General features: G+C 45.0%; 9 protein-coding genes across 21 annotated transcripts; 7 read left to right on the forward strand and 2 right to left on the reverse strand.

Annotated features, from left to right (window-relative positions):
- Positions 1-16,022: 16,022 nt before the first annotated feature.
- Positions 16,023-31,003, forward strand: PCK2 (phosphoenolpyruvate carboxykinase 2, mitochondrial). Its single transcript, XM_066604014.1, has 10 exons — positions 16,023-16,247; positions 24,563-24,817; positions 24,995-25,179; positions 27,141-27,344; positions 27,425-27,612; positions 27,740-27,902; positions 28,568-28,786; positions 28,866-29,003; positions 29,901-29,996; positions 30,185-31,003. Exons 1-10 carry the CDS (start codon positions 16,219-16,221, stop codon positions 30,637-30,639), a joined length of 1,932 nt encoding a protein of 643 aa, XP_066460111.1. The 5' UTR covers positions 16,023-16,218; the 3' UTR covers positions 30,640-31,003.
- A 17,660-nt stretch (positions 31,004-48,663) lies between these two features.
- DCAF11 (DDB1 and CUL4 associated factor 11) lies at positions 48,664-72,901 on the forward strand. 7 transcript variants are annotated; one of them, XM_066604021.1, is made up of 15 exons: positions 48,664-48,788; positions 51,838-51,980; positions 55,030-55,157; positions 57,821-57,939; positions 58,921-58,976; positions 59,076-59,176; positions 59,994-60,140; positions 64,642-64,696; positions 65,885-65,953; positions 66,576-66,633; positions 66,867-67,052; positions 67,372-67,525; positions 67,620-67,772; positions 69,923-70,029; positions 72,455-72,901. In XM_066604021.1, exons 2-15 carry the CDS (start codon positions 51,946-51,948, stop codon positions 72,569-72,571), a joined length of 1,485 nt encoding a protein of 494 aa, XP_066460118.1. In that variant the 5' UTR covers positions 48,664-48,788; positions 51,838-51,945; the 3' UTR covers positions 72,572-72,901. The 7 variants fall into 7 exon arrangements, with proteins under 7 accessions (XP_066460118.1, XP_066460114.1, XP_066460115.1 ...); XM_066604017.1 differs by having other exon boundaries at positions 51,838-52,003; positions 72,455-72,900; XM_066604018.1 differs by having other exon boundaries at positions 48,676-48,784; positions 51,838-52,003.
- Positions 72,902-77,027: 4,126 nt separating this feature from the next.
- On the forward strand, positions 77,028-83,444 carry FITM1 (fat storage inducing transmembrane protein 1). Its single transcript, XM_066601993.1, has 2 exons — positions 77,028-77,525; positions 82,547-83,444. The coding sequence occupies exons 1-2, from the start codon at positions 77,332-77,334 to the stop codon at positions 83,163-83,165; spliced, it is 813 nt and encodes a 270-aa protein (XP_066458090.1). The 5' UTR covers positions 77,028-77,331; the 3' UTR covers positions 83,166-83,444.
- A 5,009-nt stretch (positions 83,445-88,453) lies between these two features.
- On the forward strand, positions 88,454-107,027 carry PSME1 (proteasome activator subunit 1). Of its 2 annotated transcripts, XM_066604023.1 has the most exons (11): positions 88,456-88,617; positions 92,056-92,088; positions 92,208-92,270; positions 93,360-93,461; positions 94,779-94,824; positions 102,227-102,324; positions 102,488-102,556; positions 102,636-102,703; positions 104,540-104,594; positions 104,732-104,818; positions 106,802-107,027. In XM_066604023.1, the coding sequence occupies exons 1-11, from the start codon at positions 88,579-88,581 to the stop codon at positions 106,880-106,882; spliced, it is 741 nt and encodes a 246-aa protein (XP_066460120.1). In that variant the 5' UTR covers positions 88,456-88,578; the 3' UTR covers positions 106,883-107,027. The 2 variants fall into 2 exon arrangements, with proteins under 2 accessions (XP_066460121.1, XP_066460120.1); XM_066604024.1 differs by lacking the exon at positions 92,208-92,270 and having other exon boundaries at positions 88,454-88,617.
- EMC9 (ER membrane protein complex subunit 9) lies at positions 107,007-117,432 on the reverse strand. Its single transcript, XM_066604025.1, has 6 exons — positions 117,350-117,432; positions 111,581-111,773; positions 110,251-110,327; positions 109,029-109,098; positions 108,858-108,955; positions 107,007-107,453 (listed from the first exon to the last, which is right to left on the reverse strand). Exons 2-6 carry the CDS (start codon positions 111,767-111,769, stop codon positions 107,273-107,275), a joined length of 615 nt encoding a protein of 204 aa, XP_066460122.1. The 5' UTR covers positions 111,770-111,773; positions 117,350-117,432; the 3' UTR covers positions 107,007-107,272.
- Positions 117,433-119,294: 1,862 nt separating this feature from the next.
- On the reverse strand, positions 119,295-140,728 carry PSME2 (proteasome activator subunit 2). The gene is made up of 11 exons (XM_066604027.1): positions 140,422-140,728; positions 136,885-136,917; positions 136,354-136,416; positions 134,938-135,024; positions 134,770-134,806; positions 134,593-134,690; positions 134,429-134,497; positions 134,243-134,310; positions 131,025-131,079; positions 127,553-127,639; positions 119,295-119,515 (listed from the first exon to the last, which is right to left on the reverse strand). Exons 1-11 carry the CDS (start codon positions 140,467-140,469, stop codon positions 119,435-119,437), a joined length of 726 nt encoding a protein of 241 aa, XP_066460124.1. The 5' UTR covers positions 140,470-140,728; the 3' UTR covers positions 119,295-119,434.
- A 3,017-nt stretch (positions 140,729-143,745) lies between these two features.
- RNF31 (ring finger protein 31) lies at positions 143,746-172,417 on the forward strand. 5 transcript variants are annotated; one of them, XM_066604030.1, is made up of 23 exons: positions 143,830-143,954; positions 144,561-144,682; positions 146,197-146,362; positions 146,806-146,949; positions 151,036-151,191; positions 151,282-151,341; positions 151,451-151,499; positions 151,664-151,832; positions 153,147-153,750; positions 153,834-154,031; positions 155,202-155,453; positions 155,868-156,050; positions 157,867-158,073; positions 159,495-159,668; positions 161,142-161,240; positions 163,072-163,161; positions 164,292-164,406; positions 164,502-164,620; positions 167,729-167,842; positions 168,674-168,731; positions 171,813-171,909; positions 172,065-172,233; positions 172,331-172,417. In XM_066604030.1, exons 3-23 carry the CDS (start codon positions 146,207-146,209, stop codon positions 172,385-172,387), a joined length of 3,270 nt encoding a protein of 1,089 aa, XP_066460127.1. In that variant the 5' UTR covers positions 143,830-143,954; positions 144,561-144,682; positions 146,197-146,206; the 3' UTR covers positions 172,388-172,417. The 5 variants fall into 5 exon arrangements, with proteins under 5 accessions (XP_066460125.1, XP_066460126.1, XP_066460127.1 ...); XM_066604028.1 differs by lacking the exons at positions 143,830-143,954; positions 144,561-144,682 and adding an exon at positions 143,746-143,789; XM_066604029.1 differs by lacking the exons at positions 143,830-143,954; positions 144,561-144,682 and adding an exon at positions 143,746-143,784.
- Positions 172,418-195,968: 23,551 nt separating this feature from the next.
- Positions 195,969-208,759, forward strand: IRF9 (interferon regulatory factor 9). 2 transcript variants are annotated; one of them, XM_066604034.1, is made up of 9 exons: positions 195,969-196,096; positions 197,812-197,991; positions 198,119-198,299; positions 198,891-199,003; positions 199,080-199,227; positions 203,511-203,555; positions 204,690-205,055; positions 205,738-205,853; positions 206,921-208,759. In XM_066604034.1, exons 2-9 carry the CDS (start codon positions 197,812-197,814, stop codon positions 207,068-207,070), a joined length of 1,299 nt encoding a protein of 432 aa, XP_066460131.1. In that variant the 5' UTR covers positions 195,969-196,096; the 3' UTR covers positions 207,071-208,759. The 2 variants fall into 2 exon arrangements, with proteins under 2 accessions (XP_066460131.1, XP_066460130.1); XM_066604033.1 differs by lacking the exon at positions 195,969-196,096 and adding an exon at positions 196,662-196,965.
- Positions 208,760-226,232: 17,473 nt separating this feature from the next.
- On the forward strand, positions 226,233-259,323 carry REC8 (REC8 meiotic recombination protein). Its single transcript, XM_066605001.1, has 19 exons — positions 226,233-226,483; positions 229,082-229,150; positions 231,950-232,092; positions 234,252-234,327; positions 237,937-238,054; positions 239,113-239,200; positions 241,854-241,927; positions 246,009-246,702; positions 248,923-248,989; positions 251,081-251,160; positions 251,444-251,490; positions 253,821-253,976; positions 254,868-254,934; positions 255,435-255,541; positions 256,144-256,192; positions 256,418-256,484; positions 258,706-258,813; positions 258,908-259,014; positions 259,114-259,323. The coding sequence occupies exons 1-19, from the start codon at positions 226,428-226,430 to the stop codon at positions 259,203-259,205; spliced, it is 2,265 nt and encodes a 754-aa protein (XP_066461098.1). The 5' UTR covers positions 226,233-226,427; the 3' UTR covers positions 259,206-259,323.
- Positions 259,324-270,478: the final 11,155 nt, after the last annotated feature.

A 270,478-nucleotide genomic window follows, 5' to 3' on the forward strand; every position in this document is an offset into this window, starting at 1 on the left:
AAAAATGCTCAAGTCACCCATTGACTTCAATGGGGTTCGTTACTAAAAATGAGCTCTGGAGCATTACGAAAAGTTCGACTCGAGCAACGAGCACCCGAGCATTTTGGTGCTTGCTCATCTCTAGATATCACGCAACTGAAAGAAGCAGTGCAAAACCAAAAAAACATGGAGGGAGCTCGCCTGTAGGGTCGCCAAGGGTCGTGAATGACTAAATGGCTAACAACAACAACACTCTGATACTAACACTAGAGTCACACGATAGTTAAAGCTATAGTATAAAGAAGGGCTTCTCAAGCTATTTTCCTGAGGGCTAATTTAGGCCCCCTGTCCACGGGTGTGAATCACGTCATCTGAGGCTTTCCATAGCTTTGCGATTATCCGTTCGCAGACGGCAATTTGCAGTATGCTACAAATTGCCGCCATTCTCTGTGGTCAGCCTATCTGTCAGACCGGCGGAGATTCGTCTGCGGCTCCTGCTCCCGGGCGGTGGCTCCAGCGGCAGAGCTGCAAGATACCGCAACCCCTGTGGACAGGGGGCCTTACACGAGCGCATGTGTTCTCTTATGCCGGCCTCATCGCGGCCAAAAATCGCATCAGTGAAGAATAGCCAGGATCGAGTCCCAAGCTTAATTAGCATTGTCTCATCCACTCACACGGGTGTATAGCGGGCAAAATATGCAGCAGTGTGGAAATTCTTCGATCAGCAGAAATCTTCGGAATGCCTTCTAATAGTTTCAATAGCTGTATTCTTTGTTGAGGGTTGGACGCAGGTAAACTTCATCCGCCTCCCTTTTTTTTTAAGCTCCCATAGGAGTCTATGGGAGCTTGCAGTGTTTTTCAGCAAAAGATAGGTCAAGACCTATCTGGTCATTTATTTTGCCAACCGGCAAACAACGAGTTCGGATACGACTTTAAAGAAGGACAAGTGGGTTGATACAACACAATTTATTAATACAAATGAATAAATGATTACAATAAAACAATTACATAAAAATAGGTGATATTACATAAACATTTTGTAAACAATAGTTAAACAACGGTTACATCAATATTTACATCACCAAGAGCCTTAGGTATACTTATCTGCTTTGTGCATCAGCCTGAGAAGCAAAGGTGAAGTCAGAGAAACGGTAGGGCGTCTTGGGAACAACACTGTGAGAGGGCATTCCCCATCACAGGTCAAAAATGCTTCTTAGGCCTCATGTCCACGGGCAAATTCGGATTTTAAATCTGCAGCGTTTTTCCTGCACGCGGATCCGCGCCCCATAGGGATGCATTAGACACCCGCAGGTAGTTAAATACCTGCGGATGTCATTTTTCCCTGCAGGCGCGGGTCCCGCGTGCGGGAAAAAATCCGGACATGCTCCATTCAGGCGTGGGTCTCCCGCGGGGCTGGCTCCCGCAGGCTTCTATTGCAGCTTATGGAAGCTGTCCGGATCCGCGGGAGACCCGCGCCTGAATTAAACACACCTGCTCCGGGCGATGCAGGTCTTCCTTCCTTCCTTCGCGGCCGGAAACTTCTTTCTTCGGCCCGGCGGATGTGCCCGGAGCATGCGCGCGGCACTCAGCCGACGTGCCGAGCACATTCACCGGGCTGAAGAAAGAAGATCTGGCCACGATGGAAGGAAGACAAGCACGGACCGCTGCAGGTGAGTATATTCTGATTTTTTAGCATCATGTCCACGGGGCAGGAGGGACCCACTACGGATTCCCCATGGAGAATCCGTAGCGGGCCTGATTTTCCCCGTGGACATGAGGCCTTACTCCCCCAAAACCTCTCCTGTCCTTTATACTAGTATGATCTATAGTTTGAATATTTGCATCATAAATATCAATGTATAGAGTTGCTTGTCCAAAAAAGTCACAATTCGAATTGACCATTAACCAGATCAGACAAACAAGACTGATTCTTAACAATGGCAGCACCAAGCTCCAAGTATACATAGGGCTCTAGTTCAATCTTAAAACAATGATGATAAATTTACATGATTAATTAGACAATAGATCACAAGACTCTATAGACAATGGTGGTAGAATTACAAGACAATGGTGACACTATGTGCAGATATTAACATGGTCTCCAGCAAGTCTATAATACTCAGATATACAATCCTTATCATTTATACATTGAACGGTCATGGCTGTCTGGATACAAGACGGAGGATAAAGGAACACAAATAGCCATTTATATAGGCTTGCATTACAATAACATATAAAAACGGTTGCAGATTTCTTGTTTTGATAGAACAATTATTTTACACACCTGAAAATTGCTTGTGTGCATGAATGCATCGGAACTAGGGATGAGCGAGTATACTCGCTAAGGGCAATTGCTCGAGCGAGCATTGCCCTTAGCGAGTACCTGCCCGCTCGAGACAGAAGGTTCGGGTGGCGGCGCGGGGGAGCGGTGAGTAGTGGCAGTCAGCAGGAGGGAGCGGGGGGGAGAGAGAGATCTCCCCTCCCGTTCCTCCCCGCTCTCCACAGCAGCTCCCTGCCCGCCGCCGGCACCCGAACCTTTTGTCTCGAGCGGGCAGGTACTCGCTAAGGGCAATGCTCACTCGAGCAATTGCCCTTAGCAAGTATACTCGCCCATCACTAATCGGAACCCAATGCTTCACATAGTCGTGATTTTCAGCCGACATATTTCCATAAAAATGCTCATGTGAATGAGGCCTGAAGCTGTGCAACCAGAACATAGTGATGTCTGGACTTCACAAGTGGTCAAAATTAATAGCAAACTCAAAATATTCAATTGACATTTTATTTTTTCCTAAGATTAGTATAATCCAGTAAGCACAAAAAAGGTCAATCATGTTTATTCAGAAAATGCTGCTGAGACAGGCATATGCCGAAGCTTGTAGAGTCTCCCCAGCGAGGCCTGCCCCAGAATTTGAGAAGAACTGATATAAAGAATGCTGACAGAAGTCAATGGAAAAAGAATAAAATCAATTTTACAAAATAATATTTATTTTCTATTCCAGCACCTCCGGTCACCCACTGCACTGATTACATGTATCTTGCAGAATTAAAATCAACACTTTCCTACTAGTCTACAAAGTAAGGGCTCCTTCACACGGGCGTATTATTCATTAGTATTTTGTGAACCAAAACCAGGAGTGGATCCAAAATTTGGAAGGAATGCAAATCTTTCAATTATACTTTCTCTCTATAGGTCCCATGTCGGGTTTTGGCTCAAAAAGAAAGAGCCCTTATGCTGCAATCATCCATCTCCCTTCTCATCTCAGTCTACCAACCCAAACATGATATTCATTCAACCAATGACTTATGACTCTCATCTTCCCTTATTTGATCTTCTCAGTCCCAACTGCAAAATCTCTCATGTGCTGCACCCTTCAGTTCATTACCCTGGACCATGAGGCCTTTCTCCTCACATTCGCACTTTTAAATGAGTATTCTCACTATAAATTTTAAAAAAATCTTGTTATGTGTATAGCGCCAACTTATTCCGCAGCGCTTTCAGGTAAAAATTTTATTTATTACCCACCACCAAGCTGGGTATTCATTTTACCGACCTCAGAAGGACAAGTCAACCTTGAGCCGGCTACCTGAACCAAGTGGGGATTGAACTTGCAACCTTCAGGTCGTGAGCAAGAGTTTAGGACTGCATTCCTGGTGCCTTAGAACTCTGCACCACATAAGGCACAGATGTTTATCCACAGGATATGACAAAACCTCTGCGACTGCCACTTTTCTTCCAAACAGCCCCATCCTACATGATGAGTTGACCAACAGCCATTATATTAAGGCAGGGAATGAATGGAAAGGTAGCTTTTCTCCATCATTTCTCCAGCGCCATCGTTCCAACAGGGCTGCTGTTGCTATAGTGTTATTTGCATTGTCTGAGAAAAGGCTGATACTATTGCATTATCTTCACTTGCACTACTTTGTGGCCAATTTGGAGGCCACTAGCATAATTCCGGCTTTGCCCTAATTGATCCAGTCTTCGCTGATTCAGAACAATTCCAACATTTACTTTCAGTAAAAAGTATTAAAAAGAGTCCTACACGTCACACAGACCGTCGCGCAGCAGACCAACGATGACCTTTATCTCTGCATGAAAGATCCAATCAGTGATTTATCGCTGAGCGTTCTTACACAGCACAATTATCATGCAAACCACTTGATCTAACTAGCTTTTTCCTGAAAATAACCTGGCATTGCATCGCTGCCTTCCTCGAGTTTCTCGTGCAACGGACAATAGGAGTTTCTAATGTTAAAAACGTATCGCAACACACGAACATTGCAAGTTTGTGTGTTTTGATGCAATTAATCGGAGGCTCCTAAAGTGAACATGGGCAAGACAAGAATCACAAAACACAGAAAGATTGGGCAGACAGCAATTTTCAAATTTGCAACATCGAAGGACAAAAAACATCGCAAATGGGAATCAAACCATTGAGAAGCAAGGGGTTCATAATTCTGCATTTTCTAGTATTCTCGCATTGCTCAAAAATCACACAATTTTCTCGCAAGTGTGAAGGCACCGTAAAAGATGCTTTCGTTGACGATAATCCTAGTGTGCTGCCGCTTTAAGACCATTGACATTGACGCTTATTTCTTTCAGTTGAACTTCTCTTCTTCTCCTAGCACAGGGCTTGTTACATAATTTAAAAATTAATGATGTTTTTGAGCTACTGTTGGTTTGTATCCTTCAGATGCCTTGAGAGATTATTAATCTAATAACCAGGTCATGACAGAAAAATATGTGCTTTACCTCCTGCTGATTGGGGCGACCACAGCAGTGCGTTCATCAGAACCTTAACTCCTAAGGGCTCATGCCCACGGCCGTATGCATGGAAGGCTGCTGCTCCCCCTGTAGGGTTTTACACATTCAGTAGACATACGCTTTGCCAGCAGAGAGTCGGCAGAGACCGTGTATTGGTTGCGTACAGCGAATCACACGCTCACGAACATGAGCAGTGGGATTTAATGATTTTTTTTAAAATTCCCCGCTCTGAACAGAGAATGTATTGCGTTTGGACAGTGTATCATACGCAGCACATACAGGTGTACAGGGCTCACACTGTGTACAAACACTTGAGGAATAGAGCATGCTGTGATTTATTTCTTTTGCGTATCGATTCGCAGTCCACACGCCGGTGTGCGTGGATCAATAAGTCCATTGACTTAATTCACTACATATCACGCGTCCGTGCAATACATGGGTGATACGCAGTGAAAACACGGTCGTGAACATGAGCCCTTTAGGACACCGCCTATTTTGGCCTTAAGGGCCAAGCCTTATTTTTCGAATCTGACATCAATCACTTCATGTAGTAATAGCTTTTGAATGCTCTTATGGTGCATTTACACACAACGATGATCGCTCAAAAGATGGATTTTAAACGATCATTTTGCATAAACTACCACTTGGTACTAATGCCTATTAGTACCAAATAGTAGCTGTGAGTTGCTGGGAGCTGGATGTAGGGAACAGACCACCCGCTGTTCGCTGAATACATTCCCTTTGTTCTGCTGGCAGGGCTGACAGCTGAGACAATGTAATCAGTGCTCCCCAGGCAGAACACAGCGTGCGGTCCTGCTTATCAGCTGTTCTGCAGAACGATGGATTTCATGCCGAACTAAAATTCATCATTCAGCAGAAAATTGAAATATGGGCACATTTAGATGCAACGATTACTGCTTCAAAGATGGCTTTTGAGCAAATTTTGAGCGATAATTGATGTGTCTAAATGGGCCTTTACTTATCGACGCGATTCTATGACAGTTTCGTTCTTGACATATTGTACTTTGTTAGTGGTAAATTTTTAATCACTAAATTCTGTATTTATTAAGAAGAAAGAACAAGATTTAAAGAAAATTTTTTAAACTTTGAGTTTTTCTCCTTATACGGCCAGTCTTGGATTTGACTTCCAGATTCTGCAATCAGCGTTTGCGTAGACAATATGTGGTAATACGCAGGCATTAAAAGTTATTGACTCTTGCCAGTTCACTCACACTTGCGGGTAGGAATTGCGGTTTTTGAAAGCGGAAGAAAGATCGCAGTGTGCTCTATTTTAGTGCGGATTCCACTCATGGGTTTCATTGATCTTTATGGATGCGTTCAATCCGCAGTGCATATGCAATTAGCATTGCATATGGACGCTGATTCGTATGCAAGTTGCTAGGAGACCAGATACAAATGGAAAAAAGAAAGCAGGAATTTGTGGGCAGACAATGCAGGACAGAGTCTGGTGAACAACATCCATCCAGACTGCAACTTGTTCTTATGGGCTCTTCCTTCAGAAGAATAAGTGTGGGTTTTTTTTTAAGTGGTTTATACTACTTCCAAAATAAATAGTGTAAAACCATCCGAGCCAAGAGAGCAGTATCCCGTTCTGAAGGTATGGCTCTCAGAACCGCTCTCACCACGATAGCACAGGAGGATGTCGCCTGGACGGCCGCCTGAATGGTAGAGGGGTGTTTCCAGAGGGTTGGGCAACTTTCTGATCTCATTCACTGCTTGTAATCTTTCTTCCGCGCAGACAATACGCCATCTATACAAAGTACAACCATGTGGAAAACCACACGCATACCCGGTCATTCGCAATTCGTTTCCGCAATCACTCGCAGGTCTTCTGCTGCAGAATCCGATCCGTTTGTAAGCCCGGCCTAAGGCCACCTGCAGACGAGCGGGTCGGATCCGGCAGCGAGAATTCTCGCCGCGGGACCCGACCCGAGAGCCTGCAGGGAGGAGCGTGTACTCACCCGCGCCTGGCGGCCCCGGCTCTTTCATGTGCCGGCTGCCGTGCAGCCGGCGCATGCGCAGACCGGAGCCGGCGGCCGGGTGAGTGCGAGCCCCGCACAAAAATAGGACATGCCGCGGTTTGTTTGCCGCGCGAGATTTTGCGCGGCCAAACCGCGGCCGTCTGCATAGGAGTGCGTATTGTAATGCACTCCTATGCAAACTTTCAGTGGCGGAAATCCCACGGGAAATACCGCCGCGGGATTTCCGCCCGTGTGCAGGTGGCCTATGACAGATATTTAAACACCACAACATAATTACATTGCAATCATGTTTATTTTTTTTAGGACTCCACAATGTATATAAGTTTAGCGGTAATTTTTCACACTTAACAAATTTCAAAAGCTGTTTTTTTAAAGGCCAATTCAGTACTGACATGGATTTTAAAAGACTATATATCAGAAAAACCCCATGAATCACTACATTTTAAAAACTGCACCCCTCAAAGTACACAAAATGTGGCTGTGATTGGCTGGTGATCGATCCAATCACAGCGCTCGCTTTGCTGGAGGCGTGGTATTCAAAGCCCCTCACTAGAAAGAAGCTGAGATGTCAGCGCGGAGGACACTGCAGCTTGGCGCAGCGCCACCGGAGACCATCGTGAGGCATCGGACGCCGCGGACCAGGTGAGTATTGATTTTTTTTTTAATGCAGGTTGGCAAGGGCTTATATTTCAAGCCTCTCCCGAAAACCAGGTTGGGGCTTATTATCGGGGTATGTCTTATTATCGGGGAAACACGTTATTTTGAGGGGGAAAGCGGTTGTAGCATTGTTGTGACTTGCAGGGAGCTTTTCGAAAGAAATAACCCCGGTAGATGGGCCAGAGCTAGAACTCTCTGGAGTGTGCTGGCGGCAAAATAGGAGTTTATAAACCTTTTTTACGCTTTGTATAGGGTATTATGTTCATGCAGGGTGCAAGTATAGTGCCCTTAACAAATGCCACTGTAGTGTCCCACAGTTAATAGGGTCCCCTCCAGAATGTTCTATGTCTGTCTCGTGTCACTGTCTTGTCGGTGTCTTGTTTGTGGAGTGCATTGGATTTCTGTGTATTGCTGCAAGCAGGACTGAAAGAGTTAATGTCTAGTATGTCCTGTCTGGAAAATGTATTGTTTGGATGTATCGTTTGTGGTCATGTGATGATGCTTGAGATATATATATATATATATATATATATATATATATATATATATATATATATATATATATATATATATATATATATATATATATATATTTGCAAGAATGCAATGCAAATCAGGTCAGTGAGTTTAGCAGTCTGCCAGAACCACATAGACACTACAGAGAAGCTGGCAGATCGGTCTGTGCGTAGAGTATGGAGGAGACTGAGTGAATGCTTGATCCTTAGCCTGGGCTCGTTCAACCCAGGAGATAATGGAACCGCTTATCAGCGAGACGGGAAGAAAGCAAGTGTGAGTGTTTTGCCATTGGAAAAAGTGATTGCCGGGAGTGAAAGGATCTGCAGATAACTTGGACTGTGGATTGTTCAAGTACTCCGTGAGTTCCACCGAGATAGAAGTCTTGTATGCTGTGATTTCTGCAATTGTTGTTGACTTTATTGAGAAGTTAAGTAAATGGACAAGATCGACTGTTCCTGGCTTTGTTCCAAAATATACTCTTCTGGTGTTGGAATATTCTATTCGTCTACAAGATCCATTCCAGGAGAAGGAACGGTGGCGTCACAAGTGACAATTGGACTTAAAGTAAACTCCAGTTACTATCCCTGTGATCTCCCCCAGCGGCAATGGGGTCCTCAGCTACCCCCAGGGAAGAAAATAGTAGAGCCCAGTATCAGGATTAACATCTCTACCCTGCTGTCTCTTTCGCTGTGGGCCTGCTCCTCAGTCACTGCACCACCAAGACTTCAGACCAAGATGTAATTAATGTCCACAATAGACCAATATAAACATATATGACCAAAATGCAGGGAACACAAGATAGGGCAAATAATGGTAACAGAAATACTGCAATGGGATCATTATCCCTAACCAACTTTGGTGTTGTAGACCCTGCCTAGAAGCAGGGCAATCACCCCAGAAGGGTTGAACCAGGTCAGCAACCTAGTCGGTCTAGTCTTTCGCTAGATGGAGGATAGAGAAAATGTTTAGTGAAGATGGAATAAGCAATGTATATAACACTGTATTAGGTAAAAGTGAATAAGCCACATACAGGGTTGGTAAAGAAGGATATATTATATACTGAGACCACTAAAAGATTTCTTCAGTGGCCTTCTGTGCTGACAGGAAGAAAACACTCAACAGCACCCAGCACTGAATAACAGGGTGCATGCGCCGAAGATGCAGTCATGTGGACTGGGACTGATGTCGTGACATCACCTTGACTACACATCCTGATAAACAGTGGTGCGCCGCAAAATAGAGACACTCCAAAGGATGCTAGGTGGAAAAGCAGAACTATGGTTAGAGCTGGTAATTATGCTGGGTAGATAAGCAGAAGGGTTGCTAAAGCTGTTAATCGTACACAGTACCGCTCGCCCATAGGCCGTATGCACACGGGCAAGTCGGATTCCGCATGGGAATTGTGCAAGGGCCGTCTGAGCGGAATCCACACGAAAATGGAGCATGCTGCAATTTTTCATCCAATTGCGATTTCCGCTCATGTACATGAAGAATCACTTTTGCATAGCATGCTATGGGCGGTATTTGCTGTGGAATCCAAAGGCGGACGCCCGCTCTGGATCCCGCAATTCAGATCCGCCCATGTGCATTCACCCATAGGCTGCTCAGCCAGAGGATATTTTGAAAAGATAAAGTGGTTGGAGTTGTGTCATGGAAGAAATTAAGAGCTGGTGCTTCGGCCAGATGCCAAGGTCAGGTGCATATCTGGGTCCAGATCACCATGAAGATGTCCTCCAACCACAACTCGCTTGTGCGAAGGAGCCCTAAATGTGTTAGAAATAGGTGGAACCTTAATATAAAGCTTCAGTTCTAACATGTTCTGTGCTTCATAGAAAATATGCTGCAGAGAGCTATGAACGCCACATAGACTTCTCCCCTCCTACTGCCAACATGGCTAGGGTTAGCAGTTTGCTGTCTCCCAACCTATTTGTGTTCACCCCACTTGCTGCTGGTTGGTCCTCCTACAACATGGGGCCACTTTACAATTTTCTTCCAGTACCACTTTGGGTTCCCAATTACCCCTGGGTGCATATATACACACATAAGCCACATTGTATTGCAAAAATAGCAATTAGGATGGGCAACATGGCTGCTCGTGTAATGGACAATAAATAATAAGGTTAGCAAAGAGACGTGATAAAAACAGCTTGCACAATGTGCGCACAACATGTACGTGGAACAGAAAGGCTCCATGAAAGATTCCTGAACTGCAGCTATTTGATACAGATGATTAAACTTTCCACAGAAAGCAGACACCACACAGTCCATGGACAGGCGCCATGGTGTTTCCTGGAAGACAGCAGCCATGCTTTTCCTATACAGCCCAACATCGATACATCAACAGAAAAATAACACATGCATATGCCATTAAGGACCATTTACACGGGACGATTAGCGTGCAAACTTTGTTCAAATGAACGAAAATACGGGTGTTACGGCACTCTGCCCCCCGAGCGCCAGGTGGGGTGCCCTGATCTTCCCGCACCCCACTGTCCCTGCCTACTTGCCTCGGCCCTGGCTAATCCCAGGCGGATAACTGGGCGGCGGTCCCTGCACTGGCTAGGGACCTGGCGACTACCTAGATGGAACTACTAACAGGGGACAGAGTGCCGACAGAAGAGGCAGGTGTAACAGACCAACAGAACTTACAAGCAGAGTAAGGCTGGAGATGGAGCTCACAGGCAAACTGACAGGACACTGACGAGCAACTAGAGCAGACTGAGACAGACCTGACTAGAGGCTAGCAGAACCAATAACTGGCAGTGAGCTCAGGTCACTGCCAGCCTTTTAACTTAAAGCCTCCACCCAGGGGCGGAGAGTGGGAGGAGCCAGCTCTCCCACTGTTGCATATGGAAGGTGGAGGAGAGCGGGCAGCACCCTACGGGCGGACACACCCACGCCGCTGCACGCTGGCTGCTCCACGCCGCCGGGAGAGCCCCGACAGCAGAGCTCCGGGACGCCGGAGCCGACATCGGAGTGGCGCGCGTCGGCTGCGGGACCCAGCGCCGCCCTGCATGGTAGCGGTGATAATTGTTACGTCTAATCCATCATTTACTATTCATTTACTTTTCGTTTGTCACTCACTTTCAACCAGCATAAAAATCATCGCTGGTTCACTCACTTCTCGCTGTATCTAAATGCTCCACCGCTCAGCCCTTCACATAGAATGTCAGCGATACTCAGCATTGATCTGCCTGTCTAAACGCTCTGCATAAGCGCTAACAACTATCGGTGACGTCACCCCCTCGTGCAAATCGTTTAGCCAACAGTTGTCTCATGTAAAGCCCCATTTACACACAAAGATAATCTTTCAAATGATTGAAAGACTAGCGATTGTTTTGTATAAAGTACTAATGGGCACTAATGCCCATTAGTACTTTAGCAGCTTAATTTGCATGCAAATAAGCCTCCAGAGCTGCTTGCAGAACTCAGTAGGTGGTCTGAGCTCTGCAATTAGTTCCATTGTTCAACAATGGGCTGCTAGGAGAATACAATGTAATCTCCTGCTCCCGTGGAGAACACAGTGTACATTCTAAACGATGGATTTTAAACTCTCCTAAAAATCATTGTTCGGACAAAAAGCGCAGGATGGTAACATTTACACACAACGATATCGCTCAAAAGCCATCGTTTTAACAAATTTTAAGCAATAACCGTTGCGTGTAAATGCACCTTAATGAGTCAATTCCTGAAGGGTGAATACATTTTAAGGTTTCATTTCATCTCCTAAAACTTCATCTTATCACTGAGACCACCACAATGGATAAGAGCTCTAATCAAACTGATAACAGAAGAAAAGAGAGACCCCTGTTATCCTGCGGACAAAAGCCAATTATCCTACAGAGAAACCCAAACACTTCATCTAAGGCGAAGGTCACTCATTGTCTGGTAATCAGTCCCATGATATAGTAATGAGGTTTAGGGCATTAACGGACAAACATGTTACGCCACGATTCTGCATGGGAAAATTCTGCGCACGTAATGCAGAAAATAGAACCCACTGATTTCTATGGCTTCATTCTCACCTTTTTTTTGCGCCCGATAGGACCTTCTTGTGCATGTTTGCGCACCAAAGAGCCCCATGAGGTCTATGGGAGGTGTGCAAACACACACAAATATGCCCACATGGGTGTGTGCTAAACGCAGCGCATACCAGTGATCACTGGGACCCCAATAGGCTAATTAACCATTTAAATCAGAGCAGGATGATTCCCCCACCCATGTGTATGAACAGTGCCTGCGTCAATGCGCTTGGTATTTGCACAGGCATGAGCACAAAACACACTGCAAAAACAATTGCGCAGGAACGAGCATATTGCATAACACATTCGTCTGTCGAAGCCCTGACATTTTGGATAGCACAGCTATATGAACACCATACAGACTGATGTGTAGATTTATTACATACGATGCTATGGAGTTTTCACCTGAACATTTTCACATTCATTTAATGCATTTTTGAGGTGTTTTCATGCTGATTTTCAAGGTTGTTTCCAAACAATTCATGCTTTGTTTTACGATTTCCATGGTTAAGTGTACAGGGCCGATACACTATATATGCCGCTGTTGTTGCTGTATTAGCTGATCACTTGTCATAAGAGGAGCATATGTATACATAGGCTGGGTTCACACCTGCGTTAGGGTCAGTTCAGGGTTTCTGTCTCTCTGCCCCTTTTTTGGAGGAGAGAAACTGATATAAAAGTCAGACTTTTTTCTTAGCACTGCACCAAGCACGGCCATGTTCTTGATTGGCATGCATACTGCTTTCTTTTCTTTGCTGTAATCCCTCACAAGCGCCGTAGCAAACCCTGCCCGCGCCTGTGCACCTCAACTCCCTTATACTTGCTGAGACTTCAGCGGCGTACTGTGCCTCCACCTTGAGGATCGTTACTCCCACAGTCCTTTGACCTTGGATGCGGAATTATTTGGGTTTTCTGTAATTTGGGTGGTTTTCAAAAAAAAAACCTTTACAGTTTTCGCATTAAGACATCAAGTATATTCCAAATGTACACGCTGTTGCACATCAGCACCATGCATGGCCCACTAGCCCTACTGCATCGGGGTCTGGTTCCAATGACAGCTGTGATCTGTAGTCCGTTGTGACTACCCATCATGTGACTGCACCAGCCAATTACAGCAGGGTGCTGTAAATTGCCACCATGACCTTAAGACCTACCGTCACAATGGACGACACATCACTGCGCAGCTTTGTACACATAGGCTGGCACAGTGGATTGCAGTGGTGAAAGGTGACATTTTGAAAATAGCAAGTATATACCTGCAGTACTAATGGGGTCACAGTAAACAGGCCTTTGTGTGAATTGTAGAAATCCCCTTTAAATTCAGATAATGATCTGTATCTCAGCATAGCAATACAGTCATGTAAGGCAGCCTGTACATGGGCGGGTCGGATCCTGCAATGGAATCCAACCCTGTGCCCGTCTGGTGACGTCTTCTATTATGTTCTGTGGATGTGCCAGCAGGCGCACAAATGCGAGGTACAGAATAGGCCGCGCCGTCACTAGGCGATGATGCGGCTCCTGCAACCTTTCCGTAATGATGATTGTGGAAATCCCGTGGAACGGACAGCTTCCTTTGACTTCAATAGAAGCTGCGATTTCCCCACGAGCAGAAAATCCCAATCGATTTCTGCTGTGGGCATGAAATTGCATATTGCCATAGCATGCTATGGGTGGTATTTGCTGCAGATTCTGTAAGTGGATGCCCGCTCCGGATTCCGCAATGCAAATCGGCCTATGTGCAGGAGGCCTAACATAATAATACACATATTAACATAGCTTGGAAGACATACCTCCTTCCAGTTCAGCCTATTATCCTGCAATGTTGATCCAGAAGAAGGCAAAAAAAACTAATGAGGAAGAAGCCAGTTTTGTTCATCTGACAGTTTTTGCTCATATGTGTGCTTAGTGAACTGCAGACTCCTTTCCATGTTATCAATGGATCACAGTGCAGGTTGCTCATTAAAGACTCATTCACACGAGTGTGGATTCACACAGCTATTAACCGCGCAAAAAAATCACAGCTAGCGCTGCAAAAAATCGTCTTAATTAACAATTTTGTTGTAGCGCTAGTTGCAACAGTCAGGGTCATCCACACGGCCGGGATTGACCGAAAAGGTGGGCTGTTGGAGAGACAGAGATGGAGGGTGGGAGTGCCTGGGGGAATCATCTCTCTTTCCTCTCTCTTTCCCAGGGCTACCCTTCATCGCCGAGGACTCCCTTCATCTCAGCGCGATGCTGTGATTCCCCTGCAGGGGAGATGGAGGGATTCCCCAGCAGCACGATGTCGGGTTTTCAAGACCCAGATGCATTTGTTTAAAAACCGCATATATTGTTAAAAACCACACACGTTTTTTAACAATACACGGTCGTCCCAGCCATAATCGTTTACACAGGAACAAGCATCGCTGTCTCAATGGAGCGAAGCAGGGCCAGGGATCGTTCCGGAATACATTCACTGAACGACGAATGAGAAGCGAATGAATTCTCTTACGTCGTTCAGTCAGGGCGTGTATTTACACTGAACGATAATCGTTCAGATTCTTGTTGGATCGCGGGAATCCGTGTAAAAGGTGTATTAAAACTCGTAAGAGTTCTATCTTTTCATGTTGTATGTCAATTCATGTATGAATAAATGAGCTTTACTTTTGCGCTATTGTTTTTGAATCACTTTGTATAAGATTGCATGTCAACGGGCGTGAATCACGCTATCTGAAGCTTTCCATAGCGTTGCTATGGAAAGTGCAGCCATGGCGTTCACGAGCAGAAAATCATAGCGATTCTCCGCTTGCGGGATTCAAATCGCAGCATGCTGCGATTTGCCGCGGTGAGCTTATCTGTGAGATAGGCTCAGTACGGAGAACTGTCAGCCGTCTCCTGCTCCCCGGCGGCGGCTCCCATGGGATACTGCTATGCCAGTTGACAGGCAGCCATAGGACTCATGCCCACGGCCGTGACGGATTCTGCCGGCGGAATATCGCAGCGGAGTCTGTCACAGTACCCCCCCAAAGACCCCATACTCACCTCCCGCATGATGGTGTTGTTACATATTCACGCGATACTTCCGCTGTACTGACAGCGGAAGTATAGCGTGATGGCCGGCTTCCATTAACTACAATGGAAGCCGTCCGCGCATATTCCTGCAGCAAATAGAACATGCCACCGTTTATTTCACGCTGCGGAATTCCACAGTGGAGTTCCGCAGCGTGAACATTGAGCTATTAGGTTCAATAGAACCTTATAGCTGCGGTGTAACGCCACCGAAATCCGGCCGTGGGCATTAGCCCTTAGGGTGAACACTCACTTGCGTTTTATTTAACGCTGCAATATCGCTGCGTTTTTTTAACGCAATTGTTAATGGGACTTTCTAATGTTAAAAACGCATTGCAAGTTTGTGCTTTGCGATTTTTGTGCGATGCGTTTTTAACATTAGAACGTCCCATTGACAATCACGTAAAAAAACGCAGCGATATCGGGTGTTCAATAATAAGTAATAGCGTGTCTAATTAAGGCTGCATCCGCACGGGCTACGAAATCTCGCTACAAAATCATCGCTACAACGTGAAGCCCGTGACTTCCAATGGTTTCTTCACATGAGCGATGTCTTGTAGCCCGTGCGGACGCGGCCTTAATTAGACGCGCTATTACTTATTATTGAAGAAGTTTTCCACTGAGGACCTAAAAAAGTCTGATCCAACCATCATTAGCCGGGGTGCAGAATGTGACCTTGTACCCAGAGAACAAAGGACAATTTGGATGCATTCCAGGGGGATCGCTCCTGTAGCCTTCCAAGGCAGGAGACCCCCACAAATAATTTAGCTCATGGGCTTCTACACACATGTACATCATATGTGACTTCCAGGCTGATATGTGCTCCTATGCATGCAGTACGTGCACATGTGGATGGTTACATCAGCCTTGTAGGGGAGGAGGGAGTGAAGACTGCAGAAGACTGGCCACATCCTCCACATGTGTGTCATGGGGTGGGTGAGGTGGAGGGTCTGGGGGCTTGGCAGCCGGCAGCCAATGCCCAGGGTACCGGCTAGTATAGGAAGTAATGTTTGGGAGGGGCCGACGGGTGACACGATGCCATGGGGTGTGTGCGGGACTGTTGTCCAGGATGTAACACACGTAGCGACAAACAAGACCTTTGCTCCAATTTCAACATCCCAAACCGGTCTCCGTGCTGTCCTGCCCCCGCCTGGTCCCTCCCTGGCCGGTGTATCCCGCTCCTCCTCCCGCAGGACCTCACTGACCGCCCGCTGCTGCCGCTGACATGCCGTCCTTCTCCGTGCGTGTAGTGGGGTAAGTGCTGCAAGCCGGGGGCGTCTGGAAAGTTGGCAGGTGAAGGGAAAACTTTCATGCCATTCATTACTTTCTATCCAGTGATGCCCAGTTATACTGCCATGTCGTGCGATCAGTACGAGCTCATAGTGAAGGTCAGCAAGTCATGTATGCTAGTGATGTAGTACATGTATGACCAGGGGACACTCCAGGAGTCTTGTATGAGACGACAGGTTCTGTTATGTATGATGGTACACTAATATATGATCATGGGAAGTTCAGTAATATCTGATATGTGTATGATCAGAACAGGTTCAAGTTATATGATGGGTACCTTATTAGTAAATGATCAGGACAGGTTCAAGTTATATGATGGGTACTTATTTAGTAAATGGGACAGGTTTAATAACATATGATCAGGTCATTAATATAGGATTAGTATATCATCCTGCGGACAGGTTCGTAATATATGATTGGTGTATGATCAGGACAGGTTCACTGTAATCAATACATTATAACATATGATCAGGTCATTAATATAGGACTGGTATATCATCCAATGGACAGGTTCGGTAATATATGATTGTGGCAGGTTCAGGTATATTATCTACTAATATTACAGTTTTATTGGGGTACAATGTGATGAAGTGCATAATCAGGGCAGTTTAAAGAACACCTTTTGCAGCTAATAGTCGTGGTCTAGCTATAACATAACATAATACAGCAATCGATTTATATAATATTGCATAACCTCCCCAATGTACATGATAGGCTCAGACTGAGTCAGTGCTGGAGAAAGCGTTAGGAAGAACTCGCATCTGATGCAACACTATCATCCATGTAACAATTATAGGCTGACATCGGAAAGAATGCAGAGGCAGCTATCCAGTCTGGATTAAAAGTCACATCCTTCTGTAGGACAGAAGGGTTATAAATGTTTCCACTAATACAAATGTGCTACTTGATCATTCATATGACCAAGTTACATTCATCATACATGCTGGCTTTGGAGGCGACTGTTACCACTCTATGTTGTTTCTGCAAGTGAGTGCTGGGCGCATGTTAGCTCAAGGCAAACCAAGGAGAATGCCAGGGTCCACTAGGTTCGGGGAGGTCCATGGTAATTTGGGTAAATGTGCATTGTGATTGTCAAGGTGATGGGATAGACAGCGGGCCCGCTGTAATCTTCCCAAGACACAGACACACATAGGTCACACTTGTCTATACAATGCTGTACTTGTTCTGTTACACATACCCTATAGTAGGCTCCAGTCTATCTATCTATCTATCTATCTATCTATCTATCTATCTATCTATCTATCTATCTATCTATCTATCTATCTATCTATCTATCTATCAATCATCCCCAGTAGTGGCCCCAATATTAAGTGCCCCCCTTATTAGTCCCAGTCATAACAGTGACCCTATTGGGGGCCCCAATAGTAATAGTGACCCACATAGTGGCCTCAGTAGTAATAATGACGTTGTTAGTGGCCCCAGTAGTAATAATGACCCCCATAGTGACTCCAGTAGTAATAGTGTCCCCCCATAGCAGTCCAAGTAATAATAGTGCCTCCAATGGTGGCCTTAGTAGTAATACTGTCCACTATAGATTACATACAGCTGGTCAACGACCCACAGGCATTTAACTCACTCGTTGCTACCAATAGTGTGATCTGAGTGTGACCCCTGCTCTCTCTACCCCATAGATAGTGGGGGGAGAGGTTAGGGGGTCACAGTGTTATCACAGTAGTGGCAGCTGCCACTGGATAGGAACAACTGGGCCAGTGAATTGAATGCTTGTTGGGTTGCTGCCTGGCAAGCTCGCAGGCACAGCTGGCAATTATTTTTTACAGGCCATTAATATGCCAGTAAGGAAAAATTGCTGGCCAGGGGGCAACCCACAGCCCCTCTAGGATTCTGCAGACTCCCACCTGAGATGGCATCTGAGGGAATTTGACAAGGGCCAGTTATGATGTCCAGAGAAGTAGGTCAAAGCATCTCCAGAACAGCAGGTCTTATGGGGTGTTCCTGGTAGTAACTACCAAAAGTGATACAAGAACAACTGGTGAATCAGCGACAGAGGGATTGTCTAGTTGTAAACTATTGATGACCTGCAGGATCGGCCACCAATAGCAAATGAGTGGTTGTTTGCTGCCCGAGATCCCCTTTCATCAACTGTTCACTGGACCAGTGTTCTTGCGCACAGAGCTGATTGAGATAGCTCACTTCCCAGCTTGGTATTACAGACACAGTTTCCCACTGAAGTCAATGGGAACTTTGCGGCAATACCAAGCCTTACCACAGCAGAGGGAATGGAGCTGTTTGCTTCCTGCAGAAATCAGCTCAGTACATGAGCATGCTGGCCCAGTGCACAGCTGATCAGAAAAAATCCTAAGTGGTGGATCCCCACACATTTACATTTGGTGGCCTATACTAAGGATAGGCCATCAATAGTTTACTACTGAACAACCCATTTAAGACTGACATTTTATTCTCTAGTCTTAAACTTAAGTGTACTGGAGTAAAATGGTTGAAACTTTATTAAAGGGCTATTTCCATCTTAGACATTTATGGCATATCCACAAAATATGCCATTAATATCTGTGTAGCAATCAGGTTTCGGCTCGGAGTCCCTAGTCATAACTGGTACGGGCAGGTAATATAGTCAGGCAACCAGAGGTCGGTACACAGGAAGTATCAGGTGCAGTATAGAGGAAGATAACGTAGTCAGGGGAAGCCAGAGGTCGGTATGCGGGTAGTATCTATTGCAGTACAGAGGAGCAGGCAGGTAGCGTAGTCAGGGGAAGCCGGAGGTCGATACACAGGAGCAATGATCTTTTGTCGGAGCAGGCAAGTGGAGGAGCTTGACTAAAGGCTGGAAGCACAAAGAAGGGAGGGACAGGGCCAGGTCTATATAGAGAGACTAATTAGGGAAAGCACAGGGTGGAGCCAGTCAGGGAAACACAGGAACATGGAACAAGGAGCAAGGCACAAGGGCAAGGTTTTGCATGGGAGCTATCCAGAGAACTGATAGATCAATCAGAAGAGGCGCCGCTTGGAGCACAGGAGCTCCCATGTTCAAATCCTGACAATCTGGTAGATGCAGGTCCCACCTCTGGAACTCACACTGATTTCCAGAACAAGGGTCCCTCAACCATCTCGCAGCTCACCATTGGTGGCAGGGAATACAGAAACAGCCAAACTGGATGCTCTATGCTGTTTCTGTAACTCCCAAAGATTTGAAACAGCGTAGTACATTGAGCTACACTGTTTCCAAAAGTCAGAAGCTACAGGAACAGCATAACTTGCTGTGTACACTGATTCTATAACTCTCATTCACTTTCATGGCAGTTACTGAAACAGTGTAGAACAGCCAGCTTGGTTGATTCTCTATTCCTGACCACCCGTGTCCACAGCATACCAGCTATATTACCATCTCAGTCATGTCTGGATGAAATGAAAATGGCTCGTTGATAGGTGCCACTTTTTAATAAATTTGGCTCATCTCAAGCTGTCTGTGTACCAGAAAATGGCCTAAAGTATTGCAAATCTCTTGGTCTTTAGAGTCACCATCACCTCTGCTAAATACCACCTGCTTTTCTTGACATTTTTAAAAAGTGGTAAGAGAAACATAAAATAGCAGAAGACCAGAAATTGTGCATACGTGGCACCATTTATGATTTATTATACTCCAAAACTGTCATCGCAGCTTGCTGCGTAGCACAGAAAACGCCTTCAGTAGACACTTGAGCAGTGGTGGACTAATGTGATGAATCGCCTCTTTTTGTTTGATTTTTATGTGAACCGCTGGGTGTGCGCACATCACTTACCTGTCAAAATGATAAGCACTAGAATTCACCATGGGAAGAAGGCTAGCCAGCAGTGTGATGCTCTGGGCAATGTTCTAAACCTTGGGTCCTGGCATTTATGTGTATATTAGGTTGACACCTATCACCTACCTAAACATTGATGCAGACCAAGTACATGCCTTCATAGCAACGGTATTCCCCAATGGCGTGCCCTATTTCAGCAGGATAATACACCCTGCCACACTACAAAAGGAATGGTTTGAGGGACTTGACAAAGAGTTCAAGGTGTTAATTTGGCCATCAAATTCTCATGATCTCAATCCGATCGAGCATCGGTACGATATTCTGGAAAGACAAGTCCGATCCATGGAGGCCCCACCTCACAGTCTATAAGATATACTGTCAAAGTCTTTGTTCTAGATACCACAGGACTCCTTCAGACGTCATAGGCCCAATGCACACGGGCGGATCTTTGCTGCGGAGTCCGTGGCGGGCGTCTGGCCGCAGATTCCACAGCAATGCCATCCATAGCATGCAATGTAAAATGATTCTTCCACGAACAGAAATCACTTGCAGCCAATGGAAGTCGTCCGACCCGTGGCGATTCAGAAATGTTATTTCTAAATCGCCGCGGATCCGCGTCATCACCAGCACATTCGTAGAACGCAGGAGAAAATATCCGGCATTGGGTCGGTTTCCCGCATGTGGATTCTGCCTTATGGAGTCCCCGTTTCAATACGTCAAAGCCATTTTGGCGCAGCGAGGAGGACCTGCACGGGTTATTTTAATGTTAGAACTAATCTGTATAAATGGGCATTGCTATGATGTCATTTTATAATAGTGTAGTAATGTTAGGCAGAGCTATCTTACTATACAAATACATCCGTCACTATCACAATATTTAATGTGAGTTAACTGCATACAAATATCTATCTACTCACACATATATAATAAATGTGTGTATAAACACATATTTGTATATAACAGATGGGAAGTTGGTGCAGACTTTGAAATGGGCATGTAAAAACCAGATTTTAAAGCGCTTGCCTTGTAAAAAGCTATCAGTACAGCTCCTATCAGTGCTTTGTCCACTGAGCTAATTTATCTCAGCTGCCTATTGTATTAAACAGGATTTTAAGACATCCGGGTCCATACAATGTATTTAAAGCCACAATGCTCTTCTGCAAATAAGTTGCATATGGGTAGAGAGGGGCAGGGAAGGTGGGGTTAGTAATCCTGACCAACCTTGTGATTTTGGTTTAGTTTTTTGCAATGACTTGAATAGGACAAACTATAATGTGAGAAATTGTAGGTTTTCCAGTGAAGCCATTCTGGTATGTTTTTTTCTAGGCCCTCTATAAGAAAAAACACAGTATACGAACGGATTTAGGGTGCATTCAGACGACCGTATATCGGCTGGGTTTTCACGCCCAGCCGATATACGGCGTCTCTCTCTGCAGGGGTAGTAGGCTGGAAGAGCCCCCTCTCTGCCTCCTCTCCGCCCCTCGGCACTATTTGCAATGAGAGGAGGCGGAACAGGGGCAGGGCTAAGTTCCGGGAAATTAGCTCTGCCTCCGTCCCGCCTCCCCTCATTTAAAGAACGCCCAGTGTAGATAAGATATTACAAAGTGCGGGTTCTTAGCATTTCACAAACTCACAGAACTAAAGGCCCATTTACACTGGACGATTATCGCTAAAAATTCGCTAATCAGCGATCGTTTTAACAATAATCGGCGCGTGTAAATGGGTGCGGGGCACCAGCTTTCCGGGCACTTTTTTCTGATTGCTAAAATCAAGCTCACCTAAAAATCATCTCTCACTTTTATCAGTAGTTCTTCATGGGGAAGTGCTGATAGCATTGTTTCCCATGGAGAACAAAGGATCTGAGCTCAGATAATAGCCTCCTGCTAATTCAGTGAAGGCTTTATTTGCATACCTAATTGGTATTTAAGTAGCTGAGTAGCTACTTAAAGGGGTTGTCCCGCGCCGAAACGTTTTTTTTTTTTTTCCAACCCCCCCCCCCCCCCCCCGTTCGGCGCGAGACAACCCCGATGCAGGGACTTAAAAAAAAAAACAGCACAGCGCTTACCTGAATCCCCGCGCTCCGGTGACTTCTATACTTACCGGTTGAAGATGGCCGCCGGGATCTTCTTCCTCCGTGGACCGCAGGGCTTCTGTGCGGTCCATTGCCGATTCCAGCCTCCTGATTGGCTGGAATCGGCACGTGACGGGGCGGAGCTACACGGAGCCGGCATCCTGCACGAGAGGCTCCATTGAAGAAAGCAGAAGACCCGGACTGCGCAAGCGCGTCTAATTTGGCCATTAGACGGCGAAAATTAGACGGCAACCATGGTGACGAGGATGCCAGCAACGGAGCAGGTAAGTGAATAACTTTTGATAACTTCTGTATGGCTCATAATTAATGCACAATGTACATTACAAAGTGCATTATTATGGCCATACAGAAGTGTATAGACCCACTTGCTGCCGCGGGACAACCCCTTTAAATACCAATTATTTTTATGCACAATAATCGCTCAAAGCTGTTGCGTCATTTGGGCGATCTTTGAGCGATTATCTGCTCGTGTAAATGGGCCTTTACACGTTTTTATCACCGGTGTAAATGCGGCTTAAGTATTTCTATTTTTTGCCGTGATTTTTTCCCAGTGCATTAGTGGTAAATCCTTCTGAGTCGCTACTACCAGGACATATCAGCTTAGTCTTTTTTTGAATTGATACATATCTCTTTGACAGTTTCCCTGAGTCTTCACTAGACGGCTCCAACTTAAGGATTTGTCAAAAAAGTTGGATGGACATATAAATATGTTATAAGCAAATTAGATGTCATGTTTTTGGTTAGTATGTGCTGAGATAATTTCCGGATGTACTTGAATAGCACTTGCTTCCTTGGTATTGTATTTCTGCCTTCTTGGTTACTGATTTATTAGCAGTATATTTTAGGACACTGATAAACGGAGCTATTATTGTAGGAGGTATAATAAGTGCTGAATGCATGTTTATCCTATGACTCGTGTGTGTGTGTGATTGTTCTCAGTGTGAGAAACCAAGTAATCTTGTAGATATGATACCTTTTAATGTCTAACAAAAATACATGATGTTATAGCAAGCTTTTGGGGATATCTCGCCCCGAAAGCTTGCTTGCTTTAACATGATGCATTTTTGTTAGCCATTAAAAGGTATCATATCTACAAGATGACTTGGTTTCTCTCACTGAGAACAATCACACATTGCTCTACTGGCTAACACCGGACCAAACCTTTTTTCATTTTATCCTCTGACTGCATATCTAGTCAGTGACCTTAGCACTTTGTACGTGCTGATTATCATGAGCTGGGGTTAAAGTTTGTAGACATGGAAGAATGTAATTGCAGAGATTAGCAAATCAAGATACGTTAAAGATCTAACTTGGATAACTCAGTACATATTTTTTTTTCAATTACTCTAACCTGAAACATCTACATAGCCTGGAGTAGCATAGCGCCTCCCAGTGGTAGAAATTACTGTAAAAAGTTGTAAAGCACTCTTCTAGATAACATTTGCTTTTCTTTTTCTCATGAAAAGTACAGTCAAAGGAAACCTGTCTGGTTGTATGAGCACCATAAACTAAGGGCCCTCTTATACTGAAAGCACAGGAGCGATTATCGCAGGAACAACTGAAACACCCAACAGTCGTCCCATGTAAAAGGACCCTAAGTTGTTGGGCTCATAGGACAGGGGCTGTTGAGGTCGTGGGGAGGGGGGTTACATTCATCTGTCTCCCCATTCCTTTACTGGATGCCCCATAATAGCACTAAGGCCCCCTGCACACGGGCAGAAATTCTGCGGCGGGATTTCCCACAGAATTTCCGCCCCCGGACGCCCGCATAGGATTGCATTGCAAAACGCAATCCTATACAGACGGCCGCGATATGTCCGCGTGAAAATACACGCGAAAAATAAATCGCGGCATGCTCTATTTCTGTGCGGGTCTCGCAGAGGCCCGCACAGAAATGTCTCTCCCGGCTTCGCTCTGTGCATGCACCGGCTGGCCGGCAGCCGGCACATCAAAGAGCTGGAGCTGCGGGAGAGGTGAGCGCCGCGCTGGTCCCTGCAGGGGCACGGGTCGGGTCCCACTGCGAGAATTCTGGCAGCCAGATCCAACCCGGCCGTCTGCAAGCGGCCTTAGTCTGTGCATCGGACTCATCTCTGCTGTCACATAGAGAGCACATAAGACGTGTTCTTAAATGTTTCAGAGTTTCTCTTGATATGAGATAGAAACTGTAATGGCAAAAAAGATTTGATTTGTATCCAACCATTTCTAGTTAATTTCCCCAGTTGTCTGCAGACATTCTAGAATTGAGATCTAATGTAAGACTTGTAAGCAGGATCACAAGCTATTATGGTTTTATACCTGGTTCACCAGGTGTTCTTCCTGTACGCTGTTTATTGCAACCATTATTATTATAGTACTGGTGTATAGTTGAAGAAAAAACTAACACCATGTCCTCCTTAATCTTTGCACAGGCCGTGCTCCCGGGCTGTAAGAGCATGGGTGCAGTCACAGCAGGTAAGCAGTCGAAAAGCACATGCTCTACAGGCCCTGAGTGGGCAAATACAGCGCCTTCCTCCTGCTGTCCGGGAGTTTGTGATAAGAGGAGCTGAACTATGTGAACCTCAGAACATTCATATATGTGATGGCACTGCTGCGGAAAATGACACCATCCTGACCGTATTACAGCAAGAGGGTATGATAAAGAAACTGCACAAGTACCCCAACTGGTGAGTCAGATTTCTTTTGCAAACAATGCTTTCAGTTTTCCCTTTTCTCCCATCCACACCTACAGCAAGTCCACTATGTGCTGCCTACATGCATATCATAGTTTATTTCCAATCTTTTGTATGCTTTGGCCATATCTTCATATTTCTTATCGCTTCTGTTTCTTATCCATCCTCTAGCTGGTTGGCTAGAACGGACCCAAAGGATGTTGCTCGAGTTGAGAGCAAGACCGTAATAGTAACTGCGAACAAGAGGGACACTGTTCCAATTCCTACAGATGGAGTAAATGGGCAACTGGGTAACTGGATGTCTCCTGGAGATTTTGAGAGAGCCAAGAAGGATCGGTTCCCTGGTTGTATGCAAGGTTTGTAAAGTGCTGTGAGCGTTACATTTTAGTTGTGATCTTGGTTTAGTTCTCAGTCTGTAATGTTCATTCATTGCCTCCAGGCTTCTTTCAATGCAGAGAATCTATCTATCTATATCTTCTATCTATCTATCTATCTATCTATCTATCTATCTATCTATCTCATATTTATCTTCTATCTCATATCTATCTTCTATCTATCTATCTATCTATCTCATATCTATCTATCTCATATCTATCTATCTTCTATCTATCTCATATCTATCTATCTACTATCTATCTCATATCTACCTATCTTCTATCTATCTTCTATCTATCTATCTATCTCATATCTATCTATCTATCTTCTATCTATCTCATATCTATCTATTTATCTATCTATCTATATCTTCTATCTATCTCATATTTATCTTCTATCTATCTCATATCTATCTATCTATCTTCTATCTATCTTCTATCTATCTATCTATCTATCTATCTATCTCATATCTATCTATTTATCTATCTATCTATCTCATATCTATCGATCGATCTATATACAATCCCAATTCCCAAAAAGTTGGGGCTGTGTGTAATATGTAAAGATCTTTAAAGAAAAAAAGAATGCGATGATTTGGAAATGTCATCTAACCATATTTTATTGACAACAGAATATAGAACATATCAGAAGGTGGAAGGGAGACATTTTTCAAATTCATTTTAAAAAATTGTCTAATTTAGAAATTGTTGGGAGCAACACATCTCACAAATGTTGAGTCAGGGCCGTGTCTACCATTGTGTAGCCCCTGTCTACCTGTCTACTCTGTCTACCATTGTGGAGCCCCTGTCTACCTGTCTACTCTGTCTACCATTGTAGAGCCCCTGTCTACCTGTCTACTCTGTCTACCATTGTGGAGCCCCTGTCTACTCTGTCTACCATTGTGGAGCCCCAGTCTACCTGTCTACTCTGTCTATCATTGTGTAGCCCCTGTCTACCTCTCTACTCTGTCTACCATTGTGTAGCCCCTGTCTACCTGTCTACTCTGTCTACCATTGTGGAGCCCCTGTCTACCTGTCTACTCTGTCTACCATTGTGGAGCCCCTGTCTACCTGTCTACTCTGTCTACCATTGTGGAGCCCCTGTCTACCTGTCTACTCTGTCTACCATTGTGGAGCCCCAGTCTACCTGTCTACTCTGTCTATCATTGTGTAGCCCCTGTCTACCTCTCTACTCTGTCTACCATTGTGTAGCCCCTGTCTACCTGTCTACTCTGTCTACCATTGTGGAGCCCCTGTCTACCTGTCTACTCTGTCTACCATTGTGGAGCCCCTGTCTACCTGTCTACTCTGTCTACCATTGTGGAGCCCCTGTCTACCTGTCTACTCTGTCTACCATTGTGGAGCCCCTGTCTACCTGTCTACTCTGTCTATCATTGTGTAGCCCCTGTCTACCTGTTTACTCTGTCTACCATTGTGTAGCATCCACTCTTCTTTTTACAATAGTCTGTAGATATCTAGGAAGTCAGGAGACCAATTGCTGGAGTTTTCGGAGAAGAATGTTACCCCATCCTTGTCTGCTGTAGGACTCCAGCTGCTCATCAGTTCTGGGTTTTCCTTGCCAGATTTTTTGTTTCATAATGTACCAAATGTTTTCTGTTGGTGAAAGGTCTGGCCTGCAGGCGGCCGGTTCAGCACTCGGACTCTTCTTCTGTGAAGCCATGCTGTTGCGATGGATGCAGTATGTGAGTTAATTTTTTTAAATGAAATGGAAAAATCTCTCACTTTCACCTATCGATATGGGATCTATGTTCTATTGTGGATAAAATATGGTTAGATAAGATCTCTAAATCGCTGCATTCTTTTTCTATATTTTACTCAGCGTCTCAACTTTTTGGAATTGGAGTTGTAGTCTGTGCGACAATAACTGCTTGATTAGTTGTGTTAATGGTTTGTCTTGGTTTTTCTTGCTTCTCTTTTCCTAGGTCGTACCATGTATGTATTGCCATTCAGTATGGGCCCAGTTGGCTCCCCTCTGTCTAAATATGGGGTGCAGCTCACAGACTCCCCATATGTAGTGGCCAGTATGCGTATCATGACACGCATGGGTACACCAGTTTTGGACGCAATTGGAGATGGTGACTTTGTGAAATGTTTACACTCGTTGGGTCAGCCGCTTCCCCTAAAGGGTAAGAATGTTCTCAATGTAGTAATTATTTCAGTTTTACAAATGCAATAACTAAACAGATCCTTGTTGTCTTCTCTACAGCCCCTTTGGTGAATTCATGGCCCTGCAATCCTGAAAAAACACTCATTGCCCACGTCCCTGATAACCGTGAGATTGTCTCTTTTGGCAGTGGATATGGAGGAAATTCTCTCTTGGGAAAAAAATGCTTCGCTCTGCGCATAGCCTCCCGAATTGCCAAGGATGAGGGCTGGTTGGCTGAGCATATGCTGGTGAGAGAGGAACTTCCGGCCCCCTGTACACTCTCTCCTGCACTTGACCCTCTCACTTCTGTTTCCTGATCCATTTTCTGCTGCAGTTTGTACATTCTGTTGTTATGGGGTTTCTTTCCCATATTAGATTTTGGGTATCACAAACCCGGCTGGACGAAAGAGATACATCGCCGCTGCCTTCCCAAGTGCCTGTGGAAAAACAAATCTTGCAATGATGCGGCCATCACTGCCTGGCTGGAAAGTGCAATGTGTGGGAGATGACATTGCCTGGATGAAATTTGATAGTGAAGGTTTGTAGCACAATCTAATTTAAAAATGATGTGAAGTAAAGTGTTGGCAGTGAAGGTCAGAGGTTCCCCATTCTTGGTTCTACCCAACCCCTTTAAGGAGATTTGCACCAGATAGACAGCCTCTTTTCATACTAGATCACAGGACTTTGTCTGATTATTGCACTTCTGGATGTTAGCCATAGCCAGGTTGAACTTTGTTACCGTTAACCCCTAATACTCCAAGTTTCTTTATATGCTTGATAAAGAGCATTTGAGCCCGACACGTTGCCCTAGCCTTATGTGAATATCTGGACTAGGAAATACATTTTTATGTGCATTCAAAAGCAGTGTATGCTGTCCAAACCGTTTATTTCTGTTTCTACTAAGAACCATCCGGCGATGAAGTCATTTCTGGGTCGAATATCAGAAGTGGCACCTCTGCTTTTTCTAGAAGTGGTTAAAAACCGCTTCCCCCTTGGGTCCTTGGCTGTGGCAGACAGCTGGCAACCTGACCTGCTCCTGCTGGATTGCAAGAGCAGGAACTTTTAATCCTGCAACATATTTTTACTATGGCGTGGGTTTCAAGCCCAGGACCAAGCACCATACATTTAGGACGCTTGGTTCTTATGGGGTTAAAGATTATGATATTGCTCCTCTAATAATTAAGCGTTTCCTTTTCCTTATAGGACGTCTTCGGGCTATTAACCCAGAAAATGGCTTTTTTGGTGTGGCTCCTGGAACCTCAGTAAAAACAAATCCCAATGCCCTACATACAGTGGAAAGGAACACCATCTTCACCAATGTGGCAGAGACTAGTGATGGAGGTGTGTACTGGGAAGGATTCGATCAAGATCTTCCACCTGGTGTGACTGTCACATCCTGGCTAGGGAAACCATGGCAGAAAGGTAAGCTAAATGTACTTCATCTACATACGTATTGCCTCTTGACTCTTGTAGTTTGTGTAACACAATTTTCTCTCTACAGGAGATAAAGAGCCCTGTGCACACCCAAATTCTCGTTTCTGCGCCCCTGCAGCTCAGTGCCCTATTATGGATGAGGCTTGGGAGTCACCAGAGGGAGTTCCCATAGATGCTATTATCTTTGGTGGTAGAAGGCCTGAGGGTAAGGAATAGTCCGTATATTTGCTGTACTTGACTTGTTGCCTCTTTTTCAATCAACAATTCAGAATCCCATGAATACTGGGGTACTGGATATAAAAGTGCATAATTGCAGATGTTCATCTATGTATACCATTCCTATGCTTGGTGTCAGCCTCTCTTCAATCAGCATTGTCTACGTCAGTAATTGCCACACTTTTTCAGTTTGGGATGCACTTTTAGTGGAGCCTGAGTTAGGTTACCTAACAGGAGGCCAGGAAAGCCACATGTGCCATACAGAGGACACTGCCTTAAAGGGATTGGAGTTTTTTGTGCCGTCCGATGCTAATTTTACAGTTGGAAGTCCTACTGTAAAAGCCCTAAAATAAGCATTAAAAAACATAAACAAATAAATACATCACCTAACAGCTACTGTCAGGTCCGTCGTACTTCTCTGCAGCTCCGGCACTTGTTTGAAGCCTTCTGTCAGCGCTTCCTGGATTGAAGGTTCAAAATCCCCGCCTCCAGGAAGCGCTGGCTGTGATTAGTTCTCGAGCATCGTGGCTCAGGCAATCAGAGCCAGAGCTCGATGAACCAATAAGAGCCATTGAATTAGGTCAACCAGTAGATTGAAATTGATTGTTCTTTTACTGTTGGTCCATGTTTTACACTTTTTTTAACACTACAGCTACTTTTGTGAAATTGGGCTAACTATTGTCATTTTAACATAAACATTTACAGTTTTGTTTTAACTTGTGAGTTCTGGACAGCTATATTTGTTTCTGGATATTCATTTTGCTGGGGGGGGAAAGAGATATATACTACAGGTATCAGAAAACAAAAAAATGTATAAGTGCTATTGACCCATAAAATGGCCATGTTGAGTTTTAATTGTGTACTTTAAACAAATGTATTTTGCTAGGTGTACCTTTGGTCTATGAGAGCTTCAACTGGAACCATGGGGTGTTTGTTGGAGCAGCCATGAGATCTGAAGCTACTGCAGCTGCAGAACATAAAGGTAGGTGTAGAAGCCAAATATCACACCAAAATGTCATTATTTTGGGAAATTTCTTATAATGCTATTATTTATTATTATTCTCTATATATTCTATTTATTCACCAATTTCACATTTCTCTGTTGTACTAGTTAATTTAGATTTTGTTGTATTACTTTACACTCATTATTTTTGCTTATGTATCCCTTAGGCAAAGTTATCATGCATGATCCTTTTGCAATGAGACCTTTCTTCGGATATAATTTCGGCCATTACCTTTCTCACTGGCTGAGCCTGCAAAACAGGCCTGGACTACGTCTTCCCAAAATCTTCCATGTTAACTGGTTCCGAAAAGATAGCAAAGGACAGTTCTTATGGCCAGGCTTTGGGGAGAATTCCAGGGTACTAGATTGGATTTTCCGTAGGGTAGAAGGAGAGGAGAGTGCTCGAAAGACACCTATTGGCTATCTTCCTGCAGAGGGAGCATTGAATCTAGAAGGGCTAAGTGGAACTGACACAAACCAGTTGTTTTCACTACCCAAAGGATTTTGGGAAAAAGAAGTGCAAGAGGTGGGAAAATACTTGACCGAGCAAGTGACCGATGACTTGCCTTCACAGATTATGAAGGAGCTTAATGATCTGGAGAGCAGGGTGAAAGGAATGTGAAGAGATACAAAAGGGAACTAAAAAGCCATAAAAAGATGAGGTACGTTCCTCAATATTGATGGAAAATAAGTGCCTTTTCTCACACTTCAAGAAACAAGTCACCACGTGGAGCATCATCACCATGACCTACATAGCACGAACTAGAAACTTGGGCAAAGAGTGAAAATATGAAAATCTTTTTCACCTACTAAGCCAAGAGTTCCGACTTGAGAAAGGTATAAATATGTAATGGCTCAATCCATCCCAATCTGCCAACTGGATTTCCAGGTCCATTGCAGATAACCTCAGGACCTTTTTGTTTATTTTTTTTAACCTGTCCATTTTTATTTTTTTCATGCAAGTAAAGTTGTTTTTCTTTTTTGTCTTTGGTGTTCTTCATTTTTCCACCGTCGTTATCTAATGGGTCTATATGAGCTTCTGTATTTTACCCAACAGCATGTAATCAGCCCCATATTGTTTTTGTTATATATTTTTATAAATATTTGGAAACAAAAAGCTAGCAGCCAACACCGAGAAATGACAGGAACAGAGAAATATAAATTATGAACAATCAAACCATGTAAGGGTCATGAGACAAAATAGGACCAGATAGCACGATTCCATTGCCAAACCAAGGGGGTATTTCACTGCAGATAACACATAACCTGTGGTAGCCATTCAATTTTGTATACCAGTGGGAAGAGGGAAGTAAGGGAGAAAATGAGAAGGGGAAGCCTTCTATGGAAGGGGTGAGGACTACAAGCTTTGACACCAGGATGGAGAAAAGGAAAATTAATGTGAACCAAGGTGGAGGCCCTAGTAGGGCTATCTAAAGGGTTCCAGGAAGAATTGACTTACAGTGAGTGTCAGATACGATACATAAAGTAGAGAAAAAGATTCCACTGGCTTCTCAGAGCCTGAGGAGCTAATGTTTATAAAGAGGAGGGCACTGCCAGAAGGCTTATATACGGTACAATATTCCAAGCTTCATTAGAAAACCACCAGTATGAGCTGGCATAGAATGAGGTAGAAGTGTTTTGTACATACAACTTTAGGTCCTCCATAAGCCTAATGTTATTCATCTTAAAAAGTTGTAGGGAGACAGAAGGTGGTTTCTATTTTTTCCATGCGTTGAAGAGGAGACTTTTTTATATACTCATAAAGGAATCACACGGTGATGGAGAGAAAACGCCAAATCCAGAGGCATGGTACGATCTGTAATTTGTCTGATAACAGGCTTTATTGAGTCCAAAAAAGGGAGAATAGCAATGGGGAACAGATTTGCCTTATATTTGCATATGCTACTGCTGGCAAAGAGCAGACTATTTTGGAGCAGCTGTAGAGAAGATCCAAACAATAATGAGAAAAAGGTCCTATTGCTTGTCTATTTATGTAACACATTCCATTGAAACTGTGCCTGGTTAGATGCTTCATTATTAATTTGAATGCATCAAATTGAATAATTCTTCAGGCTGCAGCAAGAAATAGTCGGTATTATTGTAGTATGTCTCCACAACAAGTCTGGGTGAAGACTTACTGAAGGCATACTTACAGAAGATATGAAAGAATACATACTTCCTATTTACTTTTCTCTTTATATAAACCTTCTTGTTGAAAATAACATTTTCTAATGCTCCTTAATCCAGAGCTTTTTCTCTTCTTCCACTTAGTAATACTTTCAAGTTAATATAAAACTCTGTTGTAGCTTCCTGTTAAGGTTATTCATGCTTGTATTATAATTATCTGGGATCTTCAGCTGATCTATGGTTCACTAAACCAAGTAATGTTATACACATAGTGGCACAAATTCTACTTGCTTTTACTTTCAAAGGCTCTATACACCCAACTTCCTGCTGCCAACAATAATGCAGCATATCTTGTGATAATTTTCAGCTTTTCCAATATTACTGTATATGGATGAACACTCTGGTTTGTTCTCATGGATCCCATATAAAATGCAAGAGAAGAAAAATTGCCTGGAGCAACATAGCATGCTATAGTATGTAGACACCATATAATGGCACATAGAATAGCCAAGTAGCTCTCATTTCACATTAATTCCTTTCTACATATCAGCAGACTTTAGGCACAAATTACGGGTGCTCGTAAAAAACAGATTTATAGACAATAGAAGAAGATAGATACCGGGAGCACTTGTCTTTTAGAAAGCATCAGCTGCTGTAATAGACCAAGGCCAACACAAGTCATATTGATGCACAATGCTGAAGTATTTTTGTAGTTTCACATCTCCTAATATAACTTGCCAGCACCTCCAGATAACACCGTAATGTCACTGTGTACCTCTAACATTATAAAACGATAGCCCTCAGGGCTTCTGCCAAGATTGAGAATGCTCCTTATTCAGAATATAACAATGGTTTTACCCATTATTGATGCCAGGCATAAAGCCCAGTGAAACTACAAAAAATTGCCAGTATTCCAAGACTTTTCCAAATAAAAGCCTATTTACATGTAACGATTATCGCTCAAAATTCATTCAAACGATCGAAAATGAGGGATAACCGTTACATGTAAACGCAGGCATCTTGCACTTTTTGTTTGAACAATGATTTTAAGGTGAACTTAAAATCCATTATTCAGCTACTGAGAGATAAAGCAAACACATTTATCTCTTAATAGACTGCATACTGTTCTCTCCACAGCATGGTTACACTTGCTGGGAGAGAACAATGTAATCTGCTGGCAGCCAAGAGAAGAACAATGCAGCTGTGTGCACAGCTAGGCGTCTGATTAATCACATGCTGGGCTCTGCAAACAGCTCCTGGAGGCCCTTTTACATGCAAGTGAAGATGATTAAGTGGTAATGGACATTCACACTTTATACAAATAGATCACTCAATCTTTCAGTCGTTTGAAATTTCTTTGTGTAACAGGGCCTTAAGAGCATATCTCAGTCAAGATGATATTAGTAGGAGCAAACACAACTCTGCAAATATGTTGACACTTTATTAATATTGGGAAATAATTCCCTCCGACCATCACATATCATAGCAAGGTTTTTTCTTCTGTTGAGCACATGGAGAAACTGTATGCCAAACTTGTCGTACCACCCGCTTCTGTCTGTAACTCTGTAAAGGAGTAACTGTAACTCTGGAAGAAAACTTCCTCTTTGTGCAGTATATATTTTATTGTGTGAATTTAAATACAGTTAATCGCATAACAAACATTAAGTGAGGCGGTCATATCTGTAGGCCCGGCTGGGTGGAGTGTGGTAACATTGCTAATAGGGACACCAAAGTGGTATAGGCAACGTGGGGGCGCAGGAGCTAATGAATATCATGCTGCCCACATGTCCCAGGGAACAATTTATGCAGCAGTCCTGTTCCCATGTAGGCAGAATAGTGAGGAGTATAGCAAGTAGTGACGTAGGAGTAAGCTGCAAATTTCAGGAGCATTTTTGCCAAGACCAATGAAGAGTTCTAATCCGAAGAGCAGGGAAGCAGTTGGCGTCTGTGAACTTGCCAGGGTGTATGACCGAAGACTACAAGAATTTGAAGACGTAGAAGCTTATTTCTGCCCCATGCGTGGCTGATCCTATTCCAGTTATTAAACCAGCACCCTCTTCTATTTCTAAAAGACCCCGGTCCTGTGTGGAACTTTGGTAAGGAAGGACATGCTAAATTGTCGGTTCATCTTGTTTCTGAGATTGTTCTCTCCCGGCCCGCCTCCATTCACAGTAAGAAGACAGTTGTTCAAAAGTGAACGACTGCTGTTTACACTGAATGAAGATATGACATCGGAGCCGGGCGGCTTTTCCAATGAATAATATTATTATGTCTAGTGAGGGAGGTTTAGTTGTACCTAGTAGAAAGGATTTTGTTAGTACTCTGTCTGTCAACCTCTCTGCTTTCCTCCTACTCTAATATCTAGAGCCTGAAGGAGAAAAAGTTTTGGTGGTGCTAGTTCAGCCTAAGCTTTTAATGGTAATACAAATAAACTGTTTTATTTTAAGTGTTCTTTCAGGCAGTTCTGTAATTTACTTTTTGAATTTCTACTGATAACACTTTTGTCATATTATATCCGATTCTGCCCTCATGGTTACTCAATGATTTCACAATGTAGATAAGTCAGAAGATAACTGGCACATTGAAAAGAGCTTAGTCGTTCCTTATTACCACTTATGGGAGAGTAATGTGTTCTGCATACACCAGCATTATTATTCATCTATAGCAGTGAGTCTGAAGGTTTTCTCTTCATGGTAGTGACATCCAACCCAGCAATCACGACGACACACTCGCGGCTACCTGTAACTTCATTGAGTTCAATGGCAGTGCAATGTCACAGTGCTATCCAGCAGTCTTTGGTCGCATATTCGTAGCCAAAGTCACTATATAGCCTAAGCCTTAGCAATCTTACTGAAAATATAATGGTTTGCACAAAATATTTTTACAACCGAATTATTAATTGCTTTTTAAAAACGCATTTCGATTTTTTTTTACACTTTTTTTGTAGTTAGAGTATATCCATGATCTGCCTATTTAGTCAAGTATGTTAGTGGTTGGATTGTGTATATGAATGATGTAAGATCCTATTTATCTGACCACTCTATAGCACTTCTTGTAATGGCCCTGGCATTATGTATGCAATATATTTACTAGTTTTCTGGGGACTATAATACACTATTTAGCTGCTGATAGGTCTACTTTTATGATATCCTTTGATAAACTGGCACAGTTTCCTTAATGCAATTATGAGTTTTTTAAAGTTTGGACCAGCATCATAATTTTGAAATCCACAAAACATTCCTTTTTTAAAACTCTTTTTAACATTTTCAAGAGAAAGCCCACAACTTAGAATGCAACAGGTTAACATAGCACCAAATACAAAGCAAATGATGAATTACGAAAAAGAGAGGTGGGATAGGGAAGAGAAAAAGGAAAAAACAGGTTGGAGGAGTAAAAGCCAATGCAAGACATGCTAAGACATACAAAAAGAATCTAGTATAGACTACATTATGGCTAGTATCACAAAGCCCTAGTAAGAAGCTTAATCCAAAATAGTCAAAAAGTCTCTCATCAACCAGAAAACGCGTAACAAAGCATTAAAGGTTATGACTAGAGATGATCGAGCGTACTCGGTAAGGACAGATATTTGAGCGAGTATCGTCCTTTTCGAGTACCTGCCTGCTCGCCCGCAAAGATTCAGGTGCCGGCGGGGGTGAGCGGTGGGTTGTGGGAGTGAGCGGAGGGGGGAAGAGAGAGATCTCCCCCCGAGTTCCTCCCCGCTCTCCCCCGCCGGCACCCGAATATTTGTGGGCAAGCAGGCAGGTACTCAAAAAGAACGATACTCGCTCGAGTATCTGCCCTTAACAAGTACGCTCGCTCATCTCTAGCTATGACAAAAGAAAATGTGATAAAATAATCATTTAGCAGATAAGTAAACCAAGACAATTTCTATTTAAAAAAAAGTTAATAATACTAACCTTTTTTTCCAAGTTCCTGGATTTTAGCTAGGATTCTTGGAAATTATATATTGAGGTATTTTTAACCAATGGCTACGGTCCATTTATCAGCAGAGAATAAGGGTTATCAGTTTGCTAATTTGCTAAACTTTTCATCTTGGAATTAATAAATCTCTAAACTCTCTTCCAATGAAAATGTGCATTTGGACTAAACCACCAAAACAGGGCCAATGTACCCATTCCTCCACAGCTGCAAAAACAGAAATGTGAAGAGGAAGCGGTATATTTTGCTGACCTCTTAGAGTTTAGATACTATCTTGTAAGGAACTCATAGGATCTTTCTTTTATGTTATTAGAAAAGGACATAGGCCTGGATCTATCAAAAACGTGTTGCCAAGAGAATGATTTTAGAAGGAAGTCAAAGTCTCTCTCCTTAATATACCTCATGCGTGAGGTAGGATCAGAGTACATTATAGGTCTGATTTGGCTATGAAGTGAAGAAATAAACCATTTTCCTCAGGGCCAAGTGCAGCAGGCAGATTCAAAAGAAGTTATCGCTAAATCCTTAGATAAGTATATAGGAGAGAACAAGAAGTGGACTGGCCAACTATAAACCGTGGACCAAACAGCAGGAGGAAATATAAATAAACCTAGGACTATGGAGCAACTACTCCACCATCCGGTTATATTAAAATGACCTTACTACAATGCCCCCACTACTACCTAAATGTTCTTTCCATTGTACAACTGTACTAATTGCTGCCGATGCTGTCACAAGTTCTTTCCATTGGTTCACATAGTTCCGGGGCTGTGTAACATGTTACAATGTTCTTACTGGGTTACACAACCCTAGAGCTTTCTGAGTCCTCAAAAAGAGCTCCAGCTGCAAATAGTACTGTTACAGGCAGAGGTGTAACTTGAAGCTCCTGGGCCCCCTCGCAAAATCTGAAACGGGGCCCCCAACTATAATGCTTTATTCATAGTATTGGGCTCCCTTTATGGAGAACGGAGGCCTTATGGCCCCCTAAGGCTTCTAAGCCCAGGTGCAACCGCATCCCCTGCATCCCCTATAGTTACGCCAGTGGTTACAGGAAATGTGTGAAAAGCAGCCATAATATAGAATGCCTAGGCAATCTATAGAATGTGTGAGTGTTTTAAGAAAAGCATGAAATGTGTGTTTTATTTAAGTTTCCCTAGGCACTGTATAGAATACCTACGCACTACAAGTATTGTTTTAGGCAAGCAGGAAAAGGCTTTTATTGAAAAAAAGATGTGTATGAAAATGTAACAAACTACAAAACAAAAGTACAGGACTTTCTTACTACATCTCCGAACCCGTCGGGGCTCCACAGCAATGAATAAACCCTCCTCTGACTCCCTCGTTTTCAAAGTGCTGGAGGCAATTAGAGGTGAGGATCTGGCTCCTGTCCTGATGATCCCCAGCAGCACACAAGAGAAACAGGCAGAACAGACTATGGTGCATAGGGCACTGAGTGAAGGGAGCTGAAGAGGATCCGCATCGTGACACCATACAGACAGCAGCTTCAGACTGACAGATGGAGAGCTAGACCAGTCCAGCGTTGTATGCAGCCAGCCTTCAGGCGACTTGTTCTCTGGAGTCTGGACTTTCTGTCAGTGTGTCAGGATGAGGGTTGGTATGTAGAACATTGGAAGAACATGATGGGGATTGATTGTAGGACATTGAAAGACGATGATGTTAGGGATTGGATTGTTGGGCATTGGAAGAAGATGGAGGAGAATAAGTGTTGGATTTTGGGACATTGGAAGAAGATGGAGGAGGATAAGAGTTGGATTGTGGGACTTTGGAAGAAGATGGAGGAGGATAAGGGTTGGATTGCGGGACATTGGAAGAAGATAGAGAAGGGTAAAGGTTGGCTTGTGGGACATTGGAAGAGAATGGAGGAAGATGAGGGTTGGATTGTGAGAAATTGGAAGAAGATGATGAAGGTTGATGGTGCAAAGGGTGGAATGATATATTTTGATGTAGGGGGAAAAAATGGGGTAACCGGGGTGAGAGGGTGGGGCCACAGTCCACCACTGGTGGGAGTATTTTATTATTTAATTTTCATAATTTCATACTTTGACATCCTATAACGGTCATTCTGTAGACAGCCTATGCATTCTATACAATGACTCATTTCACACATTGGCTATAACAGTACAGTTTTACAAATAGCTTATAGATATGAATGGACATTTTGTTTCTATCATTTACCATTGGTGGTTCCAATGTTTCTTCTAAGGAACAAATTCAACTCAACTGTAACTTTGACAACCGAGCAATAATCACAGAAAGCTAGTATCTAGCGAGCAGAGCAGCACAGAGTCTGTGCATGCTCGCCTGGCATTAGAGCAGAGAAAACAGCATATGGGCAGTTTCTCTGCTCTATCAGATGAATGTAAAACATAGCAAAGAATGGGAGAAATACTGCACATGCTCACCCTGATCTGGAGCGGGGGAAACTGTGCATGAACTGTTTTCCTGCTCATGGACATCAATACACAATATGGTAGGGATTGTGAGCTGCAGAACTGCATATGCTCCACCACATAAATAAGAACTACCTGAGGACATCTCCACTGACAAAAAAATGGTAAGAGGGATAGGATATGTCTTTTACGGTGCTGAGATTTACAAAATGGTGCAACTTTGTTAAAGGGCAGCTCTGGTGGAAACACCGGCCTCATTGAAAACAATGGGCGATATCGCAGAAAAATAGGACATGCAATTTTTTCTCGCAGCATCACAGGAGTGAAAACATTGAAAATAAGAATGAAACTATTGAAATTCATTGGTTTCATAATCATGCGTTTTCACTCACTCTCGCAACGCAAGAAAAATCACTAGATTTTGTCGCCAGTGTGAAGGCGCCCTAACAAGGCATTCAATAAAAAGTACATAAGTATTCACACCCTGTACTCAGTACTTAGTTAAAGCAACTTTGGCAGCGATTACAGGCTCCAGTTGTCTTGGGCATGATGCCATAAAGTTTGCGTTTGGATATTTTCTGCAATTCTTCTCTGTGGGTCTTCTCAAGCTGTGTCAAGTTGGTTGGGGGCCGTCTTTGGACAGCCATTTTCAGGTCTCTCCAGAGATGCGAGATTGGATTCGAGTCAGGGCTCTGACTTGAGCCATGCAAGGACATTCATAGAGTTGTCCCTAAGCCACTACCGTGTTGTCTTGGCTTTGTGCTTAAGATCATTGCCCAGTCTGAGGTGCCTTGTGCTGTGGATCAGATTTAAATTAAGAAAATCTCTGTATTTTGCTCCATTCAACTTTCCATCAACCCTGAATAGTCTCAGTCTCCCAGTTACTGAAAAGCACCCCCACAGCATGATGTTACCACCACCATGCCTCACTGTAGCGATGGTATTGGGCAGGTGATGAGCAACGCCTGGTTTCCTCCAGACATAACGCTTAGAATTGAGGTCAAAAAGTTCAGCCTTGGTTTCATCAGACCAGAGAATCTGGTTTCTTACAGTCTGAGAGTCCTTTAGGTGCATTTTGCCAAACTCCAGGCAAGCTTTGATATGTCTTTTACTGAGGACAAGTTATTTACTGGCAACTCTGCCATAAGGCCGATTGGTGGAGGCTACAGTGATGGTTGACCTTCTGGAAGTTTCTCCCATCTGCACACAGGATCTTTGGAGCTCAGCCAGAGTGAGCAAAGGGTTCTGTTACGTCAGTGCCAGCCATGGGGAAAACAACCTACACGGATGCAACCCAGTTATGGCTGAGTCATTCAGTCACATTCACCCTGAGTGCAAAGCGCATTTGGGCAGGACAAAAAAACAATCAATAGATCTATTCTCTTCAATTCCTCTAAAAATGATGGCTTAAAGGTGTAATCACAAGATCACGTTGGTGGTTCAGTACGTTCTAGATGTGAAAACATTGTGATTATCAAATCACTCAGTTAATGGGCCACTTTGGTGATTTAAAAAATTAATTCATTGTGTAGTTATCCCCCAGTACTCGGGCCTTCTGAAAGCCTCCAGCCCTGGCATGACTGATAGAACGGGATAGAACGCCTGTTAGATTGCGGTATAATGTAATACTATGGTCCGGTGTGGGGACTAAAAAAAAGTAACAAAAAAACTTTTATTAATTATTAGATAAAGTATAAGTAATAGAGATGAGTGAATATACTCGTTTCGAGTAATTACTCGATCGAGCACTGCGATTTTTGAGTACTTCCGTACTCGGGTAAAAAGATTCGGGGGGCGCCGGGGGGCGGCGTGACGGAGCGGGGGGTAGCAGCAGGGAACAGGGGGGAGCCCTCTCTCTCTCTCCCCCCCCACTCCCCGCTGCAACCCCCCACTCACCCACGGGGCCCCCCGAATCTTTTCACCCGAGTACAGAAGTACTCGAAAATCGCGACACTCGGGCGGAAAAGGGGCATGGCCGAGTAGGTTCGCTCATCTCTAATAAGTAAGTTAAAGTTTAAAAAAACATTTATAGTAAACAAATCAAAACAAACAAAAAAAAAACTTATTTGGTAATGCTGCAACCGTAAGGCCTCATGTCCACGGGGAAAATCAGGCCCGCTACGGATTCTCCATGTAGAATCTGCAGCGGGTCCCTCCTGCCCCGCGGACATGAGCGCTTAAAATAGGAATTTAAAAGAATTAACTCACCCGCAGCGGACCGGGAAGGTCTTCTCTTCCTCACGGCCGGATCTTCTTTTTCGGCCGGCGGATGAACTCGTCACGCTTGCGGCACCTCGCCGGCACGTCGTCGACGTGCCGCGCATGCGTCGGGCACATCCGCCGAGCCGAGGCAAGAAAGATCCGGCCGTGAGGAAGAGAAGACCTTCCCGGTCCGCTGCGGGTGAGTTAATTCTTTTAAATTCCTATTTTAGGTTTCCCGCGGATCCAGACGGCTTCCATAGGCTTCAATAGAAGCCCGCGGGAGCCGTCCCCGCGGGAGACCCGCACGAAAATGGAGTATGGTCCAGATTTTTTCATGCTCCATTTTTTTTAAAATCCCTTTTATTGACCATCCGCGGGTATTTATCTACCCGCAGGTGGTCAATGCATCCCTATGGGGTGCGGATCCGCGCGCGGGAGAAGAGTTAAAATCCGCTGCGTATTTTAATTCTTCTTTTGCCCGTGGACATGAGGCCTAAAAGTCTGATCTATAAAAGCAATGCATTATGTGTCCTACATGGTGAACATTATCGGAAAAAAAAATATAATGCCAGAAGAGTGCTTTTTTGATCACCCCATCTCCAGGGGAAAAAAAATAATAAAAAGTGATCCAAAAGTCATATCTTATCTGGTCCAGACTGACATGACATCTTCTTCCAGCTATGACTTGCATATCTAAAGTTGGCAACATAGAAATCTTCAGCTCTTTGCTTTTCCAGCTCCCTCTCTACCTTTACCAAACCACAAAAACTGCATTTCAGTTCCAGGCTTGTCTAATATCCCCCAGCGCACGATGCACCTAATACATGAAGTGCACCTACACAGAAATGTACGCCAGATCCAACCTGGCATACATTCCAGGAATAATGCGCACCAGCTTCTGGAATAAATTATGTATGAATATGTTGGTCCAGAGTGGCCACGCCCTTTCTGACCAGCCCAACCCACTTTGCCAAAAAGTGCTAAGGCTGCTGCAAAAGGCCTAAACGTCACAAGCCTTTGCACAAATCGCCCACCTGCACAAAAAATTGGCGTGTTTTTTACACTTGAAAAAGGCTTTGTATATTTCCTCCAATGCCCTCTTTTTGCCCCACAAGACAATAATATTGACCCCTCTGTGCTTTTTTGAAGGTAATAATGCCCCTGCAAGGCCCCTTATAAATTAATAATGCCTCTGAGTGGTTTCTTATTAAACAATAATGCCCCGTGTGGCCCCCCTCAAAAAATAACTTTCTGCTCACCTGATCTCACCTTCCCTGCTGAGCTCAGATTCCTCTTCTTCATGTTCATGCACAGTCTGCGGCCCGGCACCGGCGGAGATATGTAGTGATGTCATCGCGCAGCTTGATTTCCTGCACCTAGTCCCCACAGTCGGTGCCCAACAGTGGCAACAGTAAGCTCTACTATGTTTTTTTTTACTGTATGGGAGTTCTTTGGACACCAATATAGTTAAATCTTGTGCTTGTCCTAGGATCTGGGGCACCAGGCTAGAGGCCAAGGGCATAGTCCCCAGACCGATGGTGCCCTGTTCTTATACATACAACAATTTTAGCTTATGTCCATAAAAAAGGGGGCCTACCATGAGACTGATTTACTAAAATTTGCTGCCTATTTTCTAGAGGGCTTCGACTTTGCATAATTCAGTAGCCTGTGGTGTGTGATTTTTGGGTGGGGATGCAGAACACAATACAGCAGTACTCAAGACTGCTTGGTAAACAAGTGAAATAGTATATGTACTGTAGGAGGGCGAGGAGGGCGCGCAGCAATGAGTCTGTAGACATGAAAGGGATTAGAGGAGTAGCTCTTCTTGAGATAGTCCAGGTGGTTGGATTCACATGTTCATTACTACAGCTTTCTATAGCAAGTCTAAACTGGACAAATGTAGTCTGACAGCAGTGAGAAATAACACATTATGCAAACTGCAAACAACCCTGGCCCTTGTTTTGAAGGGATAAGTGACGTTGGAACTAGGGTCAGAGTCTACTCTACCCGCCAGAACAAAGTTAAAAGTACAAAATAAACCATTAATAGTTTACTGTTCACTAGACTGTTTTTCAGGTTTGGTGACCCAGCACCTACTTTATAGAGCATTTGTCTTCAATGTTTTTCAGTAAATATACATATCCCATTTTACATACAGTTTATATAAAAGTCTTATTGTTCTCAGTAAGGTCTCCTGCACACGGGCGGATTTGCATTGCGAAATCCGGAGCGGGATTCCGCCTCCGGATTCTGCAGTAAATCCAGTCCATAGCATGCTATGAGAAAACCTGATTTCCTGCCCACGAGTGGAAATCGATTACAGCAAGCTCTTCCATCTCACGGCCATTCCGCGGCGTCCTCTCAACTGTGCATGTGCCAGCCGGCGCTCTGGCTGGCACATTCACAGCAGTGGAGGACATGTCATCGCCATAGCGACGGCGCGGCGTCCTCTGTACTGAACAAAGGAATGTGTAGTGATCCAATCACAGGGGACAGCACCCTAAGGGCTTACGGTGCATTTAGACACAAAGATGATCACTCAAAAGATGGCTTTTGAGCGATCATTTTGCATAAAACTACTACTTGCTACTAATGTTTATTAGTACCAACTAGTAGCGTGTGAGCCGCAGGGAGCTATACTCAGGGAACAGACCACCAGCTGTTCACTGAATAGATTCCCTTTGTTCTGCCAGCTGACAGCTGAGACAATGTAATCAACTGTAATCAGCTCTCCACAGGCAGAACACAGCATGCAGTCTGTCTTATCAGCTGTTCTGCCAAATGATGGATTTCATGGCAAACTGAAATCAATCGTTCGGCAGAAAAGTGAAAGATGGGCACAATTACACGCAATGCTTATCACTCAAAAGATGGCTTTTGAGTTAATTTTGAGCGAATCGGTGTCTAAATGGGCCTTTAGGTAAGTGCGCCATCTGTTTAGGACCCAGGTTATACCTTATTGCAGTAAAAAAGTTGCAAATCATTACAAAAGTTTACAATTGAAAACAATGTGATGTGGCATACATTAACTACATTGATAAGGCTGGATTCAGACGAACGTATATTGGCTGGGTTTTCACACCCAGCCGATATACGTCGTCTCTCTCTGCAGGGGGGGGGAGGCTGGAAGAGCCAGAAGCAGTGCTCTGAGCTGCCGCCCCCTGTCTGCCTCCTCTCCGCCCCTCTGCACTATTTGCAATGAAGAGAGGTGGGGCGGGGGTGGGGCTAAATATTTTCACTTAGCCCCGCCCCTGTCCCACCTCCTTTCATTGCAAATAGTGCAGAGGGGCGAAGAGGAGGCAGAGAGGGGGTGGGAGCTCAGGTCCTGCTCCTGGCTCTTCCATCCTCCCCCCCTGCAGATGAGGACACCATATATCGCCTCGGCGTGAAAACCGAGCCGATATACGCTCGTCTGAATCCACCCTTAGAGTAAGGAACACGGATAATGACTAAATATGGTCTCTAGGAAACGCTCAAATCCCTACTAAATAAGCCTAAAACAATCCAGTTTATAATGCTCTTACGAGTTTCGGACTACACTGTATTAACCCCTGAATAACAAGTATAAAAAGATTCATTTTAATACTTTCACACTCTTTTGGGCAATTTTGGACCGTGAATTTTGCCAAAAATAGGGCATACTGTGATTGGTCCGCATAAAACCAAAACCACACGTCTGAATACACCAATTTACTTTAATGAGTCTCTGTGCTGTCTATATTCAGTATAAAATACTGTTAGAACACAGACATGAAATACGGCCACGTGAACAGGCCCTTCTTCTTGTACTTTCACAAAAATGGATGCCAAAAACAAATACAAAATTGCTAATTATTTTACATTTCAGGTAAAAAATTCTCTTTGGATACTCTTTAACAGCGACGTTTATGCAATCTGAAGATCACTGAGAGATGAGACATAAAAGCTATTATTTAATAACCATGCCCTTTGGACAAACACGCTGAACTGATTAAAACTGGTTGCTATAACATCACATTTTGTATCCTGGTGTAAATTAGAGACACACATGGTCTTTTGAAGAAATGATGTTTTGCTGAGAGATTAGTCATTTCTAGACAATGATATAAGGCATTCTCTTGTGTTAGGAGCTGGTAGGTGATTATGTTTTATTTACCAACCAATCAGCCCATCATCCATCACTGATTGCAGTATACCTGTGAAGGTACATGGTTGACAGAACGGTGTTTGGTATTGCACCTGTTATATAATGTCATAGTGATACCATCTTCATTTTAATTTCCTCTGGTAAACAGTGGCAATTTATATGACTATTTCCATGACTTAATTTTTCTTGAAGTTAGGCCAAACCTACATATTAACCCATTATGAATAGACCATAAAATTACTGGCAATACAGTGTCCACTTGACAACACCCTGACAGTTTCAAATTAAGGCCAGGCTAACACAGACGGACTGGACTCCGCATGTGGGAGCTGATATACACTACGTTCGAAGAGATAAAACTGGTGAACACGCGCACAAATCGAACGTTTGTGCGCCCCTTCAGATGGCATAGGTCCCGGCGCATATACGCCAAGACTACCATGCCTTCGCCCCTTTAGCTCCACCCATGTCCCGACCCTTGTCCACAGCCAGCAATAGGAGGAGGCGGGACGGGATGGCGCTTAGCTCTGCCAATGTCCCGCCCCCTCCCATTGCAAAGAACGAGTAGAGAGGAGAGCAGAGGTGAGCCTACACGAGGGAGGGGGTGAAAGGGAAGCGGAGGGAGGGAGTTTAGCAACCACCTTCCATAGGAGTCGGTGCAGCGGCCAACGTATTCCGGCCCAAAAGATAGTTTCAGGACTATCTTTCAGCCCGATGTAAAAACGCCCGGTGCTATATTGGCTGGCCGGGCGCTTTTACACCTCTGGAATACGGCCATGTGATCTAATACATTGGAATCCCATGCATCAGATCACAGCATATATCAGCCCGTTGTGAAAACAGCGGGCTGATATACGCTCATGGGAAAGAAGCCTTAGGCCTCGATTCCGTGGGAGCCCCGCAGCAGATTCCGGCTGTAAACCCGGCCGGCAACCCTGCATAGTTTCTATTCTATTGTGAATGACCGTGGCATCTCACCGGCGGTCATGCGCAGTTATTTTTTTGGTTTTGCTTATTCCCCACACCGTTGCTAAGCAATGACATAGGTTGGAATCCAATGCATCAGATCACAGCCTTGTTGAAATGTCCAGCCAATATACGCTCGTGGGAAAGAGCTCTGAAAGAGAGAAAGATGGGATTACCTGTCGGAGCATTTTTCTAGTCACGGACACAACATATGAGAGTTATTATACTTAGGCCGAATGCACACGGCGAGATCTCGCAGTGGAATCAGACCCTGTGCCCGGCAGTAACCCTCACGTACCTGTCAGTTGTCTTCTTCTCTGTGCTGCGGATGTGCTGGCTGGTGTGCCGCACGCATGCGCAATGCAGAGAATGACGTGCCGTCGCTCCGGCGATTACGCGGATCCGCAGAGAATCGCCATGGGACAGGCAGCTTTCATTAACTCCAATGGAAGCTGTCCGTGCGAGACTTGCACTAGAATAGGACATGCTGGGATTTCCCCCCCATGAGCGGCAAACCACAGTTGATTTCCACTCGTAGGCATGGAAAAGTGTTTTGCATAGCATGTGTATGGGCAGTATTTGCTGCGGGATCCAGAGGCGAACACTCGCCCGGATCCCACAGTACAAATACATGTACATTAAGTCCCAATATCACAGAAGAATATGGGAATATATATTTATAAACAACTTTGATACTATGAATCTTGGAGGTTTTTTTTTTTCATCAATGGAGATTATGAGATATGAGTAACCCAAGGGCAGAGGTAACACACTGGCCTGCTGACCCCCTAACATCAATTTAGAGACCATAAAACTTTTACATCCCTTGTCACTGGACTAATTAAGTATTTACTGTTATCCCTTTCTGGTATTTATCTAAGTCCTATTAATTATAACACCTCTGTGCCCTCCTATACGGAACTGGAATTTGTTTCAAGTGGAAATTAAGCACACCATGTGATCATGTGTATATGTTTTATATAAATATGTCTTTGGATCTGTTCCATTATACCTGAGGAAGAACCCTGAGTAGGTTGGAAAGCTCGCTATAACATCATGTGTTCTTGTTAGTCATTAAAAGGTATCATACCTACAAGATTACTTGATTTCTCTTAAGCCTCATTCACACAAATGCTGTTTTAGGGCAGCATAGGTGCGTGAAAATATTGCGGCTATACTGCACTAAAGATCGCGTGAACAGGTGATTTCCAGCTATTTTAATTAGCTGTGAAATTACCCGTTTACATGATCAAAGGTGCGTGATGTGTGTCTTCCAGCTCCCATAAAAACCTATGGAAAACATGCACCAAAGATAGGTCAGGTCCTATCTTTTCACACACCCGGACCTTAGATGCGAGCTTTGCAATCACATGGCCTGTCTTTGTAATGCCCCCTGTCCACGGGCGTTGCGAAGATCTTTTCCGCTGGAGCTGCCGCCCGGGAGCAGGAGCCGCACACGAATCTCTGCCGGTCAGCCTAATTTGATAGATAGGCTGACCGCAGAGAATCAGGGCCATTCGCAGCATGCCGCGAATTGCCCGCCGCAATTCGCGGAGAAGCGCAGTGATTCTCTGCTTCTGGACACGGGGACGGCACTTTCCATAGCAATGCTATAAAAAGCTTCGGCCGGCGTGATTCGCAGCGGTTTACCGCCTGCGAAATCACGCCCGCGGACAGGCACCCTTAGGTGCAAGTATTTAGCGCATCTAAAATTTCTTCATCTGAACGGTTCTATAAGAAACCATTGGTTCTAATAGAAGCGCTTTCTTTGTGCACCTCTAATGCGCTAAAACAGCGCTCGTGTGAACAAGGCCGAATCGAAACCATTGATTCCAATGGTTTTGTTTCCACTATCGGGATTCTCATGCATTAATACTACGTGTGAGAAAGATACCACAGGACCCATCTTCACGCTTTTTAACCACGGCATGGACCTGCGCATTGCTGTGATTTTTGCCTACGCATGACAGCGGTTTTTACGCATGCTGGCATACACAGGCTGCCTGGTTCCATTTTTTTTTACAGTTCCCACCCTGTCACTTAGGGATGTTTCGCATAAACGGCGCACATATGCAATGTTATTACATATGTACGTAATATGCGGTAAAATAGAACGCACTCTATTTTGTACTCGTGTATTATACACAATGACAAACTGCTAGTGTGAGTGTAACAGTGAAAATCAATTATTTTTTTAATTGCCGCGTTGTACCGCGTATTATACACGTGTAATAGGCAATGCAAGTACGGTGTGTGAGCCTGGCCTAAAGCCTCCTGCGCACGGGCGGATTTAATTGATTGCGATTTTCCGCTTTTGTGTCGACTAAGCACAGACAGCTTCCATTGAAGTTAATGGAAGCCGTCCGTCCCGCGGAAGTATTTTGGGACCGTGTCATCGCCGAGTGTCAGTGCTCACTGTGCATGCGTGACGGAGTGCTGGTTGGCACATCAGCAGCGCCGACAGAAGACACCGGACGGTACGCAGGGGTCACCAGCCAGGCACTGGGACAATTAATGGTAATAACCCGCTCCAGTACCGCTAGCCTCAAAATATTCACGGCCGCGCCTATTTCTTTTCACAGACTCTAGAAACTAGAAGTCCCCTATTTTTACGGATTGCGCAGTATTTTGTGGCGACCCTGGACATATGTAACAGAATGGAGAAATTATGAGTTTTTTTCTGCACTTCCTGTCAGTCAGCTAACCAGGAAAACTCTAGACATATTTCAATGCAAACTGGTTGATAACAGGAAACAGCTTGCATATGCTGCCCGAATGAAGAGGTTAACCCGTCTCCTAGGCAGCGGCGGGACGGACCAATCAGGTCACGGCCGCTGTAACACAGCGCAATATTGTAAACAAGGGGGCGGGGCTACCGGCGGCCAATCAGCGGCGGCGCTGTAGAGCTCAGGCGACCTGTTGACCACTCAGCTGCTAGTCACGTGCTGATCCCGGGAAGCGGAAGCCGCGGAGCGAGGCTCTGGAGAGATGTAAACACTGTGTGTATGTAATTCTATACTGTATTGTTGTGTGTGCCAGGCGGAACTACCGAGGGCCGAGCTCCGGGGAAGCTGCGGGGGTGTGCGGTGTGCGCCCGGCCGCCGGCTCACAAGGCTTACGTAATGCCACCGGCTTGTAGGAGTATGTTATACTAGAGTGTAATGTAGTATACTACACTGCAATAGTACTGCAGTGATCATGATGGGATTAGGGAATGGCTATTAGTTAGGCCTCATTCTCGAGTAAGCGACCTCACCGCGAGGTCGTCTGCACTCGTATGGAGCGCTTAGACGGTCAGAGTTCACCACCGAGCAGCGGGCGTTGACATGCAGCGAGAAGCCCAGCAATGCGAGAGTGCGTGAAAACGCCAAATTCGAAAACCCGTGACCTCATCCACATTTGCGGTGTTTTCTATCATGTGACTGTGCGAGATTTAGAAATAGCGTTTTACGTATCTTTCTGCGTTTTGCTCTTCTTTACCGCCCACGTTTTCTTACGGAGCCTCCGTTTTTTTGCAACACATGAAGATATGATGTGTTTTAATCATTAGAATCCCCTATTGGCTATTCGCAAGCGATGTAGTGCGCAATATTCTCCCAAGAAAAAGCATGGCTGACGCTCAGAGCATATATGCGATTTTTCTCGTGGCGATATCACGATCGCCGGTGTAACGGAGCCCTAATAGTCGGCGATAACAGGAAGTGAATGAATACTAAACTATTTTTTTTTTTTGCCTTTATACGAGATGATTATCGCTCACTTTTATTAGTTGGAACGAATTTTGAGCGATAAGCGTCCCGTGTAAATGGCGCCTAACACAGCGTCACCGAAAAACAGTCCGCTTTCCTCCGCAATACAGAAAAGAGAAGCTTTGTGATAGCCGGCCTCACTCTGCAACAGCGCCGATCGATAAGAACATCGATCCCTGCTGTTAACCCCCTACATGACGCAATCAGCATAGATCGCAGCATGTAAAGGGTTAGCAGAGGGACTCCGCTTCCTCTGTAATGTCATCGGCCCCCTGTGATGCAATTCTGGAGGGCCGATGAGCTGCCATGGCCACCGGCCACCAGATGCGTATTAGCCCTTACTCTCAAGTTCAGCACTATGGAGCAATTCCTGCAACCTCATTGGTTCTGAGTCACAATTCCAGCAACTTGATTGGTTGTTTGGGTTGTCTGATTCAACCCGATTGGTTGTTAGTGCCGAGCTAGAGAGTAATATAGATATATGCCCACCAGATACTGGTGTCCCGACTTGCGATTGTAAGGGATAAAGCAACGCATTATCATAGCAATAGAAATTTAAAGGAAAAAAAACCCTTTTTTTGGTGCACTTCCCCCTATTTGTATGGAAATTTATTTTTCTTTTTAAATCCCACATTTGGTATGATCGTATCTGTAACGACCTGTACAATAAATACATTGAGCACACTATTTATGGCAAAAGCTGTAACAAAAATAAACTAAAAAATTGAGGCAAAATGCTTATTTTGTACATTTTGCTTCCCAAAAACATGCACGAAAAAGTGTATAAAAAAGCAGTATATACCCCAAAATGGTACCGTTTAAAAACAAGCCCACACAGAGCTCCGTCCCTGAAAAAATAAAAGTTATGCGGCTTTGAATGCAACGATGTAGAAACATAGTAATTTCCAGAAAAAAGGTTTTTATTGTGCAAAAGTGGAAAAACCTTAAAAAAATAATAATTTTGGTATAGGCTTAGGCCTCATGTCCACGAGCGGATCAGATTCTCCCCGGACCAGAGGGTCCACATAACAAATCTGCATGCTATAATCCATGTGTGGATGCCCATGCTTCCCTATGGGCGGCTTGATTTGTGGGTCATCTGCATGGATTCTGCAAATCAGATCCACCCGTGGACATTGCCCTAAATCATACCGACCCGTGGAAACAATGTATCATGTCGTTTATGCTGCATGATTAACGCTGTAAAAAAATTACTTAGCGCGCCTACAATTCCTGTCTGAACGGTTCTATAGGAAACCATTAGTTCTAATAGAAGCGTTGTTTCAGGCGCCTCTAATGCACTAAAACAGCGCTCGTGTGAACGAGGCCTTAAGGTATATTCCACCTGCTATAGTGGCAGGGTCAGTAGTCCTAGTGTTCAGGACACGTGTCCTTATGGACTCACACTGCTGTTTAATCTCCGAGTAAAAACGCATGATTATAAAACCAATTAATTTCAATGGTTTCATTGATCCTGCGTCCAAAAAAAAAAAAATTCACAGCATGCCCATTTTTTTGGGCGATATCGCCCATTGTTTCCAATGGGGCTGGCAGCAGCTGCCCCATTGAAGGCAATGGGAGAACATTGTCATCTCCTGCTGCGGCTGTGACAGTTGCAGCAGGGGATTCCTTCATCCCTGTGGGCAGTCCCCCATCACTGAACACTGTGACAGCTGCAGCAGGGGATTCCTTCATCCCTGTGGGCAGTCCCCTCATCACTGAACACTGTGACAGCTGCAGCAGGGGATTCCTTCATCCCTGTGGGCAGTCCCCTCATCACTGAACACTGTGACAGCTGCAGCAGGGGATTCCTTCATCCCTGTGGGCAGTCCCCTCATCACTGAACACTGTGACAGCTGCAGCAGGGGATTCCTTCATCCCTGTGGGCAGTCCCCTCATCACTGAACACTGTGACAGCTGCAGCAGGGGATTACTTCATCCCTGTGGGCAGTCCCCTCATCACTGAACACTGTGACAGCAGCGGCTGGAGATCGCGATGTTCTCACATTGCTTTCAATGGGTCCGGCGCCCTTTGTTAAAGCTTAAGTAGACAACATTAGTTGTTTGAGATCTCCAGGTGCCGTCATACTCTGATTCCATTCTTTCACTTGTTCTGTGATTTGTAGTTGCTGATCATTAGAGGTAATAGGTCCAAGCTGAATGTGCCATTTATGAATGCTTTTGAAGAAAAATGCCAAGTCCAGAAGTAAAACTCCCTGCAGAAATATATGGCGGTAATGTTAATCCTGCTCTTCTTTCTACATGACAAGGCTTTGTTATATTGAGGCTTATATGGTGTACAGGGGAATGGAGAATGGGAACTCGCAGTAGCAGCAGCGCAGGCGGAGGAGGAGCTTCGGGGAATTCTCCAAGAGGCTCTCGCAACAACTCAGGATCTCGTGGTCTGCAGGATGATGACGACGAGGAGAACGTTGACCTGGCGCAGGTACTGGCGTATCTTCTGCGCAGGTAACAACACCCAACACATGTCATTGTACAGCTCGCATACACATCACTCTATCTCATCAGTACACAAAGTGATAGTCCCGCACTTCTGCCCAGATGATCCTATAGATCTTAATGCAGATCATAAAGACGTTGAGAAGGTCCCCGTAGTGGGTGAATAAGTGGATCGTAGATTTTGAGTGCTGTTTCCATCCCTTAATTCTGGATCGCTGTTGCAAGACATTGGATCAAGTCTGTTTTGGCCTGGCACCGCGTTATGTCTGCGCTGTTTCCCGACTTCCTTTCGATCTGCATTGTTTGTGAAGTAGAAGAAACACAGACCAGCAGAATCTCACAAAAATAAGTTTTCAATACTTTATCTATTGTGGACTGGTTTGTTCTGTTACTATTATGTCATTCGTCATAAATCACATCTTCCACTTTTCCCCTTAGGCTCATTTCGTTCAGTGTATGTGCTGGCAGGTACATAATAATCTTCATTTTCTTACTGGCTATTTAGTTGCTTGTAGTTTATCATTAATCTGCCCCTATAATACAGAAATCAGCGCTCCTGGCTGATCAAGTCGTGTAAAGTGACACACGAGGTGAAGTTTAGACTCTCAATAGTCAATAAAGATGAGTAGTCACTAGAGATGAGCGAGCATACTCGCTAAGGGCAATTACTCGATCGAGCATTGTCCTTAGCGAGTACCTGCCCACTCGGAAGAAAAGGGTTCAGCTGCCGGCGGCGGGCGGGGGGAACGGAGGGGAGATCTCTCTCTCCCTCTCTCTCCCCTGCTCACTCCCGCAATTCACCGCTCCTTTTCTTCCGAGCGGGCAGGTACTCTCTAAGGACAATGCTCGATCGAGTAATTGCCCTTAGCGAGTATGCTCACTCATCTCTAGTAGTCACTAATTGTGGATGTGCCCTAAAGGAGCAGAGCTAAAAAAAGCAACCAAATGGAGACGCTGAAGAAAATAAATAACAGGTAAATATTTTTCGTACATGATGTTTTTCATAACATTTTTAAGACCACAGTCATAAACTCACTTTTAAAAGCCACTCTGGTAACATTTTTTTCTTCTTCATTATATAACTAGCCCCCCAGTGTAAGGCACAATGTCTACGGACGGATTATCGCTGCCGAAATCACGGCCAGACATCCGCCACGAATTATGTAGCAATAACCGTCCATAGATATGCTGTGTTAAATGATTCTCCCCTGCCCACAAGCTGAAATCAGCTACGATCTTCCGCTCGCGGGGGAGAACCGCAGCATGTGCCATTTTGTGCGGAAAAACGCACGGATGGCTTCCATTGCAGTCAACTGTGCTCACAACGACAGTATCGCAGGAATCTGCGTCATGGCCCGGCATGTCATGCGCTGCACTGCGCATGCACACCGGCTCGCCAGAACACACACGGCAGACCTGGAGAGGTGAGTATAGGGTCTCTGGGGGGCCCCGGGTCTGATTCGGTTGTGATACTTTGCTGGCGGAATTCGACCCAGTCGTGGGCATGAGGCTTAAGTCAGCTAGTATTACCTTGATTGGTTATTCTTTTCTGTCTGAAACTTCGAGTCCTTCTCCTCAGATGTGTCATGTGATCTCAATTCTTACTAGCTGAGATTTACTTGGGTTTATGCGCTCAAAACGTCAGTTCTTCAATCAGCATAATTCCTGTGTGATGGACCCTACCAAACAAGCTCTTTAGAGGGAGACACAAACTTCTAACACATTACTACTGATGATTAAAGGCTCCTGTCACAAAGTGATAATGAAGGAGATGATAGTTCAGTCATTGTCTTTAGCTTATTTAGGTGAATATAGAATACGGAAGGTAATGGCAGTGTCCTTCCAGCAGGCAGAGATGGTACAGGCTTTAGCTGCTCATAAGATGTTATACTGATGCATCATGTAAGCGCTGCGGAATATGTTTGGTGCTATATAAATAAAGATTATTATTATTATTATGGGTTTGATAGCAAAGAATAGAGAAAGCAGAGAGAAATCTCAGTATCAAGATGGTGTCTGATAAGCATCACACAGGGGGCTACACTGTATGCAAGTGACTGCAAACATACGAGACTTCCAGTGTGTGACAGGCAATCCGGGGGGTATGGATGGAAATGTGTTTTCGCCGGAGTGGAACTTTAGTAGAATATCCTGATGAAAGAATGTAATAGGATATATTAAAGTGTTAGCCGTAATATTACTTCCTCCTCCTCTCTTAAAGTCTATTCTTTTAGCTTCCCTAGGTCTTCTTTCTTGTTATGTAGATAATTCTTGCCTAAAGGTGCATTTACACACACAGATGATCGCTGAAAATTCGTCAGAAACTGACAGTTTTGAGCGATCAATTTGTACAGGTACTAATGGGTTAATCAGCCCTTTAGTACTTTATTTGCATGTATTTAGAGAACATTGGGTGGTCTGTTCTCTAAATACATTGCTATTGTTCTCCAGTGGGACAGCAGCTGTTAACAGCTGTTAAAGAATGTTATCACTGCTGCTGGCGGAGAACTCCATGTGCGGTCCCTCTTATCAGGAACGATGGATTTCATGCTGAACTGAAGTCAGCGATGGACGAAAAGTGCATGGTAAGTGCACAATGGGCGCACATTTACACTCAATTATTACCGCTCAAAAGATGGCTTTTGAGCTATAATCGTTGTGTGTAAAAGTGCCTTTACTGTCTGTCCTGTTTTTGTACGTCTGAAGTGCCGACCTTTCCTTTGTATGATGCAGCCGGGGTAAACGGATATCGGACAATGATAATTTTTCTGACAGCTATTGAACGTTTTTGGGCAGCTTAACCCATCAATTTGAAGGTTCCAGAAAGCCCCTTTAATTACTAAGGTGACTTCTACCCTGATCTATCATTTTCAGAAATATTTTCTTATACTCTTACAGAAGTAAAACACATCATACACCTTCTTATGGTTTCAGACATCCTTCCGTTTATCAACATTCTTTACTGTCCTCCGATTTACAGTAAGTGTATATGCTACTATTACTGATACAGTATATCTCATCTCTCTATATTACAGGGGGCAGGTTCGGCTAGTGCAGGGAGGGGGACCAGCAAGCTTGCACTTGGTGCAGTCGCTGTCTGACTCCGATGATGAGAACGACAGTGCTTGGGAAGGCTGCCTGGGAGACCGCTACAATCCTCCTGGTAAGTATGGCCAATCATCCTAATCATATGCTTCTATTACATTTACATTCAGAAGCCGAAAACCATGCGGACCTAGCCCTGCTCTCAGCTGAGAGGTGGATGTAAAACAATCTAGGCAATTCTGTATTAGCTAAATAGAGGATCGTCTAGCATCATGCAATTGTATGAACAGTAAGGGCTTGTTCACATCAGTCTCTGAGATCCCGTTTGGAACCTCCATCACAGATTTTTGCTAGAAAATTGGACGAAATGGCACAGCAAGCTGCACTATGTTGTCCTGTAAACTCCAGCAAAATGCTGGACTGCAGGCTGGAAATCGAACGGACCCCATTATAATCAATGGGGGTCCGCTTAGCACTGTTCAGTTCAGACATAATGGGGTTCTCTTTGGCCAGGGAGTGCTGTTATCCTGCTCAGCAAATGGAGCAGGAAAATAGGACTCGCAGATGTGAACGAGCCCGGAGCTGTGTGTGGTTGTAACTCACTGACTGCAAACTGATCTTGAACATGGTAGAGAATTGAAACAAAGTATATTACAAAGTTGTATAACCTTTCACTATGCAGTGATTAAGCTTTTGTTTGTAAATCCAGTGGACCCATTTAAATTGGCTGTCCCAACACCGGACAACATTTCACCAATAGGTCCAACTGGCTTAACATATCAAACAGAGATACACTCACCCATTCTCAGTTGTAGGGATCCAGCCATGCTGCCCCTCCATCCGCCTGGTGATTGTTGTGCAAAATGACGTCAGCGGAAGTTAGCTGACCGCTGCATCCAATCAGAGGCTGCAGCGTTACCGCTCATTCTCCAGCACTCACAAATCCCCGCATTGGGATGCCACAAAATGATAACAGAAACACTGCAGGTGACTTGCACTTGTCATCCTCCATGATAAACACCGGCCAGAGAGTGGGGCAACATCGCTGGATCCCTGTGGCTGAGGATGGGTGAGTACAGCTCTGTTTATTTTAAGCCAGTTCAACCTATTGCTGAAATGTTGTCTGACTAACTCTGATTGTGGCAGTTGCCGACGGCTGTCAGTGGTCACGGAGTAGGGAGTGGACTCTGCTCCTGAGCCCGTTTCATACATGTTTCACGACCACATGATGTATATCTATGTTTTGTGGTCGGGAAGGCGTTAAGGTACCTGTAGAACAGCAAATGAAATTCTGGCAATAAAGGGAACCTGTCACCTTGGAACACCACCATAAACCAAGGGCCCTTTTATACTGAACGGTAATCGTTCAGATTCTTGCTCGATCGCAGGAATCTGAATACTAATTGTTCAGTGTAATGATAATTCATTCATCATTCAGTTTCTGCAGGCATAAAAATCAAATGACGATCGGCCCGTGTAAACAGGTTGTCATTCATCTATTAACAACTTCCTGTTTACTGTGAATGGAGGTGGGTAGCTGAAGTGGTCCGCTCTGCCTCCATTCACTGCGATCCTTGCTCTTGTGTGGAAGCTCAGGAGCAGTTCTCACTAGACGACTGTCAGGTGCTGAAGCGCCCAATAATCGTCCTATGTCAAAGGACCCTTAGCTATGGTGCTGGTTGAAGAGGTGGCAGGAAGCTGGGTTGTAATTTTTATACTTACCCGCTTCTCTGTTTCCATGCTATCCTACGGTGAAGTCTAGGCACAGCAGGAAAATCTGACGTGCATGCTCTCCCATAGAAGTCTATTGGAGGGTGCATGCACAGTGGTTGGAAAAGAAGCAGATTTTTAGCCTGCAAGCAGATTTTACTAGGGAACACCACAGGAAAGGAGGAGCAAGTGAATATAAAAAACATATACCCTGTTACCTTCCGGAAAAGGACCAGAACTTAGTGCTGTTTGGAGATGACAGGTTCCCTTTAAAGTGTCTCTCCAGTGTTCTACCAACTGATGTGACATTGGGCATAGAGAGATATACCTGCACATTGGGCGGTACACTTGCTGAGGCAACCATACGATGGCTAGTGAGCATTGGCATGGATCCGTTTTATTTGAATAGGACCAATGCATGATACTTGCCGGACGTCATACAGTTGTCTCTGCAACTGTTTTACCCAACATACAATTGCATCTTTTCCCTATCAATATCAGATCGGGTGGAAGAGTAACACTGGAGGGACACTTTGTTTTATCTATTAAATATTTCAGCATTTATTTCTTTAGCTATTTCTTTTGTTCAGGACGGCTGCTTATTTATTGGCTCTCTGCTTGTGACTGTAGTTCATTTGATGGGTATGGGCCATCTGTTTCTCTTTTGCTACCTCCCCAATAACTTCAGTAGATGATTGTGAGTAGGGAGTCTTGTTCTTAGGACATGTTCAGCTGGCATTGGCGGGGGATCATAACTCTTAACCCTTTGCAATCCAATTTTGGATTCAGGGTTTTCTAGGGGACTTTCTCTTTCTGCCATTATACAATGGCGCCATCTGCTGGCTAGAGCCAGTACTGCGGTATAGGACATGCTGGGGAGGCCCCTGACAACAGAGCGTCCAGTAATATACAGTAAGAATACCCTGCCGGACGTCTTCCGACATCGGAGCTGTACAGCCTTCAATCAGAATGTCTTCAGACGTCAGACAGTGGATTGGAAAGGGTCAATGCTCATATTTCCTGTCAGTCTTTATGATATATGAAGATTGTTTTTCCTATTTGTTCTTGCAGTTGATCCCACACCAGACACTGCAGTACTGGATCAGAGCCAGATAAGAACCCAGGTCTTGCTTGCCACAGGAAGATTAGGAGCACACAGAGAGCAGAATATCACTCGTCAGCTTCTGTCGGTAATATGTGTTTTTAGTCATGTGGATTTCCAGGATCAGTGACTTCCAGTAATATCTATCCTTGTGAAAAATTAATTTAAAAAGGTATTATGTATCCCATAGTCTAAATGTTCTCTAGTAAGAATCAAGAACATTGTTGAATATATGGTGACCAGATTTGAAATTAGTCACCGTATATTCAACAATGTGTCGTTGGCCTCACCTGCGCCACTCCAGAATACACATGAAAATAACTGCTGAACACTTTCAATTACCGTATATACTTGAGTATTAACCGACCCGAATATAAGCCGAGACAATAAGTTTCACCACAAAAAACTGAGAAAACTTATTGACTCGAGTATAAGCCGAGCTATACTAGAGTATATACTAGGTAAAAAAAACCCTCCATACTCCCCTCCCCGCTGGCGTCTGTGTCTGTGCGACAAGCTGCTTGAATTCTCCCCGCTGTCATCCCCTGCCATCCTCTCTGCTTGGCTCTGTCAGTGCTGTGTAAGTAAGGGATGTGAATGGATTGAGCGCCAGCCAATCACAGCTGGCACTTGATCCAATCACAGTGCTAACTTACACAGCAGTGACGGCAGCGGATTTGAAAGCTGAGCAGGGAGATGACAGCGGGGAGAATTCTAAAGCAGCTTGATTGGCTGTGAATGATCGAGCGCCGGCTGTGATTGGCTGACTCTCGATCCAATCACAGCTCTTACTTACACAGCGCTGACGGCGGGGGATGACAGAGCTGAGCAAAGAGGATGGCGGGGAATGATAACAGAGAATTCAAGCAGCCTGCTGCACCACCGCTGGAGACACAGACACCGGCTGGGAGGTGAGTATGGAGGGGTTCTTTTAAGCTTTACCTGACTCGAGTATAAGCCGAGGGAGGCTTTTTTAGTACGAAAAAATGTGCTGAAAAACTAGGCTTATACTCGAGTATATACGGTATATATATAATTCTTAAACTGATGTTAATTGTTTTGGATCTAGAGAGAGCGAGGAGGGTGTAGTTTCTCACATGGCGTGCGTTGCCGGGTGGCATCCCAGTGAGTATTTACACTTATGCCTATTGTGCTATTTTGGTAATTATACACTGTAGGGGGTCTACCGCTGGTTAAAATTGATTTTAAATTGTTTTGTTGCAGCTTTCTGCCAAACCATGTTTATTCCATGGATACCTACACTCAAAAGGCTTTCTGTGGGGTATATTCTGTTGATGGAGGCATCTTTATGTCTGCTTGCCAGGGTATAGTATTTTCTCTATCACTAATGTTCTTGCTGTATTCAGTGAGCTCACGCAATATTATGAAAGGAAAATGGCATAAATGCATAATAATTAAAAGGGGTTGCCCGGTTATAAATTATTTATGGTCTATCCTTAGGACAGGTCATCAATAGTAAATCAGCAGGGGTTGCTGATAGCTGTTGGATAGTTTGGCGCACTCATGCGCTCACTTGATTTCTGTAGGAAGCGGACAGCTTTGTTCCCACTATAGTGGCCAGGCTTGGTATTGCAGGCTAAGTTTCCATTGTGTCAGTGAAAACTTTGCCTGTAATACCAAGCCTGACCACTGCAGTGGGAATGGAGCTGTCTGCTTCTTGCAAAAGTCAGTTTTGTGTACAACTATACCAGCTCAGAGAATTGCTGACTGGCAATAGACCCCTGCCAGTCTATAACTGATCACATGTTCTGAAGATAGGTCATCAACAGGTTACAACTGGAAACCCCTTTAACAGGAATACTATGGATAGGATTAACCCAAGCTGGATGGTGCAATCGTATCTACACAAAGGCTTTTACTTCTGAGAAAATTTGATTTGGATGCATTGTTTGGTGGCTGTGTAAATCCTCTGAATTAGTCTGCATTTAGAAGAAAAAAAAACTGTACAAAGGGAAGAAATATGAATATTTCACACAAATCAGGATTTTTATACTTGCTGTAAAATCCCCTTTTTGTAGTAGTTTTTTTCATTTTTTGACAGTTTGGTTCATCATCTGGAAATTTTTCTCTTTACACGTTTTATGAGAAACCCATCAGTTAATTTTTCTTGTTATGCCTCAGATCAGAATATTCGCCTTTATGACTGCCGGTATGGATCCTTCAAGAAGTTTCGGACCATAAAAGCTCGAGACGTGGGCTGGAGTGTCCTTGATGTGGCATTTACTCCAGATGGAGAACATTTTCTGTACTCTAGCTGGTCAGACTACAGTTAGTATACAACCTTTTATTTCTTCATTCCATATATAATAGTGTGTATGTTTGTATAGCAGTTTTATATATGTTATACATATAGATATACATACATATTGTTGTTAAATAGCAGAAATTAAGTGCATTTGACAATTAACTCTAAAACAGTACTAATGCTCTTATTGAGCCGACTTCACGTGTGATTTAAAGGGGTTGTCTCACGGCAAACCTCAAAATTTTACCTTACCCCATTCCCCCTGTCACCCCCCTGGCATAAAATAGCAAACCAAAGCGGTTTTTAAACCGCTTGCTACTCACCGATCCAACGAAATAAGGACTTTAAAAAATCTTCTCCCAAAGATGGCCGCCGGTCCTTTCCCAGGGATGCACTGCGGTTTTCTCCCATGGTGCACCACGGGTCTTCTCCCATGGTGCACCATGGGCTCTGTGCGTTCCATTGCCGATTCCAGCCTCCTGATTGGCTGGAATCGGCACACGTGACGGGGCGGAGCTACGATGATGACGCGGTGACCGGCACGAGCGGCCCCATTCACCAGGCAGAAGACCGCACAGCGCAAGCGCGTCTAAAAAAGCAAGAAGCCAGCGAAATTAGATGGATCCATGGAGACGGGGACGCTAGCAACGGAGCAGGTAAGTGAATAACTTCTGTATGGCTCATATTTAATGCACGATGTATATTACAAAGTGCATTAATATGGCCATACAGAAGTGCTGAACCCCACTTGCTGCCACGAGACAACCCCTTTAAATGCTGGTTCTCTCTCTGGCCTCTGTTCAGCGATGATGCGGTGTACGGACATGTGAGCACTGCAGCCACTCATAATGCGGTCTGTGGGCACATCTTGACACATCATCACTGGAGATGACTAAGCACAGACCAGCGGGAGACTTGGGAAGCGATAGTATGGGAGCGGCAGACAAAAGTTTTTTTAAATGATCACCTGTTTAAATCCACACAGGCACATCTGCAATAAAATCAGCATGATTTGGGGACAGAAATCCATTGCAAGTGAACTTGCGCTTACAGATCTATTTGAAATAGAGTGCCAGCATGATAATATAGCGGATCATATCAATGTGTGAGTTAGGTTGTGTTCACATCTGCGTCAGAACCTCCATCATAGATTTCACATTTGGCAGAAAACAGTAGTGCTGAATGCAGCATGGAAGCTGATAGACGCCCTTAAAAGTCAGGAGCATCTCTTCTTAAAACTCTGCTTTGTGACATCCTTCTGTTATTCCTCCTGGAAGTGTATGAATAAATTGACAACTGGGTGTTACTATTCCACTTGTCAAAATATCCCTTCATACTCCAATCAGTGTTGACAGTTTATAGGTGGGTTGCGGTGTCTATGGCGTGGTGGTGACATTCGGAGGCGCTTTTATTTTAACAACTGAACTTCACTTAATGAGAGGATTGATCATATGCTTCCACATCATAGGAGGTCACTTAGTACTTGAACGTTGCATTAGAACAGGGGTGTCAAACTCATTTTCACCGAGGGCCACATCAGGTTTTTGGTGAACTTCAAAGGGCCGATAGTAAGACAGTATAGTGATGGTTCGTTCACATCAGCGTATTTGCGTACATAATATGCAGTGAATAGAAGCCATTGATTTCACTGAGTTCCTTCACATGATGTATATTTTCACACAGCATGACCTATTTTGTTGCGTACTGCGCACCACGATAGGCCATTGGAGTGAATGGGCCGCGCAAATATGTGGTGAATGTGCAGGAAGCCTGTGTTTCGCTGCATATTTGCGCACCATCTCAGTGGGCCCATCTGCGTTCTTTTTTGCTTGCCCAAATATGCAGGCATAAGCGATTTTCGATTGCGCAAATACGCAGCGTATTTGTGCGACCGAAATGCAATTACGTCCGTGTGAACGAGCAACAATAGTGACCCCTACAGTGGCCCCAGTAAAAATAGTGACCCCCTATAGTGGTCACAGTAATAATAGTAACTCTCATAGTGGCCCCAGTAAAAATATTGACCCCCCACAGTGGCCCCAGTAGTAACAGGGTACCCCACAGTGGCCCCAGTAGTAACAGGGTACCCCACAGTGGCCCCAGTAGTAACAGGGTACCCCATAGTGGCCCCAGTAGTAACAGGGTACCCCATAGTGGCCCCAGTAGTAACAGGGTACCCCACAGTGGCCCCAGTACTAACAGGGTACCGCACAGTGGCCCCAGTAGGAACAGGGTACCGCACAGTGGCCCCAGTAGGAACAGGGTACCGCACAGTGGCCCCAGTAGGAACAGGGTACCGCACAGTGGCCCCAGTAGTAACAGGGTACCCCACAGTGGCCCCAGTAGTAACAGGGTACCCCACAGCCCCAGTAGTAATAGCGACCCCCACAGTAATATTAACCCCCACCACCAATATTAACCCCCTCCCAGCAGCAATATTAACCCTCCCCAACCCGGCAGCAATATTAACCCCGTGCCAGCAACAATATTAACCCCTCCCAGCAGCAATATTAGCCCCCTCAACCCCCCCCCCCCTACCCAAACACACCAGCAATATTAACCCCCTCACCCCCGGCAGCAATCAGCAATATTAACCTCCTCCCAGCAACAACAATATTAACCCCCCAGCAGCAATATTAACTTCCCCAGCCATATGCTTACCTCCTCCTTGCTGTCAGCGCCACTCCTCCTCGGATCGCGCTGAACCCGGGTGGCATATTAACTTTTTCCACAAGACTTCTGCACTATTGAGCAATTCCAGCAACCTGATTGGTTGTTTGGTGAATCAGCGAATCCAAACAACCAATCCCTGTGAATCAGCCAACCCAGACAACCAATCACGTTGCTGGAATTGCTGAATAGTGCAGAAGTCTTGTGGAAAAAGTTCATATGCGCCCGGGTGCACGGCACGCTTCCTCCCTGAGTCCTCTCCTGCGGAACTGAAGAGCAGGGGGGAAGGATTCCGGATGCACACTGATATCAGAGTGTGCGCCGAGATCAGCGCTGTCAGTGTGATTACCAGTGGGGAGCTGCGGCACCCCAGCTGGTAATCACTACAGTGGTGAGCGGCGTCGGCATGCCGCGGGCCACATAACATGAGGCAGCGGGCCGGATTCGGCCCGCGGGCCTTGTGTTTGACACATGTGCATTAGAACATATAGTTGGGTTTGCTTCATGGGTACATCACATTTACATTTTGTCCTGAACAGGCTGCAACAAATCACCTTATTTAGTTCAACTAGCCGCTGGCCGTTACCAACTTTGCTACCTGTAGTCTAGACCTAGACCAGCCCATAGAGGTTGTGTCTCTACACACGAGTCTCCCAACATCATAGACATCACACTAACAGAGACAATTCCTTAAAGGTCTCTCTCAGCCTCAAACATCAACACTACTCTTATGGTGTCAGGTACCTTGCTTGTTCCCTTACATAAATCATAACACATTGTGTATGATGGGTAGTACCAGCAATACCAGTTTCTCATATAGCTCAACTGGTCCCAACATACTTCACACAGTCCTTTAGAACCTAATAGTTCTCTGCGTCTCTCAGCTTTCGGTAACTGTTTTAATGAAAAGTCAGTTCCCAGGAGTACAAGCACCTTTAATCATCACCCTGTAAGCAGGCCTGATAACTACCGTGTTTCTCCGAAAATAAGACAGCGTCTTATATTAATTTTTGTTCAAAAAGCTTTAACTTTTTTACATGTATAGCTGCCTGGACACTATTTAAATTGACTTTTTTAATTAACTGTTAGTAGGGCTTAATTTTGGAGTAGGGCTTATATTTCAAGCATCCTCAAAAAGCATGAAAAATCATTTTGCATCCTCAAAAATTCAGGAAAATCATGCTATGTCTTATTTTCAGGGTATGTCTTATTTTCAGGGAAACAGGGTATCTATTGTCCTTTCATGATATGCACACTGGTTTTTAACCAGACCTTCCTCACTTACAACACGATGGCAGGAGATTTGACCTTATCCACTGCTCCATATCACAGTTTCCGACCGGGAGTCCATAGAAGTCTACTTTCGGCCCCTGGTCATCAGGGCTCTTTTGTCATATATATTCAGGTCTCATTCATCACGCCCTTTCAGTGGTCTGTCTTTGGTCCCAGTCATCATGTACTTTTCGCCATCTCAGCACTCTCCTACACTGCTACTCCAGACTGGGAACAATGCCGCTCTCCACACACAGTGGCTGCCGCCATGTCACAAGTTTCTGATGACACAAGCCTGTTGGGACGAACGATTATAGCAGCGACCGTTTGTCCCCGTCCCCCATAAGGTAATTCCCCTATATCCTGGCCATTGCTTTTATATATATTTTTTTGCCATTTTCTTTTTAAATGTGCAATCACTCCTCAACAGGGTCATGTGGATCTGGCCATATAAAGCATTGTTTCTGGAACTTAGGTTTTGGAGTTGATACCTAGAGCTTGCCTGTTGTTATATACAGATAGATATATTATTACAGTACAGATCATTATATTGTCATAATGGAGTTTTTCATTTGATTACAGTTCACATCTGCAACATATATGGGGACACAGAAACGCACACCGCACTGGATCTCAGGTACTGTTTGCAGATACTATAGTCAGGATATAGTGCATATATATGTCCTCTATGAGGGTTGCATGTAATACCGTAGTCACAAGTAAGAGTCAAATAGCTTATTTTTTTTTAGTTAAACGCATCTAGGAGAGAAATTACAATCCCTTCCCGTCCAGCACCGTTCATTTTTGTTGCTGGAGGGACTATGTGAACTTGTATAGCACAGAGTACTCTGCGATTGACAGCCGCACTGCTGCTAGCATTGGAGAAGACTTGGATCCCAGCCATTTTACCCTTTAGATATCAGGCTCAATAGTAGTTGCGTGAACCGAAGAGTGTTAACAAGGGGAGTGTTAAGTTCTGGTGAACCCCAGCACTTACCGCCATTTCTGGTTTACTAGTGTAAGCCTGGAGCAATTGGAGAAAACCACTGCATAATTTTCATTAAACCAATGTCCCATATTATAGGTAAGGCAAATGGGCATTTTCTTATAAGAACGTGAACAGTAGAGAACACTTTTCATTCTTGTGACCGACTGCTTTCTCCCTGTCAGTGGGGAGAATTTGTGAAGAACTTTGTGCCAGTTTTACAAAGTAGAAAAGTCAGAAATTATGGTACATTTTTCAGAATTGTTACCATTATGTTACTTATTTTCAAGGGATGCCTACAGGCAGAGCAGCACAATGTAGTTTAGATATCTGTAGATGAGAGCACATGGCAAATGTTAAAAGGCGCATGATACATGTGCACACAGGTTGGGGTCCATAAATTTGCAGTTTGGTAAATAGTGCAAACTTTGTCTCACCAAGACAACCCCCTTCCATATACCCTATTAAGGGATGTGAACATCATAGAGGGATGTCCCAACTTAGCACCCCCTATCTATGAGCCAAAATGGAGAGCCAATAAGTATTAGCAGGACCCAATTTTATGGACCTGGCCAGTCCTTGTATTACATGGATTAACGAAAATGGCTGAAACGTAATACTACAGATGCGCACGACTTCCCTGCGCCATAACAGCTGAAGGTTTGTTTCAGTAGCTGGGCCTGCAGCTAGTGGAGGTTGCAAAAACTGAAAATTTTACTTTTGCCTTAGGCCACACGTTTTTTTTCATGTTATACCTGCCAGCTCTTTTGCAGTGAACTGGAGGGCAAAGAAGGAACTATACATTAAATAATATTTAATTATCCTTTATTATCCAAACAGCCCAACAGAGAGACGCTTTGCTGTTTTTTCTCTCACTGTATCCTCCGATGGTCGTGAAGTGCTTGGTGGGTGAGTAAAAGATTTTATTTGAAAGCACAAGAGTTAATATTGATGCAGTTTAATAGGAAATATATCTGTTGTATGCTGTTTATTTGTGGGTAGCAGAGGTCTGTAAAAAATTTGAAAAATATTTGTCTGAGTTGAAGTTAACTCATTGAGCATCTTAAAGGGGTTGTCCAGATCTAAATGACTGGGGACCTATCCTCAGAAAAGGTCATCAATAGCTGATTGGCGGGAATCTGCTGAGTGGGACCCGCTCTAATCAGCTGTTTTCTGGGCCATGCACATCTACGCAGAGCTGTTTTCTGCCGAAAGCACATAGCTCCATATTCACTGGTGGCCTAGCATGGTATTGCAGGCACATTTCCCATTCACATCAATGGGAACTGTGTCTGCAATACCATGCTGTGCCACTGCAGTGTATATAGGGGTTTGTGCTTCCAGCTCCATACACTGACGGAGTGGCCCAGCAAATTCCTGGTTGGCGGACCTCCACCGATTAGCTATTGATATCCTATCCTGAGCTGGAAAATCCTTATAAAAGTCTTAATATCAAGATATATAAAAAGAACACTTATTTTGGAGAACATGATGTAGAGTTTATACAGATCATGTATCATTCTGTCCACAGAGCCAATGATAGATGTGTGTATGTGTACGACCTAGAACAGAACCGTCGAATACTGAAGGTACAGCAGCACAATTTCTGACTTGCACACAATTTCTTTATGATCCTTTTATCTAACATTCCCCTTTATACATAGCAAAACCCAAAATGTTTCCCCAATTACCGCTTTCCACCCCTACGTCCCAGATTTTGTCCTCCCTCATGTTTTTACCTTGATAAATGTAGTGCTCTGATTTCTTTTTGCTACATTATCCAAGTCTTTCTGCACCATTTGTCTTTTCTCCTTCCGCCTAGATTACCTCCCATGAGGATGATGTGAATGCCGTTTCCTTTGCTGATGATAGCTGTCACATCTTGTACTCTGGGGGTGACGATGCTTTGTGTAAAGTATGGGATCGTCGCACAATGCGTGAGGATGATGCCAAACCAGTGGGCGTGCTGGCCGGACATCAGGATGGGATCACATTCATTCACAGCAAGGTGAAAACAATGAAGTCAGGGTATCATGTGTTCCTTTGATTCTGTCATTCAGACTTTTACTGTGATCTGTCTTATTTTATTATTTTGCATTACCTTTTAACTTCAGAAATATTTCTTTTGATCTCAGGTTTCTCCCTGATTTTCTTTCTTTCTGCTTTTTTTCGCCAGATTCTCACCTGTACATGCCTTTCCTGGTATCCTATTTTTGATTGAACTTGTGCCAGTGTTACTTGTTTCATCATGTCTCCATCTTCATTTGGCTTTTTGAACTTTGGCAGATTTTATTCTTTCATAATAAAATAATTTCTTTATATCCCAGGGTGATGCACGATATCTGCTTTCTAACTCAAAAGATCAGAGCATTAAGCTTTGGGACATAAGACGATTTTCAGGTCCAGAGGGGCTTGAGGCCTCACGTAGAGCAATCACCCAGCAGAACTGGGATTACAGATGGCAGCAGGTGCCCAAGAAAGGTGAATTACCCTTTTCAGTTAAAACCTAAAGTGTTTTGTGTATATATTGTTTTGCCTTTTATATTTTTAGTTTATTCCTTTGTATGTCTTCCAGCTCTCAGGAAAAAGCGCCTTCCCGGGGACACATCTCTGATGACTTATCGGGGCCATGGTGTCCTCCACACATTGATCAGGTGTCGCTTCTCTCCTGCATACAGCACTGGCCAGCAGTATGTGTACAGCGGGTGCTCAACTGGCCGAGTCGTGAGTAAGTAAATGGATTAATCTTGCAGGATTTTTGTAATATAATAAGCAAAGAACACCTATATTTTGGAGGTAATGTCCATACACGCTCCACATAAATTTACTATCCAGTCTTCCTAGTGGTCACCATTACGGTCAGCACAGTGATAACGAAATTGTCAAAACAAACTCTTTTCTCCTACAGATAAAAGCAGAGTAGAATTTTATTTAGCATAGGAAGTTACAAATTTAAAGTATAAGAAGGTGAACATCCGAGATCTCATTATCAGGTTAAAGGCTGCCATATTTAAACTATAATGAAAAAAGTTTGGAATTCCGTTTCTGCCCGACTGGCATTGGGAAGCTTCTTACTGAACTTGTCCCACACTTGCACATAATAAATTATCAGTTTAAAAAAAAAATGTTTAGTCTAGAATCGAATGTCCTTGTCTCGGCTTTTTTGATAAAATGTATCTCTTTGGAGACAGGACTTGCAAGAGTTACAGCAGTTTACATTCCAAGAAAGTACATTTTGTTTTTGCACATACGAAAAACAGTACAAAGGGCATCACAGGGACCAGTATATGATATTGGCAAATTGATTAAATCGATGTAGTAAAATCTATAATAATTATTTTTAATTAGCAATAGACTTTTGAATTCCAGGTTTAAATCAACCAGATGTCATAAGTGACACACAATTGACCATTGTTATATATAAATATATGCTGTAGTACACTAAAGCTGAGGATGCTGAAAAAAAACAATTAAAAATTAATACTCGACTAGCAGCTGCTGTCAGGGTCCCAGCCGCTGAACTCTAGCGCTGCTTCGGGCTTCCCCTGCACTGACAGATGATCTATTGCTGTAAGCGAGGTTTGAGAACCCCACTTCCAGCATTAGATTGCTGTGATTGGTTTTCAGCGCTGGCTCGATGCCCAATCACAGCAATCTATTGCTGGAGGTGGGGTTCTCAAACCTCGCTTACAGCAATAGATCATCTGTCAGTGCAGGGGAAGCCCGGAGCAGCGGCTGTGACCCAGGCGGCAGCTGCTAGGGGAGTATTTCTTTTTTTTTTTTTTCCATCTAGTGTAGCTAGGACTGATTTTCAGGGTAGGGCTTAAATTGCACGCCCTCCCCCCCGAAAATCGGTGTGCGGGTAACGCTGTCAAAAACACGGCAGTGCTGAAACCGCTGCCCATTCATTTCAAGGGGTGACGCAGGGCTGAAAACGTCCAAAGATAGAACATGCATCGCTGTCAAAGCGTAGCGTTGGAAACGCTGCGTTTTGACGCTTATGTGAGCAGTTCCATTGAAATGAATGGGAGTGTTGTACAGCGTTTAGCGCAGCATTAAAAACACAGCGCTAAACGCTGTACAAAAATGCCTGTGTGAGGGAGGCCTAAGTGTTGCAGTAGAAAGTCAGCGCATTAGAAGGTAAAAAGGTAATTTAACGGTCATTCAAGTTTTAAAAGGGTTATTCCAAGACTTAAACTTATCCCCTATCCACAAATGATAAGTAATGGTGGATCAGTAGGGATCTGATCACTGCAGCTGACGCCAATTACGAGAATGGGGGGTCCCCTATCTCCCCCTCTTGCCCGTATAAATAAAGCACCAATCAAAGACACGCACTGTCACTCCATTTATCTCAATGGGTCCTTCTAGAGTTTGCTGACTTCTGTACTTGGCTTCTCCTCTGCAGTCTCATTGAGCTGAATGGAGCGGCAGCACATATCTTCGACTGCTGCATGTTTAAGGCCTCTCTCACACAGGCTTTTTTTACAGCGCTGCACTAAGCGTCCATTCATTTCAATGCGGCTTCTCAGACAAGCGTTTTAGGGCAACGTTTATAACGTGAGCTAAAACCAAAGCTGTATGTTCTATTTTTGGGCATTGCAGCGCGTTTTTGACGCCCTGCATTGCCCATTGAAATGAATGCCACAGGGAGGGGGACTGGGGGGAAATGGTGATATCATTGATTGGACCGCGTTGTTACTGCATAAAATATGCATAAAAAGGCAAATGCTGCGTTTTTCAAATACTTGTGTGAGAGTGCCCTAAATCCTGGAATAGGGCACCAGTGCCAAGTTATTCCAGGACATTAGAAACAGCCTTATTCTCTCTCTTATCGTTTTTTTTTTCCCCTAATCAAATATCTTTTTGTTTTCTCAGTTTACGACTTGTTATCAGGTCAGATAGTGAAGAAATTGGCCGGTCACAAAGCGTGTGTGCGGGACATTAGCTGGCATCCATGTGACAATAGGCTCGTGAGCAGCTCTGTGAGTATTAACAAATGCATGCAGGGTAATGGATGCAGCAATGTAATGCTAGTGGTAAAGAACTTGTGATCCCCGTCTGAATACATTTTGCCTACATTTTGTGCTGTTTTAAGGAAATCATGTATATGAATTAACCCTTTCCAATCCACTGTCTGACGTCTGAAGACATTATCATTTAAGGCTGTACAGCTCCAATGTTGGAAGACGTCCGTCGGGGTTCTCTTACTGTATATTGCGAGCCTCTCTGCTGTCGGAGCCTGTCTAACATGTCACCTCATGCAGTACTGGCTTTAGCCAGCATATAGCGCCGTTGTATAATGGCAGAAAAAGAGTAAGCCCCCTAGGAAAACCAGGATAGAAATTGGATTGGAAAGGATTAATGACTGAAACAGTTATTCTCATTAAGAGAGTATATGAAGTTAGATAATTTAAAGGGGCTTTTTGGGTTACATAAAGCGGTCCCCCAGTGTGAGGTTATGTTCACGAATTGACGGATATGCTTCAGAAACTGCACAGCATATTACAGTAGCTGCATAGTGAATGAGATCTAGAATAATTCAGTACATGTTGTTGAAGAAGTCTACACAGTTGATTGCCCGCTGCTGCAGATTTTAAATCCACAGAATGTCAATTTATGCTGCAGATTTTCAGTGCGAATTTCGTCTCTTCAATCGAGGGGGTGAAATCTGTGTGTTAAATGCAGATTTTAGTGCAGAACCACACCAAAATCTGCAGCAGAGTTTCTCATGTAGAAAACTCATAGGAGTAAGCATGGCCTTAAAGTACAAGCACTTGGCTCTTAAATTCTTTAACCCCTTAAGGACCAAGCATGGTAAATTTACAGCACTTGGTCCTGGGCTTTAATCCCTGCCGATGGTAGAAATACGGCGCGGGAGCCTCTGCTCCTGCAATCAAGCGGGAGCAATTCAAGTCCCCAGCTGTCAGTCACAGCAGAAGACCCCGGGAGGAGTTTCTGCCTTCTCCTTTCCCGGGTACATAGCGCTGAAAGAGTGCTATTTACTAAACTGTGGAAGTATGATGATAGCGCTCACCACTGGGTGCCCTTGTCATAGCAGAACTGCGGGTTTCTAGCAGATCATCTCTATTAGTGATTATTGTCACTACAGGGAAATGCTTTCCCCTATAATGGGCTTCTGTGGATGCCCCAGCTACAGTGGGAAAATGTGAAATTACAAAAAAAAAAAAAAAAAAAGACAATGTGAATGACACCCAGAGGTCTTATATGATATCATGGTGGTCATAGATGGTAAAAAAAAATAGTTACAAAAATGAGTTAAAAAAAATAAAAAATGATAAAACAAAAATATATACCAATACATAAAAAAGAAAATGACCCAGAGCCGACGCCAACCAAAACTGTCACCGTATGCGCCCTGTAATCCAAAACTATGCATATTATATATCAAAATGTCCAAAACAAAATAAGGAACCCATTCTCATTCCTTATTTTATGGAGTAAAACGGGAAAAGAAGTCAGTGAAAAAAAATAGCCCTACACCTCACGGAAAAAAAAAAGCAGCAAAAAGTTTTGGTAGCTGAAGGAAAAAAATAGGGCAGTAAAACCACCACATGGGTAAAATCCCTAAAAAGTGCCTGGTCCTTTAGGGGTTATGCGGTCCTTACTGTTTACATAAAGAATGTGATGAAGTAGCATGTGTGCTGAATACAGCAGCTCCTCGCCAAGACTTCACGGTAGATATAATTTCACCGTTATTGTCAGGTGAGACAACATCAGATAGATGTCACGTCCCCATGTGTTTACAGAGAGGAGTGCGATGTGACAACACATGAGCACTGCAGAGTTATTACAAGGTCTTTCATTTCTGCATTGGGTCCAATTCTGAATTCTGAAACCCCTTTATGCAACTTAGCAGTTCTTTATCAGTTGTCAGAGTACCTGAAATTGACAATACCTTTAGTAAACCACATGGCTGCTGGTTAGAGATGAGCGGGTATACTCGCTAAAGGCAATTGCTCGAGCGAGCATTGCCTTTAGCGAGTACCTGCCCGCTCGAGACAAAAGGTTCGGGTGCCGGCGGCGGGCAGGGAGCTGCGGGGGAGAGCGGGATGGAACGGAGGGGAGATCTCTCTCCCCCACGCTCCCTCCTGCTGACTGCTGCTACTCACCGCTCCCCTGCGCCGCCACCCGAACCTTCAGTCTCGAGCGGGGGAGATACTCGCTAAGGGCAATGCTCGCTCGAGCAATTGCCTTTAGCGAGTATACTCGCTCATCTCTAATGCTGGTATATTTAGCTACACCCAGAGCCCAAGGAATACAAGAAGTGTTTAGTTGATTATGGCATGTTACTGTTCATATTGACATTATATTATGGAGTTCTGGAACATTGACCATCTCAGGATTACTATAAATGATTTATTCTCTGATCTCTTCTTTTCTTCTCAGTGGGACGGTACCGTTTGTGTCTGGGATCACCGCCAGTCTGAATTCTATGCAGAGGATCTGTGCACCCTACAACTTGAGTCTGCAGGCAGCCCTGCTAGCAGTTCCTGCTCCTGGTAGCCAACTGCAACGACCACTAACTTGCTATGTGGGAAATAAAAGCTAGACAGGACATCAAATGATTTATGCTTAGTATATTTAGTCTGATGAATGTAAAGGTATGAAGAATGAATTTCTTCTTCTGATTTATGATAACGAAGTACTGCTGCAGCTTTCTGACTGAGTTAGTGGTAAGCATCAGAGTTGGTGCTGGGATTATTTTGGACACAGCATTGACACCTGTTATTTGAGATATGGTAGAACAAGGATGTATATCATGGTGTGTTTGTTGTGTCCTAGCTTTTATTTCTTTAATAAACGTGTCCCAAATTAATGGTTTTTTCACTTTTTATAGCAACAGAAGTGCTCGGTATTTGGAATTTGTTTGTGTTTGCAAGTTTTTATACTCGCATAATGTTAATGTTACGCCAGACGGAAAAATAAGAGTGTGGATCTGAGTATGGATGCAAGTTTTCTTCTTTGCTCACAGTTTGTTGTCACATACTACACTACTTTTAGAAGCTCATGGGGGGAGTCAGAAAATGTGCATTAGGCCTGTTTCACACGGACTACAAAATCGCACAATTTTGTAGCGATACAACATTGCTACAAAACGCATACATGTGAAGCCCGGGGTTTCCAATTAGTTCTTTCAGGTACCTTTTTTTCAGAAATGTGAAAACCATATTTACAAATCTTATTTCTGTTTTGAGTCATTGGAATTTGATGTTAGAGCCTTTCTGTGTCAAGAACTATATTATGAGTAGTTAAGTTCTAGACTGAACCAGGGAGAGTGATTGGATCTTGTATATCTGGACTTTTCCTAGGTGTTTTTGACACTGTGCCGCATAAAAGGTTGGTATATAAGATGAGAATGGTTGGTCTGGGTGAGAATGTACGTAAGTGGGTAAGTATCTGGTCAGTGATAGAAAGCAGAGGAGGGTTATTATGGTACATACTCTGATTGGGTCACCGTTACTAGTGGGGGTACCACAGGGGACAGTATTGGGCCCTAGTCTTTTTAATATATTTATTAACCCCTTAAGGACCAGGTTGTTTTGTACCTTAAGGACCAGGCACTTTTTAGGGATTTTACCCATGTGGCGGTTTAACTGCTCCATTTTTTTTCCTTTAGCTACCAAAATTATTTTTGCTGCGTTTTTTTTTCCGTGACATATAGGACTATTTTTTTTATATCTTTTTCACTGACTTTTTTTTCGTTTTTTTTTTAGTTTTATTGGGGGTAGAATGCTTAAAAAAATGATTTTTTTTTAACATTTATAGTTTTTTTTAAAATTATTTTTATATTTACACTAAAATAAAGTATGGAAATGGGTTCCTCTATTTGTTTCGGACGTTTTGATATACAGTATGTATGGTTTTGGTTTATAGGGCGCATACGGCGACGGTTTTTGTTGGCGTCTGCTTTGTGTTATTCTCTTTCTTATGTATGTATTGTTTTATTCTGTTGTTTTGTTTTACTTATTGTAATTATGTTTTTTACTATCTGTGTCCCCCATGACGTCATATAAGACCTCTGGGGGACATTCACTTTTTTTTTTTTCTTCAACTTTATTTGACACTTTCCCACTATAGCTAGGGCGTCCATAGGAGCCCTAATTATAGGGGAAAGCAACCCCTGTGGTGACATTAGTCACCTGCAGGGCTGCCAGGGTCTAGTCTGACCCTCCAGCTCTGAATTAGCAGGGAATCCCAGGAGGTCACATGACCCCCGAGGCTCCCGTAGTGAAAGTACTTCTTACTTTCACTTTGCCCATACAGTGCTCATTGAGAGCACTGTATATCAGGGAAGCAGAAGGCAGGAAGGGTTAAAAACCCCTCCTGCCTTCTGCTCCAGGTTATCAGCTGTCACTAACAGCTGATAACCTGTTCCTGCCTCTCTGACTGATTGCAGAGGCAGGAGACTTAGAGCACTTTTTTACTAAGCCCAGGACCAGCCGCCGTATATATACAGTGGCTGGTCCTAAATGGGTTAATGACCCAATAGAAGGATTGTACAGTAAAATAGTTATATTTACAGAAGGTACAAAACTATGTAAAGTAATTAACACAAGAGGACAGAATGCAGTTGCAAATGGATCTAGATAAACTGGTGCAGAAAAGTGGTAAATGAGATTTAACACTGATAAATGTAAGGTTATGAACATGGGCACCATGCCACCATTACACACTAAATGGGAAACACTGACATGGAAAATGACTTGGGGATTTTAGTTACCTGTAAACTTAACTGGAGCAACCAGTGCCAGGCAGCTGCTGCCAAAGCAATAGGATCATGGGGTGTATCAAAAGAGGTCTGGGAGCACATGACGAGAATATTGTTTTTCCTCTTTACAAGTCACTCGTCAAACCAGACTTGGAATATTGTCGACAGTTTTGGGCACCGGTACTCAAGAAGGGCATATCAGAGCTTGAGCAGGTACAAAGGAGGGCAACTAAAGTAATAAACAGAATGGGCGGACTACAATACCCAGAGAGGTGAGCAAACCTGGGATTATTTAGTTTAGAATAAAGACGGCTCTGAGGGGCGACCTAATAACTATGTATAGATACATCAGGGAACAATACAGAGATCTCTACTATGACCTATTTATACCCAGGACTATGACTATAACAAGGGGGTACCCTCTACATCTAGAGAAAAGAAGGTTTCTACACGGACATAGAAGGGGGTTCTTTACTGTAAGAGCAGTGACACTGTGTAACTCTCTGTCTGATAATGTGGTGATGGTGAATTCAATAAAAGTGTTTAATAGGGGCCTGGATGCCTTTCTTGAGCAATACATTATATGTAGAGATGAGTGAGCATACTCGCTAAGGCAAAGTACTCGAGCGAGTAGTGCCTTATGCAAGTACCTGCCCGCTCGTCTCTAAAGATTTGGGTGCCGGCGGGGAGGAACAGGGGGTAGATCTCTCACTTTCCATACCCACCCACCCCCCCCCCCCCTGCTCACTCCCGCAACTCACCGCTCTCCCCCGCGGGCACCCGAATCTTTAGAGACGAGCGGGCAGGTACTCGCATAAGGCACTACTCACTCGAGTAGTATGCCTTGGCAAGTATGCTCGCTCATCTCTAATTATATGTTATAGTCACTAATAACTTCAGAAGGGTCGGTGATCCAGGGATTATTCCGATTGCCAGACTTTGACTCAGAAAGGAAAACTTTTAATATTCTTTAGTTTTTACAATATTAATTGTTTTTCCACTTATTTTTCCTTTTATTTTTTAGTCCCCATAGGGACTTGTGATCGTTTGATTGCTTATGCGATAAAAGGCAGTACTTCAGCATTGCAGTATGTAGTATCTTGGTTTTTCTGCAGGCATTGTATCAAAATGTGCCATTAGCTCGTATTGATAGGCAGAAATACATGGCAGTACTGGGGGCCTTTAGAAGGACCCCTGCAGCCATGACATCCGGACAGCACCTTGCAATTTTATCGTGTATGGGGTCATTAAGGACCCCAGAACGTTGGTCTGGGAATTTCAGTGCGGCTATCAGAATTGACATCTGTATTTAAAGAGTTAACAGCCACGATCGGCGTGAAAGACGGCCTACAACTGTCATGTATAAAGAAGACTCGGCTCCTGATCCCTCTCCATGTAAACTCTGCACACCTAGGACATATATATATGTCCTGGGGTGCTATGGGGTTAAAAAGCTGCAGGTTTCTATAGCAGCTATTCATGCAGTTTTTTGAGCCAAAGCCGGAAGTGGATTCAAAAGGAATGGGGAGTATAAAGGCAGGACGTATACTTATCCTTCCTGCTGGATCCACTTTTGGCTTTGGCTCAAAAAAACTGCATGAAGAGCTGCGGCTTTGTTCTAAAATACCCTATATAAACCTATATAAAGCGGGTCCAGAAGCAAACAAAAAAAAAAGGTATCTGTCATTAAAATCCTCATCTAATGGTTTGTTCAAAGACAGCCGGTTCATTGCTGAAATTTCTATGACTGGAAATCGGTTCTCTACACGTGGTTGTTCCTTCAGCATGTTCGTGGATTTACGCAAACCCTATTCAGATGAATGGGCAGTCGCAGAATTCACAAATCTGCCACGTGTCAATATCCCCGGACACTTCTCACTACATGTATACCTTCCAGGAGTCGTCACATGAAGGCATCTAAATGTCTTAAAACTGGGTCTCAAATTAGGGACGTTCGGTGGGATTTAATTTATCATGGGATACATTTGTGTTGTATAAACGCATTATTAATGCTAGTAAACATTGGGCAGGGTATTTGTTTACATGATAAACGTGTCATTGTAACTACATTTGTGATACAGAAGCTTAAAAGAAGAAAGAACAATCTTGGCTAGGCCGGTAGGTCACTGCCAGGTACTTTCCAAGATGCAGAGTGTATTTCATGGTCCTAGGCAATGTGAAATGGACAGGGTCACAGCGTCATGTGTGCGGGGCCTCAGCAGCTGATAGGGGGATGGGACCGGAGTTGTCCTTTCTGGGGGGTGAAGGGCAGGATAGCAGCTGTTCTGGAAGAGGTTTGTGTGCCGTTGGGGTCTGCTTGTGTGATTTGTGTCCGTTGCTTTGTGTCTTTTCTATAGGGGGATGTTATGATATCTTTTTGTACTTGTTTGTCTCAGAACTCTTTGTTAGGTTTTTCCTCTTTTGCCATTTTCTCTTTTCTTTCTGCAAGTATCTTGCATGTGTTCTTCCCATCTTTTTGTTCCCATTGTGATCTATTGATGTCACACTGTCTTCCTGATTGATTTGTCTACTAAGTCGCAGTGTGTATTCTCGCATGGCTGCTCTCAGCAACTGTATGAGTGCCCTTGTATGTCTCTGCTCGGAGATATGTGCCCGTATACTGGGCAGTGTTTGTATGAGACGAGGGTACCATTTGTGGCTGGCAGTTGCGGTCAGTGTGACTCCCTTCCTTCAGGAACTAAGTAACCCTCGGAGCATTTTCTCCAACTCCAACAACTTCTTCAATGTGTGAGTATATTTTTCACCTAATTCAATGTATGGGGAAAGAGATGTGAAATGAAGAACATTAAGGAATAGTTGGTTTTCATCTCCCTCTGTTTCCTGCTGATGTACTCCATGCCATTGTTTGTTTATGTCTTTTATTGTAACTTCACCCTAGTTTCATTCATTTCTTGGACGATGTCTTTAAAAGCATTCTGCTAAAATGAATGCTCTATAGTCTTTTCCCATTTCTACTAGCTGGGAGAATTCATTTATAAAAGTACTATGCAGCAGTGAGTCAATTTTAATTGCTCATTTAAAAGAACTTTTCACTTACTAATCCTTTGACGCCGTTATATACTTCAGCACATGTCATAGTTATTTATACTACCAAGCGGCTTAGTGCATGTTCATGCCAAATAGTCTCATACCTCCCAGCATGTCCCTTAGAAACTTAGACTGTGACATTTAAAGAGGGCCTGTCACGGGATATAATCAGCAGGGCTGGCTACATGGCCTCACTGACTCTATCCCCGTTTCTTTTTTCATATCGCCCCTTGACTGGCTTTTCTTTGTTCTGGCTTTCAATGTGTAAAATTGGGAGTGCCTGTTACCCATTTACAGTAAGCAATGAAGACAACCCACTTGACACACTGACAGCGCCAGGACCCAAATCTAAGAGCCCGTCTGAGCGACTGTCTCACATAAATATAGCAGTGTGCCAGTTTGCTTGGCTACCGTATATTTATAATCTTCCTTCAGTCATAGCTGGCTTCCAGCTTCAGGGAAGTTCCGACTATGCCTGTAACTACCCTGTTTCCCCGAAAATAAGACGCGTCTTATATTAATTTTTGCTCCCAAATATGTGCTATGTCTTATTTTCAGGGGGTGTCTTATTTTTCAATGCAGAAGAATTCCCATTTATTGATTAACAAAAAAAATGAACATTTATTACCGTATATACTACACAGAACCGTAGTTGTCACCACAAACCAATATAGCTAGACAAACTGTGAAAACAAAGCAAAAATTACTCAATGACAGTCATGTCATCATCTTCTGGCACAGAACATTTGCCTGACTCACATACAGGGCCACAAAAAATAAAAGCTGTAAAGTACCTGGCTCCCACACACTGTCTGGAGACTGTAATGCTCACCCCCTAAGGCTGGAAATGCACTCTGTGAGAACCCAGCCTTAAGAATCACACATATGGTTGCCTGACTCACACAATGCAGAAGTGCTGCGTTCTCATTCGGGTGGTTGCTAGAGAATCCCATGACATCAGTGATGACATCACAGGGGTTCCCTCTGCATGCTGGGGTTTGCAGACATGCAGAGAAGACACAATGTGCATCCTCTCTTTATTTTTGTGACTATAGACCACTGCTAACAGTGATCAGAAGAGAAGGATTTAGGTGTTCTGATTTCACACCGCCTTAAAATAAGTCCACAGTGTAGTCGGGTAGCAAGGAAAGCAAGTAGGATGCTCAGCTGCATAGCAGTATAGAGCTCTGGTAAGAGCACATCTGGAATACTATGTTCAGTTCTGGAGACCTCACCTAATTAAAAAAAAAAAGGCATTGAGAAAACAGAACAAATCTAAAGACAAGCTACAACAATGGTACCAGCTCTCAAGAACAAAACTGATCAGGAAAGACTTGGGGTCCTTTAAGACCTGCCGATTTGTTGTTTAAATAAGTGAACGATGTCCGAGTTCACTCTTACAGCCTGTTTATACAGGCAGATACATCTTTGGCTCATTGAAACAAGAAATCATTTAGTCATTCTCATTCACTGTATAAGGGAATGAGAACGATCGATATTTAATTAGTGAATGAGCCAACAATGATTTTTATGCCTGCATTAAATGAACCATGAACGTAAACCGAATGATTTGTATTTCGTCATTCGATTGTTGGCTGCGTTTAGACTGAACGATTATTGGTCATTTTTGCTTGTTTGAACAACAAACGTTTCATGTAAAAAGTCCTTTATCTATGTATCCTGGAGGAAAGAAGGGAGAGCTGGGATACGATCAAAGCGTTTACCCCTTAGTGATGACCAATATGTCTTTTTACTGACCTCACTAATAGGTTTTCAACCTCTTTTTAAGACGATGGCTTGGCTGACTACTGACAGGTTCCTGCTCTAACTTCTAGGAGAAAAGAAACCTCAGATCTTGGCACTTTAAACCCTTCCATGCCTCAATCAATAGTAAGTGCAGCAGGCTAAGGGTGTTCCTTCTTTCGCCCATTGACACCCCACAGTACGATTGCAAGGTACCAATTGGTTCCCATGATAGCTGGGAGCCTGACAAAGGTCTCCATGTCTACCATGTAACTCAGCCTATTAGACTGTCCCACGGAGTTTAGAAGGCTGCTGTCATGCTGTCATAGGTTTAGTAGAATGCACTACATAGGTAATGCAGTGTACTATCCTAACAATTGAACAATTGCGTCTCCAAGGGACTAAAAAAGAGCATAAAAAAAGTTCTATTAAATTTAAAGAAAAAAATCCAGCTTAAAAAAAATTACTAATTTTTCCCACAAAAACCCTTTTGTAAATGGATAAACTACCAACTACTAGAGATGAGCGAGCATGCTCATTTAGAGCAATTACTCAAACGAGCATCGCTTTTTTTCAAGTACCTGCCTACTCGTGCGAAAAGATTCGGGGGTCGGCGTGGGTGGACGGGGGGGGGGGGGGGGGGGGGGGGTTGCCTTTTCCTGTTTGAACCCCTGCTGGAATTTGACTATAAATCTGTGTATTAAAATCTTTGTACACAAAAATCTCCTTCCTGTTGTCCATTACTTCTGCTAAGAGAATTAGAGAGGTGCAGACCTTCTCTGTAAAGACTCTTATCTTCATTCCAGGCAGGGTTCTTCTTTGTTATCTATCATAATTTTATCAAACATCCCTTCATTCTATAGGGATTGGAGTTCAGGAAGATAATTTGAATTCTGGGAAGAGTAAAGAGTCGCTGTTAGGCCTCATGTCCACGGGCGGATTTTTGCTGCGGAATCCGGGGTGGGCGTCCGGCTCCAGATTCTGCAGCAATAATCCTCCATAGCATGCTATTAAAAAAGGATTCTTCGTGTACATGAGCAGAAACCAATTGTGGTTTCCACTTGTGGATGAAAAATCGCAGCATGCTGCATTTTACTGTGGTTCCTGCACGGATGACTTGCATTGAAGTCAATGGAAGCCGTCCGACCCGCAGCCCATCCGTAATTTGCATTTCTGTTCCCCTAAACTGTCACTGAATATTGGCTACACTGTTGCTTTTTGCTCTGACCATATATATTTTAGATATCCTCCAAGAGATGACATCCATGACCTTTCAGGCTATAGTTTCTACTGCATGCCCTCTTCTTAGCACCCACACCTAATTTAGAAACTTGCTGACATTTATATGGTGCAATCATACAGACGTTATCGATGTTACAGAAATGTTATCAAGCTCCATTATAGGTATTATGTTTAATGTAGCAGATTCTAATTATGCTCGAATAAACCTGCACATCTCATTTTAAAGATGTAGCTTTTTCTTTTGTGTCTTAAGCCAAATTTTGTCAAATATTTTATGTAGTTGTCAGTAGTAGCGGTTGGATCTCTCTGAAGGGGATCCCTTTAAATATTTCTATCTGTTAGAAGCCCTATTAATAGAGGGTAAATTTATGGGGGGCATTCCCAAATTGTTGATCATCTTTCATAAAATTCCTTATGACTACATAACAATTTTTGTAAATCCCTTTGTTTTTTCTAAATGTGGCAATCTCTTTTTCCTTGTGTAACCTGCTGTCTATGATCGGCCACTGCTGCTGTCCGGGTATGGTGGCCGCACTTGCATAGATCCAGTTATATTTTTTGAATGATCCTGGGTGGTTTCTTGGGAACACATATTCCTAGTGTGTGCTCAGTAGCTTCCTGGTCACCTCTTAGGTATGCTATATAGAAGAATGCAATACAATGGCTGCCACACATGCAGATTAGTGGGCACAGTGGGAGAGACATCATTTTATAACATGGAAAAACTTCTTAAAACACTTTATTTACAGAAGTCTATCTCAGACCAATGCTTTTACCTAGACAGCAGCTCATCATTTTGTTATATGTGATTACATCCAGGGGCATAACTATAGAGGATGCAGGGGATGCGGGATGCGGGCCCAGGAGCCTTATGGGGCCCATAAGGCCTCAGTTTTCCATATATGGAGCCCAGTACTATGGGGCCCTGTTACAGGTTTTGTATCGGGGCCCAGGAGCTTCAAGTTACGCCTCTGATTACATCACACTGTATAACATCTGTACAGAATAAATGAAGTATTGATTTGTATAATGAGCCTGCATGGATACACCAGAGTCCAGTGAGCTGCACCTCGAATCAGTGTCTCCATTTATTAACTTAGTATGCCCTAATAGGGTTTTTGAAATGAGTTTTCTAAACCAGACAATCTGCTTAAAGTATTCTTCTCCGTTATATTTGTGACAGCTCTGCTTTTTTCCTGTTTGAGGTAACTGCAGTGTTAAACCACATAGATTATATAAGGTAATACGTTCAGTTGCAGAACATCAATAATATAAGTATCAACTGATCAATATATATTAGATCAAAAATCGTTAGCTTGATGATCAGCATGTTTACAGATACCATTTTCCCCTATGAGTTAACAGACTGTACATTTCCTAAATAGTTTGTGCAATCCTTATGTCTCCCAAAGATCATAAGTAATGGAAAATATAAGGATAAAAGAGTTCATCAGGGCCCTGGACGCCTTTCTAAAGCGATACAATATTATATGTTATAATCATTAATGACTTCAGAAGGGTTGTTGATCCGGGGATTATTCCAATTGCCAAATTGGAGTCAGGAAGGAATTTTTTTTTCGCTTAAATGGGGAAAATTGGCTTATACCTCATTGTTATTTTTTGCCTTTCTCTGGATCAACATTGGGGGGTTAATGGGCTGAACTGGGTGGACATATGCCTTTTTTGGCCTTACATACTATGTCACTGTGTTTGACTCTCTTCCCCCCCTTTTACAGGAAATTTGTTAATTGCTCTTGTGGTTGGACATTTCTGCTCCTCTCTGGATTTGTTCTGCTGGTGTCTTTAGTACCCACTGGCTGTCCATTGCTCTCCCTGAGGCACCTTTCAAGGTTGGGAGTAAGTGCAGCTATTTGCCAAGGTATTCCTTACTTATTCCAACTCCTGGAGGATCTAACTGGTTACTGCCACCAACCAATGCCACCTGGTACACTACTACTCCATCGGCTGGAAACCAGGCACAGTTGTCAAGCAGAAGGGCACCAGTGGCGGGGTTACCATGTGTCTCCACAGATCTTCACACTGACATTGTGCAGTCTTTCTTTGGCTGAAGAACTGGCTGTGTTTGTGCGCTACTTGCGAAGAGGCTATCCAGCTGGCACTTCTCTGCGGTTAGTCTTCATGTTGAATGCCAGTCTTCTGGGGTTATACAATCTGCTTCTGGTCTCTACTGCACTTTATGCTCCTAACTATACTCAGACTGTTGTTGGAGCAGCCATTGGGACCCTGTGCTGGCACCTTACCTATCGCGGCTGGTTCCGTACACCCTATTCACCAGGACCACCTGGGTCTGGAATGTTTCCCAGATTAGGCGGAGTGAGAAATAAACTAGGGTGAAAAAAGTAACATTTTTACCTGGAACTGTATCCATTCACAATCCGTTTCCACTCAGGATTTTCTTTTACGCTAAATGAATCATTTGTCTTTGAGTCTATTAAACTATTTCAAAATAATAAGACTGTTCCCATCCCAACCTGGAGCGCCAACTGGTATCAGAATGACTTTCACGGCAAAAACATTACAGGGCATTGTAACGGTTAAAAAGATAACTGGAGAAAACATTTCTTTCTTTCTCATTTAGTAGAAATACAGAATAATAAAAACGAACTGTGAAAAAGCAAACTAAATACTTGCAGCATTTGGTTATTGTCAAATTTAAGACCTATTTAGGGGGAATTCAGAAATTGAAAAGATGCTGTGGATTCTGCACTACAATGCTGTGGCGATTTATAGCACAATACATGGATAGGATGTTCAAAATCCCATCCACCGGTAGTGGAAATGTCAACATGAAATTCCAGGCATGCTACAGATTTTCAAGTCCGCAGCAGAAATGCTGCAGATTTTCGTAGAGAGCTCACATTAAGCTGTGGGAAAATCTGCACCTGTCCTTAAAGGGGTTGTCCACTTGCTACTGTTTTACACAGTTTGTGTCTAGTTCTAGGACAGGAAATCATACAATTTTCTAATATATATGTATTTAAAATTCTGCTTGTATACCTTTCTTATAGCAGTGCAGTGGTCTGTAGTTGTAAAGTACAACAACTGGTATAGTCTGTCCATGGTAATGGATGTCCTTCATGTGACCCACCAAACATATTATGTGACCCCTGGTATTCAACTGATACTGATCAGGTATCTAGTATGGGAATAGTAGATTACTGAGGAACAGAACGCTCACAGTATTCTACATGGAGCGTCTCATCATGCCCATCAGTGTCTCTTTAGAAGAAGCATTTATACTCTTCTCCCTGTCTCCTTGGTGTGGTGTTTTTTTGTGGGGGGTTTTCAGTTGACTTTATTAGAAACATGATGGCATTAATTGGAGACAGTTGTGTGCTTTTTAACCATTAATGACGTTACCTGTTAAACACACATTAGGTCTGTTACCCGTGTCTGTTGTCCTCTTGCTGTTCTGGGCGGACCCAGGCGTCATGCTGCTCCTTCTGTCTAAATGTACTTGTTTCTTCTATTTTCTATCAGCACTGAAGGAGGTAACCAGTTTCCTTGCTGTTAGCACAGCTGCAAGGTTAATGGGCCTTACTCTCCTATTTAAGCAGGGCTGATGCACATCCTCTTTGCCTCAGTATTGTTGGGTGTTTGTTTCAGACACCCAGCAGATCTAGGTCGCCTGTCTCAGGACTGTTTGGTCTATGTGGTCCTTTATCTGTATCTGTCTATTCTTTATGTTCTTTGCATTGTGCTTTAGCCTGTGTGCGTTTGTCCATTTCCTTCCAGTCTGTGCATCATTCATGTCTCTGTTAAGTCAGTCCTGTTCTGTGTGGCCTGTGTTCAATACATCATTACTGTGTCCAGTCAGGGATAGGTAGCCCTGAGGTTTCAGCGAGGGGCCGTTCTTATCAGGACGCCTACCCTGCTTTCAGCCAGGGGTCTTCCAATCTTCCTGATTAACTAAGGGCAAGATTCCCCATCTGAGATTGCCTTGCAACTAGGTTCAGTTGCCAGCCACACCAGGTCTCGTCCAAAAGCCAGGCTGGTTGGTTAGCACAGTGGGTCCACAATCAGAGTCCTTAACAACACACACGCCTTCTCCAGATGATGTTGTAATGGTAATAAAGTTAACTGAAAAAAAACACTACCACACAGAGGAGACAAGGAGAAAAATATACGAGTTGTTTCTCCACGGACGCTGACAGATATGATGAAACACTATAGGTATTAATGCTGTGTGAGTTTTCTGCCTCTCTGTAATCTACTGTTCAATCTATTAGATACCTTATCAGTATCAGCTGAATTCCAGGGGTCATATGACTGATGTCCATTATTATTAACAGTTCAGTCCATGGACTATACTATCCAGGGGTTATTCTGACTGCCATTATGGAGTGAGGAAGGAAATTTTTCCCCCCAAGTGGGCTAAATTAGCTTCTGCCTCATTCGTTTTTTTTGCCTTCCTCTGGATCAACAAGGGGGATGGATACAGGCTAAACTAGATGGACATTGTCTTCTTTCAGCCTAACATACTATGTTACTATGTACTGTGCTATTGGGGCCACTTCACTGGTATAAGAAATACATGTGAGCAGAATTTTAAATGCATGTATATCAGAAACCTGCATACTTTACTATTTTATAAATAGATAAACTGTAACAACAGTATAAAATGGATAATCCCTTTAAGTGTTTTAAAGATTTGGCTGAAATACTATAAGAACTACATTATTATATTAATAAAATAATATATTAGTTTTGATTGTGCCTGACAAATCTTCACTGAAGGTCTGTAGAAAACATGTATTTTAGGTGTCCAATGCTATTGTTTTTTATGTAGATACAGTAAGTGGCAATCATGGTATGTTGCAGCTGCTTATCTCCCTTGCTCCACAGACTATTATCAGGGGTCTACAGCACGTGGAGCCATTCATTTAGAAAAGACCCCATTTCTTGGTGTCCCACATGTGTCAAGCCAGTTTTGGTCCAGTGTCATTGAGTTCAGTCCCTGGTGCTCCAGCATTATAATACCCAGCCATATCTGGTGACCAAACACAATACATTGACTTGTCTTTGATGATTTAGTGATTGCGACACAGTGTTTGACAATCCATACTTGTTGATCCATTATTCATTGTCCTTCCCAAATGATCCTCCGATTTAGTGTCCATCATTGGCGATCCAATGATTTTCTTTGTTCCATCTGTGGTCTAGTGGTTATCTTTCATCCATCAATTCACTATTATAACAGTAACTATAATATAACTAATACTATATATACATACTGTCATAACAATAACTGCTAATTATTTTGCTCAACTGGAAACATCCTAAAAGGCTGAAGACTGAAGAGTCTTGAATTCATGAGGTCGGTAATCTAATATATATGTAAAATAACTGCACAGCTCAATACAGAAACTCACTGACAATTTTAAGATTATTATAAGAGTCTCTCAAAAAGCATTAAAATTATGAATTTCCTCAGTAGCCAATCATTCATCTTCACAAAACACAAGCTAGCAGAGACAGATTTTTTTGAAGCAGTTGATCAGCATTCATTACTTTGTCTTTCACAGACCAAGAATCGCTTATGGGACAAATAATCGTAACTATGATCATTCGTCCCCATAGGCTGGCTGTACATCTCCCCTTTCAGATGGGGAGATATACAGATGATTAGGGAGCATTTTTATGCTTGCTGAATGTTGACGATAAGCCACCAAATGAATGAACAAGGATTGGTAATTCAATGACAATTTTTAATGGGAGCTGTGCCTGCATTACCAACCAGGGCCACTGCAATGCAGAGAGAGCTGCCAGCTCCATCCGCACTGACAACAGGCCAATAAAAGCTCATCGTTGGGTGTCCCAAGTGATGGTTCCCCATCGAACAACTGTTGATGAACTTTCCTGAGGATAGGTCACCATTAGTTAAGTCCTGCAGAATCCCCTTTAAGGCTGTGTTTAGGACAGAGCTTTAATAATACAGAATTATGTTACAACATGGTCCTTTACTTAGGAACAATCACACAGGTGTGTTCACCACTCTACCTGCCTGGTCTCTCAGAGGAAGAATTAAGCTCATGGAGTATTCCCATCTTGTAAATTGATGAGGACATATCGCTAGGCTATGCCATCACTTTATGATCCATGGGCCTCCACCCTCTGAAATCCAAGTGATCTTGAGAATAAAAGGGCTGAACTGTTTTTACTGTCATGGCTCCCAGACCAACAGCTGTGCAGTTCCCTTCACAGATGGCTGTCAATGAGTGCCTCTGTGCGGAAGACTTTGAAGGGGATGCAGCACTGACTTAGCTTACCATCAGTAGGTGTCCCGGAGGTTGGACTCTTTCCGATTTATAAAGTGATGGCATATCCTAGTGATATGGTGTCAATTTACAAAATGGGAATATCCTTTAAAATAACATGAGCCTAATTTTTGCCACTGTGGGTTTAGGGGGACATAGTGGTCAACGTGCCTTTATGATTGTTACTGGAGAAAGGACTATGCGACCTGAACTTAATGCAACTGCGACACAACAGTTACGGATAATCCAACTTCTTTGGATTTTGATTGCAATTTGCATACAACTTTTTCCACCACAGACATCAATGGGACTGCAAACTCATCTAAGGTCTGTGCTGCGAGAAAAGATAGGATCTGACTAAAGATGAACGAGCACGCTCGTTTAAGGCTGATGCTCGAGCGAGCTTCGTTTTTTTTGAATAACTGACTGCTGCGGCAGGGAAGAGCGGCGGGGAACGGGGGGGGGGGAGTAGTCAGTTACTCAAAAAAAACCGAAGCTCGCTCGAGCATCAGCCTCAAACGAGCGTGCTCGCTCATCTCTAGACCTGACCTATCTTTTGTGCATGCTTTCCATAGACTCCTATGGGAGCTGGATAACACACACCACGCACCTTCAATCCTGTGAACGGGCTAATTAAAATAGCTGGAATTCACACGATCCTTAGTGCAGCACAGCTGTGATCTTTTCACGCACCTAAACTGCGCTAAAACCACACTGGTATGATCAAGCCCTAAGTCACGTGACTGTTATTTTCCTGCAATTTGGCTGTTATTGAACAGCCAAAAACAGCTCTGAAACCGTTGTGGAACACGTATAGCCCTAGCCTCAGACATGGTACTATACTGCACTGTGTACAGATGCACAAACTGCAACCGTAATGTTTCACATAATACCGTATTGTATTAACAGCGTTCAGTATGTGTCCTCTGCTACAAGCAGTGAATGGAAGCAATGATTAAAACATGTCAACAGGCACATTTTAGTACAAGCAGCTTTTTAACGCTTTGTAAGGCTGGATTCCCACAGGGCAGAATTTCCGTGTGGACTTTCTGCATGGAAATTCTGCCTGTAATTTTTATCTCTGGATAAAGCAGCAAAGTGGATGAAATCTGCAAAAATCTCGCCCACTGAAAGATCCGAAATCTCAAAAGAGAGATTAAAAATACATTGACTCTTACTGCATATTACAACTACTAGCAGTTCAGGCTCTTTGTGTCATGAATCCATTTTTGTCTCTATAATATGTATTCTTGCTCCATGTTATATACAGTGTATTGGCCAACCGCCCTACAGAGACGCACTGATGTGTGCAGTTTAACCTCTTCATCTCTGCAGATTTCTAGTGAACACAGCCTCCTTATCTAGCTCCTCCTAGCTTCAGAAAAGTCCCTTTCCTTCTTCACTTTCACTTTCTCTTCAAGACCCAAAAGTTCTTCCTAAACAGAAGCGATCATCCAGATACTGTATCGGTTTTGTATAATTAATCAAGAATGGCAAATGTACAGATTCCCTCTGAAGCCATTGAGAAGGTGAGAGCGCTGGTGTATGTTTGTATAGCCCGAGTGCATGTGTCAGCCCTAATCTGCACAGTCATGTGTCTGTATCTGCTGCCTATTATATACAAACAATACTTCCTGACTTTCTTGTCTTACTAGCTCCTATAACAGTTTGTTGACACGTCCTTGAACATTCATATATCCCTGATGAAGCACTACTATAGAACCCCTGTATATAGATACTTTTCAGACACAGTGTATCATTTACAGAGCAACATTGTCCTAATAGACAGGCCTGCAGCTTCCTAACCCTTGTACTCATCCAGCGTGGGGTTAATGATAGCTTCCACTGCAGGCAAGGGAAGAAATCTGATCTGAAATTAAACTAGAGGAAGAGTCGAAATGCAAGAAACTTGTAGATTAAATGACCCACTGACTGAGGATTAAATATCAGAACGATTCCTGGCATGAGGACAGTGATTTGGACTCGTGCACTGTCTACAGTATATTGAGGTGTGAAAATTGGATTATGGACTGTGCCAACAAGTAAGACAAGGCCAGGGGAAGGCATTATGTTTCCTAATCTGCTGAGTGAGTTGCGGATTTGTGATATTTTATGTTATAGGTCATTTTATTTTTAAGGGAGACAAAGTGGGCAAAAAATAGCAATTCTGGTATTGTGCGTATTTCTTTTTGTTCACGACGTTCACCATGCAGGATTTTTTCATAGTTCAGATTTTTACACATCCGGCAATACCAGTTATGTTTATTTTTTTATAGTTTACATTTTGAATGTAAACAAAAAAGTAATATTTGTTTTTAAAATTGTTGAACATTTTTAACCCCCTTTTTTCCCCATTTTCGTTTTTTCCTCCCCCTTTTAAAAAAATCCTAACTCCTTTATTTATCCATTGACGTCGCTGTATGAGGGCTTGTTTTTTACGGGACAAGTTGTATTTTTCGATGGTGCTATTTAATGTACCATATAATGTACTGAAAAACTTTTAGAAAATTCTAAGTGGAATAAAATTTTAAAAAACGACATTCCGCCATCTTTCAGTGCATCTTGTTTCTACGGCGCACAAACTGCAACAAAAATGACCTGATAATTTTATTCTATGGCTCAGTACGATTACTACGATACCAAACTTGTTTTTTGTTTTTTTTTGCTGTACTACTTTTATTTTTTTTCAAAGACATTTCATTTTTTAAAATTATTTTCTGCCGCAATCTTCTGCGTGCAATAACTTTTTTATTTTTCTGTCAGCATAGTTGTGTTAGGGCTCATTTTTTGCGAGATGACCTGTAGTTTACGTTGGTACCAGTTCAGAATATATATGACCTTTTGATCGCTTTTTATTGCATTTTTTCAGGGAGACTGGGTGACTTAAAAAGTGCATTTCTGGCGTTCTTTATTTTTTTTTCGGATGACGTTCACCGTGCGTGGTAAATATTGTGCTACTTTGATAGATCAGACTTTTACAGACACTGCGATACTGAAAATGTATTTTTGTTTTATGGTTTAGATTTTTTTATTATAGATATGGCAAAAGGAGGGTGATTTAAACTTGTATTACTTTTTCTTTTACAATGAATAAAACTTTATTGATCTTATATTTACTTTTTTTTAGCCCCCTAGGGGTCACAACTAGCAATGCTTTGATCGCTCCTGCAGTATGATGTAATGCCATAGCATTACATCATACTGCAATCTGACAGGCAGTCTGCTAAAGCACCCTTGGGGCCTTTCAGAAGGACTCCGGCTGCCATGACACCTGCACGGCTCCCTGCAATCTCACGCAGACGGGCCTTATGGGACCCCCGAACATTGTTCGGGGAATTTAAATGCCGCCATCAAAATTGATAGCGACATTTAAAAGGTTAATAGCTGCGATCGGCCACGCGGCCCATTGCAGCTATTGCCCACTGGTGTCAGCTGTAATAAACAGCTAATGCTTGTGCTGTATGAAAAAAGGTAGCCCAGCGATTTCTCTTCATACATAGGCCGCCGATACAGGCCGTCAAAAGGCGTTTTAGCAGTCGTTAAGGGGTTAAGGCTGGGTTCACACGGGGCGTAAATCTCACAAAATGACCACATGGAAATACCGTGAGATTTCTGCAGCAGAAATGCAGCTTCAAAACTTGTGCCGTTTGGCGCGTGTTTTGAAGCGGCTGCACCAACTACATTCCACTGTGGTCATCTCTCCCCATAGACAGGAGAGAGGCCACAGTAGAGACGGCTTTGAATTCCGGGCGGCATGTCAGTTTAATCGCGGCTTGGCCGCAGTGTGTGAACGAGATTTTTGCAAATCTCATCCACTTTGCTTCTTTATCCCTTGATAAAAATTGCCAGCGGAATTTCCGCGCAGAAAGTCTGCATAGAAAACCCGTAGCAATTCCACCCCTTGTGAACCCAGCCTAAAACTTTTTTAAAAATATTTTTTTAGTCCAAACGCGAACATGTGATTGCTTGTGTAATAATAAGCTGCAATACTTTCATTTTGTAATGTATTATGCCTGTCAGTGTCAGGTTTTTTTCACACTGAGCTAATGTCTTCTGTCAAATGTACATGGGGTGGAGGGCTCCCAGGTAGTGGAGGCTATGACAGCGCCATACAAAGACTATTATGGCAATCACATAGCAAGGGTGGTTGAACGGATGACAGTTGGAGCCCTCTCCCTTTGTCAAATCATATAGATGCCATAGTGACTGTGGCATCTAAGGGGTTAAATGGCCAGCATCAGATTTATCTACAGGTACGTGTCAGCTGTATAACATATGCGCAGACTCAGCAACTTACACACTCCCTTTCAATTTCCACTGTACATACCGTGTTTCCCCGAAAATAAGACAGTGTCTTATATTAATTTTTGTTCAAAAAGGCTTAACTTTTTTACATGTATAGCTGCCTGGACATTATTTAAATTGAGTTTTTAATTAACTGTTAGCAGGGCTTAATTTTGGAGTAGGGCTTATATTTCAAGCATCCTCAAAAAGCCTGAAAAATCATTTTGCATCCTCAAAAATTCTGTAAAATCATGCTATGTCTTATTTTCAGGGTATGTCTTATTTTCAGGGAAACAGGGTATATGACGGGGGTTGGGATGGAGTGAAGAATTTTTTTAGACCTGGAATTAGATTGCTATATGTATGTGGAGCTGATATCTGGTCACTGTATTTGTCTGTGTGGCACTGCATAGTATGTTATTTAGCAGCATATAGTAGTGGCAGTACTGTATAGCTTTGCTCTTTATGGAAGCATTAGTTGGTCAACGCCTGACATTGTTGGGCACTATACTGTATGACATTTATAGTTCTGCACTTTGTTATGGTTGTTTTTACATTGGATGACAGGACACTATGCAGGGCTGTCCGCAGAGGATAGACCAAAACCAATCAGGGTTACATCTATCTTTGATATCAGAATGCTTTAGAGTACACTAAAACATCTATGTATTCCTCTGATACAGGTAAATGGATTCAGAAGCCAACTCTCTAAGCAAGTAAGTTATCCATATCGAATTATTGCAATGGTTTGCATACGTTCCTACTCTACAGTAAATAGTTTTTTCAATAACCCTTGTTCTCCTCCTTTATGCTACATTCTTTACCCATGCTTTAGGCTGATGAGATGATTTCAGAGGGATTTCCTAAGAAACTTGATGAGTTAGACAAACTTCTGAGTGTAAGTTGCAAGGTTTTAATTTGTCCCATTAATCCAATGAATCAATCTGTCATGTGTTCCTATTTACAGGAATAGTCATACCATGCCCATGGCTTTATGGCCTGGAATTTACTGAAGCGCTCATGCATGTAAACATATTATGGCCAAGTGTGGAATCAAATCCTTTACCATGAGGCTGCTTTCACACAGCCGAGAAAATCGTGCGAGATTTGTGCGTTATAAGAAGCACAAATCTTACACTAATACAAACCCATTCTCTTGAATGCGGTAATATACATGAGCCATTTTTTCCCATATCGCATCACGGTGCGGGAAAGAAATCGGGCATGTCCTATTTTTGAGTGTTCCCTTAGAACACCTCGCCCATTGTCTTCAGTAGGGCCGGAAAAAACATCACACTGCGTGCGAGGTTTCCTATTGAAAACAATGGGAAGCTCAGCCACAACAGAGAATCGCAACTCTACTGAAGTGATGAGAGGCGTTTTTGACTCAAAAACGCCTCGCATCCACAGGCACCTCACATGTCGGCGAGCGCAATATCGTACCAAGTTCCACTGCCCGATATCGCGCTTGCCCGTGTCAAGTTAGCCTGAGGCTAGGAAAGCTTTTTCCAAACATTGCTTTAGGAAAGCCTGTCCTGATCTCAGCATTTGATTCTTTATTTGGCTTTAGATATATGTCTCATCCATAAAGCCGTGATACACTTGTGTGTATGAGCCCCAAGTACTAGAGCTTTAAATGGGCACTAAATGGACATTATTGACTTGGATTGTAGTACCACAAGGATGCTTGGCCATACCAACTATTTTTGATAGCTTTCTGTTCAGTTGCCATAACCATGCAGTCTTTAATAGAGATGAGTGAGCCTACTCAGTAAGGCAGTTACTCGAGCGAGCATCGCTCTTCTCGAGTAAATGCTTAGTGTTCCGAGCAGGCTCGGGTGGGCTGCGGGGTAGAGCAAAGCGAGGGAAAGAGAGATCTCTCTCACTCTTCCTCCCACTCCCCCTCCGCCCCCTGCAGCCCACCGAGGCTGCTCGAGTAACTGCCTTACCGAGTAGGCTCGCTCATCTCTATTCTTTATTGTTTCAGTCTCCAGAACTCAATGTTTCTGATTTGAAAACCCTGAAAGCTGAGCTGGATATACCAATCCCAGACCCTGAGAAAGAGAAAGAGAAGGAAAAGGAGAAAGCGGTAAGCACATTATTCAGGTAGTTGACATTGCCTATAAGACAAGCCTGGATTCACAATTGTCAAGGGCTGCAGGATGTAGGTACTCAAGGTGATTGCCAAAAAATGGTATTTCCATTTACTATATAGTGTAATATACACTCTATCATAAAAATCAAGTACCTAGGAGTTGTTGTTTTTTGCGAAAGTTGGCATGCAGTTCTAAAGACGTGGCACCATTGTTATAGGCCCCTGTGTCTGTCGTGGCACCATTGTTATAGGCCCCTGTGTCTGTCGTGGCACCATTGTTATAGGCCCCTGTGTCTGTCGTGGCACCATTGTTATAGGCCCCTGTGTCTGTCGTGGCACCATTGTTATAGGCCCCTGTGTCTGTCGTGGCACCATTGTTATAGGCCCTTGTGTCTGTCGTGGCACCATTGTTATAGGCCCCTGTGTCTGTCGTGGCACCATTGTTATAGGCCCCTGTGTCTGTCGTGGCACCATTGTTATAGGCCCCTGTGTCTGTCGTGGCACCATTGTTATAGGCCCCTGTGTCTGTCGTGGCACCATTGTTATAGGCCCCTGTGTCTGTCGTGGCACCATTGTTATAGGCCCTTGTGTCTGTCGGAACTATTTATAGGCACTGGGCTGAAGAACATTTGGTCTCGTGCACCCATTATGTGTACTGTCTTTGACACCCACCCACCACTGTGCTTTTACTAGTTTTTGTGGGGTTTTTTTTCAAAATGCAGTATGCTCTAGGTATGGCTTTTTTCAGGTGTTTTTCCAAATAAACTCAATAATATACTTTTACACATTAAAAAAATTAAATAAAATGGTAAAACTGTTAGGCCTCCTTCCCACAAACGGATTTCCGCCGCGTTGCCCGCAGCTATTAGGTTCTATTGAACCTAATAGCTCAGTGCTCATGGTGTGGAATTCCACTGCGGAATTCCACACCGTGAATTCACCCGTGGCAAATGCTCTATTTGCCACGGGTGTACGTGCGGACAGCTTCCATTGCAGTCAATGTAGCACAGCGGAAGATAGCGTGAAAACGTTTCCCCGCCCACCACCGCCGCGTCATATGATGCGGCCGGCACTTCATATGACACGGCCGGCCGCATCATATGACGCGGTGGGCGTGTCACATGACGCAGCGGAGGTGGGCGGGGAAGCGTCATGCGGGAGCGAGGACGCCGGATCCGCAGGTAAGTATGGGGTCTCCTGGGGGGTGCTGTGACGGGCTCCGCCGCGAAATTCCGCGGCGGAGCCCGTCACGGCCGTGTGCAGCCGGCCTTATGAACACACACATTTATTTGAATGTCTTTTGTCATACAGAAGAAAGAAAAAGATGAAAAAAAGAAAGATGACGACGAGGATAAAGGTAAGGAATGCTTGCTTGACTTTTTTTTTTTTTTTTACCAAGTCCTTGAATTCCACTTAAAGGGGTATTCCAATTTCAGGAAATAAAGGTGTTTTGTATAATTTGTATCCGTATAATGAAAGGCGATATACTCTTACGATGTATTTTCTATATCCGTTCCTCACAGTTAAGATCTCTACTTGCTATCATTCAATAAGAATCTTAGTTTTATTTCCAGTGGATAAAACTCTGTCCTGTGCTAGACACACGAGTACTGTGTCGTTAGAGTAAGGCCTCATTCACATAAGTGTTGCGACTGGAAGCATCACGAGCAAAAATTGCATCAATGAAGAATAGCTGCGATCGAGTCCTGTGATTAATTAGTGTTTTCTTGTCGATACACATGGGCGTATCGCATGAAAAATACGCTGCAGCCCGTAATTCTGCCGGTTGGAAAAAATCCTCAGAATGACTTCTACTGCTTAAATAGAGACAGCTGTCTTTGTTTCCGAGCGCCGGTAGCATCCAGCTATTTTCATCAATAGATAGGTCAGGACTTATCATTTGACACAGTGTGAAAAATCGGCGACCGAAAATGGTCAGCGATTTGACGTTGCGATTTTTTGCACACACCCGAAAATCGTCCATTTCATAGTAGTTTATTGGTCCAGAGAGACCCACTATATAAACTGTCCTAAAAACTACCAGTCTGCTTTACCATTAGGGACCCCTTAAAGGAATCTACAATCACCAGTTTTTGACTATTGCCCTTCAATGTATTATTTTAAAGGGCCACTCCAGTGAAAATACATTTTTAATCACTATACTGTTGACCTGATTGTCTGAGTCGCTCTGCAGGTCCCCTATGAAACTTGCAGTGCAGCCTCTTGTCTGATACATATCCTACAGCTCTGCACTGTGCTAGCAATCCCATGAGGTAATAGCACTGCATCACATGACCAGCTAGAGCCAGAATTATCTCTGCCTGCTAGGAGGACACTGTTATTATTATTACTTTTTATGTTCACCTAAATAAGCTAAAGATCATAAGTATACAGTCAGGGAGGATGAACTGTCATCTCTTTCATTACAACTGTGTGACAGGAGACTTTAATCATCAGTAGTAACTGTGATAGATGTTTCTGTCCCCCCCTTATGAAAAGCTTGTGTGGTCCAGTATATACCACCTATATATGCCTATATTAAATGCGTTAACAGACCAGTATGAAAGTTTTTTTCAAAATGAAGCACTTTTATTTGCTCAAGTAAAATATCCAGCAATATATACAATATATATAACTACTAGAGATGAGCGAGCGTACTCGGAAAAGCACTACTCGCTCGAGTAATTTGCTTTATCCGAGTATCGCTGTGCTCGTCCCTGAAGATTCGGGTGCCGCTGCGGCTGACAGGTGAGTCGCAGCGGGGAGCAGGGGAGAGCGGGCGGGAGAGAGGGAGAGAAAGATCTCCCCTCCGTTCCTCCCCGCTCTCCCCTGCAGCTCCCCGCTCCGTGCCGGCACCCGAATCTTCAGGGACGAGCACAGCGATACTCGGATAAAGCAAATTACTCGAGCGAGTAGTGCTTTTCCGAGTACGCTCGCTCATCTCTAATAACTACATAAAAAACGGGAATTTTTTCTTACCGATAATTCCCTTTCTGGAAGACATCATGACAGCATACGCGGGAGGTTGCTCACCTGCTGACCTGAAGGGACAGGAAGAGGCAGAGTATAAAAAGCACCTCCCCTCCACCAACACCAGTGCGTTCCAACAGTGACCACAGTGACCAGTTATTTAACCAGAAGGTGTGTTTTTATTGACATCACAAACCCAGAAAACAAAGTTAAAGCATACACATTACCTCATGTGTTGGACAAACTAGGGTAACCATGTTGGTAAGGGGGGGAAAAAAGCCCGTATGCTGTCATGATGTCTTCCAGAAAGGGAATTATCGGTAAGAAAAAATTCCCGTTTTCCCCATGACATCATGACAGCATACGCTGGAGGAATACCAAATAAGTGGCATGGGCTTTTTAGGGAGGGATTACGGCTTGGAGCACCTTCCTACCGAAGGATGCGTCCTGACTATATTTAAAGTCCAGCCTATAATGTTTGATGAAAGTATGGCCTGAAGTCCATGTGGCTGCGTTACAGATTTGCTCAATCGACGCGTGCGCTCTCTCCGCCCAAGAGGATGCCACCGCTCTCGTTGAGTGGGCCTTCAATTCTTCTGGAGGGGGGATGCCCTTGGCCTTGTAAGCCTCCTGGATGGCTCTCCTGAGCCACCTGGCAATCGCATCTTTAGAAGCGGCCTTTCCTTTGGCCTGCCCCTGAAATTGAACGAAAAGTTTGTCAGACTTCCTGAAACTTTCTGTTGCCTCGAGGTACGCTAGTACCGCTCTTTTGACGTCTATATTATGGAGCTTTTGTTCTTTTGCATTTTTGAAATTTTGGCAAAAGGCTGGAATAACTATTGGTTGGCCCCTGTGGAAATCTGACAATACTTTAGGCTGGAAGGATGGGTCTAAAGAAAAAACTATTTTGTCCGGGTGGATAGTCATATATGGGGCCCTTCGTGAGAGGGCCTGGATTTCCCCCACGCGTCTGGCTGACGTAACTGCCACAAGCAGGGCTACCTTGTATGTCAGCCAGGCGATGGATAGATCCGTAATCGGTTCAAATGGGGGGGGGTCGCATAAGGCCTGAAGGACTATGGTTAGATCCCAGGGTGGTGCCGTGGCCCGTGTGAATGGATGTAATCTGCTCGCCCCTCTAAGAAATCTCCTAATCCACCTGTGCTCCGCCAGCGCGAGATCGAAGAATGCCCCCAAGGCCGCAATTTGGACTTTGAGTGTATTCGGACTCAAACCTTTATCCAGGCCCGCCTGGAGAAAATCTAAGATTTTCCGGACGTCTGGCTGATCCAGCTGCTGGATGTCCTGGCCTAACCACTCCGAAAATTTTTTCCAGACTTTGGAGTAGATTTTGTGTGTCGAGGGTTTAAGGCTCTCGCTAATGGTGGAAATAACCTTAGGGGAAAGACCCTTTCCTAGGAACTTTACCCGCTCAAGCTCCAGGCCGTAAGCCTGAACTTGTGAACTTCCGGGTAAAGAAGAGGGCCCTGCGACAGTAGGTCCGGTCTTGTTGGAAGGTGGAAGGGCTCTCCCACTGACAGGGATCTCAGGAGGGGGAACCACGGTCTTTTGGGCCAATATGGTGCTACAAAAATTACTGTTAGGGTTGACTGCAGTAATTTCCTTAGCAGAAGCGGGATTAGTGGTAGAGGGGGAAAGGCATACGCTAGGTCCCAATCCCAGGGGTGAGAGAGAGCGTCCGTGCCCAAGGCCTGTTTCTCTGCGCCTCTGGAAAAGAAAAGCCGGCATTTGGTGTTTGCGCTTGACGCAAAGAGGTCTACTTCTGGTACCCCCCACTTCTCCACAAGAAGGCTGAACACCTCTGGATGGAGTTCCCACTCTCCTGGGTCCACTTTCCTTCTGCTTAAAAAGTCCGCGGCTGAGTTCTCGGCTCCTCTTATATGAAAGGCCGATAGGGACTTTGTTGTGCCTTCCGCCCATTGAAGGATCCACCCCGCCAGTCGTTGTAGTGGAGGATTCCTGGTGGTACCCTGGTGGCGAATGAGTGATACTGTTGTCATATTGTCTGAGAAGATCCTCACATGTTTCGCCACTAATCGTGTTTGCAGGCTACGCAGGGATTTCCATACAGCTTTAAGTTCCCTAAAGTTCGATGAGCTAGCTTTCTCGTGAACGTCCCAGGCCCCCTGTACATAACCGCCTTCAAAGTGGGCCCCCCACCCTTTGGCGCTGGCATCGGTCGTGATTATTACGGCCGGGTCCAAATTCCAATCGGATGCCTGAGACAGGTTGTCCGACGACACCCACCAACGGAGTGAAGCTCTGGCTTCCACAGGAATAGGGATTGTCTGATCAAGCGAAGCCTACAACTTGTCCCAATTCTGGAGAATTAGTGACTGGAGTCCGCGACTGTGGAATTGGGCCCAGGGGACCACGCCGATGCACGAAGTCATTAGTCCCAGGATCCGCATTGCGTCTCTTATCGTTACCCTATGTTTTTTATATAGGTTGGAACATTCCTCTATGATAAGATGTTTTCTTAGGGGAGGAAGGGACGAATTTTGTAGACTGGAATCCAGGATGACACCCAGGAATTTCTTCCTGGTTTCTGGCTCCATGTTGGATTTTGACTCGTTAACAATCCAGCCAAGCTCCTTAAATAATTGCAATGTGGACTCCAAGTGTGATCTCAGAGTAGACGGGGAATCTGCCACCAACAGGAAGTCGTCTAAGTAGGGGATGATCATGACACCATGATTTCGTAAGAAGGCCACCATTTCCATCACGACCTTGGAAAAAATTCGCGGAGCCGAGGAGATTCCAAATGGTAGGCAGACGAACTGGAAGTGGCGGATTTCCCCCTCCACCCTCAGCGCAAACCTCAGGAATTTTTGTGAGTTGGCGTAAATAGGGATATGAAAATAGGCATCCTTGAGGTCTATTGTAGCCATTACGTTATCCCTGGCAATTAAAGGAGTTGCAGTTCTAATGGTTTCCATTTTGAATCTCCTATATTCAATGAATTTATTCAGTTGTTTTAAATTGATAATGGTGCGGTGGGAGCCGTCTGGTTTGGGAACCAGAAAGAGGGGGGAATAGAAGCCTTTTCCCTGTTCCTTCTTAGGGACCGGGATAACCGCGCCGAGACCCTGCAGGTTCCGTACGCCCTCCAACAGAGCCTGTTCTAGGCCTGGAGACTGGGTTGGGGTTATCATAAACCTGTCCGGGGGGCGGGATAGTAGCTCGATCCTGTACCCCTCCGCCACTAGGTGCAGTACCCACTCGTTAGTTGTAATATTACGCCAGCTATGGGAACAGCGAGCCAGTCTACCCCCTACCGGGCCCGAAAGTATGGGCTGAGGGACAAAAGTTAAAGTCTTACCCCTTCTGCCCTTTGGATAAGACCATCTTCCGGTCTTCCCCTTCCCGGCGTACGTAGACGAGGGATGAGGGGTGAAGGGTCTCTTGGGTGGTCTGGTGGCAGGCAGTCCGTGACTCTTGTCAGCTGCTTTCTCCAGCAGACGATCCAGGTCTGGTCCGAATATACGCCCGCCCCGGAACGGTAGGGTACATAGCCTATTTTTGGACGCTGCGTCCCCTGACCACTCTTTCACCCACACTGCCCTTCTGGCGGTGTTCGATAGGGCTGCCATGCGGGCTCCGAGGCGGACTGTTTCCATCGAGGCATCCGCCAGGAACCCTGTTGCCATTCGCAGCAGAGGGATGCCACTTGCGAACTCCTCCCTAGGGGCTTTTTGGTCGACTAGGGCTGCGAATTGGTCCAACCAGATTGCCATGGAACGAGCCACGGAAGTGGCCGCGATGTTAGCTTTCATGATGAGACCGGAGGTAGACCAGGCTTTACGCATGGATGTGTCCACCTTATGGTCCAACGGGTCCTTTAAGTGGGACGTATCCTCAAAGGGCAACCCGGACTTTCTGGATACCATGGCAATTGCAGTATCGACTTTAGGTATCTCGTCCAAAAAGGACACTTCATCTCCCGGAAATAACAGGCGTTCTTTAAATTCCCTGGGGATTAGCGGAGCCTGATCCACGCTCTCCCACTCATTTAGAATCAGCTGCTTGAGTGTGGCGTTTACGGGGAATGAAGATTTTTGTTGCGGGAGTAACCCCGCGAACATATCCTCCTGGACTGTGCGGGGTTGCTGCACATCTTCCTCCACCTGCATGGTCCTGCGTACTGCTTTTAGCAGTTGATCCATGTCCGCGGTAGAGAAAAGATATTTCTTGTCCTCCTGCGTCACTTCCCCGTCAAAATCCACATTTTCCGCTATGTCGGAGTCAGACTCAGACACCGCCGGAACCGACCTGCGTGTAACCCCGGAAGGCCCAGGTTGGAGGTCCGAGAGGGAGGACTGCACTTCTTCTCGGACGACTGACTGAATTTCGGCCATAAGGGAAGTTTTTTCCTCCTGCATAATTTTTGCGGAGCAGGTAGCGCATAACGTTTTTGTGCAGGAGTCGTCGAGTTTGGTTAGACATACTGGACATTTTTTACTCCTGCGTCTAGCCTCCCTCGGTTTTTGAGTATCCCTGTCCTGTAAGACAAGGGAAACTCTGTTAGTCGGGAAGTGTATGTAGTGCAGGTGTAGGTTGGTCCACTGGACCACTTACAGTTAGGAGGGTCTCTGGGTCCTCTCTGGTCGACATCTTGCGCCTTGCAGGAACGCTTCCTGTGCTTAGGATCGTTCCTTAGCGTGGAGAAACACCACCAGCTGATGCAGGGGCAGCAGATTTTTGAATTTGGCGCCGGCCGCGCCAGGCCACGCCCCCTTTGCGGAGCGTCCGACGTCACCGCGCTGTATCCGAAACCACGCCCCCTGGAGCGCTCCTGTCGGCCCTGGACCCGGAGATGGCGGCCGCCGCAATGACGGCCGCAGTGGTGCCGGCAGCCCGTACTTGGACCCCGGCCCACCGGAGATGGCGGCCGCCGCCCGAAATGACGGCCGCAGTGGTGCCGGCAACCCGTACTTGGGCCCCGGCCCACGCAGTCCCCGGAAAGCTCCCAGATGGGGTCCTTCCCACTGGGTTTGCCGGGGCTGCCCGAAAAATCTTCGCCGGTAAGTCCTCCTCCGGCATGGGACAGCGTTGCTGGAGCTCTGCCGTTGCTGTCCTGAAGGGACAGGAAAAACACTGGTGTTGGTGGAGGGGAGGTGCTTTTTATACTCTGCCTCTTCCTGTCCCTTCAGGTCAGCAGGTGAGCAACCTCCCGCGTATGCTGTCATGATATCATGGGGAAATTGGCATTTTGAGAATGTATAGTTCAATTCTATTGTTGTTATTAATTCTGGCAATAAAGATTTAAAACAAAGAATGTTGGGAGATTTCAGCTCTGAAGTCTGCAGAATAGCAAAAGCATTTCTGAACTTTAACAGAGGCTGTAACTCATGATCAGCGCAGGATAAGTAACAATGCACTTAAGAAATGACTCAGGTTTTCCTTTATAGCTATAGATAGATAGATACTATAGAATCATAATATAGACATAGAATTGTGATATTGTGGACAGCCTTTAACCCTTTCCAATCCACTGTCTGACTTCTGAAGACATTATGATTTAAGGCTGTACAGCTCCGATGTTGGTAGACATCCGTCGGGGTTCTCTTACTGTATATTGCCAGCCTCTCTGCTGTCGGAGTCTATCCAACATGTCACCTCATGCAGTACTGGCTTTAGCCAGCAGATAGCACCGTTGTATAACAGCAGAAAAAAAATAAGCCCCCTAGGAAAACCAGGATACAAATTGGATTGGAAAGGGTTAAAAAAAGGTAATGAAAAATGTTTTGTCACACTTCTTTCTGCAGGCCCTCCTTGTGGTCCAGTTTCCTCTAATGAGAAAATCACAACTTTGCAAAGAAAGATCAAGACTGAAATCCAGCAATTAAAGGAAAATCTGACTATGGTAAGCAATAGTGACAAGGCTGAAATGTAACGGCCTTGAGGCTATGGGCTGTAGACAGGAAGCTGGGACTTGGTAGATGTGAAAATGTGGTAGCTAAAAATGAAAAATGGAAAGCAATGAGATAAGCACTTCTCCTGTACTCTGAATTTTGTGTTCTCCTCAGGTTACCCTTTGGCTGCAGCTTCAGATTCCCCAGATTGAGGACGGGAATAACTTTGGAGTGGCAGTTCAGGTGAGTCACGTGACCCTTGTACATGATGTAACACTGCTTTTTATGGACTGATTCTATGTTAGTCTCTTTTTGTTCCTAGGAAAAAGTATTTGAACTGATGACAGGTGTGAGGACCAAAATCGATGCCTCTCAAACTCAAATATCAAAGTAAGTGACATGTTTAAATAGCAGGAATGTATATCCATTGTACGTAATAAAGGGTTGTGTTATGAAGACAACCCTGTCTATATGCTCTATTACAGTATATAGATGCCATAGAAGGGTCCCCCCTTGGGATCCCCCTCTATGAACTGGCAGACTCAAGCCACCTGTATGTCTTGCATTGATGGACATTTATCTGATAACTGATTGGCTACTATGTAACACTTCACTTTTAAAAACTTATTTACAAATATTTTCAGAAATACAAAGTGAACATCGGCATGCTTGAATATAAGTGCAGCTTTATACTCTGCAGTATCCCGGAAACTGATCCCATAGTACCATGTTTAGTGGAATTTGCTGTGTAGGTTATGGACATTCACTGTTAGGTTTTCTATTTGTTTCACCTTATTGATCCTAGAGAACAGCTGTCTGGTAGTCTGTATTTCTTTGACCTGCTGAAAGATTTGGTCCAAGTCTGAAACGTAGTGACAAGCAACACAAATTAAGATTATCTTAAACTTCACAACTTGTCCAGGGAATCCATTGAAGTGGAAAAGATCCCATTCTTCTTGTCCTTCGAATTACTGTACTGTCTGATGGTCGGCACAGCCTTCTGATGCCGCCGAGCAGATTCAGGCTCTAAATTTAAATAAATGTTGGATCACCGACCGATCTCTTTTATAATGAAATACAAAAGGGATATTGTACAAATGGAGAAGGAAAAGGGCAGATGAGTTAGGCAGTGAGCAATCAATGAATTTCAGCATGATATGCCAAGCTTTGCTTCATATCTTTTGAAAATGCTCAATGTTGACCCAGTGTGTCTACATCAGATCCCCATTTCCAGTGGAGAAGAAAAGCTGAGATGAGGACATGTATTTTATAGGGGACCTGAAGCCAGGCTCCTGTGTTCTGCTAGGTAAAGAGGAATGTAACACTACATATACCCTGCAGCGGCTCAGGAAAGTGGAAATACCTGTCTGACTGCAGCTTACCCAGCAAAATCAGCTGTTCTAATGAAAAAGAGTTAAGGCCCGTTTACACGCAATGATTATTGCTAAAACAACCGCATGACTAAACAAACTGCCGACATTTTTGTAAAAAATGACACGTACAGATAATAGCTTTTAATCATCTGCATTTCTTCCACAAATTGATTGCTCAGCTGGGCGTGTGTTTATACAATGGCCAGCAGGATTCCATTGTCTTCTCCTGAAGGATACATAATGAGTAAACCATGTACTCATTGTGTATGCAAGGCAAACACAACCCATAGTGCAGCTGCTCAAAATTCCATACAAATTTTGAGCGCTCAAACGATGGTTTTTATGCCGGCTAAAAACCAGCACTAAACAACAATTGAACGAATAGTGCACGAATGATTATCGTCCATTTGAGCGAGTTTTGAGTGATAATCGTTGTGTGTAAAGGGCCTTTAGTCTCTGATGAGACAATCTCTTTAATGTTACTAGGGAAACTCCAGTAAAAAGACAAACCTTTTCATGTGTACTTATTTACCATGGAGTCCTTCAAACTTCATGATGATTATTATTTGCAAGTACTCTACTTTGCTAAGCCACTGTTATATAGGTAAGTTCAGTGCCTAGCAACAGATACCATATTCAGTTAATATTGTAAAATTCAATGCGCCTGTGTAGACCAGGGCAGTCACCCCGTATTCTGTAGATGATACATCACTAGCACTTCTGCCCATAAGAGATCTCCTATTGAACAGCACTGGAGATTGGTTATCAGGTCCATATTTTATTTATCGTTCTGTGAAGACAAGTGTAACAAGTGGGAGAGTTTTAATCAACCATGTTCTTATACCTTCTATAGATATCTCTCTGATCGAGGAGATGCTGTGGCCAAAGCGTCAAAAAGTCCCCACGTGGTAAGCCTATGCCTAGCCTGTCCTTAAGCGGCATCCAAATTAGAATATAATGCCAATGAAGGATGAGTGTTATAACACCAAAATAGTCGTCTCTGTCCAAATAACCACTGAAGAACCTGTCCTCTTACCTTTCTCAGGGGGATTATCGTGCACTAGTTCATCAGCTGGATGAATCCCAATACTCTGAGCTACGGATCACCGCTTTGGAAATAAGGAACTTCTATGTGAGTTTTGCAGGGCAGGTTTTGTCTGTCAGTAGGAGGCATTGTATTGGCAACCTCACATGGGAGAAAGCAGCCAACGCTCGCAGCACATGAAAGTGACAGCTGATAAACAACTAATATCCTTGTAAAAGAACTATAAATAATATTTCAAAGAGAAGGAAATGTTTAAAGGGGTTGTGCAATCTGTACTGTTATTACAGTTGTTAGTTATTTATAGAGTAGGAAATTATACAATTTTGTAATATAGATACAGGGCGTAGACAAAAATATGGAAACACTATACGAAATGCACGCCTTAAAATCATTCTCTACATGTCTTATTGAAATAGGATTTATAATCCCATGTCATTTTATTGGAGGTAATAGGACACAGATGGTGTCGGGCAGAAGTGAACATCTCCTTGAGCAACAAGGTTACATTGGTCAGGGGTTTGAGCCACTTGGCTGCTGTTACCAGCTGGCTCCCAAAACCACCCAGAGCAGGGCAAGAGGTGGCGTTTCCATATTTTTGTCCACCCCCTGTATATGTAAAAATTCTGCTCACATCCATTTCTTTATACCAGTGCAGTGGCCAGTTTACACAGTAGAATCGTATAGACCACGGACAGATATGACAATAGTAATAGACGTCAGTCATGTGATCCCTGGTATTCAACGGACACTGATCAGGCATGTAATAGGTGAATAGTAGATTATTGCTACAGCAGTGTCTCCTCATATATATAAGGGTCTATGAAGGAGCAGACATTACACACTATTTGTAAAGCAGCATTGTGTGCCGTTCTCCACGGCACGTGGCCACAGCAGTCTGACAACTCCTTTAACACAGATCTGTCATCATACTAGGTTATCCTGTTTAAGGGCTCCTTCACATGAGCATAGGTGATTTTCGGTCAGCCATGTCACAGCCACAGCGCAACCGAAAAATCGTATGAACGAGAAGCAGCCATGACCAAGTTACGACTGCATTTCCCGTTTGTCCGCCCATTCAGACGGCCTGGGTCCGGCGAGTATATGCCGAGCCTGGGATACTGTCGGGCAGGGGGAAGACAGTTTAGCTCTGCTAAACTGCCTCCCCCTTTTGGCAAGGGGAGGGGGCAGGATATAGTGTGCTAAGCTCCCGCTCCCTCGCGGCTGCCAGCAATGGGAGGGGGCGGGAAAGGGCGGAATCATAGCGACTAGCACTGCCCGAGGCTGTGCACAGAACTATTGGTTAGTTTGGAAAGCCATGGCACATCAACCTGGTAGCGGAAAATGTAGTCCTTGTAGCGCTATATTGGTGTCATACGTTAGATAATGGACACAGATGTCGCATCACTTTGCACAAGAGAATCAGGGAATTCAGTTTTGAGTTAAATATTCAGACTGAACCAATAACTGTAGAAAACAACCTGAAAATAATGAGGAAAAAGTGTATTTTTTTCTGTTTCTGCCACTTTATCTCTGTATAAAATCTACCAAACCAGAAGACATCCAATATGTAAGAATTAGAAAGCCCTGTGTGTTCCAAAAACCCACCAAAGACTATTTGAGTACAGCAAGAAACAAAATGACGACATCTGTTAAAACTTTAGCATTCCAGCCTGTGAAATGTTGCTCTCACCATCAAGATCCAAACCAGGTCATAAAAATAGTTAAACAGGGCAGCACATTATGAAGACAGATTGGCTTCAATTGAAACCGACTGCTTTACTTAAGCAGCTTACTTAGAGACCTTTTGCACGGGCAGAATTTAGGCACAAAACCGTAATACGTGAAAAAATCTGCTCCAAATCCACACGGATTCATACGGATTTTGATGTGGAATTGAAATGTCTTAATATGCCAGCCATTCCACATCAAAATGCGTATGTAGCTGTGCAGATTTCCGTAGCAGCAGCGTTAGCTGTCTGTGGCAGTGCGTCCTGCGGCCACGTTCCAGTCCGTGTATAAGGTCCCTCAGAGGGGTATGTTTGTTACTGACATGATTACTTTTCTTCTCAGGCCACGCTGTGTGATGTCATCATCAAGAATTACAGCAAAATTAAAAGGCCCCGTGGAGAGAGCAAGAGACTCATCTACTGAGCGCCTTCCCGGCGCCATTCAGTCTTATCTAACTAGATTTGTCATAAGATGTAGAGTTGTATAAGTTGCATTTTTTTGTAATAAGATCTCACACATCAGTGCAATGAAATACGTGGAGGCAAAATAAAGAAAAATAGAAATGCTTTAGAGGTGGTTCTTCCATGAATAAAGATGTCCGTTCCAATAAATAATAGTTCAGATTCTAAATGTATACAATAGAATGGGACTTGATAAATAGACAAAGGCAGGCTATTGTGGTAGAGCTTATATACACTTGTGTGCGTGTGTATGATATATATATATATATTGTGTATATATACAGATATACACACAACTAAGATAGTGTATATAATATTGAGTCTAGCCAAGACCCTATTCCTCAGCACAAGTTCATGTGCTCCCATTTGCTACAGCAGCTAGACGGGTTATTTCCACATTCAGTGTTTCATTGGTCCAGTCAGTTCTGATATCGTCCAGATGAGTGTCAAAGTCAATGAGTCGCTGGTAAGCTTTAGCTTGAAGAAGGTGCTTTGTGATACGCTGAGTCTCTTCCCAATGACCCCACATTACCCTGCAAGAAACAATTGAATACAGTGTAAGTACATTAGTGTGTTAGCGGGCTGCAGCATGTAAATTGGTAGGAAGGTTCCCCCCTCCGTTAGTGGAATCACTCCCACCATGGTGCGATCATAGGATGCCGAACGTTTCCTATGCCATCCAGAAGCCTAGTGAAGTCTTCCCGGCTTACAATGAAATCAAACCTATTAAGTCCTGTCTGTAGTAAGGTTTAACCCTTTCCAATCCACTGGCTGACATCTGAAGACATTCTGATTGTAGGCTGTACAGCTCTGATGTCAGAAGATGTCTGGCAGGATATTCTTACTGCATATTACTGGCCGCTCTGTTGTCTGGGGCCTCTCCAGCATGTCCCATATCGCATTACTTGCTCTAGCCAGCAGATGGCGCCATTGTATAATGGCAGAAAGAGAAAGCCCCCCTGGGAAACCTTGAATCCAAAATTGGATTGCAAAGGGTTAACAGGCTCATGTTTAAAGTAAAACCTACTGCAATACAGAGGTCTTGCAGTATATTGTTCAAGTCCACTATTGGCGCTAATAAAAATGTTAAAAATAGGTTTATAAAATATATTAGAATAGTAAAAAAAAATATTAATGAAAAAAAAACTTTTTTAAATTAATAAAACAGCCATAATTGGCATCCCTGCACCCATAGAAGTCCAAACTATCGAAAGGTCACATTTATCTCAGACAGTGAACACCATTTTAAAAAAAATTATATAATGTCAGAATTGTGGGTTTTTGGTCACACTGCCTTTCAGAAAAAAACTGAATAAAAAGTGATCAAAAACCAAACTATCACACAGACTCATTAAAAGAAGAATAAAAAAAATTATTAGTCTCTGACTATGGCGACAGGAAGTAATTTTATTAAAAAAAAAAAAAGGGGGGGGGGTAGTGGTGGTGGTGTGTGGGGGGGGGGGGTATTTTTTTAAAAGTAATAAAACCTAAAAAATATATGTTTGGTATCGCTATAAAAGTAATGACCCACAGAATGAACTTGACAAGTCATTTTAGCACACCATAAATACTGGAAAAGTAAAACCCACAAAACAATGGCACGACTGCATTTTTTCCCCATTTCGACCAGCCTAAAATATTTTATGTTTTTTATTATATTATTACACGGTATACTAAACGGAACTGTTATAAAATACAGCTCGTTCTGCAAGAAACAGGCTCTCCTATGGCTAAAGTCGACAGAAAAAAAAAAAAGTTAAAGCTCCCAAAAGGCGGGGCCAATTAAACTAAAATAAACCCAAAACAAATTAAAAATGCCTTGGGAGTGACAGGGTTAACAATAATTGCCATAAGACACATCCCAAAAGTTCTCTTGCTAGTTTTTACTATTGTGGAGAGCTGGTTTATGTGGTATCATACATACACAAGGTGCTTACAGAGTTTTATCTTTAGGGACCCACTGTTTGTGGTTGTTCTGATGCAGAACGATGAGGGGGGGGACTCCAGGACTGGCCGACAGGCGCTCATTATCCATCTAAAGAGGAAAGAATACAGTAAGAGAACTGACCAGTAATAAAAGGAAACCATAAACCTGATGGTCTACTTACCAGTATCAGCACCGCATCATTCTGGTATTCACCTATCAGCGACGCGGATCGAAGAGTAGCAGAGTTGATACTGAAAGAGTAATATACGTTGGCATAAATATGTGGGGGTACAGTCACCTGGTACGGGCAAATTGTGGCATCTGCTGTAATATTCAAAAACTTTTTTTCATCACGGAAAATGAACTTCTACGGACCTGGTATTCAGGATCGGGGTAGGGATGAAGTAGACAACGGGCCCTGCGCTGTTTCCCAAACTTGGGTCCCGTACCTCTTCCCCACCACTGCCCTGCCATGTCGCATCTATAGTTTAATTCAGACCGCAGCCAAGAAAATATATTCATACCCCAAAAACCTATCTGAATTGAAGGCGCCACGCTGCTGGGAACAAAAAAAAAAAGTCACACTGCGCATGACGGTGTGTGATAAGCGGGTGTGCACAGTGCACTCACAGCAATACGTCGTCTCTGCCGCCAGAGACTGCATATTTGCGAAATCAGTAAATCGCTATGTGGGTTTTATGCATACGCCCGTGAACAGGAGCCCGAAGGCTGGACTGGTTTCAGGCATCTGCATGCAAAAGTGTTTTCATTTACTGACAAGTAGGTATCTCGAAAATGCAGATGAAATGCATAGTCTATCCGCTCCAGGCTCGGCCGCTGGGGGGTCTCCTTCAATGTGCACCAATCACAGCTCCCCATGTCTGTTACCGTAGCTAAATTTATATATAATCTTATGTATGGCAGGGGTATTCTGGTCATGGTCTTTGACTCATAGTGGAGTGTCCATATGTCCTAAACTGCACAGTAGAGATGAGCGAGCGTACTCGCTAAGGCAAACTACTCGAGCGAGTAGTGCTTTATGCAAGTACCTGCACGCTCATCTCAAACGATTCGGGTGCTGGCGGGGGAGAGCGGTGAGTTGCGGGAGTGAGCAAGGGGGAGTGGGGGGTGAGAGAGATCTCTCCCCCGTTCCTCCCCGCTCTTCCCTGCTGGCACCTGAATCTTTTGAGATGAGCGGTCAGGTCCTCGCATAAGGCACTACTCGCTCGAGTAGTTTGCCTTAGCGAGTACGCTCGCTCATCTCTACTGCACAGGTATAGGGGCGGTCTTGACAGCGCACTTCCTTTAGACGAGTCAGGATATCAGCTTTTTGGTAATACCATATGATAAATGTATTGGTGAGAGTAATGAGATGAGCTCGAGTTGTCATGAAATCTCTTCACCTTGTATCTTTAAGGCCGGAGTTTGCTTGGTAGAAACCTGCAATAACCAGTCCTTGCAGTGCGCTCCAGGAGTCTATCTGTAGAAAGATGAGGGGGACACAGGGGTAAAGTAACAATGGCGGCACACATAGTAAAAGTAATACGAGAGTGAAAAAAAGGCAATTACTACGTATAGCAACAATTACACAAAATATACAGTATGGGAGAGACACTGGGCCGGACATACAAAAGGTGTCTAACGCCGGCGGCATACGAATTGGTCAGATTCAGCATGCGGGAGCCCGCAGCAGAATCCGGCCCGACCGTGCGTACCTATCTTTCTTTTGTATTGCAGATGGTCGCGGTGGCTCGCCGTCAGTCATGGGTAGTACAGGTTTTTTTTTCAAATATTTGTTTTTCCCGCACTGTCGCTACGTGCAACCCAATTGTGGATGGGCCGCAGGTCAGACAGCTTCCATTGACCTAAATGAAAGCTGTCCTTGCAGACAACGCACGAAAATAGAACATGCTGCGATTTTTTTCTCCGCTCATGAAAATCTCAATAAGTTTCTGCGAGTGTGAAGGAAAAAAGCGCTTTTGCATTGCATGTTCTGGACGGTATTTACTGCGGACACCGACCGCGGATTCTGCAATGCTAATTCGTTTGTGCGCCACCGGCCTTATGGTTATCGTGGTATTTATAGCAGCATCCGTTATGCACAGTATGAATTCTGCTGTGTTTTTCTTAGGGCTTATTCACATGAAAAAAATTTGCGCTGTGTATTACGCGTGTAAAATTTGAGCAAGTAATACACAGTAAAAGTGCAGGAAAAATGCAGCGTGTTCTATTTTCGTGCGGATTGTGCATGAAAATAGCTCATTTAAACTAATTAAACCTAATTGTCCAATGAAATCAATGGAAGCATACTTGTGTATTCTTTTTAAGATAAGCAGGGCATGTGCGGGCAAAAAATACAGGAAAATACGCACGCAAAAACATAACGCCCATCACGTAAGTACGCAGCGTAAATACGCTAATGCCAGTGTAAAGCCGGCCTTAAACAGCAGCATGCTCTGGAGGGGGCGCCTCTTTAGGGTCTGTCCACACGTTTTCAGCATACGTGAAGGGAAAGACTCTGGACTTTAAGCTGGAGGCGTCCATAGACCCCCACAGACCATGAGAGTGTCCCTCGGACGTACACAGGCCGGGATGCAGTAGCATACTATTTTGTGCTATGCAATAGTGTAGCAGACCCTATACCGTGCAGTATACTTTTTCTTCACAATGGAGGTCTATAGGTAAAGGTTTCCGCCCGGAGATCAATGACACACAATGACAGAAAGCAGGTACCTGTGTGAGCGCCACCTCCAGGCTGAGTGCAAGCGGCAGCTGGTGACTGATGGGGACACAATCACATAACGTAAGGCAGCCGGGCGTTCTGCGCCCCAGAAGAGCGCCACTCACTGTGCTGTGTGGATAGCGTGCCGCGTGTAAAATCATTTTGACGTACACGCGTGTGCTCAGTTCAACCTCACACATCGTCCTGCAAAATATTAGAAGAGAACAGCAACTAAATACCGCCAGGTAATGCTTACAGATATCACACGTAGCATGGGGGTTCAAGGTTTCTCTGGCCATACATTGAGGGCTAAAACAGGTAAGCGAATGCGTAAATACACTCGCCGTATTTGCGCATGAACCAGTAATTTATTTATTTTTGACTATTCAAACTCTGTGAAATTGGGAAAAAAAAGTGTAGAAAAACTACCACTACGTGCGAGAAAGGCGGGGAGAGTACTATCTCTTCTAGCGCATAGTATTGGCGCTCAAGAATACCGCCAGCTTGAAATCAGCGGTCTTGTTTTGTTTGCGGCCGCATGTTTAAGCCCTTGGACAGCTGTCAGGTGAACGCTCATTTGACCGACAGCTTTTCCTCCCAACCCACCCTGGGGAGATCTGCGTATACTGCTGTCAGATACCTCTAGCAGCCGCTGATCACCTCTAAGAACCAAGGGATCAAGTATGATGAAATCCATAGACCTGTAGAGCTGAGACCCCCCGATACACGTTGGATAGTTGGGTGGTCCCACCGAATTTGGTAGCCTTATCCAACATCCAATGAGTATGGCCACTTCTAGGCCAGATTCACATGAGCATATGTGTATTTGTTGCACCCCACGAGCGTAGCGTTTTTAGGCTGGATTTACACAAACGTATATTGGCTGGGTTTTCACGCCGAGCCGATATATGGTGTCCTTGTCTGCGGGGAGGGGGGTGGAAGAGCCAGGAGCTCATCTGCAGGGGGGGGGGGGATGGAAGAGCCAGGAGCAGGAACTGAGCTCCCGCCCCCTCTCTGCCTCCTCTGCACTATTTGCAATTAAAAGAGGCGGGACAGGGGTGGGGCTAAGTTCTCCTAATTAGCCCCCCCCCCAGTCCCGCCTCTCCTTATTGCAAGTAGTGCAGAGGAGGCAGAGAGGGGGTGGGAGCTCAGTTCCTGCTCCTGGCTCTTCCATCCTCCCCCCCCCCCCCGCACATGAGGACACTGTATATCGGCTCGGCGTGAAAACCGAGCCGATATACGTTCGTGTGAATCCAGCCTTATACAACGAACTATGCTTTCTTGCGCACGCGTCGCCGTCTTTTATTGTACTTTTTTTTGCATGTGCATTTGGGCAGTGCAAAAAGCATGCATCAATTTAAATGGCTCATTAGTCTAACGAGTTCCAGATGAGTTCCATTTCCTGTGCCATTATGCATTATTTCATGCACCTCCTATTTATTTTGCGCGGATATACACATCTCTATTGACTTCTATGGGGGCTTTTAGTGCACAAATGCACAGGAAAATCGAGTGTGCTGGTTTGATTCTCCGCTCGTGGACAGGGCGGCTGTGCTCTCCATAGCAACGCTATGGAGAGCTTTTACTGCGTTCCCCGTGGCCGGATTATCGCCGCAGGGAACGCAATGAAAACCCACCCGTGGACAGGCAGCTTTAGGCATTTAATGCTATTCCGAGGATTTCTGTAGATCCTTGCTTGCCATCGCTTCTGTGTATTTTTTTACAAGCACGCTGCAGCTTTAAACGCATATTACAATCAGGACTTGAGCTTGTCAAAAATTCATTCATGCGAATGTGGGGTGCGTACGGGCGAAAGCATATACGCCCGTGTGAAGGCGCCCTAACAGTAGCTTATCACACAGTGTTTTTAGAAAGAATGTTGCGTTTCTTTCAGCATTTTTCCTGGCGTTTAAACGTGTGGCTGGAAAAGAACAGCGGCCCCCATCTTCAGGCTGTATTTGCTCGAGCAATTTTGCTGTAGAAGTTTTGCGCACGAGAATGGAATCCATTATTTTAAATGGGTTTATTTACATATGTGATTTTGCTCTCCCAGCAATGCTGCCAGACAGAAAAACAGCAACATGTCCTATTTTTCTGCGATATCGCAGAAAACCCATCTATTATTTGCTTTACGTGCGCTAAAAATCGCATCGCATTTGCATAAAACTCACATATGAGTTTCATGCAAGGGCAATTTAAAGATTTTTCCTATTGAAATGTGCGATTTTCATGCGCATGAAAACTGCATGTACCGCAATGTGATGCGTATTTCTCGCAAAAACGGGAAATATTCTTGCATGGAAATCGCAGATTTTAGAATGTGGTATCGGTCTTAATTTCGCGCGACCAAATTGCACATGCAATACTCGCACATAAATCAACCCATTGAAATTAATGGGTTCTATTTTCTGTGTATTGCGCATGCCAATTTTTGGTGCGCAAATATGCTTGAGTGAATCCGGCCTAAAAGTGCTTTCACACGGGCGAGAAAAACGCGTGTTTTTGCAGCATTTTTCGCCTGCTGCGATAGTTAAAAAGCAGATTCTGAAACCAACGATTGTCAATGGTTTCTTTCCCACTTGCGATTTTTTTCACTGATGTGATGCTCAGGAGATAAAGCATCGTGCTATGTTCTAACTTTCTGCGTTTTGTGATTTTTTAAAATCTCCCATCGTATCCCTATGGAGCCTGCGTTTTATCGCATCGCAACGCTGCAAACACGCGGTGTAATATTATTTTCACATTAGAAACCCCATTGACTTTTGCAATAAAAAAAAAAGTGCGATTTTATTGCAGGTGGCAGCGATGCGAGATTATTGTCCCAGAAAACCATCGCTGAGGCTCACAATGTGCAGTGAATAGAAGATGCCAGTTTTACGTGATTTTTTTGTGGCAAAATCACGATCTCCCGTGTGGAATTACCCTTAGGCCTCATGTCCACGGGGAAAATCAGCCCCACCGCGGATTCTCCATGCAGAATCCCGCAGCGGGTCCCTCCTTTCCCGCGGACATGAGGCTTAAAAGTAAGCATTACTTACCTGTCTGGACGCTGCGGATCTGCCCTCCGCCGCGGCTGGATCTTCTTTCTTCGGCCCAGCGGATGTGCTCGGCACGTCGGCAGCGTGCCGCGCCCATGCGCCGTGCACTCCATTTTTTTTTTTTTTTAACTCCTGCTCTCCCACTTTGGAGAGCAGGAATTTAGCTGCGGGTGTGCTGCGGATCCGAACGGCTTCCATAGGCTCCAATAGAAGCCTGCGGGAGCCGTCCCCGCGGGAGACCCGCACTGAAATGGAGCATGCTGGGGGTGATTTCTCACACACACAATCTGCACCTCAAGCGAAAATGACATCCGCGGGTGTCCAATGCATCCCTATGGGGCGCGGATCACGCATGCGGGTGACCCGCTGCGGATCTGTCCCCGTGGACATGAAGCCTTAGGGCTCATGTCCACGGGCAAAATATGATTTAAGATCCGCAGCGGATCCGCAGTAGATAAATACCCGCGGATCGTCAATAAAAGGGATTTTAAAAAAAATGGAGCATGGAAAAATCCGGACCATGCTCCATTTTCGTGCGGGTCTCCCGCGGGGACGGCTCCCGCGGGCTTCTATTGAAGCCTATGGAAGCCGTCCGGATCCGCGGGAGACCTAAAATAGGAATTTAAAGTATTTACCATCCGGCGCGGGCGGGGAAGGTCAGCTGTTCCTCACGGCCGCATCTTCCTTGCTTCGGCTCGGCGGATGTGCCCGGCGCATGCGCGCGGCACGTCGGCGACGTGCCGGCGACGTGCCGCCGGCGTCAGGAATTCATCCGCCGGCCGAAAATGAAGATGCGGCCGTGAGGAACAGCTGATCTTCTCCGCCCGCGCCGGATGGTAAATACTTTTAAATTCTTATTTTCGGCGCTCATGTCCGCGGGGCAGGAGGGACCCGCTGCAGATTCTACATGTAGAATCTGCAGCGGATCTGATTTTCCCCGTGGACATGAGGCCTTAGTGTTGTTCATGCGTTGCAGATTTACAGATTAATTTCTACAACACAGATTTGTATGGATTCGCTGACACGAGCGGAGCGGTATGGCGTGTGAGAAGTTCTGGACCCCCGTCCTAGTGATCGTGTAGATCCCAGCCATCAGCCCCCCAATGCATCACATTGTTACCTCTGATCCCATACATGGGGGAGACAACCCCACAGCCCCCCGTCACATGTTGTACTCTTTGTGGGCGTTTTGCAGTGGCCAAATCCATAGTTAAATGCTGCGGATTTGGCTGCATTTTTAGGAATCCTGCCCACGGTCGGATATTTACTGTGGAATCTGCGACAGACATCTGCGGATCCACAGCACATAGCGCCCAAATCGATTCCTCCTGCACACTTGCGGAAACCAATTGTGAAACAGATTGTGGTTTCCGCAAGTGGAGAAAAAAAAAATTTGCAACATGCTCCATTTTTTAGCGGATGGCTTCCATTGAAGTTAATGGAAGCCGTCTGATCCGCGGCCCCCTCTGCAATCACATGGCAGAAAGGTCACAGATTCCACGTCACTGCTAGGCGATGGCGTGGGAAAAGCAGTTTGAAAAGAAAAAAAACTGTAGTGCGCCTGTCCGACAGCAAGTTGTGCCGACCATCCGCAGCAGAGAGAGTAGAGGTACGCGCGGACAGCACTGCTCCCAGGGTGGGATCCGTCCCTGCTGTGTGCAGGCGGCACATATTGCTGTGAGATGTAACCCTTGTGTAAGCAGGGATTAGGTTCCCTGCAGCATAAATAAATATATGCTGGATTTAGGCTAGGTTCCCACAGGATAGAAATCTTGCGGTTTGGCCGCACCGAAAAACAGCGAGATTTCCGTGGGATAAGCGCTGCTTCAAAACCCGGGGCACTTCGCCGCGGGTACTGGTAGCGGTTCGGCCGCTGGCATTCCATTGCAGCTTCTTCTCCCCATAGAGAAGAGTGAGGTCGAAACAGGGGAAAAAAAAAAAAGAATTGACATGCTGCGGCTGTCGTGACGGATTGGCCGCCCCATGTGGAAGTGATTTTTGCAAAATCTCATCCACATGGCTGGCTAACCCAGGATCAGGAGCTGTGGGCAGATGTGCCGCACAGAAATTCCGAACGGAATTTCCAGGGCAGATCCGTCCCGTGTGAACCCCGCCTTAGAATCCACGGCGTATTTAAACACGTACAAATTGGTTTTGGAAATCTCCGGCCTCAGTGAAGGTGATCCCCCGCCACGTGGCTCGTGCGGCACTCGCTGCGGACTTATCAGGGACTCCACCAGTGAAAATTCTGCAGCATGCTTGACCTGGGTGAAGGTGGTCTTAAAGGGTTGTCCAGCAGCAGCCGCCAGGATACACCAGGGTCGAGGGCAGAAGCAATGCTTGGACCCCTGAGTAGCGGCCGAGGCTCGTATTTGCCAGTGCAGCCTCATCGCAATCAATGGGACCCCAGCCTGAAATTACAAGTGCAGCTGCCATTGACTGCGATGAGATCTGCGCCTGCAATTACCTGGGCACACAGGACCCCGTTCTCAGGATCGGTGGTGGTCTTAGCAGTGCGACCCCCATCGATGTGGATATAGGATAACATGCAGTTGTGCTCCAGCCCCTCTACTAGTCACGGGGCGGCGCTGTGCACACTGTAGGGGCTGCACTGGTGACAGCCGGCTGCGCACTCCAAGCGGACCCCTCTAACACACGGCTAGTGCCCCAGTAACCGGACTGTCACGTAACACCTTTCTTGGTCATGCGACCACACTGACAGCAGCGTGCAATACAACCGACCTGACGGCTCCAGCCCGCACTGCACCGGCCGCTTCTCTCCACCTCCACAATCCTCCGATTGGTGGAGCCAACCAACCACGCCCACATGCCGAGCTGTGATTGGTGGAGCCGGGCTACTTCCGCTTTCTCTCTCGCAGGTGATACTGCGTCGTGTGGAGAGCGGCATGTGAAGCCGAAGCTGCGTATAGGCGGCGCATGGGGCGGACTGTCCCAGGCCTCTGGTCCCTTTCACACGGGCCGAGTATATAGCACTCCGCGGTATACCTGGATGGAATACTGCCTGTCCACAGGCGTTGCGGTATCCCGCCGCCGGGGAGCAGGAGCCGGCAGACGGATCTCAGCTGTCAGCCTATCTGACAGATGGGCCGTCTGTCCACGGGCGATGCGGTGTCCGCAGGAGCCGCTGCCGAATCTCCGCCGGTCAGCCCTATCTAATAGATAGGCGGAGAATCGCGGCAGTTCGCAGCATGCTGCGAATTGTCCGCTGCGAGCCGAGAATCGCAATGATTCTCCGCTCGTGGACAGGTGCCCGCACTTTCCATAGCAATGCTATGGGAAGCGTCGGCCGGCGTGATTCGCCAGCGAATACACTGCCGTGGACAGGGGGCCATAGGCTGACTGTGGAGAATCGTGGCCATCCGGCCGCGAGCAGAGAATGGCATTGATTCTCCGCTCGTGGACAGGGGGGTGGGAAGCGCTCTTGCTATGGAGAGCTTTCACTGCGATAATCTGGCCGGGGGGAACGCAATTCAAACCTGCCTTCTGTGAAAGGCCCCCTGTCCACGGGCGTTGCGGTATCCTGCGGCGGATCTCCGATGCAAAGGTTTTGCGCGGATCTCTGCCGCGGGAGCCGCTGCCTGGGAGCAGGAGCCGGTAGACGGATCTCCGCTGGTCAGTTGTGATTTTCAGATATGTTTCATGTGCGTCCGAGGATCGCAAATGCTTCCCGTTGCATCGCAAGTGCCATTGGAAACAATGGCCGAGGCATTCCGATAGGACATACTGCCGCTTTTATACCGGCAGCATCGCTGCGATGGAAATAAATAGCGCACATGAATGAGTCCATTGAAAACAGTGAAGTCCATATTCGTGGGAGTTTTGTGCATCTTCTCGCAGGATTTTGTCCACAACCGCGTGTATTTGTGTGCGCAAACAGTCTGTATCCACAAATAAATATGCACAAAATCACATTGTGCACGCCTCGTGTGATGGAGCCCGAAGACTGGGTTTACACAGGGCGGATTTGCCGCGGAAATCTCGTGGTTTTGCTGCAGTGAAAAGCAAGGCCGCTACGGAAAAAAAATTGATATGCTGCGTCCCGGGAATCCGTGCCACAGCGCCGGCTTATGTCGGCTTTGCCACAACAGATTGCCCCGTGTGGACGAGATTTCTGACAAATCTCATCCACATGAATGAATAGCTAAGCACTATCAGAAAATCATACTGCAGAGTTTGCTACAAACCACTGCTTTCAATGGGACCGGCAGCAGTGCCGATCCCATTGAAAGCAATAGGATAGCATGCTGCACTTCTACCACAGCTGTCACAGCTGTGGCAGAGGATTCCTACATCCCCTCGGGGATGAAGGAAACTCCTGCCACAGCTGTGGCAGAAGTCCGCGGCATTCTTCATTTCTTTTCAATGGGGCTAGCGCTGCTGCCCCCATTGAAAAGACTGGCTATACTTGGCATGATGCCGTTTATTTTCCTCGCACTGCGTTGCAAGACTTTTCCTTTACTCTCGCAGCGCAGTGGAGAAAAAAACGCCAGTGGGTGTCTGCCCTAAGGGTGTGTTCTGGTGCAGCTGCAATCCCACCCAGCCACAGTTGCCAATTCAAGTGCGATCTTTCCAATAAGGACGGCAAAACCATGTACTATTGGCAGCCGCGGCTGCACGGAGTCTCCACCGCAAGCACATTGTCCTAAAGAACACAAAGTAAACCGCGTGGAAGGCGACGCGGGACGACCGCCCCATTTTATTGTTAGGATTTCACTGTATTTCTTGTAAAAGGAAACATGATTTTAATGATCCGGAGTAACTGATGAGGCTGCGGTGCGGTACCAGGAACCAGCCGCCACGCTGCCGCTAGTACATTGTGTTTTTATCTTCTCCTTTAGGGTTGGCAATTTTCTCAAAATTTTTCAGGATGATATCAAATATTTCAACCTGAAACAGAAATATGAATAATATTTATTATATGAGATTAATACTGTTGCACGATGAATATATACTCTGTCTCCTGACAATGCTCCCCTCGCTTATCACACAGCTGCTCAGGCCCAAATCCCCCCTGTTCTGGAGCGGTCTTTCCACTGTACTTGTAGACTAGATGTATGTTTGATGACACCAAAATCTGCGAACATGCGCTTTTTCATGCGGAATTGAAACTAGCAGAATCCTGCCGGCAAATCTGCGTCAAAATCCTCAGTTAGCCGAGCGGATTTGGGTGCAGAATTCCGGGATGACCGATCCTACAACACTGCTGTGGACTATTCTGCCCAGTGTAATGGACAAGTGCCCCCAGCTACCATGCACCCCTTTGGCTGTATTCACACAGCAAGAACCGTACCAAAAACCTCATCAGCCAAACCACACATGCTTTTGCCATGGTTGTGGTTTTACCAAACGCAGTATTGCCAGTGGGGACGGTTTTACAGACTTACATTTTCCAAGGCCTCTGAAAAATGGAAACTGGAATTTGATTGGTTTCTATGGGCAGCTCCCCTCTGCGTTTCACTTGTCCAATTTTGATACATTTCCCAGTGTAGTTGTTACTCCTATCTCAAAACGTATCTCTAGGATACTTCCCCACTTTCTGATCATTGGGGTCTGAGCACCAGGGTGCCCACAATCCTGGCATTGAAGTGGCCGATGTACTACATAGTATGCTACATCCGCATCACAGTTTTCCAACAGGTAGCCAGATGCTGCACTAGGAGGTGCAGCACAGCTCTATTCCAGTGTAAGGTATATTCACATGGATGTATGAGACTTGTGCCCGACATTCTCAGATACAACTTGCGGCACACAGACCCATGTGTGAGAGCTGTGAGAGACCCAGTGGACATTGCATGTCCGATTCGGGTCTGTAATATGGACCACAACAGGACCTGCGGCAATTTTATTTTCCTTCAGACTGTTCATCCGAATACAAATAGGCCCATGTGAATATTCATTCTGAAATCATTGTGTTCCATCACCGTCCAATTTCAGGACAATTGTTTTCAGTCCAACAGGGGGAAAAAAAGGCCAGTGTGACTATACCCTAAGTATTGATAGGAGCACAGCCCTAACGCAGCGCTGCGGCCCCTTTAGTGTCATGATCATGGGATCCTTGTAGTCAGACCTCCATCACTCAGAGCATGATGGCATATCCTGGCACTATGCACTCACTTTCTATGATGAGAATAACTTTTAATAGGATGTTTAACCCTTTTCAATCCAATATTGGATTCAGGGTTTCCTAGGGGGCTTTCTCTTTCTGCCATTAGACAATGGCGCCATCGGGGGGCGGAGCCTGGCCGGAGATGTAGAAAGTTGCACCTCAGTGTAGCTCCTGAAAGACCCGACAATCCCATCCTGAAAACGGGACCCAGAGGCAGCGAAAAGCAGCCAAACAGTAGCGGAGGCACAGCAGCAAGCTCCGGAGGTGAAACGAGTGACAGCAGCAATAATGGTGCGAGGCAAGGAGCGGGGAAAAGCAGAAGAAGCCGGTGGCCGGCAGAGGCAAGATGGCGCCGGCGGGAGGGAGCCGAGAACACTCATACCGCGGCTCAGTGTAAATAGTGCAGACACTGCACGCAAACTGGCAAGGTATGCCAGGGAAGAGGGAGGCAGTAAAGAAGTCCCCATAAGCCCCAAGCAACAAAAGGGAGACACAGGGGAGCAGGAGAGTTTGCAGAGAAGCACGGAGATGGTGGGGGCAGGAGGGGAGGAGGAAGTCACCGGCACAGCATACACAGAAAGTGAGAGAGACAAGGAGAGGGCAGACAAAGTAAATACACTAACGGAGCCTGTTAAACACAGCAAAGATAAAGTCAAACAAAGCAGTCCACATGCTGTACAAGACTCTGCTGGAAACAGGCAAGAAGCCATAAATCATGCCCACAACACCAACCACAATAATAATGATGCAAACAGTGCCAACACAGAAAAACATCATGCAAGAGACAGCATGAACAGTACAAGCAGCCCAGACATCTGCATGCACAGCGCAAAATATGCAAACACGTCAGACAGCCCTACACGAGACACCTATCAAAGTACAGAAGATGCTGCCAAAAAAGACCAAAGACAGGAGGGCGATAGATGCGCCAGAGAACCTACACTGAAAGAAATCTTCAGCGAAATTACTAAAGGCAATGCGTCACTGAACAACCTTAACATGCAGATGGGGGCGATGCAAAGTAATGTAAACCTGCTACGGCAAGATATGAGGAAAATATCAGAGCGTCTGACAGAAACTGAACAACGTATAAGCGACGTAGAAGACGCAATACAGCCGATGCAGCGAGACGTGGGAAAAAATCTGCATGACATACAATATCTACAGAACAAGGTAGATGACTTAGAAAATAGGTCAAGAAGGAACAACGTGAGAATTGTGGGCCTCCCAGAAAAGACGGAAGGAAGAAACGCAGCAGAATTCTTCGAAACATGGCTGCCCGAATTGTTCGGAAGAAACACCCTAACTGCGATGTTTGCAGTCGAAAGAGCCCACCGCGTGCCGACACGACCCCTCCCCCCGGGGGCTCCAGCCAGACCGATACTCATAAAAGTGCTGCACTATAGAGACCGTGACACCATACTTCAAAAGGCCCGCGAAAAGGGTGAAGTTCAATACAACGGCGCGAAAATCTCCTTTTATCCAGACTTCTCTACGGAAATACAAAAGAAGCGAGCAACATTTATAGAAATAAAAAGACGGCTGCGAAACCTACAAGTGCCCTACGGGATGCTGTACCCGGCTAAACTGAGAGTGGCGGCGCTGGGTACGACACAATTCTTCGAAAACCCAAAAGACGCAGGTCACTGGATAGATCAAAATGAAGAACAGATCCGGAGGGGAAGATCGCCGCGCAAGTCACCATGAAGAGGCTGCACCCAAAGAAATGTTCACACAAAGGGAACCGAAAATTTTTTGAAAGGAGCTCCTGGGACGACAGGATGCATCGCGTAGGAGAATGGAGGACTGGTACCCCGATCCGATGAGACAACGGATCAGTGAGTTACATGTTGGGGGTGTCTGTTGTTTGGTCTCTCTCTCGCATAGTTGGGAAATACTAGATAGTATACAGTTAAAAGGGATAAGGTTAAACGATAGAAAAATGGTTCAGGGAGGGATAAGGGGAAGAAATGTTAATGTAATTGTACGGTTGAATAGTATACTGCAAATAACGAAACTCTGCATTGCAAAGGTGAATAAATGTATGTATTGGCGGAGGTGGGGGGCCAAACCAAAATGTTGCTGGAGAGGCCCATTGCGGAGAACAAATAGTAGTACACATACACATATACGGGGAGACATGGGGGAGACACAAATATTGAGACGGGGGTCCTCCCAGTGCGACTCACTCACAAAAACAAAAAGGGGTGGTAACACACAGAAAATAATCCTGCGAAAAACAAAAAACCCAAAAAATGAGTAGTAAGATCAGGGTCGTATCGTGGAACGTGAGAGGTATGAGCGACCAGACAAAACGATCAGCAATACTGAAAGTCATTAAGGAACAAGGCCCGGCTATTATATGTATGCAGGAGACGCACCTATCAAAAGAAAATACGGACACACTCAAAATAGGAGGGATGGGACAGAGCTTCCACTCCACACACACCAGGTACTCCAGGGGGGTTAGCATAGTGGTTCATAGAAATATACCGTTTAAATGCCTATCACGAAAAATCGATCCGGAAGGCCGCTTCATATGCCTACACTGCAGAATATACAATTATACATGCATTATAGCTTCAGTATATATCCCGCCACCATACAACAACACGACAATGCGGCAAGTTATAGGATACATAGCAGACAAACCGGACATCCCAGTCCTTATCATAGGTGACTTTAATTCGGTCATTAACCCTACACAGGACAGACTAAGGGCAGGAAGCGTAAACGAAGAAAGGAACCTAACACCATTAGGTAAACTAATAAAAGAAATATCATTAATAGATATATGGAGAACACGGCACCCCACACATAAACAATATTCCTGCTACTCATCCACACACCAATGTTTATCTAGAATAGACCTAGCGGTAGGGAATATCCAGATATATAGAGATATAACCCGGATAGAATATCTGCCAAGAATGGTATCTGATCATTCCATACTACGCCTGGACATACAACATAGCAACACCGATAGTCACCCCCAAAAGAGATGGAATCTGAACTCGCACTGGCTAAATATATTAAACAAGGAAATAGTGAAAACGACACTAGAGGAATATTTTACACTAAATAAGGGTACCACAAGTATGACGGTCTGCTGGGAGGCCATGAAGGCATATATGAGGGGGGTATACATACAACAAATCACGCAGGCGAAAAAGGGGCATAGAGATAGAGGACAAAAAATACGTGACAAACTAAAAGAATCGGAAGAAAACTATATAAAAGAGAAAACAGTAACAGCACTCAACCTATGGAAACAAGCTCAAGAGGCCCTTAATAATTATGTACTAGACACGGCGGCAACTAAAAATGGGTTCCGAAAACAGACATATTACGAGCAGGGAGAAAAAACGGGACATATGCTGGCAGTTATTGCCCGAGCACAAACCAGCCCCACGTATATCATTGAATTAAAAGACACACAAGGCGAGATTGTCAGGGATACAACAGCCATAAGAGAGACTGCACGTGAATTCTACTCCTCTTTGTACTCCTCGAAACTGGAAAAAACGGGGGAACAAATCGAGGAATACTTAGCGGACATAGGAACACGTAAATTGTCAGAGGAACAGAGAGAGTTCCTTGATGCACCAATAGACTTGGAGGAGATGCAGGAGGCGGTAAAAGACATGCAAAATAACAAGGCCCCAGGGGAGGATGGTTTCCCAATAGAATTTTATAAACAACACGCAGACACCTTACTACCACAACTTCTAGAGACATGGGTGGGGGCGGAGAAGGAAGGGGAACTGCCACAAACAATGCGAAAAGCAAAAATAATAATTCTGCTAAAACCAGAAAAAGACCCCCTGTCGATGGATTCGTATAGACCAATATCGCTGTTAAACGCGGACGTCAAAATTATAGCAAAAGTTCTGGCAAAGCGGCTAACACAAGTGACATCCACACTGGTGCACCCAGACCAGAGTGGATTTATACCAGCAAGATCAACGGCAATGAACATCCGTAGGGTATTTCTAAACCTACAAATACCCGTAGATAACACCGGAGATAGAACCATATGCTCATTAGACGCGGCCAAGGCGTTCGATAGCGTCGAGTGGCAATACTTGTGGAAGGTTTTAGAAAAAATGGGCTGTGGCCCAATATTTGTGCAACGGGTGAAACTTCTATATGCTGGAGCGGAGGCGGATGTGACCATTAACGGGGGGTCATCAGAAGCCTTCCCACTACATAGAGGGACAAGGCAAGGGTGCCCACTATCGCCACTGCTGTTTGCGCTTGCAATAGAGCCCCTGGCATGCAAAATTCGAGCACATCAGGAAATAGTGGGATTCAGAAGAGGAAATATAGAGGAAAAAATCGCTCTATATGCGGATGACATGTTATTATTCTTAGGGGATGGGGAAAAATCCTTGGAAACCGCGATGCTAGCAATAAAAGAATTCGGAGCCTTCTCAGGACTCACCATCAATTGGACGAAATCCGAAATACTACCGGTAGATACTCCAGGTATGCAAATTGCTAATAGAGAACTAACCCTGAAATGCACCCCAATAATTAAATACCTGGGAGTTAAAATTACGAAAAACGTCAGCGAATACGGGAAAATAAACCTAGAACCACTTATGGAAAAATGGAAACAAAAACTTCACATATGGCGGAAACTACCCATGTCAATCATAGGAAGAGTGAATCTAATAAAAATGATATGGATGCCCCAACTGCTATATCTAATACACAATTCCCCACACTGGATAACACAAAAATTCTTCCACAAGGTCAAGGGATTATTTAGAGAGCTCATATGGGGAGGGAAGACACCCAGGATAAAATTGGAGCTATTATACAACTCAAAAGAAAAGGGAGGACTAGCTTTGCCCAACCCGTTCTCGTATTTCGTGGCCTCACAGCTGCAGCATCTCAGGGGATGGGAGACAGAAGAGACACAAGATGCTAGTTTTAGAATTCTTAAAAATTTTTTCAGGGGGTCACACCTGCTCGAAACCCTGGAACGTGGAGCGTTTAAAAAAAACGGTCAAAGCGCCCCCACACTAACAATGACACATAAAATATGGTGGAAGACCAGAAATATGTTCAATATAAAAAGCTGCACCCAGCATACCCCCATATGGAATAACCCACACCTGCCAGAAATCAACAAGCTAAGAGGCTTCCAAGGGTGGAAAGACAGGGGAGTCAGGAGAATGGATCAGATACTGGAGGGGGGGGGGACTAAAAACCCTCGAGCAGATAAGACAGAATTACAGCATCCCCAATAGTGACTTTTACAAATATTTGCAGCTTAGACACGCTATACAAGCGGAAAAAAACTCGACAGAAATAGCAGTGACAACTAATATAGTAGCGGACATAATAGGAAAAGCCACCACCACAACAGGAAAAATATCTGTACTATATTCCCACATACAGGACACGGTTAATGCACGAAACCCGATACTAACAAAAGCAAAATGGGAAGCAGACTTAGGACCCATTGAGGAGTCGCACTGGGAGGAAATACTGCAAATGACACCCCAGTTATCTCTGAGTGAGTCACACAGAGTCTCACAAATATTCCTAATACACAGAGTGTACCGCACCCCGGCCTTCTTACACAATATAGGAATGAGAACCTCCCCGATATGTGTAAGGTGCAAAACCCACACGGCGGACCTAATCCACATGCTATGGCGTTGTCCGAAATTGCATAGATATTGGGTGGGAATAAGAAATGCAATAAACGCAGCATTTGGCATACGTATGGACTTTACTCCATACGTGTGCATCCTGGGATACATACAAGACCTAGCGTTGGATGACCATGAAAAACTAGCGGTAGCTAGACTACTGTATATAGCCAGAAAAACAATAGCCCAACGTTGGTTGGATGAAGAACCACCCACGCTGGGAGAATTCAAAAATAAGGTCAACCAAATTTTACCGTGGGAAAGGAGCATATATACTAAGCGCAAGGTCAGCCAAAAATACCAGGACATTTGGCTGAGATGGATACACGCCCAGAGTAACAGTGCTGGACCAAATGCATAAGTGGAGTGGTGAGCCGTGTGGGGAAGCACCAGTAAACCGAGGATCTAATAGGACATAACAAAGCATGTAATTGATATATACAGAGTTTATTAGGAAACGTAGAATAACTTACAGACTCGCTACATAATAAAATAAAGCGGTAAGGATCAACGAGATAGGATGGGAAGGGAGGGATGGGAGAGAGAGAGACCAGACAAGGGGCAAAGGATATGGCGCCGCCCCGTGCGGGTATGTAACAAAAAATACCCCTGAACCAGTAAAAGAAAACAGCAAGAGGACAAGCAACAAAAAGACCAAAGAAGAAAACAAACAAGCAATACAAGAACTGTTACTATTGGCTACGATAAAGCACATTGTTTAATTAGAGACAGTTTACCCAAAGAACTGAACACTGAGAGAGAGATCTTAGGGGGGGAGGGAGAGGGGGAGGGGGGAGGGAAGGGGGGGAAACCAAAGTTATGTAAGAAATGTTTTAATAATATGTAAAAGGTGAAAAAAGTTTAATAAAAAACACTTTAATTAAAAAAAAAAAAAGACAATGGCGCCATCAGTACTGTGGTATATGACATGCTGGAGAGGCCTCCGACATCAGAGCGGCCAGTAATCTACAGTAAGAATACCCTGCCGGACGTCTTCTGACATCGGAGCTGTACAGCCTTCAATCAAAATGTCTTTAGACGTCAGACAGTGGATTGGAAAGGGTTAATGCTTATCTTACTTCACTGGATGTCGGTTTTGTCTTCCCACCATATTGCCGTTTAGAACATACTGTAGATTGACAGAGAACTTACATAGTTGTTCCTCACATCAGTCAGAATTAGCTTGAGATCTACAAATGCACCCTCATCCTTGTCATGAACCAGAGCTCTGTAATCCATCTAGGATGCAAAAATAGAAACATAGATCATATAAAAAAAAATGCACAAAAAAACTTAACCCCTTAGTGACGGAGCTTTTTTTCTTTTTTTCCATTTTCATTTTTTCCTCCTCCCTTTTTAAAAATGGTAGCTCCTTTATTTATCCATCGACGTCGCTGTATGAGGGCTTTGTTTCTTGCGGTACAAGTTGTATTTTTCAATATTAGTATCGTTCAATATAATGTACTGAAAAACTTTTAAAAAATTCCAAGTGGAAAGAGATGGAAAAAACCACCCGACATCTTTCAGTGCATCCTGTTTTTACGGCGCAAAAACTGCAACAAAAATGACCCGACAACTTTATTCTATGCCAAACTTAGATAGTTTTTTTTTTTGCTGTATGTACTACTTGTATATTTTTTTTTTTTTTTAAGATATTAAATTTTTAAAAATTATTTTCTGGGTCCATTTTCTGCCCACAATAACTTTTCTATTTTTCTGTTGACACCTGCACAGCTCCCCCGATCTCACAGCGAAGGGGGGCCGTATAGGACCCCCGAACATCATTCTCAGGGATTTAAATGCCACTGTCAGAATTGACAGCGGCATTTAAAGGGTTAATAGCTGCGGATCGGCCGCACGGCAGATTGCAGCTATTGCCCGTGGGTGTCAGGTGTAATAAACAGCTGACACCCTCGCTGTATGGAGTGAGATAGCAGCGCTATCTCCCTCCACACACGTCCTGCATATCCGGAACCCCATTCCAATGTGCTGCAATTATGAAATTAACCCCTTAACGACCGCCCCATCGGGAAACTACTTCCTGCTGTTGCAGGACGTGTATGGAGGGAGGTAGCGGCACTTTCTCCCTCCATACAGCGCGGGCATCAGCTGTTTATTACAGCTGACACCCGCGGGCAATAGCTGTGCTTGGCCGTTCGGCCGATCGCGGCTATTAACCCTTTAAATGCCGCTGTCAATTCTGACAGCGGCATTTAAATCCCCCGCACGGCCCCCCCGCGGTGAGATCGGGGGAGCTGTGCAGGTGTCACGGCAGCCGGGGGCCTAATGAATGGCCCCAGGGCTGCCTTAGCAGACTGCCTATCAAGCCATCCACACAGGGTGGCTTCATAGACTGCCTGTAAAAAAGCAGTATGACGTAATGCTATAGCATTACGTCATACTGCAGGAGCGATCAAAGCATCGCATGTTAAAGTCCCCCAGGGGGACTTCAAAGTAAAGTAAAAAAAAAGATCAATAAAGTTTTTTTAATTGTTAAAAAAAAAAAGTTATAAAAGTATAAATCACCCCCCTTTTGCCATATCCATTATTAAAAAATCAAAATCATAAAATAAAAATATGTATTTGATATCGCCGCGTCCGTAACAGTCCGATCTATCAAAGTAGTGCATTATTTTTCCCGCACGGTGAACGTCGTGTGAAAAAAAAAATAAAGAACGCCAGAAATACACTTTTTTAGTTACCCTGTCTCCCAGAAAAAACGCAATAAAAAGTGATCAAAAAGTCGTATGTATTCCAAATTGATACTATTGGAAACTTCAGGACATCCCGCAAAAAATGAGCCCTTGGTCAACTACGTCGCCGAAAAAATAAAAAAGGTATCGCGCGCACAAAATGACCGCAGAAAATAATTGAAAAAAATTAAATATCTTAAAAAAAAAATAAAAGTACTACAGCAAAAAAAATACTATACAAGTTTGGTATCGTAGCAATCGTACTGACCCATAGAATAAAAATATCAGGTCGTTTTTGTTGCAATTTGTGTGCTGTAGAAACAGGACGCACCGAAAGATGGTGGAATGTCGTTTTTTTTCCATTTCTCTCCGCTAAGAATTTTTTAAAAGTTTTTCAGTAAATTATATGGTACAATAAATAGTGCCATTGAAAAATACAACTCATCCCGCAAAAAACAAGCCCTCATACAGCGACGTTGATGGATAAATTAAGGAGCTACGATTTTTTAAAAGGGAGTAGGAAAAAAACAAAAATGGAAAAAAGCAAAAAAGCTCCGTCACTAAGGGGTTAAGGCACTCCCCCATTACATGCCCATTTCAAAGGTGACCCCTTTGTGCTGTTGTGCTCTTTCAAGTCGTGTACTTCTCATTGCTAGAGGAACCAACCACCTCCGCTATGAAGCAGAGATGGCCGGCGCTGGCACACCTCTAGTTCCCTCTGGAGTGAATGCGCACTAGCGGCCAGCCATCAGCTACCGCTGCACTCTGCTCTTTCTTTCCATAGAAAGCCTTCTGGCCAGCGCATACAAAAATGACTTGTTTGCCAACAGTCTGGTACCACGATGGGCACCAGATTCTCGCCCAGTTATGCAAATCTGTTTATAGTAAAAGCGTGACAATACGCAGGGATACCCAGTTCCCTAGGCAGGTTTTTACGCAGCATTAAGCCATGTCCCTAGACATGATTATTAGACTTGGTAGAATCATTTTAGATACATTTAGATACATTTGTTCAGAGTTAGATTGAATTCAGAAAATATTCAAGCACCCATTAGCTGCCGGGGGTTTTATGTCACGAGGGTCCTGTGGTGATAACAATCCTTTCGGTGGCATTTGGTCTTTTTTATGTTTTTATGAGGAATACATTTCTATTTTCACATATACAGCTGTGTTTTAGGTTTGCCCGGAGATCTATGATTTTGCCATTATCTTTATTATATTATTGCATGTGAGGATATCATATTGGCGTACACTTGGTAATTCCTAAGGGCTCATTCCCACGAGCATATGCGTAAAACGCTGCATGTGGTCACGCAGAGCTTTACCACCCTGGGACCCGGTGGTGATCTGGCTATTGCTGGGTATGGCATCGATAGTGCACTATGCATAACGGCGTATCTCATGCACGCTGTCATGCGCAGTGTGACTTTTTAAAAAATTCCCTGTTCTGTCTCGTAGCGACAACTTCGCCCATACACAATGTGTATGGACAGCAATGCTACCCATAGAAAATAGGAGTGTACGTGCGTGATATGCGGTGAAATAGAACATACTGCCATCTTTTTCACACGCGTATCCACACGCAGGGAATACACATTAATGTGAATGGATCAAGGAAAATCACTGTACTTTCATTGACTCCATTCATAACATATCACGCGGGCGTGCATCACATGTGTAATACGTGGTGAGATTACGGCTGTGTGAATGAGTCCTAATATTTGGTGGGGAGCTGCTCCTATTTTTTGTTTATTGATCAGTTTTTCACTATTCTGAGGATAGTCCATCCATAGAATAGTCCCAGAAAACCCCTTTAACAATTGGATGTTACCATTCTCCTTGTCAATGGAGTGTGTTTCTGCCCAATCAGTGCTAACAGAGGTGACAGGTCCATTTTAAGGAGGAGATCATATAAAAATAATGCTTCTCACCACATGCGTCTCTTTAGAAGCTTTAGCAACGGCATCTCCTCTCTCTGTAAGATACCTGGAAGAAGTAACATTATGTAAATCTCAGATGTAACTTATCAAAGACAATTATGGGTGTTCTACAAAGCTGACAATGATAGTTAATATTTAAAGGGAACCTGTCAGGTACTTTCAGCAGTCCTCACTGGGGGCAGCGTACAGTAGTGACAGGCATGCGGATTCCAGCGGTGTGCACTTACAGGGTAATGTTCAGGGATTCTGGAGAACTTACAGATTGTTTCTGTAGCTTTCAGCAAGAGTTAACTCCAGTTTATTCATCACTAGCTGATATACCCGGCTTCAGCAGAGTTAATTTGGTACAGCTGTTTACCTGTTGTTCGCATGGAAAGTTTTCATGAAGTCATGGTTACTTCAGAGAAACCGAGGAATAAAATATGTATACACATGCAGGAGCGTTAGATTCTCCTCTGACTGCATGTACCGATGTCCCTCTGCAGAATGTGCCACTTCTTCCACTCTTCTCACTTTTTACCGTTAAAGGTTACACCTGTTTTATTCAAATTTACCCCCAGACTGGAGGTTGTAGCCCCTTCTTAGCCTTAAATGTATGTTCCATCCCTGAACTCCATAGCCGCTTACTTATGTACTTTACAGCCTTTCAGTATATGCACATAGAGGTCAGTTAGATTGTTCTCAGTATATACACATAGAGGTGAGGTAGATTCTCCTCAGTATATGTACACAGAGGTCAGCTAGATTGTTGTGCCAAATTTCATGCTTGTACAACACCGGTAAGTTATATTATATAGGGGTGCACTTACTTTTGCACCTAGCATTGAATAATTATCGAGTAGTAACCCCTTTACTTATCCTATTCAGGACCTGAAGAATGCTTATGCTAAATTTCACGCTTGTAGGACAACAGGAGGTTACATTAGATAGGGGTGCACTTACATTTGCAATTAGCATTGAATAATCAAGTTGTGACCCCTTTACTTTTCCTATTTAGGACCTAAAGAATGCTCCTGCCAAATGTCATGTTTGTTCAAAACCAGGAAGTTAAGAGAATTAATTAGGTACATTACACAGGGGTGCTAATACTTTTTCATTTAGCATTAAATAATCGAGTTGTGACCCCTTTACTTTTCCTATTTAGGACCTAAAGAATTTAGGTCAAATTTCATGTTTGTACGGCATTGGGAAGTAAGAGACTTAGTGATGTGTCAGTCAGTGAGGGCTTTCACCTTTGTATATAGAAATGACCTAGTAACTCCGCCCACCTGCCCTGACTAACAGGCTTCTAGCTATTACACTGCCAATCACAGGGGATGGGCGGGACTACTAGGTCCTGATAAATAATCTGGACTCATCTTTTCTGAGAACTGCAGAAACATATAGAAACAAGTATATAAGTGACATACTGGTGGAATCAGCATGCCTGTCACTATAATGTGCTGCCTTCAGTGACCATAGCAGAAACCTGACACGTTCCCTTTAAAGGATATCAAAGTTAAACATGGCGCCATATACTTGGCCAAGTGTACATATGATCTCACCTTAGTGAGGTGAATAAGCCACTACCAGGTACATCCTTTGAAAACAAAGGATCAAACATATTGAAACCCAGAATGTCTGATCTTTCTTTCTACCAACATTGGTGGGTGTGACCAGTGTTCATCTAATGTATAGGGGCACATTTTGAGTTTGCTTTAGCAGTTTGTCTTTCAGAAGCCACTAGTAGACCGTACTTGTTTTAATCCCATTAAGAAGGGTACACGACTGACCTGTGAACTGTTTTGATCATGTACATTTGAGCCTGGATCAAATCTGAATCTTAGCAGAGCTAAGGTAATAATTAATATTAATTAAAATTAATAACGGAATATATATTGTAAGGGCTCATTCACACGTGTGTATTTTTGGTCCTTATTCCGTGCATATTTTTATGAGCATGAGGGCGTATTCAGACGACCGTATATCGGCTGGGTTTTCACGCCGGACGATATACGGCGTCTCTCTCTGCAGAGGGAGGAGGCTGGAAGAGTCGGGAGCAGTGGACTGAGCTCCCGTCCCCTCTCTACCGCCCTGCACTATTTTCAATGAGGAGAGGTGGGATGAGGGCAGAGCTAATGCCCAGCATTTAGCCCCGCCCCCGTTCCAACTCCTCTCATTGCAAATAGTGCAGAGGGGCGGAGAGGGGGCGGGAGCTCAGAGCACTGCTCCTGGCTCTTCCAGCCTCCTCCCCCTGCAGAGAGAGACGCCGTATATCGGTTGGGCGTGAAAACCCAGCCGATATATGGTCATCTGAATGCAGCCTCATACAGACAGTATATATCCCACTGGCTTGTATTGGGTTATTTGCGTCTTTAACGCAATATTTTAAGCGTGTTCAAAAAAATTGCAGCTTGTCCTATTTTAGTCTGTATCGCAGACCAAAATCGCTCATTAAAGTCAATGGGATTGCATAAAATATGCAGCAAATACGCAGTTGCATGTATATTCACTGTGTTTTTACACATGTTGGCAGGAGACAGTGGTTAAGAAAACGCTGATATCAATTGAGCCTTCATGTAGAAAAAAACGCAGTATATACTTGCAAAAATACTAAAAAAGATAAGGCATATACACCAAATACGTACTAGATAGGCATGTATAAATGGAGTAAAAATGCTGCATATTTCATGGACCGAAATTACATATGTGAATGAGCCCTAAAACTAACTAGACACAGGCAAGCTCAATATTGGGCTGTGAATCACCGCCTGATACTGCGCTCGCCAATATGTGAATTCCCTACGGATGCAGGGTGTTTTTATGTCAAAACCGCCTGACATCTCTTTGGGGAAGTCCGCCACGGATGTCAGCCACGGAGGAGGATCGCAGAGTTTCTCCCATTGTTTTCAATGGGAGACTTTGCATCGCATGCACCTAGCACATGGTGCACTGCTGCCACCAGCCCCATTGAAAACAATGCGAGAGGACGCCCAGAGATCAAATATGCTGCGATTTGTTTCCCGCATCGCACCGCTCATGTGTATGGCTCCATTCAAAAGAATGAGGTTCATATTCGTGTGAGATTTGGGCGTCTCACAAGGCACAAATCTCGTGTGATTTTCTTCTCTAATCTCATACAATCCCTTGATTCATTCCAATGAGTATCTTTCATTAGGGGTCAGAATTGCAAAAGGGAATTCTTAAACAATTGAAGAAGGGGGTCTTACTTGTTGAGGTTGGTCTGTGACGTTTCCATCTTAGTTTTTATAGCTGTTACACGCTCTAATACCTTCTCCTTGTATACAGATAAAGAAAAATATATGAATGATTATTTTTTATTGTACGTTTTTTTTGCATGGGCTAAGAAATACATTTTTCATGCCAATACATCCAGCTATATGGCACTTACATACCTGCACCGACACACCAAAATCATTTCCATCTTCTATTTTTGGGATAAGATGACTGATCCAAGTGATGATCTACAACAAAAAATACTGGTTTCATGTTCCAGATCTCGACTAAAATGTATCTGAGAAGTGACATGTTGGGGACTTTCATGTACAGTAATTCTTACCAGAGCACAGCCCTCTCGAAAAGTTCTTATCTCAGGTAGGACAATGTTTAGTATCTTCTGAAGCTTCTCGTTCTCTTTCAAGAATCCACATTTAGGAGCTACGAAGCCAACAGATGTGTGCAGTAAACAATATGTCATGACTGTTACTTTTAGTGAGATGCATATTACATAGGTTACCTTTCTTTTCTTCTTTGTCCGTTTCCATTTTTGTGTCCTGAGATAAAAATATGAACACGTGAACAAAAGAAACTTATTATGTTTTCTGTTTGTTCATTTCTGAACCAACCAAAAACTTGAGACATCTTGTTCTTAATTTTATGTTTTCTTCTCTCCCCAACCTCTTACCTCAGCTTCAGGAGTTGGAGGATCGGGAATTGGAATGTTTAGTTCCGCGTGAAGTGACGTCAGATCTTTGACATTAAACACATCACTCTGTCGGGAAAGGAAAACAAGTCATGATCATAAACGTGGTAAAAAGTGTTAGAAGAGAGCGCTAGGATGAATTATAAAAATTAAAAAGTTTTTTTAGCAATAAGATATTGATGATCTATCCTCTATATTATCAATCAATATCGGATCGGTGGGGATCTGTTGTTTGGGACCCCCAGTGATCAGCTGGTTAAAGAGGCTGTGGCACTCAAGTAAGCGTTGCGGCCTCTTCTTATGCTCATGATGTCACATCCATCGGTCACATGGCCTAAGAGAACCTCAGTCCCATTCAAGTGAATGAAACTGAGCTGCAATACCAGACACAGTTGCTATGAAATGTATGGTGCTGTGCCTGCCCAAGTTCTGTGGCTTCAACGACCAGAAGATCCACAACGGTCCTGAGTAGCAGACCTGCCCACCTCACCAATTTGATATTGAAGCTTTATCCTAAAGTTAGGCTGTCAATAGTTTACAATTGGACAACCCCATTAATGCCTTAGTGTCATGGTCTTTTTTGCCCCTAGGTATGTGACAATTTTTAAATTGTTGTCCCAGAATCCACAGAATAAGTGATAAATGTCTGATTGGTGGGAGTCTCACTGCTGGTATCCCCAACTATCACAAGAACAGGGGTCCCATGTCACCATTTCTTCCTCACTGCACCCTCCAACAGTGAGGAGGAGCTCGAATGGAGCTGCAGCGGAGCATCTGTGCTGCTACTCCATTTCAGTTGCACTGCTGTAGATAGTCGCTTGCAAGAGCTTGGCTATCTCCAGCAGTCCCATTGAAATTAATGGAACAGCAATGCAAAAGCTTCGCTGCTGTTCCATTTAAGGGGGTGCAGTGAGGAGGAAATGAGGATACAGGACCCCCATTTTCATGATCACTGAGGGTTTCCAAAAGACATCTTTTGAGCCCCCCGCTTGTCCTCTGCACCCTCCGCTGGGAGCGCTCGGCTATATGACAGCCGGTTGCTCTCAGCAGGGAACAGCTGGATGCTCGTTCTCTGTATCCTCCGGAGAGCAAGGTGATCGCTCAATGTTTGAGCGATCATCTTGTGATGTAAATGACACAACGATTATCGCTCAAAAGGCATTCAAAGACATCTTTTGAGCGATAATCGTTGTGTTTAAATGGGCCTTAAAAGCGGTTTCCACTCTTGCACACTCAAATAATCCATGTATGTATTCAGTCAAAAGATAAACACATTTCCATGTAAACGTCTTCACCTTCCAATTGATTAGCCTTTTGGGTAAGACAAGTGATGGAACACTACTGTACAGTCTCAGAGAATTCTTATATACTGAACATTATTAGGAAATATCCACAGACCTTCAGAAGGTTGTCCAGATGTTGAATCTTCTCAGGAATAAACTCTGCCAGAAAACCCTGGACCTGTAAACAGATTCTCAAGGTCAAACAATCTACCACAATCACTGACGACGGCAAGGATTTTATTTCCTAATTGGGTCAATTGAACTGTAAAAACATTAAAGAGATATTCACATCTCGGTCCCACCACTCTCCTCCAGTGGGTTGCAATTCAGGGTCCACGAGTTGGACGGATTTTATGTAAAAAGCCCTTAGTGCTGAAGTAGTTAAATACTATTTTTCCTTATCCTCTTAAGGGATGACTATTTCCCCAATCTGCGGGGTCGCCTATTATTGCGTCATCCTATTGTAGTAGTTTATCCATGGTGTTTCTGTAATTTCTGAGATGTGAAAGTACCATAGCTCGCTGTACGATGTTTTCGGAACTCCCATTCATTTTTATGTCATCACCAACATTTTTTCCCCATGATCTCTGTTACTTTTAATATGAAGATGTGTGTGTAAATACGATTAGCATTCATATTTTGTTACCTGGTTATTAAGATTCGTGCAGAATCCATCGACCTGTAAGAAACCAATTAATAAACATAATTATGCTGCACATTATTAGGATTAATTTGCTCGATGTTTATTGATCAGTCCCACATGTTAGAGAGGACCTCTCGGCCCTACTGGCATTATTGTCTGTTAAGGCCCATTTACACGCAATGATTATCGCTCACAATTCACTCAAACGTCAGTGATGATCATTATGTGTAAATGCGAAGCCATCGTCAGCTATTCGTTCACTTGTCATTTATCGCTGTTTCAGCCCGCATAAAAATAGTCGTTAGTTTGAACGGCATTCATTCAGTCTTTCAAACGACTTAAGAGGAGGGGTGATTGTTTGTCCAGCTACACACAATGCCTCACGCCACAGTTGACAATGGCTTTTTATTTGCACTAATTAAAAACCTCCCACCAAGAGATTTTTGGCATAAAGAGAAGCCCACCTGAGCAAAGAACATATGCAGTGTTTACATGGCTAACGACGGAAATGGCGAGGATTTTCAAATGATTATCTTTACGTGTAAACGCTCAACATTTGAAAGCAAAAAAAATCATTCAGTTGTTCGTTCGTTCAAACGACAATCATTGCATGTAAATGGGCCTTAGGGTGCGTTCACACGAACGTATATCGGCTCGGTTTTCACGCCGAGCCGATATACGTTGTCCTCATGTGCAGGGGGGGGAGGCTGGAAGAGCCCAGGAGCAGGAACTGAGCTCCCGCCCCCTCTCTGCCTCCTCCCCACCCCCTCTCCGCTCCTCTGCACTATTTGCAATGAGAGGAGGCGAGACGGGGGCGGGGCTAAGTGCCGTGAATTAGCCCCGCCTCGTCCCGCCTCTCCCCATTGCAAATAGTGCAGAGGGGCGGAGAGGAGGCAGAGAGGGGGCGGGAACTCAGTTCCTGCTCCTGGGCTCTTCCAGCCTCCCCCCCCCTGTACATGAGGACGACGTATATCGGCTCGGCGTGAAAACCGAGCCGATATACGTTCGTGTGAATGCACCCTTAGAGCTGTTGTTGCTTAAATACAAGGACCCCCCACAAATCAAGACATGATGTTAGAATTAGATGCAGCCTTATTGATGGCATGTAAAAAGAGGTATGTTCTTCCTGGAGGAATCCCTACAAGTGGCCACTAATACTTCTAGATTATGGCCCATCACATTTCTGCATTTACACTGCTCCAATCTACCTTTGTCCTTATTCATACTGTGGTAGAGAGGATTTTTCTGATATTATACGCTTATATATTATATTATATGCTTTTTCGGGCAATGTATACCCGGCGTATAAGACGACCCCCGACTGCAGAGCAGATTTTTCGGGGTTAAATGGTCGTCTTTTATATCAGAAAATACGGTATGTGTACCTCTGATAGTAAATTTATTTTGCGTGCTGTTGCCATTTTTGCTTTCTGCCTCTACTGTATGTTGCAGCCATGGTTTAACGTGCACCTATATATTTTTATTGGGATATATTTCCATTGAGTAGTGCTGACCTATTTTATCTTTTTTTGTGTCCAAATATTGTGAAGTTTTGGCTGCCTTCACTTGGTTGTGCACACCTGCCGCACATTTACCTTCTGTCCCTCCTACTGGAGCATACAAATGGTATCCTACCCTCCCTGGTTTTATTTGGAGGCTTAGTCCCAATAGAGGAACATTCTGAGAGGTCGGAACCCAACTTTCCCAGGTTGAAATTTACCACCTGGTATTAGCATTAGGACTAGAGATGAGCGAGCACACTTGGATAAGTCAGTTACTCAAGCAAGCTTTGCTCTCCTCGAATAACTGCATTCTTGTCCGAGCGTGCGGGGGTAGCGGGGGAGAGAGTGAGAGAGTTCTCTCTCTCTGCCTACACCCCCCCCCCCCCCGCCGCACTATGTCTTTGAGAGACTATTGTTCTCTATGGGGCACGTAAACAACGCTGCCCCAACGCAATTACATTGCGAAGCGACAAAGCAGAAAAATTAAACAAAAAGACAGGAACGCTGCGCATGACAGCCTGCGTGAGATACGCTGTCATGCGCAGTACAATATTGCTGCCATAGGCCTCATGTCCATGAGGACAGATCCACAGCAGGTCACCCGCACGCGTGATCCGCACCCCATAGGGATGCATTGGACACCCGCAGGTAGTTAAATACCTGCGTATGTCATTTTCCCTTGAGGCGCGGATTGCGTGTGTGGGAAAAAACACCCGCAGCATGCTCCATTTTAGTGCGGGTCTCCTTCGGGGACGGCTCCCGCAGGCTTCTATTGAACGCTATGGAAGCCGTCCGGATCTGCGGCACACGGCAGCTAAATTCCTGCTCTCTGGCGTGGGAGAGCAGGAGTTTAAAAAAAAAAATAGAGTGCACGGCGCATGCGCGTGGCACGCCGGCGTGCCGAACACATCCGCCGGGCCGCAGAAAGAAGATCCGGCCGTGACGGAGGGAAGATCCGGAGCGTCCGGACAGGTAAGTAATTCTTACTTTTAGGCCTTATGTCCGCGGGAATGGAGGGACCCCCTGCGGGATTCTGCATGAAGAATCCGTGGCGGGCCTGATTTTCCCCATGGACATGAGGCCATATGCAGCGGCAGGCTGGCTTAAATGACTCGCGCAGGGTTTCACGCATACGACTGTGTGACCCAACCTAAAGCATCTATCTTCTCTGATGGTTGGCATCTTCCCAGTCCAACTAAATGGCTTGGTCTGTCAGCAGGGCCCTTGTAGCTGGTCTGTGTCAAATGATTGCAATTGCCACCAACCTGACAGAGTAGGGATGAGGACGGGCTATGACAGCACCTAACGCATAATTCACCTCTTTACTGGTGTTTTAATTACATTTAAAAGGAGACTCCATTTAGAATATTATCCATGATTAATTAATAATCCTGTCCTAAAATGAGATAAAATAGAATCAGATCAGGCGAGCAGAAACTGTCATGATTTGTTGCAGATCTCTCCCAGCAGAAAGGAGCTCGGTCTTCCCTGCATATATATAACTTCATGATGAGAGAAATGTGCCAAGTCACTATAGTGCTTCCTGAGACTCGTCGGCCTACGTCCCCAGCCACATGTAACAAGGCAATGTTCTTGTATTACTCGCAGGTACTTTGTATCAAGGCTTGCAGGCGTTTCTTCTTGATTCTAACATACATGAAGTGTTAGACATACATGACTCGGCCTGCCCCACTTACTGACTGCCTGTCTTAACCCTTTCCTATCCGATCAAATTTCACTGTATGGCAAAAATGGCAAGTATCAGGGGATATAGGATAGTTAAAGAAGTCTAAAAGCCATAAACATTAAATAGATGCCCTGGACAGATATAACACTACAGTTTGCATAGCAAATGTCAAGACGACTGCAGCTCATCTACCTGAGATATATGCAGGTTCCTGAACTTTAGCAATATAATAACTTAAATATCGTATATATAATAACAAAAACGTATTAAAAAAAACTCCTGTCCTTATAGTTTCCCATGAAGTAAGACTCCGCTGCCCAATCTATGGCCCTCTGCAATGAACAGGTTTACCTTTCCCTTGTTGGCGGGGCTAATCTTCAAGGTACAAGCTTTAGCCATCTCCTTAATGTTCAGACTCTTCGCCCTTGTCCTGATCGGTCGGTGTCTTGTTTCCTTCCTCTGCCTGCCCCCTCTGTCTCCGGTTGTTTGTGCTACTTTCAGTTTCTCTTTAGGTTAATATTGCAGTTTACAGGAAGGAGGTTCTCTGGGGACTTTCCAGCAGGGAGCCGGATTATATCCCACATTACACTGAGACTTTGATACATTGTAACTTTTCTCATTGTCTTCAGGCACTGCTACATTGTAACCCCAGCCTGAGGGGAAGTTGTCATAAGAAACGTCACTGACCTCCCCACAGAAAACAAGTTACTTATGTACGCTGTCACACCAGAATATACTGCAATACTCTACAGAATATTCCGCTGTCAGAATGCACTAAAATGTATATTTTTGATGTGGAATTGCCACCAGATTAAAAACATATTAATTATGAGGATTGCGTAGCAGAAATCCGCCCGTGGACATGAGGTCTAAGAGATATCATATTATTAATAGGCTAAGAGATTTAGGCCCTCTGTCAACGGCCAAGGCGGAATATCGCTAGCAAGGAGGAGGGGGAGTACAGACAGGTCTCTGAGATGAGAATCGCGGCGATCGCAGCATGCCGCAATTTAAATCCCACAAGCGGAGAATCGTTATCGCTCTCTGCTCCTGGATGCCGGCACTGCGATTTCCATAGTAACCCTATGGAAAGCTTTACAGAGCGTGATCTGCAGGCGATTTATCCCAAACGGATCATCGTCCGTGGACAGGCAGCCTAAACAACAGACAAAGGGGAAACAAATATATATATATATATTTTTTTCCGCCTAACAACCGTTTTTAAAGCAATCAAGTAGTTTTAATTAATTTGTTAAGTCCATTGGGGAATAAAGTATTTATTTTGGGCCCCTTCCACACATCGCAAATCGCGGCTGCAGGACACACGGTGACAGGTGATGACTACTAGTAACCGCAGGACACACGGTGACAGGTGATGACTACTAGTAACCACAGGACACACGATGACAGGCCATGACTAATAGTAACCGCAGGGCACACAGTGACAGGCCATGACTACTAGTATCCGCAGGGCACACGGTGATAGGCCATGACTACTAGTATCCGCAGGGCACACGGTGATAGGCCATGACTACTCGTATCCGCAGGGCACATGGTGAGAGGCCATGACTACTACTAACCGCAGGACACACGGTGACAGGCCATGACTAATAATAACCGCAAGGCACACGGTGACAAGCCATGACTACTAGTAGCTGTAGGACACACGGTGACAGGCAATGACTACTAGTAACCCCAGGGCACACGGTGACAGGCCGTGACTACTAGTAGCCGCAGGACACATGGTGACAGGCAACTGCTAGTAATCACAGGGCACACGGTGACAGGCCACGACATCTAGTAACCGTAGGGCACACAGTGACAGGCCATGAATACTAGTAGCCGCAGGGCACATCGTGACAGGCCTCGACTACTAGTAACCATAGGGCACACAGTGACAGGCCACGACTACTTGTAGCTGCAGGACACACGGTGACAGGCCACGACTACTAGTAACCACAGGGCATACAGTGACAGACCATGACTACTTGTAGCTGCATGGCACACTGTGACAGACCATGACTTTTAGTAACCGCAGGGCACACGGTGACAGGCCATGGCTACTAGTAGCCGCATTGCACATGGTGACAGGCCAGGACTACTAGTAGCCGCAGGACACACGGTGACAGGCCATGACTACTAGTAACCAACTGCATTGCACATGGTGACAGGCCACGACTACTAGTAACCACAGGGCACACAGTGACAGGCCACGACTACTAGTAGCCGCAGGACACATGGTGACAGGACACGACTACTAGTAACCACAGGGCAAACGGTGACAGGCCACGACTACTAGTAGCTGCAGGACACACGGTGACAGGCCATGACTACTAGTAACCACAGGGCACATGGTGACAGGCCATGACTACTAGTAACCGCAGGGCACATGGTGACAGACCATGACTACTACGGTAGTAACCGCAGGGCACATGCTGACAGGCCACAACTACTAGTAACCACAGGGCACACGGTGACAGGCCAGGACTACTAGTAAACACAGGACACACGGTGACAGGCCATGACTACTAGTATCTGCAGGACACACAGTGACAGGCCATGACTACTAGTATCTGCAGGACACACGGTGACAGGCCATGACTACTAGTAACCACAGGTCACACGGTGACAGGCCATGACTACTAGTAACCGCAGGTCACACGGTGACAGGCCATGACTACTAGTAACCAACCCCATTGCACATGGTGACAGGCCACGACTACTAGTAACCACAGGGCACACAGTGACAGGCCACGACTACTAGTAGCCGCAGGACACATGGTGACAGGCCATGACTACTAGTAACCAACCGCATTGCACATGGTGACAGGCCACGACTACTAGTAACCACAGGGCACACAGTGACAGGCCACGACTACTAGTAGCCGCAGGACACATGGTGACAAGACACGACTACTAGTAACCACAGGGCACACGGTGACAGGCCACGACTACTAGTAGGTGCAGGACACACGGTGACAGGCCATGACTACTAGTAACCGCAGGGCACATGGTGACAGGCCATGACTACTAGTAACCGCAGGGCACATGGTGACAGACCACGACTACTACTAACCGCAGGACACACGGTGACAGGCCATGACTAATAATAACCGCAAGGCACACGGTGACAGGCCATGACTACTAGTAAACACAGGACACACGGTGACAGGCCATGACTACTAGTATCTGCAGGACACACGGTGACAGGCCGTGACTACTAGTAACCACAGGTCACACGGTGACAGGCCATGACTACTAGTAACCGCAGGTCACACGGTGACAGGCCACGACTACTAGTAACCACAGGGCACACGGTGACAGGCCACGACTACTAGTAACCACAGGGCACACGGTGACAGGCCACGACTACTAGTAACCACAGGGCACACGGTGACAGGCCACGACTACTAGTAACCACAGGGCACACGGTGACAGGCCATGACTACTAGTAGCTGCAGGGCACAAGGTGACAGGCCATGACTACTAGAAACCACAGGGCACACGGTGACAGGCCATGACTACTAGTAACCGCAGGTGACTATCACGAGGGGAAGCGCAAACAGCCCGCACGGATGTAAACAGTGTTGAGTACTGTCGTCCTCCAGTGTGTTTCTACCTCCGGCCTCTAGGGGCCGCTAGGCCGCAACTGAACGGGCAATGTGTCACTTGTAGGGAAGGAGGAAGTAAGAGAAGCAGCAAGAAGTGACGGAGGTGAGGTAATGTCTCACGGGTGAGGGGGGAGGTGGGGTCAGAGGGGAGAACTACAGGGCTCAGCATGCCGCACAACCTGTGCCTGTGCTCTGTGGTGTAGTGATGGGGTCACTGCTGTGGAGGACAGAGCTGCTCACAGAGGCTGCTGGACCCAGCTGTCAGCATGGCTGGTTTGTTGGTGAATTGTTTTTAAAGGCGCGTTACACGGAGCGATGAATAGTCCGCACCAGCGAATAATGCCAGAGTCCGCTGGCGCAGCCCGATGATGCAGGCAGATACCTCGTTCGCACGCAAGTTGTTCGCATTCGCCGCACCAGCGAGCGGCCGAACGATCCGTGATTAAATTGGACGATTAGCGAATGAGCCAACGTTGGCCTTCATGTCTGCGTAAAACGAATGATAAGCGAACACATTAGCGTTCATTCTTTACACTGAACAATGATAATTCGAATGATCCGAAGAGTTTTATTTTTTTGTAGCGATTAATCGTTACGTGTAAAAGCGCCCTGAGGCCGGATTTGCACCATATTTGCGCACCTTTTTGTGTGCAGAGTTCGCACACGCAATACGCAGACAGTAGAACCCGATGATTTCAGTGAATTCGTTCACACGGCTGTATTTTGCACGTGCATTTTGGTTTCGCAAAACAAATACGCAGCATGCTGCAGAGACCGCGTTCTGGCTGCGATTGGAACTGCGCATGCCCGGGAATGTGACGTCACTGACGCGCTCAGTGTGTTTTCTTTTTTTTCTTTCAAAATCCCCACTTTGAACAGAGCGGGGATGCGTATGGAAACGCTGACCCTTCCCAGCGCCCCTTTCTGCTACAGGGGTGTGACTCCTTCGGCGCCATTGTTCTTGGTTGGACCAGAAGTGCGGGGATAGCGATACATGCACAGTTGAGTTTGATAGATCTGCACTCAATAGGGACAGATGAATGGTGCATGCAGCCGGCCTGGAGCTCGCGTTGCATGCGGCGGGCCCGGGGTTCATGGTGCATGCGGGGAGGGTGGGGGGGCCGTGGCTCACGGTGCATGCGGGGAGGGTGGGGGGGCCGTGGCTCACGGTGCATGCGGGGAGGGTGGGGGGGCCGTGGCTCACGGTGCATGCGGGGAGGGTGGGGGGGCCGTGGCTCACGGTGCATGCGGGGAGGGTGGGGGGGCCGTGGCTCACGGTGCATGCGGGGAGGGTTGGGGGCCGTGGCTCACGGTGCATGCGGGGAGGGTTGGGGACCGTGGCTCACAGTGCATCGCTGCTATGTACACGTGATTTTGTACGGTCAGTGATGCTTTTTCATGTCAAAAAATCTTGCATCGCACCACCGTGCCGCGTTAAAAATGTATCGCATAGCACGAAAATTGCAAGTACGTGCTATGCGATAAACTAGCCCGCTCCATAGGGAAATATGGGCTACAAAACATCGCAAATTGGGGCTGTATAGAGCATGCCACATATTTTTTTCTTCTAGCAACATTGCATCAGACAAACATTGCTAATGTGCAGGTAACCATTGGACACCTGGGCCCCACATACATGCAGTTTTGTAGCGCTGTTGCATCACTACAAAATCACGCAATTTTGTCGCCCGTGTGAAAGCAGCCTAAGGCTGGGTTCCCACGGGACGTACTCCTGGCGGAAATCTTGCAGTTTTGCCGCAGCGCAAAACTGCGAGATTTCCGTCGGGAAAGTGCAGCTTCAAAACCCACGGCACTTAGCCGCAGGTTTTGGAGCGGCTTGGCCACATGCTTTTCCGTTGCAGCCTGTGCTCCCGTAGAGGAGAGCAGGGCCGCAACGGGAAAAAAAAAGAATGGACATGCTGCGGCCGGGGAATCCGCGCCACAGCGCCGGCTTCTGCCAGCTTTGCCGTGACGGATTGGCCGTCCCGTGTGGACAAGATTTTTGACAAATCTCGCCCATATGGCTGGCCAATCTCGGGATTAGCGGCCGCAGGCAGGTTTACCGCAGCGAAATTCTGCACAGAATTACCGCGGCAAATCCGCCCTGTGCGAACCCAGCCTTATGGTTTTCTTTGCATGGATCACCTGACATCTAATATGTAACCTGGGTGCCATTCGGGTTCAGACAGATGCCAGTGTATAGCATGCACAAAGGTCAGTGAATATCGGGGACGCAGTGTAAGAAGACAGACGCTGATAGCAAGGAGCTGATTCTATGGCTACCGCACGCAGGCCGTGGGACTATCATAATGCTGTGGAATTTCACCATGTCTAGTAGGTAGGAAATTGATGGGATTTGGGAATGACGGGAACCCATAGGGAATTCATAGGTTGTTGATTGTTGGAATATTGCTCAGTCAATGTCTATACAGTTTGCAATTTATTTGGTATATGAATGCAACTTTGTCGCCAAGCACATCTAACGTGTTACTGTGTATTACTTCCACCCTACCAGCGGCTGAAGCATGGATACCTGGCAGCTCAGAAATGCTCTGGAACTTGCTTTAATTCACCAGCCTGACACTGTGACAACCAGTCTACTTGACCAGATGCTAGAGGTGCCATTCAAAGATCGCTATCGTAGACTGGATCTGCCAACTCTGCTTCCACGTACTGAACAGGTAGATAAATAACAATCATGTATTCTCCTCCAAACTACACTTAGAGGGGTTATCCACACTTTTAAAATTGATGGCCTGTCATTACAATAGGCCATCAATGTCTGATCAGCGGGGGTCCGAGTTGCTGCAAACTCCTCAATCGTTCAGTTGGGTTGCACACTGGTAGTTCTTGGAGCGCTGCACTTTTCATGGTGGTTCTATGAAGTAGTCCTCCATGCTCAGCCCCTTCACACAGCTGAGAGTTGGACCCCCAACAATGAGATATTTTCCTAGCTTATCCTAAGGATCGGCGATCAGTGGCAAAAGCCCGGATAACCCCTGTAATGTATAGCACTGGTTTTCTTGCTGTGCAGTTTTTTTTTTAGTTTATAGCATGAGCTTTAACTATAACTTATTGTTTGAAATGGAAATGATTAATTTTCCTGAATTTCTTGGCACTGCAGTCGCCAAATCTTCGCTCTGTGATCACTGCTCTCAATATCTTGGAGAAATATGGGAAGAATCTCCTCTCATCACATCGTCCGAAATTTTGGAGAAGTGTCAAATTTAACAACCCAGTTTTCAAATCGACTGTTGACGCCATTAATGTAAGTTGTATTTACTCATCCTAGTTTATCTTTTTTTTGTTGTTGTTTTTTAACTATTTTATGCTCTTTAGGATGCTTAAAGTTACCGTATTTTCGCTTTATAAGACGCTGACAGTCAGAGTGTCCTGTAAAGCAAATGTGACGAAATTCAGGATCATTACAGGTGGGGTGGAGGTGTGCTGAAGTCTATACCCCATACCTTAATGAGACATGCTATTCAATGTTGGGGGGTGACGCTCCCTGTACCTGATTGGCTGCACAGCTGGTTTGCCTGCAGGTCCTGGCAGGCCACTAACGTAATGCTGCAGCTGCAAGTCCTTTTAATACACAGCGGGTTGCAGAGTTGCGGGTTTCCTTCATGGCCCACGCTGCAGCCGAGGATTGGCCCAGTTGAAAGCCCCTTTCCTGGCGGCGGACCAGAAGGCGACACCCGCTCTGTTTTGAAGCGGGGTCGCCATGAGTGAAGACACAGTGCCATGGAGTGGTTTTGTCCCCCCCCCCCTTTCCCTTTCAGATATGTGTCACATTGCGGTGGACAGCAGGGAAGACACAGCGTCAGGGCTCCCGTAAGTGACACGGCATCCACACACAGAGCCCCACAGCAGCAGGGAGCCAGCAGTGGCGCGCTACACTCCCTTACATGTGCCCCTCGCACACTGCGTGACGAGAGCAGGGAGCTACAGCAGCGGCAGACTGTGAGTTAGAGGCTGCAGCCGCATAGAGCAGCAGGAGGTCGACATCTGGAAGGCCACGGCAGGGGAATGTGAGTTAACGCTGGTTTACACTGGCGATGATTTTTAGGTTGGACGGAATTTAACAATCAGCCAGCAGTCCCTGAAAAGCGGACGATGGGTGCACATTTACACACACCGATTATCGCTAAAACGATTGCCGATTAGCGTTGTTGTTGTTGTTTTTTTGTTTTTGTTTAAAGAAAACATCGGCTGGTGTAAATGGGTCTTTACAGCCTGTGGAAGCATACAGGTGCAGGAGCAGGACAGCTGGGGGGCCACAGTGCCAGAGTTGGGGGACAGGCGTTTAGCTGTAGATGGCTGTTCAGTTACATACCACATAGTACGCCTCACATTAAAGCAGTTTAGCACCTTCCAGGACCTTCATCTATTGACCCAATCGGGAGCTTGGGGTGTGACAGGTGCATTTTTTCCTGTCAAACCCTTAGCTTCCGGTGGCGTCAAAATAAAATAATACCCAACATACATCGCTATAACTAGTCAAACATGGCATTCAGGGCTCCAGGAAAGCTGGATGACAAGTAATAAGATCACCATTACATTTACACTCAGCTGTCCCTGGATCCTGAATAGCAGGCTGACCTTAATTCGGAGGCAGTACTACTGCTGTTTATTCCTCCTATGATACCTCCCTCACTGCCTGGTCTGGGGGGAATTCAAAATATTTTTTTCCTATAAAACCTAGGTGCGTCTTAAAAAACGAAAAATACGGTGTGTCTTTTTTTGGTGACACATTGGGGCAGATTTTCTAATACTCTCTAATTGTTAGTACAAACTTAGACTAAACAGTCTTAAAGGGCATCTGTCACTAGGTTCATGCTGCCCAAACCCAGGACAGGAATGTCTATTAGCCCCACGTATGTGATGGTCAGAAACACTGTAGCATTTCAGGAAAAAAAACATTTGTTGAAATTTGACTTAAGAAATTCGACACAGAATTTCCGCGGCAAATCCGCCCTGTGTGAACCCAGCCTAAGGGTGCTTTTACACAGTCGGATAGTCGCCCAAATAATATCTCACACGAGCGATTACAGACCAGTGGTGCGGATTTTGACTCTGTGTTGGATGCAGAAATGCTGCGTACATCCCGCAGCACTTCCACCCATAATTTTATATGACGTACCGTATTAGTTAGCTTAGTTTTACAACAGATTTTGTGACAAACGTTTGGTAAATTTGGGCACAAAATGCTCCACCTTTATATGTGTTCTATACTCCTGTTTTTGGGGACTTTGTTGTGCTTAATCTTTCACTGGGACTATGAGGTGTCAGTGCAATTAAAGGGGTTGTCCCGCGCCGAAACGGGTTTTTTTTTTTTCAAAACCCCCCCCCCCCCCCCCTTCCTGTTCGGCGCGAGACAACCCCGATGCAGGGGTTAAAAAAGAACACTGGAGAGTGCTTACCTGAATCCCCGCGCTCCGGTGACTTCTTACTTACCTGCTGAAGATGACCGCCGGGATCTTCTCTCTCGGTGGACCGCAGGGCTTCTGTGCGGTCCATTGCCGATTCCAGCCTCCTGATTGGCTGGAATCGGCACGTGACAGGGCGGAGCTACACGGAGCCGCTCTCCGGCACGAGCGATCCCATTCATAAAAGAAGAAGACCCGGACTACGCAAGCGCATCTAATTTGGCGATTAGACGCTGAAAATTAGACGGCTCCATGGAAACGAGGACGCTAGCAATGGAACAGGTAAGTGAAAAATTTCTTATAACTTCTGTATGGCTCATAATTAATGCACAATGTACATTACAAAGTGCATTAATATGGCCATACAGAAGTGTATAGACCCACTTGCTTTCGCGGGACAACCCCTTTAAGAGCTGCACTATTAGCTCTGAATGTGAATAGGGCCTTAATGGAGCTGTCTGAGATCACAACAAAAGTTTTCTGTTTGTTTTTTCCTTAAACCTCTTGAAGAACTGATATTTTTTGATCCTCGCCTTTCAAGATACATAAGCTTTTTTAATTTTTTTTTTATTGATAAAGCCGTTTAAAGGCTTGTTTTTTGATGGCCGAGTTGTTTTTTTTGAATTGTGCCATTTCATCCACCATAAAATGTAGTGTATAGCAAAATTTCTAACTGGGATGAAATATGAAAAAAAATGCAATTGTGCCATTGTTGTTTTTGTTGTTTTTTTTTGTACAACATGCACAGTGCAGTAAAAGGACATGTTCACCTTATTCTGCAGGTCAGTCTGATTATAGCAATACCAGGTTTTTTTATGTGTTACTACTTCTAAAGAAATAAAAAACCCTTATAAAAATTCCTTTTTGTTGCCATATTCTGAGTCCCATAGCTTTATTTTTGGGGAGCAACAGGTGTTCATAAAACAGCAATTCTGTCTGATCCCTTTTCAATATCTGCAATACTTGAGTATTGCACAATCTTGTACTTTTATTGACAGCCTCTTAAGCCCAACCAACAGGTAGAACTTGATCCATGGCAAGCCTTCACAAGGTCCCAGGCTGCCTTGGCAGCGCATTGGCACCCTGTGACTACTAGTTGCTTAGATGCCATGGTCAGCATTAATCCCTTCCTCTTAGTAGTTAAACGGCTGTCAACTGTATGAAAGAACTGACAGCTACGGGTATGGAGCAAGTTTTACACTTGGTGCTGTAAGGGGACGTGCCAGGGAGTCGAGCACTGGCATAACTATAGGGGATGCAGTTGGACCCGGGCCCAGAAGCCTTAGGGGACCCATAAGGCCTCTCTTCTCCATATAGGTAGCCCAGTACTATAAATAAAGCATTATAGTTGGGGTCCCCGTTACAGGTTTTGCATTGGGGCCCAGGAGCTTCAAGATAAACTTTTGCACTCAGGTCCATGAGCATCTAGCTACGCCCCTGGAGCCGAGTTGTGTTTTTTTTTATATTCGCCTACTCCTGCGATCCAGCACTGTTCCCCTCCGAAGTTGGCGTGCGGCATGAAGATGTGACTCTTCTTCAGAGTCTCATGCGTGTGTTCTCCCATAGACTTGTATTTCTTCTCATTATAAAAAAAAGAAATAAAAATGAGTGCTATTATCCTGAAACTTGCAAGTAAGTTCACAAAAGAACACACTTTATAGTAACAATGACATTTCAGGAAGGGGATCAGGCTGAGAGGTTTTCAGTCCTCCCTGGTATTATAAACTAATATTGATTGCACCCTATAAATTGATGCGAGGGGCACCTTAAATGATCACTGGAGGTACACTTTAGATATTGGCTGTATGGTGAAAATGCCAAGCCAAAGGAGGCGATACATGCAGACAGTCTATCTTGCAGATTTACTATACTTTCTTAAATGTATTTAGTATGTATCCTAAGATATTTCTTTTCTTGCCTCCTAGGGCGGGCGTCATGTCTTATCATTGTACGGCTACACACAGTCTCTCCCAGACGGTCTTAGCTTTCCGGATACTATGCAAGAACCAGATGCCGCCAATGTTGCTGCTGTGACGGCAGATGTCATTATCCTCCACCGCGAGCTCAATCTTCTGGCCTCTGTAAGTGCCTCATTGCTTTCAGGTGTGACTACTGGCCTTCACATACTGTGGTTTTTCCTTAACTGAAATGAATGCTGTTTCTACCCCCAGGATTGCCATCCATTCCAGGAGCAAGCAAAACAGGAACTGCTGTATATGCATTTCTCTCCGGTAAAGTATTAAGATATGTTTTGTTGAGTTTTACCTGAAAAATATGTTGCTTTCTGTGGCCTTCTAAGGAAAAGCTTTCATGACGCATGGGATTTTTGTATTCATGCAGCCATCCTTGGTCACAGATTCTGTGGTGTTTTCCAAACCTGCTCCATCAGGTAATCCAGAAACCGCTTTACCACTTGGAAATTCATATACTGGAATTACATTATATTGTACATTTTCCCTTTTAACATGTTTTACTCTAGTTTAACCGTTCTTATGAGGTATTGTGTATTTTTAGCCCTAACTTCAAATCTTTGGATATTGGTTGTCTCTCTAGTTTCAGAAGAGTCCTCTGAAGGATGTGGTCTGTGTGGTGTGAGGACCATCTCCGTCGTGTGTGCATCATGTAATGACGCATTGTGCCTCGAGTGTGACCACAGAGTACATACGCACCCCAGTCGTTCACATCACCAACGCACTCCCTGCGGTACATCTCCCACGAACAGGTATTGGGTTCGTTTTTGGTTTTCTACTATACTCATATTGTATTTACACTTTTGTAACAAATTGTTTTACTCCTTCAATGCATCTTAAATGAAACACTATTGCAAATAGTCTTACGCTATTTGTCAATTTTCTGTCTACAATATGGTCCTACGTGTTTCCATGGTCACAGACTCCAGCAACTATGTACCCTGATCTGCAGTCATGCTGTCTTCTAGCCATTCGTGATTCACTGATGGCCTATGAAATGAAGGTTTACAAGGAGTAAGGGACAGATAGAGGGGAGAATGACTGCTGGATCAGACTACACAGGATATGTGTGTCCATGCTACCATGAAGATTCATACATCTATTGGAGCTGTAGACACAAAAGAGTAGGATATTGTAAGACTGTTAGCAAAGATTTTTCGTGTTTTATTTAAGATGCATTGAAGCAATAACATTTGTTACAAAATGATATCCTTTAATTAGGCTTCAGAAAGACTAAAAAGAACCTGTCACATCCTTACAGCAGCATAAACTAAGCTATGGTGCTGTTGAGGAATGTGACATGGAGCTGAGTGAAGTATTTTTTTATACTCGCCCGCTCTCGTGATACAGAGGTGTCCCCCTCTGAAGTCAGCGAGCAGCACGAAAATGCAACTCTTTTGACAGTCCCGCGTGCGCACTCTCTCATAGACTTGTATAGGAAAGCATGTGCATGTGACGCTGAAAACAGTGGGATTTTCGTGCCGCCTGATGACTTCAGAGGGGGACACTGCTGAATTGCATGAGCCGAAAACAATTAAAAAAAAATACATCACCCAGCTCCTTGTCACCTTCCCTAATAGCACCATAACATAAGCCGCTGCGCACGGCAGAGCCAGATTCCGCATGTGGAATCTGGCCCTGGCAGTAGCGACATCTGTGCATACCTGCTTTTCCTTCTCTTCGAATCTGTACTGCGGATGGTCCGCACGGCTCGCAGTCGGACATGCACAGTACAAATTATTATTTTTTAAACTCCTGCTTTTCCCGTGTCATCACCTAGCAATGGCGCGGAATTTGCAACCTGTCCGCAATGTCAATTGACTTCAATGGAGGCCGTCCGCGTGGAATCCGCGCAAAGATGGAGCATGCTGCAATATTTCCTCTGTGAGTGGCAACTGCAGTTGGGTTCCAATAGTATGCAGGAAGAATAGATTTCCCATAGCATGCTGCGGATGGTATTTGCTGCGGATCTGCGGTGCGGACTTAGTTTATGATGTTGTGGGGATGTGACAGGCTCACTTTAAGTGCCTGTAACGTGTTTCTTTTTCTTTTTTTTTCTTATAAAGGCCCAAGGATGATGAGTTTCTTCCACGTGTTTCATCTCGCCCCCCATGGCAGTGCATGTCATGCCATACTTTAAATAGAGGAGGGTCAGTTCTCTGTGTTGGATGTGACCGCCCCCGTGGTTGTAATAACGCATCAAGTATGACATTAGAAACTTCTTTGCAGAAAGACACATGGAAGTGTCAGGCTTGTACCCTACAGAATCCTTCTTCAGCTGTCTTGTGTGCAGCTTGTGACCGACCTCGGCTCGCCGGGAAACCATCTATAGACCATGAGTCTACTGCTTTTTCCTTGATAGATACTAAGGACCCTATAGGCTTCTACAAGACGGCAGCCTTACCTGACCAGAGTGGACTTATATCTCTGTTAGTGAATAGGAAGACCACTGTGTGTGGTGGTATGTATGACAAACCAATCAATATTGAGGCAACTAATCCAAGGCCACTAACCCAAGGCAATAACAATGCTAGTCTTCCTTACTCAAAGAAAGGCAGCCCAGATAACTCTTACACGTTTGAGAAACCCATCAAGAAGTTTATCAGCAACTTCGAAAATTTATCTGAATTTCTAAATCAGGATAAGGAAAAACAAGCAAATATATCAAAGGTAATTTGTAGTAACGGTAAGAATTTGGAAAAGTAGGAAAAAATGGGACAAAACTACTCTAACTTTTGTAATGTGGACCCTAGGGTTGGCAGTGTTCCCACTGCACATTTTTCAACTCATGCAGTGGCCGTGTCTGTGAGATGTGTGACCGAACCAGTGAAGGGCTGTTATCTACAGAAGAGAGTAAGAAAAAGGTACAAGAAAAACCATTAAAAAACCAGGACGAGATGAGACAGAAGCAAATGAAGGAGGATGGAGCAAAACTAGTCGCATTGATTAAGGTAAGGGAAATGTAAAAAAATGACCTGCTATATGCACTTTCTAAAATGCTTTCTTGGTCTTTTCAAATTTGTGTCATTTAAAGGGGTTATCCCAAAATCAACTATTGTCACCTATCTATTGGATGGGGGATGAAAGTCTGATTGGTGGGCGGGGGTCTCACCGTTGAAACCCCACGATCCTGAGAACAGGGGTCTAATGTTGCTCCGCTCCTCCTCACTGCGGGTTCTCTACAACCTCGCTTATACAACCGCCACTACATTCGATCTCCACATGACTGCCAGTGGGTGCAGAGAAGAGGTCAACACAGAATCTACGTTCTAGAGCTCAGTGGGGGTCTCGGTGCTGAAACCCCTGCTAATCAGAATATTATGAGACATGTACAATTGGTGTAAATTGGAATTAATGAACCACAGTGGAACGCCATAAAGTAGCATACGGGAAAAGAAATGTTCAGCTTTTTGCAATGAGTTGCTCCAAAATTTATCATGCTGCATTCATCATTTGATAGATTTCATGCAATTAAAGGGGTTGTGAGGTTATGGGACAACCACTTTTCAATAACACTGCCTGCATTAAAATACGAAACTGATATATACTTATGTCACTGTGGCTGCCAGCATCCAGCGCTGCAGTCCCGCTGTGGTCCCGATGATTGTTGTGACATATAATGTCATAGGAAATCACTTGACCACTGCAGCCACTGAGAGGCTGAATTGTTACCGCTTGTGTTCATGGCATTGGCGCTCACACCCTGAGTGCCATGTTGCCAGGAGTTCAAGAACGGGACGCTGCTGCCTCTCCTATTCATTTCAGTCAGAGCTGCTCCTGCAATTATGAGCATCGGCTTCTGGTGTGTGCCCACACTGACAGTGGGCGCTGTCTAGAAAAACCCCTTTTAAATTCTATTAAAACCAAATGATTGTAACACAATGATACACAGTATCCTTGCTTCAACACCGCATGATGAGAGAAAACGAAAGCACTAAGCCGGAAGTCCCATTGTTGTGGCAGCATCACATGCTGTCTCTGTGCTGCCTCAGACGTACAACACCCGGGAAATGACACAATCATCAAAAGGGGTTTTTAATGTTGAAAGTATTTACTACAGAACAGATTCCTGTTGGAAAGTTCAAGCACTTCACATCTGTAATCCTTTGTCCTGTTCTCAGGAAGGGGAGGCGAATGGGGTGTCTCCAGAAGAGGTGTGCAGTGCAATACGGTACTCTGGTACGGAGGTGCCTCTACGGTGGCTGCAGTCTGAACTAGTTTACGTGTTAGAACAGTTAATTGATGCTGCATCGCAGAAAGCCGGATCTGAGTTGGGGGCTTTCACGGCAGATGAAGCTCGTAGCGCATGGTTGTCATGTGGAGGTCATATGGAGGAAGCCGTGAATTTATGCATTATACAGCGAAGAAGCAAGGTTAGTTACCAGCAAGATGGCACACAGTTTACTCTGTAGAAGTAAGCCATGAGACAGTTTACTTTTACTGATAAGTACTTGATAGAGATGAGCGAGCACGCTCAGTTAAGGCAGTTACTTGAGCCAGTATCGGTCTTTTCGAGCGACTGCATACTTGTCTGAGAAAATTCAGGGGGTGGGGGGTAGAGAGAGAGAGATCTTTCTCACTCCCCCCCCCCCCCCACACCCCACCCCCCCCCCGAATTTTTTCAGCCGAGTATGCAGTTACTCGAAAAAAACGATGCTCACTTGAGTAATCGCCTTAACTTAGCGTGCTCGCTCATCTCTAGTACTTGACAATTTAGTCATTTTCTAGACCCTGATCAGGTGTAAGACGTATGCTTTAACTGCTCTCTTTTTGGTTCTGATTTATAGATGGAGGAACTGTGTGCCCTTGGCTTCCAGGATCGAGATAAGGTGGTCGCAGCCCTCTATGAGAGCGCCGGCAGTGTAACAATAGCGCTTAGCATTTTACAGACACCTGTTTTAGAGCCTTTTCTCAACCGTGTATGGGAAGATAAAGAAGTCCCATTTCAGCTGGATTCTGGAGACAGACAGGTGATTATGATATATTTACTGTGTAAGATAAGTGGGATTTGTAAAGGCCATTGTACAGACAACGATTATCGCTTAAAATTCACTCAAAAGCCATCTTTTGAGCGATAATCATTGTGTGTAAATTTGCCCCCATCGTACACTTACGGTACACTTTTCGTCCATCGCTGACTTCAGGTCAGCATGAAAGCCTCGTCCCTGACAAGAGACCGCTCGCTGAATACTCCACAGGCAGCGCTGATAACATTCTTTAACTCCTGTTAACAGCTGCTGTCCCGCTGGAGACCAATAGTGATGTATTTAGAGAACAGACCACCTGCTGTTCTCTAAATACATGCAAATGAAGTACTAAAGAGCTGATTAGCCCATTAGTACCTGTGCAAAGTGATCGCTCAAAACTGTCAGTTTCTGACGAATTTTGAGCGATCATCTGTGTGTGTAAATGCACCTTAAGTCTGTGTATTAACCCGTTCATGACGGCCCATTTTAGGCCTTAATGTCTCACCAATTTTACAGTTTTTTTTTCATCTTCACATTCCATGGCCCTATTCACACGGGCATTTTTACACGGCGAAATCGCAACGCTCGTGTGAAAGAGGCCTAAGAGCCATAGTTTTCTTTTATTTTTCTGTCAACCTTGTCATGTTTTTCTGAGGAAGCCCCCTTTTTGTGGTGATACACGTGGGGTCACCGGGTACAGCCGCATTTGTAACATGCCCTTGTTTAATCTTGTATAAACGCTTAACCATTTTCCATGGGTTTATGTTGTTTTCCTTTGTAGTTTTTGCATTCTGCACCTGACTACCTCTTCAGGTTTATTGGTTAGTGATGTCCCTGTTTCTGTTTGGACATGCTGTGTTTTTAATATCATTTTTGGGTACAATGTATAACTTTTATTAAGTTTTATTTCTGGGTGAGCGAAAAAGCAGAAATGCAACTTTTACATCATTCCATCTGTGGTAGAAATAAATGAATAAGATTACATGGATACCAAATTTATGTAGCTTTTTTGTTTTACTATTTTTGCATACTAGGTGCACTTTAGAAACATCGCGTTGGCATTGTTGAATTCTTGGAGCTGCAGCATATTTATTTTCCCGTCGATTAGGCTGCATGAGAGCTTGTCTTTTATGGAATGATCTGCAGTTTTCATTCATACCCATTTTGGGAACATACTGCATGACATTTTGATCACTTTTTATTCCATGTTTTGGAGGCAAGATTAACAAACTGCAATGCTGGCATAGTTTTGTTATGGCATAAAACTTGCAGCATAAATGACATGTTGACATGTTTTTTAGATATGTTTTTACATTTTTATTACATTTTATTATAATTTTTACTTTTGTCCCATTATGAGACTTGAACTTCCTTTTACTTTGATCGCATTATTTCAGTATTGCGCAAGCCTATTAAACCCTGTATCTCAAAGGGTCTTATAGGCCACTATGGATGGCTGAAATGGAGGTAACTTATTAGGCTTCTAGGTGCCATAGCATCCCATCGGAACCACACAATTGCATCACAAGGAGTCCCCCTTCTTTTGTCAGCCTCTTAAATACCACGGTCTGTGCAACCCCGCAGACTAAAGTGTTAAAGGCTTGAGATTAGAGCAAGCTCTGATCCCAGCAGTTAGTACAGGAGCCTAGTTGACTTCCTACAGTTGAGCACCTACTGCACCCAGCATGGTACACCTGTGCCTGGCTTCCGATGCAAAGTCATAAAAAGGTGCATGCATTGGAAGAAAGTCCAGTGGTGGGTACCATAAAAAGGCGTATAGGTGGACACTAATGGATTAAAGCTGTTTCTGATCCTTTAGGCACTCCTCAGACGATTACTTGCGGAGCATTCTCTACATAGTTGGGGACGTGCCGAGCTTGCGCTGTCGCTGCTTCAGGAAGGCGAAGGGCGTTACAACCTCCAGGATGTTGTGGAAGCCGTGCGAGAATCACAGGACCGTGATTTTATCAAGAGGATGCTAACTCAGGAATGTACAGTCTGTGGATGGCAGCTTCCACGCAATAAGGTACCATCGAGCACATTAAATAATATTGGCATATCACTCAGCAGCGCAGCAATGCAGATGGCAAGCGACAGTTTCCATCAGGGTTTGTTCATCTCCACCTTTCATAAAAGATAAGTGGCAGAAGATTTTAAGTCAAGCCAGTCAAGAAAACTTAGAGCAGCACAATATAGTAACAGACATGACGATTTCAGCAGTGTGTCACTTGATGATGTGTGCAGTAGTGTTTTTTTTAAGACATTTAAAACAGTGTAACATTCAACCGGGGATTAATCCGATAATACTCATTGATGTTCATATATCCAGGCTTGTCTCACCCTCCCTTCAGCCACTGATTGACAGGTCTCTCGTAATGCAGTGTAATACATGGAGACCTGTGAATCAGCTGCTGGAGGCAGTGTGAATAGATAAGCCATTCATTGATCACCTCTGATCGTGCACTTCATGGTCTCAAATATAAGCGGTCCTGCCAGAAGCTAAACTAGAGTGTCTATCATTATACAATGCTGCCCACAGCCAAGGCAAAATAGGGGACCTGATAGTTTGCCTATAGGTTTAAAGGGGAAAAAAACAACACATGCCCATAGTCTTAAATATTGGCTAAGTATTTATGCAATTTTACAGTCTGAATTCAATTTTACTACCTTATTTTGTTTGCATCCAGAACACACATGCTTCACTTCAGACACAGGAACACTGTCTATTGATTGAAGTCAGATGCCCATTGTGCTTCAAAGGCTGCAGTCAAATACAGGCATTAATCTGGAATTGGAGGTAGAAGATTAGAGGAGGAGTTTAGAAGTAAGCACTTGTGTGTTGTGCGCACTCCGAAAAGTAACTGGTTGACTTCATGAGGCTGTATCCGTACCGGCTACAAAATCCTGCAACAAAACATCGCTCGTGTGAAAGAACCCATTGGAAACCATGGGCTTCACATTGTAGTGATGATTTTGCAGCTGTGCGGATGCAGCCTTAGTGTTCACCAAGGGCGTAACTATAGGGGATGCGGTTGCATCTGGGCCCAGTAGCCTTAGGGGGCCAATAAGGCCTCTCTTCTCCATATAAGGAGCCCAGTACTATAAATAAAGCATTATAGTTGGGGGCCCTGTTACAGGTTTTGCATTGGGGCCCAGGAGCTTCAAGTTACGCCTCTGTTGTTCACACTTGTGGACCTGACAAAAATCGGAACAGGAAAGGTTCCAATGTCAGCAGTGCAGCCTGCGCTTTGGACCTGGAACTTTAATCTGTCACAGATCAGCATAGAAGTAAAGTATTAAATAACTGTTTTTGTATTGGAATGCACCATAAATAGCCTTTATAAACATATTCTGGTAGATCTCTTACGTGAAGCTAGTCAGCAGTAGTTTGCTTCTTAAGATAAGTCTTGTATATACAGAATTTTGATCTTGCTTCCTCTTTTCCAGATGCGATCTCTAACTTCGTGTGAGTGTTGTATCTGCCCAGACTGCTTCCGGATGCACTTTACAGTTGCCGTAAAGGAGAAACACATTAGAGATATGGTGTGCCCATCATGCGAGGAGCCAGAGATTAGCGATGAGGGCGAACTCTTACATTACTTTTCTACGCTAGACATTCTGGTAAGTTTACTTCTAGTAGTGTACCAATAACGTGCGACACTGTGGGAACAAATCTTTCCGGCAAAAAGAATGTGACGCAGATATTTCAGAAGATCTGCAAATATCTGCTACGTATGAACGCATCCATATAAGACATATACGCACAACTCTGTAGTGCACTCATTATTTACACACAACTCTGCTACATACAATGCATTTGGAAAGTCTTCAGACTATGTCACTGGAACCCAATCAAACATCTCTAGAGAGATCTGAAAATGGCTGTCTACAAACAATCCCTGTCCAACCTGATGGAGCTTGATAGAAGCTGCAGAGAAAAATGGCAGAAAATCCTCAAATCCAGATGTGCAAACCTTATGTCATCATAACCAAGAAGACTGGAGCTGTAATCGCTACCAAGTGTGTTTAAACAAAGCACTCAGTACAGGGTGTGATTACTTATGCCAATGCAAAATATTAGTTTTTCATTTATTTTTTTTTATTTACAGAGATTGCTAAAATTCAGTTTTCACTTTCTCATTATATGGTATTGAGTGGAAATGATGTGGAAAAACTTAAAATTTAGTTTTAATTTGCACAAGGCCTGAAGACTTTCCTAATACATTGTACATATACATTCCATGTGTAAATGTGCCCATTTTTCTGCCAAATGATGATTTTCAGTTCGGCATAAAATACATCATTCAGCAGAAGAGGCCGCATGCTGTGTTCTGCCTTGGGGAGCGCTGATTACATTGTCTCAGCTTTCAGCCCCGCACCAGAACAAAGAGAATGCATTGATTAAGCTACTAATTGGTACTAATAGGCATTAGTACCAATTAGTAGTTTATGCAAAATGAACGCTCAAATGCCATCTTTGTTTGTAAATGGGCCTTGAATCCTCCTGGTGTCTGGTCACATGACAGTGAGATTAGAAAGGTCCTTCACACTACTGATGCCTGTAGCCTGTTGTGTGGTGTGCTGAGACTGGGAGGACCAGCCTGGTACAAGGTCAGTGATTCCTACAAGTGCGTTCCTCACCTGCCCAGCACTGATAACACAGATCAGCACAGGGCAGAACTCTGTTCTCTCAGTAATCCAGCAGGCGCTTTATCAGTTCTCTTCCTGATCTTTAAGAAAGTGGTCTGGACCTCTGGCACTGCCGGAACCGCCAGACTCTGGACCATAAGACGCACATGCTTTACAGAAAGATTTTTTTCTTCTTGCTAAAAACGTGTATCTTATAGTCCAAAAAATTCGCCAATTTATAACAATCCGTTAAATAAACAGACTTCACTAAAGTGCTTCTCTCATATTTATCTCTAAAATAACTAACTTATTTAGAGTCGTTTGCTTTAAATGTGTATTTTTATGTCTGAACATATGTGGAATGTTTTATTTTTGATACGCATGAAGTATCTACTTAGTTTAGACCACGATTTCTGATGTTTAACAGAGGTGTTCACTATTGTAATCTTCTGTGGTGTTTTTCAGTTACGGGACACCCTTGAGGAGGATGCATATAATTTGTTCCACAAAAAGCTGACAGAAAGGACACTTATGAAAGATCCGAAGTTCCTTTGGTGCACACATGTGAGTATACTCAAAATAGTGGATTTTGGTTCCGATGTTTTTATCTTGTGGGAAGAGAAGGGAACACGGGATGAAAAGAAGCAGGGGGTTGGGGAAAGGAAGGGGGTGAAGGATAAGTATATATTGATGAGCCCACATTGGACGTCTCAGTTCATAGGCAATGGTCATAACAAGATGTCCTCCAGGTGGAATAAAAATGTACTACGATAGTTTAGGCCACAATTGCGATATAAAATATGAGCTTGAAAGACTAGAAGTATCTGTTGGGAAGTCAGAAATTGAAGAAACGTGAGATCGTCATTGGTTCTGCTAGAACGAAGAGGTCTATGTGCTAGTTATGTGTCCTGGAGTATTTGTCTTTCCATGTGCCATTGTATATGTTGCATGAAATTAACTGCATGCAACATATACAGTTAGCCTATACTTCTGTTTATATAGGATGCTTCATATGAACAGATTCTACTTCCACCACGGATGCCTACTGTATTTACTGTACGTCAAGTTGACCTTCCAGAAGAAAATGTATAACATCTGCCCTTCTGAATTCTGCTAGGTGTAGTCATCATCAAGTTTAATAATATTCACATCCCACCAGGCTGGTATAGCGGCAGGCGAATGTTTATATGCTGAGCCATTCGTTGATTTGGAACCAAAAAGAACTTGCATCTGAAGAGATAAAAACAGGAAATGTTATCAGCAGAGCCTGGCAGTCACACGACACAGGCTTTGGGCTGTAATGAAATCTCAGCATCGCAGTAAAATATTTTTTCCAAAACCAGAAGTGGATTCAAAAAAGAGAACTAGCATCCATTTTTTTATACTTTCTTTCCCTTCAGAATCCACATCTGATTTTGACTTCGAAAATGGCATCCAAAAACCTAAAAAAAAAAGTTACGCGTGTGACAGCGTCTACTGAACACTCCTTGAAGTGCCGAATGGGGTCTGATGTAGGGCCTGTCATCTGCTATGGTTTCCTCCTTCCCAATAAGTCCTCTTGGATAATCAATAGTGCTTATTAAGAACGCTTGCCGCAGGATTTCGGAGAAGTACGAAGGACATGTGATCCTTCTCAACACAGTTGTCTATCTAAGTGGAATCATTCAGAACACAAGATGAACACAGAACACATTTGCTACACATTATTATGTGTAGCAAATGTCATATAAGAGCTTTATTACATGAGCGCTAGCAGCTGCTCATATTTGAACCTACCATACTGAACCTACAATTCCAGGTGTAGCCCGACAAATAGTGCTATTACATTCGTGTGGGTGGCACTCATGCAATAGCACCACATCACATTCGTCTGGCACTTCTTGCAGATGCCATCATTTAAAAAAGGCAGTATCTAGAGATGAGCGAGCACCCAAATGCTCGGGTTTGAGTTATTCGAGTTGAGCTTTTCGTAAAATTCGAGAGCTCTACTTGAGTAACGAACCCCATTGACTACAATGGGAGTCTCAAGAATTTTTGTATGTGGGACGCCGGGTGCTGAGCTTTTTTTTTTTTTTTTTTTCTTGGTTCGTTCTCTCTCGCTCTCCCTCCCCTTTAATAAGTCTGTTACATATGGAATATGTCTGATTGAGTTTCTATGCAAAACCAAATCTTTTTGCCATGAATGTGTATTTTATTTTAACCCTTGCCTTGGATGAATGACTCCAAAAGTATGCTGACCACACCCACAGAAGTTGCAAAATTTTACGCACTGCGACTGTTGTACCTCTGTAATATCTGCCAATATCATCCCTAAATTGAAAAATAAATTCTGACGCTATAATGTCTCTAAAGTACACAGAGCTACACATAAGTACCTTCTGTTTTTCTTTTCTAGTGTTCATTTGGATTTATTTATGAAAGGGATCAACTTGATGTAAAGTGTCCTCAGTGTGACTGCAGCTTCTGCAGGAAATGCAAGCGACCCGTAAGTTTTAGAACTTTTTTGAAATTTTTGCATGTGAACTTGAACTAGATGGACTCCAAAGGAAACAACCCCTCTTCTAAGCTAATCTATAGCGATTCTACAAAGTTCCCATAATGTGCTTTCTGAAGTTTTTGGGTTTGCTGACCAGATGTATGCTTTGTTGTTGCCAGAAAAATGTAATGTATATAGATGTAGGGTTATATTCTGCAAATTAAACACTATAAGGGTGACCACTCACTGCAGTTCTTTTTCACTGCAATTTTCACAGCGTTTTTTTTCTCCAGGGGTCTATGGGATTGTTAATGTTAAAATGCGATTTTGCGCGATCGCAATTTTAACATTAACAAGTCCCATAGACCCCTGGAGAAGAAAAGCTGCGAATTTCGCAGTGAAAAAGAACTGTAGTGGGTAGTCACCCTAAGCCTTATTTACTAATGCAGTCTAAAAGTTAGACAGTGCAAACTTGGCCTAGACAGTCTTAGGGCTTATTCAGACGACCGTATATCAGCCAGGTATTCACGCCTGGCTGACATACTGTGTTCCTCTCTGCAGGGGGAGGAAGCTGGAAGAGCTGGGAGCAGTGCACTGAGCTCCCGCCCCCTCTCCGCCCCTCGGCACTATTTGCAATTGGAGGAGGTGGGATGGGGGCGGAGCCGCATCCTGGAACTTAGCCCCTCCCATTGCAAATAGTGCTGAGGGGCGGAGAGAGGGCAGAAGCTGAGTGCACTGCTCCCGGCTCTTCCAGCCTGCTTCCCCTGCAGAGAGGGATACCGTATATCGGCCGGGTGTGAATACCCGGCCGATTTACGGTCGTCTGAATAAGCCCTTAAGATGTGCCAGATTTATCACTGAATGATAAATCTGTCAAATTTTAGGACTGCCTAGTCTACATTTAGGCCACCTATTAGTTGGCTTAGTTTGCGCCAAACATTGTGCCAAAATTTTGGCACAATTTGGTGCAATCTAAGCCGCACCATTTTTTGGACAAGTGGGAAAAACTATCAAAGTGTCTAAAAACGTATGATAAATGTGGCGCAAGCATGTAAGAAAGTTTTCTAGTGTATTTTGCACTAGAAAACTGTTGTATTTTGAATAGTAAATAAGCCCCTATGACTTTTCTACTAATACAGTGGGAGGAGCAGCATCGAGCCCTAAGTTGTGAAGATTTCCAGAGTTGGAAGAGAGAAAATGACGCTGAATATCAGGCACAGGGACTGGCTGTGTACCTCCAGGAAAATGGGATCAGTGAGTATACTGCCCAATGATATTTGCCTTTGTAGTCATCTTACCTTGCTTGAAAAAATATATGCTGATGTTGTTGTGTATACTTCTTCCCTCAGCTTGTCCACATTGCAAATTTTCGTACGCACTTGCAAGAGGAGGTTGTATGCATTTTATCTGCTCACAGTGTCGCCATCAGTTCTGCAGTGGGTGCTACAACACTTTCCACTCCAAAAATGTAAGTGGCTCAGTAGTAGAATGTCACATTGTGAGTGGATTCTTTGTAATTGTTCATTTCTAGAGATGAGCGAATACCAAAATGCTCGGGTCCTTATTATTCGAGTCGAGTTTTTTTTAATATTCGAGAGCTCTATTCGAGTAACGAACACCATTGAAGTTAATGGGAGACCCGAGCATTTTTGTATTGGACCCGCCGGGTGCCGAGCTTTTTGTGTTTTTTTTGTTTTTGTTTTTTTTTTCCTCCCTTCTCTCTTCTCCCTCTCCCCTCCCTCCAGCCACATACTGCTGTGGACGTGCGCACGCTGGCATGTTACAGCAGGAAGTGGTAATGCGGGGAGGGGTCGAACACAGCGTTGTACACACTCTAGTAACGAGCACCATCGAGTATGCTAATGCTCGGACGAGCATGTTCGCTCAACTCTATTCATTTCCACTCACTAAAAGTAATTCCAATCAGTTACCAACATTGTCTTAACGTTTTGTTGTCCATTGGGTCCATTATTATAGTAAAGTAAATATTTCTAAATTAGTTTGCCAGGTATAAGGTTAAATTAGCTTGCTCTTGTATTATAGGATATTGTACAGACCCCAATATACAATATTACCTGATTTCCCTTTTATGTTTCTGCTTGACATGACCTCAAGTGTGAAGAGATGCAACTATATGCTGGGTGGAACATTTGCTGAGGCAATCATCCAATGCCCAGTGAATATCATGTATGGTTTCTACTTTTATTTATTGAACCTGTACCCGCTGGGCATCGGACAGTTGCCTTGGCAACTCTCACCCAGCCCCTTCTCAGGCCAATGTAGTCACTTTCGTTCATAACATGGCCTGAGAACAGCTCAGTCCCATTCAAGTGAATGGAAATCAACTGAAATTTCTAAATGGGAAACTACAGTTCCCAGAAGCAACTGCATCACCTGCTGGTACCTCCATACATTTACCTCCACCATGTCTGTGCACTGAAATGGTTAATTTGAGCAGATTAACCCCTTATCCACCCCCCAGTATTCACACAATATGAGCAGATGAGGAGCAAGCAGCTCTGCAAAACATATCTGCCACAGGTGTCATTATAGCAACCCTTATGAGACCAGCAGGCCAACCTTTCCTGTATGCATGAAATGGTAAAATAAAGAAGATTAACCCTTTGTCCTAGCCATGAGCTTCATTTACACAGTGTGAGGAGGGGAGGGGGGAAGGTAATCTGCAAGCCTTAAGGCCCATTTACACGCAAAGTCAATCTTTCAAACGATTGAAATATTGACAGTTTTAGTGATTATTTTGCATAAACTGCTAATGGACACTAGTATCACAGTCGCAGGAGAGTGAGTGGTATAAATAGTGCCTTCACAGACTGAACTCTTTATAACTAAAAGGTAACTTTTATTGTTAACTTTTTTAAAATAATACTAAGGAAGGCCTCATAAGAAAACATGTAAATGCATAAAAATATTCTAATATGCACCGTGTTATATCTAATCCAATATCCTCCAATTACAATTGGAATTGGAATCAGGGTATACCATATCATCTAGGGCAAGAGCTATTTTATCAGAACAATAGCGCTGATGGGTTCATCTGGCTCCAGAGGACCACGTAGTCCCTGATTGTATCTGGTGTCCTATCATAGGACTTTATGACTCATCTGGATATATACCAGATGTATAATTTCAGAGTAGAACTGTCAGTAGGTTCATGTAAATAGATATGGCTCTTTTGTTTAGCCCTAGATGTACTTGTATATAGGCTATTTCTTAGCTCAGAAGAGAGATATTCATAGGCTCAACGCGTTTCTGTCGCCGGAGCGACTCATCAGGAGCCTTTCTCCACAGTATCGAACCAAAGGGGAGGAGCGTACCCAAATGAATAAGGTGCAATCCCAAATGCTGGATACCACATTAATCTCTGAAAGTCACAATGGAAGTCCAGATATGCACAAGCAATGATAGCGTGTTTATATTTCTAACACTCAAAGAGCACACCCAAATGACTAGAGTGTGCTCCCAAGTGCTGGATACGTTATTGATCTCTGAAGATCACAATGGAAGTCCAGGTATGCACAAGCAATGATAGCGTGTGTCTACAAACAAGGGCAAAGGAATGCTAGATAATAGGTTCCTATATACTGGCTCCCCAGGTCAAACAGCTAGATAGGACTCACAGGAGTACACGCATCATCTCCCTCAATCTTGTACTAAAACTGTGTTCTGTCCCTATAGTGCCTGGGGTTTAGATAACAAACCCTGTTTAGATAAACTACACGTGCCCTATTGCACTAATCTAGGCTCTGGGTACAGCACCAATCACTAGTATCCAGGCGTAGGTTTGTTAGTAAAGGAACCAAAACAAATAAAGTAGAAACCTAGCAGCAACTCCAGCCTTGAAGGTAGGCTGGAGGCATATGAATATCATCATAGGTTTAGTTATAAAGAGTTCAGTCTGTGAAGGCGAATGGACACTAATATGCATTAGCAGTTTATTACCTTCATTTGCATGTAAGTGAGCCTCCAGCAGCTGTGTGCACATCCCAGCATGTGGTCTAGACTTTGCACTCAGCTGCATTGTCTTCGCCCAGGCTGTCAGCTGAATACAATGTAATCAGCTGCTTCCGTGTAGAACAGGGCGTGTGGTCCCTGCTGTCTCTCTCTGACTGAATGATGGATTTTAAGCTCACCTAAAAACCATCTTTTGAACAAATTTTGAGCGATAAATTGTTGCGTTTAAATGGGCCTTTATTTCCAACAAGACCTATACACCTCTACTTGTGCATGTGAAAGGGTTAACCTTTTGCAAAAGGAGGGAAGAGGAAGCAGACCCAGTGTCTGTTGTGCACATGCTTGTACTGAGGCAAGGAGGGAGCGATTACATAGGAGTAAAGGCAGGAAGAATTGCACATGCTCAACCAGAGCGAAGAACTACTGGAGGACATGTCCAGGACTAACCAAAGGTAAACAGAGTGAAGATTGGGTGTTTAGGGGGTAATAAATCAGGCCTGGTGCATTTTTTAAAACATGGGTATATTTGCAAAGATTATTGACTTTGGATATAGAACACACTGAGCAACCAATGTGATGCTGGGAATATACCTTTCTTTCCTAGAAATGCACCGTCCCTTCCTGCACGGTCAGAATGTCTCTCCATGCTCATCATCCTAGAACCTGCTTGTTCTACCTACGAGACTGGGAGGTGTCTCGTCTGCAGAAGCTTCTCCAGGTAAGCACTGTCTTGGCTCTCCGTTGGTCATGGTAATCTTACATGGTAATCGTACAACATTTTTATGTGGGGGGAAAAAATGTAAAAAATAAATCTGCTCTGATAAAGAAGTACTTTAGGCCGCCTGCAGACAGGCGGGTCGGATCCGGCTGCGAGGATTCTTGCCGCGGGACCAGACCCGAGCGCCTGCAGAGAGCAGCGCGTACTCGCCCGCGGCTCCGGCTGTTTGATGTGCCGGCTTGCCGGGCGGCCGGCGCATGTGCAGACCGGAGCCAGCGGCCGGGCAGAGAAATAGAACATGCCCGCGGTTTGTTTGCCGCGTGAGATTTTGCGTGGACAAACCGCGGCCATCTGCCTAGGATTGCGTTTGCTAACGCAATCCTATGACAGCTTCCAGGGGCGGAAATTCCGCGGGAAATCCCGCCGCAGAATTTCTGCCCGTCTGCAGGCGGCCTTATTGAGGTTGATACAGAGGAGAGCCCCTGCAAGAGAGGTCAAGATTCATCTTCCTCAGTAGTTGCCAGGGATCTAACTGTATTTCACACAGTACTCCCAGCCCCTCTGGCAACTTCGGACCCTGTTCCCCTCACACTCTGCTTGGTAAATGGCCGCTCGCTTGAAGTGTTGTGCTGCCCACTGCTAGTTATTGGATTACACGCTACACCCATCATATTCTTTTATACCTTTTGAAACTTTTTTGACTGTATCTTTAATTTTACTGCTATTATTAATTGTTTAGGTCACATTCATAATCACAATTGACAGTTATTGTTTATATCTGTTTCACCTTATCAATGATTAATGTGATTTATTCCATGTCTTTTTACTCAGATGTCCAATGTGGCCTTTAATACAGACCCCCCTGCTGGAACGCAGGCTGGACCTGGAGGTATGCTGGGACGAAGAGGTGTCCTACTTTTTTTTCGTTAATGATCACAATGTTTTAGAGGGACAGGGCTTTTAGAGTGATGTAATGTTAAGGCCACTCTCACACATGGGCTTTTTACCGCGATTACCACGTTGTTTTGAACGCCATGTAATTGCTGTACGACGCTCTCATTGATTTCAATAGGGCCTCGCAGACCTGCAGTCAAGCATGGCTTTTTGTAACGCCACAATTTTCGTGCATTGACTGCTCTATTTTGGTGCGTTTTCACGCTTTTTAATGTACGTCATCACGCATCACAATGATGGGGTGCGTTTACAAAGCGCTGTGAACGCAGTAACCTGCATTAGAAAACAGCGGTAAGAATCCTGGCAAAACGGCGCAATCAAAATAACAGTGCCATGCTGACGCCGTGTGAGAGTGGCCTAAGAGATAGATGTTAATCGAAGTCAAAATAAGGGTCCACCATTCGGTACTTTTAATCTAGATAGATTGAAAATTTTGAGCTGATTGATTACTTAATGTAGGTTTTCATGGATATCTTTATAGTGATTAGATCTTCTTTTTTTTGACACACAGCTTCACATTCCCTTTATAGCTGTAGAGTTAAAATCAGGTATTCCCATGTTGTAAAGTGATGGCCTATCACTAGGATATGCTGTGATATGATCAATGGGGTCTAACTTCTTGGACGCCCACTGTTTCTTTTCCCCTGCACAGTAGCACTTCCAACTGCCCGGCTATGCAGGCAACTGCAGCCAGCCACATTAACTTAAATGGAGCTGTTCCTCAGTTCTGCGTAGTTAAACACTGATTGGCTGGAGGAAACTTTCCTTCTGTGAGCAATTGGTCATTATACTTGACAAAGCTTTAGGAAACAAAGTGGTAGACACCACTGAAAATAGTAAAAACCACTAATAATGTAGTGTACATATAATAACCTCCTCGGCCTTCTGTATTCTTTATACATTAGATGTGGCCTGTGCTTTGTCAAACAGAAGAATACCCCGGTCTTGGGGTAAAATCTAAAGTTTTATTCCGTCCATTTTAATAATAGAGCAGGCAAAGAGACTCTGAATCCTCTGCCGACACACGGATGCGTTTCAACCTGTAAAGTTATTAGTTATGGTATGCAGACCCAATAAATAAAAATAACTAACCAATAGGCTACATTTGAACCAGGCATTATATTTAACCCCAGTTATGTTGGTATGAACCGCTAATATTATTTATTAACCATGTGAAATAAAAAGCTCATATTAACACCTATTCAATACATAATACACTGAAACTGCAACAATGTATCTCCCAACTGTGGGAGATAAATCCCGCCGTGCCGATGAGGGTCCTGTTGGTGTTTGCTGTAGTCACTGAATGGCTTGAATAGTTTTTTTTGAACCATAGTTGGCAACTGAAGCATGATTAATTTTGGCTTCCCTGAATGCCAAATGACCTGCTTGCCGATTCAGAAAAGTCTAAATTCATCAATTCCACATGTTAAAAATGCCTTTCTTACATAGTTAAAAATATGCCTCAATCGTCCGGTATCACCAGACATTTCACAGAAATGCATTCTCAGGATGTTACATCTTTTACTCTTTTTGCAATTGAAACAGTTAAAGAAGTTTTCCGAGTTATTTCTTCTATATACTTTGGCCTCCCCCATGCCCAAAAACATGTAAAAATAATATACCCACCGCAGCGCCAGACTACAGCATCTGACAGGTGACATCACCTGTGCCAGCAGGCCTGGTGACATCCCATAAACCTGTCATGTGGGCTTCTAATGTAGAAGCTTCTGGGCAGGTTTATAGGACGTCACTTTCGACGTCCCTGCTGGCCGCCTATTGGCTGCAGTTCACATGGGTAAGCAACCAACATGACTGCTGTTGCTGATATAAACAGAGACTAGCGGATAACTGCAGCATAGCAGCATGGCAAAATAGAGGGAACTATAGGCGTTTTTTTTTTTCTTTTGGTTTTTTTTTTAATTAGTTATGTCCCCCCCCACTGCCACCAATATTTGTGGTTCTCCGAAAACTCCTTTGGTAAACCTGTAAGTGGAGGTGATTGCAGCGGCTTCCTTACAGGCAGGACATAATGGATTCTGAAATCTAAGCCCAGGATACCGCAAGGTATGAATAGGAAGCATGATGTGTCATATTTTCATCAATTTAATATGACAAATTGTTGCAGTTCCATTGCATTATGTATTGAATAGGTGTTAATATAAGCTTTTTATTTCACTTTGGCCTCCTGCAGACGGGCGGAAATTCCGCGGCGGGATTCCCCGCAGAATTTCCGCCCATACGCGCCTGCATAGATCTGCATTACAATACGCAATCCTATGCAGACGGCCACGGTGAAAACACGCGCAAAAAGCAAACTGCGGCATGCTCTATTTCTGTACGGGGCTCTGCAAGACCCGCAAAGAAACGTCACTCCCCGGCCGCCGGCTCACGCAGAAAGCAAACCGCGACATGCTCTATTTCTGTGCGGGGCTCTGCAAGCCCCGCAAAGAAACGTCACTCTCCGGCCGCCGGCTCCGCTCTGCGCATGCGCCGGCAACCGGCACATGAAAGAGCTGGAGCTGCGGGAGCGGGTGAGTTCCGCGCTGCTCTCTGCAGGCGCTTGGGTCGGGTCCCGCTGCGAATATTCTCGCACCCGGATCCAACCCGGCTGTCTGCAGGCGGCCACAGTTTTAAAAAAAACAAAACACAAAAAACAAAATGAGTGGCTCATATCAGCATAACTAGGGTTAAATTTGATGCCTGGTTCGAACATAGCCTGTTGGTTTGATGTTTTTATTTAGTGGGCCTACGCCCCTGGGGTGCATGCCATGACTAATAACTGTACAGAATGAGAGGCGTTATTGCGAGAGCCGAGGATTCGTTGGTCTGTTTGCTTGTTCTATTTTTGAATTGGATGAAAGCCAAAGTTTTTTCAGTCCAAAGACCGGAGTATTCTTCTGTTTGATTTGTCTATTGCGCTAGAGCTGGCCCTTCTCCAAAGGCGATTGCAATTACAAGGAGGCGTTTTCTTTTTGTTTGTGCTTTGCTCCTATTTTGCAATTGTCTTCTGCAGGTGGATGTCGAGTAATGGAGCAGAAAGAAACTATTGATGGATTGAGAGATGAGGCCTGTGGAAAACAGACTGCCCTTGGATATGCAGGGTTGTGCGAGTAAGTATTGAGCAGTCACTTTATCCTTCTCTTGGCTAGTAGTACATTTTTTCTGAATGTTTAGCATCAGTTTTATCTTCCCTATTGATATGGAATATAGAGTTCACTCTAACTTATTGTAAAGATCTATGAGCCATCTGTTCTGTCCTTCACAGATCTCATTACAAGGAGTATTTGGTCAGTCGAATTAATGCTTTGTCTCTGGATCCTTGTATTCTCTATGACCTGGAAGAAACGGTCACTGTATGTAAACGCTACCTCCAAAAATGTCCAACTCAAGAGGCCAATGAAGATGATATAGCTTACAAGGAAAGACTTATGAATGTGAGGCAGTGTTAATAATGATGATGTTTCCTTGTCTTTTGGGTAACTGATAATACATTGTCCTTATTTTTGTTTAATGCTCACTTTCTCTTTTTAGGTGCTGATGTTTGATATGCCACTAAATCCAGTTGCTCAGAGAAATCGCCACCCCTGAAGTGTTTTCTTATCATTAGCTTTACTGTTATAGTGTTAAAAAATATATACTGTAAATTTCATATTTATCCCTTAAATAAAATTATCTGTACAGTTGTCTTCACTGTATGCACCATAAATTGGACATTTTGCTCCCTACTAGTGAAATTTGATGACATACAACTTATGATCATTATATGTATACAGTTCTAACTCATTGTAGGACTTCCAGTCATAAACTTTTCAAATATCCACAACCATTATGTATGTCTATGATACTTTTAAGGGCAAACTTGTTGAAGATCACTTAGGCCTCCTGCCACGGGTGTAGCGATATCCCGTGGCAGATTGCCGCCGCCAGGGAGCAGGGGAGGGGCTGACGGCTCTCCACGCTAAGCCTTTTTGACAGGTTCATCGCGGAGAATCGCGACAAATCGCAGCATGTTGCGATTTAAATCCCGCGAGCGGAAAATCACTACGATTCTCCGCCTGTTGACAGCGGGGCTGCGCGTTCCATAGTAGTCTGTGGAAAGCGTTCACTGCGTTCCCCTGTATCTGGCGTCCTGTTGTCATGACAACCCAGCGACACAGAGGGAGCTCCCTCCCTCTATGAAGCCTTTCCAATCCTCCTTCTGTGAAGCCTCTTCACCGAGCTGCTGGTCTCTGCAGATCCCTGAAGGTGGCTGAACGTGTGTATAAAAACAGCCAATCAGCAGCTAGCACAGAGCTTTAGGCACAGCAGTGAGGGTGTGTATGTGGCTGCCAATCAGAAGCTCTGGGCGTTCCCTTCTCAGCCTGTCTCCACCCATCAACCTGGTGGTGACAAGATACAAGAATACCGAATACGGGTTCTACTAAGCAGAAGAACAGAGCAGCTCGAAGTGTCCCTTAGGCTTGAACGGTGTCCTGCATCCAGCCACTGGACTTATGTTTCTGTTGATAACTTTGCCTCTACAACCCGCTAAATATTCTCTAATTAAACAATACATGTTACATAAAAGTTCTACCATTTTAGTTTTATCTGTTTTCAATAATTTTATTGTTTACAATTTAATAAGATAAAACATCAGAACCAAAATAACAGGTAAATCCTGGATATGACGATATGTACTGATATAGCGCTCCACCGGCAGCTCCAAACACCAGTTCCCATCGGTATGTAGAAGGGTTCTAGAGCAGGACTAGACTCCACTGCAGATTTCTTCCACTGTGTGTGAATGAGGTCTGTTCATTAATGTAAGTTTATTGTGGAATTTCAGCCGCTCAGCCTATCACAGCCATCGCTGTGGTGGGGAGGGATTTTTGAACTGGTTGAGCTGCAGCCATCGCTCACTGCCGCTCAGCCAATTCAAAATAAGACATGCCCTGGAAATAAGCCCTAGTGCATATTTTGGGGCTAAAATAAATATAAAACACTGTCTTACTTTTGGGAAAACATGGTAAGACCTCTGGCACACTAACATTTTTTTGTCTTGTGTAAAAGTACCGTAAATCTGCCCTACAGTCTTAAAATGCGCCAGTTTATTGGAGTGACTCTGTTGGATAATAAATCTGGTGCATCTTCAGACTAAGCATATGCCACCTATTAGTTGGCTTAGTTTAAATCAGTTTTAGCACCAAAATTCAGGCTCATTTTTTGGCATCCGAGGTTACATTTAGGCCATTACCCTTGCCTGCAATTTTAGCGAATGAGGAGAAAAAAAAAATGACTGAAAAAGTGTCTAGAGGTACTTTTACTTTGCTTCCATACAGGAGTGATAGTTGTTCAGCGAATGGAGGCAAAGCGGGTTGGAGATCTCTTCCGGCCGCCCGCCTCCATTCACTGTGAACAGATAGTCAGTCAGAGATGCAATTTAAATCCTGCGAGCGGAGAATCGCTATGATTGTCCGCTCGTAGACAGCGGGATTGCGCTTCCCATAGTAGTCTATGGAAAGCGTTCACTGCGTTTCCTGCAGCCGGATTATCGCTGCGGGAAATGCAGTGAAATATTGCCCGTGAACAGTAGGCCTTACCTGGCCTTACCCAGCACTGCTGCTGAGATGGCTATCCTTTTGATAAGATGGAAATTCCCACTTCCTTTTACTGGCCTAAAAATGGCAATTTCAGAAGGGCGCAGCAGTTGCTGTACAGTTTTAATGGATATCCCAGTCAGAGGTGATGCTGAGAAAACCTCTCCAGAGTCAATTTTACTAAAATTTTGCTGACAGGCTTTATTGATTCTGCCAAGACCCAGGTTACTGTAAATTATTATATTGATCAGATAGCACTGAAATTGTGCTTTAATAAGCACTTGGAAACTTATGGGGTAATGTCTAGTGGTTTGTTAAGAACTTACGGCTTGCTTCTGTATGTTCCTGCAGCTCCTAGCAAGAGATGAATCCAGTTTATTCCTGGGGATGTACTAACCCCGTTCATACACCCTGATTACCAGTTTTCTAGCTATTGCGCTAGCAATCACGGAGGGTGGGCGGGGCTACTAGGTCTTCATGAATAATCTGGACTCTTCTCTTGCTGAGAACTGCAGAAACATGCTGTAAGTTCTTATAAACCACTACCCATTACCCCATAAATGAAGGATTGCTGAAATGGGCATGTCTGTCACTACTTTTATGCTGTCCTCCAGTTAATACCGATTACTTTCTTGTTTTATTAGTTCATATAATTATTACCACTTCAAAGTTCACCTGTTAAAGGGGTTTACCCAGCAGCGCCCACCGTCACAGACGGGATACACCGATTTCAATGAGAGCTGTGCCTGCAATTATAAGCACCGGCCACTATACAGGGGTCGGAGCAGCAGCTTCTGTTCTGACCTCAATATGTCATGGCTGTGACATGTATATTTTCATGTCCCTACTCTAAAGGGGAATTTACACATCTCAGTTATCAAATCACCGACAAATTTGTCAAAAACTGGAAAGTTAACACCTTTGTAGTTACCTTATCATACCTTATACCAACAAGCATTTACATTTAACAGTTTCTCAAATGATGAATTTTAACTTTTATGTTTGAGCAATCTGTTTAAGTGATAAACAATTCTTTTATTCTAGGAAGTCATTGTTACAATGACTCGAAAGTATGCAAATTGTAACTAAATTTGCTGCTGACTAAACTGGAATTTGCTTGTCACTTATCAGCAGTCTCTCTTACCTTCTAATCCTGGCAGCTCTTTAGACATCAAACAGAATAATGCGAACAACCAGACGGGCGGAAATTCCGCGGTGGGATTTCCCGCGGAATTTCCGCCCTTGGAAGCTGCCATAGGATTGCGTTAGCAAACGCAATCCTAGGCAGACAGCTGTGGTTTGTCCGCGCGAAATATCGCGCGGCAAACAAACCGCAGCATGTTCTATTTCTGTGTTGGGCTCGCAGAGCCCCGCACAGAAACGTCACTCACCGGCCGCTGGCCCCGCTCTGCACATGCGCCGGCTGCCCAGCAGCCGGCACATGAAAGATCCGGGGCTGCGGGGCGTGGGTGAGTATGCGCTGCTCTCTGCAGGCACTCAGGTCGGGTCCCGCGGCGAGAATTCTCGCTGCCGGATCCAACCCGGCCATCTGCAGGTGGCCTATAGCTTGGCTTTATATATTTGTGTATATGACAGTATGCACAAAAAAATAACAACTTCACAGCCAATTGTTCTCTGAGATTCCTGGCTACATTCAGTGAAAAAAAACACTGCCTACAAAAAACACACATAATCGATACACATTACAATATAAAGGTCAGCCCAGTGCTTTCAACAGTTCATATCCTGTCTATTTTCCGCCCAGTTAATTTGTAAAAGTCATTGGAGCTCTCACATACAGCTTATGATGACCCACATTTAATGATTTATCCTTAAAAATTTGGCTGTTAAGGCCCTTTTACACAAGACGATTATCGTTCTCCCGCGGGGTTTTGAATGATTAAACTGAACAACTGGAAGAGAATCGTCCAATTGTTCACTTTTACACAGGTTAAAATCCGAACGACACTTCCTTCAGTGTAAACAGCAGCTGTTCAGTACTGTACGGCCGCTGCTTACAGTGAATAAAGAGGGGTGGGGGAGAGCAAAGAGAGAACTCTCCCCCAGCTGCCCTGCCAGTGATGCTCGCTCCTGTGCAGAACGAGCATCACAGGGACGAGTGTCGGGCATCGTCTGCCTGACACGTTATATGTAAAAGGACCTTAAGACTCGATCAAAATATTTTACTTTTCATTCTAGCGTTGTCCTGGAGGCTGTACGATGGCCCACTGTATCATGCTCTGACAGGAAAAATCCTCCATGTCAAATGCAAGTCATAACTGATGTGTAGTAAAGTGCTACAGTGGTGCGGTGTAGGTGAGGCCTCAGATGATTTAATTGGACTTTATTATTTTAGAATTGAAACAATTATGAGATATGAAAGTTATTTTTCTCATCTGTATCACTGAGGGATACAAATTTGATTGCGGATAAAGCTACTGCCACTAGGAGGTGGATACTAAGCAGAAAAAAGTGTTAGCTCCTCCCACTAGCTATATATTCCCTGCAGGCACCAAGCTAACAAGCTTTAGCCTCCTCACCATCAGTCACTCTCCTTGTTACCCCACCGAGGTGGGTGAGCAGAACAAAATTAACCATTCTGTTGTCAGCCCCAACCTCAGACGAAAAGGAGGCACTCTTTCTACAAACCAAACTCGCATTTTTTATTTGCTACTGCATGAGAGTGCTGGGGCTGATGGTCTCTTCCTTCGAGGCCAGTTTCATGCCATTCTACTATCACTGCATCACTTTCCACCCCAGCTGACAAGTCACCCAGTGCGGGTCCAAACCGACAACGTGACACCTGTCACATACATAAATCGCCTGGGGAGAATCCATAGCACAAAGGAGAATGGGAGCTGCAACCCGACAGTATGTAAAAGGTGGGGCCTTCATGGCGTCCAGATTCAATTGCAAGCTACCAACCTATGTGGCCTAGACTCGATATCTTCAGGCTCGAGTAGTGGACTCACTTGTAATCCCATGGGTGAGCTTTCACTACCGTTCGTTTTTCCCCCATTCCCAATAACACAATGACTTCTCAAGAAGATTAAGATGGAGGGTATCCCAGTAATTCTCATACCCCCAGATTGGCTCGTTGGGCCTGGTATGCGAATCTTGTCAACTCTCTGTGGCACCTTCCTCTTTGAAAAGATCTCCTCTTACATGGCCCCCTCTTCCACCTCAGTTTATCCACGCTTCATTTAACAGCGTGGCGGTTGAAGTCGAGGTCTTAAGAGCCCGGAGTTTTGCAGAGCTTTTCATTCAAACTATGTTGAAGGCTTGGAAGCCTTCCTCTTCTCTAGTTTATCATCGCGTTTGGAAAAATTTCTTTCTGTGGTGCAAACATTGCAATTCCAATCCTATGGATTTTTCCTTATCCCAACTCTAGTCCTTAAGCCTTAGCTGTCTGAAGGGTCAGGTACTCACACTATCGATACTGTTTTAACAGCCACTGGCCTCCTGGCCAGCCGGCCGTACCTTTTCTGCAGGGAGTTACTCATGGCGCTCCTCCCTACTATCCTCTTGTGCTACCTTGGGACCTTAATCTTGTACTGGATGCACTGCACTCCCATCCCTTCGAACCGTTAAATGAAGTCCCTATGCATCTTGTGATTTATAAGGTAGACCTCCTGGTAGTGGGTACCTCCATTCAACAAGTTTCTGAGTTTGTAACCTTGTCGGCCAAACCTCTGTTCACCATTTTTCATCAGGACTAGGTGGTGGTACTTCCTGTTTTCTTCTTTCTACTGAAGGTGGTGTCGGTTACCTTAATGAAGATATCATCCTGTTTTTCTTCTGTCCCGATGTAGTTTTATCCGAAAGGATGTGCCCTTCACAAACTGGATCTAGTGTGAGCCTTGCAGACCTATCTATCTCAAACGTCCTTTTCAGACCCTTTGATTCCCTATTCATAATCCCAGTTGGCCCAAGGAATGGCCTTGTGGCTTCCAAAGTTATTTCTCGCTGGATATGATCCGCTGTGGTTTAGGCTTATTGTGCCAAGGCTAGAGTGCCTACATTCCGCGTTACGGCACATTCTACTTGGGTAGTAGGTGCTTCAAGTGTATGTAATGGGGACTCAGTTCTGCCGTTGTGTAAGGCCGCTACGTGGTCTTTGTTGCACACCTTTTAAAAGTTCTACTGGGTGCTTACATTTGCATCCGTAGACTCCTCGCTTGGTTGGAGAGATTTGCAGACAGCTATAAGCGGTCCACATGCATCCTGATATACCTCTGGGGGACTGCTCTGGAACGCCCCACGTTCAAAGCTGTGTTCCTGAATGATACGGACAAGAAAACAAGATTTTTGTTCTTGCCGTAAAATCTCTTTCTCATCTCGTTTATTGGGGGACACAACACCCACCCAGTTGGGTATTAGTTCTTTTACATTTGTCCCTCCTTGTTGGAGTCTTACCTTTGTTGTTGCACATGGTGCTAAGCGGAGTTATAGTTTTGTCATGTCGTTATATTAACTGTGTTCTTTGCATACCCTACTTGACTGCTCCTTCTGCTTGCTTACAAAAGGTATTATTCTATCTTGACGCCACTGGAAGCTAGGGGTTTGACAGGGCTTGCATGGAGGAATGCCCCTGTCACGCCCCTAGCTCCTGATTGGCGGCTGATTTTGTCCAAGTAGCTGCTGGGGTTCCATTAAGAATTGCTGAAAGGGGAAGTCTGCATGGTACACTGCTCCCCAGATCCCCAAAGCACTATTCCTGCAACCATGTTCCCCCTGCTGCCCTGCTACAGTTCTCGGCCCCCTCACATGTGCAATCACCGGATGTGCCAAGCGCTGTCCCTGCGGCCATGTTCCCCCTTCAGGCCTGCTACAGTCCCCGGCACCCTCAGATGTTTGGTAACTGTCTCACAATCGCTGTCCCTGGGGCCATGTCCCCCGTGCGCTGCAAGAACTGTAGGAAGCCCTTCAGTGTTCTGTCCCAGGGGTAACATTGTTTGTTCATCCGGCGCCGTTGCTTCCTCCCTGGTCCGCCGAACGACACTTAAAGGGGTTGTCCCGCGCCGAAACGGGGTTTTTTTTTTTTCAACCCCCCCCCCCCCCGTTCGGCGCGAGACCACCCCGATGCAGGGACGTAAAAAAAAACCCGCTCAGCGCTTACCTTAATCCCCGCGCTCCGTGGACTTCTATACTTACCGGCTGAAGATGGCCGCCGGGATCCTCTTCCTCCGTGGACCGCAGCTCTTCTGTGCGGTCCATTGCCGATTCCAGCCTCCTGATTGGCTAGAATCGGCACGTGACGGGGCGGAGCTACACGGAGCCCCATTGAAGAAAGCAGAAGACCCGGACTGCGCAAGCGCGTCTAATTTGGCCATTCGACCATTTTAGACGGCGAAAATTAGGCGGGCTCCATGGAGACGAGGACGCCAGCAGCGGAGCAGGTAAGTGAAAAACTTTTTATAACTTCTGTATGGCTCATAATTAATGCACAATGTACATTACAAAGTGCATTAATATGGCCATACAGAAGTGTATAGACCCACTTGCTGCCGCGGGACAACCCCTTTAAGTTCCCGAGGGGGGTTTTGCTCAGGTGTCCCGTGCGCTGTCTGCTCCCCACTGTGCTGCCGAAGGACCCCTGGCTCCTGCTCACCGCTGTACTGGCTAGGCACTCTACCACCAAGACAGCCGCAGCCGATGGAGCGACTGTGCTGCCGAGGCACCTCGCCGCCAATACAGCAGTAGCCACAGCCGACAGAGCGGCCGTGCTGCCAAGGCACCCCACCGCAGGAACAAGACAGCAGCAGCCGAGGGAGCAGCCGGGTGGTGAATTAGACGCCTCCTTGTGGCAGTAGCTATACCCACAGACAAAGCTGTGTCCCCCAATGAATGAGATGAGAAAAGATTTTACGGTAAGTACAAACATCTTGTTATTGTGTGATCCAAACCATATGCTGTGATCTGTAGTTAACACGGAACAGATGATGTTTACAGGAAATACAAGCATGTCCCAAGAGGTGAACTAATATACTCCCCTCTCTCAGGCAGATAACCACTAGATCTATAATTTTGTGTGGCTGTAAAGAGGTTACAATAGGTTACATCATTATGTTTGTTTAGGTTTTTTTGCATTTACATTGTACGTATATGTGCCATATGCATGGCCTGTGCAGTTGCATAAGGGCCCAGTAAGTAAGCAAGCACATTGTCACTTCCTACTGTCTATTAGATTCCATGTGAGGAACTGAGCTAATAGATTTCATGCCTCGAACTACTGGTGGATTGTTAGAGAGACTTAAAGTCACCCTTCATTTTCAGGGACAAACCTTTGTCCCCAGTTATTCTTCACTGCTGTCCCTCTGATCCATCGGTTCTGGGTTCTTTTTTCAGACATCCTAGGTGGCCGACTCAATTTCTAGACTACCTCATCTCCACAATGCATTAGTAAAGTAAGACTACCAATGCACTTTACTTGTTCTCTGATTGGTCAGAGCTTTTCATGTGATCTGCACTAGCGAATCGGAGAGCAGGTCACAGTGTGCATTAGCTAGTTATTAGACATTGCTGGAGCCATATTGGTCGGGTGAAAACAGATCCCGAAACTGATAGATTAGAGGGGTGGCAGCTTCCTCCGAGACATCCTGCTGCAACCACAATGTGGCTTCACTCCCATTGATTTTAATGCTAGTGAAGGAGCCTCTGAAAAAATTGCTGCATCGATCCAGATGATGACCATCAGCCCCACAGCACTGACGATGAGCTGATCGCCAGGGATCCCGAGCAGCGGATTCCCTGCGATCAACTATTGATGACCTATCCTGATAATAGGTCATGAATAGAATAGTTTTTCCCCTAAAAAAACTTTAAGCATCACATAAACAAATGTAATCCCTCAGCTCTTGGTCCAACCACATTTGTGAGTGCAAGCCCAAACACACCATTTCTAACATCAAATGAAAACTGGGGAAAATGTTTATATTCCATAATGTGTGAGTGTATATATGCAGTATGTATTATATATACTGTAGACACACACGTGTGTGTATGTATTTATATAAAATATATACACACTTTTATTTGAGGTAATGCACTCAAAAAAATGTTTACTCCTCGGTTGTTGGGTACTAGGGAACAGATTACAGAAGAGTGTTATCACTGTCCTGGTCAGTCCTTTCCCTCAGATACCTGTCAAAATCCTGTTGGGCTCACTGAGCAGAAGGCGCAAACTCCTGTTGGGCTTATTGAGCAGAAGGCGCATGTCCTCCAAAATCTTTCAGGCTGAGTGGGAGGACACCCAAAATACCTTGACTATATAAAGCCTTTTTTTCAGGCTGACTGTGCAGATCGTGCATTCTCAATAATATTACAGTCCGCCAAAAAAAGGAAGTAAGTATCACACGCATCCACAGCTGAAGTCGTCACCATGCTACCCGTCCTGTGCGTCTACTCTGAATACCACGACTGGTTTGTGAGCAGTAAGGTAACTACAGATGGTCTTTTTCCTACTGTTCATGCACCCTGGAGAAAAGAAGTAGGTTTAGACTAATAATGGTATTTGCATTTCTTATGACTGACCTATTAATTCTTTAGGTACTTTATGTTTTGAGCATTGCCTTGGACAACCCCTTTTATTAAAGAGGCCTCTGCAGCTCTCTTAACGTGTATTTCAGTAAATGCTGTGCATTATGCCATTGCTTCCTTGTTCCTCCTATGAATATATTGACAACTGGTCCTTACCAGTTGAGGGGGGGAGTGTCCCTTTACACTGACCCTGTCCAATCAGTGATGACTGCAGAGAGTTTTACCGCTTTGGCAACAGGAATTACAGAGGAACCGCACAAGGCTGTGTTGTGAGTAAAGATACTGCAGAATTATTTCATAGGGAATACAAGTATTTACCAAAACAAACGTGCCAGACAGCTGAAAAGTCCGCTTTTAATTTAACGTTATCACCAACATTTTCCACTGATCAAAGCTTTACACACACTAAGCTCAACATTTATAAAATTGTAGCACACCATACGTGAACGTTTAAATAGATTACATACACACAATGCATTTATCATTCTAAGGGCTCCTGCCTACAGGTGGTATATTTGCTGCGGAATCCGCGGCCGGCGTCCGCACCACAGATCTGCAGCAAATAGCACCCATTGCATGCTATGGGAAATCGATTCTTCCTCTACACTTGTGGAAACCAATTGCGGTTTCCGCAAGCGAGGAAAAAAAAAAATCGCAGCAGGCTCCATTTTTTTGCTGATTCCACGCAGATGGTTTCCATTGAAGTCAATGGAAGCTGTCCAATCTGCAGCCCTTTGGCAATGACATTGCAGAAAGGTTGCGGATTCGGCGTGATCGCTAGGCGATAACGCGGGAAAAGCAATAGTTTCGCCGTGCAAGCAATCCGCAGTACAGATGAAAAGTGACAGGGCTGGATTCTGTCTCTGCAGTGTGCAGGAGCCTTAAGTGTATCCATTATTTCCCATCACCTAATCTACCCTTAATCGATAATTGTATGCTGGCAGGCGGTAGACATTGCATGTCCTACTTACGTCTGTGGTACAGATGAAAATAGGACATGCTGTGCAATTTTATTTGCATAGACAATGAGTTGGTGAAAAAAAATTGCAGTGTGAAAAACCCCATTGAGGTCAGTGGGTTCCTGTGTACTATCAGTGTGCAACCCATTGCAGACATGAACAAAATATATGGATGTGTGATGTAGCTCTTAGGGTTCATGTACATGGCCGTAATTTAGATCCACATCACATGCTTCCGGAAGGAAGGTAAAGGGTGGGGAGGGTGCACTGAGAACAGGTATATGGATGCAGGGCAACTGGGTCTGGAGAGGTCGTTTCTAAGGAGTCTGTGGACAATGTTGAAGGCTCTGGAGAAGAGCAGCAGAGAGTTACTCCCTTCCTTTAAGAAGGCAAGAGTAATTTTTTTTTTTCAAGCACATCAATCCCACAAGGTTTGCATATATCATTCATTGATCTTGGGCATGTGGCGAATGAGTTTTACCATACAGTGTATTAAGGCAACCCCCACTTGTCCAGTTTTGCAGGTTTGCCTTTCCAGTGTCACAAAATGACTGTTCTAGCTGCTTGAATAAAATGACTTGCCACAGTCTGTGGTGCAGCTCTGGAGCAGATTTCACCCTTTCAGTTTGATTTCAATTGGAAGGGCGAAATATTCTGCATATCTGCACTAAAATTGGCGACGTGTAACCATACCCTAAATCAGGTTTTTAACCAGAAGGCATTAGCTCCGCATATGTCATACGTATTGGTGGAGCAAAGCAGGCACTTGCATTTGAAACCTGCTCATTCACCTTGTTAAAAGCCCTTTTACACGGGACGAGTGTTGGGAAAACTATGCCCGATACTCGTCCCAGTGTATACTCGCTCCTGTGCTGTAACACAGCAGCAAGTATTGCTGGATCGCTCACAGCGTAGCCAGCAGGGGGCTGGAGCGGCTGCGAGAGAGTTCTCTCCTCGCTCTCCCTCGCCCCCCTCTCTATTCACTGTAAGCAGCGGCCGTTCAGTACTGAACGGCTGCCGTTTACACCATACGATGGTCATTTGGATTTTAAGCATGCTTAAACTGAACGACTGGATGATTCATTCTTTTACATGGAACGACTACCATTCAAAACCCCACGGGAGAGCAGGGTTTTGAACAAACGGAACAATAATCATCCCGTGTAAAAGGGCTTTTACTGTTGATTGCTTTACTGATGGTGAGATTAGTAGGAACATGAGCTACAGGACCAATTTTAATCAATAGCTTTATTGATGTGTATCTGCATTTACACGGATCCATTAATCACCAAAAAATCTGCAGTAGTAATTGTGACAGTAAAAAGGCTTTGCTTTAATTTTTATTAATTTGGGTATGTTGTTGAGTCTGCTAATTGGTTATTATGGTAGGTTTTCCCCACAGGTGGTGGTTTACAACCCCTGAGAAAGCTACAACCTGCAGTGATATGATTGGGGCTCCACCTGCAGCATTGTGTAGCCTCATTGTGCTCATCTCTTCAGACACGCGGGGCAGAAAGTTTATGTGAAGTATCCTATTATTACATCTCACAACTATTTGCTTCTTACAGCCATGCCTAGACTTATCCTCGCTTGTTTTCAGTGATGTTTGTGGACACTGTGCAGTATTTGAATCCTTTGGCCATTCAGGCTAATTATGTAACTTCTGCACCTTGCACTTTATAGTAGGCTTTTGAGACCGAAGAAATATATAGCATTTCATTGATTACAGCCTTGCTATAGAGTCTTTCTTATACGTCATGTTGTTTTGGGATGTCCATACCATGAAAATCCTTGGTGTTCTTTTCACACTTTAATTGTTTTAAATATCTGTTGTCCTGTTTATTTCTATAATGTTTTATTAATTTATTTGGAGTGTGTGCCTTTTGCTACTATATCGCCTTCTCTTTGCATTGCTGTTTTACAGGGGCGGACACAAAATGCATCACAGCCTCACAAAACGGGAGATAAAATAATCATATTATAAGACCACGCTTTAGGCTTAATAGGGCGACTCAACTACAATATTCCTCTAAATAATGTGCTCCCCAAATAATGGTCAGATACTAGCTCCATACAATGATAGTGATTACAGTGCCGTTACCTCCAGTGATCACATGTGATGCCTTCTCTGGATGTAGTCATCCACCTTCAGCTCCCAGTAAAGTATATGTAACAGTATGTTGGGCCAAAGAAAATAAAACGCATGTCCATTCAGTTCAGCCTATTACCCCCAACCTGGAATGTTGATCCAGAGGAAGGAAAATAGCCTAGTGAGGTAGAAGCCAATTTTCCTTCCCAACTCCCATTCTGGGAATCATAATAAATACCTGGATCAATAACCTTTCTGAAGTAATTAGTGACTATAGCATGTAATATTGTAACACTCAAGAATTCGCCATCACCACATCCTCAGGCAGAGAGTTCCATAGTCTCACTGCTCTAACAGTACAGAACCCCCTTCTGTGTTGGTGTAGAAACCTTGTTTCCACTAGATATAGAGGGCGCCCCTTGTTACAGCCACAGTCCTGGGTATAAATAGATAATGGGACAGTTTTGACCGCTGATATATCATATTTATAAATTATTAGGTCGCCTCTTAGCCGTCTTTATTCTAAATTAAGTAACCCCAGTTTTGATCACCTCTCTTTGTATTGTAGTCCATCCATTCCATTTATTTAGTTGCCCTCCTCTGTAGCCACTCAAGCTCTGCTATGTCCTCCTTGTGTGGACAGTGCCCAAAACTGTACACAATATTCCACATGTGGTATAACCAGTGACTTGCCAAGAGGAAAAACAATGTTTCCGCCATGTGACCCTAGACCTCTTTTGATGCAACTCCTGCTCCCATTTGCCTTGGCAGCAGCTGCCTGGCAGTGATTGCTCAAGTTAGGTTTACAGTTCACTAAAATCCCCAAGACCTTTTCCATGTCAATTTTGCTCAATGGTTTCCCATTTAGTGTGTAATGGTAACATGTATTTCCTCTGCCCACGTGCAGAACCTTACATTTAGGGTGCGGGCAGACGAGCGTAGGCGTATTTACGTTCGCACGAGCGCAACGTATAATCGCCCGAGCGATCGTTTTTCACCGATCACGACCAGAGCTAGAAAGCGTATTTTCGTTTGTTCCTACTTTGCAAACGGTCTTTTCGGCGATCGAATATGCGTTGGCGCGTATTTCGGTCGCATATGTTCCTTTTTTTTTCGAATTGCCGTTTTTACGCGCCGTAAAATCGCCCATGTGAACGAATACATTCGAAACCATTGCCTCAGATGGTCACGTATATACGTTTGGTCGCAAAAACGCGCCGTTTATGCGCTCGTCTGCCCGCACCCTTATCAGTTTTAAGCCTCATTTGTCACTTTTCTGCCCAAGCTCTCAACTTATCCAGATCCACTTACAACTGCATTTTGTCCTCTGTGGAGCCATGGATAGAGTTTGCCAGGACTGTGAGGGGGAAAAAAAAAAGAGAGTTCTGATCCACCTGCTAGAGGTCTAGGACTGGGGACAGGACCATTGGGACCTTTAGGCCAGCTACCCACGGGCGATGTGGTATCCTGCGGCGAAGCTCCACCACGGGAGCCGCCGCCGCTGCCGAATCTCCGCTGGTCAGCCCTATTTAATAGATAGGCTGACCGCAGAGAATCGCATGCTGCGAATTGCCCGCCGTGAGCGGAGAATCGCAATGGTTTTCCGCTCATGGACAGGTGGCGGCGCAATTCGCCGGCGGTTTACCACCGGAGAATATACTGCCGTGGACAGGTGGCCTTACAGTGAAAAAGGTCACCCTTCTAAAGTCCCAGAATATAATGATGTATCTTCCATACCAGCTTATATGAAACGAAAACTGAAATAATAATAATAATCTTTGTGTATAGCGCCAACTTATTCCGCAGCGCTTATAATGAATAATATAATGAATAATGAAAACAAAGGCATACAGCTAATAATCCACAGCCAAATGAAACTGCAGAAGTATTAACACCAAATATGCAGTATAGGAACAACTGGGTACTGTTATATATCCAAGCGGTCCAACAGGTTTAGTAACACAACAGCTGCTTTTTACATGGTTACATTTATCTCTCTCTTATAAAACAATTAGGAGCTTGTTTAAAATTCCAAGGCTGGGTTCACACAGGGCGGATTTGCCAGGGAAATTCCCCTCAGAATTTCGCTGTGGCTAGTTCGCCTGCAGCCACTAATCCCGGGATTGGCCAGCCATGTGGACGAGATTTGTGAAAAATCTCGTCCACACGGGACGGCCAATCCATCGCGGCAAAGCCGGCAGAAGCTGGTGTTGTGGCACGGATTCCCTGGCCACAGCATGTCAAATTTTATTTTTCCCGTTGCGGCCGCGCTCTTTTTTATGGAACTGCCAGCCGCAACGGAAAAGCGTGCAGTGAAACAGCACTTTCCCAGCAGAAATCTCGCGATTTTTCGCTGCGGGCAAACCGCGAGATTTCCAGCAGGATTCAGCTGTGTGAGAACCCAGCCTTAACACTTGCTTTGAAATGGGAAAAGCAAGATTCCATATAAAAGTTTATACAGTGATAATACAGTAGGTCTATATAGTTCCAATAGATACGTGCAGTGTGGTATAATAGTGGCCATGCCAGCCCCACAGTGAACATAAAGTATCTGTCCAAACAGTAGCTATTCACTACCTGTCCCCGCTGTAAGTCTCGCGGGGAGCCACTGGGTAAGCCTAGAATCCTCCTCTCGTCTCTTGCAGCGGATGCTGGGCTCCCCTGTTACCGGAGGTTATGGAGGGAAGTACCTTTTCCTACTTCATGGGATACTTCTGCAGTTGTGGGAGACCCTCTCAGTGGTGGTATACTCTCTGTGTTGATGCACGTGGCCCGGAGGTTAGTGGTCCTGTCATCATCAGATGGAGTTCAGGTTTGCTACTCTGGGCAATGCCTTGTATTATCACTGATGTGTGCAGGGAGAAGAAATGAGCAGATCTCCAGCCAGTCCAGAGTAAAATTACCCTGCATAAGGGCCCATTCAAATGTTTCATCAGTATTTTGTAAGCCAAAACCAGGATGGGGTCTAAAAAACAAAAGAAATGCAAATCTTTCCATCATTCTTTCTCTCTGTAGGTTCCACTCCTGGTTATGGCTCACAAAATACTGATGAAAAATACCTATGTGTGAATAAGCCCAAAGGGATTGAATTCTGTTAGACCTTAATCCTTCAAAAAGAAAAATTTAAGGGGATGGCTGGATGAGGATCTATACGGTCTTTGCTTGGGCTCTGCCAATAGCATAATAGCCCTTTTATGGCTTTGCCTATGGCAGTGTTTCTCAACTCCAATCCTCAGGGACCCCCAACAGGTCATAATTTCAGGATATCCTATAGTAAGAACACCTGTGGCAATGTGTGAGGCACCGACAATAATTACATCACTAGCCTCGAGCATAATAGCCTTTATGGCTCTGCCTATAGCCTGTTAGCCTTTATGGCTTTGCCTATAGCCTTACTGAATTGACAACGGCATGTAAAGGGTTAACCATTCCGATCAGCAGCGCTGCTGATCGGAGCTGTTGCCAGCAGGTGTCGGCTGTAAGAAACAGCTGGCACCTGCATTGTATGAAACAGGATTGACACACCAATCCACCTCCATACAAACCCCAAGGATGTAAATGTAGGTCCTGGAGCATTAAAGGGGTTCTGTCAGCAGAATAAAAAAAAATTATACTTGCCTGCATCCTGCCCTGCATCCCTGTAGAGTCTAACCTGTGGAAAGAGAAGAGTTAAAAAAACAAAGCAAACTCACCTAATCCTACTTGGTCCCTCTGTTGTTTACCTGGCGTGTGAGGGGTCGGCCCCTGTGCACTCACGCCGACCTGTCCGCGTCTAACCTCTGCCGTCCATGGAGTGTCGACGGCGAGTGCGCAAGTGTGCCGGGAAGGGGGACTCATGCTCACTCGCCATCAACTCTTCGAGGACGGCAGAGGTTACACCTGGTCAGGCCAATCGGTGAGCGCATCGACTACTGACCCGGGCAGCAGGACTTGCTGTCCAGCAGTGGTTGAAGCAGGGGTGGAAGCTGGAACTTTGTCAGCTTCTGCCCTGCGATCGGATGGCTGCCGGAGGGAGAGGAGAAGACCAGCAGGTTCCCGGTGACCGGCCCCGTAAGGTACAGGGGAGTATGAATTTTTTTTTTCCTGATAGAACCCCTTTAAGGTGTGAAAGATATAATTTCCTGTCCAGATGGGAGGGAGTCGCTCACTGGTGCGGTCATGGGCTCAGGGAAAGCAGATACAGGTAAGCTTGTATTTCTGGTCGTTGGAGCGCATGTTTTTTTCGCTGCTTAGACCGCTGAAGCACTCGCTGACATCCTTCCATTTGCCCATGGAGTGTAAAGACATGGGCTTCAGACACCCAATGATGTAAATACTTTTGGCGGCCGCGCACTCCTGGTTCCGCAGCGGAACACTCGGCAATTGGACGATTGGCAGGAAAATTAAAGCACTTCCCTCCATTTCCACTAATGCAGATGGGAGGGGGCTAAAGATTTATACAAAAACATTGCTCCTGTATATCCCTAATCTATGCTTGATAAAGGAGGTTTTATCCTTTGAAATGCATTTCTAGTGATGAGCGAGCATACTCGCTAAGGGCAATTGCTCAAGCGAGCATTGCCCTTAGAGAGAGTACCTGCCCGCTCGAGAGAAAAGGTTCAGCTGCCGGCGCGGGTGACATGTGAGTTGCGGCAGTGAGCAGGGAGGTGCAGGGAGGGGGGGGGAGAGAGAGAGGGAGAGAGAGATCTCCCCTCTGTTCCTCCCCCCTCTCCCCCGCCGCTCCCTGCCCGCCGCCGGCAGCCGAACCTTTTCTCTCGAGCGGGCAGGTACTCGCTAAGGGCAATGCTCGGTCATCACTAATAGTTTCCTGTACCCTACTTATCCAACATAAAATGGTGATCACGTACAATTGTGGCTCTGGATTTTAAACGCTACGTCAACAGTCGGTTTAAGGCGCGTTTGGATTTTATGGGGGTACTCTGTCTTAGGGGCCCTCCTATGTAGTAAGTGTAAATTTATTACATTTCATCCTATCTAACATATACTGCCTTTACTATCTTCAAACCACCGCCTGGAGTGACGAGACATATTTCTTATTTTGGTTTTACTCCTATATGACAGAGGTGTTCTCCACCCTTCGGAGTTTCTGCAGATGCAGATGCTCTATTTCTAAGGCCATCCCAGATTGAGGTGTGACGGTCTGCCCACCCCGGTGAGACTGATCATACCAGGTGAGTCACCTTCTGCTAGATTAGTTTTAAATACCTTTCTGAACCTTGGAGCACTGTTTTTTTTCTACTGTATCTAAGTTGCTTAACTGGCACCTTGGATGATTCACCACCCTTATCTTGCCTAGTGATCCATATCCTCTGTGAATTTGGAATCTCCTCTGATTCAGTATTGAGTGAAGAGCTGCAGCTGAGCCTCCAAGTTTCTAATAGTGATAAATCTAAACAGATATATAGAGAAGCCATACTTTTGCTCTGCCCAGGCGCGCTGCTAGCCTTTCGACTGCCTGAGGGTGCATTCAGACGACCATGTATTGGCTGGGCGTGAAAACCCAGCCAATATACAGTCGTCTGAATGCACCCTGAGGCAAATGGTGCCTCCACCCCACCTGCATCGTAGGGTTGGCATGGGAGTTAGATGACAAATACCAAAGAACAAAACAATAGAACTTTTATGAACACAAGCTATGGATATCTTTTTAATAAAAGTGTATAGGATTTATAGTAGAATAATAGTCAGATGCAGATAAGTGACATGCCTTCCAATCGCACGGAGCATATTAACCCCATAGTGACCTCCCTAATGGGCTTTAAAACTGTACATGCCTCTTTAAAAGGCAATAGATTGGCTGACTACTGAAAGCAAGGCTCCTGCTCTAACCACTAGCAGTGGAGAAACCTCAGATTCTGGCATTGCAACCACTTATATGCCACAATCCATAGCAACTGCAGCATGTACTCAAATGACGACGAGAGGGCTCCTTCTGTCATCCATCGGCACTCTGCAGTGTGATTGCAAGGTACCAATGGATTCTCATGGCAGCCGGAAGCCTGTAGAGTCTAATAGGCTGCTGTCATCGGCTTAGTAGAATGCACTACAAAGGTAATGCAGTGTACTATCCTGACAATCGAACGGTCACATCTTCACGTTCTCTTGAGGGACTAAAAAATAGCATAAAAAAAGTTCAATGACGTTTTTAATTTAAAGAAAACAAATCCATTAAAAAATATACCTTTTTCCTCACAAAACCTTTTTTAAATGGTTAAAATACCAAAAGAAATGCTGAAAAAGCAACATATAACAGGTATTACTGCGTACGTAACGACCCGGTCAATTAAAATATTTTATTTATCATGCATGGTAAACACTAGAATACATATTTTAATGATGCCAGAATGGCTATTTCTCTCTTGTTTACCGCCCCCAAAACACAATAAAAAGCAATCCAAAAGTCACACATACGTCAAACTGGTACCAATAACATGCCAACTCTTACCGCAAAAAACAAGCCCTCACATGGTTCTCTTGCTGGAAAAATTAAATGTTATGGGTCTTAGAATGTGCTGATGCAGATTCAATTATTTTACTTTAAAAATGTGTTTTCATTGTGCAAGAGTTTTTTGGGTTTTTTTAAATCTATGTAAACTTGGTTTCAAGTAATCGTGTTGATCCAGATAAGAGAGCTATCATGTTATTTTTACCAAATGGTGAACACCGTAAATACAAAACCAAGTTCACAGAAGGCTTACCAAGATAAATAAGACACAGTGCCTCTTTTGATGCAAAAATTAATATAAGACAGTGTTTTATTTACGGGGAAACACGGTATCTGTCAGTGCAGAGGGATCAGCCCTATTCTCATTTGCACAAGGAAAGACTAGAAGCAATGGGATGAAACTGAAAGGGAGGAGACACAAATTAGATATTAGACAGTGAGGGTGGTGAGGTGGTGAGGTAGTTCTCCTTCAATGAAAGTGTACAAACAAAGGCTGGACAGACATCTGTCTGGGATGATTAAGGCCTCATGTCCACGGTAAAAATATAATTTTAAATCCACAGTGTTTTTCCCGCACGCGGATCCGCGCCCCATAGGGATCCATTGGACACCCGCAGGTAGTTAAATACCTGCGGATGTCATTTTCCCCTTGTGGCGCGAATTACGTGTGCGGGAAAAAAACGCAACATGCTCCATTTTCGTGCGGGTCTCCCGCGGGGACAGCTCCCGCAGGCTTCTATTGAAGCCTATGGAAGCCGTCCGGATCCACGGTACACCCGCACCTGAATTTCTGCTCTCCGATGATAAAAAATATTCTTCATCAAGCTGGTCCTTTCAACTTTCCCAAAGTGTTGTTGACAGATCAGTTTTGCAGGATGAAGCCTTGTCTTTTGCACCATACATTTTCAATTAGCTTGAGATCTGTTGTTTGTTGGCCATCTCATAGAGTTGGTAGCCTTTAGGCACCTTTTACATGGGACTGTAGAGCGCATAAGCACCTGACAGCCCTTCCAGCGACTATCGCTCCTTGCTTTTACACAGGAGCAATACTTTGTCAGATAATGGAGTGGTTGGAGATCTTTTCCGACCGCTTGTCTCTGTTAACAGTAAACAGGGGTTGTTCACACGGACCAAAAAGCTGCTTAGTTCTGTTTCAGTGAGCTGAAATGATATGATAAGAGACTAGTGAGTGACTTCTTGCTCAGTGCTATGTCGGGGGCCGATTGGCTCGTAATCAATTGTTTGAGCGAGGCAGTAGGCGACTACCGGCCCGTGTAAAGGTACCTCTTCCAGGAGACCAGCTTTAAAGGCCCATTTAGGCAGGACGAATGTCGAGCAAACGATGCCCGACACTCGTCCCCGCACATACTCGCTCTTGTGCTGCTGCACAGGAGCTAGTATCACTGGCTCACAGTGGGGAGGCTGCAGGAGATTTCTCTCCTCGCACTCCCCCCGCCCCTCTCCATTGACTTAACATAGCAGATGTTCAGTACTGAACAACTGCTATTTACACTTTGTCCATCGTTTATGCTGCATTTCAGTAATGAACGACTGTTGTGTTAAGTCAATGGAGAGGGGTGGCGGAGCGAGAGGAGAGAAATCTCCTGCAGCCTCCCCACCCCCCTGCTGGCCGCTCTGTGAGTGAGACAGCTCTGCTAGCTGCAGGAGCACGGGATCGAGGATACACAGGGACGAGTGTCGGGCATCGTTTGCCGAACATTCGTTCCATCTAAATGGGCCTGGACACTCTGCTTTGTGACAAGATGCATTATGATCCTGAAAATGACTTCATCATTACTAATCCTACATTCTACAATGTAGAATCCGTAGCGGGTCCCTCCTGCCCCGCGGACATGAGCACTGAATAGAAGAATAAACTTACCTGTTGCGGGCCATGCAGGTCTTCCCTTCTTTGCGGCCGGATCTTCTTTCTTCGGCCCGGCGGATGTGCTCGGCACGCCGGCTGCGTGCCGCGCGCATGCGCCGGGCACATCCGCCGGGCCGAAGAAAGAAGTTTCCGGCCGTGAAGGAAGGAAGACCTGCATAGCCCGGAGCAGGTGAGTTTAATTCTGGTACGGGTCTCCTGCGGATCTGGACGGCTTCCTTAGGCTTCAATAGAAGCCTGCGGGAGCTGTCCCCGTGGGAGACCCGCACCTAAATGGAGCATGTCTGGATTTTTTCCTGCACGCGGGACCCACGTCTGCAGGGAAAAATGACATCCGCAGGTATTTAACTACCTGCGGGTGTCTAATGCATCCCTATGGGGCGCGGATCCGCGTGTGGAAAAAACGCTGCGGATTTAAAATCTTAATTTGCCCGTGGACATGAGGCCTAAAAGTACTTTAAGGGCTCCTGCACACGGGCGGATTTGATTTGCGGAATCCGTGGCTGGCGGCAGCCCTCAAATTCCACAGCACATACCGCCTATAGCCTCCTATGATAACCCGCTGCTTCCTGCACACAAGCGGAAATTTCCGCTCGTGGCAGAAAAATCATAGCATGCTCCATTCTGTGCAATTTTCCGCACCGACAGCTTCCATTAAAGTCAATGGAAGCCATCCGTCCTGCAGCTCTACTGCAGTGAGTGCTGCAGAAGGGTCATGGGATCTGCATCATTGCCTAGCGACAGCGCGGCTTTATCTGTTCTGCGCATGTGCACAAGCGCTTCCGCAGTACAGAAAAAGAAGAATCTGGGCAGGTGAGCAGGGTCACCAGTCGGGCACAGCGTCGGATCCCCCATGTTGGATCGGACCCTGTTTTGTGCAGAAAAACCTTACACTTGGCGATCAATGGTTCACCCGAGCAGACCATGACAGTTTGCTCAGACGGTCAGTTTTGTTCTGTGCGACATCGCTATGTTTTCGCAACGCAACTTTGTAGCGCTCTTTTGCTACGACTTTCGGGGGGCTTGAAATATAAGCCCTATCCTGAAAATAAGCCCTGGCTGCAGTAAAAAAAATTAAAAACACCATACATCACCTAAGAGGAGTAGTCTGCTCTGCCACACTTCTCCTCGCAGGTCCGGCAGACTTGCATGTAGTTTTCACCCAGCAATTCCTGGCCAGCGGTTCCTAATCCCCGCCTCCAGGAAGTGCTGGCTCTGATTGGTTCTAAGAGCATTTCAACGCTGACCAAACAAAAAAGTACAACGAGTCGTCTTTGTGAGGCCAGTAATTGCTGCAAAAGCTTTTGTAAACGAGAGCATCGGCCCACGGTGGGGTAACTGGGAGGCACCTGCAGCACCTTAAAAAGTTAAAAACTATCCAAGTGCGCATATTTGGTTAAGGGCTCATTCACACGGGCGTATTGTCACCACATATTTCCCATACGTAACACGCGGTGAATGGAGGCAATCCATGGACCTTCATTCCTCCATTCACACCTGCGTTGGAGCCGCGAGGGGACATCCGTATAAAACACGGGGGAAATAAACCGCAGCAGCTCTATTTCTCCGTGTTTCATATGCAGCCATTGAAGGGCTCCGTATTGAAACGCTGCCCCAATGCGTGCAAAAGGACAGCGGTTAATACGCAGACCCACTCTGCACAGAAGAAAAAAAATAAGTCACACTGTACATGTCCGTGACGTCAGAATCCCGGGCATGTGCAGTGCCAATCGCAGCCCGTACGTGATGTCTGTTGACTCTCTGCTGGCAGAGCGAATGGGGTTTGATGAGTACAACATTGCGAGACTCTTAGCGTTGTACTGGTGCGCTCATGTGAATGAGCCCCATATTCAGTGCGCTGGAGGGATAAGATTTGGTTAAGCGGGCACCTTTACCTTTCTGTTTTTCGGATGGAAAAATAATGCTGCAGACTGCGCTATTTTTCTGTCCAACAAAAAAACGCAAACCTGACGGAATGGAAGCGAACCGAAGCCTTTCCACTTGCTTTCCGTTTTTTTGTGTTTTTGTTTTTCATCCCAATGCAATCAATGCTATCTGCTTTTTCTGTTCTATTTCAGTTTCTCTCCTCCAAAAACGGAGAAACAAAAACGCTGAACTGACCCGAACGCCGGTATGAAAGCAGCCTAAAGTAAAAATTTCAACGAGCATATATGTATTTGCGCCGTGTTGTTGTGCATTAGATATCGCTTATTTGCACGCACAACAGCATATTCTTACTGTACTTTTTGTGCGTACAAGTCATGCGCAATTGTGCACACAGAAAAAAAAAACGCACCGATGCTCTAGCTGTTGAAATGGCTAATTAGCTTAATGAGTTCAAAACATATTTTTTTCTTGCGCAAATAAGAGCATTCTGCGGTTACTTTTGCACAGTGGAATTGCGAATGCGAAATACACGCATGTGAACGAACCCATTGGAATCAATAAGTTTTGTTTTATGTGCGCAAGTATGTCCGTGTGAATCCAGCCTAACTAGGGTTAAATGATGAGCATTGTGAAAGCTGGAATGACGGGGCAAACGAAGAGTCCTAAAATAGTTTGTCTATAAGGGGTTAAGATGACAGATAGTATTGTAGGCAGCAGTGCGCCCCTGCTGGTCAGATAGGGCACTGCTAGTCTCAGGCACGCTGCTTGTGTTTAGGTCTTTGCAGGTCACGTGATTTCTGGGAAAAGGAGGCAGCAGGAAGAGAAACTGGGGGCGGCGATGTTCATAGACGAGAAAAGAAACTGAGAAAACAGGACGACTTCTGGCAGAGGAAACCCCACAAGTGCTGGAGGTGACGGTAGGTGGCTGGGGAGCATGGTTTCACATACTGCATTCTGCACTGCTATGATTCACACTGGAGATAGTCCTGCAACCTCCGCTACACTAACTAGACTTGGGGGGCGCTCTATGCCTGAGCACAACTACTTCCCATGGATCTCTCCCTGCTAAGGCCAAATTCACAATCCGGAAAACAGAATCTGCTGGATCCGGCTCCTGACGGAACCGAACTGTGCAGAACGGACCCCATTGACTACAGCGGGGTCCGTTCGGTTCCGCCACCTGTCCGCTATTTTTTCTGCATGCATAACTTTTTTGCCCAGCATTTCATGTTGGATCTGCGCTGGATGTGAATAGAACCCAAGGAGGAACATGGGTAGCATGCAGAAACTACAGACCTGTTGTAGTCACGCTGCAGCCTGATAGGCGTGGGATGTCATTATGATGGAAAGGTTTGCATGTAGGGTTTCATTGCTGGAATGGGATTCCGCCCCCCATGCACTCACTGACCTTCTGGTGGGCTTCTGCTTGCACACAGCAGCCAATCTGCACAGGCAGAGCTGCAGATGAAACCCATGGGGGTGGGACTGAGCAGCAGCATAAACCTCCAGGACAACGGACCACTGGAAAACATTTACAGAAAGTTTCCAATACTAACTATGAATCAAGTGATGGCAACAGTTGCAGGCAACTAAAAGTTTGCATCTGGATTGAAACTTGTGGCTTGATGGTGGAAGGAAATAAGAGGTGGGGTTCAAACGCCCGCTGACTCCCTGGGGACCATGCAGCTAAGATGCAGTCACCATCCGAAGCCTCACAATGCTCACTTAACAGATGTTTAAGAAAAAAAGCAACCAGGTAGCCACCATAGAGGAAAACAAACGGCAGGTAAGCATTACACAAAGCAATTGATATCAGGCTGCACACGGCAGAGCCGGATTCCCGCATGCGGGAACCTGCAGCAGAATTTGGCTTTGACCTCGGCTGACGACCCCGCATACCGGTCTTCTTCTTCATTATGTGTATAGCGGATGGCCCGGACAGCGAGCCGTCGGACATGTGTAGTACTTTTTTTTTTTAATGTTTCTTTTTCCTGCTCCACCGCTAGGCGGTGATGCGGAATCCACAACCTTTCCGCATTCTTAATTGCGCAAGGGCCACGGGTCGGATGGCTTCCATTGACGAAATCCATTCGTGTGCAGGAGGCCTAAGATGAGAGCTTGGAAATGGACTCAAGTATGTTTTAAGAACCAATATTAGTTATGTATCCTGTGCTGAGCTTCTGATGAAGAAGGGTAAATCACTTTCCATTCAGCTTTAGGGTGCATTTATACAGGCAGGTTTCAGTCGCGTAAATACACTGCGCAAAAATGCAGCGTACATACCCAAATTGCATGCGTTTTTGCGCAGAGTACTTACTCGCTTCATACGGTATTTTGCATGCCGTCATTTTTTTCTTAACGCAACTGAAATGTGCCGTGAAAATCTGCAACTGAATAAACCCATTGAAATCAATGGGTTCTATTCACAGGAATTACGTGCGCAAACAAAGCTTACGTAAATATGCGGCACATGTACGCTCATGTGGGTGAGCCCTAATACATGTGAGTAGTCACAAATGTTCCAACTACCTAAACGAGTATGAAGGTTAGAGTATAGAAATCAGAGCTTCGTTACTGTGGATGTAGTCTTGCTATAGTGATGCAATGTTGTAAGTAGTGTGTATATTTGTAGATGGCCTCGGCTCGCGCACGGACCACTAGAAGGTTGAGGCCATGGCTGGTGGAACAGATTGAAAGTGGAAAGTGCGCTGGACTTAAGTGGCACGATGAGCAGAAAACTTGCTTCAAAATCCCATGGAAACATGCGGGCAAACAAGACTTTCGTCATGATGAAGATGCTGCCATCTTTAAGGTGCCTTATCTGCTATATGTTTTTAAAAAACTTTTTTCACTTTTTTTTTTTTTACTCTTATGTCATTGTCTCAATAATTGAATGTTGAGATATATATATATATATAAATGTTTTAATATATAACTAGGCATGGGCTATGTACAAGAAAAAATACCAAGATGGAGAAAAGGCTGACCCAGCATCATGGAAAACAAGATTTCGCTGTGCACTCAACAAGAGCCCAGAATTCCAAGAACTCCCTGAAGAGTCACGGATGGATATATCTGAGCCATTCAAGGTGTATCGGCTTGTTCCACCTGAAGAACAAGGTGAGGGCATTAGGCCTCATGTCCACAGGCGAATATTTGCTGCAGAATCTGGAGCGGGCATCTGCCTCCGGTTCCGCAGCAGTAACCCTCCATAGCATTCTATGGAAAAACGATACTTCATGCACATAAGTGGAAACCAATTGCGGTTTCCGCTCGCAGATGAAAAATCGCAGCATGCTCCATTTTACTGTGGTTCCCGCACGGACAGCTTCCATTGAAATCAATGAAAGCCGTCCAACCAGGAGCCCGTCCGCAATGGTTATTGCAGACGGGCCACGGGAAGAGCAGGAGATTAAAAAAAAAATCTGTACTGCACATATGCGACGGCATGTGTGCAGTACAGAAGAAAGAAGACAGACAGGTACGCAGGGCTGCGGGCATGTGGAATCCATGCGTGCGGTGGACACGAGGCCTTACGGAATAGGTGATACAACATAACGCTTACATGTTTGGACATACAACATAGGCATGAAATACGGCATAATTTACACAAATGTAGTATACTTTTTTTTTTAAATGTCAGCACTATTGATAAAACTACCCCATGCAACAAGTGTCAGACTTTTGTTTATGGGTCTACTCTTATTAAAGGTATTACGCCCTCTGAAAAGCAAAGTCGGAAGAGGAAAAGCACTACCGAGTCAAGAAGCAGTTCATCTGATGAAACCGATCCAGTAGAAAAGAAACCTCAGATTGTCTCACTGGTAAGATTAGCAGAACGCCCTTTGCCTCCAGTACGCCCCCGTGTGGTGACTGAACTGTGTGTGCTTTTTGGATTAGGAATTTGGAGGTTCTGAAGTCACGAGTTCTGTCTCACCAGAGGATTCTGGGATTGGAAGCGACACAAGCAACACAGATGCGCCTATACAAGTCCAACACATTCCGGATTTTGAGTCATCCAGTCATAATATAGACATCACTAATATGAGTGAGTAATAAGGAACATTTATTGTGTGTAGTGTCCTCTTCCTGGTGGTTTGTTGTGAGAATTCACAGATGAGTCATAAGACGGCAGCGTATAAGATACATAATCACAACATTTGTTTTAGGAGTATTCGCTACCACACTTTCTGTTTGACGGGCTATAGAAATCAGTGGCATCTTCTCTTCTCTCACCTGCCAAGTTTTGAGCTGAACTCCACTTGTTTTGGAGTTTTTTAGTATTAGTTCCACAACTTTCAACCAAGCTAGATAGTGAATGCTAAGTGTATTTTACTTTAGGTGATGCTTATACTTTTCTTGTGACCACTAATAAACTATATAGCCAAATGCATATTGTTGGGGTAACTATCCACATGAAAATTGGGTAGAAAAGCCGCAGTCGCCGGGTATCACAATGCTCTCTTCTTTCCAACCAAGTGTTAATTAATGGACTTTAGGTCATAATATTTCTCCCTTGAATAAAGTGTACATGGATCAGTTCCAGATTCATAGGGAAGTGGCAGAAAAGGTGACGTACTTGACAGTTGCACAACTAATATGAAACATGCCAGAAAATAACTGACTAACATTAAGGGCGGTTGCACACAAGCGAATTCGCTGCATGCCGCCAGCATGTGGCAGTCGCGTGATTGTGTACTGGCTGTGAGCTGCCGATTGCCATGCACTATCTTGACATTTAGGCATGCGTAATATGCGCCAAGCTAGAACATGCTGTGATTTTAATTGAGCGCCTATTTCTCACAGTATATGTGATCGGCAGCATGGGAGCCTATGCCAGATTGGTACGCTGTAACAATACGTTTGTGTAAGGCCGCCTGCACACGAGCGGAAATCCCGCCGCGGGATTTCCGCCGCTGAAAGTTTGCATATGAGTGCATTAAAATACGCACTCCTATGCAGACGGCCGCGGTTTGGCCGCGCGAAATCTCGCGCGGCAAACAAACCGCGGCATGTCCTAATTTTCTGCGGGGCACGCACTCACCCGGCCGCCGGATCCGGTCTGCGCATGCGCATGAAAGAGCCGGGGCCGCCAGGCGCGGGTGAGTACGCGCTCGTCCCTGCAGGCGCTCGGGTCGGATCGCGCAGTGAGAATTCTCGCTGCCGGATCCGACCCGCTCGTCTGCAGGCGGCCTAAAGGAGAGGAAAGGAGATTGTGGAAACCATTGGACAAGGGCTTGAACAACTAGATCCCATTAAATCATCCAGTAGTCTGTGTGTTCCCATTTTAAGGGGAGGCCCTCTTAAAGACCATAGTCTCCTATATGAATTTTCAGCTGTAATAATAAGTTTTAATGACCCTGCTGTCTGTTTTAGGTTTCCAATTACCACAATATGAGGCAGTATATACATGCCTAAGCTAACAGTTCAAGAATGCACTGGATGGCAGCTGCAAACTCTTTAGCCCTGTGTATTCTGCTGTAGTCACTAACTCCTCTAGCCCATTTCCTAGACATTTTCAGCATTAGGGCTTATTCAGATGATCGTATATCGGTCGGGTTTTCACGCCTGACCAATATATGCTGCCCCTCCCTGCAAGGGGAGGAGGCGGGACAGGAGCTAGTGCATTGAGCTTCCGCCCCTTGCCACTGTTTGCAATAGGAGGGGCGGGATGGGGCAAAGCTAAGTTCCACCCCTCTCATTGCAAACAGTGGCAAGGGGCAGAGAGGGGACGAGAGCTCAATGCACTGGCTCCCGTCCCGCTGCCCCCCCTTGCAGACAGGGGCAGCGTATATCGGTTGGGCGTGAAAACCCGACTGATATACGATCGTCTGAATAAGCCCTTAAGTAAATGTCTCTACAATAGCTTCTATATGGAAACCCATTGTGGAGCTCATACCATTTTAGCATGGCTTTGTATTCCATGGTTGATTTCAATGTGAACAAAAATGCTACAAATCCCAACAAAAAGGCCCCCCCATCAAATTAGAGGACACGCTGCAGCTGTTTTTCTCAAGTCGTGTGCCCTATAATCAGAAAATGTAAATTTGACTAGCATACAATTTAAATAGTACATTTGCTGCAAATTAAACTGAAAGGGGTGCTCCCATCACAGCCAAATACGGCCAATATATGGGAAGACAATAAATGGCCAGGTGGCTGGGATGATGGAAACAGCTGAGCTATGCTGTTTTCATAACTCCCATAGAAGTCAATGGGAGTTACACAAACGGCATAGCACTGCAAGCTACTCTGTTTCCACAGCTCCTGAGTTACGGAAACAGTGTAGCTGGATGCGCTATGCTGTTTGTAAAACTTCAGTTGACTTCTATGGGAATTACGGAACAGAGCGTAGTTTTGGCCACTTGGCTTCTTCCGTCCTCCTCACTGTCCCTGGCCACTGCATTCAGGGTGGCCAGGGGTGGTGGGTTCCAGATTTGAGACACGCGCCAGATAGGGAAATTAGGTAGCCTTTAAGAATACTGAGGACTTGAAGACACCATGAACTCAGGTCATGGTGACCTTTTCCTCTGGTTTGTGGTTAAGTAGTATGTAACCAATGTTGAAGATAGTCTTTAAAGTGGCAGAATTTTGTCTTCTCATCCCCTAAGCGTACGGGAAATGAGAGGCGTAGGAGTATGTAAGAGCTGATATTCTAAACAATGCATAACATTGATGGTAAAATATGCCAAGTTTATTATTTCACAAGAACTATAAATTTAAAAAATTACATTTATGCCAAAGTCTTGTCAAATTCTTGATTTATCGCTTTGTTTGTGATGGATCAGATGTCTGAAATGACTTTTTGGACATATAATACATTGAGAGAGAATGACACAGTTCATACCTTTATTGAAACCAGAAGGTGGTGTTGTCTGTATTCTTCAAGAAAAGGTACGGCAAAGCTATTTTTGATCTACCTGGTTTTAAATTTCTTTAACACAATCAGTATTGCTAATTAGATAGCAAACACTGAATAGAGGGATCGCCGCCCTTGACAGTTGATATGGGAACTGCCTTTACTCGATCAGGACAGCAACAAAAACCCACAATGAAGGACTAGTTAAAGGGGTTGTCTCGCGGCAGCAAGTGGGGTTAAGCACTTCTGTATGGCCATATTAATGCACTTTGTAATATACACGTGCATTAAATATGAGCCATACAGAAGTTATTCACTTACCTGCTCCGTTGCTGGCGTCACCGTCTCCATGGTGCCGTCTAATTTCGGTTTCTTTTGCTTTTTTAGACGCGCTTGCGCAGATGGGTCTTCTCCCTTCGGCTTGGCTCGGCAGCAGCGGCGTTTTGGCTCCGCCCCCTTGTACGGGTCATCACGTAGCTCCGCCCCATGACGCGTGCCGATTCCAGCCTCCTGATTGGCTGGAATCAGCACATGTGACGGGGCGGAGCTACGTGATGACGCGTACAAGGGGGCGGAGCCAAAACGCCGCTGCTGCCGAGCCAAGCCGAAGGGAGAAGACCCATCTGCGCAAGCGCGTCTAAAAAAGCAAGAAGACACCGAAATTAGACGGTACCTTGGCGACGGGGACGCTAGCAACGGAGCAGGTAAGTGAATAACTTCTGTATGGCTCATATTTAATGCACGTGTATATTACAAAGTGCATTAATATGGCCATACAGAAGTGCTTAACCCCACTTGCTTTCGCGAGACAACCCCTTTAAGGCTTTAACACATCTGTCAAACTTTTATGACATATCCTATAGATATGACATAAAAGTTTGAGATGGGAATACCCATTTAAATCAAATAGACAGTAGTACTACTTTCCATAAATCAATAGTACAAGGGAAGATAAGAAAACTTGTAATATACCTTATTATGGAAAGTGATTCTTGCTCCACTTAAAAGACCGTCTTGCATTCTTCACTCATTCTCAATTCACTGATAAAATCCATCCACAGAGACAGGCCCCTGTGTACAAATTTCATCAGTAAATACAGAGTAGGGGTCCTTTTAGAAACATAGGAAATTGACGATAGAAAAAGACTACATGGTCCATCTAGTCTGCCCTTATGTTACTCGCATTTAAGTTTAGGTTAGCTCTATATGCTTGAATGTATCCCGTGCAAAAGTGCCCAAGTGATCAGTGCAGGAGGTGGGGGGGGGGGGGGGGCAGAGGAGTCTGAGAAGTGGTGAAAGGGAGATTTTTCTCTATTCAGATATATTACAAAGTTTGTTATCTTCACTTTTGAATGATGGAACGTTCTCTATAATGAGAGGTACACTTTTACAGTTTATTTGTAATCTACCAGTTGACTTGTGTCATCATATAACATTGTGCTAAGTGACTGTTTTATATCTTCCTTCTACAGATACCATCCCTACTCTTGATGCTCAATCATATGAGACATACAAAGGTAATTGTATTCCCTATCTGTAACTGTGTTTGTATAAATATTTTATGGTTCGTTATATTTAAAGGGGTTAATTGGGCAGAAAAAAAATTGAATCGGCCAATAGTGCTGGAAATACAAAAAGAAGCCATACTCCCTTGAGCTAGTCTTCCGCTACTACCGTTCTGCAGGTGCACGCTCCCTCGCTACTCTGGTTGCAGTGACCAAGTGATGTCATCACGGACACCAAGGACATGTGACTGCTAAAGCCAATCACTAGCTTACTTTGGCCGGTGCATAGCTGCAGCAGTCACATGTCCCATTTGTCAGGACACCATCACTGCTCCAGCCAGAAGTGAGGATCTGCAGGTGACCTGGTTCTGCCGGAACGGGAGCAGAAGCGGGTTGGGTGAAGGGAGTATGCTTCTTTTTTGTTTTTCCAGTACTCTGAACGGATTTTTAAAAACATTTTATGTTGTGCTTGAAAGTGGCTACAGAACAGTTTGTGGGGGTGGGGGAGTATTAAAGGGGTTGTCCCAAAATTACACGTTAGCTCCTATCCACAGGACTTCCTGATTGGTGGGAGTCTTAACGCTGAGACCCCAACCGACCTCCAGAACAGGACTCCATGTTCTGACATCTCCCTTCGCTTCTCCCCTTGTAGTGACGTCGCAGTGAATGGAGCGCTGGCCGGGCATGCATAGTCAGCACTTCATCCATTTCAGTTGAGCTGACGGAAATACCCATGTGGGTGCTGCTCGGGTATCTTGGTAGTCCCATTGAAAGTAAATGCACTCCATTCAGTCTTCTCGCTGTGGGGGGAGGACATTGGAGACCCATTCTCGAGATTAGCATGGGTTTCTGCAGTAAGCGCTCAGGCCCATCGAAATGAATGCAGCACCAATAGCGCATGCTCAGCCAGCACTCCATTCACTGTGATGTTGTTGTGAAAGAAGAAGAGGGCATAGAACCCCTGTTCTCAGGAACATTTGGGGGTGAGACCCCCACCAATCAGCAAGCTGTTTTTTTTTTTCCTGTGAATAGGGGTTAACTTGCATTTTTGGCACAACCCCATTAAATGATACAAGCCTTACATTGATATTAAATGTCTATTTTTGGATAAAGCAATGTAATCCATGATGTCTCTTCCATATGCAGGATTGAGGGTTACATTGACCTATAGTGGAATTGAAGTGGCACAGAAGCTGATTCAAAGTGGAGAATGCAAACTGTCCGCTAGGGCTCCTATGGAAAGATCCCTTGGTGGAATGGAACATGTGCTGCTGCCTGCTCCAGGAGAGCAGCTTCCAGCCGAAACACGTAGCAGAACAGAGAGACTTCTCACATTCCTTCAGTCGGGTGTTATGTTGACTAGTAACAGTGAGGGGATCTTTGCTCAACGTCAGAAAGCGTGTTCAGGACGTATTTACTGGACTGGACCTTATTCAGAGTCTCAAGGAGCCATCAACAAACTGGAAAGAGATGCCTTCGTACAACTATTTTACACGCAGAAATTTTTGAAAGGTACGTGTGTGTGACTAGTTAGGACCACTGCTATACCCAATGAGTAATTGTTTTAGGCCTCATGTCCACGGGCATAACTGAATTATGGAATCCGCGTGGGTCACCCACGTGGATTATCCACAGTTCAATATGTCCATAGACTATCATTGGGCATCTGCAGGTATTTAAATACCTGCAGATTTTATTATTTTTTCCAGGTGTGCGGATTGCACGCCGGGCAAAAAACTTAGCATGCTCCATTTTTCTGTGGACCCCGCAGGGACCGCTTCCATTGAAGTCAATGGAAATCGTCCAGTCCGCGACACGCCCGCAGCTGACACAGCGGACGTGCCGCAGGAAAGCAGGAGATTTAAAAACAGAAAAAAGGCACGGTGCATGTGTGCACGCATCGATCGGCATGCCGAGCGCATCCGCCGTGCAGAAGAAAGAAGATCCGTCTGTGACAGAGGAGACCCGCGCCGCGTCCGGACAGTTGAGTAAATGTATTTTTTCCTCATGTCTGCGGCCACGGCTAGAATCCGCTGCGGCATTCCACACTCGGAATCCGTGCTTGCCCGTGGACATGAGGCCTTAGGCTCTATTCTGCATGAATCTTTTAGAATGGACAGCTTTTTTCTGCTTTTATTATTATGACTCCACTTTTTCCTTGCATCATTTTAATGATGTGTGATATTTCTTTCAGATGTGGAAACCTACAAAGCAGAAGGAGGCGTACCCCCTGAGTACCATGTCACTTTATGTTTTGGGGAGGAGTTTTCAGAATGTCACCATACTACGGACAAACTTATCACAGCAAAGGTGAGGAAACTTTGCACTTTACTGATACAGCTGCAGCCATCATATCAAGAATAGTATTTTGAGGGTATTAGTGTATCTTGATGCCACCAGGAAGTCCTGGTGGAGTCAAGTTTGACAGGGGGGGTGACGCCCCTGTACCTGATTGGCTGGAGAGCGGAGTTGTCTGCCGGGCCGCGCTACTACTGCTGAAAGTCCTTTCCCCTCCAGCGTGGCAGAAGGTGTCACCACGCTGTGTGTAGAAGCACACAGCAGGGTCGCCATGAGGAAGCGCAGAGTGCCGTGAAGAGGCTTTGCATGTGGAGCCACAGGTATCTTGAACATACCGCTTGGCTACAGGAAGGACACAGCGACGGCCTTCCAGAAAGTGACAGAGGACGTCCATCCGCAGCAGCATTACAGAGGCAAGCTACACGTGCTGATATGCGTCCCTGCACTGTACAAGCGCAGCGGTACGTCGGGAGCAGGGAGGGCCAAGCAAAGTAACTCTGCTTTTCCGGGATCGGCCGTGAGGGACTGCTGCTGTGTTCCGCCGGCGTCTGGGACGGAATCCGTGCGGCGGTGGCCGGGCGGAAGGGGTGAGCCGTCGGCTGGCTAGAAGGCATGGCTTTCATGGCGTGCGGGACGGAGCACACACGCTGCATTGATTTGTGGCAGCGGTGCTGGCTTAGGCTGAGGGTTACTATTCTTCTTAGGCTTTAAATTATCACATGTAAATGCTGACATGTTACAGCAGTACCATGGGCACCATTTTATGTAAGCTTAAGAAGAATAGTAAGCCTAAGCCAGCACCGCTGCCACAAATCCATGCACAGTGTGCTGCTAGGACCTTCATCCCTTGACCCTATCGGGAGACAGGGGTGTGACAGGGGCGTTCCTCCTGTCACACCCCTAGCTTCCGGTGGCGTCAAGATGCAATAATACCTATTTTGAGTTTATAAATATCCTTCTTCTACATCCCAATGCAATGTTATTTACCATCAATATATATCTGTTTACATAGGGTGTGCACTGGTGTTTGGTTACATTAGGCAAACTGTAAAATGACTAATCTCTTATTCCTCCTACAGATAGAACAAGTCTTGGCCTCTGAGATGGTGCATCAAGCTACTGAAAGTCTCTGTGTCACTCAAATCTCAGATTCACTTATGCAGAATCCATCTTATCTCATTACTTTGGTGCCAGTAACTACACTGGATAACATTCCTGAGTTCCCATAATGTTGCCATTTCCATAAATTGCATATTATTCAGTACTCCTGTTTAACACCACTGCTATATCTTCTTGTTAAGACCTATCAGACTCTGATAAATGTTTCAATTAGTGTGTTAGCTGTTTATCTGTCTGAAGTCAGGGGAGTTAGGGGATCTGGCAGGGTATGAGTGCCATACGGGGGCAACAAGCCACATTGTTGTGGTCAGGGTAGTTTGATACAGGGGTAGGGCAGCTAACTGGATATTTCCTTGGGGTGAAGGAGAGCCCAACTACACGCCTGGCTAAAGCCATAACTTTTTATTTCATCTTGAGAAACTGCAGCAACATTTTTCCTTAAAGGGGTTATATCATGAATCCAAGTTAATGAATACAATATAACTTACTGATCCGTGGGTCCTGAGAGTGGGGGTCCCATTTTCACTTTCCTCCTCACTGCGGGCTTATTGCACCCCTTACAACGAGGAAGAGAATGAACGAATCAATTGTCACACAAGCGAGCTGCTATTCACTCATTTTCAATGGGACTGTGGAGATAGCTGATTGGCAAGCTCTCAGATATTTCCATCAGCCCCATTGAAATGAACACAGTGCCAACCGCACATGCTCAGCCAGCGCCATTCACTGTGATGTCACTGGGTGGGAGAAACATCCCTGCAGTGTTGAGAAGAGGGGGACATATGGGACCCCTGTTCTCAGTATTGTTGGGGGTCTCAGCAGACCCCTACCGATCAGGAAGTAATCCCGTATATGGATAGGGGATCATTTGTAATTCTGGTACAACCCCTTTAACCAAAGGACGGAAGTTGGGAAACCAGCGTATTATCTTCTGTATGGTGTCTGCAGCCACTCCTTGTATTTGAATGTGAAATTCAAATATACTGCAGATCTTCAGTATTACAACTATATAGCTCTTACTTTTTTTTTTTAATAGAACTGGATATTTTTGTTGCACTAGGGCCTCAAGTCCACAGGCGGGTCGGATTCTGCATGCGGGAGCCCGCAGCGGACTCCGCCCCTACCCGCGGCTGCTGATCCTGCATACCTGTATCAGCAGGCGCCGTCAGAAATGCACAGTACAGATTTTTTTTTTAAATCTCCTGATTTGCCGCGGAATTTGTGGCACGTCTGTAGTGTCAACTGTGGGTGTGCTACGGATCGGACGGCTTCTATTGACTTCAATGAAAGCTGTCCGTGCGGGAACGGCAGTGAAATGGAGCATGCTGCGATTTGTTTTCCGCACCAAAAGATCTGCAAAACAAATCTGCATGCTCTAATTCAGATGCGGACGCCCATGCAGCATTTACATTGAACGATTATCGGTCAGATTTGCACAACCTGATGGCACTGGACCTTTGACGCAGACCACTGAACATCCCCTACTCAGCCATAGCCCACCTTTGTATCTCTTTACCTCTCTTTCCAGGAATATGCGATGTTTGTTAGGGAGTATACACATACATCTTTGTTATACAGGATCTTTCGTAGCTCTTAGGTCAATATACGATTAGTTTCATATTAGTTCTGTTAGATGTTTTTTAGTGGATTATCATTTATCAAGGTATGCATCCACTATATTATTGCATATTAAGCCATAACCTTGAACCACTTTACAGTATGTCTTCCAACAGTTGCTCGTGACATGTATCTTTATTTTAATGACCACTACTTATTAAATACAATTTGCTTTAATCAAACGTTTTTTGTGTGCTTAGGTGGAAAAATAATACAGCATTTATGTGTAGAAATGTTCCAAAACAATTAGCACTATTCAGCTGTGCCATTTTAATAGTAGTCTAATGGCCTTATTACACAGGATGATTATTGTTCAGATTCTCGTGCTCCTGAGGGCATTTGGACGGTAATCGCCCCGTATGAACGCATGCAGCAGCTAAACAAGAATCGTTCAGTTTCTTCTTGCAGAAAATCGAATGACTTGTCATTCAGTGTAAACAGCAGTCATTCACTTCTGAATGACTGTCTGCTTACTGTGAATGAAGGCGGGCGGGAGGAGAACGCTCCCCGGCCCGCTCCGCCTCCATTCCGGCAGCGCTGTGACCGATGCCAACGATACTCGTTCCTATGTAACAGCCCAGCATCACTGGCACGAGTGTCGGGATCGTTTGCCCAAAAGCTTGTCCCGTCTAAAAGGACCATGCCTCTTTAAAGAACAGTAAACCCTAAAATGAAAGCGTAGAAAAGGACAATGTAAAAAGGAACATTGAACCTGGGAAAAATTGATGCAAGTAAACAGGCGATACGTCGGCCACAATTTTTGTCAGGATTTTCTGTATTTTCTTGTAGAAATCTTGCAGAGAACACCGAGCTTAAATCCTCTGCTATCTCTTCTGTTTTGGATGGTGAACAACTGAAGGTTGAGGCTTGGAGGGCTTTCAGACGGAGTGAGAAATCGTTCACTCAAGAATATTCAAAAAGTTGTCCCTGAGCGACTCCTGTGTTGTCTTGTCTGTGTGCTTAGGGTCAATGTCTTGTTGGAAGGTGAATCTTCTGCCTAGTCTGAGGTCCCTTGCACTCTGGATCTGGTTTTCATTAGGAATATCTCCGTACTTTGCTCCATTCAGCTTTCTCTCCACCTTGACCAGTCTCCCTGTCCCAGCTGCTGAAATGATGCCACCCAGAGCATAATGCTGCCACCACCATGCCTCACTGTAGGAATGGTATTGGGCAGGTAATGAGCAGTTCCCGGTTTCCTCCAAAGATAAGGCTTAGAATTGCAGCCAGAAGGCTCAATCTCGGTTTCATCAGACTAGAGAATTTGGTTTCTTACAGTATGACAGTCCTTAAGGTGCTTTTGGGCAAACTCCAGGTTTGCTTTCATATGTCTCTTACTGAGCAAAGGCATCTTTCTGGCCACTCTGCCATAAAGCCCAGATTGGTTATTGCTGCAGTAATGGCTGACCTTTTGGAAGTTTCTCTTATCTGCACATAAGATCTTTGGAGCTCAGCCAAGGTCCTTCTTCCCCGATTATTTAGTTTGGTGGGTTGGCCAGCTCTAGGAAGAGTCCTGGTTGTTTCAAACTTTTTCCACTTAAAGGAGATGTCTCGAGGAAGCAGTTAAATTTTTTTTTTGCTCAGTCCCCCCCATTAAACATACATTACTAATTACCCCTGTAAATGACATTTCTAGCTGGTTCGTACTTACCGTTCCAGCGTTTCAGCAACTTATAAAAGTTTCCTCAAGATGGCCGCCGGCTCTTTCCCCGTCGCTCGCTGCAGCCCGACGTGCGCGCTCCCGAGACGCCGCCAGCTGTGTCTCCATGGCAACCGGACGCATCGCAGCCGCCGACCAGACGCCCCGCAGCCGCCGACCAGACAGCAGGTAACCGGCGCTAGCCCCCGGCTCCCCAGCGCTAGACCCTCAGCCCAGGTGAAGGCCCCGGAGCCCAGCGCTAGTTCCCCCGGCCTAGCGGCAGCCCCCCCCCGGCCTAGCGACAGCCCCCCCCGGCCTAGCGACAGCCCCCCCATCGCAGCGGCAGCCCCCCCCGGCCTAGCGACAGCCCCCCCATCGCAGCGACAGCCCCCCCGGCCTAGTGACAGCCCCCCCATCGCAGTGACAGCCCCCCCCATCGCAGCGGCAGCCCCCCCCGGCCTAGCGACAGCCCCCCCATCGCAGCGGCAGTCCCCCCCGGCCTAGCGACAGCCCCCCCATCGCAGCGGCAGCCCCCCCCGGCCTAGCGCTAGTTCCCCCATCACAGCGGCAGCCCCCCCCGGCGCAGCGGCAGCCCCCCCGGCGCAGCCCGGCGCAGCGGCAGCCCCCCCCCCCCGACAAATCACTTACCTGGGAGGCTTCTCGGGGCTGCTGGGCTGGGCTGGGCTTCTCCGCTGGGCAGCTCCAGTTTCTGCACCTTCCTCTAACAGAGGATGGTGCAGAATGGCCGCTGCAGCGCGCTCCCGAGCAGTGACAGCTCGTCTGCGCATGCGCAGAAGAGCTGTAGCGGGGAGCACACTGAAGCGGCTCGTGCTGAATGGAGAAGACCGGACTGCGCAAGCGCGTCTAAAAAAGCAAGCTGCCAGCGAATTTAGACGGAACCATGGAGACGAGGACGCTAGCAACGGAGCAGGTAAGTGGAATAACTTCTGTATGGCTCATATTTAATGCACAATGTACATTACAAAATGCATTAATATGGCCATACAGAAGTGTATAGACCCACTTGGTTTCGCGAGACCACCCCTTTAAGAATTATGGAGGCCACTGTGCTCTGGGTAACTTTCAGTACAGCAGAAATGATTTTGTAGCACTCTCTAGATCTGTGCCTCCACACAATCCTGTCTCTGAGCTTGGTTTTGGCTCTGATATGCATTGTGAGCTGTGAGACCTTTTACAGACGGGTGAGTCTTTTAAAACTATGTCCAATCAACTGAATTTACAGCAGGTGACTTCAATCAAGATGTAGCAACATCTCAAAGATGAACACCGCAGATGATGCAGTTATGGCTGACCATGGCATCTAAATGTTTTTACAGAAAACTTCCTTTCTCCTTACACAAGGCTTTAAATATTTGAAAAGAAAAAAAATCCTCCTAAACATAATTGACATCGCCGCATCTATAGCAACCAGTATTATAAAATATTACATCATTTATCAAGCATTGAAAATTCCATTAAAAAAGTGTAAAAAAACCCCAAAAAACACGAAAACTGGAATAAAAAATAATTTTAAAAAATGTGTATACCTCAAAATGGTAGCCATAGGAAAAAACTACAAGTTGTCCCACAAAAGTGCAGAATGATAGGGAAAAAGTTTTTTGAAGTTGCACAAGGCCACAACATAAAAGTGAAAGAGTCTGAAGACTTTCTGGACCCAATGTATGTGTTGTATGTAGACCTTTATTGCTTATATATACCTAATGCAGAAGAGAATCTGCATCTCTAAAGCTAAGAGGACACACTGTAATAGGTATGTTTATGTGGGGTGGAAATGCTGTGGAGTGTCTGCAGCGGCAAATTCCACAGCATTTCTGCATCTAAGGCCACCTGTAGACGGCCGGGTCGGATCCCCTACGAGAATTCTCGCAGCGGAATCCAACCCACGTCCCTGCAGGGACCAGTGCAGCTCTCACCTGCTCCCTTGGCTTCGGCTCTCTGATGTGCAGGCTGCCACCCAGCCGGTACGTTGCCAAAGCAGAGCCAATGCGTCGGGAGTGACATTTCTGTGCGGACCTCTGCGAGACCCGCACAGAAATAGGACATGCCGCGATCTGTTTTCCGCGTGCAATTTCACGCGGACAAATCGCGGCTGTCTGCATAGGATTGCGTTTTGTAATGCAATCCTATGCAGGCAGGCACGAGCGGAAAATCCCGCAGCGGAATTTCCACCTGTGTGCAGGGGGCCTAAAACAGAGTTAAAATCCGCACCACTGGTGCAGATTATGACTCTGTTTTGGGTGAGGAAATGCTGTGGAATTTGTCCAAATTTTCCACTGAGGACGTTCTGCAGCATTTCTGCCGCGTGTAAAAATACCCTTACCCTGACGTAAAAGCAGCATATTACAGCTACAGGTTCAAACTACTAGTAGGCAAAAGGGTTTATATACACAGCAACCTGTCAATCACGGTCTTGAGTAGTGGAAGCATTCTCCTCCTGAATACCTTGGACTCATAAATGATGGGGGAAAGTTATTAAGATTGGCATTTCAAACCCTCGTCTTAATATTTTTTCCTGCAGCGCATGATGTGTCTACACAAAAATGTACGCAGGTCTTCCCTGCCGTATATTTCTGATGTAATTTACCAATTTTTTTTTTACACCAGAAACTGGTACAAAGCGTTACCTATCCCTCTATGTGTCCTGTGTATTCTTTCATTACTCCTATTAGCCAAATGGCAGAGTTTTTGTGTTTTTTTTTACTACTATTAGGTTGAACCTGTAGCTGTAATATGCTGCCGAAAGCCTCCCATATTCCATGACAATAGAGTCGCATATCAGGGAAACACTGTGCTCTTACAAAAAAAAATTGATAAAAATAGGATACAGTAATGTCGGGGTCACTCACAGCACAAAGGTCTCATTGAAACCGGAAAAAGGCCCACACGGGCTCCTAGATCAAGAAATTGCTCCAAGAAAGACAGCATGTGTAGTGTTCGTTTTAAAAGCAATGCCATAAATTTTACAAGAACCATTTCCTCCAGGTGAACACAACACTCAAACATGGGCCTGCTCCAAGGAACTGCTATAGAGCTACCAAAAAGCATGCTACATAAGACACCAAGTGTACTGCTTGCTTTAAAAGCAATGTAATACATTTTTACAAGGACAAATTCTGCCAAGTGAACAGAAGACTCAAGCACAGACCTCCTCCAAGGAAAAGCAGAGAGTTACCAAAAATTTTGACAGGGAAGACTACAGGTGTGATGTCATTGTGTCTTTTTGTTTTTTTCCCTTTCTCCCTTTTCCACCTTTTTAGCAGGTACCAACAATGACCAAATCGGCACAAGAACACTGTTCCCATGATGTCATCGACGTACTGCTTGTATTGAAAAGGACTCCGTGTAACTATGCTTCTTTTACTTACTGGGACTAAAATCCTTAACAACTTACTTGAAAAAATAAAGGCTCTTGAAACTCAAAATAAACAAAAACAAACACCCCAACAAGCAGAAGAGCTTTTTCGACATGAACTCCAAAGTTACTCAAAAATTATGAGAGAAAGCTAACAAAAAATAAAGCCCAATATTATTTGCAAAATAATAAATCTGGAAAGCTACTAACGTCCTGCCTGGAAGCCCAACATCTATAATCGCGAACCCACAAACCCTACAGACACAGCAAATAGATTTCAAGATTATTATGCGTCCTATATAATCTGAAAGACAAGCCTTTAACATTTCTAAGGACCACACATCAAATTCAAAACTTCTTGCAAAATATTAATCTACCCACCTTTTTGCAAAATCCAACAGGAAACTCTAGATTCATAAATCACATGTTGCAACCGTCCTGAGGCTCCCGCCTTGCTTTCAGGCCAAACCAGGGTTTAGCAGCATTCCTGCCTCTCCGGGAGCTGAGAGGTGTGGTGGTGGCAAGATTAATGTCAGTCAGCACCTGGTGTTAAGTAGCTCTGCTGCTACTTAAGCAGTGCTAACTGTTTCTCCAGTGCTGGTCAATGATTCTCTGCAGTTCCATGTTGGACAGCGATGGAGCAACATAGTGTGCTGGAAGCTCTGCTGGACAAGCTAAGTCCTTTGCTGTTTTTTGGTTTGGTTTTGTTCTCCTTTTGTTTTGCGCTAGGGCTCCCAGTTAGGGACTGGTCAGTGGCCCAGGTTCGAGTGTGGGCTCGCACTTTTCAGCGCGGTTAGTCTGCCGAGTAGGCAGGGTCCCCTCCCCGGTTAGGTAACAATAGGGAGAGCATTCCCCTTTAGTTTTTGTTTTCCTTTTTGCACCGTTGTGCCTTTGATTTATGTTATTGTGGTTGCACGTTTATTGAACGCAACATCACAGCACTGGAAGCGCTCAAACATATCAACTCCCTGCCAGTTGGTAAGTCACCTGGTGCAGATGGCCTCATGAATGCCTATTATACTATTATAAGACTTTTCAAAATAGTTTATCCCCACACCGATGCAGGACCATTCAATCGGTGGTTATTAGAGTTGAGCGAACATACTCTGCCGAGCTTGATGCTCGTTCGAGTATTAGTGTACTCTATGGTACTCGTTACTCGAACAAGCATCAAGTCGTGTTTGACCCCGCCCCAGTTTTTGGCTCCTCCCAGCAGTGGAATGCCTGTTTCGGCCCCTCCCCGCCGCTACGCAGCGCGTGTCATTGTTAAATTTTTTGTCTGGTGGGGGGAAAGAGAGAGAGATAGAGAACACGAACCAAGAAAAAAAAACTCAGGACCCGGCGTCCCACATACAAAAATGCTCGAGTCTCCCATTGTAGTCAATGGGGTTCGTTACTCGAGTAGAGCTCTTGAATTTTAGGAAAAGCTTGACTCGAATAATGAGGAGCGTTTGGGTGCTCGCTCATCTCTAGTGGTTATCGCGGGCTCCTTTCCTGAAGAAAATCAACAAGCCCTAATAGTCACCCTTCCTAAACTAGGGCAGCAGCCAGACACCCCCAGAACTTTCGGCCTACATCACTAATAAACTTTGATATTAAAATTTACGCAAAACCCTAGCCTTTAGATTGGCTTATATCCTCCCTTTTAGGTCAAGTTGGATTTTTAAAAAGGTAGACAGGCTTCAGTTAATCCACAAAGGTTCTCACAGCCTTTGTAGTTTTAGATCGTATAAACTGGGCTAACGCTTTTGCAGTTCTAGATAAAAAGGGTTTTGGCTGCCTTTTACTTAATGTTATATCCGCATTGTACTCAAACTCTTCGGCACAAGTATTCACCAACGGGGCACTTTAAAATGACAAATTGCACCAGACAGGGCTATCCTATGTCTTTACTAGAGATGAGCGAGCACCAAAATGCTCGGGTGCTCGTTACTCGTGACGAAATTATCGCGATGCTCGAGGGTTCGTTTCGAGTAACGAACCCCATTGAAGTCAATGGGCGACCCGAGCATTTTTGTATTTCGCCGATGCTCGCTAAGGTTTTCATGTGTGAAAATCTGGGCAATTCAAGAAAGTGATGGGAATGACACAGCAACGGATAGGGCAGGCGAGGGGCTACATGTTGGGCTGCATCTCAAGTTCACAGGTCCCACTATTAAGCCACAATACCGTGGGCCCCCCCCCCCCCCCCCAACAACTTTTACTTCTGAAAAGCCCTCATTAGCAATGGATACCTTAGCTAAGCACCACACTACCTCCAACAAAGCACAATCACTGCCTGCATGACACTCCGCTGCCGCTTCTCCTGGGTTACATGCTGCCCATCCCCCCCCCCCCCCACAGCGCACACCAAAGTGTCCCTGCACAGCCTTCAGCTGCCCTCATGCCACACCACCCTCATGTCTATTTATAAGTGCGTCTGCCATGACGAGGAACCGCAGGCACACACTGCAGAGGGTTGGCACGGCTAGGCAGCGATCCTCTTTAAAAGGGGTGGGGCGATAGCCCACAATGCTGTACAGAGCAATGAGAAATATAATCCTGTGCCACCGCCATCAGGAGCTGCACACGTGGGCATAGCAATAGGGAACCTATGTGCCACACACTATTCATTCTGTCAAGGTGTCTGCATGCCCCAGTCAGACCGCGGTTTTTAATTCATAGACACAGGCAGGTACAACTCCCTATTGTGAAGTCCCTGTGGACCGACAGCATGGGTGTCTCCCTGGAAGCCACCGGCGGTACATAAATATATCCCATTGCATTGCCCAACACAGCTGAGGTAGTAATGTCGTGCTTAATGCAGGTGGGCTTCGGCCCACACTGCATGCCCCAGTCTGACTGGGGTTCTTTAGATGTGGAAACAGATGCATTTATAATTCCCTGTGGACCCACAGCATGGGTGGGTGCCAGGAAGCCACCGGCGGTACATAAATATATCCCATTGCATTGCCCAACACAGCGGATGTAACGTCAGCTGTAATGCAGGTGGGCTAAAAATTCATTTGATTACACTGTAGGCGAGGGCCCACAAAAATTGCTGTATCAACAGTACTAATGTACATCCAAAAAATTGGCCATGGCCAACCAAGAGGGCAGGTGAAACCCATTAATCGCTTTGGTTAATGTGGCTTAAGTGGTAACTAGGCCTGGAGGCAGCCCAGTTTAACGAAAAATTGGTTCAAGTTAAAGTTTCAACGCTTTTAAGAGCATTGAAACATATAAAAATTGTTTAGAAAAATTATATGAGTGAGCCTTGTGGCCCTAAGAAAAATTGCCCGTTCGGCGTGATTACGTGAGGTTTCAGGAGGAGGAGCAGGAGGAGCAGGAGGAGGAGGAGGAGGAGGAGGAATATTATACACAGATTGATGAAGCAGAAATGTCCCCGTTTTGGATGGTGAGAGAGAACGATGCTTCCATCCGTGGGTGCAGCCTACGTATTGCTTAGGTATCGCTGCTGTCCGCTGGTGGAGAAGAGAAGTCTGGTGAAATCCAGGCTTTGTTCATCTTGATGAGTGTAAGCCTGTCGGCACTGTCGGTTGACAGGTGGGTACGCTTATCCGTGATGATTCCCCCAGCCACACTAAACACACTCTCTGACAAGACGCTAGCCGCAGGACAAGCAAGCACCTCCAGGGCATACAGCGCGAGTTCAGGCCACGTGACCAGCTTCGACACCCAGTAGTTGTAGGGGGCAGAGGCGTCACGGAGGACGGTCGTGCGATCGGCTACGTACTCCCTCACCATCCTTTTACAGTGCTCCCGCCGACTCAGCCTTGACTGGGGAGCGGTGACACAGTCTTGCTGGGGAGCCATAAAGCTGGCAAAGGCCTTGGAGAATGTTCCCCTGCCTGCGCTGTACATGCTGCCTGATCTCTGCGCCTCCCCTGCTACCTGGCCCTCGGAACTGCGCCTTCTGCCACTAGCGCTGTCGGATGGGAAGTTTACCATCAGTTTGTCCACCAGCGCCCTGTGGTATAGCATCATTCTCGAACCCCTTTCCTCTTCGGGAATGAGAGTGCAAAGGCTCTCCTTATACCGTGGATCGAGCAGTGTGTACACCCAGTAATCCGTAGTGGCCAGAATGCGTGTAACGCGAGGGTCACGAGAAAGGCATCCTAACATGAAGTCAGCCATGTGTGCCAGGGTACCTGTACGCAACACATGGCTGTCTTCACTAGGAAGATCACTTTCAGGATCCTCCTCCTCCTCCTCCTCTTCCTCCTCCTCAGGCCATACACGCTGAAAGGATGACAGGCAAGCAGCATGGGTACCGTCAGCAGTGGGCCAAGCTGTCTCTTCCCCCTCCTCCTCATCCTCCTCATGCTCCTCCTCCTCCTCCTGAACGCGCTGAGATATAGACAGGAGGGTGCTCTGACTATCCAGCGACATACTGTCTTCCCCCGGCTCTGTTTCCGAGCGCAAAGCGTCTGCCTTTATGCTTTGCAGGGAACTTCTCAAGATGCATAGCAGAGGAATGGTGACGCTAATGATTGCAGCATCGCCGCTCACCACCTGGGTAGACTCCTCAAATTTTCCAAGGACCTGGCAGATGGCTGCCAACCAGGCCCACTCTTCTGTAAATAATTGAGGAGGCTGACTCCCACTGCGCCGCGCAAGTTGAAGTTGGTATTCCACTATAGCTCTACGCTGCTCATAGAGTCTGGCCAACATGTGGAGCGTAGAGTTCCACTGTGTGGGCACGTCGCACAGCAGTCGGTGCACTGGCAGATTAAACCGATGTTGCAGGGTCCGCAGGGTGGCAGCATGCGTGTGTGATTTGCGGAAATGTGCGCAGATCCGGCGCACCTTTCCGAGCAGGTATGACAAGTGGGGGTAGCTTTTCAGAAAGCGCTGAACCACCAAATTAAATACATGGGCCAGGCATGGCACGTGCGTGAGGCTGCCGAGCTGCAGAGCCGCCACCAGCTTACGGCCGTTGTCACACACGACCATGCCCGGTTGGAGGCTCAGCGGCGCAAGCCAGCGGTCGGTCTGCTCTGTCAGACCCTGCAGCAGTTCGTGAGCCGTGTGCCTCTTCTCTCCTAAGCTGAGTAGTTTCAGCACGGCCTGCTGACGCTTGCCCACCGCTGTGCTGCCACGCCGCGTGACACCGACTGTTGGCGACGTGCTGCTGCTGACACATCTTGATTGCGAGACAGAGGTTGCGTAGGAGGAGGAGGAGGGTGGTTTAGTGGAGGAAGCATACACCCCCGCAGATACCACCACCGAGCTGGGGCACGCAATTCGGGGGGTGGGTAGGACGTGAGCGGTCCCAGGCTCTGACTCTGTCCCAGCCTCCACTAAATTCACCCAATGTGCCGTCAGGGAGATATAGTGGCCCTGCCCGCCTGTGCTTGTCCACGTGTCTGTTGTTAAGTGGACCTTGGCAGTAACCGCGTTGGTGAGGGCGCGTACAATGTTGCGGGAGACGTGGTCGTGCAGGCCTGGGACGGCACATCGGGAAAAGTAGTGGCGACTGGGAACCGAGTAGCGCGGGGCCGCCGCCGCCATCATGCTTTTGAAAGCCTCCGTTTCCACAAGCCTATACGGCAGCATCTCTAGGCTGATCAATTTTGCAATGTGCACGTTTAACGCTTGAGCGTGCGGGTGCGTGGCGTCGTACTTGCGCTTGTGCTCAAACTGTGGCGCTAGCGACGTCTGGACGCTACGCTGAGAGACATTGCTGGATGGGGCCGAGGACAGCGGAGGTGAGGGTGTGGGTGCAGGCCAGGAGACGGTAGTGCCTGTGTCCTCAGAGGGGGGTTGGATCTCAGTGGCAGGTTGGGGCACAGGGGGAGAGGCAGTGGTGCAAACCGGAGGCGGTGAACGGGCATCGTCCCACCTTGTGGGGTGCTTGGCCATCATATGCCTGCGCATGCTGTTGGTGGTGCCTCCCCAGCTGATCTTGGCGCGACAAAGGTTGCACACCACTGTTCGTCGGTCGTCAGGCGTCTCTGTGAAAAACTGCCACACCGTAGAGCACCTTGACCTGTGCAGGGTGGCATGGCGCGAGGGGGCGCTTTGGGAAACAGTTGGTGGATTATTCGGTCTGGCCCTGCCTCTACCCCTGGCCACCGCACTGGCTCGGCCTGTGCCCACACCCTGACTTGGGCCTCCGCGTCCTCGCCCGCGTCCACGTCCTATAGGCCTACCCCTACCCCTCAGCATGGTGTATTACCAGTGATTTGATTTCCCAGGCAGGAAATAAATTGGCGCAAGCCTGCTGTTAAACGTAGCTGGCTGCGTATGATTTGTTTACTATCTCCACCCACCACACACGTACACAGAACGCTGAGGACTGACAGAGGCAGGGCACATAGAATTTTTCCCTTTTTTTAAAAAGAAAAGGCCCACTGACTATATTCAATCAGATAAGATATGTGTTGCACAGAAATGCAGTTATATGAAGTGCAGCAGAGCGGAGACTTTTCACAGGCAGCAAATAAATTGGTGCAAGCCTGCAGGACAAATAGAATGTTTCCCTTTTTGGGAAACGGAGGGCCCACTGACTATATTCAATCAGATAAGATATGTGTTGCACAGAAATGCAGTTATATGAAGTGCAGCAGAGCGGAGACTTTTCACAGGCAGGAAATAAATTGGCGCAAGCCTGCAGGACAAATATAATGTTTCCCTTTTTGGGAAACGGAGGGCCCACTGACTATATTCAATCAGATAAGATATGTGTTGCACAGAAATGCAGTTATATGAAGTGCAGCACAGCGGTTACTTTTCCCAGGCAGGAAATAAATTGGCGCAAGACTGCAGGACAAATACAATTTTTCCCTTTTTTGGAAACGGAGGGCCCACTGACTATATTCAATCAATAATATATGTCTTCTGGCCCTGCCTACACAATTCTCTCCCTGTAGTATTACTGCAAGGCGCAATGCTCTGCAGACAGCCGATTTTGAAAAGAAAAAAATATGCAACACTGTTAACAGCAGCCTGCACAGTACTGCACACGGATAGATGTGGCCCTAAGAAGGACCGTTGGGGTTCTTGAAGCCTACACTCACTCCTAACACTCTCCCTGCCTAACCACCACTTCTGTCCCTGGACTATTAATGCGGGGCGCAATGCTCTGCAGACAGCCGATTTTGAAAAAAAAAAATTTGTGCAACACTGCTAACAGCACCCTCCACAGTACCGCACACGAATAGATGTGGCCCTGAGAAGGACCGTTGGGGTTCTTGAAGCCTACACTCACTCCTAACACTCCCTACAGCAGCACCAGCAGCAACACTTTCCCTCAGCTAACTCACAAGGCATCTGAGGCGAGCCGCGGGAGGGGCTGACTTTTATACTCGGGTGACATCTGATCGCCCCAGCCACTCACAGCAGGGGGGTGGTATAGGGCTTGAACGTCACAGGGGGAAGTTGTAATGCCTTCCCTGTCTTTCAATTGGCCAGAAAAGCGCGCTAACGTCTCAGAGAAGAAACTGAAAGTAACCGGAACACCGCGTGGTGCTCGTTAAGAGTAACGAGCATCCCGAACACCCTAATATTCGCACGAATATCAAGCTCGGACGAGTACGTTCGCTCATCTCTAGTCTTTACCCATCTTCATACTATTCCTAGAACCATTAGCCAAAGTCCTCAGAGAAAATACTTTAATTAAAGGAATACAGATTGGTGACCACTCCCATCTCATATCGCTGTGCGCGGATGATATCCTTCTGATCCCATACTATCTCCTGACAATGCAATAGAAATCAGAAGAGTTTGCAAAGATATTGTATTACAAAATAAACACACAGAAATCCCAGATTTTACCTGTGATTATACCCAACGACTTGCCATACCGTTTACAAATCAAATACCCCTTTAATTAGCAAAATGTAGGTGTAAAATACCTGGGCACAACAATAACCTAGCTCCACAAATAAGCCTTATCAACACAATTTTGATCCTATACTAAAAGTATTGCAGGAAGACTCTCAAAGACTTTCTAAATACGAATATCGTGGATAGGAGGAATTGCTACCTTCAAAATACTTTGACTTCCAAACCTGTTATGCCTATTTTGTATCCTCTCTATTGAACTACCGTGACGTTTCTTTACAGACGTGAAAAGAATCCTATCCCAATTTGAGCGCAACATAAAACTCGGGTGACCAGCACTAAACTTACTAAAAATGGATGGGTCTCCAAGATTTTCAAGTCTACTACAGTTAGGGCCAGAAATATTTGGACAGTGACACAAGTTTTGTTATTTTAGCTGTTTACAAAAACATGTTCAGAAATACAATTATATATATAATATGGGCTGAAAGTGCACACTCCCAGCTGCAATATGAGAGTTTCCACATCCAAATCGGAGAAAGGGTTTAGGAATCATAGCTCTGTAATGCATAGCCTCCTCTTTTTCAAGGGACCAAAAGTAATTGGACAATGGACTCTAAGGGCTGCAATTAACTCAGAAGGCGTCTCCCTCGTTAACCTGTAATCAATTAAGTAGTTAAAAGGTCTGGGGTTGATTCCAGGTGTGTGGTTTTGGATTTGGAAGCTGTTGCTGTGACCAGACAACATGCGGTCAAAGGAACTCTCAATTGAGGTGAAGCAGAACATCCTGAAGCTGAAAAAAAAGAAAAAATCCATCAGAGAGATAGCAGACATGCCTGGAGTAGCAAAATCAACAGTCGGGTACATTCTGAGAAAAAAGGAATTCACTGGTGAGCTTGGGAACTCAAAAAGGCCTGGGCGTCCACGGAAGACAACGGTGGTGGATGATCGCCGCATACTTTCTTTGGTGAAGAAGAACCCGTTCACAACATCAACTGAAGTCCAGAACACTCTCAGGGAAGTAGGTGTATCTGTCTCTAAGTCAACAGTAAAGAGAAGACTCCATGAAAGTAAATACAAAGGGTTCACATCTAGATGCAAACCATTCATCAATTCCAAAAATAGACAGGCCAGAGTTAAATTTGCCGAAAAACACCTCAAGAAGCCAGCCCAGTTCTGGAAAAGTATTCTATGGACAGATGAGACAAAGATCAACCTGTACCAGAATGATGGGAAGAAAAAGGTTTGGAGAAGAAAGGGAACGGCACATGATCCAAGGCACACCACATCCTCTGTAAAACATGGTGGAGGCAACGTGATGGCATGGGCATGCATGGCTTTCAATGGCACTGGGTCACTTGTGTTTATTGATGACATAACAGCAGACAAGAGTAGCCGGATGAATTCTGAAGTGTACCGGGATATACTTTCAGCCCAGATTCAGCCAAATGCTGCAAAGTTGATCGGACGGCGCTTCACAGTACAGATGGACAATGACCCCAAGCATACAGCCAAAGCTACCCAGGAGTTCATGAGTGCAAAAAAGTGGAACATTCTGCAATGGCCAAGTCAATCACCAGATCTTAACCCAATTGAGCATGCATTTCACTTGCTCAAATCCAGACTTCAGACGGAAAGACCCACAAACAAGCAAGACCTGAAGGCTGCGGCTGTAAAGGCCTGGCAAAGCATTAAGAAGGAGGAAACCCAGCGTTTGGTGATGTCCATGGGTTCCAGACTTAAGGCAGTGATTGCCTCCAAAGGATTCGCAACAAAATATTGAAAAAAAAATATTTTGTTTGGGTTATGTTTATTTGTCCAATTACTTTTGAGCTCCTAAAATGTGGAGTGTTTGTAAAGAAATTTGTACAATTCCTACATTTTCTATCAGATATTTTTGTTCAACCCTTTAAATTAAACATTACAATCTGCACTTGAATTCTGTTGTAGAGGCTTCATTTCAAATCCAATGCGGTGGCATGCAGAGCCCAACTCGCGAAAATTGTGTTACTGTCCAAATATTTCTGGCCCTAACTGTATATAGCCACACTTGTCTCCCAGTCAGCCCCATGGTGGAAGCTTAAAAAAAGCATTAAAGACCACATTGAACACCATCTAGCTTCTATCCTGATTAAATATTTATAGTTACTCTGTGGCACTTGCAATGAGATTCAACATTTTGGCATTGTAGCGGGGATCAAGGAGGGTGGCCAATCAGCAATGTTTTGATGTGGGCTAAGCAACGGTCCTTCTGCAATCACTGCAGCATAAAGGCACTTTCTCCGCTAGCTCAAACATCTTTAAAAATATGGAACAAAAAATTGTCAAGACTACACAGATTTTTCCCGAAAGAGTGTTGTGTTAGACTTGCTCCAATATGAGATTCCATATAAGAAGGTTTCAGATTGGAGAGTACTTGGAACCATCATGGATAAGTGCTGCCTGTGACTGTAAGTCTTACCCTGTGTTTTTGTTGCAAGTTGCAACGGATTGGAAAATCTATGTCAAATCTATGCCACACTTGTTAGACTTCCCCAGCATTGGTGATGGTACTGCTGCGGTGGCTTCCGGCTCATCTGCCATGAGCTTGCAGAGCTGCGATGCATTGCAGATGCATTCCAGCGGCCATGGGAAATGCTCTGCTCAAGCTGCTTAACAATCTATCCTGACAGTGCTGCATTTTGAGGTCCCTCTCCACTGCCGCAATGAGATTCATCATTTTGGCATTGTAGCGGGGATCAAGGAGGGTGGCCAATCAGTAATGTTTTGATGTGGGCTATGCAACGGGCCTTCTGCAATCACTGCGGCATAAAAGCACTTATATGCTTCAAAGTGCCTAAGGTTCATGTCCCACATTCCTCGGGGTCAGGCCTAAGAGTGTCCTCAGGCTGGACCTCCCATCCACATAGAATAGCTAGGGTTAGTGATGAATAGAAGGAATGTTGCATAGCCCCCCTACCTTGCCTCTGGACTTACATTATCCCCCCCCCCCCCCCCCCCTCTTCTTCTACCTCTATGCTTCTCCCATGGGTGGAGAAATGTGTTGGAGAAGATGATCCCTTTTCAATCCCAAAGCCACCCTCCCTGCAGTGTTGAGTAATATCGGACTGGCCAGGCAGTTGGGAGATTAGTATCCCTTCCTCCTTCTGTCCCAACAACACATCATTGTCCCTGAAACCCTATACTGATCATTGTGTCATCACGACTGACCATTTTGGTCACTTCTTCAAAATAGGCTAAACCGGCACACATCTTTGATCTGCAGCCACTCCATGGGCTACTAGAAGCCGGGGAGCGCTTACAGCGGGAGGCCTTCAAAGGAAGTGAGGGGGAGCGCTGAATAGTATGAGTCAAAACCTGCACCAATGGTACGCCAGTAGGGAAAAAAACACACAGTGTTTCTCCCTGTCTATTTTGAAGCGGCCCTTTCCTTTTTATAACGACAGAGGTAAAAACCATGCGTTGTGATAAGCCCCGCCCCCTGACGTGTTGGCACTTAGCTATAAATAAGTGGGTTTTAGGTTGCAGTTTGGGCATTTGTTCTCTAAAAAGTAAGCAAATTAATACAGATAAAGCAAATTTTCATACAGTATATACAGTGTTTCCCTAAAAATAAGCCCTACCCTGATTTTCTGAGGGAGAGGTAGGGGCTTGAAATATAAGCCTTACCCCAAAGATAAGCCTAGCTACACTATGTGAAAAAAAGCAATATTTACTTAGCAGGCGCCGTCCAGGTCCCTTACGCCAGTCTCTGGAGTTTTGGCAGCTTGCTTGCAGTCCTCAGCAGCCAATAAAACATTGCTTCCTGGTAAAGTCGTTTGTAAAATCCACCTACAGGAAGCAATGGCTCTGATTGGCTCAGCCACAGCGCTCCAGAACCAATCAATGCAGCGCTCGGTGAACCAATACAGCCTTTCAATGCAATAGCTGTGATTGGTTCATCGAGCGCTGCATTGATTGGCTGAGCCGTGGCACTGGAAAACCAATCAGAGCTTCGTGGAGGCGGGGTTTACGAACCCGCTACCAGAAAGCGATCTTCTGTCAGCGACTGCAAGCAAGCTTCCGGATCTCAATACTGCAATTACGCCACGCTATTTGTGGTATAGTGCTCCCATTGATTTCACCCTCGCAGACTTGCGCTTGAACGTGATTTTCGGGCGCTCCTCATCAGTGATGGGGTATGCTAAAGCCGCTGTTGGAGGCAGAAACACTGCCTCCGAAGGCAAAAGAAAAAATTGTGGCGCTCTGCATCCCCTGAGAATAGGACCTAGCGCCTCTTTTGGGGCAAAAATTAATTTAAGACAGGGTGTTATTTTCGGGAAACATGGTAAAAGTCAGAGAGCTGCTGCAGCTGTAAGTGGCCTTCTATGTAGTGGACATGGCAGCAGCTGGACAGGGAGCCGTCAGTTTATCTGTCCTTGTAAAACAGGTCCAGCCACTAATTAGGCTAATTAGTTGTTTATGGCACTACATCTTCCCCCTCTCACATAGGCCATTACAATACACTGCCCCGCGGTCACACGGGCCGTTAGACTGCAGTGCCCCCCGGTCAAACCGATGAGGTGATACCCCGGGATTGACCTTTCAGCTGTCAGCTGCTCTGACAGCGCGGGAAAATGGGGAGAAATTCTGCGGGGCCAGTAACCGCGCTCTCATTGGCTGATGCGGAGCGACAGTCAAACCAATACTGTGGCGACGGTATCCTCTTTCATCACTGCCCTCCTATTGGCTGGCTGGAGCCGGCTGGGGGTGTGTGCTGCGTACTGCGCTCCGTGATTGGTGGAAAGTTGGCTAACTATTAACAAAGTGCAGCTGATAGATAGTGCGGAATGCGCTGAGAATCCTCCGGTCAGCGATCTCTACCCGATCGGCCGATGACAGTCCTGGGAAGGAATTTTACATCTTTCTCCGCAGCAGTTTCAAATGTTATACTAGAAGATTTTAGCGAGTCGTCAGTTTAACTGGTCATCTATTAGTTACATAGAGCAGTAACTATTAGTACTGATAGTGTACCGTACCCTAGAAGGGGCCCGATAAACCATATATCGTCACCATGTTCTATTATCCCAATGTGCTTCAACGACACACAGGCTGCTTCTCCACTGTGTGGTAGGTATTAGGTACTGTATAGCAGAGGGAGAGAGTGTGTGTATGTATGTATATATGTATATGTATATATATATATATATATATATATATATATATATACAGCTACACTGTGGCTATTCTTTATAGTAGAGCTTGGGGTGAGCCTGATATCGGGCTGGTCTTAGATCCCCTTCCTAAGCTGCAGGTTGCCATTTAAAGCCCTTCTGTACAGATTGGTGACTGACTTCAGGGAAGGATTTTCAGCTGCCTGATAAAATATATTACGGATTGCTCCTTCTGTCATGTTATGTGCCGCAGAAGTAATTGGCTCTGGGGTGACATCACTATATAAGACAAGGAAGGATTCCTGTATACTGCCCCCTAGCCCTCTGACGATGCAGCTGCAGTGGAGTATGTCAAGGGGCTATTGTATTCTAGAGTCTCCATACTATATACTATGCAGGTTATCCACTAGGCATATAGTACACTGGGGTTATGCAGGAGGCTTTGGGGGTCTTGAGTTTATTGCAAGCAGAGTCTGTTCATTGTAATACAAACAAATGAGACGGTCTTAACCCTTTCCAATCCACTGTCTGACGTCTGAAGACATTCTGATTGAAGGCTGTACGGCTCCGATGTCAGAAAACGTCCGGCAGGGTATTCTTGCTGTATATTACTGGCCGCTCTGTTGTCGGGGGGCCTCTCCAGCATATCCCATACCGCAGTACTGGCTCTAGCCAGCAGATGGCGCCATTGTATAATGGCAGAAAGAGAAAGTCCCCCAGGAAACCCTGAATCCAAAATTGGATTGCAAAGGGTTAAGTTATAGAATAGAGTTAAGTTTTAATAGGGGTAATAGACTAATGTTCCTAAGGCAGAGGGTCACAAAGCGGCCGTGTATGGTGGCGAAATTGTACTGCGCATGACTGCGTACTCACGCACGCTGCTATGTGCAACACCTGCTTTAGGGTTTTTTTTGTTTATATTTCCCGTCGCTTAGTGATGATGCATATACTCGCCACTAGAGATGAGCGAGCACGCTCGGTAAGGTCAGTTACTCGAGTGAGCATCACTCTTCTTGAGTAACTGCCTTCTCGTTCGAGCGTTCTCGGGGGGCGGCGGGGGTGAGCGGGGGGCGTCAGGGGGGAGAGAGAGATCTCTCTCACTCTCCCCCCCCCCCCCCCTCCTGCACCCCCGCCCGGACGAGAAGGCAGTTACTCGGAAAGAGCGATGCTCGCTCGAGTAACTGACCTTACTGAGCGTGCTCGCTCATCTCTACTCGCCACCCATACACAATGTAATTGCATATGGTCCCGTGTATATATGTGACAATGAGAACATTGGGCTCCATCTCACGTATATACACAGGAAAATTGGGGGTGGGTGGGGGCCGCGTCATTAAGGGGATGCTGTTGTCAATCAATGTTCAGGGGTCCCAAACAGCCCCCACAATGAGAACATGAGATGACGTTCAGTTGTCATGGCAGCCTAAGGCCTTCTGAATTCCCCCACTGCTGCCATGTCTGCTGACCCTGCAAGACATGCCTGTGGCTACATAAAATTAGTTTATTTTTTCCAAATATATATTTTTTTAAAGTAGTACAGCAAAAAATAAATAAATACATAAAATATATATATATATATATATGTGTGTGTGTGTATTAATTTGGTTTTGTCATAATCATACTGATCCATAGAATGAGGTTGTTATGTCACTTCTGCCACAGTTTAAAGCAAGACCCCCAAAGAATTTGGCGGCATTTCACTTTTTCCGTACATTACATGGTACATTCCATAATACTATTGAAAAATACAACTCGTGCCGCAAATACGAAGCTCTCAGACAGCTATGTTGATGGACGAATAATAGTTATGATTCATTGAAAGTGGGGAAGTAAAACCAAAAATAAAAAAAAAAGAGGGCCGCATCGATATGGGGTTTAGGGCTTATTCAGACGACCGTATATCGGCCGGGTATTCCCTCTCTGCAGGGGGAGGAGGCTGGAAGAGCCGGGAGCAGTGCACTGAGCTCCCGCCCCCTCTCCGCCCCATGCCACTATTTGCAATGGGAGGGGTGGAACGGGGGCATAGCTCCGCCCCCTTCCCGACCCTCCCATTGCAAATAGTGGCATGGGGCAGAGAGGGGGTGGAGAGGAGGCAGGAGCTCAGTGCACTGCTCCCGGCTCTTCCAGCTTCCTCCCCCTGCAGAGAGAGACACTGTATATAGGCCGACGTGAATACCCGGTTGATATACGATCGTCTGAATGCGCCCTTAGGCTGGTTTTACACCAAGTTTAGCCATGTTTTCTGTGACTTTAACTTTTCTTTTCGAGACCAAAATGCATCAGCAGATGTTGGTAAAATACGAGAATGAGAGAATGACATGCCCCCCCCCCCCAAAAAAAAAAAAACCTGTATGCTAAAAGGTGTAATATTTTTTCTTTTCAAACAAATTTCTCCATAGGCTTTTTTTAAAAAAAATGATTGTACAAAACGACGCTGATTAAACAACATCGCCAAAACATGTTTAAAAAATCCTTAATAGAACACAAAATTTCAGGTGATTTAAAACTTCCAGAAAGATACAAAAAAAAAAGTGATTATTATTTGTGTTTTTAGGTTGGCCGCTACTAAAGGCAGTAAGATTGTAAAACGGGAATACCTGAAAGTCAACGTCATCATCACATGGTAAGCTTAGCAATACTGAGGTTTGACGATTTCTGCACCCATAGACCGATTTATTTTAAACATGGTGCCTACTCAAATCTTATAGCTTAAAGGGGTTGTCCCGCGAAAGCAAGTGGGTCTATACACTTCTGTATGGCCATATTAATGCACTTTGTAATGTACATTGTGCATTAATTATGAGCCATACAGAAGTTATAAGAAATTTTTCACTTACCTGCTCCATTGCTAGCGTCCTCGTTTCCATAGAGCCGCCTAATTTTCGGCGTCTAATGGCCAAATTAGACGCGCTTGCGCAGTCCGGGTCTTCTTCTTTTCTCAATGGGGCCGCTCGTGCAGGATGCCAGCTCCGTGTAGCTCCGCCCCGTCACGTGCCGATTCCAGCCAATCAGGAGGCTGGAATCGGCAATGGACCGCACAGAAGCCCTGCGGTCCACCGAGGGAGAAGATCCCGGCGGCCATCTTCAGCCGGTAAGTAAGAAGTCACCGGAGCGCGGGGATTCAGGTAAGCGCTGTGCCGATTTTTCTTTAGGTCCCTGCATCGGGGTTGTCTCGCGCCGAACGGGGGTGGGGTTGAAAAAAAAAAAAACACGTTTCGGCGCGGGACAACCCCTTTAAGGTCGGTCATGCTTAAATAATCCGGACATGACTGCAGTTAAAGGATTATCTGGATTTAACTATTTATGTCCCCAATATGAGATTGGTGGTGGTCCGACTTCTGGCAACAACACCGATCAGCTGGGACTGAAGGGACTGGAAGCACCGTGGCCTTTTCTCCAAAGTGTGATGTCACGGTCATGGGTCACATGTCTTTTACGCAGCTCAGTCCTATTCGAGTGAAGGGGATTGAGCTGCAATAGCAGGCACCGCGGCTACACAAAGTTTGGCACCTTGAAGAGGCTGTAGCGCTTGTGCAAGCCCAGCAGCCCCTTCGGACAGCTGATTTGTGGTTGTGCTGGAACTCGAACCCCCACCAAGCTCACATTGGTGAGCTCTCTAATGATAGGTTGTTAATATTTAAGTCTACAGCTAACTCCTAAGTTAGGGTACATTTACATGACTACACGATTAAATAATTGCTTAAGACGAGCAATTTTGACTAATAGTCGTCCCTTGTAAAAGTAAGACCTGACAGCGCACTGAGCGAGAAATCGCTCATTAGTCACTAGTTGCTTCGTTTTACTCAGCTGAAACGAAGTGACAAATGAGCGACTTCTTGTATAGTGTAACCTCTATGAATGGAGGCAGGCGACTTGAAGGGATCTTCAATGCACCACACCTTCATTCAATAAACAACTATCGCTTCTGTAAAAGCACAGGAGCCATAGTCGTCCCATTTAAAAGCACCCTTAGGCTATTTAAAGTGTTTGTAGTGCACATTTGCAAGGGGGAAGTTAGCTTTACCATCCCTTACCACTAGATGTCTCTCTTGTAGCAGGAACTAGGAGGAGGGTCTGTAAGGGAGCTACTAATAGGAAGTGGGAGGCTGTGTGGCTGAAGCCACATGAGAGGCAGAGGCCCCGTTACTCAGGAGAGAAATAGCCTGGAGGGGTGGAGAGACTCTTACAGATGGGGCCTGACAAAGAGGAAGTCTACTATGAAGTTGCAGCTGCAGAGAATTGTGATGTTGACAAAATGGTTCCAATAGACTTCAACCCAGCCCCTATGAAGCGCACCTGGGGAAACAATGGCGCAAGAGGACAAGATCCAGTCCTGTGAAATGAGTCGATTGCTGGGATCTACTGGGGGAATGTTAGTCCAGTGGGCTCTTGTAAGGAAAGCCAAGTGTTGATGTAAGAGGGAACCTGTCAGCAGTTCCCAATATGTAAAACCGTCCATACGAACATGACGGTGAAGTTTACATTTTTCCAAATCTGCTACTTGTATAAGGTGATGGCATTCCTTGTAAAATTACTTCAAAGAGTCCTTTAAACAGACTTGCTGGTACATGGAGAAAGTGACAGGAAGCGACCCGCCAATTAACACCACACAGGAGTGTTCTGGGAGGTGTGACGGGAGACCCGTATGTCACGGTGTGGAGGTAGGTCCGTCGACTGCCCCTGTGGATTGGAGATGGTAGAAACAAAAAAAACAAACAATACTAAACTCAAAATACATCTAAGGATCATTCTGGCGTCAGACAGGTTAAAGGGGTTGTCCCGCGAAAGCAAGTGGGTCTATACACTTCTGTATGGCCATATTAATGCACTTTGTAATGTACATTGTGCATTAATTATGAGCCATACAGAAGTTATAAAAAGTTATTCACTTACCTGTTCCGTTGCTAGCGTCCTCGTCGCCATGGTGCCGTCTAATTTTCGGCGTCTAATCTCCAGATTAGACGCGCTTGCGCAGTCCAGGTCTTCTGCTTTTCTCAATGGGGCCGCTCATGCCAGAGAGCGGCTCCGTGTAGCTCCGCCCTGTCACGTGCCGATTCCAGCCAATCTGGAGGCTGGAATCGGCAATGGACCGCACAGAAGAGCTGCGGTCCACGGAGGGAGAAGATCCCGGTGGCCATCTTCAACCGGTAAGTAAGAAGTCACCGGAGCGCGGGGATTCAGGTAAGCACTGTGCGGTTTTTATTTTTAACCAGTGCATCGGGTTTGTCTCGCGCCAAACGGGGGGGCTGTTGAAAAAAAAAAAAAAACGTTTCGGCGCGGGACAACCCCTTTAATTGTTACTAGCTACCAGAGGCCTAGGTAAAAGCCTTTGTTGTTACCCCCTTGTATGAGGATTATTGCTTTGTCCTCTTGTTATTTAATATGTTTAATTTAGTATTGTATGTTCCTTTGTGTCCGTCAGTCAGAAGATCGTGCAGTATGTCCTTCAGCAGGTGCCGCCTCCGTACCCCGGCTCTCCCATACCTCGACTATCCCTGTACCTTTCTGCACAGCTCAGCTATGGAGTAGTCTGTGTTTATCACAGACAGTGTGACCTTCTTATAGGTAATGGAGCTTTGTACTTTGCACATAGCAAATACCGGGTAACATTCATCAGTCACCTATTATAAACATGACTTCATCCCTCATTTTGTTGCGTTTAAGCACTTTTGTGGGTCCCACAATATCTGTGCAATCATCAAAGATACATATACAGAGAAGTCACTGCACTAACGCCCTCCTGTAAAACGTAAACTTTATGAAATATAGTCATTAAAAGCACTCAATATTCAACAAAGTAAACTATGAAAAAACAAATCTTACATCAGCGTTGGAGGATCCCCAAAATAGGGCAAAATAGTGCTGCATGCTGCGCTATTGCATCCTGTAAACTACTGGCCAGAAACCAAACGGACCACTTCATAGTCAAGGGGGTCCATTGAACGCTGTTAGGTTCCGTCATGGGATGGATCCATTCAGCCAGGGGTTGACGTTTTTCTGCTCCCTGAACATTGCAGGGCAATGGAAACCACTTATACTGACGTGAACAAGTCCTTATTAGTCCTTACAGAAAGTCAATTTGTAGACTACGGCTACATGCTTATACACAGTGTGCATCGGGGAGACAGAAAAGTGGTGCGGCCATCTTTACCATAACCTCGGCAGGGAACATACAGTTCGGTATTTCTACCATTATGACTGCACTAGTACTTCTGATTTACTCAACAGTCCAACAAAAAAGAATAGAACATGACGTGTGCAAATTAATAACAGTTGTGGTCTAATCAGTTCCAAACTTTCACATACAATTCTGTGGATTTCATCATCCAACTTTCATTGCCATACTAATGTCTTTGGTCTGACATAAGGCAGTTTGGTGCCACTCTGATGCATTTTTAGCCAATATACATGTCTTTCCTTAATATATACATTTCTCTCCTATTGGGATCTATTTCTGCCTTTGAAAAACCACTGCACCCTATTGATCTGGTGAATCTGGCTAGAATGTCATTGTAACTGCTTATGTTTGGGCATTCCATCGGAACGCATCGCCCATTGTTTTCAACGGGGACAGCAAAAGCATTGCATGGCGTGCGAGGTGTATTGTATGTGAGTGAGATGTGATGCAGGGTTTCCCATTGAAAACAATAGGGAGCACTTGCCGATCCTCCGGTGCAGATGTCACCCGTGCTGGAGGATCACTACTTTCCTGAAGCGATGCGAGACGTTTTTGTGTCAAAAACGTCTGGCGAAATTGCACTTTGGCAAGTGAGAGATTGGGCCGAGTTCCAAGGCCAGATGTGGCACTCGCCTATGTGACATTAGCCTTCTGAGTATTTTCCTTCTGCCTACAATTCACTACCTTCGGCTTGGCATCATCCGGGCTTGGTGATTAGCAGAGAGAACTGTGCAGTTGAGAAGACATTAAGTGTTGATCCCTAAAACAACCTAAACCACCTAGATTATTATGTATTATTATAAAATCAGCCCAGATCTGAATGAATTATATATTTTAAACCCTAATCTCTTAATGACATAATCCAGCACATGCATTAAGGCCCATTTACACCGAGCGAGGATCGCTAAAAACCCCCCCAAAAAACGCTAAAAAGCGATCACTTGAGTGATCATCGTTGCGTCTAAACACGCAGCCATCGCGCACTTTTCGTGCACTGCTAGCTGATCGTTAAATTCAGTCCAACCTAAAAATCAACGTTCGCTCTTATCAGTAGTTCTCCACGGGGAGTGCTGATAGCATTGTTTTCCATCAGAGAATAAAGGAGCTGAATGGAGATAAGAGCCCTGGGGCTATTACCTGCATTCAGCTAAGGCTTCATTTGCACGCTAAATAGATAGTAAGTAGCTGAGTAGCTACTTAATAGTTTATGCAAAATGATCGCTCAAAGCTGTCACTCAAACTGTCATTTGAGCGATCATTGCTCCGTGTAAATGGGCCTTTAGGTATTCTAAAAATGTGCCCTATAGATCTACATTCTATCATCGGCACTTGTGGGTAGTAGATATCTTGCAAGTTTTCCTCGGTTTTCAAATCCTCGAGTCCACTTCTTTACACATGTAAGGTATTATGTCTTCTATAAACATTGGAAGATTTCTTCCACCCAGCAGTAGAGTTTTTGTATCAAACCTGTTCACTACTTTTTCGCCTGCTATTGTATAATTACTTAGTGCTAATTTAATTGCTTAAAAATGTGTTCATCTCTCAGACGAAGTGAAGACCACCTTAGAACGCTTGTACAAGGCGGAGAAGCTTGCAAAGATTGACTTACTGCACACTGAACAGTGAGTATTCTACAGTTTGTAGGCATCTTAAGCTGTTTTTCCAGATTGGAGCAGGATTTTTGTCATGTAAGAGGTCCACGTTTTTTTTGTTTTTTTTAAATCATTAGATTTTTATTGAAAATGTGCTAAGATACAAACATTATCAACAACCAGATACATTGTCATAAAGGTGGATCTTATACGTTCAGATTTGTAGATTAAGATTAGGATGAAGGCAGTACATTTTAACTAAAATCACATGTCATAGTTTTCAATTTGCATTGAACAAAATATCATGGAAAGTGGGATAAGGAAGGATGTATAGGGACGAAGGGGATTGGTAAGGAATGGAGGGAAGGGGGGGGAGGGTAAATTTAGGAAAAGAGTAGGGTGAAAGGGGGGGGAAGGTGGAGGGGAAACATTTACTACAGAAGAAAATTTAAACTGTAGGACCTTAACGAGGTCCAACATTCTTTGTCTGAATGTCGAATAAGTAATTAACATGAAAACATATTTAACCACGGACTCCACACATCGTAATAGGGTTGGATATCATTGTTTCGAAGTGCCAGAATCTTTTCAAACATACTGTGTTCTGATATTAATTGGGTCAGTTCTGTTAGAGTCGGGGTTGTGGTTGATTTCCACTTTCTGGCTATTAGATTTTTGGCTCCTAGTAATATGTGTCCTATGAGCTTTTTTAGAGGTGGGTGTATTTCCCCTGGATCCAGTAGTAGTAGGGCCAGTTTTGGTGTGAACGGTAGTTTGATGCCTGATATTTTATGAATGAGACTATATATGTCTGCCCAGAATGGGCTGATCATTGGGCACGACCAAAATATATGGAGTATAGATCCTGTCATTCCACATCCTCTCCAGCAGAGGTCACTTGTTGATAGGCCTCTTCTAGCTAGGGTCGTTGGGGTATAGTACCAACGTGTCAGAGTTTTTATGTGTGTTTCTACCAGTGAGACTCCCTGTGAGGCTCGTCCCACCCATCTAAAAGCTTGTAGCCAGTTTACAATAGGAATTTTTTGTTTTAAGTCTTTCTCCCAGTTGATAAGGTGACACTTTCCCAGAGTTTTTAAATTACCAAGAGGTCCACGTTTTTTAAATCTACCAACATTTATCCATTTATGGAACAATGAAATATTCAGCATTTACTGTTCACATACCGGCGGGCAGTCATTGTGCCATCAACAACCACCAACTCAGTCCTGCTGTCATAACTGATTGCCCCAAACCACGACTCCAGCACCGGTGTGGCCCTGTGAAATCACAGCAGGGTCTTTCTCCAAAGCGCAGACAGATATGCTGGCGATTATCACTTTGCCCCAGATAGAAACAGGACTTACAGTTAGGGCCAGAAATATTTGGACAGTGACACAAGTTTTGTTATTTTAGCTGTTTACAAAAACATGTTCAGAAATACAATTATATATATAATATGGGCTGAAAGTGCACACTCCCAGCTGCAATATGAGAGTTTCCACATCCAAATCGGAGAAAGGGTTTAGGAATCCTAGCTCTGTAATGCATAGCCTCCTCTTTTTCAAGGGACCAAAAGTAATTGGACAATGGACTCTAAGGGCTGCAATTAACTCAGAAGGCGTCTCCCTCGTTAACCTGTAATCAATTAAGTAGTTAAAAGGTCTGGGGTTGATTCCAGGTGTGTGGTTTTGGATTTGGAAGCTGTTGCTGTGACCAGACAACATGCGGTCAAAGGAACTCTCAATTGAGGTGAAGCAGAACATCCTGAGGCTGAAAAAAAAGAAAAAATCCATCAGAGAGATAGCAGACATGCTTGGAGTAGCAAAATCAACAGTCGGGTACATTCTGAGAAAAAAGGAATTCACTGGTGAGCTTGGGAACTCAAAAAGGCCTGGGCGTCCACGGAAGACAACGGTGGTGGATGATCGCCGCATACTTTCTTTGGTGAAGAAGAACCCGTTCACAACATCAACTGAAGTCCAGAACACTCTCAGGGAAGTAGGTGTATCTGTCTCTAAGTCAACAGTAAAGAGAAGACTCCATGAAAGTAAATACAAAGGGTTCACATCTAGATGCAAACCATTCATCAATTCCAAAAATAGACAGGCCAGAGTTAAATTTGCCGAAAAACACCTCAAGAAGCCAGCCCAGTTCTGGAAAAGTATTCTATGGACAGATGAGACAAAGATCAACCTGTACCAGAATGATGGGAAGAAAAAAGTTTGGAGAAGAAAGGGAACGGCACATGATCCAAGGCACACCACATCCTCTGTAAAACATGGTGGAGGCAACGTGATGGCATGGGCATGCATGGCTTTCAATGGCACTGGGTCACTTGTGTTTATTGATGACATAACAGCAGACAAGAGTAGCCGGATGAATTCTGAAGTGTACCGGGATATACTTTCAGCCCAGATTCAGCCAAATGCTGCAAAGTTGATCGGACGGCGCTTCACAGTACAGATGGACAATGACCCCAAGCATACAGCCAAAGCTACCCAGGAGTTCATGAGTGCAAAAAAGTGGAACATTCTGCAATGGCCAAGTCAATCACCAGATCTTAACCCAATTGAGCATGCATTTCACTTGCTCAAATCCAGACTTCAGACGGAAAGACCCACAAACAAGCAAGACCTGAAGGCTGCGGCTGTAAAGGCCTGGCAAAGCATTAAGAAGGAGGAAACCCAGCGTTTGGTGATGTCCATGGGTTCCAGACTTAAGGCAGTGATTGCCTCCAAAGGATTCGCAACAAAATATTGAAAAAAAAATATTTTGTTTGGGTTATGTTTATTTGTCCAATTACTTTTGAGCTCCTAAAATGTGGAGTGTTTGTAAAGAAATGTGTACAATTCCTACATTTTCTATCAGATATTTTTGTTCAACCCTTTAAATTAAACGTTACAATCTGCACTTGAATTCTGTTGTAGAGGCTTCATTTCAAATCCAATGCGGTGGCATGCAGAGCCCAACTCGCGAAAATTGTGTTACTGTCCAAATATTTCTGGCCCTAACTATCACTAAACACAACTGTTCTCCATTCTCGTATCCGGTTGTGTCTAGCAGTACAGCAGGTTGGTTGTTGCTGGCAGTAAAATCCAGTTAACGGAGTAACCATTCTCTGTACAGACATTGCACTATGGCTAGTTCTTCAGGAGATTACACAATATGATGCTCCCAAACATACCAATTATCCGACCTCTCAGTCAAACATTTGGGTGTATGGAGTCAAACTTTGCTATTTTGCATACCCGGTCACCTACAAAAAAAAGACCTTGTAATGTAACACACTTTCTGACTTATAGAATGAAACATTCTCCTTCACATGGATAAAGTTTGATCCAAGTTTCATAAATTATGTGCAGATCTGTCTGGGTGTAACACTTTCAATTTCCACCAGTGTATTTGAGGAAACATAGTCCCATCTCTGTTGTATCATCTTCTAGTAGAACTGCTTTAGTGACATGGACACAAATAAATTAAAATAAAGGAGCTTTATCCATGTATTTGCAGGATGCTGCAGCCAGGTTCATATACTAGCATGTTTTTGCTAATGTAACACGTTGTTTTCTTTATGCACATATTTATGGTAAATAAACTGGACGCTGAATTACATAATGAAACATTCTGTGTGTATTTTAGACATTTGTTGCTTCCAGATAATCTGATACTCATGCAGATGCTAGAGGATGCCCCAAATCCTTTTTTTGGGTTGATGGAGATACCTCCTGAACTGCCAGAACCAACGATGATCCCACAGGTAAAATAATGTGTTTGATCAGCGGTTAAGGGAGAGGGAATAATACCTCCACAGCGCCACCTATTGGAAGGCACGATTCCTTCAAGCTAAAGTTAGACTCTTTATACAAGCCTTTTAACAATGACTGGGAATTAAAAGCACAGCCCAGACTCCATGCACAGACAGCTATTTCAGTGTGCAGTAGGAGTCTGGCTTTCCTAGTGAGAGGCCTGGGATGGGGGTCAGAAGCACTATTTTTTCTCAGAGAGAGCACCTAGACGGTGAATGAGGAGACTCAAAAGGCCATTCATGCTCCGCTGGGTAATATGCAAATAAGGGAGATGGAATAATACCTCCACTGCGCCATCTATTGGAAGGCAGCATTTCTTCAATCCAAAGTCAGACTCTTTATACAAGCCTTGTAACACTAGCAAAGCCAGACTCCTACTGTACACTGATAAAGGGCAAATACCCTGAAACAGGTATATGTACATGGAGTCTGGCTTTGCTTTCAATTCCCAGTCATTGTTACAAGGCTTGTGTAAAGAGTCTGACCTTGGCTTGAAGGAATGCTGCCTTTGGCTTCAAGGAATGCTGCCTTACAATAAAAGGAGGCTGCAACTTATTTTTCATCAGGATAAGAAGCATCAAGCTACTGAGGACATAGGTCCTTAGTGCAATTTTGCGGATCGCTTACTTTGTTAGCTGCCATATTTATCATACAACTACTCTCTCTGCTGATATACAAGCACAGTATGTAGTCCACGCTGCGCTGTCCTCGCTCTGTATAGTCTGCGGAATTCTTGCGCTGTTTTACTCTAGCACTGATTGAATACTTTCTTCCTATACTCTGTATAAGAGGAAAGTTCTCAACACCCAGGGGCAGCCGCAGCTCCTGTAGTAGGTGCTGCAGCAGAGAGATTAATTTATGAATATTATGGCAGCTAAAAAAGTAAGTGATGCCATGCTGCAATCAGGTTTGTATCACTAGTTTATGCTGCCCTCAGATACAGCAGTAGAATGGTTTCGGAGGTCTCTACACAATGCATTTCACTTTCTTCTCTTTTGATATGGAATAGCTTTCTGTGCTTTTGGAGACTTCAGGCCCTGAGATTGTGCGACTAGAAAAGACTCCTCCAAGACATACAAGAGGACGCCATGCAGCAGGTGAGATGTGAGGGGCACAGACTAAAGGAAATGAGGCTGTTGATTTGATCTAGCTTGCACACTCAAGTTTGTTCTCTATTTCATAACCATGATCCTACCAGGTGGTGTCTTCTACAGTAAGGACTGACAATGTCTGCCACATTCCTTTCTATTAATTGTTTTGTGCACTGAGCAAAAGTTTAGAGAAAGTTACTGTTGAGTTCATAACACTTTGGGACATCATGAGCTCCGTAACCTCAGGCGCTCTTTAGTTTTTAGCATCTTTTAAAGGGGCTCTGTCACCGTATTTTGCAGCCCTTGCTGAGTTCACCATAAGGTAGTGACAGTCACACTGATTACACTGATGTATCTGCTATATATATCTGTGCAGTAGTTTTGGAGATAATTACAGTTTACTAGTAGCAGGCAGACACAGAACTAGTCCTGCATATACATATTCAAACATCTGTACTGCGCATGTCTGACGGCAAGCCATGCGGAACATCTGCAGTACAGATGTGTGTGTGGGACACGCACGTCCCACACACACAGCTCTGCAACACGCACGTCCCACACACACAGCTCTGCAACACGCACGTCCCACACACACAGCTCTGCAACACGCACGTCCCACACACACAGCTCTGCAACACGCACGTCCCACACACACAGCTCTGCAACACGCACGTCCCACACACACAGCTCTGCAACACGCACGTCCCACACACACAGCTCTGCAACACGCACGTCCCACACACACAGCTCTGCAACACGCACGTCCCACACACACAGCTCTGCAACACGCACGTCCCACACACACACGGCTCTGCAACACGCACGTCCCACACACACACGGCTCTGCAACACGCACGTCCCACACACACACGGCTCTGGTACACGCACATCACACACACACACACGGCTCTGGTACACGCACATCACACACACACACACGGCTCTGGTACATGCACATCACACACACGGCTCTGGTACATGCACATCACACACACGGCTCTGGTACATGCACATCACACACACGGCTCTGGTACATGCACATCACACACACACACGGCTCTGGTACATGCACATCACACACACACGCGGCTCTGGTACACGCACATCACACACACACGCGGCTCTGGTACACGCACATCACACACACACGCGGCTCTGGTACACGCACATCACACACACACACGCGGCTCTGGTACACGCACATCACACACACACACGCGGCTCTGGTACACGCACATCACACACACACACGCGGCTCTGGTACACGCACATCACACACACACACGCGGCTCTGGTACATGCACATCACACACACACACACACGCGGCTCTGGTACATGCACATCACACACACACACGGCTCTGGTACATGCACATCACACACACACACACGGCTCTGGTACATGCACATCACACACACACGGCTCTGGTACATGCACATCACACACACACGGCTCTGGTACATGCACATCACACACACACGGCTCTGGTACATGCACATCACACACACACGGCTCTGGTACATGCACATCACACACACACACACACGGCTCTGGTACATGCACATCACACACACACACACACGGCTCTGGTACACGCACATCACACACACACACGGCTCTGGTACACGCACATCACACACACACGCGGCTCTGGTACACGCACATCACACACACACGCGGCTCTGGTACACGCACATCACACACACACGCGGCTCTGGTACACGCACATCACACACACACGCGGCTCTGGTACATGCACATCACACACACACGCGGCTCTGGTACATGCACATCACACACACACGCGGCTCTGGTACATGCACATCACACACACACGCGGCTCTGGTACATGCACATCACACACACACGCGGCTCTGGTACATGCACATCACACACACACGCGCGGCTCTGGTACATGCACATCACACACACACGCGCGGCTCTGGTACATGCACATCACACACACACGCGCGCGGCTCTGGTACATGCACATCACACACACACGCGCGGCTCTGGTACATGCACATCACACACACACGCGCTGCTCTGGTACATGCACATCACACACACACACACACGCGCGGCTCTGGTACATGCACATCACACACACGCGCGGCTCTGGTACATGCACATCACACACACACACACGGCTCTGGTACATGCACATCACACACACACACGGCTCTGGTACATGCACATCACACACACACACGGCTCTGGTACATGCACATCACACACACACACGGCTCTGGTACATGCACATCACACACAGAGCCGTGTGTGGGATGTGCATGTACCAGAGCCGTGTGTGTATGTTGTTTTGTCTGAACATATTCATAGGGATCTAGGCCGCAATTATTTTAAGTGCATACTTTTTGTGCGCGTAGGTCCCCATGTGAAGGAGCCCTAATAGTAAGTAACAGAACATGCATGGTCATCTCTCCATCAGGAACAGCGGTCTCACAAACTGTTCTCAGGATCAGTAGGAGTCATAACAGTTCTTAGGGCTTATGTTCACCTCACCCAGATAAATGTTATCCTTAAAGCTGCATTAAATAGGTAAAATAGTTCTTTTGTGAATAATTTGGGATTCTGTTCTCGTTTGTTATTTATTTATTGAAAAACTAATTGTGATGTTTCTATTTATCTCTTATCTAGATACGTCTCACTTGACATCTCCAGAGCTTATAACAATTCGGGAAGTGGAGCCTGCTCCTCTGCCAATAATAGAGGTGACAGGGACGAACGTTTCCATTGACACATAGTTATGATGTCATAGATGAATTCTTCCTTTGTACACCCCCACAATGTACACCATCGCACTGCGCTGTAGATGTTCAGCTTTATTTCCAGGGGTTTAACAAAACATTGTATTCACCTGGAAATTGCAACCACTTTTTACATAGTTCCTCCATTTTCACAGGTTCAAAAGTAATTTGGCAATTGACTGATAGCAGTTTATTGGTCCGGTGTGGCCTATTCCTCGTTATTACATGACTAATTAAGGAGATAAAAGATCGGCTTTAATTCCAACTTGCATTTGTTGGCTGTTCATGGGATCTTTCAATATGCTGTACAAAAAGATGTCAATGCATGTGAAGGAGGTCATTATTGGACTGAAAAACAAATCTGAGAGATAGCAGAAACTTTGAGTGGCCACTCAAAATTTGGTATATACCATATATACTCGAGTATTAGCCGACCCGAGTATAAGCCGAGACAATAAGTTTCACCACAAAAAAACTGGGAAAACCTATTGACTCGAGTATATACTAGGTAAAAAAAAAGCACTGTACTTACCTCCCAGCCAGCGTCTGTGTCTGTGCGACAAGCTGCTTGAATTCTCCCCGCTGTCATCCCCTGCCATCCTCTCTGCTTGGCTCTGTCAGTGCTATGTAAGTAAGCACTGTGATTGGATTGAGCGCCAGCCAATCACAGCTGGCGCTTGATCCAATCACAGTGCTTACTTACACAGCACTGACGGCAGGGGATTTGAAAGCCGAGCAGGGAGATGACAGCGGGGAGAATTATAAAGCAGCTGGATTGGCTGTGAATGATCGAACACCGGCTGTGATTGGCTGACACTCGATCCAATCACAGCTCTTACTTACACAGCGCTGATGGCGGGGTATGACAGAGCCAAGCGAAGAGGACAGCGGGGAATGACAGCGGAGAGAATTCAAGCAGCCGGGCGCACCGCCGCCGGAGACACAGACACCGGCTGGGAGGCGAGTATGGAGGGGTTTTTTTTATCCCTTCCCTGACTCGAGTATAAGCCGAGGGGGGCTTTTTCAGCACAAAAAGATGTGCTGAAAAACTAGGCTTATACTCGAGTATATACAGTATTTAAAAAGTAGGAAAGCACTGGTGACATCAGCAACACCAAATGGCCTGGAAAAGCACAGACTAAGGGCGCTTTCTCAGAAGTGTCGTTTTAACACTCAGAGAGCCGCGTTAAAACAGCGTGGCTATCTGAGCATTGAATCTGGTGAACAAATAGAAACCATGAGCACGTTGCGGCTGCTATTAGCGAGTATGCCCTTCCCTTTGCCGGACGGCTACCATAGGAGCCTATAGGATCCGCTGGGCGCTGTGCCGTCAAAAGCTAGAACATGTCCTTTCCTTTAACGAAGAGAAATGTCAAAACATCGTTCATCCGAAAGAACACATAGGAAGCCATAGGTTCTTTTAGATGCAATTTTTTTTTACGCAACTACTCAGATGTAACCAAGACAAACTTGCACCCAAATGATGATATGAGAATAGTATGGAGAAGAAGAGAAAGGGATAATGATCCGAAGCATGCTACATCATCTATTAAAAGGGAACCTGTCACATTGTATGAGCACCATAAACGGAGTTTATGAGCTCATAGGATAGGGAAAGTCAAATCGGGGGGTGGAGGTTGGGAGCTGATAGGGTGATTATTACCAGCCTCCCTATTCCATCGCTGCCAGCTCTGGTAACCAGCGCTTGGTCCATGCATTGGCCTCTTCTTTGCAATCAGTGCGTGTACACACGGCATTCTCTATGGGTGTGTGCACTGACTGCAGTGATAAGTCTGATGCACACACTGAGCTCCAGTCTCCAGGGCTGTGCCCACTTCCACATCGCCTGACTGGCGGTTGCAGTGTTTAGTAGCGGTTGCTGGATGAAAAATGTGAGAGCTGCTCTGTGCGCTGCAGTGATTGGCTGTTGAATGCGAGGTGAGAGAAGCGGCAGGCCGAAACCAGCTGCGAATCTGCAGCTGACTTGGAGTCAAAATCAGTAACAATGGTGTAGAATTTGACTCTTTTTTTAATGCGGAAATACTGCAGATTTTGCAGCTGAACTTTTTGGTGCAGAAATGCGCAGCATTTCCGTTACATGTGAATGAAGCCTTAAAGCCCTTTCACACAGGCCGGCAGTCTTTCAAACGACTGCACGAGTGCTGATGTCACCGAAAAGGTTGTCAGCGCTTGTACAGAGCGTCTACACAGAAAGACTTGCCGCCGGTTCCCGGGCTTCTCATCTGCGTCTCGCTCAGCACTTCACCTCCTATGGGAAGTGCTGAGCAGGCAGCATTTACACCGGATGAGGAGCCCGCGAGCCAACAAGGTTTTTTAAGCTGACTGAAAAGTCAGCTTAAGAAACAGCGAACGACAAGTGAGCGATTTTTGTAGATTTACACTGAACGATTATTGCTCAAATTTGTTTGTTTAAACAAATTTTTAGTGATAATTGTTATGGGTAAATGGGCCTTTATAGCGAGTGAACAATTTAGAGGGGGGAGTTGGCTGATAAGGGGAGAAAGAGACATTTTTCACTGATAACATATATTATAATGTTTCTTATATTCACAGGGTCTGTGGTACCCCAGGTACAATCAATGCTTAATCAGCGATAGAGCAGGAATGGGACAGCAGCCCAAGGCAGCAGGGAAATGATTTCTGGTACTCTCACTAATCCTGTGCTAATATCACAGAGCACCTGCCCTGATAAGGGCAACCCTGTCCTAGATTCGGAACTTGGTGCTCTCTTACATCCCTAAAACTAGTGTCCTGAGAGGTTTGGTCCAGGTATGAGTTAATCAAGGGACTCACAAGAGATATTAACAACAAGCAGTATCAATAAACATATGAGATGACTAGTGGCCTGATGGATATTGAGTTAGCCACTGAGGGAGAATACCAAGATTCCTTCCCCTGCTGTAATAGACTACTGTTCCATCACTGATTGTACGTCTATTGTACCTAAGGTACTATACGTTCTGTTGTTTTTGGCAAACTATATTCTTCTTGATTTTATCGTGTATCCAATAAAAGCCATGTTTTAGTAATCCACGGACTCAGTGATACCATATAAAGGCAAAAGATACCGGAAACAAGCTGCGACTGAAATAGCCGTTCAACAGAGAAAACTCATCATCCTATGTCCATGGGTCCCAGTCTTCATGTAGTCGTCGACTCTAAAGGATTACAGTTAATCTCCCTATTTATACTTATGTAATTCTGTTCTATTGTTTTTGAGCCGGTGATAATGGAGATACTGAGTAAGAAGTGGCTGTAATTCCTGAAAGGTTATTGCAGTATTCATGAAGCCTTAGAGCTGTACATCTACATTTCAATCCTATATTTATGATTTTCTTTCAAATCCATTGCGGTGGGGAACAGAGGCCAAATTACGGACAATGTGTGACTGCCAGATACTTTCAAAGCCGGCTGTATATAGGAAGTGGATATAACAAATTGTCCATACGATTGCGCTATTAGGTAACTTTCAAAACTTGTCTTCCTTAAAGAGGACTTCTCCTGACATGTCTGCTTTAATAAATACTTTTCTTGCCATAATACAACAATTCCGGAGCATCTTTTCTTAGAGTTTTGCATTGTGCTGTTCCTTGGTTATTCCTCCTACAAATTAATGACTAAATTGTCAGCTGGGTGTTACCAGTTGGGGGTGTCCCAGCACACTTTGACAATGTCCAATCAGTGCTGATGGTATGAGATTATGTAGGGACACGCCCCTTCATCAAGTAGAATGGTAACACACAGTTGTCAATTTACTCATTCATTTCTAGGAGGAATAACAGAGGCACAAAACAATGCAGAACTCTAAGAAGAGACACCCCAAAGTTGCAATTTCATGGGAAATAAAGTATTTACTAAAACAGACATGTGATGAGAGATAACAGATCCTCTCTAACGCAGAGGTTATAATGAGAACCAATAAGCCAAGTCCTGTTACTAGATGTTGACAGTAAATTAATCCAGAGATGTTCTATTGAATGTACAAACACATTTTATTCCTCATTACTGTTAACGTACTTTACAGTTTGACCAAGACCTTCCAGAAGTAAGCGCACTTGACTTGGAGTTACTTATGTCTGACCTTCCTTCAATACTGGAAGTTGAAACATTGCCTGAAACAGGAAAGAGGCGTCCAAAAGAGATCAAGGATGTCAAAGAAGTCAAACCCAAAGAACCAAAGCGGGAGAGAGAGACCGAAGAAGAAAAGCATTTGGAAGAGCTAGCAGTTGAAGCTGAGAGTATAAAACGAGAACTGCAGGCCAGAGAAACGGAAGTAACGCATCTAAAAGAAGAGAGGCGACAAACTGAACTGCAGCATGAATGTGAGAGAGAGAGGCAGAGGAAGGAAGAGATGGAGAGAGAGAACAGCTACAAACAAGAAGTTAAGAGAGAAATGGAACGTCTGCAAAAAGCTAGAAGGGAACTAAAACGTCTGCAAAGTACCGGAGCTGCAGAAGAACTCTTGCTGGAAAAACAAGAGGAAATCAACCACCAGAAGAAATTACAAAAAGAGAAGCAGCACCAATGGGAGGCTGAAAAACACGAGCAGCAGCTAAAGGTGGAACAGAGAGAAAGAGAGTATTTGAAAGAACGTGAGCAAGTGATGCAGAGGCTGAGAGAAGCTGAACAAGAGATTGAAAGGCTGAAAAGGGCTATGGCAGAACAACCGCTAGATGAGAGAGGCCTGGAGCCGGCCGAAAAGATGAGAAAAATAGAAGGTATGCGTGGAGATCAAAAGAATAATGCTGGTAAAATCATCTTAAAGCGGTTTAGCGCCTTATTTGACTTTCTTTGAAAAGCAATTCCTCCTAAAATCAGAAAGATCTATATGAATTTAGATGCTGAGCGAGTGTCTGGCAGCGTCATCTCATCCTCTCCCCGTTGATATAAACGTGCACAACAGGTCGCGCTTATGGTGGAGAGAGACCACTGTAAAGGAGACTAATGCGTGTCATCTTACTCCATTTGTGACCGCCAATGCGTGTTTTTATGGTGGCCCAATCTAAGTAGTACACGCGTATTCTGTGTCCCAAAATAAGCAGGTACTCGGCTGTCTCATGGCAGCCAGGCTCCTGTTCCAACGGTTGAGATAAAAGAATTCTGGTTATTTAACACGTTTAATTCTGCGGTCAATAGCAACCGCAGTATCTAAGTGATTTCAGAGGGAGAGAGCTTTCTTTAAATCCCTGTGATTGCAGTGTGCTGATGGCTTGCCATGGTTGCTGAAGACCTTACAATGGCCCCCAGGTCTGCTATGCACGAATGCCTGCCTCTGGCTGGGCTTAATAGGCAACCCGCAGTATACTAGTGACAGGCATAATAGCCTCTATATTAGGGCATAAAAGCTCCGTATAAGTAATGCAGTGTATTATGCAAGCAATCAAAGGATCTCATCTTCAAGTCCCTTTCTAATAAATGTTGTTGAAAAATCCAATAAAGTGTAACACGAAAAAACCCAAGTTAAAAAAATTTAAAAAATGTCACATAATCATGCAAAAGTGAAAAAAAAAGAAAGTATATAAATTTGGTGTCACTGTGATCATACTGACCTAGAGAATAGTAACTATGTTGTTTATGCTGCACAATGAACAGTGCGAAATGTAAAATTACTGAGTTTTTTCCCATAAAAGTTAGTCAACGAGTTTTATGTAAATACAAGGTGTCCCACAAAAAACAAGCGCTTAAATAGAGATGTAGAATTTAAAATAAAAAAATCTTGTAATGTGAAAATGAAAAAATAAAGTTTTAAAACAGCTATATAAGAGACAACAACAAAAGGAACAAAATTATTGGGAGAGGTCTTTCAGTCTTCCTTTTTTCCTGCAGTTCACAGGTTATAGTATACACTTGGCACAACTGCCTTAGGCTAGTTTCACACAGGCGAAACAACCTCACATCACTTTATGGAATCCCTTCATCCCTATGGGGATGAAGGCATTCCCCCCGCCGGGGCTGAAGGGATGTCCCCCGCTGCAGCTGTCACAGCAGAGGATTGCAGAGTTCTCTTTTTGCTTTCGAAGGGCCGGTGCTGCTGCCGCCGGCCCCATTGAAAACAATGGGTGATATCGCTGGTAGATAGAATATGCAATGTGTTTCCCGCATCAATTTCTCGTGGGATTTTCTTGGCTGTGTGTAACCGGTCTTAGGCTGCCTTCACACTGGCATGACAATCCTGCGAGATTTATGCATTGCGGGACGCACAAATCTTACACAAATGTGGGCCCTATTCTTTTGAATGGGTTCATCCACATGAGTGATGTTTTCCTGCATGGCACTGTGATGACATGCGAGAAACACATTGCGGCACGTTCTATCTAGCTGCGAGATCTGGCATCGCAGCCCCATTGAAAGCAATAGAAGAACTCTGCGATCGTCTGGCGGGGATTCCCTTCATCCCTGCAGTGATGCCAGGCTGTTTTCCCATGAAACGGTCTCGTATACACAAGGCTTTCATATGGTGGGGAGCGCGATATTCATGGCCTCATATCACACTCGCCAGTGTGAAGGCAGCGTCGGGGTACTTGCACAGGGGCAATTAAAAAGTTGCACCCAAAATTCTGTGGCACAACTTGCATCCCATCCGATGTGCTGAAGACCACACACTGACATGTACTATTCTTATCCGAATTGCACAAGAATAGGACATGCTGCGATTTTTTTTTTTTTTCAAGTCTGAGTAAACAGAAGCCTGTGTGCATACACCCGTTCACATGAATGCCGCTATTTTTGTCTGTTTTTCAGGCCGCTTTTTTAGTCTGAAAATCGGCCAGAAATATCGTCCGTGTGCCAACATCTTAAATCCGGTATATTTTCCAGTCTCTTTAATCATCCAGATATTTACCAATGGATAGTCCCATCCATATGTACCAATATGCTTGTGATGTTCTTTAAAGAAATAGCTAAAAACATTTATATCATCATATTCATTCTGTTTTCAGAGCGCGTAGATGAAAAATACAAGAGTGAAACGGAAGGCTCACTGGTCAGATCTCCCACCAAGTCAAGGTAAATATGCCATATATACACCATGCAATGCAGAGTATCAACATGCAGTCTTTCTGCAAGGAGTATTAGTATTGTGCACAACTTACAGTCATTAGTATGGACTGTGATTGATGCTGTGACATCTGTGGGTCTTATAAAATACTGTCTATTATTACATTGACCAAAATAATAGTTTGATATTAAGTTTGCGGAATATGTTGGCGCTATACAAATAAAGATTATTGTAATAGTTTTTTTTAAATAGAGAGCCAGATTACTTTTTGGGAATAGTTCTGGTGAAGAGAAGTAGCCATTACATAGGACTGGTGTGCTACGTACATACCTGGGGTTCCCGTTTTCCATTACCACTGGAGAGGTGGCTGTGTGTCAGCACCCCTCACTCTGTTCAAATGAATGGGAGTCAATGCAGGCTACAAGAAACTTAAGTCACTTGTTTCTGTAACTCCCATTCATTTCATTGGAGAGTGACCATGAATGTATGAGCACCTCTACACTGAATGGCCATTTTACTAGAGACCCCCATCTAGTAGCGGGTTGGACCTCCCTTGGCCTTCAGAACCGCAGCAATCTGTCATGACATATATTCCATTAGGTGTTAAAATCGTAACCTCAACAGGTCATGTCTTCAGGATTATTAGCACTTGTTTTTTCAATGAGAGATCCTCGAGACATGACCTGTTGGAATTCCTTAAAGGGGTTTCCAAGGAAATACCATTGATGACCTATCATCAGGATAGTAATGTAGTAAAGAAGGCTTACCAGCAGCACACATTCAAGCCCAACCTGGGTAGGACTAGGGTCATGCAGTAGCCACACAGGAACTTGAACCTTGCTCAAACGTAGCTGTATACTCTGTTGGCCTGGGAGAATACATGTATTGTCGCTTCTTGCACCCATTTTTGCTGCCACCTTGCTTCTTTTGGATCTATCCTCAGGATAGGTCATCAATAGTTGATCGGCTGGGGTCCGTCGCTCGGAACCCCGACCAAACAGCTGAGCAGGCGCATGCTGTCAGCGCCGCAATAACACAGAGGTCGGTGTGGAAGTCTCCGCGACGACCTCCATGCAGCTACAAATGCCGGCCATTTTAGGGAGGTCAGCGCTGGGGCTTCCACTCCAACCTCTGTGTATTTGGAGCAGAAATCTCTGCATAGTTGTTGGCACTTGTAACTGCAGGCTCCTATTGATTTCAATGAGAGCTGTGTCTGCAGTTACAAGCGCCGGCCACTACACGGAGGTTACTGCAGAGGTTTCTGCTCCGACCTCTGTGTTATTGCAGCACTGACAGCAATGCACCCGCTCAGCTGAGCGGTCGGGGTCCTGAGTGACAGACCCCAGCCGATCAACTATTGAGGACCTATCCTGATGATAGGTCATCAATAGTATTTCCCTGGAAAACACCTTTAAATAGTCACTGCACTTTGACAAAACTTGGGTTGATATGATAGCCAATGTGATAACTAGTAGAATTGCAAACTGTTTTATTTGCATAAAGTGACATTTCTTGTGAAAAATCCCCCTAAAGTGCTGACAGTTGAGGTCCCCTGCCTTCATCACGATTATGAAAATTGCAGCAAAAAATGCAACCTAACAAAAGGAGCTCTGATGTAAACACTCACTAATGGAACAATATTGTTGCCTCCAGTCACCGGCAGCTGTTGTCCAATGCCAGTAGAGTGCTGCAGATCATTCACACAGCTGTTGTCCAATGCCAGTAGAGTGCTGCAGATCATTCACACAGCTGTTGTCCAATGCCAGTAGAGTGCTGCAGATCATTCACACAGCTGTTGTCCAATGCCAGTAGAGTGCTGCAGATCATTCACACAGCTGTTGTCCAATGCCAGTAGAGTGCTGCAGATCATTCACACAGCTGTTGTCCAATGCCAGTAGAGTGCTGCAGATCAGTCATGCAGGCGCTCCAGCTGCAAACAGTCGGTCTCGTCAGACTATGAGAAAATCACTGCTTGCACAACGAGAAGGATTTGATTAGTTTTGGGAGAACTACATTTCATGCAAAACCCAGATGTCCAGATTTACTAACCGCTGGCAGGTAAATCTACTTAATTCCAATCTTTGTCTTCTTCTATGCAGGCTGCCTTCAGAAGTTCTTTCAGAGCTCGATGCTGCAGCTCTTCTGGATGAAGCAACCGGGCAACAAGATTTGTTTCCTGGTAAGATACCAGTCGGGGTTCATGTATGGAAGTACTAAATGGTAGAAATGACCATGAACAATGGCATGTGTCACATATGTATCCGCTCCAAGATTAAGGGTTTTTAAGGGCACTGAATAAGAGTATTGTGTGAGCACTACATGGCAGCATTCATTTGCATCATATGGTGGTATTCAGCTACAACCTTGTGAGTGATAAATGCCTATATATAGTATATATAGTAATTGTGTATATATTTGCAAATATATCTGCCTCTTAACTTTTAATGCCAATCTCTCTCTAGGGGGTGCCTTTTCTCCTGTACCTGTACCTCCCACATCTAGTCCGCAGGTATGGTAATACACAATGGCTTAGTCTCTTCTTTTGATTTGAAATGTGTATATGATACATATAGTAATTGGTTTTTTGCAACAAGATTACCCAAATAAAGATGCCATTGTGTGTAAAGGTTTGCCCATCATGCACTTACCGTGCACTCTTCGTTTATCCCTGACTTCAGGTCAGCATAAAATCCGTCCTCCCTGGTAACAGGGATGGCATGCTGTGTTCTCCGCGGGCAGCACTTATAACATTGTATGCAGCCGGGACCCCGTGGCAGAACAAAGCAGATGTATTTAGAGAACAGTCCACCCGCTGTTCTCTAAATACATGCAAATGTAGCAGTTGGGCTGATTAGTCCATTAGTAGCGAATGCAAAATGATCGCTCAAAATTCATCAGAAACTGACAGTTTTGAGTGATCATCTTTGCGTGTAAATGGGGCTTAATATATATGCAAATAATAAATATTTGAATGATTTCTTCTTAAAAGTGTCAACAACTTTACACTCAGTTGCTATATTTTCCTAAGAGCTTATTCAGACGACCGTATATTGGTCGGGTATTCACGCCGGCCGATATACGGCGTCCCTCTCGCAGGGGGAGGAGGCTGGAAGAGCCAGGAGCAGTTCACTGAGCTCTCGCCCCCTTTCCGTCCCTCAGCACTATTTGCAATAGGAGGAGGCTAGGCAGGGGCAGAGCTAAGTCCCAGAACTTAGCTCCACCCCTGCCTTCTCTCATTGCAAATAGTGCACATGGGCGGAGAGGGGGCGGGAGCTCAGTGCACTGCTCCCGGCTCTTCCAGCCTCCTCCGCCTGCAGAGAGGGACGCCGTATATCGGCCGGCGTGAAAACCTAGCCGATATACCCTCGTCTGAATAAGCCCTAAGGGCCAATTCACACTGGTGATTTTTTTCATCAGAGTTATTGACTGAGCAGAAAGAACCTGCACCTGATTGGTGAAATCCATTCCATCATCTTGCCTCAATTTTTCAATAATTTATCGGAAATATTTTACCTAACTTAACCCATTTTTCCTTTGTTCCTTTGTATCAGGAGATACCTACGGTACGCCTTTACCCCATCTCGCTCTCTTCAATTCTCAAATCCCCTGGCTCCTCTAGTATCTCTACCTCGTCCAGGGGCCAATATCCTCACAGGGACCTGATACTCCTATATCTCTAGTTGGTTATACTTTAACCATGGCCCCCATATTTCCAGGAAAGGTTTTATTTTATCATTCCTATAGGCGCGGTACAACAGATACTTTTGAGCGTATATTTTCAAAGCGGAGTATGAATACAGACATCTAGGTCCTGGGTTTGGAGGTGGCAGCTTTGTGGAAGTACAGCTGAGAAGGTTTGCTCGGTTCCCACCTTTCTCTGTACTTAAGGGTAACGGCTACAACTGCCTAGAGATGGAAAGGCCTGGGAAAAAAAACGGAAAAGTTGGGAAAAACACCAGTTTATTTTTTCCCCTAAGCCATTTTCCCCAGGTGAATTGAAAAAAAAGTGTGCAGAAACTGTTCTTTTCCAATGATAAAAAATATCGTATTCAAACTAGATTATATAAAAATGGCTGTGGGGGAAAAAAATTGCCATATTTTTCAGTTTTTTCCCCCCAGGCCTTCTCATCTCTACACCTCCCACAGGTCACGTTGGGAACAGTTAGCTAACTCATGGAATCACCAAGGGTAAGATCAAAGCCCTTGACTGTGTCTTGGAGTCTCTAGGAAGAGTTCCTGACAGTTACTGTAGATGTCCATATTGGTTTTACACCCACCTTCTGCTACCCCTTTAGGAGGTGATTGCCACTATAAACCCTGCTGTGCCATTGCAGGTTGGCTGGCAAGGAAAATAACAGATTGTAAATGGCAATATTTAACTTACAAGTGTAAAGAGAATTGTTACTGGGTACTTGCTTATCTCCCCCAGAAAGGTGGTAAGCCAGCAGATGGTAATAATGAATAGTCAGGGCTGTACATTTACATATTTACTTAAAAACTTGCACACTGATGACATATATTGCTAGGATGTGCCATCATTTGCTGATCAGTGGAGGTCCAGCTCTTGGGACCTGGGCCGATTGCTAGAATGAAAGAACCGTAGAGCTCCAGGTTATTGTCCTCTGAATTGGACAGGAGCTGCACTTTGCAGAAACAATGCCAAATAGGCCTAGACCAGTTTATGCTTATGATCATTAGGGGTCCCTATGGTCAGGCCCCACCGATCAGCAAGTAATGGCATAAGCCAGCAATACACCATCACCTACAAAGCTGGGATAACCCCTTTAGGTTTCACTGCATACACATAGATTCTCACCACCCTGTCTTCTGTCCTGGAAGCTGATGCTGCCTGAGGTGCCCCTTGAAGGGAGAGCTCGACCAGCAGTCAGGCGTGCCATGCGGAAGACCACTCTAATAGTAGACAAAGATACCCAAATTGGAAGGAAGGCGATGCAGGAGCAAACCAGGGACCCCCACATATCTACGCGGCCAGTGGTATGTATCCTTTCCAGATGGGCTCAGAAACACTTTGTAGACTTATGTTTCAGAGATTGTAATGTTACAACAGCGCAAAATAACGTTATAACTCATATATAGTATAATCAATGCGCTAAATATGCAACAAGCGGGAGAATTGTAGTATTTTTACAAGCAAAGTTATTGCTTTTTCATTTTTTTTTAAAGCAAAATGATGCCATTGGTTGTTTCACAGCGACACCTTAATAAATGCAGAATTCGTATACACAAATGCTAAACGCCCATTTACACGTAATGATAATTATCGCTCAAATTTCCTTCAAATGGCTGAAAATGAGCGATAATCGTTTCATGTAAATGCGGGCATCGTGCACTTTTGGTTTGATTGATGATTTTAAGGTGAACACATTTATCTGTCAGTAAACCGCAGGCTGGTATCTCCGTGGGGAAGCAACATTGTAACCTGCCGGTAGCCTGGACGAGCTGTTTGCACAGCTGGGCATGTAATTAATCACATGCTGGACTCTGCAAACATCTCCTGGAGGCCCTTTTACATGCAAATTAAGATAACGTGTTAATGGCCACATTAACACTTTATGCAAAAAGATCGCTAAATCTTTGTCATTTCAAAGATTATCTTTGCGTGTAAATGGACCTTAGACACAAGACTTATAAAAAATCAGTTTAGCTTCATTGACTATTGCTTCATGTTTTTTCCTCTCCTGGGTAGAATAGCAGTGCAGTGCTTGTCATAGTCAGTGTTGCCTTCTACAGAACTAGGCCTTTTCTATGGAGGTGTGGGCTTGTATTCTGGGCTGTTTACTCAATGCACCATCAGCGTTGGTGTACATTGTGAGTTTTTCTTGTATTTATCAGGTGCACAATAATAACTTTACTTTAATTATGCAGGTCGCTGTAACAATTCCGTCTGTGAAACCTCAAACTCCAGCCTCAATGTTTGAGTCTCCCACCTACCGTGAGTACAATCCGTGGTTGTTTTATGCTAGAGTTGAATCAAGTTCGATGGAGAACCCTTGGCAAACATTATAGAGGGTGCCCATCCCCAGTAATCTGTAAGGCATAATGTCTGTGGCCCACTGCCAGCAAACTGAACAGGTTCTGCTGACATTGTAACATGTATGACACAAACTCCATATCCTGTAATGTCTGCTTTTGTGGGCATTCAGGATATTAACATGTTTGATCCCTTCTTCAACAGAGAGATAAGCTGAGAGATGTATGACGGTGGCTTATCCCCATTCCTGGAGCAAAAAACATGTATGTTCAGCCAACGAATTTTTCTCTACTTAGCCAATCAGGAGCGCCGAACTTTAAACTTATATGTTGTTTGAGGTGCAATCATTTGGGTCATACAAAACATTAAGGTTTTTTTTCTGAAGACCTGTGGTCAGATGTTGGCCTCCTTATAATGCAGCCCTGTTAAATGCTTTCTATGATATCTTCCCTCTGTATTAGAGGAATTCATGGCCCCAGAGCTTCGAGAACTGTGGAGTAGGTGTGCCTTGTCAGGGCCGCTGCAGTATATCCAGGAAAGAGAAGAGGAATTCATCAGTGAAATGGAGGTGAGAGATAAACCTGCTGCCACACTGTGTGCCCATATGGAAAGGGAAGAATTGCATCACATGTGGCACATTTGTTGCAGAAAGGTCTGCGACTGATAATCTGTTCTGTTCATTATCTGCGCTGGAGATTCTGCTTTCCTGCTCCGTTCAGGTAACCGAACATCTCCGGGCGGACCCTACTGATTATAATAGGGACCGTCCACTTTCCGCCCATCTGGCCGGCTTTTGCACGGGAAAAAAGTGCTGAATGCAGCGCTTTTCCTTCCGGTATTTGCAGCCGCATCAGTGATGAAACCTCCAGGTGGGATGTCCTGACCCAGTTCTCTAGCCATTACAATTTAACACTTGTCATAGCTGCTCAGATCCTCACACTTGCCAGTTTCTCCAGCTTCCAACACACCAACGTCAAGAACTACCTGTTCACTTGCTGCTATAGCCCACCCTGTGGCCGTTCTTGTCATAAGATAAGCACTGTTATTCACATCATCGGTGGTTTTAAGGTTATGACAGATCAGTAGTATGTAGGTCTCAAGGCAAAATATATTAAGAGAAAAGGCAAGAACCGCTGAAAGACATTGTTTTTTTTGTCTTTTCTCCTGCAGGAGGTGCGTGCAGCCACAGAATCTGGTGTCAGCATGATGGTGCCCTCAGGTGGGTCATTGCCTTCCTTCTACTAGTTATGGATATTTGGCTGCATGAGAGTGTATTGCAGTTCACTCTACTTGCACTTGGTTTAGGGAGTTATACAGTATTAGTTGAGGATCTACTGGCAGCTGCGACTGGAATCTAATTTAGATATTCTTACATACAGGATAATAAATGGTTAATATATTCTACCAATTATGAGATTCACAGAGAATTTTTGTTGCTCTTTAGAATTCTCTCTCGAACTGTCTGAGGAGGAACGGTCCCGACCCAGTATACTGGTCCCCGAAGAAAGAAGGTGAGAAAGTACGGTACATTCATAATAGTCATGCTCTCATAGACATACAGTACAGGGGTTCGCCAACATAATGGATACACATAGGGTTAATAATGCTCATCTAATTTGATAAACCCCTGTAGTTCAGAACTTCTCAGACTTCCAGAAAAAAGAAGACAGCAGGAAAATATACACGATAGTTTAAGACATCTTATATGTTTGCCTAAGACTAGTGGCACATTACCGTAACTGCAAGTTCTGCCTGAGAGACTTGGTGCAACTCTCATTGGGCAGCATATGGCTGTGTACGGTCCTATATACACGGACAATCACATGCATTGGCAGGCCCTGGTTTTCACCTGTGAAACAGAAAGGAATAGAACATTGCCATGAGCTTTTTCTTTGCGTGGCCCAAGGGTCCCCGTGAAAAACACCTCCATGATGTATAGCCTCCGAGATTATAATAGGGCTGTGTGCTGTCCGTGGAATTACATGAAAATCACTATCAGCAGCCATACTTATTGATATACTAATATAATGATACAAAATGCAAGGGTAGAACCACATCCCTCAGGGTGTAAGCAGCCAAATTACTATACGGAGGAGGATTTCACAGGTGCAAAATACTGATGAACAACCACTCCCGTACCTACTGGATATTGGGGGAATGAATGCGTAAAATTATACTTGCACATATATAAGGCTTTCAAAGAGTGCCGGACCAACTGATACATATGATGCAACATGCAGGCTTACAACTTATTAATGATGCCACATACAGTTCAGCCCAGCGGGTTGTCCTGCACCTGAAGAGTGTATTATACTGGCACTGCCACCCAGGGCTCCACCAGCATTAAAAGCCACAATGCTTACTGCAAAAATAACAAATGCCAGTAAATACGTCCCTACACTACCATCACACACCAGGAAAATCACTGCCAGTGACTATACTTACTGATATATGATATACAAGGACAGGTGTAGAACCACATCCATCAGCATTCAGAGAGCCAAACTGCAATACTGATGAATAAACACTCCCAGGTCATTGGCTGCTGAGTATTATACTTGCTCATAGATAAGGCATACAAAGGGTGCCAGATCAACTGATACATGTGGTGTAGGCTTACAACCCATTAATGGTGCCACATACGAATCAGCCCAGCTGGTTGCCCTTCACATCATGAGTCAATCACACTGGCACTGCCACCCTGGGTTCCCTCAGCATTTAAGGCCCAGTTTGATTGCTGCAAAAATAACTATATCAATAAATACGAGGTATTAGTTAATATTTTGTTCAAAATGCGAAAGCCCACAAGTCTACTTCAAGGGTCCTCTTGTGGGTTCCTACACTAATATCACACACAAATCACAGAAAGAGGACATCAATTCAAGAAAATCACTGGTATTACCTGGACAGTGCGAGAATATGCTAGTGTGCCACTGGCGTAAGTATGCGCATATATGGCATATTTTCCATTTCGGATAAGTGGTTGAGCTTGTAAGAAATCTCATCTGTGCTGTAAGAAATATCCACAGCATAAATTGACCTGTGGTGGAATTTTTTTCCTTCTCCTGATCATCTCATATAGGTGAAGCACGATTGCAACATGATTCAGTTGTAGAAGCCAGTTGGCCGAAAACCGCATTGTAAAACTGGCATTTTGCGGTAAAACAGACACAGTTTGCTGACTGTGTTTTTGATGTGCAATTAGCATCTATACCAAAAGAGCCATAGGAACACCACATAAACACTATACAAGCGCCATATGTGAATGCAGCTGGAGGCCTTATTCACACAAGCGTTTCATCGTGGTAAAACAGTGACGATAATACATTGGCTAAAAATCGCTGCTAAACTCCCTACCTCTCCCTTTGCCGGCAGCTCCCATAGGCTTCTAAAAGAGCTTCTATTGCCAGGAGCTGCCGACACAGGGAAGGGGAGGGAGACTGACTTTAGCAGCGGCAACTTGGTCACAGCTTTCTCTTGCTTATGTGATTTTTGGCTGCGATGTGGGCGACTGAAAATCGCAATGCTCATATGAATAAGGCCAGAGGACGCTAATAGATGAGTGTTAATAAGGGCTGCTAACACTCCCAATTTAACACTGATTTACCAGGCCATGGTTGCGAGTCCAGTTCGTCAATTTACAGTAAATCACGCGTCAGCGGCGTTAGTAATATCACACTAAGTGAGGTCTCCGATACACATCACATTGCCTTTTGTGTTGCTGCCTTGCAGATCATTCACTGCTCAGGAGGACAGAGTTTTACCCATGGTCTCCGAGATGCCGGAACTTATTGTGGAGCTGCCTGAAACCGAAGAAGTAGTACTGAGTGATATACAAAGGTGTTACATACTGCGGATGCCTTTTTTCTGATTTCAAACTTTTCAATTCATCTGTTACTGTGTCTAACTCGCTTTGAATGTCCTCACTCATTAGGAAGTTACGCTCAGAGATGGAGAGCGCTGCTCGTTCAGAGTTCCTCGGCCTGACTCCTCGCTCTTCTTCTCGTTTGTTGGTCTCCAGATTCTTTTTCAGCTGTCTTGGTGAGTATTACAGAGGCCATTATGAACTTCATATGTATTCAACAATTCTAGCATACAAACAAGTGAGGATCGGATACATAGGTCATTTACATTTCCTAGGGCTCTGCACACAACAAGTTATCCGTCTGAAGCAGACCGAACCGTATGGACAAATAGACATCACACCAGGAAGAAATTATCCACAAGACTGATGAGGTTAAAGGTTTATCAACTGGTTTTTAATGCTTTTTTCTGATATGAAATGATATACATTAGACATAATGAATTCTTTTATAGGACAGTTATAAAGTTTTATGAGCTGAAAATTGCCACGCATCTCATTGATGATTTAATGGTGCATTCGTTCAGCGTGATGCACTTCAGCCATGGCGTTCCATTTTTCCTCTTGCTTATGCAGTAGCACAACTCGTCTTAAAAAAAAATCTTGATCAAGCCAAGTCTTCCATTGCAAATGAATCGCTAATACTGCATATTAAAGTAATCCTGTTTTGTTGAGCCTGCTGTCCAGCATTGGGGAGGCCAATTAAAGTCCTGGGCTTGTGCTTACAGAAATAGAGGTCAGTCCGTAAGTAAGTCCACCCACAGGACTCAGGTCCACAGTGAGAAGGGATTTAAACTCAGGCACGACTTGCATTGGACAGCAGACAGGCACCTACCCATGTGCTGGCCGATGTCCACAGACTCCGCACATTATGAAATTATCGTCCAAGAATACGGACAATAGGACATGCAGCAATTTTTATTTCGCAGACCATCAGTCCATTTAGGCCTTCTTCACACGGGCGACAAAGTCACGCGATTTAGTAGCATTGCTACAATGCTACAAATCGCATGTATGTGAAGCCCATGGTTTCCTATGGGTTCCTTCACACATGAGATGTTTTGTAGCATGCAACAAAATGACACACAAACCTCACAGGTCCGGGGATATGCCCGCGACACGCTAGGTTTTGTAGCCCATGTTTCTCTATGGAGCCTTCCTCTCTGTTGCATCGCATCGGACGAAAACGTGGTTTGCATGCGATGCGATGCAACTTTGACAGTAGCACATGCCACAAAGTCGCGTGATTTTGTAGCGTCACTTGCGACTTTGTAGCGCTACAAAATCGCAGTATTGCTGCGAGAAAATCGCAGCGATATCATACAGTGCAGCGATGCAATATCACTGCGATTTTCTCACAGCGATGCGGTGTCGCCCGTGTGAAGGAGGCCTTAAAGTAATGTTTACACACGCAGACTCGTTATAGCGAATCAGGCTATGGACCACATGAACAGGACACGATCTAAATATATGGCCGTCTGAATGGGCCTTAAGGAGCATTTTCACCATGATAGGTAGCTTCTCTTTACCTAGTTCCTAACTAGCAATTTTTCATCTAATTAAGTTTTTACATACAGAATGTATAGTTAATATACCTCATGCCCTCCTCATCAATGTTCCTGCTCTATTCCCAGCTCCCTCTTCATTATGGTACTCAGAGAATCCCGGAGCCAGATGGCACACTATATATTTTCCAGAAGAGTAAAAAAAAAAAAAACTCCTCCCAGCACTTTTGAGGAGTATTTTTAGGCAAGGAGGAGGACTCGGTTTGTAGTAATTCAGGTGAACAACACACAGGCGTCTGTGGTGTTAAAAACTCTCTATTTATCCGAGGAAACACTATAACATATAACAATGCTTCCTTCATAAATAGAGAATTTACAGAATTATAATCCTATTTTATATCATACATAGAGATGAGCGAACGTACTCGTCCGAGCTTGATACTCGTTCGAGTATGTTCGAGATGCTCGTTACTCGAGACGAGTACCACGCGATGTTCGAGTTACTTTCACTTTCATCTCTGAGACGTTAGTGCGCTTTTCTGGCCAATAGAAAGACAGGGAAGGCATTACAACTTCCCCCTGCGACGTTCAAGCCCTATACCACCCCCCTGCAGTGAGTGGCTGGCGAGATCAGGTGTCACCCGAGTATATAAATCGGCCCATCCCGCGGCTCGCAACAGATGCGTTCTGACAGAGACCAGGGACAGTGCTGCTGGTGCCGGAGCTACTATAGGGAGAGCGTTAGGAGTGATTTTAGGCTTCAAGAACCCCAACGGTCCTTCTTAGGGCCACATCTAACCGTGTGCAGTAGTGTGGAGGCTGCTTTTTGCAGTGTTGCACATTTTTTTTTTTTGTATATCGGCCGTGCAGAGCATTGTGTCCTGCAGTAATTTTACACTGCCCAGGGCCAGTAGTGGTGGTGAGGCAGGGACAGAAGACATATTTAGTGTATATAGGCAGTGGGCCTTTCCAAAAACATTTGGGAAAAAAAATCTATTTGGGCTGCCTGTGACTGTCCTCAGTGTACTGGGTCTGTGCTGGGGGCAGTTGTCCTAATTCATACGCAGCCAGCTAAGTGTTACAGCAGGCTTGCGCAAAATTCTTTCCTGCCTCTGCTGTGCGTTCTGTAAGTGAAGTCAGCCTCCAACCACAGGCCAATAAGCGGCACATTTAATTACAGCGTTCTGTTTCTGCACTACTGGTAATACAGCATGCTGAGGGGTAGGGGTAGGCCTAGAGGACGTGGACGCGGGCGAGGACGCGGAGGCCCAAGTCAGGGTGTGGGCACAGGCCGAGCCAGTGCGGTGGCCAGGGGTAGAGGCAGGGCCAGACCGAATAATCCACCAACTGTTTCCCCCCTCGCGCCATGCCACCCTGCAGAGGCCAAGGTGCTCTAAGGTGTGGCAGTTTTTCACAGAGACGCCTGACGACCGACGAACAGTGGTGTGCAACCTTTGTCGCGCCAAGATCAGCTGGGGAGCCGCCACCACCAGCATGCGCAGGCATATGATGGCCAAGCACCCCACAAGGTGGGACGAAGGCCGCTCACCGCCTCCGGTTTGCACCACTGCCTCTCCCCGTGCCCCAACCTGCCACTGAGATCCAACCCCCCTCTGAGGACACAGGCACGAGTGCCTACCGGCCTGCACCCACACCCTCACCTCCGCTGTCCTCGGCCCCATCCAGCAATGTCTCTCAGCGCAGCGTCCAGACGTCGCTAGCGCAACTGTTTGAGCGCAAGTATGCCGCCACGCACCCGCACGCTCAAGCGTTAAACGTGCACATAGCCAAATTGATCAGCCTGGAGATGCTGCCGTATAGGCTTGTGGAAACGGAGGCTTTCAAAAGCATGATGGCGGCGGCGGCCCCGCGCTACTCGGTTCCCAGTCACCACTACTTTTCCCGATGTGCCGTCCCAGCTCTGCACGACCACGTCTCCCGCAACATTGTACGCGCCCTCACCAACGCGGTTACTGCCAAGGTCCACTTAACAACGGACACGTGGACAAGCACAGGCGGGCAGGGCCACTATATCTCCCTGACGGCACATTGGGTGAATTTAGTGGAGGCTGGGACAGAGTCAGAGCCTGGGACCGCTCACGTCCTACCCACCCCCAGAATTGCGGGCCCCAGCTCGGTGCTGGTATCTGCGGCGGTGTATGCTTCCTCCACTAAACCACCCTCCTCCTCCTCCTCCAACGCAACCTCTGTCTCGCAATCAAGATGTGTCAGCAGCAGCAGCACGTCGCCAGCAGTCGGTGTCGCGCGGCGTCGCAGCATAGCGGTGGGCAAGCGTCAGCAGGCCGTGCTGAAACTACTCAGCTTAGGAGAGAAGAGGCACATGGCCCACGAACTGCTGCAGGGTCTGACAGAGCAGACCGATCGCTGGCTTGCGCCGCTGAGCCTCCAACCGGGCATGGTCGTGTGTGACAACGGCCGTAACCTGGTGGAGGCTCTGCAGCTCGGCAGCCTCACGCACGTGCCATGCCTGGCCCATGTCTTTAATTTGGTGGTTCAGCGCTTTCTGAAAAGCTACCCACAGTTGTCATACCTGCTCGGAAAGGTGCGCCAGGTCAGCGCACATTTCCGCAAGTCCAAGACGGACGCTGCCACCCTGCGGACCCTGCAACATCGGTTTAATCTGCCAGTGCACCGACTGCTGTGCGACGTGCCCACACGGTGGAACTCTACGCTCCACATGTTGGCCAGACTCTATGAGCAGCATAGAGCTATAGTGGAATACCAACTCCAACATGGGCGGCGTAGTGGGAGTCAGCCTCCTCAATTCTTTACAGAAGAGTGGGCCTGGTTGGCAGCCATCTGCCAGGTCCTTGGAAACTTTGAGGAGTCTACCCAGATCGTGAGCGGGGATGCTGCAATCATTAGCGTCACCATTCCTCTGCTATGCCTCTTGAGAAGTTCCCTGCAAAGCATAAAGGCAGACGCTTTGCGCTTGGAAACGGAGGCGGGGGAAGACAGTATGTCGCTGGATAGTCAGAGCACCCTCATGTCTATATCTCAGCGCGTTGAGGAGGAGGGGGAGGAGCATGAGGAGGAGGGGGAAGAGACACCTTGGCCCACTGCTGAGGGTACCCATGCTGCTTGCCTGTCATCCTTTCAACGTGTATGGCTGGAGGAGGAGGATCCTGAAAGTGATCTTCCTAGTGAGGGCAGCCATGTGTTGCGTACAGGTATCCTGGCACACATGGCTGACTTCATGTTAGGATGCCTTTCTCGAGACCCTCGTGTTACACGCATTCTGGCCACTACGGATTACTGGGTGTACACACTGCTCGACCCACGGTATAAGGAGAACCTTTCCACTCTCATACCCGAAGAGGAAAGGGGTTTGAGAGTGATGCTATACCACAGGACCCTGGCGGACAAACTGATGGTAACATTCCCATCTGACAGCGCTAGTGGCAGAAGGTGCAGTTCCGAGGGCCAGGTAGCAGGGGAGGCGCAGAGATCAGGCAGCATGTACAGCACAGGCAGGGGAACATTCTCCAAGGCCTTTGCCAGCTTTATGGCTCCCCAGCAAGACTGTGTCACCGCTCCCCAGTCAAGGCTGAGCTGGCGGGAGCACTGTAAAAGGATGGTGAGGGAGTACGTAGCCGATCGCACGACCGTCCTCGGTGACGCCTCTGCCCCCTACAACTACTGGGTGTCGAAGCTGGACACGTGGCCTGAACTCGCGCTGTATGCCCTGGAGGTGCTTGCTTGTCCTGCGGCTAGCGTCTTGTCAGAGAGGGTGTTTAGTGCGGCTGGGGGAATCATCACGGATAAGCGTACCCGCCTGTCAACCGACAGTGCCGACAGGCTTACACTCATCAAGATGAACAAAGCCTTGATTTCCCCAGACTTCTCTTCTCCACCAGCGGACAGCAGCGATACCTAAGCAATACGTAGGCTGCATCCGCGGATGGAAGCATCGTTCTCTATCACCATCAAAAACGGGGACCTTTTTGCTTCATCAATCTGTGTATTCTATTCATCCTCCTCCTCCTGAAACCTGATGTAGTCACGCCGAATGGGCAATTTTTCTTAGGCCCACAAGGCTCAGTCATATAATTTTTGTAAACAATTTTTATACGTTTCAATGCTCATTAAAGCGTTGAAACTTTCACCTGAACCAATTTTTATTTTAACTGGGCTGCCTCCAGGCCTAGTTACCAATTAAGCCACATTAACCAAAGCGATTAATGGGTTTCACCTGCCCTCTTGGTTGGGCATGGGCAATTTTTCTGAGGTACATTAGTACTCTTGGTACACCAATTTTTTGGGGCCCTCGCCTACAGTGTAATCCAATTAATTTTTTGCCCACCTGCATTAAAGCTGACGTTACATCAGCTGTGATGGGCAATGCAATGGGATATATTTATGTACCGCCGGTGGGTTCCAGGGAGCCACCCATGCTGTGGGTCCACAGGGAGTTGTAACTGCATGTGCCCACTTCTAAAGAACCCCAGTCTGACTGGGGCATGCAGTGTGGGCCGAAGCCCACCTGCATTTAATCGGACGTTACCTCAGCTGTGATGGCCACTGCAATGGGATACATTTATGTACAGCCGGTGGGTTCCAGGGAGCCACCCATGCTGTGGGTGCACACGGAATTCCCATTGCTGAGTTGTACCTGCCTGTGACTATTTATAAAAAAAAGCGGTCTGACTGGGGCATGCAGACACCTTGACAGAATGAATAGTGTGTGGCACATAGGTTCCCCATTGCTATGCCCACGTGTGCAGCTCCTGATGGCGGTGGCACAGGATTATATTTCTCATTGCTTCTGTACAGCATTGTGGGCTATCGCCCCGCCCCTTTTAAAGAGGGTCGCTGCCTAGCCGTGCCAACCCTCTGCAGTGTGTGCCTGCGGTTCCTCCTCATAGCAGACGCACTTATAAATAGACATGAGGGTGGCGTGGCATGAGTGCAGCTGAAGGCTGCGCAGGGACAATTTGGTGTGCCCTGTGGACACTGGGTCGTGCGGGGGGGGGGGTTGGGCAGCATGTAACCCAGGAGAAGTGGCAGCGGAGTGTCATGCAGGCAGTGATTGTGCTTTGTTGGAGGTAGTGTGGTGCTTAGCTAAGGTATGCATTGCTAATGAGGGCTTTTCAGAAGTAAAAGTTGTTGGGAGGGGGGGGCCCTCTCTTGCCGCTATTGTGGCTTAATAGTGGGACCTGGGAACTTGAGATGCAGCCCAACATGTAGCCCCTCGCCTGCCCTGTCCGTTGCTGTGTCGTTCCCATCACTTTCTTGAATTGCCCAGATTTTCACAAATGAAAACCTTAGCGAGCATCGGCGATATACAAAAATGCTCGGGTCGCCCATTGACTTCAATGGGGTTCGTTACTCGAAACGAACCCTCGAGCATCGCAATAATTTCGTCCCGAGTAACGAGCACCCGAGCATTTTGGTGCTCGCTCATCTCTAATCATACACTAAACTTACAGCTGAGACATCATGCAACTTAGCGAAAAGTTGCATGAAGTCACATAGGAGATTATAGCCTAAAATTAATTCAGAGAAAAGCAGCCGTCCCCACAGGTGAAGTGTCCCTGTCGTACCCCCTCACTACCACAACAAGTTTAAAGTGCTGCCTTCTACAAGCTGATAGTGCCTCCCTGTGTCACACAAGCTAAAAATGGCTCTTTTTGTACCCCACAAACTGTTTGTCCATGTCCTACGGACAGCAAGTGTTGCGATCCTTACTTTGCCTGCATAGCAGCTTCTTGTATGTTAGTAAGGTAAAGGCAAGGTCCCCTGGTGCAAGCACCAAGTCATCAGATGAGTGAGGTTTTGTAACCATGGGCTTCACATACATTTGGAGTTTGGAGCAATGCTGCATCGCTACAAAATTGTGTGATTTTTGTAGCCCGTGTGAAACAGGCCTTAAAGAGCCACTCTGTTGAAAATATTTTTCCACCCCTGTCCCATCACTGGAATTACAAACTTCCCATCATCAGAAAAGTTTAGAGCCTTATTTTTAGCTGGCGAGAAATCGCTACGTCAAAAACACTTTTTTTTGCCATCTTTTGACACGTAATTTTCTCAGTGTGTCAAAAAATCCGTTCATCTGAAAGAACCCATAGGAAATTATGGGTTCTTTTAGATATGAATTTTTGACGTACCTACTCAGTGTCAAAACAACACTCATGTGAAAGAGGCCTTAAAGGTCCATTTACACGGAGCAGTGATCGCTCAAACGACAGTTTGAGTGACAGCTTTGAGTGATCATTTTGCATAAACTATTAAGTAGCTACTCATCTACTTAAATACCAATTAAGTGTGCAAATGAAGCCTTAGCTGGATGTAGTTAATAGCCGAAGGCTCTTATCTGCTTTCAGTTCCTTTGTTCTCCACGGGAAACAATGCTATCAGCACTACCCGTGGAGAACTGCTGATAAGGCTGAAAAACGATTTTTAGGTTGGCCTGAATTTAACAATCAGCTAGCAGTGCACGATGGGCGCACATTTAGACGCAACGATGACTGTTTAAACAATCGCTTTTTAGCGATTTCTGAGTGATCGCTCTTTGTAAATGGGCCTTAAGTGCAGGGTTCTATAACTATTTAATTAGTTACTCATCAAGACTTGCATTCTGCTGAACTGGCACAGGCTTGTAGGCTTTGTTGATAAATTACACTAGAGCAATACTGTGAGAGGACGCTCACACAACCAACTGATGAAGTGCATTTAAAAAAAAGCAGGTATTTTACATTTTAACCCGACTGAATATTAGTGATGAGAGCAATATAGACACGCGGACTTAAGAGAAAACGCAATTAGGAGTGGACACAGAGAATGGGGGACACAGATTACCTTGTTGCAGAAGCTAGTTGTTTGACAACAATAATGACGGTAGTGGACAGATGTGAAGTGTCACCTTAGGACACAACTGAGTTGGGGAGGATTATATAATATATTTGGCAACTTTATTATATATCAACAAGAGAGGAAAAAACAAAAAGAGTTCTATGGAAGGGAGGAAGAGGAGCAACGTACCCACTATCAGGGACAGTTATGCGGAGAAGGCCACCTCCATAATTTCTGTACTTACTAGCAAACGATACAATACATCATATTCAGTGTGGTCGGAAGTCGTGAGATAGAGAGGGGTAGGTGGGGTTCTGGAGGGGGAATAGAGTTGTTAAAGTATTGAAAACTTTAATAAAGAGCATTTAATTAAAAATAGCATGTATATAAATAAGGATAAAATTTACACGTTGACGAAAAAAAATGAATGCATCCAGATAGAAATGTTGACACTTTAAAAGGTATATTCTTCATTATAAGTTATTAGGACAGCCAGGGCTCAGACTGAGACAAAGAAACACGAATAACATTCAAAGGTATTCACAGAGTGGGTTTGTGTACGCAGTTGGAAGGTGCCCAAGGCAAATCGGGAAGGGACAAAGATCTCAGGGAACACTTAAGGCCCATTTACACCAGCAGATGATCACTCAAATGACAGTTTGAGTGACAGCTTTGAACGATCATTTTGCATAAACCATTAAGTAGCTACTTAGTAGCAATTTAGTGTGCAAACAAAGTCTTAGCTGAATGTCATTAGTAGCCCAAGGCTATTATTTGTGCTCAGATCCTTTGTTCTCCACAGGAAAACAATGCTATCAGCATTCCCCGTGGAGAACTGCTGATAAGAGTGAACAATGATTTTTAGGTTGGACTGAATTTAACAATGAGCTAGCAGTGCACAAAAAGCGCATGATGGGCGCAAATTTAGATGCACCGATTATCGCTAAAATGAACGCTGATTAGTGATTTATTTTTAGCGATCATCAGCTGGTGTAAATGGGCCTTTATAGGGGTGAAGATAGGTCCCTAGAAAAGCATTCAAGTAGCAGCCATAAGAAATCTAGTTTGTGATATTAAGCAATATGTAAATTGATAAGTTAAGGAGAAAATCTGCGTTGGGTCAGTATTAATCTGGACTTGGTCGTCCCTACTAGCTAGCTTAGCCAGTGAACATCTATCCCCGCTGATTACAGGCTATTTGACCTATCCAGTTGTAGTCAACCTTCAGGATTTTATGCATCATTCTTTTGCCACTAAGCTTATGTTAAGTTTTCCAAAAACATGATTCTATTCAGCTAGAGATACTTGGTTCCTAATGAACTATGCGAATAGGTAACTGCGTCGAACCTTGATACGAAATGAACCACAAGACAAATGATGAAACTGGACCATTTAATGAATCATGTTCTGAAATTTAATATCTGAAGGGGCGTGAACTATTAAAACCTAATTATTCATGAAATGACCTATGAAAATAAATTGGTAATCATGTTGTTCAAACAATTATTTTATTAGTCACGGCGGAGTTTTTAATGAAGGGGATTTTTTCACATCTTTAAATTAGGCCATTACCAATCACTCATACTGTACCATCAGTAGTAGCCTGCAGGGTGAGCTCAGTCTATCGGAGAGCTTGAAGCGCCCTGTTTTCATTATACGGACAGATTTTCTCCTTAACGTATCAATTTACGTATTAATATCACAAACTAGATTTGTTATGGCTGCTACTTGAATGCTTTTCTAGAGACTTATCTTTACCTCTATAAGTGTTCCCTGAGATCTTTATCCCTCTTCCCGATTGCTTGGACACCTTCCCACCGCATACACAAACCCACTCTGACACAAATGCACGCAAATAACACTCAAAGGTATTCACAATCTGAGCCCCGGATATCTTAATTTATAATCAAGAATATACCTTTTAAAGGTCTATACTGTGAAGGGCGTTCAGTATCATTAATAGACCGCTTCTGCCCCAGTGAAACTCTTCAGAAAGAAATATCGGATTGCTCCAAAATTCTGCACCCAATTATGTTTTAGGCAGCTGTGTAAGGGATTACAGTTGTGGTTTGGTTAGACACTGGATCTTGCCACCAGAGGCCATAAAAGTACTTCCCCCCCGTTGCCCTGATAAAAGGCTTTCACAGACTAATTTTGTAGCCTCTACGACACACTTGTAGAGATTTTGCCCAGTTAAGGGTTTTTCCTTGATAATACTATTGATGACCTATTCTCCCACTCTTGTGTAGTTGTCAGCGCTTGTAACTGTGGGCGCCCGATCAGTTGGGAGTCCAGAGCGGCAGGCTCTGCCTGATCAGCTATTGATGACCTATCCCAGAGATAGGTCATCCACAGTCTTGTCATGATAAACCCCTTTAACAGACTTTGAGAGGGGGTGCATCAATGGATTGAGAGAAGCAGGATGGTTGTTTCGACAAACTGCCTGCCATTTAGACCGTTCTGACCAAGCTGTTAGGGGCAGTGATTACACAAGGTTACGCATACAGAGAACAGACTCAGGATGGCCCCGACAGCCAGCCAGTGGGGAGGATTATTTGATCTGTTGACAAGCACAAGAAGATCCAACAATTTTGTTGTCCCCCATTCAGACACATGAGCCACCTTCATGCAATGGGAGAAGATCACAATCCCCTGCTGCAGCTGTGACAGCTGCAGCAGAGTATTCTTTCAGCCCCGCATGGATGTGAGTCTGTCACATCCAGGGGTTTAACCTTGTGTTCAATGGGGCCGGCAGCAGCAGTGCCGGCCCCATTGAAAACATAGGGAGAAGATTGTGATCTCCTGCCGCGGCTGTGACAACAGGGGATTCCTTCATCCCCACGTGGAGTCCCCTAATCACTGAACACTGTGACAGCCTGTGCTGCCTGCTGCCCCATTGAAGGCAATGGGATGAAGGGATTCTCCACAGTGATGCGAGGCTGTTTTTCCTTAAAAACGCCTTGCATCCAGGGGTTTTTAGAAGGTTTACGAGAGCAATACAGGGCCGTGATTCACCAGTGTGGAGGAGCCCTGAGAGTATGAAGACTTCGTGTTGAGCACTTATATCCTGCCTTTGCTGTGGCGCGGCACACTGCCCCCCAACTGTTAGGCCTCATGTCCACGGGGAAAATAAGAATTAAAATCCGCAGCGGATTTTAACTCTTCTCCCGCGCGCGGATCCGCACCCCATAGGGATGCATTGACCACCCGCGGGTAGATAAATACCCGCGGATCGTCAATAAAAGTGATTTTAAAAAAAATGGAGCATGAAAAAATCTGGACCATGCTCCATTTTCATGCGGGTCTCCCGCGGGAGCTGTCCCCG

This window comes from Eleutherodactylus coqui, chromosome 5, assembly GCF_035609145.1.
Source record: "Eleutherodactylus coqui strain aEleCoq1 chromosome 5, aEleCoq1.hap1, whole genome shotgun sequence".
Taxonomy (NCBI): Eukaryota; Metazoa; Chordata; class Amphibia; order Anura; family Eleutherodactylidae; genus Eleutherodactylus; species Eleutherodactylus coqui.

Bases quoted from the DNA above. Each gene is read 5' to 3' on its own strand.
- DCAF11 (XM_066604015.1), top strand. The intron at 65,954-66,575 runs GTGAGTAAAAGA...TTCTGTCCACAG, and splicing joins GGTCGTGAAGTGCTTGGTGG to AGCCAATGATAGATGTGTGT. The intron at 67,526-67,619 runs GTGAATTACCCT...TATGTCTTCCAG, and splicing joins GCAGCAGGTGCCCAAGAAAG to CTCTCAGGAAAAAGCGCCTT.
- FITM1 (XM_066601993.1), top strand. From the start codon at position 77,332: ATGGCTGCTCTCAGCAACTGTATGAGTGCCCTTGTATGTCTCTGCTCG. The intron at 77,526-82,546 runs GTGAGTATATTT...CCCCTTTTACAG, and splicing joins TCCAACAACTTCTTCAATGT to GAAATTTGTTAATTGCTCTT.
- REC8 (XM_066605001.1), top strand. From the start codon at position 226,428: ATGTTCTATTATCCCAATGTGCTTCAACGACACACAGGCTGCTTCTCC. The intron at 229,151-231,949 runs GTAAGCTTAGCA...TGTGTCCGTCAG, and splicing joins GTCAACGTCATCATCACATG to TCAGAAGATCGTGCAGTATG. The intron at 256,485-258,705 runs GTGAGAAAGTAC...GCTGCCTTGCAG, and splicing joins CTGGTCCCCGAAGAAAGAAG to ATCATTCACTGCTCAGGAGG.
- PSME1 (XM_066604023.1), top strand. From the start codon at position 88,579: ATGGCAAATGTACAGATTCCCTCTGAAGCCATTGAGAAG. The intron at 93,462-94,778 runs GTAAGCACATTA...TTTGTCATACAG, and splicing joins AGAAGGAAAAGGAGAAAGCG to AAGAAAGAAAAAGATGAAAA. The intron at 102,557-102,635 runs GTGAGTCACGTG...TTTTGTTCCTAG, and splicing joins ACTTTGGAGTGGCAGTTCAG to GAAAAAGTATTTGAACTGAT.
- PCK2 (XM_066604014.1), top strand. From the start codon at position 16,219: ATGCCGTCCTTCTCCGTGCGTGTAGTGGG. The intron at 27,345-27,424 runs GTAAGAATGTTC...TCTTCTCTACAG, and splicing joins TCAGCCGCTTCCCCTAAAGG to CCCCTTTGGTGAATTCATGG. The intron at 27,903-28,567 runs GTTTGTAGCACA...TTTTCCTTATAG, and splicing joins GATGAAATTTGATAGTGAAG to GACGTCTTCGGGCTATTAAC.
- EMC9 (XM_066604025.1), bottom strand. From the start codon at position 111,769: ATGTGTGAGGTTGAACTGAGCACACGCGTGTACGTCAAAATGATTTTA. The intron at 110,328-111,580 runs GTACCTGCTTTC...ATCTTTCTACAG, and splicing joins TGGAGGTGGCGCTCACACAG to ATAGACTCCTGGAGCGCACT. The intron at 109,099-110,250 runs GTGAAGAGATTT...TTACTCTTTCAG, and splicing joins TCCGGCCTTAAAGATACAAG to TATCAACTCTGCTACTCTTC.
- PSME2 (XM_066604027.1), bottom strand. From the start codon at position 140,469: ATGGCTAAAGCTTGTACCTTGAAGATTAGCCCCGCCAACAAGGGAAAG. The intron at 134,807-134,937 runs GTAAGAGGTTGG...TTTTTATCTCAG, and splicing joins CTCCAACTCCTGAAGCTGAG to GACACAAAAATGGAAACGGA. The intron at 134,691-134,769 runs GTAACCTATGTA...TTGGCTTCGTAG, and splicing joins GGACAAAGAAGAAAAGAAAG to CTCCTAAATGTGGATTCTTG.
- RNF31 (XM_066604028.1), top strand. From the start codon at position 146,207: ATGGATACCTGGCAGCTCAGAAATGCTCTGGAACTTGCTTTAATTCAC. The intron at 154,032-155,201 runs GTAAGGGAAATG...TCCTGTTCTCAG, and splicing joins AACTAGTCGCATTGATTAAG to GAAGGGGAGGCGAATGGGGT. The intron at 167,843-168,673 runs GTAAGCACTGTC...CTTTTTACTCAG, and splicing joins GTCTGCAGAAGCTTCTCCAG to ATGTCCAATGTGGCCTTTAA.
- IRF9 (XM_066604033.1), top strand. From the start codon at position 196,912: ATGTTTAAGAAAAAAAGCAACCAGGTAGCCACCATAGAGGAAAACAAA. The intron at 198,300-198,890 runs GTGAGGGCATTA...CTCTTATTAAAG, and splicing joins TGTTCCACCTGAAGAACAAG to GTATTACGCCCTCTGAAAAG. The intron at 199,004-199,079 runs GTAAGATTAGCA...TTTTTGGATTAG, and splicing joins AACCTCAGATTGTCTCACTG to GAATTTGGAGGTTCTGAAGT.